This window comes from Chionomys nivalis, chromosome 4 (assembly GCF_950005125.1).
Source record: "Chionomys nivalis chromosome 4, mChiNiv1.1, whole genome shotgun sequence".
NCBI lineage: Eukaryota > Metazoa > Chordata > Mammalia > Rodentia > Cricetidae > Chionomys > Chionomys nivalis.
The window spans coordinates 107,199,342-107,435,152 of NC_080089.1; the positions used below are offsets into that span (position 1 = coordinate 107,199,342).

The following is a 235,811-nucleotide window of genomic DNA, read 5'->3' on the forward strand; positions in this document are numbered from 1 at the left end:
ACACTACAAGCAAGATATCCCCAGACAAGACTGGATGTCCCCCAGGGCTGATATCATTGCCTCGTGGAGAACTTTTTATGGTAAAAAAATGAACTAGGGAAACCATGATTTCAGGGGATCCTCCACTCCTAAAGCAAAGGAACAAGGAGTGCATTGAAGCATTTACTTATATTGTTCTATTATTGAATAAAACTTGGAAGTTAGATGCTATGGAATAGTCTTTTTGTACACTGTGAAGATGTGCTACTCTCATTGGGTGAATAAAGAACTAAATAGCCAATAGCTAGGCAGGAAGAGGTTAGGAGGGATTTGCAGACAGGAAAAAAGGGTGGGGTTAAAGAAGGGTGGGGTATCCATGAGATTCTGGGAGAAGCAAGATGAATATGCCATACTGAAAAAAGATACCTAGCCACATGGTAGAACTTAGATGAGAAATATAGGTTAATTTAAGTTGTAAGAGCTAGCAAGTAATAAGCCTTAGCTATTGACTGAGTATTTATAATAAGTGTCTGTGTGGTTATTTGGGAGTTGGATGATGGGACAGAGAAGTCCATCAATAGTCAGTTATTGGGGTAAAAGCCTGATTGATCAGAGAAGTGGTAGAGAAAAGACCAGTGACTTCCTATTTCTCTACTTCCCTGATACAAAAGGGACCACAAATCTTTCTTAGTCCCTACTTACTACTTCCTGTGTCTCTCTATATATATCTTGGGTCCTCCAAAAACCCCTATGGCTAATTCTGGTAGGTGGTAACTAGCTCTGCCCCCTGATTCACAGTTAAACTTTATTGGCAATTTTGGAGTGTCAGTGCAAACAAATATCTCATATTTTCCCCTTGTTGCCTAAATAAAAAGGAAAGGTTTTAACTTTAACAAAGTAAATCTATATCCAATAAGAACAATTATCAAGCAAAAATTACATTCATAATGTCCAGTCCACTTGTAGTAGGAAAATTTGGAAAAAATACTCTATTACCTATCCTATCTTGGTGACTCCAAAGTTTTGTACCATAATTTGCTTTCTATCGTAACTTGCATTAATCTAAAAATATCTTTTTAGATCTTAAAACATCTGAGATAAACAACTTAAAGCTTTTATGTCTCTTAACCTTATACACTTTACATCTCTTTTGTGAGTTTTTTTTTTTTTTGAATTTTGTAGTAAGGAAAACTGTTACTATAACTATCTCGTCTTCAACCTCATCAGAGACCCGAGAAGGATATATTACCTGAGTAAACAGGAAGTGTAGAGTAAACAAGTTCCAAAACTATAGAAATTACAGAGACAGCTGGGTGCCTGGACAGTCACCCAAGCTTCCTCTGCAACATTGGGGCATCCATCTTTGGCCTACAGGCCTAGAATATCTGATAGACTTTCCTGTGAAGCAGCAATTTTGAAGGACTGTTCAACCTTGTCTTGGAAAGTTTGGCAGTTACCTTCTTTTGTGTCCTGCTTGTCCAAATTGGACAACATACTTTCAGCAGTGAAGGCAAGGGAAGTTTCTAGCCCAGTGCCTAGTTTTGCTACAATGAATGCAAACTCCATATTGAGGTTCTTTGATGCCCACAATTGGTGTGAGAGAATTGTCTGTATTCTGTCAATCATGTTTTAAATAAATGCTGATTGGCCGGGCAGGAAGTATAGGCGGGAAAACCAGACAGGAAGTAAAAATGCTGCAATGAGAACAGGAGAATTTTGGGAAGGAGGAAGTTGATTCCTCCCACTCCTGCCCAGACCACTGAAGCAGCAGGATGTAAGCTGCCAGCTGAAAAGGTACTGATTCACATGGCTAACATAGATCAGAAAAATGGGTTAATCAAGATGTGAGAGTTAACCAGTGAGAGGCTAGAGCTAATGGGCCAATCAGCTTATAATATATGGAAAACTATGTGTGATTTTCTTTGGGGCTAAACATTTGTGGGGTGCCGGCGGGACAAAAACCCCAACAACAATCAGGCCCCTGATCATGTTATACACAATCTTCTTTTGAAGTAGATTAGTGCTGCCAGAAGCAGACACATCTCACTGTCATGAAAAGCCTCATGTTATTAAAGCATCTTAAATGCCATATTCTCTGTGGGTCTCTGAAGTGTTTGGAAACCATCTATCTATCTAAAACACACCTGTTTGACCTTGAAAATATACCTAAGATTGTCACAAATTTGATTGTTATAGATGATTAACTACTAAACTGCATTTCTTAATTATCCTAAATAGTTTGTAATAATAATTTTCAAGGACTAGAACTTTATATTACATTGTTAAATGAGCTACATAGGTACAATAACTTAAACAAGAGTAGAAACACATATACAGTATAAAAATAACCTTAAATATGTATAAATATGCAAAAACCCATACCAATGTAAAATATTTAAGATTAGTAGTTGCTTTTTTTATTTGCTTAAAACTGGATTCAATAATCTACCCTTTTCCTATCATTCCATATCCCCCCTTTCTCTTTTCAGAATTAGATCCCTGAATCTAATCTTCTTTGCTTAGTTTCCTCCCTGATCATGACAATAACAACTTGCAACCATCCCCTCTAAATGATGATAATCATCCATAATCCACTTAACAACTAAAAAACCACCTATCCCACCTCTTGGGAATGTGGGTATTGTGTTCTTAAAATTGCTTCCTGTTGTCAGAGGGTGACAGCATCTTTAGCAGGCACTGAGAAAATTGGGATAACGGTGATGTCCTGGAAGAGCGAGCTGTTGTCCAGTCTCAGTGTGAGGGGGAAGTACTTGGCTTATCTGAAATCCCAATTGGAATAGTCAACGATACTGGACCATCTTAGCTAACCACTTTAAAGTTCTCCTGAGCAGTTTGTAATTCAAAGATGATCTTAGGATGGTGTTTGTCAACTTAGTTGCTGGTGTTACCACAATCCAGGTGGATCCTTTGTTGTAGGGTCCAATAATCTTCTTAGTCACCTCAATGGTCACTGTCAGAAATGCTCATGGTTCACTGCCCAAAGCTTAAACATTATAAGTCTCATATGCAGCAGATCTCTGAGACGTTAAAGGACCACAATTTTTGAAGTACATCCAGGGCACACAAACTCGGATCCTAGTTACCTGCTTCAAACTCAAGCCTGGAATCACACACAGGAAGCTAGATGAAGCCTATCTCTACAATTAGTTAGTACTCTACATGATCATAAATATCAAACAGAAAGTTTAAATATATATAATAATCTTATAAATTTAATAATCTTATAAATTTTGAGATAATATTTGTATCTTAAAAAAGGTTTTAAAGAATCAAAATAAAACCAAAGGATTATGAGATTAGTGGCAATAGAATAGTCCCTTAATTTAGATTTTTCTTCTGTTCCATATCAGGTGGATCTTCTCATATGAGACAGAGATTTTTGATTTTCTTTTAACAAGCATGCTTGGATTTAAAGGAGGACTGAACCACACTCCAGCTCCAAAGCCAGTTTTAATTCTTAATTGAATTGTGACTATAAAAATGCCATTTGCCTTATATGTCTGTAGAGAAGAGCAGAAACAAACATTTGGGAAGATCTATGAAATTTTATCCTACTGGAAGTTTGCCAATCATTAGGCCAATTTGTTCTTTTTCTCTTAATCATTTGTCCTTCTTATTCCAATGTCTCATTTGTCCAGTGGTCAAATCCTTAACTAGATATTTTTATTCTCCTGGAAAGTCAAGAACAAAACCCTGCCCCAGTGTTAACTTCGGAGAGTTCCCTTTTCTGGAAGGTTATATCTTATCAAATGAAAGGCATTTGTTAGTCTTATAAGTTAATTTAGATTGAGTGGCCACAATGTTTGATGAACTAATGCCTCTCCTAACCAAGAGATCACTCTTGCTTGGGTTTAATTTTTTGTTGTGAGAGCAGTCTTGATGCTATCCATAGCTTTGCTTTTGTGGTAGAAACAAAACAAAACCTCTTCCTCAATGTAACATATATCCAAGTTTGCATTTTGAGGTCGACACATCTTTCAAGTATACAGACTAATTATTTTTTAAATCAGCAAAATTTTCTATTATCCAATGTCTCTCCATAGCTGACATTCCTTTTCATATCTTTTAAAAAATTTAAAGTTAATAGAGCATTGGGTAATCTATCTGTGGGATCTTTATTACCTCTTTCTGTTTATTAAGTTATTTTTAAAAGTATGATTAGATCTTTCTATAACTGTATCAGTGTGTAGTATACCTGCAATATGCTTTATGCTGTAATATGCAAAACATTGTTTCATTTTGGTAGACACATATGCTGGAGCACTGTCAGCCTTAGTTTTTACAGGTATTCCCATAACGGCCACAACTTCTAATAAATGTGCAACTATAGAATCAGCCTTTTCAGAACTCAAAGCAGGTACCCATTGAAATCCTGAATATCTAATTATGGTATGGGTACACATACTTTAATTTTCCAAACTCAGAAAATGAAACGCATCCATTTGCCAAGTTTCCTTTCTTTGAGTACCCTTTAGGTTACTTCCTTCAGGTAGTGTAGTTTGATTATACAGAGAAAAGTAGAACCTTTCCTTGGCTTGTTGCCAAAGGCTAGAAAAATCTTCTTTGCCAGACAGTGGTGGTACACACCTTTAATTCCAGCACTTGAGAGGCAGAAGTAGGCAGATCTCTGTGAGTTCAAGGCCAGCCTGGTCTGCAGAGTGAGTTCCAGGATAGCCAAGGATACACAGAGAAATCCTGTCTCAAAAAACCAAACAAACAAAAAAAAAAAAAAGAAAGAAAAATATTTCTTCTAACTTTGCTACTAACATTGTGTTTCTTATGAATTTCTGAGGCTTCTAGCTTATTTCCTACCAATAGCTGATCAATTTCATCATTATCTTGTGCCAGAGGGCCTGATAGTCCTGTATGGGATCTGATATGTGTCATATGCAAGGGATGCTTTCTTTTTCTGATTATTTCTTATAATTGAATAAATAATGAAGTTAATTCTGAATTATCTGCTATAAATTTAGCAGTTTCAATATGTAAAACAACTCTTTCTGCATACTGAGGGTCAATGACTATATTAAGAGGTCTGGAAAATCTAATAATGCCATGAGAATAGCATATAATTCTAACTTTTGAAAGAAATCATGTGGGCTTTGAGCCACTTTACATAAATTTCCTGATTTATAATCTAATTTATAACCTGCCTTTTGTGATTTGTTTCCATCAGTATAGAATGTAGGGCTCCAGAAATTGAAGTTCTTTGTACAATGTGAGGCAGGAGCCAATTAATTTTTTTTTTTATAAAATAAAGTCTCTTGCTTTTGGGACATTTGTTGCTAACCTCTAAAAAAAAAAAAAAAAACTACTGCAAACTCTTTGCCAATGTTCGTTTTTTTTCTTCTCAGAAAAAAGTAATTTCAACATTAGTAAAAAGGACCACAGTTTCTTTTGGGTGTATTCCTGCTAATTGACAAAGTCTCAATTTTCCTTTCAGAAGCAATTCAGAACCCTTTTCTATATAGGTCTTTAATTTTTTACTCTGTCTGATAAAAGATCCATTCTAAGATATTATCTTCTCTCTGTATAAGAATTCCTGTAGAAGAACGCATAGAAGGTGGTATGACCAGGATACAATCAAATTTGATATCTGGACCTGTAAGAGGCCCCCTAAGGCATTTCCCGATGGCAAAGGGTTACCTTGTCTATCCCTTGTTAATCTGCCTTCCTTAGTCCAATGCTGATCTTTGGCACACCTTCTGCATACTCCAGAAAGCTGGGGTCTTTTGTTTGTATTATCTCTAGAAAGAACGTTGTTTCTAGGAATGGCTTGCCTACAATCCCTTTTCAGATGACCTTGGTTACTGTAGTTAAAACATCAGACATTTTGCTTTTTGTTAAAATTTTTTTAAATCATTTCTCGTATCCAAGTAGCATCATAAATGTGAGATCCAATGACAGCTGTATTTCTAATCCATTCTTCTATGGGTGCTGATCTTGCCTTTAAGGGTATAATCACCCTTTTGTATTCTGAATGGGCATTTTCAAACACCAAAGATTCAATTAATATTTGTCTAACTTCTGGATCTGATACTCTTCTATTTATAGCTGACTCAATTTTGCAAAAAAAAAAAAATCAGTGAAGGCTTCTTTGGGGCATTGTATAATTTTAGTAAATGACTCAGTCCTCTTTCCTGTTTCTTCAACTCTGCCCCAAGCATTCAAAGTTGCTGTATGGTGTAGAGCCAAGGTGAGATCATCAAATCCAAACTCTCTTTACACACCAGCATGCTGACCTTCACTGATAGCTCTACTTCATTGTTCTGTGACCCTGGCTTCATCTTTCCACCTTGTTTTCCATTGTAACTGAGGACCAGCTTCCAATATTGCTGTAGTTAAATCTTTCCAGTCTTGGGGGATAATTTTGTTCTGAATTGCCTATAAATTTAACATCTGTTTCACAAAGGGTGAATGCACACCATATGAAATGACTGCTTTCTTAAATCTCTTCAAAACTAACACTTCTACAGGATTCCAGGTTAGTTCTGCATAGCCTTGGGGGTACCTATTATCTGGTGGCTGTTCTTGTATGGCATAAACTAAGGCTGGTTTTCTAATAACCTTGGGTCTCTCCTCTTCCATTTTATCATGTCTTGGTGTGATAGGTTCTGGGCTAAATTCCTCTGTGTGTGAATATTTCCTTAGTTTCATTGGTAGGTTTTTCTAAGGTTTGCATCTTATCAGCCAATTTTTCTTATTTGGCACAGATGTCAAACCAGTTCTTCAAGATAAAACATGAAGTACCAAACTGATAATAATTATAATCAACATTATGTCAATCCCAGCTATGTTGGTTATTCCTTACTTATTTTCTCCAATTTCAGACCATTCATTGTGGAACCATTCAGAGTCCTACCTCCTTGCATCATAATGTTCCCCTTTCTTGCTTTCTTTTTTCAGATTTTTGAGAAAGTGTTTCTCTGTGAAATAGCCTTAGCTGTTCTGGAACTCACTTTGAAGACCAGACTAACCTCCAACTCACAGAGATCCACCTGCCTACGTCTCCCAAGTGCTGGGATTAAAGGTGTGTGCCACAACTGCCTGGCAATATTCCCCATTCTTTATTTTTATTTCATGTGCATTCATTTTTGCCCACATGTATGTCTGTGTGAAGGTGTCTGATCCCCTTGAAATTGGAGTTACATGCAGTTATGAGCTGCCATATGGGTGCTGGGAATTGAACCCAGGTCCTCTGGAAGAGCAGCAAGTGCTCTTAACCATTGAACCATCTCTCCAGCCCAATATTCTCTAATCTAAAACGGGAAAGATAAATACTAATAAAATCTAATTCTCCCCTGAAGAATTCCCAGGTATCCCACCAGATCTGCTGACTTTTCAGTTTTTCTACAGCAGCAATTGCAGGGGTTGGGGGGGGGGGTAGGGAGAAGCCAGCTGGAGCTGTGACGCTAGGCTTTGTATGTGTGTGTGGGTGCAGTGGGGTGCCCAGGCAGCCAGGCTAGCACAGTAGGCACTGGGGTCACCTGCTCATGTGTAGCTGGGGGCGGGGGGACTGAAGGTGGTTCCAGGAGCAATAGAACCCGGAGCAGGTACAAGTGGGGTGCCAAAACCAGTGAACTGGCACATGGGTCCAGGGAGAGCCCGGGACCCATGGGGAGTGAGAAAGAGCTACCTGGAAAGTAGACACAGGGGGTGTGCAGAAGAAACCTGCAGGGCTGGAAGTGAGGGCACAGAGGCCACCTGAAGGACGGGGATGGCTGCAAGTTGCGACTTCAGCAGCTACAAAGCTGGCTGTAAGTGTCCGCCTCACGATCACGGCCCTGCGTTGGGTGCTAGATTAAGCGTTTACTTGAGTTGTTCTATTACCGAATAAAACTCGGAATCAGATATCGGGGTAAAAACGTGATTGATCAGAGAAGTAGCAGAGAAGTGACCAGTGACCTCTTTCTCTCCTTTCCTTATCCAAAACAGCCCACAAATCCTCAGCCCCATCTACTACTTCCTGTGTCACTCTATATGTATCCTGGGTCCTCCAACCTCTACGGCTAATTCTGGTCAGCCAGTCACTAGTTCCAGCCCCTGTTTCAATGTTCAATTTTATTGGCAGTGTCAGAGTGTCACTGCGAACAAATATCCCCCAACAGTGGATTGTACGACTCAACGTCTTGTTTGTGTTGATGTTTCTATGAAATTTCAGAAGAATCATGCCTAGAGCTCAGGTTCCCTCTGAGACTTACCTGTTCCCTAAAGGCTGAGTGTCCTCATGTTGTGGCAGGGATAATCTGAGCTATAGCAAAAGTGGGTTTGTTTAGCTCAACACAGGTTTGGAGGCCTCCCTCCATGGCTGGGGGAATGCCTCATTTTGGTTGTGATTGCTTTTCCTTCTGGTTCCTGGTTTTAGGCCCTTAAGTCATTTCTGACTATAGGAACTTGTCCGTTGTTACTGCCAAAGCCCAGCACAGTATCTTCTCAATGAGCCTTGAGTAATTGGGAAAGTAACCTCTGGCAATACTGCATAAAAGAAGAAAGACTAATCTATGTGTCATTTACACAGGACTGAGCCTGGTTTATTTAAAAGAGCTTTGCTTGCCCCTAAATCAAAATCTAAAGGAGTCTAATGTGAGAAGCAGAGGGAACCCCTGAACAAGGCGTCCTCTCTCTCCTGAATAACACAGCAAACATGGCAACACAAAGGAACGAGGAGCTTTGGCGGTAACCAGTCTTTGTCAGGAGTCTCGTGGAGGGATTGTTTTTCTGGTCCTAGTGACTCAGAACAGCACACAGAGCTAACAATAACATTTCTTCACTCTGTACTCCCATGGTGTTTCCAACATACTGGGGGAGGGGCCCCTTTAACACCTTGATGTAGCCCGTTTTCTTAAACCTGGTGATCACATACCTCACACACACACCACCACCACCACCCCGACACACGCACTGTTAAGAGTCAGGTCACAGATAGATCACAAAGAAAAAAGATGGAACATGGTACAGTCGAGGCTGTGCATTTAGCTGAGCTTGTTGGAGTTCATTACTTTACAAGTCCAAGTTAGGGTAAGACTGATTACAATGCTGTTCTTAGAAGTCAATTAATTCTGGACAGGTTGAATATATGGTGTAAGCAGAATGATTTATTTAAGTGATCTGGAAGTGCGTTATCAACTTGGTTACAAGTTGGATGATAGTTTGAGTCTAAAGGTGAACTGTAAATTTCTCAGAAAAATTGTCCCCTACATAAATCTTCTGAATTAGTGGACCATTGCCACTGTAACTGATTTACCTATTGGAAGAAGTTCAGTGTATGAGTGCCTGTAGGCATGTCTGTGCACCGAATGCCACGCAATGCCCCTAGAGGCCAGAAGAGGGCATCAGATCCCTTAAACTGGAGTCCCACAGTTGTGAGCCTCCGTGTGCATGCTAGGAACAGAACTGAACCCTGATCCTCTGGAAGGTTAGCAAGTGTTCTTAACCACCGCTTCGTCTCTCCACGTACGTTTTGTTTTGTTTTCAAACTCTAGCCCTTCTCTACATGGATTGTGGTTTGCTTAGTTTAGCCGCTAGGTGTACACAGAAACACACGGAGTCCTCCACTGTCCTCCGGACCAGAGAATGCACAACAGCGTGACCGAGAAGCACTCAGCGATGCACCAGAGACCATTTGCACCCGCTCATGAGAACAGACGACTAGGCCCATCGTTTCTCAAATTCAGTGATCAGGGTAGGGTGCACCTTGGTAGTTTGGAATCAGTCATTGTGGGAATAGTTATACAACAGACACTGGCAAATGCTACCAACTAGGACTCTTCATTCTCCACACAAACGGATGTGGTTATTAAACACCAACCGCACACCACTGGGCATCATAACCATTTAGTGACTAACTGGGAAACTGAGGTCTGGGTTTTTCTGTGGTTGGATTATGATTTATCTTCTCCAAACCTCATGCTGAAATGTAACACTCATTGTGCAATATTAAGAATAAGATGGGGGGGTACCTTTAAGAGATGATTTGATCTTCACTCTCAAGAATGAATTAATTGAAGCCAGACATGGAGACATACATCTGTAACACTAGGACCTGGGAGTCGAGGGTAGAAAATCACAAATTTAAGGCCAGCCCAAGCTACACTTCAAGTGCAAGACTGTCCTAGGCTTTAAAAAAAGATAGGTTCATTCATTATGCTATTGGTGGATTATGAGCTAATGAATTACTTCAAGAGTGTGTCTGTTATAAATGCGCTTAAGCTGGGTTACATGTCTCCTCTGGATTGATTGATTGATTGATTGCTGTACACTATCCCACATCATTTCATTTTCTATCCTTTCTGGTTCTGCTCTACTTCATACATCTGACTCTGGTAAACCATATAAATCATATTCCCCCTAATCTCTTACCAACTGTACTTCCTTTGCCTTGTAATAAATTCACCCAACAGACACTCACTTGGGCAGAGAGGGAATTCTACCACAGTGACTATGCTGTCCCAAGAGCAGAGGGATGGGAGAAGCAGAAGTGGGGAGAACAAGTCCACATTCATGGTAAAAGGGACACAATGGAATCAACCTGCCACCTGGTGGCTGACTGGTCCCTCAGAGAACAGTGTTTTCAGAGGGTTTGACACATCACCCGCTTCGTATTAGGGACTCCTGACTTCCTGCCTTGGTCTCATGGACTCATGGGAGTCCATGAAGGTGAGCTTGTACACAGCCTCTGTGATGCAACCACTATGGGCCCCTCTGCTCACAAGTCCACTGGGCAGACATTGCAGTGACTGGGAAATGGGGTTGGCAGGTAGCTCTGGGGTGTCATTTTGTCCACCTGACTGTAGAAACCTCCTCTGCAGGTGGTGTTCTTATGTCTGAATGAGCGAGCATTCACATGGGAGACAAGGGTCTTCTCTTGGTGTCCAGACAGCTTAGCCCTCTGCCTCTTCCCATTCTCCCTCGTCAATCATGTTCAGCTTCTGATCCAAGATCGTCTCAAAGCCCTGATCATCCAGCAACACTTCATGAATCCCTGCAGATCTGAATTTCTTGCCAGCTCATGACATAGACCAAGTTGTAGTGAAATACACCCACCAGCTTTCTGCCCCAAGGTGAGCTCTTTCATTGCTGTCCCTCAGTATCACCCTGAGGGAGGGGGGTGAGGGCTGTGGGAGCAGAGTTGGTCACTTCCAACATGTGGTGCACATTCATTGGCAAAACCATGTCAAGTGTTTTCTCCCTCAACCAACTGGTCCGGGGGGATTAGGAGGCAGATATGACCAAAGTATGTTGTACATGTGTATGAAATTCACAAAGAAAAAATGTAATTTTTTAAAAGATTTATTTATCTATTTTATGTATAAGAGTGATCTATCTGTGTGTATGCCTACATGCCGGAAGAGGGCATTAAATTCAACTAAAGATGGCTGTGAGCCACCATGTGGTTGCTGGGAATTGAACTCAGGACCTTTGAAAGAGCAGCTGGTGTTCTTAATTACTGAGTCATCTCTCCAGCCCCAAAATATTTTTCAAATTCTCATGTTGAAATCTTAACCATTAATGCAGTGGTGTCGGGAAGTGGTGCCTTTAGGGAATGATCATGGAGCCATGGAAATGGGATTAGCGTCTGCACAAAATCCTAAGAGCGGGCATGTACCTTCCTCCATGTGAGGATACAACCATGAACACGATTTATGGACCAAGAAGAGGGTCCTCTTGGCACACTGAGTCTGCTCACACTCTGGTCTTGGATTTTAATCTTCAGACTGTGATAAACAAGTTCATGTTGCTCACAAGTCCCCAGATCTAAGGGGCTTACTGTAGAAGACCAATGGACTAAGATATGGATCATGTGCCAGGCCATAAATAAGTTTTAAATGAACTTAGTATATGTTTCATAGAAAAAATACAAAAATTAATAAGAAAGGCCTAACTGGATCATCCTTAAATCTCTGGAAATAAATAAATATATTGTAGTGGTCACTGTTCCGCCACTGTGATAAAATGCCATGACCAAAGCAACTTCGGTTAAAAAAAAAGTCCATATTGCAGGAAGCAAAGAGAGCAAGAACAGGAAGTGAAACAGCTATAAAACCTCAAGGTTTTTCCCAGGATGTACTTCCCCCAGCAAGGCTACTCCTCCCGGAGGTTCCATAATCTCCCCCAAAGAATGCCACCAGCTGAGAACCAAGTGTTCAAATAATACCTGAGCTTATTAGAGATAGTTTTTATTCAAACCAACGTGTGTGTGTGTGTGTGTGTATGTGTGTGTGTGTATTCTTCCTCAACCACTTAAAATTTCATATTGGAAATCAGATGGCATAAAGAACTAAAGAAAGTGAATAAATTGCATAAAAATCCTCTGAGGACAGGAGAGATGGCTCAGCAGTTAAGAGCGAGTATTCTGTTGCTGAAGATCTAGGCTTGGCTCCCAACACCAACATCAGGCAGCTCACAGCTTTCTGTAACTTCAACTCGGGGATATGTGACTCCTCTGGTCTCCGTGGGTACCCGTACATACACACACACACACGCGCGCGCAAATAGAAATAAATCCTTAAAACAACTATCGTAATACACACAGAGATAGAGAGAGACAGAGGTGATAAACAGGCTAAAATTGAATGAACTAAGCATGTGTCTCGGAAGTTAGACAACAGTTGAGTAATTCAGAAAGCAGAGGTTAAAGAAAGGCAAATGTTAAAGAACTAGGTATTAAATATTTTAAAATAGCAAGTAAATGATAATACAAACAGAAAGGAGTTGGTTCTTTTTATGATATAATAAAACTGAAAATGATTTGTTGAACCCAACGAGAATGAGATCAAAAAAGACGCAAATGACTCATGTCAGGAATAAAAATATTTCTGACATTTTCACAGACATGCAGTATCTAAAAGTAGACCATGAGTGTCTGTTTCAGCAGAGTTATGCAAGTCATTTGATAGGAAAAGAGAAAGCCTTGAAAGTCGAATGAAATATTAGATTCAAGAAGAAAGAGAGGGTCTGGGAGCTCAGGGGTCCGTCACTTGCCTAGCATATATAAGGACCTGGGGTCCAACCCTGGGTCAAAGTGAGGAAGAGGAGGAGGAGGAGGAGGAAAGGGGGAGGAGACAGGGAGAGGGAAAGGAACAGGGAGGAAAATTATTGATTTATCAAAAGACATAAAATCAGTAGAAAAAAAAACTTCTCTCAGAGAAAACTGATTCCTAGCGCTTCAGTGGTAAGAAACCCCAGACTTACGCAGTCGCCCCGGAGAGCAGATTCTTCTAGAGGACTCATGGTGTTCATTGTATGGACCTTCACCCAATGGCCTCTATAAAACTCAACAAGGGACTTTGAGAATCACAGCTCTAACTCACTGGGAAGCACAGAGGCAAGCATTCTGGATATTAAGACAATGGACTCAGCTCTTGTGTTGGATTACAGAGATGGATAGGGAAGATTTGTACATTCCCAAAGAAAAGATTGGCTCCACATTAGAAAAATGTACACAAACTGCAATGTAAAAAAGAAATTTATTTTCATTTTTGTTTTATTTAATGTGTACGGATGTTGTGTTTCCCTGTGTGTCTGTGTACCATGTATGTGCCTTCTGCCCCCCCTTCTCCGAGACCAGAAGATGGCATCACATCCCTTGGACCTGGAGTTACAGATGGTTGTGTTGGACCGATGTGAGTGTTGGGAATTGAAACTAAGATCTCTGGAGGACCAGTCGGTGTTGTTTAACAGCTGGGTCATCCATTCAGCCTCCCCACCTCACCCCACCTCTGCCAAGAAATATATTAAAATATGAAGAAAAATAGTGGATAAAAGCCAGTGAGTGTTTTTAAAAATATATTCTCTTTTTGTCATGCAAGGGGTATAAAGGAAATCTCTCAATCTGGTGAGAGACTCTTGAAGGAACTGTATAGCAGGCTTCAGGTGTTATAATGAATGGTTTAGAACATCCCATTGCGACAAGGACCTCCGTTGTCCTCCCTGCTCTGGTATATCTTTGAGTTGTACAACTCGACCGTTTGGATACACACTGGGAAGTCACCACTGTAATTAAGCAAGTTGAGAAATCCATCATCTCACAAATCACCTTTTGTTTTCCTTTATGGTGAGACGCTCAAGATCTATCCCTTCAGCTGGGTGTGGTGGCACTCACCTTCAGTCTCAGCACTCAGGAGGCTGAGGCAGGTGGCTCTCCATGAAAGGCCAGCCTGGTCTACAGAGTGAGTACAGAGTGAGTTCCAGGACGGCCAGAACTACAATGAGACCCTGTCTAGAAAAACCAAACCAAACAAACAAAAAACAACAACAAACAAACAAAGATCTGTCCTCTTTCAAATTTCAAGTATAGTGCGGTCAGCTCTAGTTACCATGATCTGTGTTAATCTCCGGCAACACCATAAGTTTTTATGATCTTCATAAAACCATAAAATGGCTTGAATGAGAATGCCTCTCTATAGGTCAGACACTTTGACACTGGTTCTCAGTTGGTGGCACTGTTTGGAGATTATTGGGAGGTGCTACCTTGCTGGAGGAAGTACAGGGGTAGGAACTGAAGGGTTCATAGTAGGGCCCCACTTCCAGTTTGCTTTGTGTTTGTTGTTGAAGATATGATCCACCAGCCTCCTACTGCTAACATGAGGGCTTAAGTTACATTTTAAGTTTAAATTACTATGCTTACAAGATCTATAAAACAAAATGCATCTAAGCCCCTCTTTCCTGAGGATAGATCACTTCCTGAAATGCTGGGGCCGTAGCTCATGTAAGATAACAAACTATGTGTTTTCACTCTGTAAACAAAGGTTGGTTGCCCCATGTTGTGTAATATTTGCACACTGTGTGATAGTGTACTGCTGTGATTGATGTAATAAAAAGCTGAACAGCTAATAGCGAGGCAGAAGGTATAGGTGGGATTTCCAGGACGAGAGAGGAAGAGGAGGCGGAAACCAGGTGCACAGGAGACACCCGGAGACACAGGGAAGGAACTGGTGGTACAAGTTGGAAAAGAGGATATGAAAGAATATAGATGAATATAAATGGGTTAATTTAAGTTATAAGAGCTAGTGGGATAAGCTAAGCTAATGACCAACCTTTCATAATATAAAGTCTCCGTGTCATTATTTCAGAGCTTGCTGGTAGGACAGAAAAAGAATCATTACAGCCCCAGCTGCATAGATGTACTTGATCACACGTAGGTGGGATGTATGCATACTCCTGATTGGATGAGGGCAGAAAGTATGCCACCTGTGGATTTTGCCTTCATAAGCACCTGACTAAACATAATTTATGGCCATATCTGGGAATCCCCAGTATGGACCTGGCCAGTGGCCATCGTCCTGGCCAGTGTTTAATAAAGCTTGCTTCAAATTTGGCTCAAAAATTGTGGTAGTGGTTGTTAAGAATAAGAGCAGCTCTGCCGGCGCAAGAAATCCAATTAGGTCAAATCAAACCAAATCAAAATGCCCATTGTTTTATTAAGGATGACGCTCTCGGGTGGCCGAGCGCATGGCGGGGAGACAGGACGGCAAGGGGCCCGTGCAGACCCGAAAACCACCTCTCCTTCCTCTAGGACGCCCCTTAAAACCCTGTGGATCTGGGCCTGACCACCTCCCACCCCCCCACCCCCGCCAGGGAGGAATCAGCTGGCACGCTGGGATTTGGAGTCCAGAGCAAAGCAAGTCCCAAGCCAGGGGCTGGGGCTAAGCCCCCAATTTAACAGTGGTCTTTTTCTTGCCTGCTGGAATTAGCACAACAGTGTCTGCTGCGTGTAGCCATGCCTCCGTGCCACGATAGATTCTTGCCCCCTGGGCAAAACTACCTCTTTCCTCTGTAAGTCTCTTTATCAAAGCAATAGAAAAGTAGCTGGCATTGCCATTTAACCTGTTTTTGTAAATAGGGAATATCAATGTGTGGTCCCGGCACTCCACTTCTGAAATAAAACATACACTTATAAACGATGCCTTTGGAAATGCAAAACCTTTCCCATCAGTCACACTGCCCCCCCCCCATAGCCTAGGATCCTCTGAATGTTCTAGGATAACCAGTTGCCATGGCCACGTGTTGTCGCTTGGCCTGCCTTCCATCCCAGCTGTCACTTAGCTGAGACGCTCACATCTAAGAGCAACTGAGATGTTGTCAGGTTGATACCTGAGTCCCGCAAGGCAGCACAGCTTAACTGCTGCTGCGTAGGCGCATTCACATTGATCTTCCGAGTGCCGTTTCGAACTTCAGATGGACGCGCTCAATTCTGCTCAACCCGTTCCCTCATGTTTTATTCAGCCCTCCACAATCCAATTTCTTTACTCATCTCCTTCTACGGACCATGAAGGTCACAGGAACAAAGTTCAGGTTTACAGCAAATGCCCTTATGCTGGTTCTCATGTGTGTGTGTGTTGTGTATGTGTGTGTTTGTGTGTATATGTGTGTGCATGTGCATGTGTGTCTGTATGCGTGTGTGTGTGTGTGTGTGTGTGAGAGAGAGAGAGAGAGAGAGAGAGAGAGAGAGAGAGAGAGAGAGAGAGAGGAGAGTCTTCCAGGCTGGCTTTGAATTCACTATGTATTTGAATTCACTTTTGTTCCTCCTGCCTCTACCCAGGTGACATATCTCCTGGCTGTGAGCCTCCTGCCCACATGTGGTAAGCACATCCTATGCAGATGGGTCAAACAAACTTGTTTAGGAGAGTGAGAATATATGACTTGTTATCCCCTGTATCAAAGCAATAGCATTTGAGGAACTGTCTGTCCTAAGCCAAGGGGCTTGTAGGTCAGAGGCATTTTTGTTTCATGGATCCCTTAGGCTTAGTAATTAAAACTTAAAATGTAACTTGGTTCTCACAGGTCTTTTTCTCTTCTCCTCAACTTATTTTGCTACAAAGGGAGGAGAGATGAGTTAGGAGCAAAGAGAGGAGCCGTGGACATGGAGTGTGCTGGGCTGGGAAGTCTGAAGTAGTGTGGGACAAAGGGAAAGGTGTCTTCCTGTCTGGTACACAATGCTGTGCTACACAGACGATGCCCTGGAAATTGGGGGCTCGATACATCTGGGACCAGCTTATTCCCGGGGCATATATATTCTCCATTTGGATGTAGATGTGGCCCTGGTATGAAACTTTCTGGCCAGATGTTAAATCGTCACCCTGGAAATAGGTGAGCCATATTTGTTCTCCCGAGTCCAGGAAACACCAGGAGAAGATGCACCACCTCCTTAAAATTTTGTGTGTGTGTTGAAATAACCAGGCTAGCTAAGGATAAAACAATTATATTTTATTTATTATAAGGGGAAAAACTCACGAAACAGGAAATGAGAAATCCAAGCACAGCAATGTCTCACAGGAAAAGGCGGGGAGAGAGAGAGAGAGAGAAAGAGAGAGAGAGAGAGAGAGAGAGAGAGAGAGAGAGAGAGAGAGCGCACCTAGGTGGTGCTCAGGTTTTTTCCTCGGGTCCCAGAAAACCACGCCTTACCTGGGCTCCACCTCTTAAAGATAATTGGCTAACAAGGTTTTCTTCATCGTGCGTGAGTGTGTGACACAAAATAGGGGAGCTTCCTAGATTCTTTTTTTTTTTTTAATTACGTATTCAATATCCTGTCTGTGTGTATGCCTGCAGGCCAGAAGAGGGCACCATATCTCATTTCAGATGGTTGTGAGCCACCATCTGGTTGCTGGGAATTGAACTCAGTACCTTTGGAAGAGCAGGCAATGCTCTTAACCACTGAGTCATCTCTCCAGCCCAGCTTCCTAGATTCTGAGGACTGACGGGAAGTTAGAGATAAAGTCCCTCAGTGAAGGTGTATGCTACACAGGAGGGCCAAGAGGAGGCTCCTCCAGCAGGGCGTGGCACAGCACACGAGATAAGGAATCGCCCATTCTGTCATTTGTGCACAGTGAGATGACTTCAGTTCAGAGCCACGTGCCCTCTCAAAACAAAGTCTCCGCAGAGATGGTGACCTAGTGGGTTTAAGCCAGACACCCTAATCATGGCTGGCTGGTATTTGTCTGGCTGAAAGTGAAAATGTCGAATTAGCAAAAGCAGGACAAGTTGCATGGATGTGGGCTGGTGAGATGACTTAGTGGGGAGAGCCTCTTGCCTTGAAGACTTAAGACCTCAGTTAATCCTTGGAACCCACACGGTGGAGAGAGAACCGGCTCCCTCCAGTTCGACTTCCACACATGCACTGTGTCACATGCGACAATAAATAAATGTAACACAAAGACCTTAGTGGGTGTGATTGTCCTGAGTGGGTGTGATCGCCCTGTGTGGGTGTGATTGCCCTGTCCCCGCCCTTGAAGAGTCAGAAAAAGTCATGTGTTTAGGAGGCACCATGCAGGTAAGAAGCAAGTTGTCGCTGTCTACCCAAAAGCCATGTCTCCTTTTCTCTCTATTATAGGGGCGAAGAAAGGGGGCTGAATGTTTCCACCAGGAAAAAAATCCACACAGGATTGAGGCAGCGTCTTCAGAGCAGAGGGAACTTGAGAGTTTAGAGCAGGACTTTGTTCTCCCTTCCCCGTGTGCGTGGGCTACCTAGCAAGTGGTTCCACTTGTGCATGAGCATCAGCAGCCACCAGCCCCGTCCTTGCGCTGAGGGCCAGAGAACCCCAGGAGGTCATGTTGCTAGGCGTGGGGAAGCACACGATTAGGGACTTCTGAGGACCAGCTACCGGCATCATGAACCAAGGGCACTGATGCTATGTCTGTGAGCTGTTGTTACCAGGAGATGGTCAGTACTGCTGGCTGAGGCACAGGACACAGTGACCATCTGTTTGCAAGGCACAAAGACAAAGGCAGGCGGCATCAAGGCAGCTCAGGCAGGGAGACGCACACTCTAAGAGTCAGTGTTGACCCAGACGAACCTGAGCACTGGGAAACAAAGCATCAGCTGCTGTCCTCATTGTCCCTTCCCTGAGGCTTTCCTCATGTCCTGGGTGAGGAGGTTGGGAGGAATGAGTCCAGGCCATGGCAGCGATGCTCCTTAGAGGACTGGGCCTGTCTTCCCAAGATATCTCTTATCCCCTCCCTGCCTCAGAGAAGGGAGAGGCCTCTAGGCAAACTGGCTTAGTGTGCCTGTCTCTCCTCAGCCCTTTCTGACATGCCTGGGCTCTAGACTCTTCTGCATGCCTGAACAGCAAGCCTCAGCTGAGGGGTGAAAATTACTTCGTGTATTTTCAGGGTCAGAGTACACGGAGCCACTGGCAGCTCAGGAGACGGTGCCAGCTCAGAGCTGCACCCGTCTTTCCTTTTGAGTCACTCGCAGTTGTTGACACTGGCACCCCAGGTCTTCCCCTTCCCTAGTTATGACACAATGAGTAAAGTCAGGACCCTAGAACACCACAGAGACCTAGTCACCCCTTCCCTCAGACACCAAAGGCAAAGAAAGACTGTTCCTCAAGTCCCGTAAGTTCTTCAGTTATGATGACCTTGTTTTCTGTCACCAGCTGTGGTCACAGGAGAATGGAAATAAACATGTCTGCTAAAGGACATCGCCTTACCTCCTGTTCTAGTGCTGTGAAGAGACTAAGGCAACTTATAAAAGTAATTTAACCGGGGGCTTGCTCACAGGGTCTAAGGGTGAGTCCATGATCATCACGGTAGACATGGTAGCAGGCAGGCATGGCACTGGAGCTGTGGAGCTTGTATCTTGTTGGCAAGATGGAAACAGAGAGAGAGCATGAGGCTGGACCTGATGTAGGTGGGTCTTCTTTCTATGTGTTGCTTTCATTGGTTAATTAATAAAGAAACTGCTTGGCCTGATAGGACAGAACGTAGGTAGGTGGGGAAGACAGAACAGAATGCTGGGAGGAAGAAGGCAGTGAGGCAGACACCATAGTTCTCCTCTCTGAGATGGACGCAGGTTAGAAGCTTCCCGGTAGGCCACCATCTCATGGTGCTACACAGATTATTAGAAATGGGTTAATCAAGATGTGAGAATTAGTCAATAAGAGGCTAGAACTAATGGGCCAGGCAGTGTTTAAATGAATACAGTTTCCATGTAATTATTCTGGGGTTAAGCTAGCCGTGCAGGAGCCTGGCTGGACGAAAAGCAGGCCCGCTCGTTCGTATCACTACATGGACCTGGCTTTTGAAACCTCAAAGTTCACCCCAGTGACACACTTCCTCCAACAAGGCCACACCTCCTAATCCTTCCTAATAGTTCACCAGCTGGGAACCAAACATTCAAATACATGAGCCTATGGGGGTCTTTCTGAAGGTGGCAGCTTTTTCCTTAGGTATCTCCTTATCCTCCTCTTCTTCGAAATTCAGGGAAAGTCAGAGTCCTTTCCCCTCCCCCCCCCCGAGACAGGGTTTCCCTGTGTAACAGCTCTGGGTGTCCTGGAACTTGCTCTGCAGACCAGGCTGGCCTCAAACTCACAGAGATCCACCTGTCTCTGCCTCTCCCAAGAACTGGGATTGAAGACATGCACCACTGTACCCATCAAGTCAGATGTTCTTGGTGTGATGTATGCAGGTTTCCAGCTTGTCAACAGAGACCGGCAGATCACCTATACTTATAAGTCTATAAGTATACTATCTATACCTCACCTCCCTTGTTTTATTTTTCCTTGTCCAGTGGCAAAAATTAAAAGTGATTGCATCATTTGCCATGTGTTTGACTCTAGGTTTTATGATACAGTAATGGCATGAGTCTGCACATGCTCTGCTCTAAAACAACAGTCCCTGGGGCTGGGGAGATGGATTGGTTAGGAAAGTGTTCACTGTTCAAACATGAGGACCTGAGTTTTCGGCCCCTGAACCCACGTAAGAAGTTGGCTGTGGCAGTCATTGCAACACTGAGGAACTTGCTGGCCAGCATGTCTAACCAAATCAGTGAGATCCAGGTTCAGTGGAAAGCACTGTCTCAGAAACTAAAGGTAGAGGGGCAGGCACTAGGGAGATGGTTCAGTTGGAGTTCTTGCTGCTCTTCCCTAGGATCAGAGTTCAATTCATAGCATTCAACATCCATTAAGTTCACAGTTGCCTGTATCTCCAGCTCCAGGGATCCAATGCCTTTCTCTGGCCTCCATGGGTGCATACACAAGGCACACACACACTCACACATGCACACACACACACTCACACATACACACATATGCTGTGGGACCCTGTAAGCTGTGCACATGTGTTGTTCTCATTGGTTGATAAATAAAGCTGCTTTAGCCTATGACAAGACAGGATAGAACCAGGCAGCCAAGCAGGAAATCCAAGCAGAGATGCAGATGAAGTAGAGTGGAGTCTGGGAGATGCCAGCCAGCTACTGAGAAAGTAAGACATGTAGAAAATGAGGAAATGCCTTGGCCACATGACAATATATAGATTAACAGAAATGGGTTAATTTAAGATGTAAAAGCTAGTTAGTAATAAGCCTGAGCCATTGGTCAAACATTAGCCTCTATGTGGTTATTTGGGAACTGGCAGGCAGGAGAGAAACCTCCAGTTTTAAACACACACACACACACCCTCTCTCTCTCTTAAAAACTAACCTTTCAAAAAATTAAAATGGGGCCAGCTAGATGGCTCAGCAGGTAAGGGTACATGCCCCCAAGCCTGATGACCTAAGTTTGATTCATAGTACCCATGTGGTAAAAAGGAGAGAGCCAAATTCCAGAAGTTTTCTTCTGATCTCCATGTGTTCACTCACACAAGTATTTAAATATTAAAAAATAAGATGACATGAAATAGAGGAAGATACATGCATGCACATACAAATACATATATACGAGTTCACACACTGATATATAACACTTGGAAGAAAGAAAGCACAAAGAAACACCTACCAAACTCAGACATTGCATCGAACCTGGGCAATTGAATTGAGAAGTAGAAGGTATCTTAATACATATGCCTGAAGAATTCAGAATAACAAAAGCTTCCCCAGAAGTGTGTTTATGTGGTTTATCAATCAGAAGCAAAATGAGAAACTTTATAACATTTGCAACAAAATTGTTCTTAAGTGTAATGAGAAACAAGAAATAAAACTGTAAAGTCTATTCAAGAACACTTCTCTTTAAGATGAAAATTATATTGTTTTGGGATGGCAGGATGACTGAGCAGGTCAGATCAGAGCTCTTTCCACCTGACAATGCAATCCTGAAAACCCGAGTTCTAAGGCAGAGACCAGCCCATCTTCCTGGAAGAGGCCCAGATCAACTGAGCTGCCCAGAAAAGACACTGTCCAAACTGCTGAGCTTCCTGTAGGCTGTGCAGTGTGTCCTGGGTTTCAATTTTGGTGAGCTGTCACCCATGCTGCGGTGGGTTTTGGTGATGCAGCTGACTTTGAGTCCGTTTTGCTCTTGTAAGCGACCCCTCATCCATATTCCTATCAGCAACCCCAACAAAACTCATTGGTTCAGTAAGTTAGACTTTGGGTACCCATATGGTGTAGGAGGTCCTTCTGTTTGTGTGTTGCTTTCATTGGTTAATGAATAAAGAAACTGCTTTGGGCCTGATAGGGCAGAACTTAGGTAAGTGGAGAAAACAGAACTGAATTCTGGGAGGAAGAAAGCAGAGTCAGGAGAGAAGCCATGGATCCTATGCCTGAGATGTATGCGGGTTAGAATCTCTGGTAAGCCACTGCCACATGGCGATACACAGATTAATGGAGATGGGTTACACTAATATGTAAGAGTTAGTCAATAAGAAGTTAGAGCTAATCGGCAAGCAGTGTTTTAATTAATACAGTTTCTGTGTGGTTATTTCAGGGCTAAGTTAGCCGGGTGACTGGGACAAACAAGCGGCCCCTCCTATAACATCCATACTTTGTTCCGTCATGGGTTCCCTATCTGGGGTGAGTAGACGCTTGTTCATGGCTTTCCAGGAATAGTGTTACACAACAAGCAAATTCTCAGGAACTCGGTTAGAGGAATTACTAATATATAGATTTCAAAAGGCAAAGCCCTGCCTGATCCAAGGCGGGCCCTTGAGAGAGAATGGTTGGAAAGGAAGGAGAGATATCTTTAAAGTTACAATCATCCTCACTTTTTTCTCCTCACTAACGGTAGAGAAATGTTTTTCAGCTGAAAGACTGATTTGCCTTCAGTCCTTTCATCCCCAAGCAAAAGGTATGCAGTAGCCATGTTCCCACAAGTGTTCCTTTTTGCACCAACAGCCAGGGAAGTGAAGACAAGTGTGCCCGTCAGTTGTAGTTCACATACATTATTAACACAACTTTCAGCTCCATTTGCTGAATCCACGATTCCTGTTGCGGCATGTCATGAAAAATAAATGAGCATGATAATGGTTTCCTTCTTGCCGAATAAGATATTGAAAAACAATCTATGAAGCTGTAAGTACAAAGTTTATGGAAAATGGCATCTTGGGTCATTCTTTAATGCAGCAAAAAGTCTCAGGGATAGTTCTGACATCCGGAAAGGAATCTTCTAGACTTGAGATGGAAACCAGTAGACTCTTCCCATCAGCTAACATCAGTCATGAGGAATCAGAATGGCTGGCAGGGCAGACGCAGACATTACATCATCAGCTTGTTGCCAGAGGAACCAAACAGTGATAAGCTGCAGTTTATTGACAATGACTCATCGGACTCTGCTTGGCAACTGCCAGCTTAACTTCTGTTTTGAGCCTCAAAAACATTTCAAATCAGTGAGTAAATAGCATTGCAAACTTAACGTGTCCAGAACTCAAGGTATTTTGTATATGTGTGTGTTTGTGGGGTTACCCATGTGGGTGCACATGTGTGAACATGTCAGGTGTTAGTCCTCAGGATGCCATGTTGTCCACCTGTGAGACGAGGGCTCTTACTAACTTGGAGCTCTCCAAGTCGGCTAGGCTAGCAGTCCGCCAAGCCCCAGGGATCCTCCTGTCTCTGTCTAGGTGCTGGGATTATGATGGTACACTATCACATCACTCCTGACTTTTTAAAAAAGATTTGTTTATATTTTAGTTTTTTCCCACTTGTGTGTCTGCACATCACATGCCTGCAGTGCCTGTGGCAGTCAGAGAAGGTATTGGATCCCCTGGAACTGGAGTTACAGGTGACTATGGGCTGCTGTGTGGGTGCTGAGAACCAAATCCTGACCCACTGGGAGAGCAGCCAGTGCTAGTCAGCATGTCAACCCCACTCTTGGCTTTCTTTATGTAGGTCCTGGGGATCAAACTCAAGTCTTTCTGCTTACAGGGTAAGCACTTTATGTCTGAGCTAGCTCCCCAGCACCGCAAATAGATGTTTTGGTTTTAATCTTCATTCTGATGTCTCTGTCTCAGTTTCTCCCTTTGCTGCTTTTCTGCTCCCTGGGTCCCCTCAATATATTGCTTGCATCTAAGTTCTCACCTCAGACTCTGCATTTGAAGAAACCGATGACATGAAGAGAAAGAAAGTGTACTTTCTCTCTTTTCTTCTTGTTTTTAAATTTTATTTTGAGACAGATCATGTATCCCACGTTGGCCTCAAACTTGCAAACATAGCCAGGGATGGCAGGCAGGCATGATCCTCAAGGGCGATAGAGGGTTTGAGAACAATGAAAGCGATGTCGCTTTTGGTCCCACCTCCACTGATGGAAACACTCGTCTCGAGAGCAATTATTTTGTACATTTATCTATCTCTGTGGGGAGGGGGCTGCCACACGTGTCGTGGTGTGCTTGTAGGGCTTAGAAGACAATTTGTGGGTGTCAGCTCTCTCCTTCTATCATATGGGACCTGGGACCGAACTCAGGTCGTCCACCTGGTAGGAAGTGCCTTTACCCACTGAGCCATTGTGATGGATCATGGGAGCAATTTTTATGAGGAAAACATCTTGGGATTTAGATTAGCCTAAATCAAGTCTAAACTTAGACTCTTAGTACTAAACTAAGGAGAGTGGGATTGAACGGCCCCTTTAAATTTACATGTTAGGTTATTTCTGGGCTGTTTGTGTTCTGGTCTGACGCTGTGATGAGAGAACAGAAGAAGGGCTACAACTTTTTCCTGGCACCCATTGCCACATGCTGCGGACATTGGCATAACACTCTCAAGATGGAATGTCTCCACCCAAGAAGGGGAACTCCTGAAATAATGTTTTAAACAAAATTTAAAAGTCAGAAAAAAAAGGAGAGTAAATTAAGTAGAAATTAGACCAAAGCAGAACTTGGCTTAGCAGCAGAAAAAGCTACCTAATAATCGAAGTTTTAGATCATGGATATAATCCTATAAGTAACTGGTGATCTAGCACCAAAGATACTTAGTTCATGCAGTAAGGACACAAGCCTTTATTGTCTAGTAATTCACTGAACCAAAGGCAACACCATGCTTGTTGTTTCTGTAAGTGGCCACCAGATGGCAGCATCAGAGGATTCCCAAGCAGATGACCAGAAGAAAACCTACGTTCCCAAAACTTTATTCAGATCTTTAGTTATCAAACTACATGCTGTGTCTGCTAACACAAGCCTTTATAGGCTTATGATTGCCAAACCTACTGAAAAGTGAAAATGTTTCACCAAAAGGCATATTTTATTTTATTTTTTAAAGAGGGCATGCCCCCAAGCTTCCTGCCATGACAACGATGGACTAAACCTCGGAACCATAAGCCACCCTAACGAAATGTTTTCCACTAGAAGAGTTGCCATGGTCACAGTGTCTCTTCATAGCAGTAAAACCCTCTCTCTCTATGTCTCTGTCTCTCTCTGTCTCTCTCTCTCACACACACACAAGCACATGCACATGCATGCACACATGGGAATCTCAGAACTATAAAACTTGCCCTGGGTGTGAGGTTTGTCCTGACCCAGAATAAGTATACTTCTCACTTTCTGAAGAAGGTGCTTCTTCCGTTTGGTTACATGGGTTTCCAGGTCCAAGCCTCATATACTGACCAAGGGAAGGACTGAAAAAAAAACCCCATCAGCATGAGTAGGCTTATTTAAAAGTCCTCAAGAAGGACGACTGGAGAGATGGCTCAGTGGTTTAAGAACACTTGGTACACTTGCAGAGGACCCAAGATCAGTTCCCAGCACCCATGTTGGGCAACACACAGCTGCCTGAAACTCCAGCTCCAGGGGTCAGACATCCTCTGCTGCCCTCCACAGGTATCTGCAAACATGGCGTATACCCACTTAGACATGCATAAAATAAAAATAGTATTTAATAACATAAATATTATGCAAGTCTACAGGAAGATGTCTAGGCACTCAGAGTTGAGGATAATTACACTGGGGAAGTCAGATATGACTGTGGCTCCATGAAGAAGACTTGCCTCAAAGTGCTGTTCACAACCATTAAGTCAATTAATTAGACCAAGGATCATAATCCAGCCATTTCTGGCTCTCATCTGAGGCAGCTAGCCTCCAATTTGTCCTATTATTTTGGTGTCTATTTCCTTGTCATTGTCCCTCTTTTCACTAAACTCTGGCTGGTGTGTGCGATGGGCAGGTCATGTAGAAATAATGGCATGGTCTTCCAAGGCTCTCATTAAGAAATTCCCAGCTTCCACTTCACTCTCTTAGGTCACTATTTTGAAAGAAACTATTTGTCATATTTTATCTTTAAGTGTGTGTGTGTGTGTGAGAGAGAGAGAGACAGAGACAGAGACAGAGAGAGAGATAAACAGAGAGAGACAGAGAGAGACAGAGACAGAGCAAAGACAGAGAGAGAGAGAGAGAGACAGAGAGAGAGAGACAGAGAGAGAGAGACAGAGAGAGAGAGTAGGGCCCACAGAAGAGAGAAGAGAGCATCACATCCTCTGGAACTGGAGGTCCAGGCAGTTGTCAGACCCTTAGGTGCATTCTGGGAACCAAACTCAGGTCCCCTACAGGAACCACACATGCTCTTAGCCATAGCCACCCAGCCATCTCTCCAGTCCCAAGATGACATATTTTAAAGATGTCCAAGCAGTTCTACGGAAAGATCCATGTGGTACAGAGCTGAGGGCTCTTCATCCCACAATGTCTTGCCAGCCATACCTGTGAGACATCTTAGAAATAGATCCTCTGGAAGATTCACCCTCAGGTAACTACCACTGAAGGCATGCAGCTTGGCTTTACTAATGCCATCTTGAGTTACAACCACTCTGATTCCCCTTGAGTAATTCTGAACAATTTACTGAGCAATTTCCCAGCAAATCATGAATGGATAAGTGACTAGAGTTTTCTGGGGCTTTACAGGCAGACTCTGACTCTAGGAAAGCACCCAGCTCTTCATGTCATCTTCTGACAAACCAGGAATATCCCCATGCAGGAAGAAATCACTCTGTCCTAACCTACGCTACGATGATGTCTTCTCAGACTATGGGGATCCAGATCACGCTGCTGTCACTCTGGACTACATCTCCACAGGTGTCCCTGTCAGTCACACCCTGCACAGTCCTAGCCTTATTTGACTGCTTTTCTGCAGTCTCATGACAGGTTGGGGCTGGTCTCCTATGCTAAGACTGTTATCCCAACAACAGCACTAAGGACCATCTCATCGCAGCCCCAAGGAAGATCTAGCTCTGGGCTGAGGATGGAGCTCAGTTGGCAAGGTGCTTGCTTGGCGTGCACAAAGCCCTAGGTTCAGTCCCCAGTACTGCATAGACCATATAAGCCATGTGTGTTGGCATACTCCTGCAATCCCAGCACTCGGGGTGGAGGCAGGAGATCAAACGTTCAAGGTGATGTGTGGCTGAAGCCTGCCTGGGATACATGAGACCACAGGTCAATAAGAAGAGACCCATGCCACGGCTGTCAGCTCTGCTGTACTCCTGACCTCTGATGCTGCAAGGTAGCACTTTTTGTCTTGAGCTATTAAGTTTTGGGGTAGTCTAAAAAGCACCCCAAATGCCAGCCTCCCTGGTCATATTTACACTTCAGCTACTGTATTCTTCTCAAAGCCCTTTGCCCTGGCTCTTTCTACCTAGAATCCTCTGCCCAAATAGCCACTGTTGAGTATCTCTCTTCAGGTCGTTTCTCTCCTTTCACCAGATGGGGCCTGGGGAGCGGACTCAGGTTTTCGGCTTGGTGGCAGGCACCTTTGCCAGCTGAGTCATCTCACCAAGCTCATTCTGACACTTGTGACACTCATTTCCCATTAGGTTCCTTTCTTTCCCTTGTAACTTTCTGGTAACTTGTAATCGTGTTAGTTGGAATTAGTGACACATGCTTGCAATCCCAGCCTTGGGAGGCTGAAACAGGAAGGCATGACTTCAAGGTTATCTTCAGCTATTTAAGATCCTGTCTCAAAAAACCTTTATCATCTCATATAATCTATTTATTTATATTTACTGTCTCTCCTTTTGTTTTCACTTTGGTTTTCTCAAGTCAGGGATTTTCTCCACAGCCCTGACTATCCTGGAACTAGCTCTATAGACCAGGCTGTCCTCAAACTCAGAGGTCTGCCTACCTCTGCCTCCTGAGTGCTGGGATTAAAGGCATGTGCCACCACCGCCCAGCTTGTCTCTCCTTTAACCAAAATGTCAATTCTGTGAAGATAAGGATCCTCATGTTTCTTTTACTCAAGAAGGCAAACATCTCTGTGTTAGTTTTCTGTCTACTTGACCCAAACTAGAGTTATCTGGGGAGCCTCAGTTGAGAAGATGCTTTCATATCATTGGCCTGAAAGCAAGTCTGTGAGGCATTTTCTTGGTTAACGATGCAGGGAAGACCAGCCCAGTGTGGATAGTGCCGTCCTTGGTCAGGTGGTCTTAAGTTGTATAAAAAAGCAAGACAAGCCAGACAAGAGGAGCAAGCCAACCAGCAGTGTTCCTCCTGGTTTCTGTTTAAGTGTCTGCCTTGTCTTCCCCCAGGGATGGGTTGTGACCTGAGATGTGTGAGCCAAATAAACCATCTCTCTCCAGGGTCCTTTTGGTTGTGGTGTTAATCACAGCCAGAGAAAGCCAACTAGGACAGTCTCTTGGGGTGGTTCCAGACACACCCTGAGATCTCTCCCAAGTTCTCCTGGGCCTCAAGAGACCACTTCCCTAATCCCTGAGCCCAGATGTTGTTATGTTTGCTTCAGAGACCACACAACCTGGAGGTGAGAAGACAGCCTCAGGTACCCCTGAATGGGAAGGAGAACACCCCAGATTTGAGGCAGAGGAAGTGAATCTGGGTCAATTGGCAACTTCCTGGTTCTGCAATCCTGGGCAAGTCATCCCTCTTTCCTGTGGTTCCCTTTCCTATAGTGAAATTAGTGTTTGCCTCTCCTAGGCTACAGGAATGTGGTGGAAATCACCTTCCTGTAAAGCCACATGCCTCAGTGACCCCAGGAAAAGATCTGCCTTCTACCTCATGCTGCCCCAAGTCTATCTCCGTGACTGCCAGCTGAACTTTGTGGTAAAATTTCTGCCACAAAGAGAGTATGTTTCAAAGACCCTGGGAGCACCTGGTAGAAGAAAAAAGAAATGATTTCACCAGAAGGGTGAGAGGCATCCACAGAGGTGAAGGAGGGGACATAAAGGCTAAACCCAGAGGAACCCAGGCTTTGAGAGGCTCTGCCACTCCCCAAAGTCCTAGTAGACCCTCTAGACCACAGCAGGACTTTCAACTCCTAGACCAGCAGTTTTCAACACCCCATCTTCTTCCTACTTCTTTTTAAGATGTGTGCCTGTGTGTGTGCATTCATGTGTGTGCGTGTAACTACAAAGTCCAGATATGGTTCATCATGTGTACCTGTGTGTGTGTGTGTGTGTGTGTGTGTGTGTGTGTGTGTATGTGTGTATGGAGGCCAGACATGGTTCATTATAGGCAATGTTCATCATGTGTATCTGTGTGTGTGTGTTCATGTGTGTGTGTGTGTGAGAGAGAAAGAGAGTACGGAGGCCAGACATGGTTCATCATAGGCAATGTTCATCATGTGTATCTGTGTATGTGTGTTCATGTGTGTGTGTGTGAGAGAGAGAGAGAGTACGGAGGCCAGGCATGGTTCATCATAGGCAATTTTCCTCCACTCCTTTTTTGATACAGGGTCTCTCATTGGCCAGGATTTCACCAAGAAAGTCAGGCTGGCAGGTCATCAAGTCCTGAACAATCCACCTGTCTCTGCCTAGCCAGCACTGAGATCACAAGAGCACACCATCTCGCCTGGCTTTTTAAAAATGTAGGCATGGGGGATGTAAATCAAGTCCATGTGCTGGGTGGCTAGCATTTTATTAAATGAGCCATTCCTCAGCCCCACTCTGTCTTCCCAAAGAGAACACAGTCAACAATATCAGGCCCAGTTCCTCAGCTCCTTAGGAAGCTCATGGGCTGTCACAAGTCTGGTTTCCAAGGACAGGATGCCATCCTAGGTTATGGCCCCAGCTCTGCTGCTCACTGGGGTACCTGCCCCTTCCTAGCTCTCTGGTTTAGACCATTTCCCTCTCAACACAGTAGCAGGAATTTAGGTCCCTTAATCTTCCCTTGTAGAGTTTACCGGCTTTGTTTCTGTTTTTTTAGCGTATAACAGTAGGCTGGGCCTTGGGACGCCTCTGAACCGCAGTATTCTGGTTGAGCCTGTGGGCACATGCAGGGCTAGTCTGTGGCTTTGGATCTGCACTTTAGTGGCAATAGCCCTAACCCTAACCTAATAATTGATCATTAACTGTTTGGACTAAAATGTTACAGTTTTATTGATAAAAACAATGACAGTATCTATCCTCTATTGCTTGTTATGTGCTAGTCACTATATTAAATCAAGCCAGGGACCACTTAAGGGTAAGGGAATTGGTCACATCCAAGCAGTGATGCAGCCAAATTTCAAATGTAAGAGAGCTAACTCCAGAGTCCACTCTGTCCCCTGCAGTCACACTGTTCTCGGATCCTCCTCCTCCTCAGCTGTTCTTTCTCGGGTTCCAGGCTCTTCTGTAGGTGGTGTCCTGCTCCATCCGCACTGGCGGTGGTAGGACTTCTCTTGTGCTGAACAACATAGAACTCCAGTGGAAGCACAATTAGCAGTCCCCATAAAATTCTCCCTTTGGCCAGGTAGGCAGTGGTGGCGCACGCCTTTAATCCCAGCACTTGGGAGGCAGAGGCAGGCGGATCTCCGCTAGTTTGAGGCCAGCCTGGTCTGCAGAGAGAGTTCCAGGATGGGCACCAAAGTTACACAGAGAAACCCTGTCTTGGGGGAAGAATTCCACCCAAGAGTGCTGGGAGAGAACAGCTTGGGTGAGGAGGGTCGATTTTCTGCTGAATCAGCGGGCAGCTCTGAGTGGAACCAAGCAGGCTTCTACTGTGTCGTCGTTATTCCATGATCGCTGTTCAGTGATTGGATATATGAACACCTCTCCTGACTTGCCCACCACCTCCCCTCCCCTCCCACTCTCCTCACATGTATGTCCATGGAGCTCGCATGTATACACATGCATACACACAGAGAGAGCAGCCAAGTGATGCAGAAAAACACATTTTAGGGACAAGAAAGCTCACAGAGATGCCAGAGGCTTGGAAACAGAGAGATGGAAGGGGATGACATCCAGAGGAAGGAATGTTGCTCTCCCAGCTTCCAGGGTGGGTGTGGGGTGTCGGGTGTGGGGTGCAGGGAGCAGGAAGGCCTCAGGGAAATATGGCCCTGGGTATCAAATTAGTAATCCAGCTCTGTACCTCTGTACGTTCCTAGAGGATTAGAAGCCAGGGATGTTCCCAGCAGCTTGTCCAGGTACCAAGGCTGTCAATCTCAGGATCTCAACTGATGTGAGCATAGCTCAGCAGAGGGTCTTATTTCCAAAGCCTTGGTAGGTCAGGTCTGTATTACCCATCACTGTGGTTAAGGTCACATGGCTTTCATGGAGAGACACTTGAACTAACTCAAATTAAAAAAAAAAAAAAAGGATTACTGGAAAGCTCAGGGTCTTTTATGAGACCAGTAAGACAGGTGAACAACCACAGATCAGCAAAGAAACCGTGAGTGGGTGGTCATATTGTCACTAACATGATTTTGTGTCAGTGTGCCTGGGCTCTCTGGCTCTGGGCCAGGAGGGTTTCTATGGAGCCTATAACTTAGCTCAGCTCCCCAGGAACAGAGACAGTCTGGTGCGAGTGACTAAGAGTGCTTCAAGGGGCAACCTGAAAGGGAGCAAGGGAAACGGGATAGAACAGGAGATGGCTAAGCAAGCCTGGATCCAGCCTGTTCGCCCCTGAGACCTGCAGAGAAAGCAGCTAGACAAGAGCTACCTGCCTGGCACTATGGGGGCAACAATGTACCCCACCCACATCGACCACCACTGGCTAGGGGCTGCCTCTGTTGGGGACATATGTTTTCAAGCATTTGCGGACAGGGCAATTTAGTAAAAAGGGGTACTCCTGTCCTTTATCTGTCAACACTCACAGCGGCAGCTGAGACCCTGGGTCCCATCTCTAGGCCCACTCCAATCTTTAGGATTTCACTAATATGTAGATAATTTAGGAAAACTAAAAAAAATTTATTACATTTTGGTGCTATTAAAAATGCTACCAGTGGACTGGGGAGATAATTCAGTCTCTAACGTGTGCCACCAGTGTGGTGGCATGCAACTGTAACCGCAGTGCTGGGGAGGCAGAGGCAGGTGGATGCCTGAAACTCGTTGGTCAGCTAACTTAGCCTACCTGGTGAGTTCCAGGTCAGAGAGACAAAACCCGTGGATGACACCTGAGGAGCAACACCCAAGGTTGTCCTCTGGCTTTCACACGCACACATATATGTGTGTATGTACCTACATACACCTACACACAAAGAGAAGGCATGGAGGTACATATCGATAATGCTGTAATCCTAGTATTCAGGAAGTTGAAGCAGGAAGAACATGAGTTCAAGGTCAGCCTGGAACATACAGTGAAACCCTGTCTCAAGAAAATCAATCCAGCCGGGCGGTGGTGGTGCACGCCTTTAATCCCAGCACTCGGGAGGCAGAGGCAGGCGGATCTCTGTGAGTTCGAGACCAGCCTGGTCTACAAGAGCTAGTTCCAGGACAGGCTCCAAAACCACAGAGAAACCCTGTCTCGAAAACCCCCCAAAAAAAAAAAAAAATCAATCCAAGGGGCCAGAATGCCCAGCAGTTACCAGCACTTACTGCTTTTGCAGAGGACCAGGTTCTGCTCCCCAGTAGCTATAGGGTGGCTCATAATCCCTGAGACTCCAGTCCTGGGGGCTGACATCCTCTTCCGCTCTCCAGGATCTCTTTTGCTCCTGTGCCCATGTGATTCACACACATACAAAGAAATCAATAAATCTTTTATTAAAAAGATCCCCAGATAAATAAGTTAACTAAAAGGTACCATTTTAAACATTCCACATTCCCTTTTTGTCATTATGGGATGAAAATGGACACTGACATTTGAATTACTATTTGCTATGTGTTATGAAATATTCTTTTTCTTTATTTTATTCTTTGTAGTGCTGGGAATTGAACCCAGGGTCTTCATGAATGCTAGGCAAGGGCTTTACCACTGAGCTACATTCCCAGTCCTTTTCTTTCTTCTTCTCCTCATCCTTCTTGTTTTTCAAGACAGGCTTTCTTTCTCTGTGTGGTCCTGGCTGTCCTGGAACTCACTTTGTAGATTAGGCTGGCCTCAAACTCACAGAGATTCCCCTGCCTCTGCCTCCTGGGATTAAAGGTATGAACTACCACTGCCTGGACCCAGTCCATTTCTTTTGATTAAAAATTTATAATGTCAAAATGGTTCTTATGTTACAGGTCATACAAAAATAGATGGTGGCCAGATTTGTCCCATGGGCCACAGTATGCTGACGCCTGCTCTCATGATACAGAAGAAACACTGGCTTTTAACATTGAGCTTATAAGACACTGTTTACAGAGACTAGAGTAACTTATTGTCTTCTAAACTAATGAACGTATATTCAAGGATATACCTATAAAACATCAAACCAGTATGAGTTTCTTGCTTTTCTATTTCTAAAGGTGCACTTATTTTTTTTAAATGTTTATTTATTTATTATGTATACAATATTCTGTCTGTGTGTATGCCAGAAGAGGGCACCAGATCTCATTACAGATGGTTGTGAGCCACCATCTGGTTGCTGGGAATTGAACTCAGGACCTTTGGAAGAGCAGGCAATGCTCTTAACCGCTGAGCCATCTCTCCAGCCCAGGTGCACTTATTTTTATGTGTGTGTGCCTCTCTGTGATTAATGTGTGCCCCTTGCGTGCAGGTGCTAGTAGAGGTCAGGGGGTGTCAGATCCCTGGGACTGGAGCTCCGGGGGCTGCCTGATGTGGGTACTGGACATTGAACCCTAGTCCTCTGGAAGAACAGTAAGCACTGCTAACAGCTGAGCCATGTCCGCAGTTCCATGGACATGATTTTCTTATTCCTTAAATGCCTATGAAACCTAGGAAAATGCAGAAATGAAATTATATTAAAAAGTTCTTTGTAGTTGTGTCTTAGCTATCTAAATGTATAATATGTTAATTGAACATTTATTGTTAACATACAATTAAAGGAAGTGTCATTTGGATGTAATGAGGATGTCTCAACTTTGTATAGCATTTGGTAGTTCACAAAATTTATAGTTCCACACATTATCCCTAAGGATCCTCACAAAAGGCCTGGAAGTAGGCACACAAGGAAGGCCTGATTACTGTCACTGAAAGAAGAGAACTTCCCAAGATTACACAAGGGGGAGGGAGGGAGGAGTATTCTGGTCCACATCTCTCAACCAGAGTTACGTCCATAAAATACAGTCACGCAATTCAAGAATCGGGGAGTGAGTGAATCCGCTTGCCCAGCTGAAGATGGCAGTGTCTCTCAGAGACACTCCATGTGGTAGGCTTTCCTCTTTCTTCCCCTGCCGACGAATGACTAGGAGTCAGCGCGATCTCAACACTGGTTGATTGACCCGTGTGGCAGTAGCCGTTGTAGAAGCTGGGGGCCTGCTGAGTCCAGAAAGTTTCAAAGCTATGCCCTTGAGAAACAACACCCTTATCAACTTCATTGCCGCCTACAGGGTTTGTACATAGTGTCTTTGTATCTAATAAAACCCGGCCTGATAACTGTGGCCCAGTTCAAGCCAGGCTGCACCTACGATTGCCTTGATGGCTTGCTTGGTGACATGCAGGCCATCCACAAGACGTAACACTTGGTGGTGGATACTGTGCACCTCTGCTCAGTGGGTCTGCAGAAGAAAGGGAAGGAGCCTTTCCTCAGTAATGGACATTTGGACATATGAACCCAGTGCCAATAATCTCAGGGCCTTGACTTTGTGAGTCTGAGTTGCAGAAATAAAATATCAAAGACTGGGTAGTTTATCAGCAAAAGAAATGTATTTTTCACAATTCTGGAAGCTGGGAAGTGGTGTACCAGCAGGTTTGGTGTCTGGCTAAGAAGGCCCATTTTTCAACAGCCAGCTGCTGTCTCACTCAGTGACAGCTCTCTCTTACGTTCCTTTATAAGGGCTTTGCCACCATGACCTGATCACCTCTAAGGGTTCTATGACTAAGTGGCATCTCTTTGGTGCTTAGGATTTTAAATTTTGAGTTTTAAGCAGACAGAAATATTCAGACCACAGCATCGTTATAATTTTTCCTTAAAAATGAACTCATCTGCCGGGCGGTGGTGGCACACGCCTTTAATCCCAGCACTCGGGAGGCAGAGGCAGGCGGATCTCTGTGAGTTTGAGGCCAGCCTGGTCTACAAGAGCTAGTTCCAGGACAGGCTACAAAGCTACAGAGAAACCCTGTCTCAAAAAACTAAAAAAAAAAAAAAAATTCATCTGACTACAGGTAAAATATATTTCATTTTGGGATAATTAAAAAACCAAAAATTAAAATAACCAGCAACTTCACTCCTTAAATGTTTTATTTTTAATTATGCATATGAGTGTGTGAAAGTCTTAGTGCACATGAGCACAGCATCACTGGGGACAAAAGATGGTGTTGGAGACCCTGGAGCTGGAGTTTCAGATAGTTCTGAGCCCCACACAGCTGTTAGAAGCCAAACTGGAGTTCTCTACAAAAAGCAATCTAAGCTCTTAACCAACCGCTGATGGCTCAATCCCCAGAAATTTCATTTATTAAGGTTGATATCCAAGTGTCTTAGATTATGTAGAATACACTGTCCAGTAAACAGCTTTGTACATCCAAACACATATCCTGCCATTCCTGTAATAGAAAATCTGATAGCTACATTCCATCTTTTCATTGTTATGTCCCATTTTAAGTACCCAAACCCACTTTCTACAATGCTGGTGACTGGGACCACAGAGTGGAATTGACAACCATTCCACTACGCGCCCAGCAGCAGCGTATAACGTTATTCTAGAACCATCCACTTCCTTCAGCCTGACAATATGCCCGTCTTCCTCACTGACTGCCAAGCACTTCTTAGAACAGAGAGGAAGTGAGGGGGCATCTCCAATTCCAGAGACCATCTCCAATTCTCTTTGTACCAAAGCGGCAGGTGTTCTACAGCAAGTTCTTTTCTCTACTGTAGTTGGCAACTTTTCAGAGAGGTATACATTGCACATTGAGTAAGCCTCCCTACTCCTGTCTCTCCCTTTTCACGCCCCCACCCCTCTCATTTGTGCCCTTTGTTCCCTAGATAATCCATCTATTTTCATTGCTATATGCATGATTTCATGTAACTATAAAACACTCAGGAGCCATAAATGAGAGAAAAGATATAACACATGCCATTCTGGGCCTAGCTTAACTGGTTATCGCAACCTCCAACCAGCTGCAGATAACTTCCTCTAAGTAGCATAGCTTGTTTGCTTGTTTGGTTTTTATTATTTTGTTTGCTTTTTCAAGATAGGGTTTCTCTGTGTGTCTCTAGCTGTCCTGGAATTCACTCTGTAGACCAGGCTGACCTCAAACTCACAGAGATCTACCTGCTTCTGCCTCCCGCGTGCTGGGATTAAAGACGTGCCACCACCGCCTGACTAACTTCACTCTTCTTTATAGCTAAGAAAAATTTCCTTTATGTCTATAAACTATATTTTTTGTGTTTACTCCTCTGTTGTTGGACATAATGGTTGGTGGTATCCGCAGCAGATTTTCAACGAAATGGTGTTACGTGAAGTGGGTTGCACACCATAAGGAGGAAATAGCTTCTAGAATAAAGGGGACGCGTGACGCTGGAAAGGAACATCTCTGTAGATGCAGTCTCAAGATTCTACCGGGTAACGTCCTCGTTGATTCACTGTCTTCTGTGGTGGTTTCCCAGGCCTCTAAGCCAGCAGCCACCCTGTCCCCAGGGCACTGAAGAAAAGCAAATGAATACTTTCCTGCAAACTGACAATAGGAGAGAATTATGAAGACAAGAAACAACCTGCACGGCCAGGTGGAGTGTTTTGGAAAGCCAAGTGCTGAAATACTGACCGTTCCAGATGGTTAACTTCTACAGCTAGGCCTCAGTGTTTAGTTTTCTGGTGACACACGGCAGTGACATCATTAGCGCCTGATGAGTGAGCACGGGGCACGAAGGAAGTGTCAAGGCAGAGCTCTTCTTCTCCTTTCCCTTCTTTACATTTCTCACCTCTGTGATCAGACACACGGGAGGAGGGAATTCTCTGGCTTACGCTTTAAGGGGACTCCCTGATGGCAGAGTTCGTGGTGGAGGAGGTGTGTGGCCTGGGCTCTTCTCATCCTGGTGGATCAGGCAGAACAGGGCTTAGCTGGAACTTCAAGGCTGAGCAGCCCAAGTCAGTCACCCAGGTAACTTCTCTCTCTAACATTCCAAAACCTATTCAAACCACACCCCAGCTGGGAACCAAGTGCCTATTCAGACCACAGTAGTCTTCAAGACAGGCTGGTTTGGAATTGAACACCTTCTCCCTCAGCCTCCCCAGGGCTGGGATTATAAATGTGCCGCCACATCCCAGGCTTGAGGAAGCTCAGGCTTTTGTGTAACTGGCATAGCAGGCATTGTTTCTGACCATCCATCCATTTTCTTTTCTTTTTCTTTTTTTTTGGTTTTCCAGACAGGATTTCTTTGTGTAGCATTGGCTGTCCTAGAACTAGCTCGGTAGACCAGGCTGGCCTTGAGCTCACAGAGATCTGCCTCCCAAGTTCTGGAATTAAAGGCGTGCATGCCGGTCTGTCTTGAAGAATATTGTGGTTACAGTTATGAAGTAGCAATGAAATAATTTTATGATTGGGGTCACCACAACATGAGGAACCTAATTAAAGGGTCACAGTTTCAGGAAGGTTGAGAACCACTGCCTTGGAAGACAGGGAAAGTAACCCACTCAGCGGGAAAGGAACACTGTGTGGGGGGGCGCTCCTAGGAGAATCTCTTTCCTCAGAGATCAGAGTGTGTGCAAAACTGAATTACCGAGAACTTTCTTGGAGCCTCAGGAAGTCTGAGAATAAAGCCAATATGAAGGCGCCATGGGATTTTTTGTTGTTGCAGAAGGTTCTTTTACCTGACCTGAAATGACCACAAGTTGCAATAGACTGAAAATTCTACCTCTGTCTTTATTTTCCCAGGACACTTCAACGTGTCTAAATGAAATATTTGTAAGAAAACTGAAATCTGGGTGTATTGATCATCACAAGCTCGAGGCCAGCTTGGGCTACACAGTGAGACCAGGCTAGACAGGGATACAGAATGAGACTCTGTCTTTAAAAAAAAAAAAAAAAAGTTGACCTTCTATAAAAATAGTAGAAACAAAAAGCTCTATATTTAGGCATTTAATTTTATTCTATGTACATTGTAAATATATCTTAGGGACATGGTGTTATGGTGTGTAAAAAATAGAGCTTTCCTCAAAAACCATATAATCTTGGAAAAACAAAACCAGTATTTTAAGGGGGGGGGGGCAGAGAGATGCTCAGCAGCTAAGAGCATTGGCTGCTTTTTCAGAGGATCTGGGTTCAACTCCAAGCACCCACATGGTTGCTCACAATTACCCATAACTCTAGTTCCAGGGGATCCAAGACCCTATTCTGCTCTCCATGGGCACCAGGCATACATCTGGTGAACAGACATGCATGCAAGCAAAACTTATTCACAAAACATAAATTTAAAAAAATATTAAAAAGAGAACAGTTGAGCATGATGTTGCACACTTTAATCTCGGCACTCAAGAGGCAGAAATAGGTGGGTCTCTGTGAGTTCAAAGTCAGCTTGGTCTACAGAGTGAGTTCCAAGTCAGCCAATACTACACAGTGAGACCTTATCTCAAAAAAACAAATGAACAAAATTAAAGTATAAACCCTTTTGAAAACAAGTGAACTGAAGGTAGTAATTATATTAATATATAATTATATATCACATTACTATATAATTATATATTAACTATATTACTATATATAAAAATCTGAATGAATATAAAGTAATTGATAACTATCTACAAACAACCACCTACACCAAAAAGTGAGAGGCCTTAAACCTTCAGCAGCTCCACTTAATTCTCAAGGTACTGCTCATATTCCTAACATGCCTATGTTTATATTTCCTGTCTAGGTGTTTATGAGTTGGTGACTTGTGTATTGTGGACTTGACATTCCTGCTCAGATGTCTACCAGGTATCTGGAGCTCATAAAGTCTGGGGAGATTATTTCTCTAAATCTTGCAGATGTTCCCAGACTTCCAAACTTCAGCCGACGGCAACCCAATCCTTCCAGTCATGCAAGGTCTAAAACCTCAAGTGTTATCTATTGCCCTTTGCCTTATACCCTGAATCTATTCTCCAAGCAAATCTTGCTGTCTGCATTCAAAATCTCTGTAGAGTGAAGCTGCCACTTCTAACCCCGAGTTACTGGGACAGCCTAACTGTTTTTCCTGCTCTCATTCTTGCTGCCCTAAGTCCATTTATAGCAAATCTGCTAAAACAGTCCTGCCTGTGGATGTGACCAGAGAGACGAGACTCTTCTACAGGGTCCAGACATAGTGGCTGAGTAGAACAAGTCATAGTTCATTTTGATGCTGGACTGTTAGGATTCATGAACTGTTTCAAAGACGATTTCACTACCTGGGGAAAACAGCATGCTAAGTGAAAGCTAAACGCGGAGTTGTTGTGGCTGGGCTCCCCAGGGTTTCTCTGCCTATTGGTTGGAATATGGTTTCTCGAGATATGTAGCCCTGGCTGTCCTGGAACTCGCTCTGTAGACCAGCCTGGCCTCAAACTCACAGAGATCTGACTGCCTCTGCCTCCCAAGTGCTGGGATTAAAGGTGTCACCCTGATGTAGAAATAAAGTGTCCTACCTTTTTTTTTTTTAAAAAAAGATTTTATCTATTTATTATGTATACAGTATTCTGTTTGCATGTATGCCTGCACGCCAGAAGAGAGCATCAGATCTCATTACAGATGGTTGTGGCCACTATGTGGTTGCTGGGAATTGAATTCAGGCCCTTTGGAGGGGCAGCCAGTGCTCTTAACCACTGAGCCATCTCTCCAGCCCCCATGTCTTACCTTCTTAAAGAATAACTCTTCCACCCTGAGTACGCCCTTCTTTGCTTCTCCAGTCAACTCTCTTAGGACATCTAGTTGTCTTTCTAACCCCAATCTCCCCATACCTCTCTCTTCCCTGTCCAAGATGAATGCAACCATTTAAAAATTCATTTGCTATTGTATGTGTATGATGTGGATGTGAGCATGCTGCCTGTGAGAGCGGAGGTCAGAAGATGTGGGTGCTAGGCAACAAACTGATTAGGATTGTACAGTAAGTGCTTTTACACTCTGAGCCATCTTGAAACACTCCCTCCCTATTTTTTTTGGAGACAGGATCTTGAGACTGGCATTAAGCTCATGGGTCCTATTTCCTTAGCCTCCTAAGTGTTGCAGTGCTGGGATCATAAGTGTGTGCTCTACACCTGACACACTGTATTTAGGTAGGAACCACATATTTTTGTGCCTTCATGACAGTGCACACCTACTAATAGTTGCTGGACTGTAAAGTTGTTTTGTAAAATTGACTCTCTTACAAGACAGCAGGTCTCATGAAAACAAAGAACAACAACAAAACCCCACATCTTTCCTCCTTCCCACTGGATCTCCACTTCCATTTAGGAAGTGTCCAGAGCATAGTAAGAGTATCACAGTCATTTCAAGTGTATTTGGGGGTTGAAGAGATGGCTCAATGGTTAAGAGCACTGGCCACTCTTGCAGAAGAACCAGAGTCAGCCCAGCCACTCATTGGTGGGGCACAGCAATCCATAACTCCATTTCCAGGGGATATGATCTCTGAGGGTACCAAGCATGCATGTGGTACACATACATACATGTAGGCAAAACCTACATACCAATAAAAATAAACCTTGGCAAAAGAACAGACAGGGGGACCAATGGAACTGAATAGAAGACCCGGATATCAATCCACACATCTTTGAACACCTGATCGTTGATAAAGAAGCAAAAAAAATATCAAATGGAAAAAAGAAAGCATATTTAACAAGTGGTGATGGCATAACTGGATATCAACATGTAGAAGAATGAAAATAGACCCATATCTATCACCATGCGCAAAACTCAAGTCCAAATGGATCAAAGACCTCAACATAAAGCCAGCCACACTGACCTTATAGAAGAGAAAGTGGGAAGTATACTTGAACACATTGGCACAGGGAACCACTTCCTAAATAGAACCCCAGCAGCACAGACACTGAGAGAAACAATAAATGGAACCTCCTGAAACTGAAAAGCTTCTGTAAAGCAAAGGACACGGTAAACAAGACTAAACTACAGCCTACAGAATGGGAAAAGATCTTCACTAACCCCACATCAGACAGAGGTCCGATCTCCAAAATATACAAAGAACTCAAGAAATTGGACACCAAAAGATCACATAATCCAATAAAAAAAATGAAGTTCAGACCTAAACAGAGAACTCTCAACAGAGAAATCGAAAATGGCTGAAAGACACTTAAGGAAATGCTCAACATCCTTAGTCATCAGAGAAATGCAAATCAAAACAACTCTGAGATTCCATCTTACACCTGTAAGAATGGCCAAGATCAAAAACACTGATGACAACTTATGCTGGAGAGGTTGTGGGGAAAAGGGAGCACTTCTGCATTGCTGGTGTGAATGCAAGCTGGTACAGCCCCTTTGGATGTCAGTGTAGCAATTCCTCAGAAAATTAGGAAACAACCTAATAATAAAGTAATACTACTTTTGGGTATATATGCAAAAGATGCTCAATTGTATCACAAAGACATGTGCTCAACTATGTTCACAGTAGCTTTGTTTGTCATTGCCAGAGTCTGGAAACAACCTAAATGCCGCTCGACCAATGAATGGATAAGAAAAACGTGGTACATTTACACAATGGAGTACTACACAGCAGAAAAAAATAATGACAGCTTGAATTTTGTAGGAAAATGATGGAGCTAGAAAACATTATTTTGAGTGCAGTAGCCCAGATACAGAAAGACAATTATCATATGTACTCACTCATAGCTGGTTTTTAAACATAAAGCAAAGAACACCAGCCTACAAACCACAATCCCAGAGAACCTAGACAACAATGCGGACACTAAGAGAGACATACATAGCTATAATCTACATGGAAAGTAGAAAGTAGAAAAAGATAAGATCTCCTGAGTAAATTGGGAGCATGGGGACCTCAGGGGAGAATTCAAGGGGGTAGGAGAGATGCTGGGAGGGAAGCAGAGAAAAATGTAGAGCTCAATAAATGTTGTAGAGGCTGCGGGCTGTGTTCCTGCCACCCAGCTGCCGGCTGCCTGGCTAGCTTCTGTCCCGAAATAACAACACACAAACTGTATCCTTTTAAACACTGCTTGGCCCATTAGCTCTAGCCCTTACTGGCTAATTCTCATATCCTGATTAACCCATCTCTAATAATCTGTGTAGCACCAGTCTTACTGGGAAAGATTCAGCATGTCTGACCTGGTGGCTTGCTTCATCGCGTCTGGCTCTGAGATGAGCTGCCCTACATCTGAGCTTACTTCCTCTTCCTCCCAGCATTCTGTTCTGTATACTCCACCCACCTATGTTCTAACTTATGAGGGCCAAACAGTTTCTTTATTAATTAACCAATGACCTTCCTTCATCATTTCCCCTTTTTCTGTTTAAACAAAAAAAAAGGAAGGCTTTAACTTTAACATAACAAAATTACACATAACAAAACAGTTATCAAGCAAGAATTACAGTTACAATATTTACATCTATTTTATCTTTATCATAACTAAGGAAAACTATAACTATAACCAATTATCTATTCTTCAACTCCATCAAAGACTCGAGAAGGATACAATATTACCCAAGCAAACAAGAAATAAGCAACTTCCAAACTCTAGAAATAACAGAGACATCTCGCTGCCTGGACAGTCACCCAAAGTTCCTCTGTACGGTTGGGGCATCCATCTTCGGCCTACACGTCCATAGTATCCAGAGACATTTCCATGAAGCAGGAAATTTCAAAGACAGTTCAGTCACTATCTGCTGTGTCCTGCAGAATGTCTCGCAGACTCTTTCATGAATCCGGAACCCTGAAAGATCATCTCACCTTTAGGTAAGTTCAGCAGTCCTCTCTCTGTGGGTTCTCTGTGTCCAGTTTATACAATAGTCCAGGCAAGAGCAGTTTCTTGCCCAAATGGCTATCAAACTCCATAAGATGCCTCTTCAATGCCCATCTTCTTCTTGAAGTAGACTGGTGCTGCCAGGAGCAGACATGTCTCATTGTCAGAAAAACCCTAAGTTATTAAAACACTTAAAATGCCATATTTTATAATCTTTGAAAGATATGAAGAATGCCTATCTAAAATATATCTATGTACATCTAGAAAATCTTAACTAACATGACTACAAACTTGACTATTATGATTATCTATTAACAACCTATATACATTACATTTTTAAATGAACTACACAATCACAATACCTTAATCAATATCAGAAATACATATACATATAACAAAATTGACCTTAAAATTTATATCAACAAAGCAAAACTTATACCAATGTAAATTATCCATATCTATATCATATCCCCTTTTAAATGTAAAAGAACATTTATAAATAATATTTGGGAATATGGGCACAGTTATTTCTCTCCAAACTGCTTCCTGCTGAATGGGGGCGCTGTTATTCAGGTCTTTTATGGGATAACCTGTCTGCTAGGTTCATCTTAGTCGGCAGTTGAGCAAAGTAATTTTTTGAGGGTGTTCACAGTGACCTTTCGGGAAGGCGTGGTCTATCATACCATATTGGGATAGAAACAATCCACAGGGTTTCATCCTCTGTGAAAACAAAAGAAGAAACTCTTTTCCAAAGTATCGTATCCTTAGATCCAAATTCTGAAGTCAAGGTATTTTCCAAATATCTATGTTGGATTAGTTCAGCAGCATTTATAAACAAATATCTTTTAGCAGCTATTGCTCTTTCCTCAGCATTCAAACAATTCAAAGACAGCATAATAGCATACAGTATCAAGATTCTCTGTGTATTTTCCATCTTTGTGCAGCTTTATTTTAACCTCATTTTGTTTATTTTTACTTTTATTTTTTGCTTTTTGAGACAGGTTCTCTGTATATCTTTGACCTGGAATAACTCTGTCGACCAGGCTATCCTTGAACTCTCAGAGATCCAGCTGTCTCTGCCTCCCAGGCATTGGGATTAAAGGCATGTGCTACCACACCATGAAGTCACAGAGGTCAATCTACCTATGCCTCACAAGTGTTGGGATTAAAGGTGTGTACTACCACACCCAACTACTCTCTTTCTTCCTTTTTTTTACTTTTAAGAACTTTAACTTTTAGCCTGCATATATTTTTAAACACACTGTAAATCATTTAAAGGTTTTCTTTGTCTTTGAATCTCTCTTTACTGTATATCTCTCTTTTTCTGACCACACGAGTCTTTAAATTACTGAGCAATATGGGTAGGATTAAAGCCGTGGCTTTGCCAGCTAGATTAAGCCCATTCTTTAGCTTTCCAGCCTCATGGCGGAGGTACTGCTGGAGCCATTTTTATTGCCACAACTCTGTGGCATTTCAAAGTCCCTGCCAGCAAGCAAGTTGCAGCATTCTGCTCACAGATCACACTCATTAGGACTGACTGCCTGAAAGAGTCAGAGTTTGCCCTGGCAGGACAGACCAGAAAGCCAGCATTTTAAATAAAACAGCACAACTTTTTTTTTCTGCTACAGCCAAAAACAAGCATTCAGTCAGCTTTTATCAATACGATTTAAGTGTTTCGTGGCAAGACCTCTTAAGAGAGTTGCAGGGTTTTGCAGCTAAAGCTGAGTCAGGAAGCCTCTTAGATAAGAACGCTTGCTTACCTCTAGCAAGCAGAGCAGACCCGAGAAATTGCTGCTACCAAGAATACATGCTTTACTCTATTCTTTCCCAAGCTTTCTCAGGATTTCTGTGAATTTAGTTGTCCATTCTGTTGTAGGGGCTGTGGGCTGTGTTCCTGCCACCCATCTCCTGACCACCTGGCTAGGTTATGTCCCGAAATAACAACACACAAACTGTATTCTTTTAAACACTGCTTGGCCCATTAGCTCTAGCCCTTACTGGCTAATTCTCATATTCCGATCAACCCATCTCTAACAATCTGTGTAGCACCAGTCTTACCAGGAAAGATTCAGCATGTCTGACCTGGTGGCTTGCTTCATCGCGTCTGGCTCTGAGATGAGCTGCCCTACATCTGAGTTCACTTCCTCTTCCTCCCAGCATTCTGTTCTGTATACTCCACCCACCTATGTTCTAACCTATGAGGGCCAAGCAGTTTCTTTATTAATTAACCAATGACCTTCCTCCATCAAATAAATATCAATAAAAATAACTTTAAAAATAATAATAATAAAGGCTGGGCATAGTAGTGCACATCTGTTCTCTTGGTGTCAGGGAAGTAGACATAGGAGGATCCTAAGGGAAAAAAAAATCTAAAAGTGTATTACACAGAAATGGTGGTATTTGAGCTCCTTAAGGGGAGAGATTCTATTTTATGGCCACGTTTTTATTGCTTGTGTACTTGGTTATACGATGGAGTAAAGTTTGATAAGTAAGTCACAATATATAGTTTTATTGCTCATTTATAAGTGCAGAAAGAGACACCACTTGATTATCTGTGATAGGCATTCAAATGAAATTGATACCGAAACAGTTTCTTTCTTCTTATCAGTCTTTCCTCTCTTTTAAGACTAATGAAAGTACTTTATACTTCCTTATTTATTCTTAGTACTAAAGGGCAAGCTGCCCCTTCTGGAAGAATCTGTACAGAGCCAGAATTGCTCATGAGACCCTGCATTAAAAGGTTATGGTGTTCTTGTTTTGATGCTTGGGTATTTGTCCTAGTTTTGTTTCTATTGCTATAATAAAGAGCAAAAACAAAAAGAACTTGGGGAGGAAAGGGGTTTATTTCATTTTATACTACCAGCTAACAGTCCATTTATGAGCTACATCAGGGCAGGAATCTGGAGACGGGATCTGAGGCAGAAGCCATGGGGATGCTGCTTACTTGCTCAGCCTGCTTTCTTATACAACCTAGGACCACCTGCTCAGGAGTGGCACCATCTTTAGTGAGCTGAACCTTCCCATCCCAATCATTGGAAAATGCTCCACAGACTTGCCTACAGAAATTCTGAGGGAGGTGCTTTCTTAACTAATATTCTCTCTTCTCAGATATATCTACATTTGTGTGCTATTTTGAATAAGAATGGTCCCCAAAGGTTTTATATCTATTTGAATGCTTGGACTGCAGGTGGTGGAAGTGTTTGGGAAGGATTAGGAAGTATGGCCATGTTGGCAAAGATGTTTTACACTGGGCTGGCTTTGAGGTTTCAAAAGCCTCAGTTAGCTTTCTACCTCATGCTTGTGGATCACAAGCCACATGATCGTCATCATGTGAGGTCTCTGCTCCTGGTCCAGCGCCATGTCTGCTTGCCTACTGTCATTCTCCCTGTCATGATGGTGATGGACTCACCCTCTGAAACTGTAAGCCCCTTAAATGCTTTCTTCTATATGCTGCCTTGCTCATAGTGCTCAGTAGTAGAAAGATATGTAAGATTGTATCACATTGACAAAACCAGCAGGGTTTACATTTTTTTTCTCTCCAGTCAAGGGAGGGCTCTCTTTCCTTTTACTTTAACACTGACCTCTAAAAATATTTTTGATCAGATGTATTAAAATACATACACAGGTTTACAGAAGAACTCATTGGGGGTAGGATGGCATGGGACAGTATAAAGTAAAAATCTTACAAAGTAAAGTAAAATAATCTTACAATGAGGAATTTTCAATTTTGTTGTCTGTCTGGAAATTTAAATTAATTAATTAATTAATTTATAGATAAACTCTCACTCTTTAGCCCAGGCTGGCCTTTCAGTAATCCTGTCTCAACACTTCAAGTGCTAGATTACAGGAGTGAGTCACTGTGGTGGTCTGAATGAGAATGCCCCACATATGTTCACATCTTTGAATATTTGGTGGTGATGCTTGGTATGTTTAGGATGTGTGGCTTGTTGAAGGAAGTACGTCACTGGGCTGGGCATTTAGAGTTTAAAGATTCATGCCATTTATAGGTTGTTTGCCGTGAGACAATGGTTCTCTACACTGTAAAGATCTGTTGCTTATTGCTTTAATAAAATGCTGATTGGCCAGTAGCCAGGCAGGAAGTATAGGTGGGGCCACCAGAACAGGAGAATTCTGGGAAAAGGAAAGAGTCAGTCTGCAGTCATCACAGTTGTAACCCAGATGTAGAGGAAGCAAGATGAGAATGCCTCGCTGATAAAGGGTACCAAGCCATGTGGCTGACACAGACAAGAATTATGGGTTAAGGTAGGATGTAAGAATTAGTTAATAAGATGCCTGAGCCAACCAGTTTATGATTAATGTAGGCCTCTGTGTGTTTCTTTGGGACTGAATGGCTGTGAGACCTGGAGGGACTAAAACCTCAGTCAATAAATGGTGCCAACACGAACAACTAAATCCACTTAAAACCTGAGTTTGGGAAGCAATTCTAGACACAAAAGAACAGAGTTAAGCAAGCCTTCTTGGTAGCAGCACTTTCTCAGGTGGGCTCTGTTTGTTAGAGTCAAGGATATATCATTTAAGAGAGGCTTTCTGACTCAATTTTAGCTGCAAAAACCTTGTAGCTCTTTTAAGAGGCCCCACCACAAAACATTTAAGTGGTATTTATGAATAGTCAACAACAGCATGCTTCTTGGTGGTGGCAGGGACCTTGAAATGCCTTAGGAATTGTGGCAATAAACATGGCTCCAGCCAGTACCTCCTGCATGAGGCTAGACTCTCACAAAGCTAAGGGATAGAGTGGATCCAGCTGTCAAAGCCACGGCTTTAATCCTAGCCACACGGCTTAGCAAATTAAAGACTCATGTGGTCAGAAAAGAGAGAGATACAGTAAAGATAGATTCAGATGAAAAAAAAACCTCTAAGTGGTTTATAGTGTGTTTAAAATACATGTAGGCTTGGGAGAGAAGAGAAAAAGGATAAAGTCCTTTAAAAAAAGAAAGAGTTGTTCCCTCTGCTTCATGCCTGTGGATCAAGATCAGCTCTGAGCTTGCTGCCCCTGCTGCCATGCTTGATACTCCCTGTGCTGGTGATGGCATCTTGTCCCTCTGGAATCATAAGCCCAAACAACCCTTCCTTCTGTATATAGCCTCAGTCACAGTGTTTTATTACAGTAACAGATGAGGAACTAATATAACCACCACACCTGGCTCTGGCAGAATTTTGAAAAATAAACATAATCTGAGATGAAAAACATGGCACATTTATTAGCTATTGACATCTGCTTATTTAGTAAAGGAAAAGAGCCAAATCAAATACAACTGAATGAATAACACAGAAATGAATTACTGTAAAGTGGAACCTTTTTAATATGAAACAAAAACTAAAAATCTAGATTTAAAAATGCACTATAGGAGCCAGGTAGTGATGATGCATAGTTTTAATCCCAGGACTCAGGAGACAGAAGCAGGTGGATCTCTGTAAGTATGAGGCCAACCTGGTCTACAGAGTGAGTTCCAGGACAGTCAGGGTTACATAGTGAAACCCTGTCTTGAAAAACAACAAAACAGAACAAAATGACTATAGGTATGTAAGACGATACTAATAAGGAATTTTGGGTAAGACACATGCACACACACAGATGATATTAAAAGAGCACATACACACCTTAGAGTTTTCCTCAGCAGTAAAGAACAATGACATCTTGAATTTTGCATGCAAATGGATGGAAATAGAAAACACTTTACTGAGTGAGATAACCCAGACCCAGAAAGATGAATATGCTATGTAGTCACTTATAAGTGGATTCTAGCCATAAATAAAGGACATTGAGCTTATAATTCGTGATCCTAGAGAAGTTAAATAAGAAGGTGAACCCAAAGAAAAACATATACTTATCCTCCTGGATATTGGAAGTAGACAAGATTGCCAGGCAAAAGTTAGGAGCATGGGGGTAGGGATGGGGTGGGGTTAAGCGAAGATGGGGAGAGAGAAGGGAGAAGGGGAGGATTGGGGAGAGCTTGGGGGAATGGGAGGGTTGGGATGGAGGAAGGGTGGATATGGGAGCAGGGAAGTAGATATCTTAATTAAGGGAGCTATTTTAGGGTTGGCAAGAAACTTGACTCTAGAGGGGTTCCCAGGTGTCCAAGGAGATATCCCCAGCTAGTTCCTTGGGCAGCAGAGGAGAGGGTGCCTGAACTGGCCTTCTCCCATAGCCACACTGATGAATATCTTGCATATCACCATAGAGCCTTCATCTGGCGATGGATGGAGATAGAGACAGAGGCCCACATTGGAGCACTGGACTGAGCTCCCAAGGTTCAAATGAGAAGCAGAAGGAGGGAGAACATGAGCAAGGAAGTCAGGACCACAAGGGGTGCCATCCACCCATGGAGATAGTGGGACTGATCTAATGGGAGTTCACCAAGGCCAGCTGGAATGGGACTGATGGAGCATGTGATCAAACCGAACTCTCTGAATATGGCAGACAATGAGGGCTGACTGAGAAGTCAAGGACAATGGCACTGGGTTTTGATTCTACTGCATGAACTGGCTTTGTAGGAGCCTAGTCTGTTTGGATGCTCCCCTTCCTAGACTTGAATGGAGAGGGGAGGACCTTGGACTTCCCACAGGGCAGGGAACCCTGACTGCTCTTAGGACTGGAGAGGGAGAGGGAGGGGAAGGGGGGAGTGAGAGGGAAATGGGAGGAGGTGGAAATTTTTAATAAAAAAATAAATTAAAAAAAAGAATTAAAAATAAACATACATAGCCTATGACAATTATATTACCAGGTTTCCATAGGCTTATTAAGAAAACAAAAAATTAAAAATGCTCCCAATACACATGCACGTACACGCACGCACATTGACTTACAAAGTGGCAGCCTACTTTTCTTGTGTACATGAGCCATGTGCACTTGTGTTAACAAACATGTAGGTGTGTACACCATATTCATTGAGGCAGGGTTTCTCAGTCCAAAACCAAGTTCGTGGATATGACTTGCCTGGCTAACCAGCTTGCCCTGGAGATCCTGTCTCTGCTTTTTAATGCTAGGATTACAGATGAACTCTATACTTGCCTAGCATGTATGTGGATTCTGTGCATACAAGTGCTTTAGTTGTGGAACCATTTCCCTAGTCCAAGCAGCCCATTAAAAGATTTATTTATTTATTTATTTATTTATTTTTATTTTTTGGATTTTTTGAGACAGGGTTTCTCCGTAGCTTTTTTTGGTTCCTGTCCTGGAACTAGCTCTTGTAAACCAAGCTGGCCTCGAACTCACAGAGTTCCACCTGCCTCTGCCTCCCGAGTGCTGGGATTAAAGGCGTGTGCCACCACCGCCTGGCGATCTTTTTATTTTTTGAAAATTTCATACTGCACGTAATGTATTTTGATCTTATCTACCCCACCCCACTACCTCCCTCTATTTTCCCCCTGGGACCTCAGAACTTTTCCATTTTCCTTTCAACTTTAAAATTATTATTATTATTAATAGTCCTGACCAATTATTATTTTTATGGTTTGATGGAGGAAGGTCATTGGTTAATTAATTAAAGAAACTGCATGGCCTAATAGGTTAGAACATAGGTGGGTGGAGTAAACAGAACAGAATGCTGGGAGGAAGAGGAAGTGAGCGCAGACGCCATGCCTCTGCTCTCCAAGGCAGATGCCATGAAGCTCCGACCCAAGATGGACGTAGGCTAGAATCTCCCCGGTAAGTCACCACCTCGTGGTGCTACACACATTAATAGAAATGGGCCAAGCAGTGTTTATATGAATACAGTTTGTGTGTTGTTATTTTGCGGCATAAGCTAGCCAGGCGGCCGGGAGCTGGGTGGCAGGAACGCAGCCCACAGCTCCGTCTACAGAATGGCACCCAACGTGGATAACTACATCCACAAAAAGCCTGAGAAGGCTTGGGAAAGAATAGAGTAAAGCATGTTTTCTTGGTAGCAGCAATTTCTTGGGTCTGTTCCGCTTGCTAGAGGCAAGCAAGCACTCTCAGCTAAGAGAAGCTTCCTGACTTAGCTTCAGCTGCAAAGCTTGCAGCTCTTTTAAGAGGTCCTGCCACGAAACACTTAAACGGTGTTGATGAAAAGCTGAACGCATGCTTTTCGGTTTTCAGCTGTAGCAGGAAAAAAGCTGTGCCATTTAAAAATTCTGGCTTTCTGGGCCATCCTGCCAGGGCAAACTCTGACTGTTTGAGGCAGGAGGGCCGGCTACAAAGAGAGGACTTGATTGTTGTCTGTGGACATACTGTTGCAGCTTGTTTGCTGGCAGGGACCTTAAAACACCACAGACTTGTGGCAATAAACATGGCTACAGCCGGTACCTCCACCATGAGGCTGAAAGCTAAGGAATGGGCTGGATCTAACCGGCAAAGCCACAGCTTTAATCCTACCCATATTGCTCAGTAATTTAAAGGCTCATGTGGTCAAAAAAAGAGAGAAAGATACAGTAAAAAGAGATTCAAAAAAAAAAAGAAAACCTTTAGATGATTTACAGTGTGTTAAAAACATATGTAGGCTAAAACTTAAGGTTCTTAAAGTAAAAAACAAAAGAAGGAAAGAAAGAGAGTAGTTGGGTGTGGTAGTACACACCTTTAATCCAAACACTTGGGAGGCAGAGGTAGATTGACCTCTGTGACCTCAAGGTGTGGCAGGACACACCTTTAATCCCAGTGTCTGGGAGGCAGAGACAGACAGATCTCTGTGAGTTCAAGGTCTGGTAGCACACACCTTTAATCCCAGCACTGGGAAGGCAGAGACAAATGGATCTCTGAGAGTTCAAGGACAGCTTGGTCTACAGAGTTATTCCAGGACAAAGATATACAGAGAACCTGTCTCAAAAAAGTAAAAAAATAAAAAAAAAGAGAGGTTAAAACAAAGTCGCACAAAGATGGCAAATACACAGAGAATCTTGATACTGTACACTATTATGCTCTTTGAATTGTTCGAATGCTGCGGAAGGAGCAACAGCTGGTAAAAGGTATTTGTTTATAAATGCTGCTGAACTAATCCAAGACAGATATTTTGAAAATACCTTGACTTTAAAATTTGGATCTAAGGACATGATGCTTTGAAAAAAAGTTTCTTTTGTTTTCACAGGGGATGAGACCCTGTGGATTGCTTCTATCCCAATATGGTATGATGGACCACGCCCTCTTGAAGGGTTGCTGTGAACACCCTCAAAAATTACTTCACTTGACTGCTGACTGAGATGAATCTAGCACACAGGTTATACCATGAAAGACCTGAATAACAGTGCCCCCATAGAGCAGGAAGCAGTTTGGAGAGAAATAACTGCGCCCATATTCCCAAATAATGTTTATAAATGTTCTTTTACATTTAAAGGGGGAAATGATATAGGTATGAATAATTTGCATTGGTATGGATTTTAAGGTCAATTTTGTTATATGTATATGTATTTCTGATATTAAGGTATTGTGATTGTGTAGTTCATGTAAAAATGTAATGTATATAGGTTGTTAATAGATAATCATCTATAATAGTAAGCTTGTAGTTATGTTAGATTTTCTAGTTATACATAGATATATTTTAAATAGACATTCTTCATATCTTTCAAAGAGTACAGAATAAGACATTTAATGTTTTAATAGCTTAGGGTTTTTCATGACAATGAGACATGTCTGCTCCTGGCAGCACCAATCTACTTCAAGAGGAAGATGGGTATCAAAGAGGCTCCTTAGGGAGTTGGTTAGCCATTTGGGCAAGAAATTGCTCTTGCCTGGACTGTTGCATAAACTGGACACAGAGAACCCGCAGAGAGAGGACTACTGAACTTGCCTAAAGGTGAGATGATCTTTCGGGGTTCCTGATTCATGAAAGAGTCTGCGAGACATTCTGCAGGACACAGCAGATAGTGACTGAACTGTCTTTGAAATTTCCTGCTTCATGGAAATGTCTCTGGATACTATGGACCTGTAGGCCGAAGATGGATGCCCAACCATACAGAGGAACTTTGGGTGACTGTCCAGGCAGCGAGATGTCTCTGTTATTTCTAGAGTTTGGAAGTTGCTTATTTCTTGTTTGCTTGGGTAATATTGTATCCTTCTCGAGTCTTTGATGGAGTTGAAGAATAGATAGTTGGTTATAGTTATAGTTTTCCTCAGTTATGATAAAGATAAAATAGATGTAAATATTGTAACTGTAATTCTTGCTTGATAACTGTTTTGTTATATGTAATTTTACTATGTTAAAGTTAAAACCTTCCTTTTTTTTTTGTTTAAACAGAAAAAGGGGAAATGATGGAGGAAGGTCATTGGTTAATTAATAAAGAAACTGCTTGGCCTGATAGGTTAGAACATAGGTGGGTGGAGTAAACAACAGAATGCTGGGAGGAAGAGGAAGTGAGCTCAGACGCCATGCCACTCCTCTCCAGGGCAGACATGATGAAGCCAGCAGCCAGGTCAGACATGCTGAATCTTTCCCGGTAAGACTGGTGCTACACACATTAAGAGAAATGGGTTAACCTAGATGTGAGAATTAGCTAGTAAGAGGCTAGAGCTAATGGGCCAAGCAGTGTTTAAATGAATACAATTTGTGTGTTGTTATTTCGGGGCATAAGCTAGCCAGGCGGCCGGGAGCGAGGCGGCAGGAACGCAGCCCGCAGCTCCTTCTACAATGGTTTAATTTTATTATTTTTAATTACATGCACATGTGTGTGTCTGTGTGAATATGTACAAGTTAGTGCAGGTGCCCAGGGAGGCCAGAGGTGGCAGATTTCCCTTGAACTGGGGTTAGAGATGGTTATAAGCCACACAGTGTGGGTGTTAGGAGTCAAACATAGGCCTTTGAAAGAGCAGTTTGTATTCCTAGCCACTGAGCCATCTTTCCAGCCCCTGAGTCCAATCATTGTTGGCCATATGTACACAGGTGTGGGGCCATCCACTGGGGCATGGCCACACATACAGAAAAGTTACTCTCTTTTCTTCAGCAGCCAACAGTTGCCAATAGCTCCTTGGTTCTGAGGTTGGAGTCTCAGGAGCTCCTCTGCCACCCATGCTGAAGTTGTGACTGGCTTGATCTCATGCAAGCAAACACAATTCCTAGCAGCTCATTTTTAATGTTTGAACTAATGATGTTTCCAGATATGTGTTTCAAACAAAAAAAACATAGTATTGCTTTTGCCAAGACAATTTTGTCTAAAATACGAAAAAACAAGAGAAACATGAAAAACACATTAATGCCATAAGAGAAATTTATGTAAAAATATATCGATTTTCACCTACTACAATAGTAGAAATAGCTGGGTGGCAGTGGTGGCGCATAACTCTATCACTTGGGAGGCAGAGGCAGGAGGACTTCTGTGAGTTCCAGGATAGCCAGGGCTATTAACAAAGAGAAACCCTGTCTCAAAAAACTAACTAACTAACTAACTAACTAACTAACTAACTAACTAACTAACACAATAACAGAAATAAAAAGTATAATACCTGATTCAGGCAAGTAAACACAGCAGTGAGTATTTGTTATTAAAAATGGAAAAGCTTTATTTCTTGACATCAAGGAAAACTATGAAAGATTTGTTGAGGAAAGAATAAACAGGTACAGGTCCAGCCATCTTATTCTCCAAAGCTGCATAAACATTTGCAAAATTTTCCTTCATCTATTAATATATCCCCAGAGCAGCCAGCCCACGCAGACCTGGGGCATTCACAAGTCAAAATATTCCACAGAGATCTGGGAACAGATATTTTTGGCAGAAAGTAGTTAATGTGCAGAGGAAGACTGCTCACAATATAACCCAGGGTTCCAGACAGAATGTTAGTGTCGGTCCCAGCATTCTGCACAATCATTTGATACCACGGCTCTTACGACAAGAGGACCGGCTGCTGTTTCTGTTGCCAAAGATGGCAACATATGAAGGAGAGGTAAGGTGAACTTTTAAAGCTGCTTCAGAACAGTTCCTCAATGCCTATTTTTACAGAAAAAGAAAGCCAGGTGTGGTGGCGCATGCTTATAATCTCAGCCCTGGAGAGGCTGCCGGCTTTGCCCACTTGGTGAATTCCAGGTCAATGAAAGATTTAATGTCTTTAAAAAAAAAGGGATCATGGGTCTTGAGGAATCATCCGAGGTTGTTCCTCATGTATGCCGAGAGTGTGTGGACAGACAGACAGATATATACAGTTTGTCTTAGCATACTTTTCCGTGTGTGCTGAACCTCCAGGATTGATGCCATAGTGACAGCCCCATGAACTCTAAGGCTGACTAAGCCTTTGATGTCTCAGTGGCAATGGCCAACCCAGTAAGCCCTTCTCGAAGCCATTAGACAAAATCCTAACACGGAACCTGTGGGCTTATCCGGGGGCTTCTGAAAGCTGCCGTCTTCGTATGTGGGAGGTTGAGTCCAAGAGCATTTTGTGCCCTTTCCCCCAGATACCTGATCAACTATCACTTCCTGCTAGAGGTCTTCTCTGACCATCTTCCCCAGCCAGAGACCCTACCCTCAAAATTTTCTCACCACTGCTTGCTGCTGAGTTTCACGACAATCTGTCATTACCTTGTTTATCTGCTCACGTTCATCTACTCAATTAGAAGGCAAGTTTCCCCGAGAGCAGGCGCTGGTCTTCCGGTGCCTTGAACTTTGAGCCTGCTGAGCTTCCAGATATGTGGGATTGAAGGACAGGCCCACAGTTTGGTATGCACATGTGTGTGAACGGGTCTCATTATGGTGATTCAAACTCCGACGCTCTGCCACGGGCTCCGGAGTACCTGGGACAACATACCTGGCTTTATGCTGGGAATGGAACCCAAGGCTACAGGTATACTAAGCAAGCACCCTACTAACTGGGCTACAGCTTTAGCTGGAAATCTCTCTAAAATCAGGTATTTTCATCTCGCCAGCCACACCCACCCTCCTCATCCTTGCCCACAGTCGGCGCGCCAGGTGTCTCACTTACCCCCAAGCCCTGCCGCCAGACCGCTTAGAGGCCACCAGGCTAAGTACGGCCACGAAAGCTCCAGTACCAACTCTCGGGACCAGGCCGGGCTTGAGCGATAGCGAGTCACCCTCCCCGCCACCCGCTCCTTCATCCGAGGCGCACCCGCCGCCCCGCGATCCAGGCGGTACCCTCTATGCGGCGCGCGCCCGTCAACCCGCCGCCCTCCACAACTACTTCCGGGTGAACGGGTCGCCGGCCGGTGGCCCCGCCCCTCTGCCCCGCCACCGCCGCAGCTGCAGCCGCCGCTCGGGCTGCGGCTCATCCCGGGTCGCGTTCGCCGTCCCGGCCGCGGCGTGAAGGGCACCGAGTGTGGCTGCGTGACCGGCCGCGGCGCGAGGAGCCCTTCTTCTGCCTCCCTGCGGCCCGCGCGGTGGACGGTGTCGGGACCGAGTGTGGCCGCCGCGCCCCTCGCCCCGCTCCCGGGCGGCCGCTCCGGCCCTTCCGGGCGGCGCCGCTGCCTCAGCCCGCTCACACGCAGGTAAGGGTAGGCGACCGGCCAGGCTGTCCCGAGGCGCTGCTCCGGGCTGGGGTCGCCTGGCGAGTCGCCGGCTCCCGCCCCCACCCCCCCGCGAGGAAAGAAGGGGTTACGCCCCTTGGACCGGGCATCATTTGGGACAGCTGGGTGCCCCAGTTCCCGTTGCTCCCAGCGCCACATTCCCTCTGTTCTCGGTCTGTCCCAGGAGGAGCCGCCCCGGGAACCGTGTCAAGCCGGTGGAGGGCGTAGCTTTTTAAAATGAGATACCCCCCCCCACACACACACACCCCGGTGCTTCCTTCTTGATCTGAATTGAAGCGCCGGCTTAACAGACTCAGGGCAGGACGGCCAGGGTTAATGCTTGATTAATACGGGGCTTTATTTACACCCACACTGTGGAGTGGAGTTCCATAGCTCTAGTCAGGCCTGGTTTTCCTTTGCTGTGGCTGACCAGCAGAAAACAGGGGACGTAAGAAAATAGAGGAGAAAAGTTAAAGTGTTTGCTTTATGTATTTTTTTCCTCACCTCGAGACGTACAGACAAAATGCTGGAACATGACTAAAGGGCACCCTAAACTTTTATTATTTGTAGCGCTTTTTGATTTTCTCATTTAGTGACTCAGCATTTTTGTCACAGTTTTTGTACAGTAGGCTGATTGACTCCAAGCGGTATAAGGATAAAGAGTGACCGCTGTTTGTGTTGTGTTATCACAATGGGAAGAGATGCAGACAAGGAACGAGGAGCTAGAGTGCAGGGTACGGATGGATACATTCTTAATCAGTGCTTGCCGGTTCCTCAAACCCCAGTGTATGCCAGAGGAGAAGGTGTGAAAAGCTGCAATTACTGGAGAGTGCATAGCGTTGCAGGGAGAGTTAGCTGGCCAAGTTTACCAGGGCTTGAGTGTCTTGAAGAGCTAGCCCGGTTTAACCCGCATCACGCTCTGTTTAGCAGCTACAGAGAGATGATGACCTCCTCTATTTAACAGACCATACCGAATAAGACTTTCGGAAAGTGTGATTCATGTAGGAAGTGAGGTCACACTCACTGTGTGAATCATTGATACGGATCTTCATATTGAAATAGTGGAAAGCTAAGTTTGTTTCTCCCCGTTTAATTAGATAATTTTACTCTTTTTGTAGCAAGTGATGTTTAATGTTTGGTTCTGTCTGTTGTTGGGTGGTTATTGTCATGCACTGCGGTTGGAAATAAAACTTAAAAGCTTGCAGAATGTTTTGATTTATAATCCTTTGTTAGTTACTACATGGACTGCTGTGATTTTTACCCCCCCCCCCTTTTTTTTTAAACCAGATGTGGGAAGACAAATGAAGGGGTTTAGATGCCAAATAAATGTCAGTGGAAAGGAGAGCTACCGACACTAAGGTATGAAAGAGTACTGTGGGAGAGTCTGTACTATATAAAATAGCTTTTTGAGTGGGAAGCTGTAGAACTTGGCATTCTAGCTTGAAAAATGTTGAATGATGAGTCTACACTAACTTCTGTTCTGTTCTGGAAGGAATTGTGTATTGAAGTTTTGGGTTATTTTTAGAATCAATTAATTTCAAACTAGAAATTTTTTTATTGCTGCAGTGTAATTTGATCATTTTAGTCTTTCAAAATGAGATGCAAAATAATTTTGTATCCCACAGTTCTTGATAATGATGACCTGTTTGCCCGATTTTTTTGTTTGTTTTTTTGTTTTTAGAGACCTGACTATTTTACCTTGATTGACAGAAGTCCTATTGATTAATTGGAAAGTAATATCAAGTTTAGTTTATCGTTGTTGCTTAAGACAGACATTCCTTTAATTCTTTGGCCACATTTTGGCATCTTCTTCACTTTGGGTATCCATTCTTACATTCAGAGTGTTCCCTAATGTTGCTTTTTGTTTTTATCCTGCTGATAAGATGATGACTTAGGAATTCTGTTCCTTGTAAACAAAGATTCCCTTTGGAAAATCCCTTGTGAAAACCTTACTGGGGACAGTCTTGATACATAAATACTTAAGGGAAATCATTTTAGGTTAGGATTAAAGAATCTCCATAGTGAAGGAAAAGAGATAGGAAATTTATTTGGTAGGGTATCACTCTTTTGCAATACAGAAACAAGTGTTTCATGAAGAAGGAGGGAGTGAGTTCTGGTAGAGGTCTTTGTGAATTGCTTACCTGTTCCTAGAGTGAGAAGGAGCAGAGCTGACGATGTGATAATGAGGTGGGGTGAGCCTTCTTGTGCAAGGTGGGAGTGAGCTCGTTGATGAGGATTGTTGAAAAGGAAAGAAAATTGTTCTGTCCTTATCCAAGGAGTGCTATCGGCTATCCCTACAGAGCAATGTGGTTTGTAGCCTTTTCCTTTTAGATAGTTGTTTTCTCTCTGGAAAGTGGATGGGGGAATCGATCCCTTTCCTGGGAAGACATACTACCTTATCCAGTTTGCAGATAAAGAATACTCTAACATTCAAAGCTCAGCTTTTAAAACCTTAGAAGGGAAGGAATTGAGCAGAATTTACTCTGTGAGTGAAATGTCTTTATCCCTTTTCCAGTTTCCTCCCTGAAGGCTGATAGGTGGGAAGACTATCTTGGGAAATGAGTGGCTGACATTGTACTTTGCACTTTAACCTTTCAAACTTTTGCTCAACAGTAAATTAGTCTAGACTTAAAAACAATTATATTTTAGACTAAAATTATAAATTGCAAAGCTGGGCTTATGTGCTATATGTTTTCATTTGTTTAGTTAGTTATTCATTCTGGTGGTTGGCATGGGGAGCCGAGAGAGTGCTGTTTCTTGGGTAGTCACGGAGACTTGGCCCGTGTGCTCTTCTTTTAGTCCAGGGGTAGGGAAAGAAATAGGTAAAAACAGAGACAGTGAAAAGAGGGGAAATGACATACATAGAAAGAAATGCTGGTGATATGGGTCCAGTGGTGTTTGTGAGCCTTTTAAAGATTGATAAGACATGCATAAAGAAACTGTCATAAGGAAAAAAAGTTTCCCTTCTGCAGACTGGATTTATTAATTTTCTGTAGTTTTACTAAATCCCTACTAGTAAATATTAGGTCATTTTTAGTCTTCTTTCTGTAAACAGTGCTATAGAAAAACTTTTGAACAAGTGTTTGGCAGTTTGTAAGTATACCCGTGGTGTGTAGTTCTGATTGAGGTTGGTGAGGTTGTGAGCATGAGAAATTCGTTTTATACTAGACTCTATTTTATAATAGAAGATAATGTTTTCTCAGCCACAGGAGGAGGAAGAATTTTAGAAATTACTGTGAACCGGGCTTCATAGCATGTGCCTGTTGTCAGCATTTGGGAAGCTAAGCCAGGTTTTTGAGAGTTCGAGGCTACCACAGTCTATACAGCATGCAATAAGACCCTGTCTCAAATGTGTTTTATAAGTCAATTTAAGACATTTTGGAATGTCAGATAATTAATTTGAACTGGTAAATGTCAAAATACTGTAGTTTAACCCTGGTGTCGACAAACGTAAACCACTTATATATGGTAAAATGACCGTACCTTTTAGGTTTGTTTCAGAGTTTATATTTTCTGTTAATTAAACTTTTATATAGTGGGGTATGGTGGCACACACCTTTAATCCCAGCATTTGGGAGGCAGAGCAGATCTCTGTGAAGTGTGTATAGCCAGTTCTAGGCCTGTTAGGATTAAATACATAAAATAACAAAAAATTAAAAAAACAGCTTTATATAGTTTATGTTTTTGCTTTGCTAAAGCTAACTGAAATTAGTCATAAAAGAAATAAATGACACACCGTTTCCTCCTTATCTTTCACATCCGAGTTTGTCTATTCAAGGTAGACTAGGTGATGGGACCCAAGAGCCAGAAATCCCTCTGCAATCCAGAGCAGTGTTGGTGAATTCCTGTGTCAAAGAGGAAATAGGTATAGATTTAGACTATTCTGCAAAGAGTTGGTGAGCAGAATAAGGGAGGTTCAAAATTTAAATCTGAAATTGTATAGGTGACTCATGTCCAGGGTGAGGTTCAGGAGCCTTTGTCTTTTTGAAATGAGAGACCAGCGAGAAATAAGTACTGAGAGGCTCAAGTGTGGTGAAGCTGGAACTCCCGAGTGGCACTTTCCCTGGATGGTGTCCAGGGTCTATTTTGAGGCCCTGTCAAAACTTGCCTGACAGATCTACCACATAACTGTAATCTGGCCTGGCCCTGCTGCAAGTCAGGAAGACCTGCGGTTTAGGGAAAGTGGTAACTGCAGAAGAGGGAGTTATGAAGATCATTTGCCTTCAGAAGACTGAGGCTAAGTTTTGGGGTGAAAAACTGCTGAGCGTCTATATTACATATTCTAGCACCCAGGTGTTTTATGTTTTACTATCCAGGTTTTTGTTTTCTATTACTTATTTTCTTATTTTTGGAAAGAGTTTGATTATAGAGAACTAAAGAGAAATTTTTTGGAATAATGTGCATGAGGAGGAACATAGGATTGTCTCAGCTTAGTGTCTTATATTCCGGTTCTCAGAGCACTTGCCGTGTTATGGGTATAGGGAGGACATTTATTTGATGTGATCCATTTCAGAGTTCTTCACACTTGCCACCGGGATCTTGGAATAATGACTCTTTTACAAGAGTGTCTGGAATTCTCACAGCTAAATTAGTTCTTACTCTTTTTTTTCCATGAAAGTGTTGTAAAATTTTGTCTTTAATTTTTTCCATTTTTTTTTTTTTTTATTTGCAATACTGTTTGGCCAATAGCTTAAACATATTTCTAGCTAGCTCTTATATCCTAAACTAACCCATCTCCATTAATCTGTGCATCACCACGAGGTTGTGGCCTACCGGCAAAGTTCCAACATCTGTCTCCTCCGGTGACAGCTACATGGCATCTCTCTGACTCCATCTACTCTCTATTATACATCTTTTCCAGCCTGGCTATATTCTGTTAAGCCATTGGCCAAAAGCAGCTTCTTTATTAACCAATGGTATACAGAGGGGAATCCCACATCACACCCTGACCAAAAGCAACGTGGGGACCAAAGGGTTATTTCATCTTCAACCTTACAGAACACAGTTCATCACTGAGGGAGGTCATGACTGGAGCCCCAGCAGGAACTAAAAAGGGTTTCTCTTCAGCTCACACTCTTCCATCCTCCAGATCTACTGGCCAAGGGAGGCACAACCCACTGTGGGCTCAATTAGCAATCAAGAACCAATCACAGACCAAGCTGATCAAGGCAATGCTTCAACTGAGCTTCCTTCTTCCCAGGCAACTCTACTTTATGGCAAATTGTTATCCATTAACTGAAGGGGTGGAGACAAGGCGGAGACAGGAAGATTCCTGGGGGCGGGGTTCACTGTCTAGCCAGGCTACCCTACTCAGTAGCTCTCCAGGTCAGTGAGAGACACTGCCTCAGAAAACAACAGAAGAAACTACCCTTGAAGTGACCTCCGGCCTTCACATGAACTTGCACACAGGTCATATGCATCAGCTTACATGCATGTACTCACGTGAACACATGAATGCATTTGCACACACACACCAAGTACACATTCTAGAACAGAGTTTTTAATTCTTTAACCCTATGTTAAGCTAATTAAATAATGAAAGATTATGTTACTGCCTAGAAAAGACATGGTTTCCAATTTTTTTTTTTTTAAAGTTCTTTTTTTTTTCTTGCTGATTTTTTTATTAATTAATTAATTTAATTATTAAAGATTTCTGCCTCTTCCCCGCCACCACCTCCCATTCCCTCCCCCTCCCCCAATCAATTCTTCCTTCCTCCTCAGCCCAAAGAGCAAGCAGGTTTCTCTGCCCTGTGGGAGGTCCAAGGACCACCCACCTCCATCCAGGTCTATTAAGGTGAGCATCCAAACTACCTGGGCTCCCACAAAGCCATTACATGCAATAGGATCAAGAACCCATTGCCATTGTTCTTCAGTTCTCAGTAGTCCTCATTGTCCATTATGTTCAGCGAGACCGGTTTTGTCCCATGCTTTTTCAGTCCCCGGCCAGCTGGCCTTGGTGAGTTCCCGATAGAACATCCCCATTGCCTCAGTGTGTGGGTGCACCCCTCGCCGTCCTGAGTTCCTTGCTCGTGCTCACTCTCCTTCTGCTCCTCCTTTGGATCGTGAGACTTCAGTCCAGTGCTCCAATGTTGGTCTCTGTCTCTGTCTTCTTTCATCGCCTGATGAAGGTTAATATTCAGGGGGATGCTTATATGTTTTTCTTTGGGTTCACCTTCTTATTTAGCTTCTCTAGAGTCACGATTTATAGTCTCAATGTCCTTTATTTATGGCTAGAAACCAAATATGAGTGAGTACATCCCATGTTCCTCTTTTTGGGTCTGGCTTACCTCACTCAGGATAGTGTTTTCTATTTCCGTCCATTTGTATGCAAAATTCAAGAAGTCATTGTTTTTTACTGCTGAGTAGTACTCTAATATGTATATATTCCATACTTTCTTCATCCATTCTTCCATTGAAGGACATCTAGGTTGTTTCCAGGTTCTGGCTATTACACACATGCTGCTATGAACATAGTTGAGCATATACTTTTGTTGTATGTTTGGGCATCTCTTGGGTATATTCCCAATAGTGGTATTGCTGGGTCGAGAGGTAGGTTGAACCCGACTTTCCTGAGAAACCGCCACACTGCTTTCCAAAGTGGTTGCACAAGTTTGCATTCCCACCAGCAATGGATGAGAGTGCCCCTTTCTCCACAACCTCTCCAGCAGAGGCTATCATTGGTGTTTTTGATTTTAGCCATTCTGACCAGTGTAAGATGGTATCTTAATGTTGTCTTGATTTGCATTTCCCTGATTGCTAAGGAAGTTGAGCATGATCTTAAGTGACTTTTGGCCATTTGAACTTCTTCTGTTGAAAAGTCTCTGTTCAGCTCAGTGCCCCATTTTATAATTGGATTGATTAACCTTTTACGGTCTAATTTCTTGAGTTCTTTGTATATTTTGGATATCAGACCTTTGTCAGTTGCGGGGTTGGTGAAGATCTTCTCCCAGTCAGTGGGTTGCCTTTCTGTCTTAGTGACAGTGTCCTTTGCTTTACAGAAGCTTCTCAGTCTCAGGAGGTCCCATTTATTCAATGATGTCCTTAGTGTTTGTGCTGCTGGGGTTGTACGTAGGAAGTGTTCTCCTGTGCCCATGTGTTGTAGAGTACTTCCCACTTTCTCTTCTATCAGATTCAGTGTGTTTGGACTGATATTGAGGTCTTTAATCCATTTGGACTTGAGTTTTGTGCATGGTGATAGATATGGATCTATTTTCATTCTTCTACAGATTGACTTCCAGTTTTGCCAGCACAATTTGTTGAAGATGCTCTCTTTTTTCCATTGTATACTTTTAGCTCCTTTATCGAAAATCAGGTGTTCATAGGTTTGTGGGCTAAAGTCAGGGTCTTCTATTCTATTCCATTGGTCGACTTCTCTGTTTTTATGCCAGTACCAAGCCGTTTTCAGTACTGTAGCTCTGTAATAGAGTTTGAAGTCAGGGATGGTAATGCCTCCAGACAATCCTTTATTGTATAAGATTGTTTTGGCTATCCTGGGTTTTTTGTTTTTCCATATAAAGTTGATTATTGTCTTCTCCAGATCTGTGAAGAATTTTGATGGGATTTTGATGGGGATTGCGTTGAATCTATAGATTGCTTTTGGTAGAATTGCCATTTTTACTATGTTGATCCTCCCAATCCAAGAGCAAGGGAGGTCCTTCCATTTTCTGGTGTCCTCTTCAATTTCTTTCTTCAAAGACTTAAAGTTCTTGCCAAATAGATCTTTCACTTCCTTGGTCAGAGTTACCCCAAGGTATTTTATGCTATTTGTGGCTATCGTGAAAGGTGATGCTTCTCTGATTTCCCTCTCTGCTTCCTTATCCTTAGTGTATAGGAAGGCAACTGATTTTTTGGAGTTGATTTTGTATCCTGCCACATTACCAAAGGTGTTTATCAGCTGTAGGAGTTCTTTGGTAGAGTTTTTGGGGTCGGTTATGTATACTATCATATCATCTGCAAATAATGAAAGCTTAACTTCTTCCTTTCCAATACGGATCCCCTTGATCCCCTTATGTTGTCTTATTGCTATTGCTAGAACTTCAAGCACTATATTGAAGAGGTATGGAGAGAGTGGACATCCTTGTCGTGTTCCTGATTTTAGTGGGATGGCTTTGAGTTTTTCTCCATTTAATTTAATGTTAGCTGTCGGCTTGCTGTAAATAGCTTTTATTATATTTAGGTATGCCCCTTGTATCCCTAATCTCTCCAAGACCTTTATCATAAAGGAGTGTTGAATTTTGTCGAATGCTTTTTCAGCATCTAATGAAATGATCATATGGTTTTTTTCTTTCAGTTTATTTATATGGTTGATTACATTGATAGATTTGCGTATGTTGAACCAGCTCTGCATCTCTGGAATGAAGCCTACTTGATCATAATGGATAACTTTTCTAATGTGTTCTTGGATTCGGTTTGCCAGTATTTTATTGAGAATTTTTGCGTCGATGTTCATGAGTGAGATAGGCCTGTAATTCTCTTTCTTGGTTGGGTCTTTGTGTGGTTTTGGTATCAGGGTAACTGTAGCTTCATAAAAGGAATTTGGCAATGACTCTTCTGTTTCTATATTGTGAAATACATTAAGAAGTATAGGTATTAGCTCTTCTTGGAAGTTCTGGTAGAATTCTGCATTGAAACCATCTGGCCCTGGGCTTTTTTTGGAAGGGAGATTTTTGATAACTGTTTCTAATTCTTCGCGACTAACAGGTCTATTTAGATCGTTCACCTGGTCTTGGTTTAGGTTTGGTATATGGTACTTATCTAAAAAAGTGTCCATTTCTTTTGCATTTTCCAGTTTTGTGGCATACAGGCTTTTGTAGTAAGATCTAATGATTCTCTGAATTTCCTCTGTGTCTGTGGTTATGTCCCCCTTTTCATTTCTGATCTTATTTATTTGCATGTTCTCTCTCTGTCGTTTAATTAGTTTGGATAGGGGTTTGTCAATCTTGTTGATTTTCTCCGAACCAACTTTTTGTTTCATTGATTCTTTGGACTGTTTTCTGTGTTTCTATTTTGTTGATTTCTGCCCTCAGTTTGATTATTTCCAGTCTTCTACTCCTCCTGGGCGCGTCTGCTTCTTTTTTTTCTAGAGCTTTCAGGTGTGCTGTTAAGTCCCCAATGTATGCTTTCTCCGTTTTCTTTAAGTGGGCACTTAGTGCTATGAACTTTCCTCTTAGCACTGCTTTCATCGTGTCCCATAGGTTTGAGTATGTTGTCTCTTTGTTTTCATTAAATTCAAGGAAGACTTTAATTTCTTTCTTAATTTCTTCCTTGACCCAGGTGTGGTTCAGTAGTTGACTGTTCAGTTTCCATGAGTTTGTCAGCTTTCTGGGGGTAGCTTTGTTGGTGGCTTCTAACTTTAATCCGTGGTGATCTGATAAGACACAGGTGGACACTGATATTTTTTTGTATCTGTGGAGGTTTCCTTTGTTTCCAAGTATGTGGTCAATTTTCGAGAAGGTTCCATGAGCTGCAGAGAAGAAGGTGTATTCTTTCCTATTTGGGTGGAGTGTTCTATAGATGTCTGTTAAGTCCATTTGATTCATTACCTCCAACAATTCTCTTAATTCTCTATTAGTTTTCTGTCTGATTGACCTGTCCATTGGTGAGAGAGGTGTGTTGAAGTCTCCTACTACTAGTGTGTGTGATTTGATGTCTGCCTTGAGTTTTAGCAATATTTCTTTTACATACGTGGGTGCTTTTATATTAGGGGCATAGATATTCAGGATTGAGACTTCATCCTGCTGAATCGTTCCTGTTATGAGTATAAAGTGTCCCTGTCGATCTCTTCTGATTGATTTTAGTTTGAAGTCAGTTTTGTTAGAAATTAGTATGGCCACACCTGCTTTTTTCTTAGGACCATTTGCTTGAAAAACCTTTTCCCAACCCTTTACTCTGAGTAGATGCCTGTCTTTGTGGTTGAGATGCGTTTCTTGCAAACAGCAGACTGTTGGATCCTGTTTTCGTATCCAATCTCTTAGCCTGTGCCTTTTTATTGGTGAATTGAGACCATTAATATTAAGTGATATTAATGACCAGTGGTTGTTAACTCCGGTTATTCTTACTGCTTTTGGTAGAAGAGTTTGTGTGTCTCCCTTCTTTGAGTTGTGCTGTTGAAGGGTCACTAGTTGCCTGGGTTATTGTAGGCAGTGTTGGCAATGTTGGATTCCTTGGGTTGTGATTTTCCTTCTATTACTTTCTGTAGGGCTGGATTTGTGGCAACGTATTGTTTAAATTTGTTCTTATCCTGGAATGTCTTGTTTTCTCCATTGATAGTGAACGATAGCTTGGCTGGGTATAGTAGTTTGGGTTTGCATCCATGGTCTCTTAGTTTCTGTAGTACCTCTATCCAGGACCTTCTGGCTTTCATGGTTTCCATAGAGAAGTCAGGTGTAAGTCTGATCGGTTTACCTTTATAAGTTACTTGGCCTTTTTCCTTTGCAGCTCTTAATATTCTTTCTTTAATCTGTATATTTTGTGTTTTGATTATTATATGGCGAGGGGATGTTTTTTTTTGATCCAGTCTGTTTGGTGTTCTGTATGCTTCTTGAATATTCAAAGGAATATCTTTCTTTATGTTGGGGAAGTTTTCTTCCATAATTTTGTTAAAAATGTTTTCTGGACCTTTGAGCTGTGCCTCTTCTCCTTCTTCTATCCCTATTATTCTTAGGTTTGGTCTTTTTATTGTGTCCCATATTTCCTGAATGTTTTCTGATGAGAATTTGTTGGTTTTGGTGTTTTCTTTGATCAGTCCGTTTATTTTCTCTATGTTGTCTTCAGAATCTGAGATTCTTTCTTCTATCTCTTGTATTCTATTGATTATGCTTGTTTCTGTAGTCTCTGCTTGTTGACCTATATTTGCCATATCCAGCTGGTCCTCAGTTTGTGTTTTCTTCCTTGCTTCCATTTCAGTTTTCAATTCTTGGACTGTTTCCATTACCTGTTTGATCGTTTTTTCTTGGCTTCCCAGGGTATCATTTACGTATTTACTCATTTCTTCAAACTTTTTGTTATACTTCTCATCCATTTCTATGAGGGCGTTTTTTACATGTTGTTTAAGGGACTCTATTGCTTTCAAAAAGTCAGTTTTTTCCTCTTCTCCTGTGATAGGGTGTTCAAGTCTTTGTGTTGTAAGATCATTGGGTTCTGGTGTTTTCATGTTGTTTTCCAGATTGTTGGGTGAATTCTTGCCTTGGCGTCTGCCCATCTCCTCTTACCGATGCTATCTATTGGGTTTGATTTAATTGTAGCGGGGCAATCTGTTCTCAGTGCAGGCTTCACTGTTTCTTGCCCGCACTATCCTGCATCCAGTGCCTCTGCCGCCCGGGCCTGCCTGCCGGTGCCTCCGCCGCCCGGAACTGTCTGTGCGCCGGTGCTTCCGCCGCCTAGGCCTGCCTGCCGGTGCCTCCGCCACCTGTGCCTGCCTGCACGCCGGTGCTTCCGCCGCCTAGGCCTGCCTGCCGGGCCTGACTGCCGGTGCCTCCGCCACCCGGGCCTGCCTGCACGCTGGTGCCTCTGCCGCCCGGACTTGCCTGCGTGCTGGTGCCTCCGCCGCCTGGGCCTGCCTGCGCGCTGGTGCTTCCGCCGCCTAGGCCTGCCTGCTGGTGCCTCCGCCACCCGGAACTGTCTGTGCGCCGGTGCTTCCGCCGCCTAGGCCTGCCTGCCGGGCCTGACTGCCGGTGCCTCCGCCACCCGGGCCTGCCTGCACGCTGGTGCCTCTGCCGCCCGGACTTGCCTACGTGCTGGTGCCTCCGCCGCCCGGGCCTGCCTGCGCGCCGGTGCTTCCGCCGCCTAGGCCTGCCTGCCGGTGCCTCCGCCACCCGGAACTGTCTGTGCGCCGGTGCTTCCGCTGCCTAGGCCTGCCTGCCGGGCCTGACTGCCGGTGTCTCCGCCACCCGGGCCTGCCTGCACGCCGGTGCCTCTGCCGCCCGGACTTGCCTGCGTGCTGGTGCCTCCGCCGCCCGGGGCCTGTCTGTGCGCCGGTGCTTCCGCTGCCTAGGCCTGCCTGCCGGGCCTGACTGCCGGTGCCTCCGCCACCCGGGCCTGCCTGCACGCCGGTGCCTCTGCCGCCAGGACTTGCCTGCGTGCTGGTGCCTCCGCTGCCCGGGCCTGCCTGCGCGCCGTTGCTTCTGCCGCCTAGGTCTGCCTGCCGGTGCCTCCGCCGGCCGGAACTGTCTGTGCGCTGATGCTTCCGCCGCCTAGGCCTGCCTGCCGGTGCCTCCGCCACCTGGGCCTGCCTGCGTGCCGGTGTTTCCGCCGCCCAATTTTTTCCATTTTTTAATATTGTATACACTGGGTGTGGCTATATAGGACAGTTTGAAAGAGCTGGGTGTCCTACCATGTGGCTCCTGGGTATGGAGTTCTGGTTGTGATGTCTGGGGCAAGCAAGTATCCTTACCTAGTGAGCCAGCCTTCTTCTGGCCCTGAAGTTGTACCTTTAAACTCTTTGTTTTTTTAACAGGTTGCATAGTTATCTCCTTGTGCTGTATAGTGCTGCATGAAAACCTTGGTGCATTTGTTTGTTTGTTTGTTTAGTGAGCACTTAGGTTTAAAGTTCTTTAGGTGATCTCACTTTGACTAGAAAGCTGTTGAACAACTTACTGTTAAACCCTTGTGACCAAGGTTCACGTCTCTGTATTTCACTGCTGAGCTGTACTACAGTCAAGGGTTTCTGAAGGATTCAGCTTGAATGTATAATTTATAGATGTGATCCTGCAAAAGGTTTCCTGGTCATTCGAATTATGTTGTTACTTCAGGAATTTAGTTGTGGGGTCATTAGCATTTCATGACGATGCCCTTAGGGTTCAATGTAAGGAGTGCAAAATGACCAATAGTTTCTTTTTCTTCTGTTATCTACTTTGTTCCTATCATCTATCTCTTCTACTCTCAGTCTGTCTCCCCTAGAACAATAAGACAAAACGAATAGAACTCAGGGTGAGCTGAGGATGTGAAAGATTGGGGGAAACCCGAGTGCACATCAGGGTGTTTTTATTTTCTGAGAAGGGAACTGAAAGGATCACATACTTCACTTTCGCCATTGTTTTCACTTTGAACCTTGTACATATCTTAGGGTCTCTTCATATGAGCATCATATTTTCAACTAGTTTTGATGTGATGGATATATTTAGTGCTTTTGAAACATTTAATTTTTAAGCTACTTACAAGCAGTTTGTTATTCTTTCTGTAGTCCCACTTTCAAATAGAAACATTTTAGCAGCTAAGAATTAAAGTATATTGTCTACAGACAGATGTTAAGATACTTATTTTCCTGTTAAACGGTTTAAGTGACCTATGTTTAATAAAATTGAATAAACTTAGCAAAGACGTGTTATTACCATTTTTAAAATAAAATTAAGTACTTCAGCTAAGTGATTCAATCGTTATAGGATTAAAGATAGGCAAATATTTCAGTTTCAAATGAATTTTTCCCCCATTATGGATAATGCTTTATTTATGTGGACAATCAAGGAAATGAGGTCATTGTCTCCTTGTCTTGCCAAATTCATCCCTTGCAATCCACACCAGTTTATTTATTTATTTTTGATTGTGATAAGCTTAAATATCATTAACATATCGAGTTTTTCCATTCTTTTCATTGTGGAAAATGTATACAATGTAAAATTTAAGTCTCTTCCAGCCTTCCTCTCTTGAGTGCTGAGGTCCAGGTCCTTGTGCATGCTATACAAACCCTCTACCACTGATCTCCACCTTAACCCCTTAAACCATGTATAATTGTACAATTTCATGGCATTACAGTAATTCAGATTGTGGCGCAGCCATCTAAACATTATCTCCAGAACTTTTTTTTCACCTTAGACTGAAAACTGTGCATCAGACTGTAACTACTCACTTCCTCTAACCCTTGGCAGCCCCTTTGCTACTTTTGGCTCTGTGATTTAACTACTCTAGGTACCTCACATATTTCTGGAATCCCATATTTGTCCTCTGTGTCTGGCTTATTTTATATAGCATAATGCCATCAAAGTCATTCATGTTGAAGCGTCCATGTTTGACTTCTGTTGATTGCTGTTTAGGTCTCCCACCTTTTGGTTATTGTGAATAATACTACCTAGGATGTGGGTATATGACTGTGCATTTAAGTCCCAGTTTGTTATTTTGTGAATATACCCTTATGTTCTCTGAAAGAGCACCCAGTGCTCTTAACCACGTATCTCTAGCCCCACATCTTTTAAAACATAAGTTTTATTAGTATTTATATATTTAGTTTGCACATACACAGAGACACAGTGTTGGGGTCTGTATGTGGATGTGTGTTCACGTGCTCACAGCATTCATGCGGAGGTTGGAAGACAACTCTGTGCATGTTCTCTCCTCCCATGTTTACATAGGTTTGTAGGGATCAAACTCAGGTTCTCAGACTTGGTGGAAAATATCTTCACCTACTGAGCCATCTTACTGGCCCTTAATTTGTTATTATTGTGTTTCAGTTCTTTATATATCCTAGACATCAACCCTTTGTTTACAAATGTTTTCTCCTGTCGATTGATGTTTTACTTTGCTAATAGTGTGCTTTGATGCACAGAATTTGAAATTTGGTGAAATCTGGTTTGTCTATTCCTTTTACTGCCTTTAATTTTGTCAAACTTAGCAAGAAATGTTTGTCAAATCCTATGTCATGATGATTTTCCTGTGTGTTTTCTTTCCTTTTTTAAAATAATTTATTTAACTTTTTATTTTATGTGCGTTAGTGTGAAGGTGTCAGATCCCCTGGAACCGGAGTTACAGACAACTGTGAACTGCCATGCAGGTGCTGGGAATTGAACTCTGGTCTTCTGGAAGAGCAATCAGTGCTCTTAACCACTGAGCTATCTCTCCAGCCCCTCCTGTGTGTTTCCTTTGAAAAGATTTGTAGTTCATATATTTAGGCTTTGATACATCCTATGTTAACTTTTGATGTTTTGGTTATGAGCCTAGCATTTGACAACCGAGCTGTCTCGGTTGTGATGTGAGCTAACTTTCTATATAGTGTAGTCTGAAAGGTCTGACTTTATTCAAGTATGAAATTCCAGTTTTTTGGAAAGATGATCCATTCTCTTTTGGATGGTCTTGGCATCTCTGTTGACAGTCAGTCATTTGACCGTGTATATGGGGATTTATAAATAGGCTGTTTAATTGGTCTATGGGTCTGCTTTATGCCAGTGGCATGCCATTTTAAATACTGTAGTTTTATAATAAAATTTTGAATCAAGAAGGGTCGAGGGGCGAGAGAGGGCTTATTTGGCCCAAAATTCAAAATCACAGTCCGTTATTGTGGGGAAGTCAAGGCAGGAATTTACAGCCCACATTCCACCCACAGTTAAGAGCAGAGAGAAATGAGTGCATCCATGCTGCCGGCCTGCTGGCTTGATAGTTTGATTCACTATCAAACTATAGGAGTTCAGGGTCCAGCGTCGGCAGTGTACTAAATCAGAAGATAATCTCTCACTGACAGGCCATGGGCAACCCGAACTAGGCAGTTCCTCAGTTAAGACTGTCTTCCCAGGTATGTCAAGTTGTCAGTTAAAATTAACCAGCACACTGGACTTTTTATTGAATTTGTAAATTGTTTTGCCAGTTTTGCTGTTTTAGTAGTGCTTTTAATCTGTAAGCATGGATGGTGTCTTTCAATTAATTTATGCCTCCCTAATTTCTTTTGGCAGTATTTTCAATGTATAGACTTTGCTTCCCTGGTTAAGTTTATTCCTAAGTATTTTATTATTTTTGTGCTATCATCAATGGAATTGTTTTCTGAATTTCCGTTTTGGATTGTTGGTATGTAGAAATCTTTTTCTTTTTTTCTCCTTCCCTCTCTGTCTCCTCCCTCCCTCCTTTCTCCAGGGCACCACCCCCCCCCCTTGTTTTTGTGTTCTTTGACTTTACTTAGTTTTTCTGTTCAAAGATTTAAAGGTCAGAACTACTGCGTGTAATTATACAAACTTAGTAGCTTAAAACAGCATGTATTTGATCTCCTGAGTTTTGGTGTGGACGGAGTCAGAGCTTGAGCAGTTGAGTGGGTTGAGCTGGGTTCTCTGCGGAGTGTTGAGGCTGTCCTGAGGGTGCTGACTCAGCTGAGTCTCTCTCACCTGGAGACTTACCTTGGGGAAAATCCACTTCCCAATTCGTGCAAGTTGCTGCCAGAATCGCTATTCCTATGCTTTAGCACTGAGGCTTCTCCTGAGGAACTAGGGATCACTAACTGCTAAAGACCGCAGTCTGTTAGCTCCTGGGGCAACCTGCAGTTGTTTGCCATTCTTGTATTTTTATCAAGCCACAGGGAATCCGTGCAGCAAGTCAGCTAGCACAATGGTCTTACATAATGTAATACAGTCACAAGTATGCCATCCTGTCACCTCTGTCATATTCACTTGCTCAGAAGTAAATTGCAGGTCCCACCCATCAGTGATATTTGCACAATGGTGACTGCTAGAGTGGAGATTCAGGGCAGGGAGCCACTGAAGAATCTGTTTGCTATAGCTGGTTACAAAAATGACACATTGTATATATGCCCTTTTTAAAAAGAAATGTATGCTTTTAAATGTTACTGTCTTTAGAATTATTGTTGGTTTTGTTGTTATTTTGTAATAAAAACATTTATTTTTTTGGAGATAGGGTCTTTAATTTGCTGTCCTGAGTTTACTATGTAACCCACACTGGCCTCTCATCTATGGAAATCCTCTTGATTCAGCCTCTAATGTGCTGGGAATATAAGGCTTTCATTTCTTCTTTACTTCTTACTTTACCTCTTTGTAACATTCAAATTTTGAAATCAGTAATTGACATTTTCATTATAATTAGATATTGTTTATTACTCAGCCACATACTATATTTTGACTCTAAAATTTCTGTTTACTAAAAATTTGCATAATTTTCTGTTTATTGTTTCTACCCACATGCTCCAATAGTTTTTCATTTTTTTCAGATTTTCCTTTATTTATTAACATGTAACATAAGTAGCAACTAGTTTATAAAATATAGGAAATATAGTAAACAAAAATGGTTAAAGAATAAAATGAGCATCAGTATTCACAATGATAGGCTAAGAAATTACACATGACAGTTATCTTGGGTGGCCCCTCTGGATTTCCTTCCCTGGTACCTACTGTCCTCCATCTGGTCCCAGCCATTTTACACATCAGTGGCTCTCTTGGGGCCACTGCTCCCCAGTTGCTGTGGTTTTGTTTCCTTCACTCTCATATGTATACATGCATACTCCATGCAGTTTCATTTTGGAAAGCTGGAAGCCTGTGCTTGTGTGTTTCAGAGCAGGTTAATTGCTTTTGTGGTGCTGGGAACTGACCCTGGGGCTCTTTTGCTTGCTAGGTGAGTGTCCTACTACTGTGTGGCTCCAGTTAACCACTTTAGCGATCCCTAAGTCTCAGTGGCGTAATGCAGCCAAAGCTTTCTGCTCACATTTACGTCCTTTTCTGCTGTGAGTTGGAAGTCAACTAAAGAGTTAGTTTGTCCTACACTCACTGAGGAGTTTTGGCTTTTTATCTGGAGACTTTTCTACCACCTAGGGCCTGGGAGGGCCTCATAGTGCTTTGCTTCTGGCTGGGCAGATGCCAGGGTAAAGAAAGGGAGTGTGGTAGAGTTCAGAAAGTGATGGCAGACCTGAGCCCTGCGCGCTTGCCCACTCTGCATTGATCGAACACAGTGACATGACTGTACTCCGCCCTGGGAAGGGGGAGAGCATAGCATAACCCTGGGGTCCAGGTAGAAAAGGGGAGCAGCCTGGCGAATGGTAAGCCAGTCTTCACCGCAGTGTGTCTCTGAGTGGTATATTGTTTGGGTTTGGAAAACTGAGTAGCTATGGAAGGAAAATCCATTTTGCCCACTAGATGAAGACTCCTGAGAGTGGAAAATCAGAAGAGTCTTCCTTGAGCCCTTGGTGGGTAGAGTTTTGGGAAAACTTGTTATGAGTTCTGAGAAACTTGTGGCTCATGATAATCAAGTCATCTATTGTAGCTGAAATGTTTCCAAGGTATTAGTAGATATCTGGAAAAATGTGTCTAAGGAGGCAGACTGCTTTGTATGCATTTTGCCTCTGAGTGCATCATGTTCTGGTTCAGGAATAGATAAAAGTTAACACCCTGCTGTGAAGTAGGTCAGTCTACCTAGGCATCAAAGGAAGGGACCATAGTGCCACGCACCGAGCCCCCGTGTCTGCGCTCTATGTGCTGGCACCCAGTTCGCGAGCTTCGGGCAAGGGGGCTGGAGGTTAAAATACACAGACACACACAGACAGAGAGACAGTGACCCGGGTCATCCTTGAATTCCCCAAGAATGCCCCCTTTATTGTGTTCAGGGGCAGATTATATAGAGATGGCCATGCCCCAGCCAAACCCACCAGAAACCACTCTCCTGCCATCAGGAACTCCTGAAGGTCTCGTGCTCAGAACAGCTGTAGGCACTCAGATCAGGGGATTACAAGAAATTCAGAATCTGGGGTCTCACTGCTCCCAACACCACAGCTTAACATGGGGTCAAGGCAGACTGATTTCGGATAAAAACTTGCACGGATTTAGGTTAAAGGGACATCCCAAAGACTGTGGGAGTCTAGTTATGACAGTGGTCCTCTCTTATGTTTCTTGAGTTAGATGGATTCATTTTTTTTCCTGGAATAGCCATCATCTCACTGCAAACCCCTAATGTTCCTCTTTTGTGTTAGATTTATTTCTCAGCTACTTAGGTCTTTTGATTGTCATCTTTGGTGGAACATTTTAATAGCTTATTGAAAAAGCTTGTAAAATAGGTGAGGTTTTGAGCCCTTACATATCTGGAATGTCTTTCATAATCAAGATTGAGAAGAGTGTGACTTGATTGGGTTATAGGTTGATTGTGGGTTGTCTGTGACTTTGCTTCATGAGTTTATCTTCTTGCTTTCCGAATGCCTAGAAACCTGAAGGCATTCTAACCGTCAACTTCTATGTGACTGCTTTTCTTAGTCTCAGAGGCTTAGTATTGTCTTATTTCCAGTGTTTGAATTCACCGTGATAACTCACTGCTGCAGACCTTGCTGTGATTCAGACATTGGTGTTGAACTGGCCTTTTCTGTCTGACAACGTCAGCTTCTAGGAAGGTGTGCATGTTTCCTTGCTTCACAGCCTCTCTCGTCCTCCCTTGTCTTTCTCACCTGTTTCTCAAATGTCACCATCGCGACCCCACTCCTTGTGCTTATTTAGACTTTGACTCTTTTGTTTCTTTTTTTTCTTTCTGTTGTCTGAGATTTTCTGAACTTCACTTTCCAATATGTCTGAGGTTTAAGAGATTATTATTATTATTGTTATTATTATTTTGAGACAGGGTTTCTCTGTATGTAGCCCTGACTATCCTGGTGCTCTGTAGACCAGACTGGCCTTGAACTGACAGAGATCTGAGTGCTACTCTCTTGCCCAGTTGCTCTTTTTCATTGTTGACATTAGACCAATAGTCCTTACTATTTTTGTACAAATGGGAGACAAAACCAGGTTTAGTGAGGCTGCTAATTCTTATTTATTCATTTCTCATTTACTGTACTTTCTTATATCGGTTATAGCCTTTTCTAATTTTAGACAAAGGGAAACATAGTGATATTTTATTTGTGGTTTAATAAATAAAACTTGCCTGACACAAAAACATGGATAAATGTTCTGGGTATGTAACTTGGTCATCTGGATATGCAAGGCCTTGGCTCTCATGTCTTGCACCACAGCCATCAAAACCGTGGACAAGGTACAGAATTTTCAGTCAGCTGTTCTCATAGACTCAATGGATCACTCCTCTATTTAGTTTATTGCTATAGTCTTGAAGCTGGTTATTATAAAATTATTGTTGCTTTTTGTATATGTATTATGTGTGTGTGGTGTTCCTGTGTGTATGCATTGGTGTACATGCCTGTGGAGGTTAGAGGTTGAAGTCAGGTTTCTTTAGTTGCTCTCTACCGTATATATTAAGACAGTGTGTGTCTGTGAACCTGGAGCTTGCTGATCACTTATCTAATTAGCTAGCTTGCCCAGAGATTACATGGAGGCTTGGGTGGAGAGGTAGTAGGGGACACATTCACTTGTCCTTTACGTGGCTGCTGGAAATCCGAACGTTTGTTCTAACCCCTTACGGCAGGGGCTTTAGTTTCTAAGCTGTCTTCCCAGCCCGAGTTGATGCTTTTCTGCTAGGAAGCCGCTCTGTTACAGCTGTTAGTGTGAGGGTTAATTAGCAGCATTAAAGCTTAAAGGGGAAAGTGTGAATGTATTCATTGCCTTTGGTATTATTCATATGTGCATATTTTAGCACATTTGCCAACCTAGTTTTATATGCCATTTTCCATCTTTTCTACCGAATAGGATATTAATTGTCTCTTCTTTTTCTGTTTACCTTCAGTTTTCTGAGACTGCTATTTATTATGTGACTTAAAGCTATTAATGTCAGCTCGTGTCATTTTCTGTTTTGTTTTATTATAGATTAAAAAAATTCGGACAGTTGTATTTATTCATACAATTTTTCTTTATTATTAATCTTTTTTATTAAGTTTAAAAAGATTTACGTGTCTGTGTTGGAATGTCCATGTGAGAGTCAATACCCTCGGCGTCGTAGTTGTTGGACCACAGATGCTCCTCACTCAGTATGAGACATAAAGTGGTGCCGTCCTTGTTGCCGCAAGTCCTGCCTCAGCCTTCCAAGTGCTGGGTTATCGCTGTGTGCCACTACACCTGGCTTGTTTTGTGTTTGAAAACGTACACATTCTCACTTATCCATTCTTGACTCAACTAAAGGCTAAATATATCTAGAGAATTGTCTTCTGAGCTTTTCTTTGACACCTTCGTTTTGATACTCTGATTTCACAACCTTCGTTGTTTTTTTTGGTATCAGTGATAACATAATTTTCTGTTGCATGTAACAATTTACAGAAACTTATCTGTTTGAGCTTGTAAATGACACTTGTTATACAGGAATGAATTTAATAAAGAAATGCAAGACCTACAGATTGAAAACATGGTATTGTAGACAAAATAACTGAAAAGAATCCCATTATTATGGGTTTGAGGTTTAATATTATTAAAATCGTTCCCCAGTTGACTTATAAAGCCATTGTAATTGCTGTTATAACTCAGGGTACTTTTTTTTTTTCTTTATTTTCTTTCCAAAAAATGACAAACTGTTCTTAAAATTTACATGGAAGTGCATAGGACTCACATGCCAAAAGCCTTAAAGTTACACATTGTAAGTTGGATGACTCACTTTTTCCAATTTTATTTTTATTTATTTATTTGTTTGTTTGTTTATTTATTTTTGATTTTCGAGACAGGGTTTCTCTGTAGCTTTTTTGGTTCCTGTCTTGGAACTAGCTCTTCTAGACCAGGCTGGCCTCAAACTCACAGAGATCCGCCTGCCTCTGCCTCCCGAGTGCTGGAATTAAAGGCGTGTGCCACCACCGCCCGGCCCACTTTTTCCAATTTTAAAACGTGATACAATGCCACACTAATGAAGATGATGTGCTGCAAGCATAAAGAAAAGTATATAAGTTGATGGTGTGGAACCAAGTACCCCCCACATCCGCCTTTGCTTTTATAGCCAGGTGACACAGAGTTCTATTTAATTATATTATTAGTGTGTGTGGGTTTGGAGTGTGTGGGCAAGCCATGGTTCAGGTGTGTGGTAAGAGAATAACTTTTGCAGACTTGGTTATTTTCCTTGTACCTTTACATGGTTTTGGGAATTGAACACAGGTCTGTTGGCAGGCTTGCTTGGCAAGCACGTATATCCATGGAGCCATCTTGGCCCACGACCTGATTTTTTTTTTTTTTTTTTTTTTACAAAGGTAACATATTTTACTAGAGAAAGAGTAGTCTTTACAACATGTAATGCTAGGACAAGTAGATTTTCACAGACAAAAGAATGATGTTTGATCCCTGGCCTTATGCCATATTAAAAAGTTAACTTCATGAATAATAGATGCAGGAGCAAATATTGTGACCTTGGGTTAAGCAGAGGTTTCTTGAATACAGTACCAAAAGAAACAACAAAGGAAAAATAAATAGACCTTCCTGAAAATTTTTTCTTTTTACATGTGTGAGTGTGTTGCTTGCATGTATAGCTGCACCATGTGTGTGTAGTTCCACAAAATCCAGAAGAGGACATCAGATTCCCCTGGGACTGGAGTTACAGAGGGTTGTAAGCCATCGTGTGAGTGCTGGGTATTGAACCTGGGTCCTCCAGTGGAGCAGCCAGTTATGTTACCTGCTGAGCTGTCTCTGGAGCTCATATCTCCCCTCCTCCTCCTAGGCAGAACATCATTACAGATAGATGGGTGGTTGGCACTGCAGATATGGCTCAGCAGTAAAGAGTGCGCTGCCCTTGCAGAGGACCTAGGTTTGGCTTAAAGCACTCACATCAGGTGGCTCACTACCACCTGTAACTCCAGTTTTAGGGGTACAAGACTCTCTGGCTGCCACAGGCACATGTGCTTATGTGTATGGAACATATAAATATAAATCATCTTCAAAAAGGAGGATAGATAGGTCGTATGCTACCTTCTCTCTGACATTTTCCACTTTGATTTTTCCCATTCTCTTTTGTTCAGCTACAATGCAATGGCCATACCATACAAAAAATGCCTCATAAATTCTTGGTAGCCTTTTTTTTTATTTTTATTTTTAAGATGGGAGTCTCATTGTAATCTTAGCTGGGCTATAACTAACTCTGTAGACCAGGCTGGCCTCAAATTCACAGAGATCCACCTGCCTCTGCCTCCTGAGTACTGGAATTTTAAATAGCAGGTATTTTTAAAAATATAGACCAAGTAAAACTATATGACATATTTTGTAAAAAAACTCCTCTGTATTAATTATATCAAAAAATTTAAATCAATTACATGTTTCTTGCTTTTGCTTCCAGCTTTGTTCTTTGTTACCTGGTTTATATTGTTCACTTTCACTTATTTATGATTGTTTGGTGTATGTGTATGGTGTATGTGTTGTATATATATGCACATGTGTGTGGTGCCAGAGGAGATGCTGGTTCCCTTCTCTGCCATTCTCTACCTTATTCCTCTGAAACAGGGTCTTTTGCTGGAGCTAGATTGGCAGCCACCAAACCCCAGTCACCTTCCTATTTTCACCTCCTGTAGTGCTGAAGTTAAAGGGACAAGGCTACACCCAGTTATTTTTTTACAGGGGTGCTAGGGATTTGAATTCAGGTCCTCATGCTTAGACACTAAAGACTCTTACCCATTGAAGTAAGGTCTTCCCCATACCTTTTTCTTGCTTTGTATTTATTTCAGTTTTAAGTCTCTATCTTTAACAATATGTAATTTTTCCCCCTACTGTTTCATTCTCTGAGATACTTCAACAGGCATAGAGAAAGATGGCCATTTGAGCAATACTAGAAAGCAGTTTGTTATAGAGGTGCGAGAATGTATTTGTTGGTAAAAGTACATCATCCAAGTTTGGGTTCTCTGTGGTTCATAACTGATTATTATAAAAACTGTCTCAGACATACAACCCATTACTGTTCATTTACAGAATAGCAGGGTTAGCAAGAAAGGAAATACAACCACTGGCCTGACATCTTATGAAGAGAGGAAGTGGACAGATTATCTCTTGTGTTGGGTATGGAGGATAGTGTACTTTCAAACCACAAGACTTAAAAAGGCATATATATATATATTTTTTTACAGTGCTTAGGCTAACCCTGTGGAGTGTAGGCATAAATAGGAGCCTAGAAAAACCATTATAGGTTCTGATGTTGTTTGGGGAGTGAATTTGTGTTTAGTTTCCCCTTCCCTTATTCATTTTTTTGAGACAGGGTCTCACTCTGTAACCAAAAACATTTGAACTTGAAATCACGAGAGACATGCCACCAGGCTCAGCTATATTTAAATAATTTTTATATCTTTTTCTCAGTTTCTGGATATACTTTTCATATCTATGGACTTTACAAATGACTTTCTCATTTTATGTATTAATCTCATTTGATATTTGTAGAATTGATATCTTGAACTAATTCTTTTCGTTCCTCTCTCTCCCCGTGACATTTTTTTCCCTCCCAAGACAAGGTTTCTCTGTGGTCCTGGCTGTTCTGGAACTCGCTCTGTAGACCAGGCTGCCTTAGGGCTCACAGAGATCCGCTTGCCTCTGTCTCCCAAGTGCGGGGATTAAAGGTGTGTGCCATCACCACCCTACCATGATCTCTCTTTTAATTCAGGGAATTGGACCATTCTTTCCTTTGCCAATCACTGTTTTTCAAGTGCATATGTAACTATTTATATGATATTACCTTTACTTTTTTTCCAAATAAAATGTTTTAAGAAATATAATTCCTCAGTTCCCATGGCTTTTGTTGACATAGTCCTTCATTCTTCTCAACCATTACATTCCCCAGATATGTTTTTAAAAACATTTTAAACCATACAGGGGAATTGGAATAGTTGTAACTGAGTGCAGTGACCTTGCCGTCCGATTCCATCACTTTGTCTTTGTTGTTGTGGAAATAAGAGATTGGTACATTTCAACACTGCATTTTAGCTTGCACATCATTAGCTGACCTTAAAGCTCATATAGAGGTCTTTCTTTTTCTTCTGAGACAAAATTTATGAAGAAAAATCTACACAGATTTTAAGTTACTGTTGAGTAATTTCTATAGTTCTGTTTCTATGAAGACCTGCAAGACTACCATCTCCAAACTCATGTTTTTCTTTATGTTCTCAGAAGTAGACTTTAAATATCATAAAACACCTTACAATCTTTTTTCATCATATAAATGTCCTTCACAGTAAAATAGTTATAGTCAAAAGTATTTTCATTTTTTTTATAGCTCATTCTTTGAGTCAACGAAAGTCTTTAGCTTGGCTAGTGGTATCACACGTGCACGCTGAAGATGACCCAAGCCTATCTCTGTTTAGTTAGAAGCTTAAAACTGTCGCCAGCACAGTGATATAGTTCTATAACTCAGGTGCTCAAGAGGATGGGCAGCATGATGAGGATCCATCTCCAGAGAAAAAAGAAAAGGCCCGAGCATGCAGCTCATTCATATAGCTAGTCCTTGCCTTATCTACGTGCAACCCTGGGTTCAGTCCCTAGGACTATACTAAAAATCAGGATGAGGAATGGCCTATTGTCAGTTTCATGAGTTACATAATTAAAAGAGGTAATTAAAGTATTTTAAATAGTCAGGTCATAGTGGCACACACCTCTAATCCTAGTACTCAGGAGGCAGAGGCAGGTGGATTTCTGAGTTTGAGCCTGCTCTATAGAGCGAGTTCCAAGACATCCAGGTCTATACATAGGCACCTTGTCTCAAAAAAAAAATACTTTATGGAATGATTTATTTGTCTAGATATACTTATTACAGTGAAGGGGTAAGTCACTTCAGTGTTAATTTTTTTTTTTTTTATTTCGAGAAAGGATCTTACTGTGTCCCTCTGGCTTGGAACTCAGGCTGTCATCAAACTCAAAGAAAAATTTATCTGCCTTTGCCACATACCCCTTTTCCCCAGTAAAGGTGTGTGCCACCCGGCCTGGCATCCACCTTTATTGACAAATATAAACCAGTTTGGGACTAGAGAGATGTCTCAGCAGTTAAGAGCTCTTTCTGCCTTCAGACGACCCAGGTTCAGTGCCCAGCACCCACTTGGTGGCTCACAGCAGTCTGTTACCCTAGTTCTGGGAGGTTCACTGCCCTCTTCTGGCCTCCTCAGGCACTGCGCACAGATGTGTTACATAGACATATATTCAGGCCAGCTCCAGGGAATATGAAGCCCTATCAGAAAAAGTAGGACTGGCATGAATTTCCATTTGGAAAAACATTTTTTGGTGGGGTGTTTCTGCTTAATTTTCTTGAACCAAATAAATTTAAGTACATTAAAGCCACTTTTATTTTTAACATAGCCTGTTCTAAGGAGGCAAACTAACTTGGGTATTTTGGTGTGTCTTATTGTAATGATATGTCTCCAGCTTCTTCTATTGAAATTAGGAAAAACATTTAGACTTACTGGGTGTTGGGTTAAATGAGCTGTTTCTCAGCAGTGTATCTAGGAAAGGGGGGGCATGCAGTTTGTCATGCGTCTTACATTCTGTCATGGGGAAATTTTGGGGGTGGTCATGATAGAAATTGAACCCAGGGCTTCTTCCCTGACTGGACCCTCTCATGGGCATATTCAATCTCAGATTAGGTTGTCTTCATCATCCTTGTTATTAAATTCTTTAAGAAGAGTTTGTCTTTCCTCTGTAAATGGGTGTATCTAAAATAACAATTGTAACAGGTCCTAGATATATTCTTTTTAAAGGAATAATTTTATTGGCATATAGTCATTGTACATAATAATGACTTTCATTTCTAAATAAACATATATGCATTTCATATACATATATATTTTACTGTGACTGTGTTCTCTCTCATGCTTCTTCCCCTTTCTTTCCCCCCATGTTGGCTCTCTTTGTTCCTTTGAACAATTTTACTTCTACTCTCAGGTTATATATATATATATATATGTATGTATGTATTTATTATACACACATATGTCGGTGAATTTTTTCTTTTGGCCACCAGCTCACAAATAATGACACAGAAACTTACTGTTAATTATGAGAGCTTGGCTTACCTTGGACTTGTCCTACCAGCTCTTATAACTTAAATTAACCTGCTTATATTAATCTATGTTTTACCATGTGGCTTTTTACCTTTCATTCTGTTTGTCCAACTCCAAGCTGTGTCTCCATGGTATCTCCTGCGTGCCTCGATTATCCTCTTCCTCTCTTTGCCTGGGAATCCCACCTATCTCTCCTGCCTAGTTATTAGTGTTTACCTTTTTATTACATCAATCACAGCAATACATCTTCACAGTCTACAGATATCCCACGTACATCCATGTGATTTTGTGTACATAGATGCGTTCTTAGTTGTTTGGTGGTCTTGTCACTGTATCTTCAGCACCTGTAGTACCTGGCAATAGCCAGAACTCAAAAACTATTGCATGGACAGTGTTGCTTATGATTAACTTCAGAGTAACAGGCCTTCAGTTATTTGTTCTGTGTATTGTGCTTTAATTGGAATTGATTTTTAAATTACACTAAAAGGCAAACTTGCCTTTCTGTTACTTTAAATCTCAATATTAAATCTTGTTGGTATATTCTAATACTTGGGCTGAATACCTTTTCTGAAATATCTTTCATGATTGGAAATAAATTTTAGAAAAAGTCATATTAATTTTATATTGTTAGGTACAATTACAGCTTGATTACAGTTTTCTAAGCTAAGATATTCTCATAGATTGTTGTGAATAGCTTAGTGAAGTTACCAAGTTGGTAATTGATATAAATTTAAATATTCTAAAATTCACTGAAATAATTTGGTAACAGAAAAAGGAATTCAGTCCCTGATTTCCTTGAGGAGAGATAAAGTTGCAGTGTCGAAATTGAATGTTCAACTATGCCTTATGATTCTGCAAGGAAAAAATTCTAACTTACTGTTTTTGTTTATTTCAGGGCTGAACACAAGTAAACTCCTTTTTCAGAGTTAAAGAATTATTGAAAAAAAAAAAACCAACAAGATGGGGACGCCTGGTTCTGGAAGGAAAAGAACACCCGTGAAAGATCGATTTTCTGCAGAAGACGAGGCTTTGAGTAACATCGCTAGAGAGGTGTGTGCCGGGGAACACAGATGATGCTCACAGGTGCTGGGGAGCACAGATGATGCTCACAGGTGCCAGGGAGCACAGATGATGCTCACAGGTGCCAGGGAGGCACGGATGATGCTCATAGGCGCCTGGGAGGCACAGATGATGCTCACAGGCGCTGGGGAGCGCAGATGATGCTCACAGGTGCCAGGAGCGCAGATGATGCTCACAGGTGCTGGGGAGGCACAGATGATGCTCACAGGTGCTGGGGAGGCACAGATGATGCTCACAGGTGCTGGGGAGGCACAGATGATGCTCACAGGTGCCGGGGAGCACAGATGATGCTCACAGGTGCTGGGGAGGCAGACATTTGTCAGAAGCTGTTGGAGATTTGCTAGGAACAAGACATTATGTATGACTGGCCTCTCACATACAAATAAATCTGTCCTGGTAAAATGTTCTTAGATTTGTATCACTTCTGAATTGGATTTTCTGAGAATTCATCTGAGATTAATTTTTCATTATAATTATGCGGGGTATGTATGTTTCAGGCACCTCACTTAGGATACTTAAAATTTGGAGTTCTGAGAACTGTGTTGTGACTCACTGAGCCTCATAGCTCCCAGAGCTGCTGGGTGAATTTAGTGAATTTATTTTCTTTCTATCTATCTATCTATCTATCTATCTATCTATCTATCTATCTATCTATCTATCTATCTAGTGGTTGTTTTTTGAGAAGCCCAGGCTGGCCTCGAACTCCCTATATAGCCAATAATGACTTTGAACTTCTAGCCCTCCTGTGTCTACCTCCAAATGCTGGGATAACAAGCATGTGTCACCATATCTGGCTTACATGGTGCTGGAGCTGGAGCCCAGGGCTTTGTACATGCTATGCAAGCAGCACCAACTGAGCTTAATCTTGCAACTGTGCCGGAGTTTTTGTGTTTAATTCTTTTAGATACTAACAGAGCTTCGAGGAAGTTTTTGTTTCTGTTTGTTCATGACTTCAGGCGGGGTAAGAGGCAGTGGAAAGGATTGGGGGATGGGAAGGGACATTGCTTTTGGATTCTTCGCAGCATTTCCTGTTGTACATGTGTATTTAGGATAGCTCTCAGCTGGGGCTTCTTCCTGAGGCTCCAACTGTGTTTCAGATTCTGACTGTAGCTGTGGACTTGAAAGGTCAAATAAAGGACTCATTCAGCATTAGCCTTGTTTCCTTTGGACTTACTGCAGAGTGCATAGTCTTTGTTTCCTCTTGAAAGCTAGCTTGTATTTGAATTATAAATAAAACCATTTAATTGTGATTTTATTTGTATGAAATATCAGGGTAGGCATAACGATAGCTAGGAGCATTAGGGAGTGGCTTCTCAGGTGTATGATAATGGAACCTTCTGGAATTTGGTAATAGTGATGACTGTGTAACTCTATGATTCTACTAAAAATACTGAATTATCTACTCTAGAAGGGTGAACTATTAAAAAGTTTTCATTCAGGTAGGTTGGCAGTAATATCTCTTTGCTATTTTAATTTGAACTTTTTTGTTGTTGGTATTTAAAAGTTATTTCTCACATAGGCTAGCCCTGGCCTCAAATTCCTTATGAAGACCTTGAAATTTGACTCTCCCGCTTCTATCTGTTCCCTACTCCTAATGGGAACACAGGTTTGTGTCACCACACGCTCTTAGAATTCCTTTGTACTGTGTGTGTCTGTGCACAGACATGGAGGCCAGACTTTGACGTGGGGTGTCTTCCTTAATTGCTCTTCTCCACCCTTTTATATTTGAGTGTGTGTGTGCGTGTGCGCATGTGTGCCACCGTGTGCCTGTGAGGACAGAGGACAACTTTCAGAAGTCATTTTCTCCTGCTGTGGGGTCTGGGGCTCAGACTCAAATCATCAGGCTTTGCATCAAATGCTTTTACCCTCTGCACCCAGTTGCTCCCCTACTTCCTGTTTGTGGGAGAGGATCTCTCACTGAACCTGGAGCTGGTCCCAGGGGTCCTCTTGTCTCTTGTTCCATTCAGTGCTGGGATTATAGGTATGCACTGCTTTTTTACGTGAGCTCTGTGGGACTGAAGGATGGTTTTCATGCTTGCTTAGCAGGCATTTTAGTGTAGAAGCCGAGTTTTGTAGAAGAGTATTTGGAGTAACATTACCAAAAAATTGAGTAGGAGAGTATTAAAGTAAAGTCATCTAAAAGCTGACCATAAAGTTACTTTAGAAGCCAGATATATTTTTTTTAAAGATTTATTTATTTATTATGTATACAGTATTCTCAGTACTCTGCCTGCAAGCCAGAAAAGGGCACAGATCTCATTACAGATGGTTCTGAGCCACCATGTGGTTGTTGGGAATTGAACTCAGGACCTTTGGAAGAGCAGGCAGTGCTCTTAACCACTGAGCCTCTCTCCAGCCCCGAAACCAAATATTTTTAAACTACAAATGATATTTTTAAAATGAAAAAAGCAGTCCTTTACATTGATGCTAAGTATTTCTATAAGTTACATACTTTTAGGTAAAAATTAAAATTACTGAAGTGTTTGGTTTAAAACTGGAGATGAGTTGGGGAGAGGGTTCAGTGGTAAAAGCACTTGCCCCACAAACCTGACATGTTCAGATCCCAGAAACTCATATAAAGAGCCAGCTGTGGTAGCACACATCTGGAATCCTTTCATACTTATGGTGAGATGAGAGGAGGAGGCAGGAGGATTGCTGAAAGTTTGAGGGCCAGCTAACCTGAAGTATCTAGCACCGCAGAAACGAGAGATTCTGCCTCTGCAAAGTGGAAGGAAGAACCACTCTCAGAATTGTCCACTGAACCTACATATATGTGCTTGAGCATTATGTGTACACACCACACACATACACACACATTCGTGCCCTGGAGCATATGTGTACATGCCACCACACACATACACAGATCTACATATGTGCCCTAGAACTTATGTGTACACATCACACATACACGCAGATCTGCACACCACCACATGCACATAATACAAACACACACACACACACACACAGATATCTACACACGTGCCCTGGAGCATATGTATACATACCACATACCCCACACACACAAGGGAATAAAATTTATTTTTCTGAAAATGTGGAAGCATTTGCCCCCCCCCCCCCCCATTTTTAAACAGTCACACATGATGAGTGGTGCTTTGGGAAGGAACTGAAGCCTCTAGAAAGGGCCACAGATAGGCTTCTTTTTCTGTAATGTGTTTATTATAATTTATAGAATCTCTTAGATATTCAAAATAGCTTGCTCATATCCATCCCTCACATTTCCGCCTATATCCCTCATAACCTTTTTTTTTTTTTTTTTTTTTTTTTAAATAGCTCACAAAGTCCAGTTTGGGCTTCCTGTATACACATGGGTGTGGGTACACTTGCCGGAGCATGGGCAGTCTACCAGAGATCACACCCCTGAGAAAACTGACTCTCCCTTTCCCAGTAGCCATCAGTTGCCAGTAGCTCTTTAGCTAGGGGTGGGGCCTTGTGAGAGCCTCCCCATCATGCTGAAATGTTGACTGACTTGATTTTTTGTGAGTCTTGTGTGGACAGCAATAGCTGCTGTGAGTTCCTCAGTGTCATGTCCAGAAGATGGGTTCATAGCAGACTTCCCCAATCTCTGACTCTTAACTATCTGATTTTCTTTTAGGCAACCTTGATTCTTTTTAGTAGTTGTGTAATATTCCATTGTGTGTGTGTGTTCTTTTTGTTTATAGGTTCATCTGTTGATTCTGCTTTATTGAATTGCTGTCTATTGCCTAAGGACATAATAGGCATTCAGGCATCTAGGAGAGCCAGAAGTTTATAGGTTTTGATTATAGATTAACATCCTGAGGAAAAGGGTAGAAAGAGGTAGATTATGCTTAGGTAAAAAGACACTTTCTACCAGGCTTTATGAAGTGGCAGCCATAAGAGCTGGTCAGAGCTGATGGTAAATAAAAGATTAAAAAAATCTTTTGGCAAGTAAAATGCTTTCTTAAAATGTGAAGAATTATCATAGTCAGCAGGAATTATTAGTATTAATTCCAGCTTTCATTTAAGGCTATAGCTTCTTTTTTAAAACAAACATGAACTTTGGTTTTCTTATTTGTTGTTTTTTGTTTATTTCTCTGATTTTGAGACAGGGTCTCTCTTTATAACCCTGACTATCCTGGAACTCACTATATAGACCAGGCTAGCCTCAGACTTACAGAGCCACTTGCCTCTGCCTTGATAAAGGTGTCTGATACCACCTGGCTGTTTTTGTTTGTTTGTTTGTTTTAAGACAGGATCTCCCTATGTAGTGCTCGCTGACTGACTGGGAGTTCCGTGTAGACATGGTCCACCACACCTGGCAATGTTGGACTTCTAATAGTCATTCAGCACACATTTATTGAGCACCTATTTTGTGTGGACACTGCTGTGCTTAGAGGGTATGGAGTAGACTATTATAGCAGGTAACTTAATCTAGAGGGAAATAGACATTGAAGACCACGTAATGGATTCTTCCTCAAGTTTTAGATATTTAGCAATTCCTTTTTGTCTTGAGAATCAGTTATTCTTAGAATTGAGGAAATATGTAATATGTGTATTTATAACTTTGTTAAGTGCTTTGAGAGAACAGTAAACAGTTTCATTAGAGAGTGTGCCACAGGGGACATGTTTGAGGGCCTTGGGAAGGCTTTCTTGGAGGAAGTGGCCTTTCACCTGAGGTTTGAAGGATGAGGGATATTCCCCAAGGGAAAGGGAGTTGTCAGAGAATTTTTCGAAAGCTTGTGAGGCTGAAGGAGTGTGGAGAATTCGAGGACTAAGAGTGGTGGCTAGCATTTATCCAGTGTTGATTATTGTACACTGCCTCAGTGCTTTAGCGGACAGCCACAGACCTTTTTATGCATCACCATTTCATCAGAGATTAATATAAGCCATGGAGACATCAAGTAACTTTGCCAAAACCATGATGCCAGGAAAGGCTAGCGCTGGAATTTCCCATGGTTCCTGCCCTCTTAACTGGGGTGCCTCTAGTTTCCTCAGGGTGACAACCAAGATAGAGGAGAAGAAAAAGGAATTAGGTAATTCAAGTTAGTGGTTTGCAGTTGGGGGCTAGTTTTGTTCCTTGGGGATGTTTGGCAATGCATGTAGACATCTGTGTCTGTCACAGTGAAGGGTGGTGTGGGGAAGGTGGCCTGGCAGTTGTGGGTAGAGGCTGAGGATGTTGCAAACTCCCAGCCCAAGCATGAGCAGGGATGAGGTTGAGAGTCCTGATGATAGACTCATGGTTATGTTCAGAAGATTTAGTCTGTGCTAAAAGCTAAGTGAAGAAAAATCTGACTTATGATACCAATATTCTCTTCAGGGTAAAATATCACTACTTTAATATACATATCTCCTTCTTGATATAATGGTATATCTGACTCAAAAATCACAGCTGGCTTTGTAGTTGAACTGTGGTTCTTCTCTACATTCAAGCATGTTCTTAAAAGAAAAACTCAGAACTTCTGTCCCATATCAGAAGAGCCACCTGGTGTGGGACAGAAGAAAGATAAAAATGTTATCAAAACTCTGCTTTCAAAATTTCAACTTCTCCCCATAGCTATTTTTGCCTCTCTGTTAGCTTTCTTTGAATAAATATCTATCAAAATAAAAAAAAAAAACGCAATGGGGGAAATATTGAAGGTTTTCTGCAAGGGAGTGACACGATCAGAAGGATGGCTTGTTATAGGTTGGAGATTGTATCACAGAAGGGGACTCACGAAGCTTGTTATAGGTTGGAGATTGTATCACAGAAGGGGACTCACGAAGCTTGTTATAGGTTGGAGATTGTATCACAGAAGGGGACTCACGAAGCTTGTTATAGGTTGGAGATTGTATCACAGAAGGGGACTCACGAAGCTTGTTATAGGTTGGAGATTGTATCACAGAAGGGGACTCACGAAGCTTGTTATAGGTTGGAGATTGTATCACAGAAGGGGACTCACGAAGCTTGTTATAGGTTGGAGATTGTATCACAGAAGGGCGAGTCACGAAGCACAGGTAGTGGGGGTGGTTGGAATGGGAAGATAAGTAGTTGGTGCTTTGTGAATAGCTATGGATGGCGGCAGAGACAGGATGCTGGCGAGTGCGTCTGGATGGATGGTAGGGAGCACCAGAATGCGGAGGGGAGAGAAGATTGTATGTTGGCATGTGTTATATTTCAGGTGGCTATGAGATACCCACATTAAGTTTTCTGGGTGTTTGAGAATACGGACTGGGAGCTCAAAGGCAAGAGGTGGGCTTTAGCAGATTCTTGATACTTGGATGTGATGTTGTATATGGAAGTTACTGAATTCAGCATGTGGACGCCATCATCTAGGGAGAAAGGTGAAGATGGCTTCTCTTCACTGAGTACTAGAGTTCCAGGTCAAGTTTGAATTTTATCTTAGACCTATTTTTTACTTTATGTATTTGATTCAGATTATTCTGTGCAAATTGGATTTGTCATAAAAAAATAATTTCATATGATTCAGAATTACTCCTATTTGTAGTTTAAACATGTTCTCAATGTTGATTTGCAAAATTCTTAAATGATTATGAAACAAGAGTCATTTTTTTCAGTTATGAGAAATGAATGCTTTTCATTTCTACCCAGTTTTAAAAAAATCAAAATCTCTTTTCTGCTTATTGATTACAGCACGTCCTCTGAAAGAGCAGGCCAAAGTTATGACTTTACCCAGAATTCTTTCAGGTGTCTTGGTGCATGAGTTGAGCCAGTCTCTGTTGCTCCCTTATCCTCAGCTGAGGAGAGAAGGTGGAGGTGGAGCTGAAGCGCCTCTTTCACTCCTGCTGATTACCCCACTCCTTCTGACATGGGCTAGTCACCCACTTCAGGAAGACCAACCACTATTGCTCTTAGTATCACAAGTCCCTTGGTTAGTTGTCTTGTCTGGAATTAAGGGAACATTGTTATACTAAAGGATTCATTTTGTCTAGGTGTGATGGAGACATTCACTGTCACTTTTGCTGTCCATATCCTTCAGTCCCAGTACTGTAAATGGGAAGACATTGTTGGCAGCACCCCCCACCCCCGTGCTTTTACATGCTGGCTCACACTCCCTCCCTGGGTCAAACTATACCATTGCAGAGCCAACAGTTTGCTTTACTTGGGCTATTTATTGGTTTGTATCCAGACACTCAGTAATTAAACTTCTTAACCTTAGATTTCCTTTCTTATTTGGTAAGATTGTTTTTTAAAGATTTTCTGTCAAAAGGTCTTTTGACTAAAAAGATGAAACAGTTGTTTGACATTAGGAAAAGATGAGTTAAATTTTCTAGATTTTATTATTTTGGTTTTATCTAATACACATTAGTGCTTTTGTTCAGAAAAATTTAAGTATTTGTCCTCAAGTACCAAAACTTCTTTAAAAAATGGTTAATACATTTCAAGATCTAATTAAGAGAAATAGTATCTCACAATTTGGATCTAAGGGAAGTTGCTAGGAACATGGAGTAATAACTTTTATTTGTTAATTTGGAAACCATGACAACACAATAAATATTATGTCTCTTAATTTGTCTTTCGGTGCTCTTTTGGCCTGAGTGCCATGGAAGAATAAACAAAATTAACCCAGTAAATGCTGAGTATGAGCTACCTGAGTTAGTCATTTTTCTTGAGTGTTTCATGTTTTTTTTTTTTTTTTTGAGACAGTCTCATTATATAGCCCTGTATGACCTCAAATTTATGATCTTCCTACTTCAGACTTCCAAGTGCTGGTATTATAGGTCCATACCTTTACACACCTAGTGAATGAGAAAAGATTCACTCCAAGTCAGGCTGGCCTCAGACTCATAGTGGCCTCCATGCCTCAGTTCCCAAGTGTCTTCAGGTACAAAGAGTGGAAAGAGCAGAATGTGGAGAACTGCTGGGCTAGTAGCTCGCGCCCTGCAGTGAGTACAGCGGGAGGAGGCATGCTGGAGGAGTGGGGCTACGCAGTCAGGAAGGGATTTTTCTGCTGAGGCTTAGAATTGACTTTGAAAGCTGTGGGGTCACAGTCAGATGTGACTACAGGGTAATAACCCTGGCTACCATGGATGCATCTGGAGGAGGGAAGTCACAGCTGTGTGTGTCTTGCTAGGAGATGATGAAAGCTTGAAGGAAGGGTGATAGGGAAAGGAGGGTTTAGGGAGACTGGCAAAGGTGTAAAGACTTGTGGGAACCGGGTAGTTGGGACTCAAGGACTGATTGTGGAGGGAGGCTAGGAAAAAGGAAGTCTTCATTTTATCTCCTGGGTGATGGGACAGTAATAGAGGCTGTAAACAAGGCGGGGAACTTAAAGGGGGGATTATACATTTAATTAGGTATTTATTGAGTCTGAAGTTCTTGTGGGACACCATCCATTTTTAATAGCCTATTAGATCAGGATGATGGAGAGAAACCTGTCTTGTACATAAAGATTTGCTAACTTTTATCAGCTGAAGTCAGTATCTTCCAGGAGAGAAGACAGAATGCAAAGAGCAGGAGGCTAAACCTAGAAACTCTGATTCTGTTAAAACTTGAAGGATCTAGAAAAGAACTGTGTGTCCACACAGGATTTTGAAGGAGGGTTGTTAACCAAAGGCATTAGTGTTGCAGGATGCCAAGAGTGTTCAGGAGGAATGAGGGGTTAGTGATGTCAGCTGTCCAGAAAGAATTGAGATAAGAACTTGGAAATTCCACTGGGTTTGGTAGTTAGAGGTCATTAGTGACCTTTGCCTGAGTAGTTTCAGTCCAGTGGTTTGGGCAGAAGCCAGACTGCAGTCATTTGAACCAAGTGAGAAGTGAGGAGAGGTATGTGAAGACGTGGCTGTAGAGACTTGTTGCCCTCTTTCTTAAAAATGGGAGAGACCTTGTACCCGCTTTAGATGAACCAATAGAAGGAAAGCTGAAGACAGGAAAGGTGGATAGTTGGGGCAGGGTCCTGGGTGGCTGAGTCCTTCATGGCAGTTTTCGAGGGGATGTGTTGAGAGTGGTGGACTTGGGGTAGCACTGACCCGAAACAGGAGGGCTGACTCTTCAGTGGGACTTCAGAGAGAGGAAAAGGGATGGCATAGAGACTGGGAGACCTGTCCTGGGCAGGAAGATGTTCAGGGAGTGCCTCCTTCAGGCCCCAACCTGTATTTTCTACTTCAAGCATATTCTCAGACATATTTGAAAGATGCCTTCTGTTGTGGAAAAAGTTAGCATAAGAGAAGAAATACCTTATGTAGGAGAGAGAAGAAAGATTATATTGCACAACTTTCCCCATGGAGAATAAAAACCATTTACATTGTATTTCTTAGAAATTTCCCCCTTCCAGTTTATTTCGAACAGTCTGTAGTAATATGGCATGGTTTTGAGTGGTTCTGTTTTGTTTCTGAAAGCATCTGTGGTTCATTGTAATCTTAGAGTATATACTTAAAAACAAACAAAAACACATATCTGTTTGTGGTTCACTAGGTACTGTTTATAACTTGATGAACCTACCCCAATTTCTAGAATGTATGCATATCTTGTAGTTGGTTAAGTCTTTTGACTCTAAATTGTTAGATACTAGGTCCAGACTATTGTTAAGTAAACATACCTTTGTTCCCCTACCAGTAGAGTAGTCTCAAGTGAGATGTGCAATAAGGATTTTATTGAAGTAAACAGTGAGCACTGCCCAGGAGATCAAGCAGGCCCCTCCTTTTTGTCTATCCACTGAACAAAGTTTATAACAGGATTGACCGGCTTCGGGTGAGCCTTTGGCCGGAATGCTACAGGGAACCACAGCAAATTTAACCTGGTCCTTCTGCCTGCTAAGCTGAAGCAGTTACAGAACTTAAATTTAAAATGCAGAAAGCTTGTGAATGCTTTTAGTTTGAGAAGTTGTATTGTGCGTATCCCTTGGGGTTTCAGTAGGTTGACCCAATAGTATACAGCGGGGCGTCCCAAGGAAGAGAGAAACTGAAATCACAATTAAGAGGCTTTGAAGGCTGTCAATGAAAGTGGTAGGAGCTGCTGGAAAAGGGGAAGCCTGTTGGAAGGAAACCACGGATGGATTAGGTCAGGATTGAGGGGGGTGGGGTGGGCTCCATTGCTGGAGACTGGGGACCCTGGAAACAAAGCTACTCACTGGTTGAGTGTGGAGTTCGTTTCTCTCACTCTGTCTGTGGCTAGCTCATCCACTAGGGGGTAAAAGTGAAGGCTTTGATTATGGCTGAGAAGTCAGAATTTGTGATGATGAATTAGAGTTCTTCAAATTGGCTCAGAACTGAAACTACAAAGATGAGCACAAAGGCTGGGTATAGTAGAAGGAGATTAAAGGACTGACCTGGGAACCAGTAGGACCAAAATAGTACAGTTACGCAGAAACTGGAGCTCGAAGCAAACCTCTGGTTTGTCCGAGGAGATAGGCTCAGACTCGGTGTATAAATAGACAGGTGGAAGTGTGTGGTTAAGAAAGAGTGGAGACTGCAGTGTGAGTCTCAGGCTGCGGGTCTTGGCTCTGGTATTTGCTATTAGGTGATTATTATTATTATTATTATTTTGCTATCAGGTGATTATTGGTACGGTATTTGTCCTCTGTATCACAGAGGTTGATTTCGTGGATTAATAGCAACTAATCATCTAGCCTTGCTTGTAAGTCAGTGCTCAAATGATGCAGTTAGGACAGAGTGAGGTCTTGTTTCACCCACTCTCTGCAAAGTGTGACCTTTGTTTATTTGTTTGAGATGGAATCTCGTTATGTGGATTCAAACTCATGGGCTCAAGATCCCCTGGCCTCAGCCTCCAGACTAGCTTGGACTACAGTTGTGTTCCACTGTGCCAGGTGCAAGTTTGGGTTTTGATTGTAAGAAGATTATTCTGATAATATTGTTTAATTTTAGGCAAGGTTATCCCTTAACAGACTACTGCAGTTTGAGTTGGATTCTGATCTATTTTCATAAGCTTATTTCTCAGGCTCTGATGTTTAAAGGTTTAATTAGGGTTTATTTAGTAATTGGTCTAAGAAATGCTATATATTCTTTGCCCTTCTAAATTTCCTAATGTTTGTTGTTATTAAATATTCTGACTTAAAAAGAAGTTCAACTCAATATTTCCTAAACTTCCTAGGTCATAAATTCTCCTTCCTCCTGTTTATACATTAACTTTGTGAACTGGAATTTTGTATATTGTAGTATTTATTTAACTTGAGCTCTCACTTTCCCTTTCTTGCTGTTTGTCTCCTTCTTTTTGTGTATTTGCGTGTACTTGTGTGTGTCTTTGAGTCAGGCTCTCATGTAGCTTAGGCTGGCTTCCAACTCACTATATAGGCAAGGATGGCAGACTTTTGGTCTGCCGTTATCTCCTAAGTGCTAGGACTGCAGGTGTGTGCCTCCACACCTCATAACTTAGGTGACTTTTGTTGCATTTAGTTTTATCTATTCAAAAAGCCCAACTTAAGGAATCAAACAGAGAGATGTCTCAGCAGCTAAGAGCGCTGAATACTCTTGCAGAGGATCAGGGTTTGATTCTCAGCATCCACATGGCAGCTCCTAATGGTAACTCCAGTCTTAGGGTATCTCACACCTTCTTCTGGCCTCTGTGGTCCCTACATGTGCATAGTGCACAGACATACATACAGGCAAAACACCCATACAACTTAAAATAAAGGTAAAGCAGGGCATGATGGTGCACACCTTTAATCCCAGCACTCAGTAGGCAGAGGCAGGGGGATTTCTGTGAATTCGAGGCCAGCCTGGTCTACAGAACAAGTTCTAAGGCAGCAAGTAGGTGCTACAAAGAGAAACCCTGTCTCCAAAATTGCCCCCCCCCCACATACATACACAACAAAATAAAACAAAATGATATAATTCAGTGACCAACGCATGCACCATTTTAGGATAGTGCATGCTTTTAAAGTCTGTATACTGGGGCGTACAATCATCCCCTCCTATCTAATTGCAAAACATTTCATCAGCCTCCTGAGAACTCCCTTCGTAATTAGCAGTTACTTCCTATCTCTTTCCTTCCCAGCAACCAGTAGTCTAGTTTCTGTCTGTATAGATTTGCTTATTCTTGGTGTTTTATATAAATAAAGTCACACGTGTCACTTCTCGTGTCTGACGTCTTTCTCTTAGCAAAGTGTGCTCAAGGTCTATGCATGCTGCAGTCTGTGTCACTCTTGTGTTTGTGTTTAAGGCTGAGTAATATTCCATCAGTGGATACCCACATTCATTTATCCACTCACTAGCTGCTGGAGTGTTGCTTGCCTCTCCTTTTCGACTGTTATGAGCAAAGCTCTTGTGAACATTTGTGGAGACATATGTCTTCATCTCCTTAGGAACACATCTAGGGTAGTTGCTGGGTTTCTGGTATCTCTGATTTAAAATCTGGAGAAACCGTCACACTCTTCTAAAGCAGTGTATTCCCCTGTGCCCCTCTACCATTGCTGAGGGCATTCTGGTCTCTCCACATTCTTGATAGCTCTAGTTATTTGGTTTAAAAAATAATCTGTTTTATTATAGCTATTCTAGTAGCTGTGCAGTGTGACTCAGTGGATGTGAGGTATTTTACTTCTTTTTCCCCTTTCTCATTAAACTTTTCTTTTTAAGCAATTTTTAAAATTTGTGACACATTTTTGGTCAAGTTATTTCTAATAAGAAGCATGACTAAAAACAAACAGCAGTAATGACTTAAAACTTCCATCTATACTCAAACAAGTGTCCACACGGCAGTCTTTTTTCTGAAGGCTTTTCCAGGCCGGTCTTCAATGAGATGTTCTCTTTCCACCGACTGGGTAACAAGTGTTAGGGATGATGCTTGGCCTGGGCATAGTTGGTGGCCTTCCTAGCCCTGTCACCTTTTTGGAGCAGAGTTAGAGAAGCGTCTTAACACACACAGAATTGCTGGGGACCTTACCGATGGCAGCTGTACCAGCTTCCTGGAACCGAGGACTGCCTTCCAGCTTTGTTCAGAATGTTGAGTCGTCTTCCCTTCAGCAAACTTGCAGAGTCCAGTAGAGGGGCAGAGCCTGCAATGATTTGGCCTGGATGATTCAGGATAGTCATGAGCAGTGGAGGATGGCTGCTTCCAGTCACCCCCCCCCCCCCTTTTAACTGGCAACAATTGCCAGAATAAACATTTTGATGGACAGCTCCCTCAGGAATAGCTTCACTCAAAGCCTCATGGTGTATTTCAACACACTTTACTTCAGTTGTGACATTGGCTGGAGAAAGGCAGCCACTATACTGTGAGGGCAATAATTTCCCACAGCTCACAGGGACTATATAACACCACCAGTTTTGTAAACATCTTGGAAGGGGAGGCACAAAGGCTTTCAGTTGGACAAGTTGGTGGCAGGATACAGTCTGTACTTGGTGTGGTTCCATTTGCATTGCCACCATGAGTGACATTCCATTCTGTGAATCAAGGCATGTTGGCACTTGACTTAGACCAGGAATTTGGCCCAAATGCTACAGTGTGAGGGTGGTGGCTTATTTCTTAGTGTAAATACTACCTTCCTAAAAGAGCTTTGTTCCTCTCCTGGCTAAAGGGGGAACAGTTAGTTGTTGTGCACCGAGTGTATAGGCTAGAAGGTATGCTCATGTCATGTGCCTGCCAGCTTTTTTTTTTTTTTTTTTAAATTTCAAGACAGGGTTTCTCTGTGTAGCAATGATTGTCCTGGAACTCACTCTGTAGACCAACCTGGCCTTGAACTCAGAGATGCATCTGCTTCTCAAGTGCTGGGTTTAAAGGCGTGTGCCACCATCATCCAGTGGCCTGTCAGTTTTTTGAGAGACCAGCTTTAAACTTGCCACCTGCAGCACCAACAGTCAAGACAGCATAGGCAGTCTGTAATGGTGCACCTGTCATCTTTTTTTTAATAGAAGTCTATGCTCTGGGGCATCAGTGATAGTCACTTAATACTTGCAGGTCTCCAAAGTGATGGAGAAAGGTCATTTGTCAATAAACAAACTGCCTTGGCCCATTTGATAGGCTATCCCTTAGGTGGGTGGAGTAGACAGAATAGAATGCTGGGAGGAAGAGGAAGTGAGCTCAGATGCAAGGCAGCTCCTCTGAGAGACAGACGCCATGCTCTCCTCTCCAGAGCAGATGCGATGAAGCTCTGACCCAGGATGGACATAGGCTAGAATCTTCCCGGTAAGCACACCTTGGGGTGCTACACACATGAACAGAAATGGGCCAAGCAGTGTTTAAATGAATAGAGTTTGTGTGTCGTTATTTTGGGTATAAGCAGTGTTTAAATGAATAGAGTTTGTGTGTCGTTATTTTGGGTATAAAGCTAACCATGCGGGAGCCGGGCTGTGGGAAGAGGCCCGCAACTCCCTCAACACCAAAGTCCACAGGAGATGTCACTGGTTGTTGATGGGGTTTCTGTCCTGCCCGGTTCCAACAATTATGTCCCAAAGAAGTCACACCGAGGCTTACATTAGTTATAAACTGATTGGCTCATTAGCTCAGGCATCTTATTAACTCTTATAACTTATATTAGCCCATTATTCTAGTATATGTTAGCCACATGGCTCAGTATCTTTTTCAGCAATGCAGTCACATTTTGCTTCTTCTGTGTCTGTGCCGGGACTGCAGAGGAGTGGGTTTCCTCCTTCCCAGAATTCTCCTGTTCTCATTGACCCACCTCTACTTCCTGTCTGGTTGTCCCACCTATGCTTCCTGCCTGGCTACTGGCCAATCAGCGTTTATTTAAAATATAATTGACAGAATACAGACCATTCTCCCACACCATGCTACTCATGCTCAGCCCTCACTTTATCTGAAGATCCAGACACTTGAAGGAACCCTTTCCCATTTCAGTGCCTACTTCATAAGCTTTCAATGTTTTATGTGTCTGAGTGTTTTGCTTACATATATGTATAACACAAGTTATAAGTTATATATCCTGGGGCTAATCTGGATTAGTAACTCCTGTAGCTATCCTGGGACTAATCTGGATTAGCATCTGCTATAGCTATCCTGGGACTTATCTGGATTAACAACTCCTGTAGCTATCCTGGGACTAATCTGGATTAGCATCTCCTGTAACTATCCTGGGGCTAATCTGGATTAGCATCTCCTGTAACTATCCCGGGGCTAATCTGGATTAGCATCTCCTGTAACTATCCTGGGGCTAATCTGGATTAGCATCTGCTATAGCTATCCTGGGGCTAATCTGGATTAGCATCTCCTGTAACTATCCTGGGGCTAATCTGGATTAGCATCTGCTATAGCTGTCCTGGGGCTAATCTGGATTAGCAATTCCTGTAGCTATCCTGGGGCTAATCTGGATTGGTGTCTCCTGTAGCTATCCTGGGGCTAATCTGGATTAGAGTAAGGATGTGGCCAAGGATGGGGGAAATCACTACAAAGCAGAAACCAGAGAGATTTGAAAGTTCCATGTGGCACTTTGAGCTGTTTATGAATTTCCTTGATATTCTGACCTTAACATGAAATGAACTTGTTTACTTATTTAGCAGATGTTGGGACATGAAGTTGTGGGGTGCCAAGAGGCATGCAATTCTAAAAGGTTTTATGTGTATGGTTGTTTTGTGCATACATGTTTGGCTGGCTGCTGCTGGTGTGCTTAGTGTCCACAGGTGCCGGAAGAAGGCATCAGATTCCTTAGGATTTGAGTTATAGATAGTTGAAAGCACCATGGGCATGCTGGGAACCGAACTCAGATCCTCAGGAAGATCCTAATGCTCATAACACTGAACCATTTCTCTAGTCCTATTTTTTTTTAAAAAAAAATTGTTTTAAACACATTGTACGTGTGTGTGTGTGCATGTGCGTGTGTGCACGTGTGTGTTTGATAAGAACTTGCGTGAGTCAGTTTACTCCTTTCTACCATGTATGTCCCAGGATTGATTGTCAGATTAGGTGACAAGGGCCTTTACCTGCGGAATCATCTCCCTGCATTCCACTTTAAAGACGAGGTCTCTCTGTGTAGCTCTGGCTGGCCTGGGATTCACTGTGTAGACCAGGCTAGTCTTGAAATTTTATTGAGTCCCTACTGCTTTTGTCTCCTGGATGGTGGGATTACAGGTGTGTACAGGTATACATGTGTATACCAACACACCTGGCTTATCATTTTAATATAAAGTTATAAAGATGCATAGAGATAAGAGTGTTTAGTATTTATGAAAGATGTAATGGGAATAATCATCATATATTGTGGGAACTCTTTCCTGGGGAGATGTAAACAAATGTCTAGCTCTTTATTAGAAGGTATCAGCAATAAACCAAAGTATGATTCTACTAACTTTAATCAGGCATACTTACAGAGCATGGTCGGGTAGTTACTTAATAGGAGCAAAGCAGCCATATCACCCCAAAGTTTCACCCTATGGAGAATGATGACTTTGCATAGCTGCTTGCTTATATGGAGTCTCCCTGTCACTTAACCTGCCATAGTGTATATACTAGTACCTCCTTAGACCACAAGACCACGTGCAGTTTGGGGCAGAGTCATACTCAGTGGGCAGAGGACAGGAAGCAGAGGGGGTGTTTAAGATAAGAGGTTGAGTGTCTGATCCTCCCCACCCCTCCTCCTCTGAGGGAATGCCAACAGTTAACAGGCCCCATCCTGAGGGTCTACAATTGTTCACAACTGCTCTGATGAAGGTGATGGCTGTTCTGCCCCAAGGATAGTACTAGACAACTTCCTAGAAAGTAGTCTTTTAGCTGAGTGAAAGACAATGGGCAGTACTTTCTGCCAAGCAGGTTCTAAACTATAGTGCTCAGGCAAAGAAGGGGATGGGTGACTGGCCTACGAGGAGCAGCTCCCAAGTGTGAGGAGCCTTCTTTCTGCTTTTGTCTCTCCGCTCCTTCTGTTTGTGCAGCCCCTCCACCTCTTACCCCATCAGAAATGTCTTTGTCAATTCTGTGGCCTCATAGAAGATGGACTTATAGGGCAGGTTCTAGAGGAATGGATTTCTGAGGTGGTCTAGTTCAAGCAGGAGATGGAGCTTTCCTGCTGTGGCTCCATTTACATCAAATTCCCAGATAGCTGATGATTAGAGATTAGTAGTTGCCAGGAGCTAATGGGGAGATAAAACAGGAAGGAATTATTCATGTATGTGGACTTTCTCTTTGAGAATCTTTGAGTTAATAGTGATAGTTGTGCAGTCTTATGGATGTGCTGAAAGCACCAAATTACATTCTTTAGTAAGATTGAACTATCACTGTACCACCTGAACACAACTGCTCTCCTTTAAAAATGGTGAATTATCTCTGATGCTTAAATTATATTTCAATTTAAGAGGAAGGGTAAGGAATGAAAGAGACGGTGAAGGGATGGAGATCCCGAAACAAGCAGAGATTGAGACACTCAGTGATAGTTTAAATATTAGCAATATTGAAAATGAAATAGCAGCCATTTCTTAAGTTTTTAGTCTGAACAATTGATAAGGACAGAAATATGGGAATAGAGCAAGTTTTGGGGAAATAAGTAGTGAGCTGTGTATTTAATGTATAACCAAGGCAAACAGGTAAAGTTAATGGCCCTGATTTGAAGAGAGATTTTTGAGACTAGAGAAAGAGGGCAGTGTGTGAAAGTTGGCTGAAGTCAGTCAAACTTGTTGACAGGTGATATTTTCTTTTTCCTTGGAAGATGTGTGCTGCTGTTCCTTATTGCCTAGTTTGGTCTATAAGCTGAGCGTTGTGTTACTTTTCAGGCAGAAGCAAGACTAGCAGCAAAGCGGGCCGCCCGGGCCGAAGCGAGAGACATCCGCATGAGGGAACTGGAACGACAGCAAAGAGAGGTAACGCCAAGTGTGTGTGGTGTATTGTGGTGAGGGATAAAAAGCCAGGTTGGATCTCATCCTCTTGAGTCTCTGTTTCCAGGGCTCAGGAGTCCAAGGGTTGCTGTGAGGTAGTGAGAGGGATGTCCCCAGGCTGGACATGTTTTTTTCTCTTCGGGGTGCTTTCTCCTCCACTTGAATGTAGGTCTAGGTCTTGTTCTCCTAGGTCAGCAACTGCGTTTTATTTTTAGATAAACCATCTGAGAATGAACACAGAGAGGAGGGGGCATTGCAGACAATATAAAAGCTCTGGCCCCAGGGTGGCAAAACTAAAGACTCCTTCATTATTCACTTCATAATCCCAATTCTCTGCCTTTGAAATAATTAACTTAGGAAGTCTGTTCTGGACATTTTTCTATATTTTCTTACAGTATAAATATGGTTTATGCCCATAGTGTTACCATCCTCACTGTCAACCCTTTTATTTCCATAGGATGTGGGGAGACACCTTGATAATGGTCTTTGTGCTACATGAGGACCGGCCTGGGAGTTTTAGAATGGGAGGTTTTGACATGACATATGTGCAGGTTCAAGTAGAAACATGACAGTGAACCCTGATTCCCCCAGAGAGCTAGCTGAGTCCCCACACTTACCATTTGAAGCATACTTAGTAATGTAGGAAAATGTTCATGTAAGAATATAGGGAGAACCCCAAAGTATAAAATTGGTAGAACACCCCAAAACAAACCAACCAGTGCCAAAATATAGGACCAGAAAGAACTGGTTTAATCAGTACTTTGACTTGACAGCCTGTAGTTACAATTGGTCCTCTGTTTTTCTGTAGTCTACATATTTATATTATGCTTTTGTCTTCAGAAAAATGGAGAAAAGTAAAATAGGTAAATGGAAATTGAGCTAAGATAAGATGCTCATTAACTTTTCTTTCTGACATCTACTTGGGTCTGAAAAGTCTCACAAATATTTCAATACTATTTATAAAGGGGAAACATCTGTGGAGGAGTAATTTATTTGATGTTATTGGTAGATTTTCTATTGACAAGTTAATAAAAGAAGTTTATATATTTGTGCTCTAGGCTGATGTAATTTTTTCCCCTTAGTTACAGTTAATATTGGATGCAGTTTTTGGTTTGAAATGTAATGTTCCAATGCACTGTCTCTGTACACCTAAGGTTGTACTAAACTACAAATAGGAGAGGCAGTTATTGATAGAGGTTCTGTCCCTGCAGAGAACCATGCGTCTTTTTGTTGGTGAACATAGTTAGTTTAGAAATCTCTTGTATTTTCAAAGTGTAGCTTTGAATCACCTACTATTGTTGCCCTGGGCAAGTGTATGTGATAAAGATTTTTTGGAGAATGCAGTGTTTTGGAAACCGTTCAGTTTATAAAACTTTTTTATTCATAGCCTTCTCATCATTGCTCTGACCGGAAATGGGGGCAGATTCAAAAGTGGCTGGTAGGCCAGGATTGCCTGTCCTGCATGCTGTGATAAACTGTTGAACTAATGTAACACTGCAGCCAAACATTAACTAATGGTTTGCAAAGTAGGCGCTTGGTCTGTGTGAAGAGAAGATTATATGGGTCCTCGTAGTCTAGCCGTTTCCTTTGTTGTGGGTAGCCTCACTTTCACCTCATGGAAGTCCCAGATCAAGAAAGAACGAGTAAATGAATGTGTTTTAGTAGTTTGGGCCAGACTAGAAAATATTAAATACAAACAAAAGCATATGTTGAAAATCTAATATTTCAGTTCTCTGTTCATGGGATGTGAAGATAACATTTAAAAGAATCATTGATATGTGTGTAGCTTAAACATTGAGAGTCTTACACTTAGGAAGTTTTTGTTTGAGGTTTAAAATGTAGTTGATTAACCTGAGTCTTGACTGGTAGCTAGGACTGGACATACACAGAAGGTGGGAGCGTGTTTCAGATGGGAGTAATTGCTACTCCTCCCTCCTTCTGCTCCTGTTCTTTACTCCTTTCAGATTGATCTTCCTCTCCCTTCCTACCGTACTCTTGGCTCCCTTGTTTGTGAGCCTATAGGTTATCATGTGATATTCTTGATATAAACTATAAGTGGCTAATAAGTTTTTAGTGAAATCTATGATGTATGATGACGCATAGGACTCTCTGTTGCTAGATGATTCTTTTCACGTCAGATATTTCTCTTGATTGTAACTGTGTGTGTTTGTGTGTGCGTGTGCTTGTGTCACTCTTGTCTTGTTGGGATGTGAGTAGGGAGTACCAGAAACACGAAGTTCAGGAATGAAGGAAGCTATTGTGTGTTAGCACCATGCTGGAGCTTTTTACCTTGCTTTATCATAGGGGTGCTCTCCATTTTGTAGATGGGCTCTTTAGGTTTTTTGTTTTTGTTTTCGGTCAACTTAAATCTAGACATACCTGGGAAGAGGGAATCATAACTAAGGAATTTTATCCATCAGATTGGTCTATGGCCATGTCTGTGAGGTATTTTCTTAATTATTAATTGATCTAGGAAGGCCCTGCCCACTGTGGGTGGCACCATCCCTAGGCAGGTTGGCCTAGCTATGTGAGAGGTAGCTGAGCAAGCCAGAGGAGGCAATATAGTAAGCAGTGTTCCTGCATGGTCTCTGCTTCCGTTCTTGCCTCTAGGTTCCTGCCCAGACTTTTCTCACTGATGAACTGTAGCCAGGACAAACCTTTCCTTCCCTAACTTGGTTTTGGTCAGGGTTTTATCACAGCAACACAAAGCATACTAGGACAAGAGACGAAGGAGAGGTGTAGTGATGTAAGCAGCCTGTTTAGTCATTGGCAGAGTCAGGAGTGCCACAGCTGCTGACAAAGGTGAAGCAATCGAGGGGAGGGCTGGAATCTTCCTGCTTTTCCGTACAGTCCTGTGCAGCCAGCTTTCCCTGTTTCTCGTGGTTCTGATTTAAAGTTGTGCGCTTCAATCAGCAGCATGTTGGTGTGTGGCTGGAAGAGTAAATACTGTTTCTAGTGTTTTCTAATCTGAAACTGAAGGAGCAACTCCAGCCTCAGCTTCATAATAATATTTGTAGACAGAGAAGATGGCTAGGCATGTTCTTGGGGCTGGGATTTTCTTTGACTGAAACTACTGAGTCTTACTTTAAGTGAACTTTTAAAAAGAGTGTGTTTTATTTTCATTAACCAAATTGATATAACAAGATAATTTTCCAGGAAGTTTTGAAGTTTTTATATTTTATTAATTCTTACGAGAAACTCAGTTGTCCCAGTTAACATCATTGCAGAATCTTTGCTCCATTTGTATGTTGCCATTACCAACATTAGCCTTTCATCCATGACTTAAAATTTTGAGAATACTGGGGCCTCATTTAGAGCTCTGCCTCTGAGCTTTATCTCCAACCTGCTTTTTACTTTTTGAGACAAAGTCTGTGTTGACCTGGCAGAAATAGTTTGTTGGTCATCAGCCTCCTGTTCTGGATATTTATGTTGTCATTCATGATGGTGGCCAGTCCTTAGACCGCCAGGGAGGAAAAGACTCCCAAAAGTTTGGGCTAAATATGTCCCTGTCATTTAAAGCATTGTCATGCTTGGATTGTTCAGTCCTAATAAGACCACCCAGGATTATGACTGGTTGTTTCTCATGACTGTGGAGAAGGGAACACTCTGTCTTGTATTTAGTACCTAAGAACACAGTTTGTTGCCGCCTGTTTTCTTAGCTACTGGTGCTATTCCTTAAGGAAAAGCTACTGGCTCTTATATGTATTATCGATCCCACCTGGACAGTGAAGAGGGCTGTTCTTCCATGGAAGGAAGCTCTGAGTTTGTTGTTTCTATGTAACTGAATCTCAGCAGGATGGATGCTATTCAAGGTTCTGTGGGCTGGTTTATGCTCTGGGAGATCCCTCCTCAACCCTTCTGTGTGGTAACTTTCTGTCCTGAAGATGAGGGACCAGATAAAACCCTCTCTATGGACCCCAGAACCCAGGCATGGTGGTGCCTGCCTATAATCTTGGCACTTGGGAGGCAGAGGCAGGAGGATTGCCATGATTTTGAGGTTAGCCTTGTTTACTGAGTGAGACCTGTCTCAAAAAAAAACAGAATTCTAGAGTTGTAACCAAAGTTTTTCCAACAGTGTTTCCTTCTAATTTCCTTAGATTTGCCACTTAACTGCTTTTCACAGTCAGGAGATAATCAAAAACAGCCTCAGTGCTTTGCCTTTCTGCAGAGAGCTGTGCTACTGAGAAAAGATGCCTTTCAGCTCTTAAGGCACGATAAAAATTTGTTTTGTGTTTTCCTTACTGTTTTACGTGAACATATATTTTTCAAATTGGCTTAGAGAAATGCTTTTGGCAGCCTTAGCCATGTGCTGGTAATTAGATTTAAGTTGATTAGAATTAAATTTAGTTTTTCAGTTGTGCATTATATTAGGGTTTTCTAGAGGAACAGAAGTCATAAGATGAATATATGTAAAAGAACTTATTAAATTAACTTACATTAAAATAATAACACCCTCACACTTGAGAGGCTGAGATCAGGTAGTTAGTTGCTTGGTCCATTTCACTGGATGCTTCAGCAGTTGGAATCATCTCACAGGCGCTGTTTTCTAACTGTTGGGAGGTCAACAAGTTGGTATTTGATCTGTCCAACGGATGGGGCGCCTCACCAGTCTGAATCTGGTGCCAAAAACCTGGAGAGCATTGTTTCTTAATTCAAGCTGGAAGGCTGGAGAGCCTGTTCTATTGTCAGTGACACAGCAGGGGCAGGAAGGTAAAGTCAACCCTGCTGTAGAAGGGAAGGCCAAGTTACCAAAGGCAGTGGTTCCCCTCTGCCATACCCTTTTTAAATCTGAACTACTACCAGAAGGTGCTGCTCGCATTCTGGGTGGGTCTTCCATATCAATTAAGGAAGGACAGTTCTTCAGTTGAGGCTCCCTAATCAGGTGATACTGGCATTTCCAAGTACTCAGCTACATGTGGCTGGAGGGCTACCATAATATCACAAATATAACTGTTTCTGTCATCTCTATTGGACAGTGCTCATTTAAAGTATGACTTTTGACTGTGAAATAAATGAGCTGTATTCTTTGTGCAAATGAACTAGACAGTATGGAATATAAATTTCACTCTGTAGACTTCTGTAGTCATTTAGGTCCAATTTATTGTCTGTCTGTCTGTCTGTCTGTCTGTCTGTCTATCCATCCTCTGTCTGTCTATCTTGTTGACTGGCTGGCTGGCCAGCTGAATGGCTAGCTGACTGGTGTGGTGGTACACCTCGCCTTTATTTCAGCACTCAGGAGGCAGAGGCAGGTGGATCTCTGTGAGTTTGAGGCCAGCCTGGGAGTTCCAGAACAGCCAGGACTGTTACACAGAAATCTTAATTCAAAAAACAAACACAAAAACACAAGCTTTTTTTTTTTTTTTTTAAATCTATTCATTTTAATTTTTTTTTTTTTTTCTCGAGACAGGGTTTCTCTGTAGCTTTGGAGCCTGTCCTGGAACTAGCTCTTGTAGACCACGCTGGTCTCGAACTCACAGAGATCCACCTGCCTCTGCCTCCCGAGTGCTGGGATTAAAGGCGTGCGCCACCATCGCCCGGCTATTCATTTTAATTTTATGTATAAGTATTTTCCCTGCATTTATGTGTGTGGACCATTTGCATGACTAGTGCCTGCAGTGGTCAGAAGAAGGTATTGGATCTTCTAGAGTTACAGATGGTTGTGAGCCTCCATGTAGGTTATGGGAATCAAACCAAGGTTTTTTGGAAGATCAGCAGGTACTGTTAACCACTGAGCCATTTTTCTAGCCCCTGGGTCAGATTTTCAGTGGGAATTAAAGAGAAAAGCCACTTAAATATAGAAGTATGTCAATGTTTAATAAGATTTTGTTATAGAGTTATTTTGATAATTACATAATTGCAAATAAATAGGGATTCATCTGTCCTTGTATATTTGATGGGGCTTTGTTCTTCAGGTGGGCTTTTGTTGGTTTTCTTTAGATATAAGGTCTTAATTATGCTGGCCTGGAACTCACTCTGTAGACTAGGCTCATCTAAACTCACAGAGATCCACCTGCTTCTGCCTCATAAACACTGGAGTTAGAGGACTGTACCATCACACCAGGCAGGATGTGCTGTCCAGAAGTGTTCTGTGGTTAGTAGATTAGAGTGAAGGGAGAAGTAGGTCTTCACCCTTGGAAATCAGCTTAGTACCCCAAGTGACGTCGAGGGGCATGTAAAATTAATTTGCCTGTGTGATACAAGGCTTTCTAATTAGCTTAGAATCAGTTACCACTTAACATAGAGTGTTCTGCTCTGCTAACTTACATGTCTCCTAGACTTTTGTGGTATCACTTACAAAAAATGTAAATTGGTGATTAATGCCTAGAGATCACAACACCCTGTTGGAAATCAAGTCACCAAATCATGTTTGTATCAAGTGTAGCAGTGCATACAGTAGTTGTTAAAAGACAATTTAAAAAAACACATAAAGATTGAGACCAAAATGAAGCAGTAAGCTGTGGCATTTTGGTTGAATTACTATTTCTGTTTTAAGATAATGGCAATAGATAGCCCCATCTGTTTTTTAGATGCATTGCTGGATTGCTGTGGAGTGTTGTAACATTGGTTCATTTTGATAGGTAGCCCACCTAGACCAGTTAGATGTAGTTTTTAGTCACAGTGGAAATTACTTTAGCAATTGGGACGTTAAAATTCTGAAAAATCAGCAGTTCCTTACAGTGTCAGGTGATCATATTCTGGGCACTAGGTCTTTGCTGCCCATGACTCAGGCTTTGCTGTCTCCTTGCTGATGCACGATTGTGGAAACATTAGAATTGCACACAGTTAAGTGTACTGCTGGGTGTAGTCACTCTCCTTATAAGCTGCTTAAGGCATGGCTTAACTATCAACTGTGAAAATAGTTATGTCATTTCTTAGTAGTTTAATCACATTAACGCAGAGGGGTGTATTTCTGTATTTCTTTTATTTTCCAGTTAGAATAGTGAAAGGAGGGGAAAACCCCTGAAATGAAAAAACTTCCTTAGAGTGAGCACCAGAGTAAAACCTAAGTATTTTTAAAGTAATGTACATTCTTCTTTATACATATATGACAAAGTAAACATTTTTTCTCACCTGTATAATCTGGCACTTATAATGAAAAAATAAATGTCTGCTTTCAGTGCTCAACCCAGCATCTATTTGCTGAGTGCTGTTGTGTGTTTTAATCCTGGAATGTTGAGCTCTCTGGGCCACATGCAAATAAGAGTGCTTGGACACATCACAGCTGCTGAGCTGCTGCCTTTCCGTCTGATACATGTGGTACCACCAAACTCAGCTTTGGATCCTGCTTATTCTTAGAAGGTGCCGCTGTGCTTTTGACTGGCTGGTTTTTGCTCCTTTGCTCTGATAAACAATTACTTGTTCAGTGAATAATTATCCATGTGCTTTCTTCTTCCCCAGGAAGATTCAGAGAGGGCCACGTATTCTCACCGGTCTGGCCATCACCGTTCTTACCTGGTTTGTAGCGTTATGTAAACTTGCCTGTGGTGCTGTTCCTCATTGTCTTCATGAAGTCAGACCTTTAATATGCTTGCTTTTATTTTTATCAGGGATTAGAGGATACATTGTCTTTTCGAAGCCTTGGCAGTCACAGGGTTGGTATTCTAAGTTGTTTACACCAAATAGCAAAGCTTTTAACAATAATCTTCCCTCAGCATCGTTGATTATCTGAGCAATCCAGCAGTGTCCATTTCTGCTCTTTATAACATACGTGAACAATGCTGGCAAAACTCCGTGTTAGAAAGAGATGTTTTCTCTCAAATTATTGCTAGAAGCGAATCAATTCTAAAATCTTGAATATTTTTATTTTAATGCAGGTTTGTTCTCGCTTTCTGTAGAAATACCTTTGCTTCAACACAGTGTTTTGCACTTGTGTTATTTACGTTTTTCATCAGTAAAATCATCTTTCATATTAAGAGCGTTATTTGTTCCAACTCTGATTTCCTTCTTACTTTATATAAAAGTGTACTACTTAAGCTAATCCCTGAAATAACAGTATTAGAATTTTTGAATTTTTTTTTTTTTTTTCGAGACAGGGTTTCTCCGTAGCTTTTTGGTTCCTGTCCTGGAACTAGCTCTTGTAGACCAGGCTGGCCTCGAACTCACAGAGATCCGCCTGCCTCTGCCTCCCGAGTGCTGGGATTAAAGGCGTGCGCCACCACCGCCCGGCGCATTTTTGTATTTTTAAGTACTCCACCTATTACACTCCAATACATTGTTTTCCTTTGGTGTATGTATGTGTTTCTAGAGTAACTTTATAAACTGGTTTCAAGTGCTCTATTTAGTTACAAATTTTAGACTTGTTTTGTAGTATTGACAATTTTTTGAAGAAACCTAAGATAACCAGTGGCTTTAAAATGGGTTTACAGGGGGCTGGAAAGCTGGCTCAGCAGTTAGAAAGTACTTGCTGCTGTTGTAGAGGGCCAGGGTCAGTTCTTAGCACCCACATAGCAGCACTCACAAACTCCTGTCACTCCAGGTCTAGGGCGTCTGATGCCCTCTTGTGGCCTCTGCAGGCACCAGGGATACACATTGTGCATACACCTACAGAAATGCTCCTTTCCAAAGTGCTTCTTATGTGTATGAATGCTTTTTAGAAGGAAAATGTGTGCATTTTCATGCTTGCTGCTAGAGACATTTTTTTCCTTCCTCTTTAAATAACTTTTTAAAAAACTATATAATGAGTCTACCAAAGTTTCAAAGTTGAGAGTCAAGGACTGCAAAATATTCCCCTCTTCCTTTTTGTGACCAGTTTCTTTGCTTTCAATTATAATGCTCATAATGTGAGTTTTCACAATTTATTATTAAATTGAGTATTTATAAATTTGCATATGACCTTGGAGCGTTGATCTTTAAGTTTGACCTAAGTTAGGGAACTTTAAGTCAAACCCCCAAATAAAAGAAATTTGCCATTAAACTCAGAAGGAACTGTTCACCTGGAGTGGGATAAAACTACCAGTCGGATCTCCATTTAGTGGGAATTGTATCAGTAAACATTGGAGATGCAATTTTAATTTTTTTTAAAATTTACGATAGCTGTGAAAATGTGTTCCCATTAATAGAAAAAAACCCTTTGTATTTTTTGAGGTTTATCTTAGGTGTATTGGTGCTGGAATGTGCATCAGTATCACATGTATACAGCGCCCTCCAAGGCCAGAAGAAGTTGTCAAATCCTTAGAGCTGGAATTAGAGATGATGTGAGTCATTGTGTGGGTGCCGGGAATTGAACTCCGGTCCTCTGGAAGAGCAGGCAGTGCTCTTAAATGTTGAGCCATCTCTCCAGCCCCAACTCTTTGTATTTTTAAGAATTAACATATGAGTGCCAAGGATGTAGCTAAGTGATTGAGTTCTTGACTAGCAGGTGCAAGGACCTAGGTTTAATTTCCATCACTGGAAAGAAAAAGCCAGTGTGAACTTGAAGAGTAACAAAGGAGTCTGCATTATCCTTGTGTGTATGTGTATGGATTCAACAGGGTTTACATGTATAGATCTTTACAAAATTAAGTCTGAAAGCTCAGTGATAAATTGTATTTCTTTTTAACAATGTGCTTTGTTTTTGCTCTCTCTGGGGATGGAACCCTGTTCCAAGTGCTCCTCCCTGAGGCTTATCAACATCCCTAGCCTTTGAGATAGTTTTCCCCGTTTTGCTTTAATTAGATGATCTTAGGAATTCTAAGCATTTGGAGTTTTTGTTTGTTGTTTTATTTTGGGGATCGGGTCCAGGGTATGTGGCAGACCACTCAGCTACCACTAGCTCTAAATTATTGACTTTTAAAATAACTTTACCAGTTCCATTAATCTGAATATGCCAGACAATTTTTGTCCTCTATAAAAATAAATATAATGGTCTAAAGTGGTGACCTAAGTGTTCTAATGGTTTACCATAAAATTTAGAGGTTTCAGTGTTTCTTTGCCTGTATTTTTAAACTTATGAGTTATGGTTTTAAAAGACTCATGCTGTCTGCACATTTATTTGGTTTTGAAGCACTGGCAGTATGTGGATGTGGGTCAGGTACACTTAAGGTTTTATGCTGGATTTTTAGGATTTTGAACTTTTCTTTTGTCCAGTTAGTTATCTTTCAGAAACTGCTCTGTTGAGAGGTACCCTGCTAGAAGCTACATAGTTTGAAAAGTGCTATAGACATTAAGACTAAAAATAAAAAGGACAAAGGAAGCCTGAGCCTGAATATAGGCCTAGGGGAGGGACGAGTAAGTCAAAGTCTTGGACTGAAGAATGAAACCATGTATGTTTGCTTGTTACATGTGAATAGATTGCTAATAACATGAATATCAGTAGCTGCCTTAAAAATTACCACAGATGCTTGATTATTGCTTTGTGTACAGTATGCAAGAAGACAGTCAAAGAAATCTCAGATTAGGAAATAGTGTGACCTTGAATCATAGGATATTCACTATTTCTCATTAGTGGAGATTTTTACTGTTTAGTTACTATTTATTTAGTTCCTTGCCATATATTAGTGGTTTTGAGATAATTGTAGTGAATTCAGTTTTTAAATTATTCTTTAAACTTGTCTTTTGTTTAATTTCACTTAAGAGTTCATCGAAGGACATTACTGGGACACACTGGAGCAGAGCCAGCACACCCAAAAGGAGAGACATGGTGGTGTGTACTTCTGAAATGTGTGCTCTCAGATTTTATGTGTTTATTGTTGATTTTCAGTGTTGTGGACATAGAAGCAACAGGAATAGGCTAGTGACACATGAGTTTCTACTTTGTTGTCCTGTGAAAACTTTAAAACAAATGTTGTCTCTAAGGTTCGATGACATGCCCTGACTTTGATTCCAATTTTATTTTGCAAGACAAATCAGCTATGTGCTCTTCCTTGCTTTTACTATTTTTCAAACGATGGCAGACAGTGGTAGCGGTCACAGAGATGAGGAGGGAAGCATCTTCGACCTTAAACGGTTTATACTTTACATTTAAAGCTTCCCTTAGGCTGTATTGTTCTGTTATTTTTTTTTTTTTTTTTTTTTTTTTTGGTTTTTTTGAGACAGGGTTTCTCTGTGGTTTTGGAGCCTGTCCTGGAACTAGCTCTTGTAGACCAGGCTGGTCTCGAACTCACAGAGATCCGCCTGCCTCTGCCTCCCCAGTGCTGGGATTAAAGGTGTGCGCCACCACCGCCTGGCCTGTATTGTTCTGTTATATCCTAAGGTTGAATCATCTTACCATCGCTGATTCTGAATTTTGTTATTTGAAAGAAAAGTGGTAAAGCACCTGCACAACATGCACAAGGCTCTCAGTGCAGCCAAAAGTTGGGGTGGGGGAGAATACAGCCTTTTGTGTGTTCAGGATGGGGTTCTGTCTCAGACTGCAGAGTAGCTAGGGCTATGTGTGCCTATAACTATGCCTGGCATAAAACATAGTTTTAGTTACACGTGCAGTTTAGCAATAAGAAAGTAAAGGTTATATCTAAATATAATAGCTTTTGCATTTAATAATATTTTGCTTTTGAAGTAGTACTGTTTTGATTTTAATAATGACAAATGTTACCTTTTTCCCTTATGTTCCTGACTTTGACAATGCAACCGACTTTCACACTTTTCTGAAGTGCAGTACGATACCCTCAAGGACAGATCATCAAGGGTTCCGTCATTAGTATGTAGTGCATGACTGTGTTACGTGTGAGGCTTTTCTTTCTAAACACCAGTTATTGCTAATCATAGATTATGACTAACTTTCATGGTTTTGTTATAGTTTTTTTTGGGTCGGGGGGAATGTGTAAAAAAACCAAAAACCATTGTTTTTGCAGTTGTGGCATAATCAGATACTGGAATAAGAGCTTTTCCCATAGACTTCAGGATCAGGCTGAAGCATGGCTCAGTGATAAAGTGCTTCCTTGGCATTACAAGCCTGTACAAGCTCCCCAGTACCACCACAAAAACCAAAAATGCTTCAAATGGATCAAATGTGTGCTGGAAGAGCTGAGATTTCTGGCTCAGTCACTCAGTCATAGCTTCATCTTCCAAAGAAGAGCTGGTTCCCTGTGCCACCTGCTGCACGGGAGGCCTGCTTTGCTCATTTTTTTTTTAACTTCCTATTTATTTATTTTGCCTGTGTCAACTTGTTGGAGCTGGTTCTCTCCTGCTACCATGTGGGTCCCAAGGATTGAACTCAGGTCACCCAGCATCAGACTCGGCAGCAAGCATCTTCATTTTCTGAGCCATCTATCTCTCCAGCCCCTCTGACAGTGGGCTGATACACCTGAGCTACAGTAGTACACCTGTGCTCCATTTCATGTGTCATTGGCTGGCAGGTTACTAAATAAAATAGCCAGCAGTGATGGGTGGCAGCTATAGATGTCCAAGAATTTTAGATTGACATATTGAATTAGCTAAGGAAGTCAAACTGGTTTGAGTTTTTTTTTTTTGTTTGTTTGTTTTGTTTTTTGGTTACAGTTATGTCAGTAGATTGCCCAAGTTTCTAGGCTGTGTAGTTTTTACTTAAGATGTTCACAGTAAAGTATGAAAGATTATTCACAATGAGAAAATGAGCACGTCCTTCCTGTTGAGGGTCTGCCTGTGTGAAGTGCTTTTCCTAGGACAGCCTGTCGCCCTTGGCTGTTCTAGGGTACTGCACACACAGCCGCACTGCATAGATTGAATTTATTGTCTGCTGGTTGTTGTTGAGTAACAGTCTTGAGCTTTGTCCCCCTGGGAGAAGTGATGTCTTTATATAATCTTGTTTCCAAAGTACTTTGTGTAAACTTAAGTATATACATTATAGGTATTTATCTTCTGAATGGCTTATGCCCTGGCTCTGCTAACTTGATCTGAGGGTTAGAGAAATGGCTCAAGGGTTAAGAGCACTTAGTGCTTCCAGAGAACCTGAGTTCAGGTCTCAGCATCCGTGCTGGCTGGTTCACAACAACCTCTAACCCAGTTCTAGGGATCCATGCCCTCTTTAGCATTTGCCCATGTAGACCATGAATACATAATTACAACATGTAAAGTAAATCCCCCCAGAGAGTGTTCTTTTCAGCAATGAAATGTCCTTTTGCTTTATTTACAATACAACATTGTTTTTGCTTTTAGATAAGCTGACTAAATTAGGAGGAAGAATAAACTCTCACCACCTATAGCTTCCTAGAGAAAAAGAAATGGGGGACAAGACTCAAGTAAGGTGTATAATGAAGGTCCCCTGTAGTTGGATTTTTCTTTGGGCCACCAGCTCACAAATAATGGCATGGAGATTTATTATTAATTATGAAAGTTCGGCCTTAGATTAGGCTTATCCCACTAGCTCTTATAACTTAAATTAGCACTATTTATTTGTTTATTTTCATCTCCATTCTGTCACGTAGCTCATCCCTCATCTCCACACTGCTCATGCTGCTTCCTCCGTGCCTGACTGGCGACTTTGCCTTCTTCCCCCCGAGTTCTCTCTCTGCTTGGAAGTCCTTCCTAACTATTGGCTGTTCAGCTTTTTATTACACCAATTACCGCAGTATAATTTCACACAGTGTACAGATACCCCACAATAGTCCCCATAGACATCCTTCTGACTCTCTGTCCTAATAGGTTCCCTTTGGCTGGCCAGACACCAGGTTAGTTAATGGACACACGTCGAGTAAGAGAGGGTAATGTGTCTCCAGACTGCATATATCAGCCTTCCAAGTTCTCTCAGTCTGTTACTGACAGGAATTAGGTTGCATGCATACTACTCTTTATCATATGTACCTTTGCTATTATTTTATGATGAGTTTCATTCTTAAAATTTCACTACATGGCCATTAAAGTTGACTCAACAATTTTTACTTGCAGAATTATTCTTACAGTCACACCTATGGGATGAAGAAGCGATCTTCTAGTTCTCATAAAGACCCCCTGGTTAGTTCTACTTTGAAGTTTGGTCTAGTTGTGATATTATGGACAGCACCAAATTACAAGTGGGTTTCATGCTCAAAGTTTGTTTTTTAGAAACTTGGAATGTACAATAATGTGTGTGATAGAGAGTTCCCATGTGAGAGCTCCCAAACCCTGTTACCTGTGTGATCACACTGCAGAACTAACAGGCTTTTCATTACAGTCGCCAGGGTACACCTCTTTCTTCTTATTGTGCTGTTGGCAGAAATGTAGTCCCCACCTTGCTGCCAGTTCTGGGTTCCCACGGGAGTGTTGGGAGGATGTACCTAGTAGGGAAGAGGGAGGCAGAGAATGCTGAAGGCAGATTACAGAGAGGCCTTGGTATATGGGAAGGACGTGGCAGTTTTGTGCTCGGGTGAAGTGTGAGTGATGGCGAAAGGCAGGGCCAAGAGCGGTGTGTGTGTGGGGAGTGGTAGAAGCAGGGACCCTGCAAGGAGTGTCAGAAGTAGGGAAGGAAAGTTCTCAGCCAGGGATTCATACACTTGCTTAGCCTCTAGCAAGGGGGATTTGATAGACGATTTCTCTAACCTAGTAAATTATAAAAGTAGTATTATTCAGTGGGCCTAGGTTTGTCGGGGCATTCTTAACTGTAGAATGAGAATAACTCAGTTATTTGCATTTCATTTTTATCTGAGGGTTTTTTGTCTTATTTTTAAGGTAATAACAAGCAGTAATGACCTTGTTTGAAGTAGCTCACCTTTAGTGCCCACCCCTTACAGAGGTTTGAAACCATTGCTGTTTGTCCTGTCTTTGCTCAGATCCAGTGGTTTAAAGGCATTGCCTTGGGGAAGAAGGAGCCTTAACAGGATCAGATTTGCCTGTGTATTCAAATTTTGTCTTGGTGTGCTTCAAAAACATTTAACCTGAAAAAAATATATTAAATTTTGCTTTTTTCAGAGTGGCCTCTATTTTGACCAGAGAAACTATAGCAGTCTTAGACATAGCAAACCTACCTCGACCTACTGCTATCGGGTTTGTCCAAAGTCTTTGGTCTCATGTATTTTACCCACCTTTAACACATCTCTAACCCCCCATTTTGCATTTAGACTATTTGTAACTAATCTCTTAATGGTTTGATATACCTGTATAGTTTTGGTAGCTGATTTATATATTCCTTCTTGAGTGTATCTTCAGTGAGAACTGTTAAATCACCGTTTGTAATGAAAATTTCAAATAGAAAAAGAATTTATACAGTGAGCACCATGTTCTTAGATTATTTAATTTACTTTCTTAGTCACATAATTATTTGTCTATCATTCCATCTTTTTTTTTTTAAAAGCAGTCTCACATGTATGTAGCCCAGGCTCAAACTCAAGATTGTTTTACCTCAGTCTCCTAGTTGCTGGTGTTAAGGCGGGGACCACAATGCCAAGCTTCTGTCTAGTTTTTTGATCCATTTCAAAATAAGCTATAAGTATCAATACACTCCCTAATAGATACTCTTTTAAGAAGCTGACATGTGAAAATCTAAGCTACGTATAGGATGAGAGGTATGTTATTATTTGCTAGAGTATTAATATAATGTTAGAATCTTGTTTTTCCTTTTTGTCTGTTTTGGGGCTTTTGCTTGTTTTGTTTGTTTTTGAGACATGGTGTGTCTCTGTAGCCAAGGCCTGATCATCTCGCCTTAGCCACCTGTGTGCTCAGATTGCAGGCTAGTGTCTCCACAGTCAGCTAGAATCTTATTTTTTTTCAAGACTTCTAACCTTTAAAGCATACTGTAATGTGTGGTACCCAGTACATTTAAAAGTATTCAGGAATGGGGGCTAATCTATGTGGTAGAATAATTCATTAGCACAGGCAAGGCTCTGAATTCAATTTCAGGCACTGGAAAACACAGTCAACTGAAAAACCCGTCTGCACACACTATTTCACTATTCCTGTTTGTCTAGGTTTAGTGAAAAAGAACTGAAAATTGTGTCTTAAGTGACTCCAGGGAAAGAAGTGTAATTTCTTTACAGAAAGTACTTTTAGTGCATGAACTCTGGGGACTAGTTCAATTTACGTGGCTTCTAGCATGCTTTGTCCATGGCATGTTTTCAAAGATAAGCTTTCAAATCTATTTGGGAAAAAATGGTGATAATAGTAACTAAGAGCTTCCTTACCTATAACCTGACCAAACCCATTGGGAGTCGGCCACAAAATAACCCACAGTGCCCCAGGAACTACTGGTGACTGGTTTGAGACCACTGTATGACACATTCCCAAGTGCCGTGGCCCTTTTTTCTTCAGTGCTTTCCTGGGTCCCTGTCTCATACCTGCCAAAAATGTCCTAATACCTAAAGGTTGTACATAATGATAGAAGACTGCTAGAGGAGATTTTCTTTCTCACCCTTCACAGTTTGCACTCGGAAAGTCCCTAGCGACTTTTACTTCATGTGTTTTCACACTACGCTAAGCATTTGGGACTTGCTAATGAGTTATGGAATCTAAAACGATAAATGTCAAGTCTTTTGCTTGCATGATGGTGAGGTGCATTCTCCTGTGTTTCTGCTTTTGCTTATTTCTATTGTTTTGCCTCTCTTTGCAGTCTTCTTCCCTGTGCAGTGATCCGCTGGGGACATCGAGTAAGAACAGGGTTAGTACTTTCGAGGAGCATGTGGCTGTCACAGCTGCCCTTGCCTTTCTTTAGGTTTAATTAGTGCACTTATTCCATAGGCCTCCTCTGCTGCAAATTCTGGTCTGCTGAGAAGTGCCAGCCTGGTTTGTATTTCCTTCTTGCAGTGTGTGCTCTGTGGTAGGGCCGCTGCCATGGGGCTGACTAAGCTGTGTGGTTTCTGCCACATGCTCTGCAGAGTACGCTGCCTGTGCTTAGGTTACAAAACTCAGGGTGTGAAAAAATAATTCTGTTCTCTTTGCCAACATTGAAATGGATGACTTCTGGTAGCTTATGTTTAAGAATCTGTTTTCTGCAAGGTGATAAACTCCCTGGTTTCTACCACATTCACTTAGTTTTCTTTGGTATGGTTATGACCCTGGGCTGTAGCAATCAAAAGTCTACTAAATAAACCAAATTTAAAGCATAACCAGTAGCTTAGTGTGTGTGGCTGTTGGTGCTTCTAGCCATTTGATGTTCTGTAGCCAGTTTCTGAAGACTGGAACCCAGAGTGCTTATACCTGTTCCCTTCCCTGCTGTTTGCTCTTTTAAGAGAATAAATTAATTAATATTAGCTTCCTCATGTTATAAAGTGAGGGCAAAAGAAAATACTGTAGTGTTTTTGTTAATCCAAGTATATTGTTGAAGTTACAATGAAAATGATACAGCAAATGAATATAACATACCATCCTCAATCAAACATTTTTTGAATTATGAACTGCCAAATAATGAAGGTCTTTTCAAAATAACTCCAGTGCTAAATAAGTAAATAATTATTCTTTTGTTCTTCAGGCATCATTGTCTGGTGGTGGATTATATAACCCTTATGGTTCTCGAACTGTAAGTGTAAATGGGAGGGGGTGACCACAGGAAGGGACAGGAGTCATTTAGTCTGGCCCATTCATGCAGCCAGCTGTGAGAAGGTGACTATTTGAAGATCAGGAGTGACATATGAGGGGAGTCTTAGGGAAAGTCTTCAGGCATCTCCTCCGCTTTTGAGGGTGGGTGTGAGGTGGCATGCCAGACAAGGCAAAGCAGCTGTTTTTACCTTGGGCACCAGAGTCAAGTCAAGAGTAGGGACACTGTATTCCCAGCAGAAAAACGGAGCTGGCCATTGTTGTAAAGCCTTTCTTCTTGGAATTTTATAGCCATCTGAATACAGTTACTACTCATCGAGAGCAAGTTCCTCCCGAAGCAGCCCTGTGGTGAGCTCTCCAGCCTCTCTGCACACTTGAGGAATGTTTAGTTGCTCTGCATTCCACTTTAGAATAGAGCAGTGTGTTTCACCATCTTCTGCATGGATTATGTGTTCCCAAGTCCATAAAAACCAACTACTAATATGTGCTAATTGACTGCTTTTGTGTGGACCCAAGAATTTCTTAACCGAGTCTGGAACCGAGGCCTTTGGACAGGCTTAAAGTTTTTGTATTGTCATTTATGCGAAACACTTTGCTAACTCCTGTTGGGTGTGCTGTTCTGGCTATCCCTGCGTATGTTCCTGCATTGCCTTTTCTGTCTGTGGAGTGGTGGGAGAAGTAAAACAAATCAGTTCTTAAAGCTTGTTATGTACGCCTGCTACTCTTTCTAGAACATTACATTTATTTTGCAGTTTATAAGGTAAGTAATGTTAGTAAAGGACAAGTCCAGAGTAAAGCTCCGCAGACGAGCCCTTACATGTAACCTGTGCACACTCATGCTTTCAGAGATGTTCTGGACATGTATGAGTGCTTTTCATTTTGACCATAAATGGCTTCCTTTCTAGTATGTGTTACTTCTCCATGTTTTCTTAAAGTATCTTTCTGTGTCAGTGCATACAGATTTATAGTATCCCCTTTTGCCAATATTATCATTATCATCATCGTCATCATCATTTTAGACAATTAAGCTATGCCCACCTTTTCAATTATTTTCTCTTTGAGATAATTTTGTATTATCAAATCTTTTTAATATTAGCATACTATCACACGAATGTATACATGTTAATTTTAAAAATCATTTTACTGTTGATGGTCATTTAGATGGTTAGACATTTTCTATGTGTACTCATGAGCTTTGCATGCACAAATGGAGGTCAGAGGTCAAAGTCAGGTATCTATCTATTACTCCTCTCTACCTTATTTGTTTAGACAAAATCTCACTTAACCTAGAGATCACTGTTTTGGCTAAACTGTCAGGCCAGGGAGCCCCTGAGAGCCACTGTTCCCCCCAGTGCGTACACTACCAGGCCTGGCTTTTACATGGGTGCTGGAAGTACAGATTAAAGCTTCATGCTTGCATAGCCTCTCCCTAGCCCTGTGGTGAACATTCTTGCACATGTTCTCTGCCCCTGTCTTTCCCTTCCTTTCACACCCATACACATGCACAGAGAGTACATTTACATGAATATATCTGTAAGACAAATATGTATCAGGAAATGTTAGGAATATAAGAGGATATGCATTTTCAAAAGAAGATTAGTTTTGTTTTATGTGTATAAATGTTTTGCCTACATATACATGTTTGTACCATGTGTAAGCCTGTGTCCACAAAGGCTTGAAGAAGATTTTGTATCCTGGAACTGTACTTAGAGGAGATTGTGAGCTACTATGTGGCTGTGGGAACCAAACCCAGGTCCTTTGAAGAGCAGCAAAGGATATGTACTGCTGAACCATCTCTCCAGCCCCTCCCAGGTTTTGAGGCAGGATTTTACTGTGTAGCTCTGGAGAGTCTGGAACTCACTCTGTAGACTAAACTGACCTCGAACTCACAGAGATCTGGCTGCCTCTGCCTTCACCATGCTCAGAGTGTATGTGTTTTAATTTTGCTATATTTGACCATGTTGACAACTAAAAAGACTGTACTCATTTACATTTCCAAAGTAAATGATTACTTTCAGCGTACTAGCTTATTTTCCTTACAGATTATACCAAACTCGAGAAATTAATAATTATCAGGGAAAAGAAGAGTTCTGTGGGCTTTTACATTTAAAACATTTGCAGTTCTGCCCTCCAGAACAGCAGTTCTCAGAGATCCCACCCTTGTACTTAAGAAACACTAACACGGGTGTATTTAGGGCATAAGGGCTTTGTCACAAAAGAAGGATGTTTACTCTTATCCCACTGTGTACTCAAAATTCTACTTGGCAGTTTTCAGGCCTGGTGACATTTTTAATATGTCAAATGTAGTGTTCCCCTGCAAAAATTTTTGATAATGTATTTTCAAAAACATAACAGTGCAGGTCCTTGCTCTTGTGAGTTGACTAGATTCTGTTTCATTTGCAATGTGGGTTCAGAATTACTACCTTAGTGATGCCAAAATGGCATCTTAGTGACATCAGAATGGGGATAAAGTAGTAGGCCGAAGATGAGCTCTGCCAGTGGAGCGGAAGAACACAGTCCTGTGGCGGGATAATAGTGCCATCTCCGCCAACTGCGGAGGGATGAGGACCAGGAAATGAGTCACTGCCTCAGGACTTTGTTGGTAGGAACTTCTTTGACATATGTTATTTCATTTTAAAACATTTTTTCCTTTCTCAAATTGAAATCATAAGTATATTTATTGACGTCTCAAGGGACTTCACAGATCTGCAAGTCTAAAAATACCATGATCTCCCTAGCTGATTTTGTCTAGTTTACTCATACCCTCACCAGTGTTAATGTTAATAAAAGTGAGTTTTGCTTTATTCTTTGTGCTTTTGGGAAGTATCTTGACTTGTAGTGATACTTCATTATGCCTTATAGCAGCTTATCTCTTTTAACGGAGTGCAGCGGCTCATGTCAGTGTGTAATAGAGTGGCCTTCTAAAACTCTCCCATGCTGTTTATAGTCCACGAGAACAGTAGAGAAACTGAATCTTTTTCACTTTCTGTAGTCTATCGATGACGCCGCCGCAAGCATTGTGTCTTCTGATCGTGCCAGTCGTGGGCGAAGGGACAGTGTGGTGAGCATGGTCTGCATGAAAACAATTACAGCTCTTACAGGACAGTAGTGTATGATTATGTGACATTTACTGAAAAGTGAAGTTTGTGTTTTCCTCAAATAGAGTTTATGTGCACAGTTTACTTTGCCATGTTGTCGAGAATGACTCACGAGTCTCAGGCACAAATCGTTTACTGAAAACTTTCACCTTATCTTGTTAGAGGGAGGGCCTGCTTCTTCGTCCTGGCCACCCAGCTAGCTTAGCCCCAGAATAACCACACAGAAGCTGTATTAATTAAAACATTGCTTGGCCCATTAGCTCTAGCTTCCTATTGACTAACTCTTATATTAATTTAACCCATTTCTATTCATCTGTATATTGCCACGTGGCAGTGGTTTACTGGCAAAGATTTGGCATGTCTGATTCTGGTGGCTCCATTGCTCCTCCCCTGACTTCACCCTTCTTCCTCCCAGCATACAGCCAAGCTTTCCCTGCCTAGTTCTGTTCTTCCCTGCCACAGCTATGCTCAAAGCAGTTCTTTGTTCAATTCAACCAATAGAAGCAACACATAGACAGAAGGACCTCCCACACCATTAACTGTTGTTTTTTATGCACACATTTTATCTGCTTATTTTCCAAAACGAGCCTCTCCATCAAGAGTCACACTTACACCATCGTACATTACTCGTGTGTGAGACTGTGACGTTGTCAGCTGTCAGCGGCAAGACTGAAACACATCAATTCAGACATTTCACCCAGTTAATCATTGTGGACATGATAGGACTTCATGCTATTCTTTAATGACGCTGCAAGTGTCGCAGGGTGGCGCTTTTGTTCTCTATAGGGAACTGATGTGGAAATGAGAGAGGAGGACTGTGTGTCAGCATGGAGCCAGAGTAAAGAGAACTGTGAAGCTGTAATTTCTTCCGAAAGCAGTACAAACTCAGTGTGCGCAGTTGTAAACAAAAGTTCTCATAAAGGGAACCACATGTTTGTGTGAGAGAAATTCATCTGATTAAAGCATTTTTGGTTCCTTAACCATCCAGATAATGTTCATACTCATGGCCGAAGGAGAAATAAAGGTCATAACACCTTGGAAGCAGTGGAAATAGGGACTTAATAGTGATGGGCTTGCCTCAACCTCTCAATAACCTGTTAGTTGTTTCTGTCCAGTGGAGATGGCTGTCTTCTCTGTTGTTAGACTTAATACCTGTACTCAGTGAGTGACTCTGGAAGACACCTTTCAAACCTCCAAGGTAGTAGGTGCTAATCATATATTATATGTAATCAACAAGGTGTAACAAATAAAAATATCATTGCTTGATTTTGTTAGCCATTGGCAGATATCTTGTTCCTATGGATGGGTTTCTTAGTGAGGAATTTTAGAGCAAGGCAAACACTTCGAGTTAAGAATGACTGATGAGTGGGTGCAGTCATTCTACTGTGGAGTGGCAGTGTTCAAAGTACCAGGAGTGATTTGTTTAACCAAGGACAGATCTCTTACTTTACGGAACTTATGTTCTAGGAAAAGACAGAAATAAACTAGTAAGGAAAGGAACACAAAAGGAAGACAGTTTAGGGTGTGAAGAAAAGAGCAGGTGACTGTGACAGAGGACCTTGAGGTGGGTGTGTCAGTGTGACCCTTGGAGAGTGCTCAGAGACAGTGACTTCTGATAGGAGAGGCTCCGCTGTTTGAGTGGCAAGAGAGGGCCTTTACATTGTTTTCTCATTGTTTTGTCCGACAGTTCCTGATATGACATGTGAAAAGGAAAAAATTATTGCAGAAATTGAGTATTGCCAGAGTTGATAACCATAAAGAATTATAATATTATAAAATATAGTAGAGATTTGATAGTGGTCTGAACACTGCCCTCACAGTTCAAGGTTCCCAGTGCTTCAGTGTGGAAGGTGTGCTTGTCATGAGCTCAGGCAGAAAATGGTCTGTAGCGTAGACTTGCACTTGTACTGTTGAAAGAACTTACTCTAGGGAGCTGTGACTTCATTCATCACAATGACTTCAATCATTCATTCATACCTCTTTTTTACTTTTTGAAAAAAATAGGTCAATTGTAAAAGTTTCCTCATTTCATGATACTTTATCAAACATCAGATTAATACAGGCACACAACTTTCCAGTTAGCTAGTGTTCTTTTTCTCTTTTCTGACGTTTAAAGTGTCTCATTTTCTCTGACTGAAAGGTCTCTGCTGCTGATTATTTTAGTCGCTCCAATCGTAGGGGGAGTGTTGTCTCTGAGGTGGATGACGCCGGCATCTCAGACTTGACCAGCGTGAGTGTATTGCATGGGTCATTGTGTTGTCCCAGGCATGCGACTAACTGCTTATGTAGTAACTATTTTTAAAATTAGGAATTTAATTAACTCCTTAGACATATTTACTTGAGCATATTAACATGAAACATAATTATTTTAGAATATATTTGTTAAAATGTTCTTAAAAATCCCTCTTTCTTTTACCCTGTGGAATTCCCTCATTAGCATCTTCAATGATTCCTAATATCATCCTAATTTTGTTTCGTATGTTTTTTTTCTATTCTTTTTATCTGAATTATTTCAGAGTCAATCCATTTCCATCATATCATTTCCTAACAGGTAGCTGATATGCATACCTAACCCTCCACCTAAGGAGATAAACAAGTAGTTTCCTAACACTAGCCTTGGCCCGTATTCAGGTGCTTCTGGTCTACTTTTTGCTCCCTGCTTGGTTTTGATAAGCCTATATATAAAGTGTTAGATTTTAAAAGCTGGATAATAAAGTACGCAGCTTGGCAAAATGCCCCATTTTCAGTAACCAGACAGGAACTGAAGAGATTTTAAAGTGGACTCTGGCATTGGTCTGAGGTACCCTTCCTAGTGGTTCGGGGACTGAGTGGGAGTCGAGTGTCCATGGGGGCACCTCTGGGTACTCCACTCTGCGTGTACTTTGTGACCTGCCTGCTGAGCTCATCTCTCCAACCCCTCCTCACCTGGCTTGGCATCATGCAGACAAGTCCTGTTCTGGTTGCCCAGCACTGTGAAGGGATTTCTCCCTGGTTATGCAGAGATTGTTTTTTATTAGCACTTCACTTATGGTATGAAGTAGCTATTTTCGCACTATTTCAATCCTAGAAAATAATCTCAATTATTTTAATTGCAGTTCTAATTATTCCACATTACTAACTTAAATCTGGCCATATAGCAAGAATCTTGCTGTGGGTTGAACCAAGGACTTTGTCTATGATGAAATTAGGAGCTGGCTTCCCAGTTATCTGAGATGTTGCGTATTTTATTAACCTGCTTAGTAACCTCTTTTTAATTTTTAAAACACATTTTCATTTATTTTGTGTATATATGTTCATGTGAGCATATGGCAGGGAGCACATGTGTAGGTCAGAGGAGAGCTTGCAGGAGTTGATTTTCTCCTTCTTTTACGTAGTCCTGAGGATTGGACTCATGTCATGAGGCTCAGTGGCATGTGCCCTTTACCTGCTGAGCCATCTCACTGGTCCATTGGTACCTGCTTTTTTTCATAGATATAATTGAATTTACTATATAGATCTGTTTTCTTGGTGGCTTGTTTTCTGTCAGCCTCACAAATCATCATGCCTGAATTAGTAGTCATAGCCTTTGTACATTGAGTTCTTGGTAGTTTGCTGTAGTAATTATGTAGACATGAAGAACATTACAGTTTGTCTCTTACTGCCTCTATTAATTAAATACCTCTTTAATGTAAGCAAAAGATTGTTTAGAACAGGGCTTTTCCTGTTATTTTATAGCCTGAGAGCCATTGCCTTTCGTATTTTTAAATACCTATAAAAGATCATTAATTTTGCTTTTTGATAATTTGTTTGTTTGTTTGTTTTTTGAGGCAGGGTTTCTTTGTGTAACAGTCCTAGCTGTCCTGGAACTAGCTCTTATAGATCAGGCTGGCCTCGAACTAACAGAGATCAACCTGCCTCTGCCTCTCTAGTGCTGGAGTTAAAGGTGTGCGCCAGCCACCACTGTCTTCTAAACAGGGGACTTTCTCTAAATTGAAAAGCATATGCTTTAGTTCACCTCACTGAAGCAGGTGAAAGGGAGTTTGTATTGGTTGATTCTTCCCCGTTCCCAGCTCTGCCCTAGCAAGATGTTTTCTAGCTGCCATATTGTGGACCCACTGTCTGCTCACACGGTGATAATCCTGGATCCAGGAAGTGCTGGAGAAAGGTGCCAGCCAGTTGTACAAGACTACAGGATTCATATGCTGTAACTTCCTGTCTTGCTCTGTAGGCAGGCTACCATAAAGGAAAAGAGTCTAAATGTGTGCTGACTTACTGCTCATTGCACTTGTTTTTTGAAAGAAATCCTTAGCCAGATTCACTTCAGGAAATCATTAAATCCACTTTTCTCTTCCCTTCTCTGGTTATGATCAGATCCACTTCCTGTATTTTGTTTGTTTCTCATTAAACAAGTTTTAGATAACCTTGTCATTATTAGCACTATTATGTTGAGCTTTCTTGATACAAAAATTCAAAATTCATAATGTTTTAAAATCTAAAAGTTTTTATGTACCTTCATTGTGTTATATAAGCTAAGTTGTAGCCAAATTTCAGTTCACACTAAAAATTTTATATATATATATATATATATATATATATATATATATATATATTTAACTTATGTGTATAAAGTGTGAAATGTAGATGCATTCTATGTTTAGACTTGGGTACTAAGATATCTTGGTGTGTATATATAATTATTTCCATAGCTGGAAAAAAACCCTAAATTTGAAACACTTCTTTTTACCAGGTATGTCAAATGAAGGATATTTAATAGAAGTTAATGGATAATTGTAATCTAATGGATACATTTAACAAACTACACTGTAAATACTTTATTTAGAGTATGCTTTTATACCTTAAGTGTGATTAAACTTTATTGCATTTTAAAAGCCTTTTCAGGATCTGGCAGGTACTTTTAGTCATTTATTATAGACATTAGCTTGTCATTGCAATACGCCTACGTAGGTTCGGCCTCAGTGAGACTGAGGGACTGAGGGAGTCTTTGACCAAGTCACTGCAGTCAACATAATTGGACTGCGGCATGACTGCTTTGTGCTGGCTTACCAATTCCTGAGGTTTGGCGCATGATCAGTTTGTGTTGCGACAGATGGGATCCGTTAGAATACAGTGAACACAATAGAGTCAGCATTGTGGAGGCGTCAGTGACGCGGCCTCTGAAATGTAAGGTTATTCCGGCGGTGGTCTAGTAAAGTGGGTGAGTTCGGGGTCATTTTTTTTTTTTAAATGTGATATGAAGAAGGATTTCAGATGGACTTGAGTAGTTTAATTTTGAATACGTCTCTTCTTGTTAACCTATTAGCAGAAAAGAATTAGAAAATACTTATGAAAATAAGGCAGTTTATGAAGATACACCTTTTACTTTGGATGGCTCTAACTGCTGGGCAGGGCGTTTCGCCAGTGCCACTCAGAGGGGTTCTTCCTCATTTAGAGCAGAAAGTGACGGGATTGAAATCCCAGCTGTCGTTGCCTGCTTGCTGTAATACATTTTGTGCTTTTTAAAGTGAGTCCAAATAAATTAAAATGATTTCCTTTTCAAAGTATTACAGCAAGAAATGAGACATCAAAACCCAGCCTTTATATCTCTGATAAGTGTATTAATTAAGTAAAAGGTCTCTATTTAAACATGATAACTGGGTAATAAAACATACGCTAGAAACTTTTACATGTGAGAAAGTTGGGTTAAAGTCGTCTGAGCAAAGGCAGAGATGTTTCCTGTTTAGTGATTAAGCTAAAGAAGGTTTCCCAACCACCTTCCTGTGAATGGCTGTGAAGGTTGATTTCAGAGTTCAGGACTGGGAATATTTTATTTTCATTTAGTTTTAAGTTTCCATGTCACTTTTCCCACTATAGCTAAAAGCATATGCAAGTAAAGATGAATGCTGGAGTTGATGAAACATGTTCAGATGCAGCCGGCACAGCTAGAAAGTGGTTAGCCTCCAGCAAAGTTTCCCACCTCTGAATTTTCCCTAGTTCTAGTGAGAATTTTGGAATGGATCTTTAAGGAACCTTGCTTCTTGAAGCTGGTCTGAGAAGCCAGAAAGTCTGAATTAGCAGCAGAAGCCAGGTTAGTCTGACTGTGGCATGTTGAGATAATACGCCACTGTGGAGATGCCAACATAAGTGAAGCCTGTGAGTACAGATGGATGGAGTGGATCCTGAGCCCTTACAACACTAGTGCTGTTCTTGTTCGAGTACAGAGAAGGATATGCAGATACAAGGCTTGCATGCTAGAGGTCAGACAGCAACAAATGGATCAGCCTCACAGTGCAGGGAGAAGAAATGCTATGAAGAAAAATGAAGTATTTTTAAAACTTTGAGGCTTGGGGAAAAGAAGATGAACAATGTGTCTGTGACAGTGTTGTTAAGATTTTCAGAGACTTGGCGTTGGCTGTTCTTGGCAGAGCAGGGTCTGGTGGGGAGAAAGGCCGATTTCTTATACCCTTTTGTACTGCTTGAGTTTGCTATGTGTGTAAGGAAACATATGTTTATATAACCTGCTTTTGGCATTAAATAGTTTTATGCATGCATTCTGTGTCTTAATGTTTAAAACATTTTTTGTAGGGCTGGAGAGATGGCTCAGAGGTTAAGAGCACCAGCTGCGCTTCCAGAAGTCTGGTGTTCAATTCCCAGCAACCACATGGTGGCTCACAACCATCTTTAGAGGGATCTGATGCCCTCTTCTGGTGTAAAGGCATACATACAGTTAGCACACTCATACATAAAATAAATAATCTTAAAAAAAAGAAAAGTCTTTAAAAAAACCATTTTTGTATTGATAGTTGCTCTGTTTATATTGAGCTTTGTATGCAGTTTTCTTTAATGTATTTATTAAATACCATGAAAAGAAAAATCTGTCTAAAGAATCTAAAATTTTGAATCCATGTAGCTTGCTTCCAACCTATATTCTTTAGGATATGAACTAAAAATTCTTGACATTTTGTTATAACTTTTATTTCAGTTTTATTGTGTTTAGTTTTGATTCCACACATCACTGAACCTAGAAAACCCTGTTGAGATTGTTCATCTCCCCCAAAAATAAGAGTCAGCACGCTGAACGTCTTCTTGATCTTCCTATCTCTCTTTTTTTCTAGTTGGATGAAAAATCAGACAAACAGTATGCTGAGAATTACACAAGAGTGAGTATAAAATTCTTGATGGGATGGAGCTTTCAAGGTCAGCCCACGCTTCCTGGGACTCGTTGGTTTTGTTCAGCATCATTGGCCAGTGGAGATGCTCTTCCCATCCTCTGTTTCCTGTGCTTGACCTTCACATTCCTCCAGCCTTAGGTCATGTGAAAGCCCTGGGAAGAGAGAAGCCACGTCTTATTTCACAGGACGTCATCCCTAAAGCTCTTGGCTACTCCTTTGATTCCTACTCTCTAAAGACTGATATTGAAAAGCCATTAAACATGGAAATGAAGTGTCTAGGAATGAACCAACAAACCCATAGCTTTGATTTTTTTTCCTTATAGATAACTCACTTCTCTAAGAAAAGTAGAACTCCCTTGTAGAGGAGTGCCTCTGTAGTAAAGTTTCTGCTTTCTAAACATTTTTGAAGAAGCCAGGGAAATGATCTACTGTATTAAATTTTATAATGCCAAGCAAAACTATAAGTCTATGCAGTTTTAATTTTTTAAGCCACACTCTAGAAAAAGCATTATAATAGTCGACCCAAATAACCAACACATTTCAACATAGAATCAATGTAGATGGTGTGTTTTGTGATGTCAGGGTCCTAGTATATAACCTAGTATATAACCTTGACTTGTGCCTCAGCCTGTTGCTGGAACTGCAGAACTGCACCACTGTACTCCACCTAAAATTATCACGATGTACTTTGTTCCCTCTTCCTTCTGCAACAAGCCCTCAAAATCTGTGTATATTTTATACTTACATCTCATTTGGACTCACTAAATTTCAGGTGATTTCTTTTGACTTACAAGTATTCCAGATAGCACAGATCTCTGCTATTTATTAGTCAGGAGTGTGGTTTTAGAGAGAACAGTCTAAACTTATAGTGTGTACGATGTTCTTTTCTTGCTCTTGGATACAAATAGGTTCATCTTTCTCGGCAGAGATGAGCTGCTTAAGCAATGTTAGGAGTGAAAGTAGGGAAGTGCTAATTAGACATTAGTTATGAATTTCTAAAACAACTCTAAATTAGCCTGGCAGCTCACCTGAGTGGTGTTTGAATGTTACAAAAGCCTAGAATACAAAAGCTTCTATAAAAATTATTTTTACCTATGAATTTTGAATTTTAGATTCTGATAGTGTTTGAGGTAATGAAATGGTACTTGGTATGACTAGCCCCTCTTCTCTCTACAGAACCATCTAGGCTGACAGTGTGAACTGCTCCTAGTGGTCTTCTTGACTGTGTTGTTACAATGTTCATCTGAAGCTCACCTGCTCCCACCACTCTGCCCAGGTTCAGTCTTCACAGCAAACAGTTTTAAAGAACAGCTCACAGTGTCATTGTCTCTCTTTTTCAGCCTTCATCTCGAAATTCTGCCTCAGCCACAACACCTCTAAGCGGAAACTCCTCCAGACGGGGCAGCGGGGATACCAGCAGCTTAATAGACCCAGACACCTCGTTAAGTGAACTGCGGGTAAACCATAGTTTGTCTGCCTTGGCAAAGCAGCTTTGGTTTCTTTGTAGTTCATGGAGCTTTTAACACTTAATGTGACTTATGAGGAACAAATAGAGTTTCTGTAAAGGCCTGGTCCTCATCATCACAGCTCAACATCCCGCGTGGATGTTTCAGAGCAGAAAGGAAGGGATTAGATCATTCTTTCTTTAGTTATCTTTCCTGAAGATGTGATGGCATTGGAATGGGATCAGTCAATGACAAACAGTTATGTAACATATATGAAAGTAATTCTTTAAGAAGAAGACCTTGCCATGTTTTAATTGGAAAATTATTAGCCTTTGACTATGGAAATTATTAGCCTTTTGAGCCATTATCATATTAGGTACTTAAATATAATTTCTTAGTATTTCATACTAAAGTATATAGTATTTGGTCGGCAGAAATGCCTGAGCTAGTAGTAAGTTTACTTGATCCATTAGTTACATCTCCATCCTTATAAACCCTTTTATTTGGAAGACGAGAATGTACCAAAAATTATGTTGATTGTCTTATTTGCTGAATCAATTATGAGTAATAGATCAAGACTTGTGAGAAAAACTGCAATCACCTCCCCACTCACTCATTCTCTCATGTTTGTGAACACTTGGCAGTGGACATGTAGACAGCCAATCATGTTCTGCCCTTCAGGAGATCACTGTTCTCTGAAAAGATTCGAACTGGGTAAACCAGCTAATACTAGACAGTGATACCAAGAACAGGGTAAGTGAGTTCAGAAAGGCATTGTGTGAATTTGACTAGGAACAGAGAGAGCACAAGACTTTTCAGAGAAGCAAGTTCAGAGCTAAGTCTTGAAGGAAGAATAAAAATAAAGGCAAGGAAACTGGAGGGGAGTCTCTCTTGAATGAATTCAGAGAACTTGAGGGTTATTGGTATAGAAGACTTGGAGAGTTTAGGGTAACAAGGAAGGAGGAATTGCTGGTGAAAGAAAGCAGGGGGTGGGGGTGAGGTGGGGGTCTGGGGGTACAAATCACAACTTGCTGTATTGGATAGGAGAGCAGTATGATTTGATTTGCATTCTTAAAAGTAACTCTAGCCACAGTCCTGAGGGAGCATTAGATGACAGGAGAACATAACCCAGGGCTTGAACAGTGAGGAAGAAGTTGGCAAGTGAAACTTGAGGGGAGGAAATGCGAGCGCTGGCCCTGGGGGGCTTCGCAACACTAGGATTAGGGCGGGCAGTCAGCCAAGAGAGATGGACATCAAACAGGTGTCTGCTTTGTTTATTTTCTTTCCCTTTCTTTCTGGAAAGTAAGGTTTCTTATATTTCTATGGGTTGGCTGGAGCAGGTGGGAAGGGAGGCTGAGAGTTGAGGGAGAGCAAGCTTACCCGGAGGGCATACATGCCTGTGGCCATGCCTTCCCACTGCCACTGGGCAGGTGCCTGTCTGTGAAAGTGCAGGGCAGCGGATGAGGAGGAGTTGTAGAGCTGTGGCAGGCAGGAGAGTCGATGGGTGGCATCTATGCCTTGGGAGGTGTCAGTGTTCCTTGAACTATTGACCAGAGTTCGAATAAGGAAAGTCTTGCTTTAGGGGCTGCATTCTCATGAGACCGAAGGACACTGGGACAACTTCTTCCAGTCTTGGCCTTAGGTTGCTCTTTTCATAGACTTAGCCTTTACCTTTTTCCCTTGAAAGAATAATCTCTGAGAAAGAGATGAGCTTTTGGGTCCTAGTGCCTGACTCCTGATGGGCCCCCTAGGAAACCGCTTGTTGAATGGATCAGTGATCGCAAGGCCGGCACCTATCACAGAGGGAAGGCACAGAGCAAGATGGTCTCCAGCAGTCCATTCTGCTGCCGTTGCTGCACTCAGAGTCCTGTTGCAGTGATAGCCTGCTTGACTCTACATGACATGATTGGACTTAAGAAATAATATTTTCCATTTAAAAGTTGGCTTATTTTTTTAAAGAAGAATTTATGGAAACATTTGGAGCAAATGCTCTTCTCATTACTTAAAGATATCCTCTGAATAGAATTTACCACTGGAAATTGTTTTCTTGTGTTTAATTTCCTTCTCTTTCTCCCAAATTAATGTGCTCAGTAGCTAAGTGATTTAAAAGTAACTTAGTTTTTATACTGTATTATGTTTTTTAAAACTTACGCATGAAGAGTAAAATTTGTTTTCAATTAATTTACGATGTATTTACCAGTTGTAAGTGAAGTATTACAGTAAAAATATTTGTGATTTATAAATTAAAAAACATATTTTAAAAATGTTAGAATATATATATTGCCATATCTATATATCTATATCTCCATTTTCTAGTGCTATTTTCAAAAAATTCAGTGTCAAGGAAGTATTGATACTAGATTGATTTCTCTGGTTCCACTGTCATCTGAAGGATTTGCCTCTTGCAGTGGTTTGGGAATGGGGGGTGGTGTTCACATTTTTATGTTTGAATCTCTCTAGTTTTAGTCGAACTAAGTTGTATTTTCATCTGATTACTTTGAGTTTTAAGATATATTTTGCGACGGTTCATTCTTATGTCCTGCAGGACATCTATGACCTGAAGGACCAGATACATGATGTAGAAGGGAGATACATGCAGGGACTTAAGGAACTGAAGGTACAGGGCTCCTCATAGCCCACGCATGCTCTGTATGCAGAAGTGTTGGTAACTGTGGTCCCAGAGTCCATTAACCTGCTGCTCATAGCTTTACTAACAGTGTGTGTGCCTTCCAGCATGTGCTTAACCGGCAGTACACAGGACAGGGCAGCTCGCAGTTGGGGCTGATGTTTAGATGGTAGTGTAGGTTTGGGGGAAAGTTGGAGCAGAAGATACTATAACTTGTACTTTTATTATTTTGAGACAGGGACTCTCTGTGTAGCCCAGCCTGGTCTCTTTGCCTTTGGTCCTCTTGCCTTGGCCTCAGTGCTGGGACTAAATGTGTGCTGCCACAGCCAGCGCGTTACAGTTTCTATGACTTGAAAAATTTTAGTTGTCTCTTGGGTCTTAACCATACAACATTAGACAAACACATAAAATATTCTAAGGATAATTTTTACTGAGAACTGGACCTTGAAAGTCTCCCCAGCTCAATGAAAGCATTGCCTGATTCTGTCACCAAGTTCAGTCAGTCTTAGAGGTGGGGAAGCCTTAAAGAAGGGACCTAAAGGCATGCGTACTGATTCTTTTCTTGCCTGTATATAAGTTAAGATTATTTATGTTAGTGTGTTAAAGAATTCAGAGCTGGCAAGGTGGTTCAGTGAGTGAAGTACCTCGCTACCGAGCCTGATGTCCTGAGTTGGATCCCTGGAGCCCACAGGTAGAAGGAGAAAACTGCCACCAGCAAGTTGTCCTCTACCTCCACATGTGTGCCCAGGCATTTGTGTATATGCACGTACACACACACACGTACAAAATAATGTAATTTAAAAATTAAGAGATCTAATCTTAAAAAAAATAATTTGGAGGTCAGTTTGAATGGCCTGTATCTCTTCCCAACATGGACGTCTGTACTTGAAGTGTAAACGTGTCAGGCGGTCATTTGATTATGCCTCCCACCCCATGTTTCAGTATATAGTTCAAGCTGGATATTGTGAAGAAACTAGAGGTCTCATTAAACATGACAGATGTTAGATGCAAACACCAGCAAGCCTCTAGAGGAGCGAATGCAAGGAACTCTGATAGGTGACTCAGCACAGCCACACATGGTACCAAAAAGGACGAGAGTCCCTCCTATGAGGTGTGCCCGTGGGAGTCTGAGGTGAGCTGTCAGTAAACATCAGGAGAACTCAGTTAATGGGCCCATTTATTTTTACTAATCTAAATTTTAAGGTTTAAAAGGACGAGAGTCCCTCCTATGAGGTGTGCCCATGGAAGTCTGAGGTGAGCTGTCAGTAAACATCAGGAGAACTCAGTTAATGGGCCCATTTATTTTTACTAATCTAAATTTTAAGGTTTAACCCCCTTTTAGGGCTTAGTGGTATAACTTACATCTTGCATCAAGGGAACAAATCTGGTACATTAGATACATATATACTTTCTTAATGTCTTATACAACAGCACAGCCAGACAGCGATCACGTGATTCAGAGGAATTCCTAACTTTTTTGTTGTTGTTTATTTTATTTAAAACGTTTTCCTCTTATTTTATATTATAATTTATTAAATTCCTTGAATAAAAGTGCCAACAAATTTGAAATTTGAACAGGTAAGATGCCGTCTCTTAATTCTTTTCTGTGAATGATTGGACTTGACTTTAGATTTCTATTTATCCTTGAAATGATTCATTTAATTGGAAAAATTGCAACAAAAATGTATTTGGTGACTGATCGTGGTGTTGTGGCATATCCTACTAAAAAGGCTGCTGCTTTACAGCTTATAATGTTGTTCATGATTATTATGTTTACTTTTGGAGTATTTTCCCTAGACTCACTGCCACCCTTCCTTTAATAAGGAGTGTTATAATGTTTTCTCCATGCCATAGAATAACCTGGTAGTGTGCACTATTGCTCAGAAAACAGTAAAATAGTATTAAAAAGGATAAATGATATAAACATCTTTAATGATTTTATAAAAGACTAAACCTATTTTAAAAACTATTAAACATAATACTTTTTGAATTTTAAAACAGAATTATAGAGATTCATAAAATAACACAATTTACCTGTTTTTAGTGAGTACAAGCTTTTCATGACATTGAAAAGGTAGGAAGCTGTTCTGTGATGTTTTACTCTTTTGGCTTTTTGGTCTTTTGGTGGGGCTCACCACCCAGCTCCCAAATAAATCACACATGGGGGCTTATTCTTAGTTATGAATGCCTGTCCTTAACTTGGGTTATTTCTAGCCATCTTTCCTTAACTTAAATTATCCCGACCTCCTTTTGCCTCTGGGCTTTTTCCTTCACTTCTGTGTATTTTACTTTAACTCTTACTCCTTTGCTGGCTGGGTGGCTGGCCCCTGATGTCCTCCTCTCCCTGTTCTCTTGCTCCTCCTTTTCCTGGTTTCTCCTCCCATTTATCCTCCCTGCCTGCCAGCCCCACCTATCCCTGCTCCTGCCTCGCTATTGGCTGTTCAGCTCTTTATTAAATCATCAGGTGTTTTAGGCAGGCAAAGAATCACAGCTTCACAGAGTTAAACAAATGCAGCATAAACAAAAGTCACACACTTGAAAATAATATTCCCAACAGGAAGTTGTGGAACAAAATGTATGTGTGTACACATGAGAACAAAATGTACACATGAGAACAAAATGTATGTGTGTACACATGAGAACAAAATGTACACATGAGAACAAAATGTACACATGAGAATAAAATGTATGTGTGTACACATGAGAACAAAATGTACACATGAGAACAAAATGTATGTGTGTACACATGAGAACAAAATGTACACATGAGAACAAAATGTACACATGAGAACAAAATGTACACATGAGAACAAAATGTACACATGAGAACAAAATGTATGTGTGTACACATGAGAACAAAATGTACACATGAGAACAAAATGTATGTGTGTACACATGAGAACAAAATGTACACATGAGAACAAAATGTACACATGAGAACAAAATGTATGTGTGTACACATGAGAACAGGAAACAGCCTGACTCATGGCACTGCTGCCTCTGCTTGGAGTATGGGCAAGGAAGAATTTTGCTTTATAATTTTTTTCTCCCCATAAAATCTTACCACCTTTTTTGCTTAGGTATTTTTTTAGAACAGTTTTTAATTGGTAGTTAACATTTCAGAATTATTAGATTATTAAAACCTAGTGTTACGTTAACTTTCTCTGGGGACACTTAGTGCAACTGGTCTACTCACCTCAGATAGCACAGCAGCAGCAGCCCAGCTTGTGAAGCTGGGTGAGCTTCTGGGGCATACTTCCAGGGGCGTGGGTGACCCCCAGACAGTCCCTTCATTGAAAAGTCACCCCATCAGGGATTTAGCCTTCGCCATCGCTGCATAGACGCTCCCTCCAGTCCATATTCCATAGTCCATATACTCGTGCGCCTTCCTAGATTCTGTGCATCTGGAGCAGAAGTATATTCAGCTGGCAGGGTGGTGCAGAGGGGAGGGAATGGCTGGGAGTTTTAAGTGAGGATCTAATGACCTCTCTTCATTTTTTTTTTTTTTTTTTGTTATGAGAAAATGTCAACAGACCCAATCATTTCTTTTTTCTTTTAAATAGGTGTATTTGTGTGTGCGCAGGTAGAGGCCAGAGGTACCAGAGTCACTTTTAGCTGCCTTACCTGGGCGCTAGTAGCCAATATTTCCTCTTAACTACTAAGCCATCTCTCCAGCCCCAACAGGCCCAATCTGTTGTGGTTAATTCCAATTGCTCTGATTAAGATGCTAATTGCAGTTATGCTGAGTGGGTGTGTTCCACAATAACTGTCGGACCAACCTGCAATTCCTTCAGTCTCTTTGTGTGGTTTTCTTCTGTGAGATGAAGAGGCTTGGAAAATAGTCCCTGCTTTGACAGAGTTACCTATACAGGAATTGTCTGCAGTAAGGCAATGTGGAGAGCTTGAAAATGTTCAATAAATGCTGTTATTATCAGGTATTAGTTATGACATTATTCAAGAACCTTAAAACCTAATACATTTCTAACTGACACTGGTGTTTCATATCTGAGTACTGAATAAACAAACAAACAAACTGAAGTCAAGGTGGCGATGGGGAGACAGGAGAGAAGAAAGGGGAGAGAGAAAAACATCTTGGATGAACCAGGCTCAGTTGTACTCACTTGAAGCCGTAGGTACTTGGGAGGCTAAAACAGGAAGATTACTTGAGCCTGTGAGTTCAAGACCAGTCTGAATGGCATAGCAAGAACCCCTATCTTGAAAAAAAAAATCAACTAAAAAAAACTTTGGGTAAGCAAAACAGCAAAAACCCAAACTATAAGATTTCAGATACCAGGATCTCAACCATATAGATTTATAAAAATGTAGCATTCAGAAATTCCTCTCAAAAGCTGAGAGGCACAGCTGGACACTTCCCTTAGGCAGCTAGAATATTTGCATCCTTACCTGTTGCTAGCTTCAGCAAGCAACCACTTGTGTCCAGCATAATCTTGATCTAACCAGAACAATCCTAGCTCTGAGAGATGAAGACACAGTTCTGGCTCTTTGTCTCTGAGGTCCCCAACCCAAATTTAGCATCCTTTATTCTTCTAATCTCAAAAAGTATATATTGCCTTTACAAGGATTTGACATTTTGGTGGCAAGCAGTTAAGATTCATCAGTTCCTTAGAATGTGTTGGTCACTATCTCAGACTTTCATCAGTTTGTTGTATTTGTTCAGCTAGGATTTGAGAGGTTGAGAACAAGAGTAATGTATCTGTCTTTGTATAAATTGTCTGCTATAAGTACTGCTTCATTTTTATTGATTAATTTTGTTTATGACTTTTCAGATAATGTTCTTCTGTACATACCTTTTATTTGTAGGAGAGCAAGAATAGATTATCTCTTTAAGTCCAGAAAAAAACTGTTGAATGAAGAGTTAATGGACTAGGAGAAGAAATCTTATCAGCTATAAGTTGGTCAGTATGTGAAGTGTCTACTTTATGTAGGGAACTAAGAATAAAATAATGAAGGCACTTCCTGAACTAGTAGTAAGAGGGTTTCGCGGGTTATGAATGCTTATTGGGGGAGTAGCTGGACATAGATAATCAAAGCTTAAACATTTATACTGTGGCTTCAAAATGTGGGTGTACTCCAGAATCACCCCGTGATACTTAAAGTAGAAATCTCCGGTCTCTCCCTCTGGATCTGGTATTCAATGGACCTGGGAAGGATTAAAAATTTGTTTTCATAAAACTGACTAAAAATGTAAGTAAGATTAGGATATTTTTCTACCTTGGTACTTTAGAAGTCTCAAAAATATTTTTATTGGGCTGGAGAGGTGACTCAGAGCCCTGACTGCTCTTCCAGAGGTTCTGAGTTTGATTCCCAGCAACCACATGGTGGCTGACAAACTGTGAGCCATATAAACTCTGTAATAAGATCTGGTGCCCTCTTCTGGCAAAGCATAATAAATAAATAAATCTTTAATTTTTTTTTTTTTTTTTTAATGTTTGTGTATATGAGTGGTTACCCACAGAGGCCAGAAGAGGCATCAGAGTTTTAGAGTTGGAGACACAGGTACAGATAGTTGTGAGCTGTCTGTAATAGGTGCCAGAAATCAAACTTGGGACTTTTAGAAAAACAGCAAGTGTTCTTTGCCACTGAACCATCTCTCCAGCCCCATTTTAAGACTTTGTTATGTGCTTTTTATAGGGAAATCATCCTGTACCAATTTCACATGGACCTGTTTGCATCATGTATTTTGTTCATGTGCCTAGTTTTTGAGCTTCCTTTGATTCTGTTACCCATGGATTCACACCCTATTTTATATGCTACTGAACTGTGATAAGGATTTTTTTTTCTACTGCTAACTTCTTATGTGAAATTTGATATTATATGAATAGATACCATTGAATCTGGACCTTCTTATAGTTGACTTTTTAACATATGCTTTTAGTTAAATGTTTTCAATACGATTTTTAATCATACCTGTATTTAGTTCTGATTTGTGAAGCATAGAATTACTGGATCAAATGGTTGGACATCTGAGAAACTGCCCAACTGTTTCCAGAGTAGCCACTTCCACTTCCACCAGCAGTATAAGGAATCCAGCTTCACCATACCCTCCCTAATCCTTTTTTCTTTCAGGGGGAAGGAGCTTGCTTGAGGTTGAGGTGTGGTCTCTTCTACTGGACATTTGGCCTCAGCCCTGTGCCTAAAGATTTGATTATGGATTCTAGCCATTTTAATAGATGAGACATAGGATCACACTGGGTGTTTTTGATGCGCATCTCCTGATGAGTATCGGTGCTGATCATGCATCCTTGTACTCCTTGGACATCCATGTGTGTACCCTCTTTGTGGATCTGCCTGAGTCTGTAATGTTCTGGATGGAAGTCAATTATCAGAACACTTACAAGTACTTCCTCCCATTCTGTGGGCTGCCATTGCAGTGTAAAGTTTTAAATTTTAATAAGGTCTCCCTTTTCTCTTTGACTAATAGTGCTCTTTGTATAATTTTTGTTTAAGAAACCATTAACCACCCAGAGTCATGAAAACTGACTTCTGTATTTCCTTTAGAGTTTTAAGGTTTTAGCTTTGCATTTAGATCTTTGGTTCATTTTGAGCTAATTTTTGTGTGTGGTGTTAGGTAGTCATTCATCTTCATTCATCAGAACAGGGATGTCCCAGCATCATTCACTCTTTTCCTTTGGATTACGTGGACACCTTTGTCGAAAAACTGATTATATGTTAGGTTCTGGAGTCCTAGGTCTGTTTTACCGATTTTGGTTTGTTAAACATTTGTACTCATTTTAAAAAATATCTCCAAAAGTGATTACTTTTCTGAATGAGTTTTTCTTTTTATCTTTTAATAAGTCAATAGGCAACTGCAATTACAAAGTTACTTGTTTTAAAATATTGTATAGTATCTTAGGTAAAAATTTTTGAATTACATAAAATTTCAGGCACTGTGCAATAATTCTTAAATAATTTAAAATGTTCGTCCCATTTACATTAGTGTTAAGCCCACTGAGGAAATACTGAAAACTGAAACCCAAGAATGGCAAAATTCCGAGAAGTGTGTGGTTGTGCTGAGAGAGGCTGTGTTCTCTCGAACTGCTGCGTTCTGAACACCAGACATCTACTTGTTGAAAACTACAAGAGAAGCTCTTCTTAAAATAAAAATGATTCTATCTACATTTACTACCTTTTAAAAACATGTTTTCTGCACACTTTTTCATTGCTGCTTTATTTCGTGTTCTTGGCATGCAAAGAGAATACTTCCCAGAAAGGCATTAGTGTCTTTCCTACCGTCTTTCTGTTACATGTGCATGCTGCTAAACACGGGGTCCCTCGCCTGCTTGCACTGTGTGGAAATGCTTCTTTATATGTGCTAGGTCATGCTCTGCTCTTGTGTCACTCATGTGCAGCCACCAGGTTGTGGATATCAAGCTGATGATTTCTGTCATTTAGGAGTCTTTGTCTGAAGTAGAAGAGAAATACAAGAAAGCCATGGTGTCCAATGCACAGCTCGACAACGAGAAGAACAACCTGATCTACCAGGTGGACACCCTCAAAGACGTTATAGAAGAGCAGGAGGAGCAGATGGCAGAGTTTTACAGAGAAAATGAAGAGAAATCAAAGGTAGCTTGCACATCATGTATACTACCACTTTCTTGGTCCTGAAAAATCAAAGTCTGCCATTTTAAGAAGATAGGGTTGGCAGGAAACTGCAGAACTGAGTGGTCTGAGAAATTAGTCACTGCCCTAACAATTTTTTTTCTGTGTATCTGTGATAGAGAGCCATGATGGATGGATCCACAGAGTCGTCTTTCGTAACCACAGGTGGTGACACTCAGACTGCTGTGTGTTCTCTCCCTTGAGAATATTTCATATTGGAGCTGTTCCGTTCTTGTTTCCAGGGCTTTAGCTTGGATTTCCTTGTTGTTAGTTTTATTTTTGCTATTTTATTTGTCTTATTTTAGGAATTCTTCAAATGGAAAAATAGTAATAAATCTTTGTTTCTGAACATAAATTATAATTTCTTGTGTAGCTTGTCATTCCTGTTATTACTTTGTGGTAGCTTTTGCTATTCTAAAAATTTTAATTTTTATGTAATCTTTTCTACCACTTACCTTTTATTGTTTTGGATCTTGGAATCATTTAAAATAGTCTCCTGTACACTACAGTTACTCATTTTTAAAAAGTACCTACATTTTGCTGTCCTTCTGTTGCTTTTCTTGCCTTCATCATACAGGATGGAGATTTAAAGTTTAACCCTTTTCACCAAATGCAAACCATCCATCCAGGCATGACTCTGGAAGTCAGACTTGGCCCCTATGTTCAATGACGTTTGTTCAGCTTTGAATCCCCTGACCTCTGTAACAATATCATTTGCTTAATAACAGGAGTTAGAAAGGCAGAAACATATGTGCAGTGTGTTGCAGCATAAAATGGATGAACTCAAAGAAGGCCTTCGGCAGAGAGACGAGCTCATTGAGGTATGTACTTGAACTGTTGAAATATTTGATTTTGAAAAACAGATGAGTTGGATAGGAAAGTGGTGTGTTTGTAGGGAGACTATTACAGTGTTATAAAGCAATGGTTCTCAACTTCCCTAATGCTGTAATTCTTTAATACGGTTCCTCATGTTGTGGTGACCCCCAGCCATAAACTTATTTTATTACTACTTCATAACTGTAATTCGCTACTCTTATGAATCATAAAACAGCTGTGCTTTCTGATGGTCTTAAGTGACCCCTGTGAGAACTGAGCGACCCACAGCTTGAGAGCCGCTTCTATAAAGATGGTCATGAGCAACCCCTGTGGAAGGGTGCTAACTGCCTCTAGAGGTCATGACCCACAGATAGAGAGCCGCTGCTATAAAGAGTTTACTTGTATAAACATTTATCTCTCAAAAATTTTCTAACATAAAATATAAAGGCAAGCTTAACAAGTGAATGCTTACAGATTCTATAAAATCCCTCCTTTACTAGCAGGACTTTTGGCAGTGTCTTTTATTCTTAAGCACGCTCGCCTGCAGATATCATAGGAAGTTAGAAAAGGAAGCATTATGGAGTATAATCTTTGGGTCCTAGGGCATGGCTTACAATAGGACATGATTCTTGAGGAGTAAGAATTTTGATCTTTACTCAAGTTAATGCCTTTGAGGCAGCTGAAGCTGAAGAAAAGGTGAAGTTGTGAGATCTCAGCTCTCTGCGGCGGAGGAGCTCTGCAGCACACTAAGGCAGCATCACAGTGCATGAGGGTGACCCACCACAGCTCAGCGCGTTTGTGCACCACCCTGCTGTGGCTGACTGTCTCGGTTTTTAAGAATTACATGGGAGAGGATAACTGTAAGGCTGGATTTCTGTAATTTATCACCAGGGTGCTACTTACAAACTTGGAAAGCCTTGGTCTTTTTATGCTTACAATTTCTGTCCTTTGGATGTCAGTAGCTACTGATCATGCACGACTGAAAACTGAGTATCACACACAGTGCCTTTGGGTCTCCAGAATTAAGATGTACAATCAAGTGGAGAGTGCGCGAGTAGGAGGAGAGCATTGCTAGTTGTTTATCAGTGACGATGGGAACACTTAGGAACACGGTAAGATGTTAGGACAAGGACTTGCTCTGCATGTTTACCCGTGACAATAGGGAACACAGCAAGATGTTAGGACAAGCACTTGCTCTGGTTGCTTTCTGTTGATGTGATAACATCCATGGCTGGAAGCAACTTAGGTGGGGAACAAATTTATTTCACTTTATCAGGTCACATTCCATCACTGAGGGAAGTCAGGGCAGGAACCTGAAGGCAGGACTGTTTGCTATTGCACACAGCAGTCTCTCCAGCTGGGGAACTCACTCACAACCCAGAAAATACACCAGAAACCATGGAGGGTGCTGCATGCTAGCTGGCTAGCTCACTGGCTGGCTGAAGCTTACCCTCTGATAGAGTCCAGGACCATCTGCCCATCAATTAACAGTCTAGACAGTCCCTCCCAGACAAGCCTACTGACCTGACAAAGACTGACCTGAGACTTCCCCCAGTGGATTCTAGGCTATGTCTGTGCTAACTAGGAGAACATCACTACCCACCAGAAGACTTGTTTAAGAACTGCCAAATGGTAAAATCCTATTTTCTCTTATAGTTTATGATATTCTTGATATTTCAGTTTTTGCCAATAGGAAATCAGAATGATCAAACAGAAGACATGTCTGTCCTTTTTTTAGTTCTCCTTTACCAAGTCTGTGGTAAAGGGTCATTTTCTTTGGCAAATATAAGTGGTTCCATGCTTGGGTAGAAAGGCAGTTATCACAGGATGAATACACAGGAGTGCTGTGTATACGCAGGAACGCAGGCTAGCCGGCTGCCTCAGAGCTGCTGTTGGAACAGTTAGCTTTCTCCAGTACCCTTGACATTTGCCCCACCCCCTTTTCTTGTGCTGGAGATGGAACCCAGGGCCCGTGCACACTCAGCACACTCTTAGCTGTGTCCCACTGTCCTCTCTTGCTTACTGCTGGGCAAGCCAGTGAGACACTGGGTGCCATCTTTCCCTGCTCTGTTGATCATGGACTCCCCCCCCCCTTAAAATTCATCTGCCTCCTTTCCATTCTGCTTTCCTTCTAATACCCTCACTTTTTTCTGCTTTTATTATCTTCCTCCCTCCTTCTTTAGGAGAATCAGCGCCTTCAGCAGAAAGTAGACACCGTGACAAAAGAGGTGTTTGACCTCCAAGAGACCCTGCTTTGGAAAGATAAAATAATTGGGGTATGAGAGGAGGTGGGGCTTTGGAGAAATTCATTCCTGAGGAATAGACCAAGAAAATTTAGACAGTGTGAATAAACAGAAGACAGAGACTTCTCTAGGAAGCCCTAGTAGTGTGCCTAGGGAGAACTGCTCTTTCCAGACTCCATGCTTGTGGTGCTCATAATAGAAACCTTTAAAAGAAGTGTTCTTTATGCCCCAAGGATTCTTATCCCAGAGCAACCACAGGCATCTAATTCAAGTTCTGTGGGTAGCTGACTATGTTTATGTTGCAGAAGTATGGATTGAAAAAGAAGCTGGAGGTGGATTTGGGGAAAATGTTATCTTGTAAATTGTTGGTGAATGAAGTAGGAGGAGATTACAAATCAGTTCAGTTATAGAAACGGATAGGAATGTAAGATGCAGGGCTGCCAAACTGTGACACCATCTCTCATTCCAACCCTGCACTCCCCAGCATGGGGCCTGGTAAGGCAAACAAACGCCTCCTCCACTGCTGCTTTGTTTAGTGCTGAAGGCACACGCCAGCCGTGATGGGGGGCAGCAAAACTAGTCATATCCCTAGTTCCATAGGGCAGAAATGTAAAGAACAAAAGGAACTTTTAGATAATTTTCTGAAGCTTAAGTTACCAAATTTCCAAACTTTCATCAAAAACTAGAAAACTTCCTAGGGACATTACAGATGTGAATTACTTAATTTATATACATTTTTACTTGAGAAATTGAAGTGATATAGGGGAGTGGGTGCACAGAGTAGGCAGCTTGTTGAGGAAAAGTTTGAAATGTACATACTGTCTGGGATGGCGGTCTCATGAGTCAGGAGACCTGGGGCTTCTCATTTGTCTGTCTTTCTTAGCATTTTAAACTGGTTATCCCGGACTAGCTGACTAGCTAGAGTAAAACTACACACCCCATAAAATAGCTCATTAAAACAGATCTTGGTTTTCTTACTAAAAAGACATGCCAGTGTTGGTTGTAGTGGCACGTGTCTTTGATCCCTGAACTTGGAGGGAGAGGCAGGTAGGTGGCTCTCATGAGTTCTAGGCCAGCCAGGATTATACAGTGTGACCTATCTCAAAAAGAACATTATAAATGTACGTGTTGATGGCTAAGATATAAATTACTTGGCTTTTAACTGTCTGAGGATTTATTGAATTTTTTTGTAAGATCTATTTAACTTAAGAGTAAACTTTTACAAACTGCTGAGATAGCTCAGTGGGTAGAGGGCCTGCCTTGTGAGCATGATGCATTGACTTTGATCCAGAACCCTCCTAAAGGTGGGAGGAGAGAAGAGACTTCACAAGTGGTCCTCTATCTTGATTGTGTGTGTGTGTCGACTCATACATCATATACATAATAATAAATACTTTTTAAAAAATAAATATGTTAATTTTGAGGAAAGTTAAGATTCACATGCAAGTGTAAAAAATGGTAGCAAGATATCCCCATGTGCCCTTTGCTCAAAAATGTCATGTCTTGCAATGTTGTAGGACGGTATTACAACCAAGGACATGTGTGTGGTACAGTAAGGATAAAGGTACTTCCATTTCTCCGTTTATAGATACCCCTTCTTCAACTGGCCTCCAGCCCTCAGAGCCACTCTGTAATTTTGCCATTTTAAAAATTTTGTAGCTGGGTGGTGGCAATGCACATCTTTATCCCAGTATTTGGGAGGCAGAGGCAGGTGGATTTTTGAGTTTGAAGCCAGCCTGGTCTGCAGAGAGAGTTCCAGGACAGCCAGGGCTACACAGAGAACTCTGGAAAAACAAAAACAAAACAAAACAACAACAACAAAAGAACCCAAATAAACAAAAGAATGTTGTATAGATATAAACCTACAGTGTATAGTTTTGGATTTAGTTTTTTTCATTCAGCATTACTCAAAAAATTTATCTGTATGTAACAGTAGTTTATCCTTCCCTTGGCTTTTCTTTAATTGTGCTTATTACAAATAATAATTTATAATAATCTTTACAGTTAGACAGTTCAGTGGATTAAAGTCACCATATTGCTATGCACATTTTTATCCTCTGCAGCTAATGCACCCACTGTGCAGTGCCGTCCACATCACCCTGCCACCCTCTGCAGCTAATGCACCCACTGTGCAGTGCCGTCCACATCACCTGCCACCCTCTGCAGCTAATGCACCCACTGTGCAGTGCCGTCCACATCACCCTGCCACCCACTACAGCTAATGCACCCACTGTGCAGTGCCGTCCACATCACCTGCCACCCTCTGCAGCTAATGCACCCACTGTGCAGTGCCATCCACATCACCTGCCACCCTCTGCAGCTAATGCACCCACTGTGCAGTGCCGTCCACATCACCCTGCCACCCTCTGTTCCACTCTTGTCTCCAGCTTACTGCTCTAGGTCCTCAACGAGGTGACTCAGAGCACTGCATGGCTGCTCTGTCACAGCAGCACGATATCCTGAGCTTTATTATCAGCATTGAAGTATGTGTCAGGATGAATGAATCTGTGTACAAGTGTGTGTGGGTGTATGTGTGCGTGCGTGAGAGAGAGAGTGTGTGTGTGAGTGTGTGTTCAGGATGACCCTCCCATTTCCTCCTGAGCTGGGGTTCCAAGCATTCCTCACCCACACTCAGCAAATGTCCTTACTTTTTGAAGCTAAATGGACGTGTATCCCATTTCTCTCTTTATGGACACCTGGATGCAGGTGTCCACCCCTGCCTGTTGTGAGCAGGGCTGCTGTGGATGTGCTGAGCAGCTATCTCAATGCTGCTCTGACTGAAGGTATTGGGTGTCCAACCAAAAGTGGAATTGCTAAGTCATTTAGTAATTTGGGTGATTTTGAGGACTAGCCCGTTCTGCATCCATAGCAACGCTGCCCTTACACATTCCCCTTAGCAATGAGCAAAGGATGGAATTTCTCCACTTCCTCACCAACACCTGTTACTTCTAGCTGGCGTTCTCATGTCATTTGATTTTGCTTCTCCCAGTCTGAGGAATAGAACCCTGGAGCTCACAACTGATAGGCAGATGCTCTACTACTGAGCTACATCTCTAGACATGGATTGTTTTGTTTTGAGACAGAGTGTGTGTAGAGCAGGCTGAATCCAGCATCCCTGGCTTCCCATTTACTTCCGAAGGGGTTGCTTCCAGCACCTAATTCGTCACTCAGCTCCAGCTTCATTTTCAAGAATAAAATCTAATAACTTAAGAAACAAGCCCCAGGCTGAAACTGAGTTTTCTTCACTTTCCCTTGGTGACATCAGCTCCCTTATCGCTGGCTTCTTGCAGTTCTCTCTAGGTACTCAGCATAGAGCAGGCAGTGGATAGAAAAGGGCCTGGGCTCTGGCCAGCTCAGCCTCAGTGAATCCCATTCTCAGTAACTGTAGTTATTTCACCCGTGGCCTAGCATTTCAGCCTCTGCGCTTTAAATTCTGCCGCAGAGGCGATTGCTGCCAGCAGCACAGGGCGGTGGTCATGCGGTCAGGCTACAGAGGACTTCAGAACTAGAACAAATGCATTTGACCCAATTATAAAGTATTTCAGTAGCTTTCAAGCTTTGTGGTGAAATATACAAATATACAAGATGTATTTTATTTTTATATCTGTAATTATGAAATTTTAAGATCTAAAAGTAAAACAAGAATCCAGTACTATAATTGTGGAAGGAGGAACAAAAGCCATGTACTGGTGTTTGCTAGAATTCTTAACTTGAGATTGGTCTATTCCTGAGGGGTCTTTTGTATTCGGTGGAATTATTGACACAGTATATTATAAAAGTGACCACCTCCTCAGCTTAATGTCGTGATTACAGCACAACTGCATGCCATGCTTCTGTAACATGCATCTAACCCGTGCCCCTAACACACGTCTAACCCACGTGGTTCAGGTGACATAGGGAATGTTCCTGTGCTTGTTCTAATGTTGCATCACTTGTTAAGTTGGTTAACACTAGCCACAGATATTAAATGCTTCAGAATCTGGACTCTCAAGTCACTTTCCAGGTACTTGGAGATACATTCGATGTATGAATTTTCATCACTTACGGAAAGGAAGTTAGGTTTAAACATTGCATTGTAAAAAATGAGCAGAGGGCTTGCCTAAGGAATATGTCCCCAGCATTATGTGGGATGACCATGAAGGACCAGAATGCAGCCTATATGCAAGGGCTTTAGAGCCAGGGTGAAGCGAACTCATCTTCTCCCTTGGTACTTACTGTAACTTTAGACGGGGAGCTAGGAAGCTCATCACAGGGTGGAAGGGTGCCTCGCCACCACATCAGTGTGTGCTGTTGCAGTCAGTTCTTTCTTGTTCCCAATTTTATCACAGAGTAGGATTATAATGGTATTTATGAAAGTTACTCAGTCAGTGCCAGGCATGTTGACACATGCCTGTAATCCCACTGTAGGTGGGACACTGCAGGACCAGGAGTTCAAAGTCAACCTTAACTACATAGCAAGTTGAAGGCCAGCCTAGGCAATATGAGACCCTCTGTTCAGCAACATGGATAACCACTAAACACTTTTCTAGCCATTAGTTACTAAACAGTTGACCTATTTTTGACCTGGTGATGAAAAAGTTACAACTTAATTTATTGGGCTAATGCTGGAGGAAACATTAAATGCAGGAGAAAAAAATAACGGAAGGGTTCTGGTAAAACCAGCACTGCCACCAGGTTACTGTGCACCTGCTTTCCATCTTGGTGTTTGAGCGTGATTTCAGATTCACCATTGGTGACCAAAATAGGTCCCTCCTCTGCCTGTGCTCCTTTCCTGAAGGCTCTGATGCAGGAAATAAGGAGACTCTGAGCAATGCCCACATGCCTTTCCCAGACCCTCAGGGTAACTTGCCAGTGTGAGCGGTGCTCCAGGCCCAGTGTGCCTCCTGAGTGGGAGGTTTCCTATTGTCAGATGAGTGGATTCTTGTGTGTTAAGTCCCCAAAGCTAGATTTGAACCCCCTAACCCATTACCCAGCTCAGCTAGTGTTCATTTCTGTGTTTATTTGACTTTCTCATTTTATCAATATTAACTAATTTTTATCAGAAAACCAATTAACATGGCAAGTTGGGAGAATCCCTTTGGAGATGAGCTGACTTGGGTCAGTTGGTAGCAGAGAACCTTGTCAACACTGGAGAACAACCAAACAGCCAGTATTTAAATAACTTATCCAGGCTTTCTCTTCTTCCCAAACTGTCTTTATTTTTTAAAATCAAGCATATTCTTAACTACTTTGTTAAAGATGAAACAGATGTGTTGGGTTATTTTGTTGTTCACCAAATGAAAATGAACTGAGGAAGACAGGCAGGAACTTTTTGTCTGTAAAAATGTTCTTCATGTGATGAGCACATCTTGCCAGGTTCATGCATGAGCTCTTCTGTTGAAACCCACGTGCAGCTGTGCAGTCTCCTCCCCTGCCTGGCCGCTGTCTCCACACTCTGACCTCTGTGTGTAGGCCTTACCTGCCTGCCATTGGATTAGTCACCTTTCTCTTGCTCTTTTTCTGTGCTGTTCTTTCCCTGCTACCCTGTCTAAAACCAGGCCCTAGAGAAACAGAAAGAGTACATTACCTGCCTCAGGAGTGAGCGAGATGCGCTCAGAGAGGAGCTGCCTGACCTGAAGGAGACAGTGGCGACAGCAGAGGTATGTCAGCCTGGGCCTTCTTCCCCTGCTCTGCCTTCTTTCTCTCCTGACCATAAACAACAGCCTTGATATGCTGGCGGATTGTGCTGTTTCCTCCACAGAGGTATATCATAAAGCTAATTCTAACTAGTTTCTACACACGACAAACAAACATTGTCAACAAACATTGTCGCAGAGATGCCTCCACAGAACTTAGAGTTTCTGTGTGGGTTACTGCTTGTAACTAAGTTTTTTCTTTTCCACAGAAACATGGCTTAGTTATAATCCCAGACAGCACTCCCAATGGTGATGTCAATCATGAACCTGTGGTTGGAGCCATTACTGCTGTGTCTCAGGAAGCGGCTCAGGTCTTGGAGTCAGCAGGAGAAGGGCCACTAGGTGAGAGACTGCTTACTGTTTAGTTTTGGATTAATGTTGGGCTTCTAGCCGAGGGTGGGGGTGGGGAGCAGCATATGGGCTATTCAGACAAGAATCTTGATCTTGGGAACAGAAGTGGAGTCACCCCGTGGGTTAGCACTGGTGGAGGCACTGCAGGTGTACACACGCGTCGCCTTCCACTCACAACAGACGTGGTCCAGAGTCCAGCATGCCCCTCCCAGGGGAGCTCAGGCCTGGTGGGGACTTGCTAGCCTGTCGTTAGCTTCTTCCTGGCCCACCTGGATTTAGATCCTAAGTTTATCCCAGGGCTCTTTGCCACCTCCTTTCTTCCTTCCTTCCTTCCTTCCTTCCTTCCTTCCTTCCTTCCTTCCTTCCTTCCTTCCTTCCTTCCTTCCTTCCTTCCTTCCTTCCTTCCTTCCTTCCTTCCTTCCTTCCTTCCTAGATTTATTTATTATGCATATAGTATTCTGCCTGAATGTCTGCCTGCACACCAGAAGAGGGCACCAGATCTCATTACAGATGGTTGTGAGCTGCCATGTGGTTGCTGGGAATTGAAATCAGGACCTTTGGAAGAGCAGGCAGTGCTCTTAACCTCGGAGCCATCTCTCCAGCGGCGAGAATTGGATGATAAAGAAGGCACATACTGAAGTAGGACTCCCAGGCCTGTTAAAAGTGACCCGTAGAGAACCTAACGACAAACTCCAGAAAGCCACAAAGGGGCCCAGCCATTACCCCTGTTCTGATTCTGCGGTGTGAGAGCTCATGGCGTGTGAGACACAGCCATGCAGACAGAACGTACATGGGAGGTTTTATTGAGAATAGGAGAATGGAAAAGCAGGGAGGGAAGGGAAGACACCTGCCTCGGGGAAGACCAGCAGAAGAGAAGAGAGAGACAGATAGAGAGGAGGGGAGGGGAGGAAGGAAGAAAAAGAAAGAAGTAGGCAGAGTTTCACCTTTTAAAGGGAAAGAGTGCTGCCTGCCCTGAATAAGGCCTGACCCTCTGTCGGGTCCTCAAGGGATGGACCTGGGTGTGCCTGGATGCTAACAGCCCCACAACAAATTTTGTGCTAGGGGAAGAAAAAAATAGCACAGATAGCTATTGTGCCATCTGCTTACATTAATTTTTAATTTTATTTTTTTCTCTTTGGTGTGTGTGTGTGTGTGTGTGTGTATGTAGTTAAGGGAGTATGAGGTACTGTAAGAACAGCACAGGCTAAAATATTTTAAAGTTAGTAGGCAGGTTGTCTCATGTAGATTTCTAGAAACACAATTAATTGTTGGGCACTTTGATAGAGGACCAGGTGAGCTAGAGGGGAGATCTTGTAGGCATGCTTACCTTTGGCGTTCAACATGATGTTATTTACAAACCCCACACTCAAAAACCATACAATTGAGTTACAAAAAAAAAGAAAACAAAAATCTTTTAAGTAAGTTTACCATTTTGTTGGTTCCCATCCATAACTGTTCATAGCCTGACAGTGTATAGAACTGAAGATAGCAATGGGAAGCTCTGGGGTTCCTCTACCTTTGGGGGGGGGGCTGAGGGAACTGAAACTGACATGGCTGACCCTCATTTATTATGGAGTCATTGGCCAACTGTGAGCTGCTGCTTTAGCTGGACTTGTGGTATCTCCTCAGCCTAGGCAGCCTGTTCCCGCCTAAGCAGCAGCAGCCCTGTGTCTCTGCCCCAGGCTGGAGTCCAGGTTCCCTATTCCTGGCATATGTGTGTTCATCACTAAGTTAGCCACAGGCTTAAACAATAGTTTAAACCCACACCAGGTTTTCTGATCCACTCGGCTCTCAGTTTACTGCTAGTCTTAGGGCGCCCCACTCACCTGCCCCCACATGACATCAGCCTCCATGCCCACTGCTACCAGCATGTGCAGCGCTGTCCCACCCCCGTTATGGAATTCTGCCCTCCAAGGCTGAGAGCCTTTGAAGATAACTGGAAAAGCTTAGACATTTTTGCAACAACAGCAAAATGGTTCCTCTGGACCCCATTTTGTTTCTAGGCAGAAAGTCACTGCTCTGGGAGCAGATGCTGTATTTTGGTGTCACAACTGTCATGGACTGGAAGTATAGTTAGGAGGATAAAGGATTCCTTTGATTGCAATTAAAGCCTTTGCATCTTTTCATGTTCACAATGTAAACAATGTAATTTAGGAGATGTTGGCTATTTGTGAGTCCAGTTTACAGCTTCCCCCCTTGTTCCAGATGTGAGGCTACGGAAACTTGCTGGCGAAAAGGAGGAGCTCCTGTCACAGGTAAGCTGTCTGCTCATCCGAAACCACTGATTCATCTAAGATAGGCAGTAAAATGCTAATAAATGAATGGTCATTAGAAATTCAAAATATTGCTGGGTGTGGTGGCGCGCGCCTTTAATCCCAGCACTCAGGAGGCAAGAAACAGATGGATCTCTGAGTTTGAAGCTAGCCTAGTCTACATAGTGAGTTCCAGGATAGCCTGAGCCATATAAGATTTGAAGACAAAAAAAAAAAGAAATATATTTCTTAACTTTAGTACTGAAGGGACATTTAAAGGAAGAAAATCTAATTCATATTGTCTTTAAAAATGTAGAGGATGCACACAAAGCTTGCTGCTCAGCCCTTCCACTCTCACCCTGACCATCTTCCCTTAGTGTGAATCACGCTGACTTGATGCTGCTATTCTATTGGCATCCCTCTGTGGAAGACAGACCTCTGCCACACATGCGCTTACTTCCTGTTCCTGTAGCCTCTTAATGGCCAGTCTGTTTCAGTCTGCAGGACCCCACAGGGAGCCATCCTATGTTCTTGTGGCTTTTCTTTTTGTTCCATATGCCTGGTTTTCTTGTGTTTATCATAAAGTTAGCCCCTGTTTTAAGCCTACTCAGGGTTTTCTGATCCATAGCAGGTCCCTCTTGGTTCCATCTTCAGTCTCTCACAGCCCATTTTGAACTATAGCTTATTTGTTCTGCACTGGTGTGACTGTCCTGCCTGTGGGGACTTTCTCTGCCCATGCTTTGAAGGGCTTGGGCTCCCTTTTCTCAGCCTTTCTTCCATTCACTCGTACTCTGTGTATTCCAGTAGCTTCCTAAGGAAAGACCATGTGGGCTGTTAATTTCCCATGACCTTGAAGGCCTGAAAGAGTCATTTTTCCTTGGGGTTTTAAAAACCTATTCCTTGATTGTCCTGTTTTTGATGATAGTTGTTCAAAATGATAAAGACAGGCCTGTGCGATGGCTCAGCCAGGGGACCTGAGGTTAGTCCCTAAGACCACATAATGGTAGCACATGAGAACAGACCCTCAGAGTTGTCCTCTGACCTCCACATGAGTGTGTTTTCGTGTATGCACATGAGCACTCAATAATAATAATAATAATAGTAAACAATTTTGAGGACATTTTGAGATTTGATCTCTCATAGGTGATGTTTTTCTTTTCCTCTGGAAGCTTCTGTCCTATTTTTTCTAGTATCTTGAAATCTCACAGTGATGTATTCAAAAATGTTCAAGCATCAGTGTAGCCCATGCCAATTCTAGGAACTTCTAATCCTTAGTTTGGAAAACTTTGAGTGGTTGTTATTCACTCTTTCCCTTACTCCTATTCAGTCAGTAAGCAAATGATATTCCCCTGTTTAATACATTACTCATGTCATGTAGGAAATTTGGATGAATAATCAGATTGTTGTGGGTTTATTTGAAAAACCCAAGCCTTGTACGTCTTAGTAGAGAGAACTCAGGCAATAGAATTAAGCTGTGTTGTATATGAAGTTTCTGTGAACACACTTATCATGTTTCTCTAGCGACATTTAGCTGTTTGGTACAGGCATGTAGTCAAGACGGACATAGCCAGGATAAGGAATGTAGTGGGCAGGTAAGACCATGGTGCTTAGAAAAAGGGATGTGGTGGGCATGAAAGAACATGGTGAGCTGGGCGGTGGTGGCACACACCTTTAACCCCAGCACTATCTGTGAGTTCAAGGCCAGCCAGGTCTACAGAGCAAGTGCCAGTGTAATGATCTGTTCTGTCTCTTTAAGAGACAAGCCACACCCATGCCTCCCCCACTGAAGCAGGCAGATCTTCCTTCCTGCTTGCAGTCTGAGTCCCTTCCTTTTCTGTCCCCTCTCAAAGAGGCAGCTTCCCCCCCTCCTCTCCTCTCCTCTCCTCTCCTCTCCTCTCCTCTCCTCTCCTCTCCTCTCCTCCCCTCCCCTCCTCTGTTCTCCTCCCCTCCCCTCCTCTGTTCTCCTCCCCTCCCCTCCCCTCTTCTCCTCTCCCCTCCTCTCCTCTGTTCTCCTCCCCTCCCCTCCCCTCCCCTCTTCTCCTCTCCCCTCCTCAGCCTGGGTCCCTTCCTTTTCTGTCTCCCTCTGGAAGAGGCAGCTTCCCCCCCTCCTCTTCCCTCCCCTCCCCTCCCTTCCTCTCCTCTCCTCAGCCTGAGTCCCTTCCTTTTCTGTCTCCCTCTCGAAGAGGCACCTCCCCCCTCCTCTCCTCCCCTCGCCTCTCCCCTCCCCTTCATAACCCACTAAATAAATATCCAGCCTCACTCTGCATGACATGCCTATCCATGTCTCTGTCTCTCACCTGCCGTTGCTTGTCTCGTGGCGTGCCCATCTATCTGTCTCTCCTTGTGGTCTGCCTCAGCCACTCAGGGAACTGTACCGTCCCTGCCTGGGACTGGCTGCTCTCAGGACCTGCTGCCCACTGCTGCCGCTCGGAGACCTGCAGTGTTTCTGCCGCTGCAGCTGCCAGGGATCCTGCCGCGTTTTTAATTAATCCATTACAGCCAGGACAGGCTCTGTGCTACAAAGAGAAACCCTGTCTTGAAAACCAAAAAGGGGTGGTGGGCATGGGATCAGGTTGAACCTGGAAGTTCAGCTGAATGAACAGTGTTGGGAAGATGTCAAAGTAGAGATCAGATGTAGTCAAAAAAAAAAAAAAAAGAGATCAGTGACTGGAAGTGATTGTGGCTGAGTGATGTCAGGATTAGGGTATTGTAGCATGAATAATAAAAACCCAGAGACAGATATTGGGCTTCAATCTGAAGACCAGAAAAACAAAACAGCCAATCACTAGAGAGACCTTTTATCTCTACCAAATCCACAGGGCGAGATCCTGTCTCCATGAATCCTCAGACTCCACACTCCAATGAGTTCTTGTCTCCTCCCCTTTATATTCCTCTCTCCATATCCTCTCTCCATATCCAAACTGTTTCCACCTCCCTATTGCTGGGATTAAAGGTGTGTGACTCCCAAACATTGGGATTAAAGGTGTGAGCCACTATCACCTGCATCTTTTTCTGGGTCAATCTTGTGTAGCTCAGGGTAGCCTTGAACTCTTGGAGATCAAGCTGACTCTGTCTCCCAAGTCCTGGGATTAAAAAGTATGTGCTGTCAGAGGCCAGCTTCAACAAAAATACCATTTACCAGGGTCGAGGATTAGAAAAATGTTAAATAGGAGGAACAGAGATTAGAAAGAATCACTAAGGCCGGGCGGTGGTGGCGCACGCCTTTAATCCCAGCACTCGGGAGGCAGAGGCAGGCGGATCTCTGTGATTTCGAGGCCAGCCTGGTCTACAGAGGGAGTTCCAGGACAGGCTCCAAAGCTACAGAGAAACCCTGTCTCGAAAAACCAAAAAAAAAAAAAAAAAAAGAAGAATCACTAAGACACAGGATAGTAACAGGAGGGCAACTCAGCAAATACTGAATGCTGACTACACCTGCAGTTATTTTCCATACACTTCTATGCCCGCCCATACAAAAAGGGGAAGAAAACAAAAAAAAAAAACCTGCATTAACATGATACAAAGAACAACTCAGAAAGTAACTTGCTTCATCGAGTCATTGATTCTTGACAAAATCATTCTGTTGTTTCGGCAGTGAACCCACCCAAGACTCAAAAGAAGGAGAAGTATGCTTGAATTTCCTGACTGTTGGTTGGCAGGGGTGGCGGGGAGTGGATCTACCTGTGTGGGCCATCTCCATGTCAAAAGGACCAAGTAACCACACCCTAGGTCAGGATGTGTGATCCTAGTTGTTGTCAACAATTTTGACTTTTGACCTTTAGACAAGGTGGAAATAGGCTCATTTTTGGGTCTCCACAGTGTGCCACCACTCCTCAGCCTCTATTGGCTTAGCTTTGCACTCTGATTCCCCAGGCAAGCTTTATTTATTAAAATACAAATAAAATACTACAGGGTACAGAGAGAATGAACGGGGTGCTCAGAAGTCATGTATACTGTATGTGAAGCTAAATAATCTAGGGAGTATGGCTATCTAATGTTGAAATATGTTATTATATGTTAAATGAAGGCCAAGAGCAAAAAGAGGTAGACGGCAGGATCCTTGAAGGGGAGGTGCTCCAGAAACTGGGGTGCATTGTGGGAGCATGTCCTACTCTAGATGTGTACTAAAATGGCTGAGATAGGGGTTAGTTTGGGGAGTGCAAGTCAGGAGCTAACATGACAGAGGCACAGTACACTAGAGAGTATGTGAGGTAGTTAGAGATGAGCCTCAACAGGTGAGAATGGGGACTTCTAGGGAGTATGAGTGTAGGATAGATCAGCAACAGCAAGGAAAGTCGGAGAGCACTGTTCCATTTCTTGGCTGAGGTAGGAGCCTGGGAAAACAAAAGCAGCAGTGTGCAGTGGGGCTGCAGGAACTGCAGGGAGCAGCAGTGCGCAGTGGGGATGCAGGGAGCAGCAGTGCACAGTGGGGCTACAGGAACTGCAGGCTCTGTGAGAGACCTGAGGTTAAAAAGTGTACCTAGATAAGGTTGCTGCAGGAGCATCAGTTGATGGCAGGCTGATGCTTCCAGAGGCATTGGGGAAGTTTGTGTATATGGAGGGTAAAGTTAGGCATGGTGCAGGACCTTTGGGGAAGAGTGCTAAAGAAGAGGGATGCCCCTTTTGGGGTGTGATAGGAATGATGGGATGATAACCAAAGTCTCCCAGGACAAACCCATGTGTACAGAAGGCAGAGGTGCTTGGAAGTGTGCATTCATTGAGTCTGAAATCAGCCTTGCCCTGCCCACTAAACGGTAGCAAAGCTAGTGCTCAGCTTCCTTCTAGTCCCTGACAGCAGAGCTAAGGGCACTGGGAGAGCCAACCACTTGTGCTTCCAATTAATTTGAATAGTTAGAGTTCTCTAAGTATTCAACTTATCTCTAAAAAACTAGACAAAAGTCCTATCTACCCATGAAAAATATGTATTGTTGTATAGATATACACAAGTAATAAAGAGTAGAAGTCTTTATTGGGATACCTGGCTTCTGAGGCTCATTCCTTTCTGTTTATATCAGTTTCTATTGAATGCCTAGAGCCATTTTTCTCATAGAAAATAAAACTGTTTGATTTGTATGACTTGCTAATAATAATGCGGACCTGCTTTGTTGTGTGTTATGGCCACTGGACCATTTACCTCCATTACTTAAAGAGAATTGGTGTTGGGAACTGGTCAAAGTTGCTACAGCACTTGCTGCGCAAACGTGTCCTGAATGTGAATTCCCAGTAGTAGGCACTGCAGGAAGTCTCTGTAATCCCAGCATTGGAAAGGTAGACATAGGAGGTTCACTGGAGCTTACTGGTCAGCCATGCAGGCCAAACTTAATCAGTTTGGCTTCAGACTTGGTGAGATCCATATCTCAAAAAATAACATGAAGAACAACTGAGGAAAGGATCTGATGTAGACCCCTGACCGCCATATATTCATGGACACATAAAAGTTAAAGACACTTATTCTCCATCCAGGCCTGGTGACACAGGTCCTGCAATCACAACTACTTAGGAGGCTGAGGAAGGAGACTCACAAGCTCAAGGTCTGTCTGGGCTAGAGTGAGTGCAAGGTCAGCCTGGGCAGCTTAGTGAGGACCTATTTCCAAGTAAAGAGAGGGATATGGCTAAACTCTGTGCTAGTGTTTGCTTAGCATGCTGGAGTCCTTGGGCTTCACCCCAGTATCATCAAAGAAAGAGACAGAGATTGAGACAGACACTGACCTCACTGGTGACTTCTACTTCCATTTCAGGTTAGAAGACTGAAGCTGCAGATAGAGGAAGAACGGCAGAAGTCTTCAAGGAATGACGGCACATCTGGGGACCTGGCGGGACTGCAGAATGGCTCAGATTTGCAGTTCATCGAGATGCAGAGTAGGTACCAGGGTACAGGACAGTCTGAACTGGTATGTAGCATGTATCCCTGGAATAAGTTGGATGTGGGCTATTGGAGTCCAGGAAGAGTGGTCCTGGCCACTCAGGAGCTAAACAGGGATTTACTCACCTGTGAGTCCCAGGGATGGCATGAGCCAGTCGCTGCCTGCATATGATGCCTGAGCTCCTGTGTGAACCCCTCTTCCATTTAAGCTTTTCTCTGAAATTCATTTTGGAAAATTGAAGATTTGAGGCCAGCTCATTAATATTGAGTTTCTGAAGTTTCCTAGTTTTTAACAAAGATTCACCTCTATATGAAATTGAAACCTCGGCTACAGAATAGTCTGTTTACACAGACTATGTTCCCTTATCTTTCTGCTCTTCATCCCGTGCTGTTGGTTTGTTTGAGACAGGGTGTTTCTACGTAGTCCTGGCTGGCCTCAACTCACTCTGTAGACCAGACTGGCCTAGAACTCACAGAGATCCACCTGCCTCTGCCTCTCAAGTGCTGGGATTAAAGGTGTGCGCCACCATTCTTGACTATGTGCTGCACTCACCCTAAATCCACAGTAGAGTTGTCCTAAAATCTATTCGTATTACACTTTCCCTGTTAGTAGTGACGTGTAACTTACAATAAGGAGCTTTTATTTTAGTTTGTAATTTGTAGGGGCTTTACTGGTAATGCACTTTAAAATCTTGGCTATTTGTGATCTTTTCATATTGACAGTTGGGCTTAGGCTGAATGGAGGGACTTGGGGGTTGAAGCTTATTGGTAATAACTTGTGTGGACCTCAGGTCCTCCATATTCCTTGATGAATAGTCCGTTCTAGAACACCTCGTTGGTGTGGTGGGACAGAAAGGTGACAGAATGTGGGGAGGCTAGTTAGTATGGTGAGCTTGACCAGTATAGCATTGCCAGGAGTCCCAGAGGGCACAAGTAGGTTTTGAAAGATTGCAAAGGCAGCGAATTTGAAAGAAACCAAGTTGAGGAGGAACAAGCTAACTTTTTGTGACTTCTTCCTAGAACCTAGCCTCTAATGATTTGTAGCTATACCCATAACATCACCGTGCAATTGAAAAGCATTTGTCTAGCTAGGTGGTGGCGGCACACGCCTTTAATCCCAGCACTTGGGAGGCAGAGGCAGGTGGATCTCTGAATTCGAGACCAGCCTAGTCTACAAGAGCTAGTTCCAGAACAGGCTCCAAAGCTACAGAGAAGCCCTGTCTCAAAAAAACTAAAAAAAAAAAAAAAAAAAAAAAGAAAAAGAAAAGAAAAAAGGAAAGAAAGGGGAAAAAAAAGCATTTGTTTCAGCTTTATTAAAGCATACACTGCAAAGCATTTGGCTAGGTCCATAGATTTAAGGATACTAAAGCAGGATCTCTCTTTACATACACAAACAGTATTACAGAGCATAGTTGTTATAAGAGAATGCAAATAAAATGATCAAGGGAAGAAGTTACAGTTCTCTAGTCATGGAAATGAGTGCATCTTACTGGGACTAGTGAAGAGCTGAATCAGAGTGTGAGAGAGCAGAAACACTGCCTGGGAGCTGGAAGGTACAGGGCTGGGTTCAGAGATGCAGGGCCCAGAAGCTGCAGGGGCCATTGCCACCCTGTGAGCTTCCTTTCTCAACACTCTGTTCACATGCATCTAGAGCAGCGGTTCTCAACCTTGCTACCGCTGTGACCCTTTAATACACTTCCTCATGTTGTGGCTACTTCATCACTGTAATTTTGCTACTGCTGTGAATCATAATATAAGTATCTGATATGTGACCTCAAAAGAGGTCGCAGTTCACCGGTTAAGAACCCACTGATCTAGAGGGAAAGAAGAACTTTGCTTCTGACTCTTGGTCTCAGGGACACTGCTGAGCAGAGGTGCGGGAGCTTCTTGCAGTACAGAGATTAGAACCTGAACTGCATGTCCTCTGTATGCTACTTCACAACGTCATCTCTGGAGATCAGTGTAATTCATTATTATCTTCTGTTTTAGGAGATGCCAATAGACAAATTAGTGAATACAAATTCAAGCTTTCCAAAGCAGAACAGGACATAACCACCTTGGAACAAAGTGTAAGTATTTCTGTGAGGAGCCAAATGATTCAGATGCCATTAAATGCTATCAAATGTCTCAACCTCTTGCATCAAAGTGGCTAGACCTTTGAATTTCTGTGGGTGGCCCTGGTGGCTTCGTCTCTTCAAAAGCTCTGCATTACAGTTGGCGTAATTCAGCTTTGTTTCTGTTCTAAAGACAGAGGACTAGGCCATCAGGATGGCACAGCAGAGTTTGGTCCCCAGGACCCACATGGCAGTGGACAACTGTTTCCCACATGTTGTTTTCTTATCTTGTCCTTGTTAGGATTTCTATTGCTGTGCTGAAACACCAAGACCAAAAGAAAATTGGGAAGGGAAGGGTTTATTTTCTCACATTTCCATATAACAGGTCATCATCAAAGCAGTGAGGGCAGGAACTCAGACAGGGCAGAAAACCGGAGGCAGAGGCCATGAGGAATGCTGCTTACTGGCTTGTTCTTCATGGCTTGTTTAGCCTGCTTTCTTATAGAAACCAGGACCGATTGCCCAATGGAATCACCCACAATGGGCTGGACCCCTCCCAATCAATCACTAATTAAGAAAAATGCCCAGCTGGTCACTGGTGGTAAACACCTTTTAATTCCAGCACCCAGGAGTCGGAGGCAGGTAGATTTCTGAGGACAGCCTGGTCTACAGAGTAAGTTCCAGGACAGCCAGGACTATACAGAGAAACCCTGTCTTGATAAGAAAGAAAGAAAGAGAGAGAGAGAGAGAGAGAGAGAGAGAGAGAGAGAGAGAGAGAGAGAGAGAGAGAAAAGAAAGAAGAAAGAAAATGCCCTATAATAGGCTTGCCTACAGCCTACAACTGGATCTTACCAACATTTTCTCAACTGAGGCTCCCTCTTCTCAGATGACTTTAGTTTCTATCAATTTTGTTTACTGAGGTTTCTGTCCTGCCCAGTTCTTGCAATCGTTAAGTCCCAAAGAAATCACACAGAGGTCTATATTAGTTATAAACTGATTGGGCTAGTAGCTCAGACTTCTTAAGTCTTACAACTTATATTAGTCCATTCCTGTCTGTGTTAGCCACGTGGCTCAGTACCTTATTCAGCGAGCAGTCACATCTTGCTGCTTCTGTGGCTGGGTCACAACTGTGGAAATGAGCCTTCCTCTTCCCAGAGTTCTCCTGTTCTTGTTGCCCCACCTATACTTCCTGCCTGGCTACTGGCCAGTCAGCATTTTATTAAAATGCAATTGACGGGGTACAGACCATTGACCCACAGCACTTCCCCCTTTAAAAAACAAAAGAAGAACTCTGAATCTACTATCCTTTGTTTAGCTTTTCTCCTGACCATTATCCATAACAACTTATAACCAATATTCTAAACAAAGGAAAATATCCATATTCCATTTTTTGGGAATGTGGGTGTAGTTTTCCAGGCTACTTCCTGCTGGTTGGGGGCACTGATAATTTTATAGAGACCTAAAGAAAATTTAGAATTATAATCAAGTCATAACTGGAGTATCCAGTGAGGCTTGATCTTCTCAGGCAGCAGTCTTTGAACTGTTTTGGATATAGAACTCAGACATCTGGGCTATCCCAGAGGTAGTCACATTTTGCTTCTTCTGTGTCTGGGTCACAACTGCTGACTAAGCTTTCCTCTTTCCCGAATTCTCTTGTTCTCATTGCCCTGCCTCTACTTCCTGTCTGGTTGTCCCGCCTATACTTCCTGCCTGGCTACTGACCAATCAGCATTTATTTAAAATATAAGTGACAAGATACAGACCATTGTCCCACAGCACTTCCCCCCTTTTAAAAAACAAAACAAGATCTCAGACATCTGGGCTATCTGTTTCTACCAGAGATTTCTCAGGTGGTCCTCCTTGATCAAACCTGATTTTTCTTAATTCAGAATGAATCCTCAGCCTCAGGGTACAGACCATTGTCCCACAGCACAATTTGACATAAAACAAACACAGACTTCTATGTGCACACAGTAAATAAACAGGTATAATTTTTAAAAAAAACTATTTTGCAGCTGTCTTTTTTTTTTTAATGCTATTTCTAGAGAATTAGAAACAGGGCCTCTTTAGAAAAATATCCCTTCATGTACATTTCAAAAGCCTATAGACTTAAAATGTGAAATTAGCCTTATAGTGACTGACTGCAACTGTACTTCTCCTGGGACCCTTGGCTCCCCAGTGGCTCTGAGTTTCCTCTTGGATGGCAAGCAGTGGCAAACCCTAGTGGCCTGTGTGCTCTTATTCACAGGTCAGCCGGCTTGAGGGCCAGGTGCTGCGCTACAGAACTGCCGCTGAGAATGCAGAGAAAATCGAAGATGAGCTGAAAGCAGAAAAGAGGAAGCTGCAGCGAGAGGTACTGTGTTGGCATGCGTGCTCCTGAAAGAAGTTCTGTGGGAAATTCACAGTGGATGTCAGTCAAGTGTGGTGACACACGCCCTTAATCCCAGCACTTGGGATGCAGAGGCAGGCGGTTCTCTGTTAGTTTGAGGGCAGCCTGGTCTACATAGTGAGGTCTAGGCCAGCCATGGATGCATAATGCAACCCTGTGTCAAATAACCAAAACCCAAAAGACCTGGTGAAGAAAACCTAGAGCTGCTTGACCTTCACACAAGCTTTGGACCTGCACAGTGGCTGCCATTGACTTTTTTTGGTAAGGCAGGAAAAAAATAATGTATTTTTGGGTTTTGCTTCAGATAACATCAGTTTTCTACAGCTTTTACACATTTTATTTTGTGGTTTAAACAATCCTCAGCACCACGGTTTAGGCCTCTAGCTGCCTGGAGAAGGGTGGCAGCTGTTTGGGGACCCCAGACATGGCTGCCATTTTTAGCAGAGACAGAAAGGAAAGGATGCTGGGCTTTCCCTGGCCACATAAAGTGACTGTGCTCTTTGTCTCCAGCTACGGACAGCACTGGACAAAATTGAGGAGATGGAGATGACCAATAGCCACCTGGCAAAGCGGCTGGAGAAGATGAAGGCCAACAGGACGGCCCTTCTAGCCCAGCAGTAGGGGACGGACCTTCTGCCTGGGTGCTGCTCTGAGGGCCCTGCCCAGAGATACTGACTCTCTGTATATTGACACAAAGCCTTTCGAGTACTGTTTGAGTCTTGTCATTAAACAGCCCCTTTGTATTTTATAATTTATGAGAATGAAGCAGGTCTAATTGTCATGAATTTGGATTTTGTTTGTAGTTCACTTCTAGCGTGAGAACTAGTCTGTGCTGTTTTATTTTTAATTTTCAACATCTTAGAATCATGTTTTCTCACCATCTTCCTCCAACTGCCTCACTGACTGGGCCCGTGGGGGCCCGTGGTGTGGGTCTGGAGGATGCCGTGCTGAGTGCTGAGACACTTGTTGGAGACCTCAAAACACAAGTGCCTTCTCCACGTGTGATCCAAGCTTCAGAGACCGAGTGGCCAAGATTCCTACTCTTCTCCCAGAGCTTTTATATTTTGGTGAGGAAGTATTCAGGGGTAGGGAGTCTGTGTTTCGATCAAATTTATGTTTGGAGAAAAAGGCCTTTTTTTGTAAGATATTTAAATTTATATAAAAATGTTAGAAAAAGATATGGGGAGTGTATATTAAACTTGATTGCATGGGGCAGAGGAAGTCTAGACTTTTACTCTTAAAATTAAGAGTAGGGTCCTTAGTCTCCGTATCCGCTGTGCTGTTCCTTGTAGTTTCATCTGCTGCTGATTTGTGAAATGAAACCTCAGACAAGCTTGAGGGGTGAGGGAGGGACAGTACAGGCAGGTAGGGAATCTGCCTGAAAAACTATTAAACACACCCTCTGCCAACCAGGATTGGTGGACACAGTCATTGTTACCGAAGCTTTTTAGGACAAATCATGGAAACCATGTACAGTCCTGTCTTGCCTTCTTCTTTTCTCAAGACGAGATAATCCAGAACATAGAACTTTTTAAGTTTTTTGAGACAGCATCTATGTAGCCCAGGTTGGCCTCCACCTCATAGTTGTCATCCATGGGCCTTTTGGGTGCTGGGATTCCATTCATTGCCTGGCTCTAGAATAAACATGCCTAAGAACTTGCATTTCATCTTTAAAGAGACCAGTTCAAGATATCTCCCTCCCCTACCATAGCCACTTCACAGGGTTTGTGATTCTCTTTTGTCAGAATCAAGGTGGTTTCATGGGAATGATTACTGTAGCTCAGTGTTTACAAAGAAACTATATTGAGGAAAAGTCTAATGAATCAAAGCCTCTTAATAAATCTAGACTTGGAACTAGATAATAAAGTTAACTAAAAAGTGAGTGATAGTTGTTCCCTTCTTTAGTCACTAGCCCTTCATTTTTAGGGTATGGAAACTGTCCTGAGCTGAGAGTGCCCTGTGCACGTCCTAACAGGAGCTACAGGTGTGTGGGTGGGGCAGGGATGCTACACTCAGGTGATCCAACCCTTCACATGGAGAAGGTACCCATCCTGGGTACTGAGAAGCCCTGGCCCTAGCCCTTATTACTTTAGTTTTTTCCAATTGAAATGGCTCTATTTCTTCATGATATATTGTTTCCCCTGGAACCTTCTTCATTGCTTCCTGTGGTCTGTTCTTTACTTTAAACCCTGAGGCATCAGTCCTTGGGCCGAGTGCTATATTTTTCTGAGGCAGGGTTGACCTTAGTAGCTTATCTGGGCATTGAAGAAGAGCTCTATCCTTATTACTGGTTTTGGAGCCCTTGCCAACTCCCAGTGGACTAGATTTGACCACCTACCTCAGCAAGTCACCATAGTTAAGCAGTGAAGGCAAAGAAAGATTCACTTCCTGTGACCGTGTTGGTAAGAACAGATAAGAGTTCTGGAATCCCAAATTAATTTTCCAAGTGTTAATGGTGTGAAAGAGGGAGGAAAGGAGACAATTGGGGTATGCATTGCCGATCTTGGCAGGCCAGTGGTCTGACTGATAAATTAAGTTCAGGTCCCATGAAAGGCTCTGGAGAGTGCTGGTGACATCTCTTGATGGTTTCCATTGACATCATTTCCCACTCCAAGGTGCAGCCTTGTCCTAGTCAGTACTTTCTCATTTTGAGGGATAATCTGTGCTATGAATGTTACTTTGGGAGGTACCGGTCCTGTTATTCCTCAATTCCAAAGTAACTCCAAAACAGAATGACTCTGGAGGGAAAAGATAAAGCCAGAGAGGGGTAAAATAATTGCTGAAATCAGTGTCTCTCTTGCTTCCCCAGAATCCTCCAAATAAGAACACCTAGAAATATATTCAGAGCCACTAAAGGGGCTAGTTTAAAATACTGGGCAAGAATGCTTTAAATTTTGTCCCTAATAATAAATTAGCCTTGACTACGAACAGTAAGAGTCTCAGCTCAGGCTTTCTCCAGTCAATACCAACACTATTAACATATTGCATTAGTAACTATCTTTTCTTACTGTTGACCAAATACCCGACATTGGATGGATTTATCTTGGCTCACGGTTTAAGAGTATTGTCCATGACAGGAAAGGTGTGGAAGAATTCATGGACAGGATTTGGCAGATGGTTCTCAAGCAGGGAGCCTTTTACTTGGCATTCTGTTCACACTTTTCAAGTCTTGGATATCAACATGTAGGAGTTTCATTGAGTGGACCCTCAGGGCACATTTGCCAGTGCCCAATACAAAGCCTAAGGTCTAGCTGTGTTCATCTCTAACAATTACAGATACTCTCCTAAGGTCTAGCTGTGTTCATCTCTAACAATTAGATACTCTGTCTGCATGCTCCTTTTCTGCAACTCTAAACATGCTCACACTCTGTTCATGTTTTCTCGCAGTTGACCGCATAGTTCTCATCTTTCTGCTTGAAATGTCATTATCAACCTCAATAAACAGTGATAACCAAGCCACCACCCAAAGGTTAAGCCGACTTGAAACTGTCTCTGCCAAATAACTCAATCCATTACCTTTGAATTCAGTCTTACTCAAGGACACCAGAAAAGACAGAGCCAGGTCTTTGCCAGAATGCAAATCAGAATAGCCTAGATCCCACTAGTTTTTGTTTTCTTCTCAAACCACGTGAGCCATATCCCCACTGGCTGCATTTCTTCTAAATTCCCACCAGACTCACCCATGAAGTTATGATTACAGTATTCCAGAGCTCCCCAGCCTGTAACTCCAAACTTTTTTTTTTTTTTTAGTTTTTCGAGACAGGGTATCTCTGTAGCTTTGGAAACTGTCCTGGAACTAGCTCTAGTAGACTAGGCTGGCCTCAAAGTCACAGAGATCCTCCTGCCTCTGCCTCCCGAGTGCTGGGATTAAAGGTGTGCGCCACCATCGCCCGGCATCTCCAAACTTTTCTGCATTCCTCTTGTACACCTTTTTAAAGCTTATAAACCACATGACAAGCTTATCAAAGCAGCATCCCTTGGTTGTCCATACCAGTACTTTTAGACAGGTTCATACAGAAACAGAATTTATGGGATGTATAAAAGGGATTTACAAAGAAAGGACTGAGCAGTACAAGGATGGCTGTCTGCAAGTTGGAGGGTAGAAAACTTGGTAGCTGCCCAGTTCATAAGGCTGGATGCCTTAGTAGGCCCAATCTAGCATCAAAAGCCTAGGAGATCCCTAGAGAGGAGTCTTGGTATTGCATCCACCTTGGAAGGCTGAAGAATTTCAGAGTCTGATGGCAGCATCAGTGGAGGATACAGGCCGGTATACACTTTTTCTGGTATCTGGACTACTGGAAGTTGCTCTTGCTGCCCACTTAGAGGGTGTCTTCCCCAACCAATTATCTGCTCCGGAAGCACTGGCACAGACACACCAAAGTGTCTTTCCTAAGTACTCTAAACCCAGTCAAGTTGACAAGACCATCAGGACTTTGTGAAGCAGGGTCTTGCTCTGCAGTGCAGTCTCCATTGACCTGGAACTTAGTATGTAGACGAGGCTCACCTCAAGCGCACAGGTCCACTTGCTTCTGCCTCCACGTGCTGGCATCAAGGCATGTATCACCATATCTTTAGGACTTTTTTTTTTTTTTAAGCAAAGCTGGAGTTTATTAAGGGATGGGCACTGAGGGAGGAGATGTGCAGGGAACCCAAGACATGAACTTCTCAAAAGTTGCTGTTCTAGGGCTTCCTTTAAAAGGAATTTCAACTAATGCAACTTATGGTATCTGATAATAAATTTCCAGAATAAAAACATTATAGCATGGTTTCAGAAAACTTCAAGAGTTTTTTTAAGAGTGTGTGTAAAAATGCCTTCTGAGGTGCCTAGGGCTTTTTTGAGTCTTCAACACAACCCAGTATATACTAGGTGAAATCATCTTAGATAGTTTCCAATGTGAAGTTACACACCAAAAAAAAAAAAAAAAAAAAAAAAAAAAAAAATCACATCAAGCAAGACACATGTGAGTTTATTTGCAGTCAATCCACACATGAAGGCAAATGAGAATTTTTAACATTAAGTTATAGCAACAACGATGGGATACAAAGCATGAGCAGCGAGCACTGGAAACCCTGAAGCACACCAGCTCCCCTATGGCTTCCTCATCTGTAGAACGTACTTCGTCTTGAACAGTGGATGCACAGTCACTAAGGTGGCTACAGCCATATTTAACACCTCTCAAAGACTTTGTACAGATCTGGCAGGTTGGCGAGCTGCAGGACATTTCCATCCTCTGTGAAATGCTTCGGAGGCAGGAGGTGTGAGCGGAAGGCTTTATAGATAATGTGTTCCACAGTCCACTTCCAGGGCTTTGGGGTAGAGCCAGGCATGTCACTCTGGAAAATACGTGAAATGCATTTACTGGCTTTCCCACTGACATGACAGACACTGGGCCTGGAAGGGTCTTAGTGGTGTGTGTAATGGGGCTTCTGCAGGACAGTTTTGAGGATCCCACAGGTCTGAGCAGAAGAAGCAGAGTTTGTGAAGAAAAGAAATTTGAGGGACCACTGCCTACATTTTTGTTTCCACTGCAGTGGATCTAACATTTCCGAGCCTGGTTCCTGGATTCTAACTCGACAGCAAACGTGTGGTGTCTTAAAGTGGCGCTGCTCTGACACTCTAAGGCGGATAAACCTGCCTCACCGTGGCTCCTCTCCGTGTAAGCCTTGGCTGCCCCATGTATGTGTTCTTTTCCGTCTGCTGTCTGGTTCCTATCAAATAAACTTAGAACAGTTTGTGTGTTCGCTTCCCCACCAGGGTGAGAGAATTCTTGGGGTCTCAGCAGGAGCCAGGGCTAACTTCTGTTCCACCACTATAAAGCACGAGAACCGGAGCACACCAGGGGTCCTGATCAGGGGACAGCATGTTCACCACCACTAAGTAGTTATGCACTACAGCGGCTAACCCCTGAATCTCAGAAACTCTTGACTCTCTGCCTTCCTCTGAAATATGAAAGTGTCACGGGCAACACTTGAGTATCTGTCAGGCTCTTGGATCATTCTGGAGGCTATGTTCTAGTCTAACAGAATGAAGTAAAGTTTATGAATAAAAGCTGGCCATTGTAAAGAGATGGGTGTACTGCTACATGCATATAACCAGCACTTAGGAGGCTGAAGCAGGAACATCCAAAGTTCAAAGCCATTTGCAAATTCCTGGGTTAAATTGGGGGCTGTTGTTTGAACTCTGTCATATAAAGCAAAACTGTAGGACTTTATAGAGATTATTTAAATCCCATATCTTAAAGGTACATGAAACCCACCCCAGTCCTGGATGCCAACGTGCATTAATTACCACAGTACCTGCTGGCCTGAGAGGGCTGACTCCTCCAGTATATACTGCTTCCGAATGGAGTAAAACATAGCACATTCCTTACTGAGGCTTTCAAAACATTCCTTCTCTTCATCCCAATTTACCTGATCCACAGAATTCAATACAAGAAATGCATTTAATGCGTGCTTTAACATTTTGTGTCTAAATATCACAGACCTGAGCTGGAGAAATGGTGGTTAAGAGCACTGGCTGCTCTTCCTAAAGGACCCAGGTTCAATTCCCAGCACCCACATGGCAGCTCACACCTGTCTGTAACTCCAAGATCTAACACTTTTTTTTTTTGGGGGGGGGGGGGTTTCGAGACAGGGTTTCTCTGTAGCTTTGGAGCCTGTCCTGGAACTAGCTCTGTAGACCAGGCTGGTCTCGAACTCACAGAGATCCGCCTGCCTCTGCCTCTCGAGTGCTGGGATTAAAGGCGTGCACCACCATCGCCCGGCAAGATCGAACACTTTCATACAGACATACATGCAGGCAAACCACCAATGCACATAAATAAAAAAATAGAATCAAAATAAATAAATAAATAAATAAATAAATACCACAGACCTAACAGGCAAAAAGAAAGGTGGCCTGCAGCACTGGCACTTGACTGGGATGACTATGGTATGGGCTGATGGCGCTCTCAGCTATTTTGTTTTGTTATCCTTTCAGTTCCAGATGAAGGTACTCTACCTCCAGTTCACAGACACAGACAGACAGACAGACAGACATGACACAGACACACACATGCAGGCAAGCACTGCTTAGCATCTGCTGTTACATACCTCTGTGGCCAGTCGAAGGATGAAGAGAGGCAGTCCCTCCAAAGGGGGAACATAGTTGTCAATCAGAAGGGGTAATCCAATCAGGTTCCCTTCCTGCTTGGGGAGGGGGACAAAAAGGGAGAGTAAGACAATGGCATCATGGCTGTTAGGTTCATTCCTCTTGTGTTTCTCCAAGCCTGTACTGGGTACAGGTTGTAAGATGCACATGGGCCTTTGATCAGGAACAACTTTTCCTTCTGGATCTGCTCAGAAATGTCAGGACAGGAAGCCCCAAAGAACAAGGGGAAGGGGAAGAAATGAAGCAGGTGGCATAGTTTCATTCTCCATGTGGCCTGTCAGGACTGGGATTCAGCTTTCCGTCATGGCAGAGTCCTTCACCCGGGGACTAGGAAGAGCATGATGGATGAGTGGTTTTATCATCTCAGGTGCAAACGGGGACTGGAGAGAATGTCACATATAATACATGCTGCTTCTGAGGGGAGGCCAGCCTTTTAGCTCCAACCAAGGAACTTGACCCTTATCTGAAAGAAAGCTCAAAGGCATGCAGATAGCTGCCCCACCTCATCAATTTCCAAAGAGAAATAGTCTGCAAGCATCTCAGCTTTCTTCTTCAGAAACTCAACAATGTATTCTGCAAGTCCTTCCTTCGGGCCATCTTCCTCTGTCCAGCCACTTTCAGGACTGTCTAAGGCCAGCATGGCGAGGTCAAAGAGTGGTGCTGGTTCCTGGGAAGAAGCCACAACATAGGGATTTAGTGGGAAGCTTCAGTCTGAACAGACCAAACTCAGTTCAGATATAAAAGCACCAACAGAGACAGAATGCCCGCTCATCAATGCAGGCTTCAATACCCTATTAACAGCAGAACAAGCAGACAGGAAATCATTATGGAGAGTTGACACACACCACAATGAGCACAACAGATGTGGCATCTATAGGACACGCCTGGCAAGGTAAGAATGTAGATTCAGGCGCGCAAAGAACATAAATACGAACTCATGCTTCAGGCATGAAACAAGTCTCAGTAAGTGTGAACACACCCATGAATGTTCTTCAACCAAGCTAGAATTAAAGTAGAAACCAGTAACAGATTTCTGGAAAACCTCCAAGAGACCAGATGCTAAATGATGCAGATCTAAATAGACAGTTCAGCCTACTCAGAAAGCTCCAGGTCCTAGCAAGAGACTAAGACCTTTACAAACAAAGCAGTGACAAAAACCAAGACGAAAGGATAGATCCTGGGGAATAAACCTGATACTCCTCCAGCCCTACACACATGCACACACATGCACCCAAACTGAGCACCCACACAAAGCAAGGAAGAGACAACCTGAACAACTGTATCTGAGTAATAACCTAAATCTCTAAGAATTTCCTATCATGGACTTTTTAAGCCCAGATTGTTCTAAACAATGAGTAAATAGTAACAACCTTACAGAATGCCTTCAGAAAAAACGGCAAAGGAAAGCTTACAGACTCATCTTTGAGGTCAACATTATCCTCTGCTAAAACCACATAAATACAAAACAAAATAGTAACACTCATGAACACAGATTAAAAAAAAACTTGTAAACACAACTTGAGGAAATGACATCTGGCAACACATAACCGAGTAGGGTTCATCCCAGGAGTGCAAGGTTGGTTTAACACATGCAAACTAGTCAGTGCATTTCACTACATTAATTTAAAAAAGCTTATCTTAAAGGAAGAAAAAGCATTTGAAAAATTTTCATATCTATTACTAAATTTTAAAAAACTGAAGAGAATTTCCCCAACTTCCTAAGGGTACCCACAAAAACTCTCTCCCAGCTACTAACATAATTCAACAACAAAAGTCTGACTACTTCCCCAAGATTGCAGCAAAGAGAAGGGTTTCCATTTTTGCCACTTCTATTAGCTCAGATTACAAGCCATCAAGAATGAGCATCCAAACTGGCTTTAAGCCTTCACTCCCAACATTATAACCATTTATGTAGAAAAACAGACTATATATAAGCACCAAACTAGTTGAGGTTAGCAAAGCTGCAAGATACAACATCTATGTACAAAATTCATGGCATTTCTGTAGTCTGGCAATAAACATTAGACACTGAAGCTATTAAGCTGCCAGGTACAGCACCATAAAAAAGTGAAACATTAATCTAATAAAATTTATCTTTTCTCAAAAATTTCTACAGATACAATACAATCTTAATCAAACTTCCAAAGGCTAAATTAAAACTTGGCACCAATACCTTCTTGATATTGTTAAAGTTCAGTGGTAGAGTATGTGCTTACTACAGTAACACAAAGTAAAGAAAAAGCAAACACACACCTCATCCCTGTTCTGGCCATAGTTTTAGAGAAAATTTCTCCTTTTAATTGTAAGTAAATATGTAGTAACTTTATAGCAAGAAGCATTTGTTTAAGCTGGCTATAATCTGAAAAGATTCAACAAAAAAAAAAAAAAAAGAAAGAAAGAAAGAAAGAAAGAAAGAAAGAAAGAGAACTTCAGTGCATTGCAAATCATACGGTACAGAGAGCCTTAAACATACTTTGGAAAGTTTACATTTGCCAAGGAGGAAGTCACTGGACAGCTCATATTCTGGGAAACAATCAGCGGTCGTTTCAGAAGTGAGGAGGAAAGGAACTTACCGATAACCTCAGAACACCAAAGTTGGCAAAGTCATAAATGAGTATCTGGTAGAACAGCTCTTCACTGAAAATAAAAATGAAAGACTTTAAGAAAAATAAATCTATGCTTGAAGTCCGAGCCACAAGGACAAAATTGGACAAAGATGCTGTTGCGTGGCTGTGGAACTGGCTAAGAAAGTTTATGTAAAGCAGGGGATTCCTAACATGATTCCTGCCAGGACTCTGCAGCCATCCCTCCTGGACAAGTTCAAACACAGTCTGGTTCACCTCCTCCTCTCTAGTGCTGTAAGGGTTTCAGACGCCTGCAATAACACCTTACACACTGTCTACTTCCCTTCCCCAGTTAACAAAGAGCCTTAGAGCTCACCTTCTGGCAGTCCACCATCAACACCATAGGGTGCAGTGCTTGCCTAGCTCATGAAGACCTGGGTTTCATCCTCAGCACCACAGAAACAGTTATATGAGAAAAAAGTATATGGAACATATAGAAAGGGTAGTTTTCCCTTTTTCATCAGAAATGGATGGAATTACACTGCACTGATTTTTTTGGGGGGTGGGATAAAAGATCTTGCCATGTAGCCAGCCCAATCTGGAACTCACAATCCTTGTTTACCTACACCTGCCAAGTGCTGGGATTCTAGGTGTTTGCCGCATGTCTGGAAATGCACTCATATTTGAGTTAGTATGTTCCACTGGCTGACAATAATATTCTTGTATCCAAGAATAGCAATTAAGTATGTATACTGAATTACTAATAAAAATCATGTTCTTCCTCATATGCAAATCCCAGCCTATAGCATACAGATATGAACACACTACATGTGGGTACAGTATAGCATGTAGAAAGGAGAACAAGGAAGGCTAAATATTAGGGGATGAGACAGGACTGAACACAGGCATATGATCATGTCATGAAAGAAGACACAAGGCTAATTGTTTTTCTAGTTTCCATACTGTCATGTGGAATTTTCTACTTTAGGAAATCACTGTGGATGGAGTTTGGATCTCAGATTAAGGACGTCAGTAAGAAGCTGCAATTCTGGTACTAGCATGACTGCTACCGTGCGATGAAGTCAAACACAGGTGAGCTGTAGAGAAATGTAGGTCATACACTCTCATGTGCTAGAAAAGCTAAAGCAGGGAGCGAAGAGTTCCCCATAGCCCAGCTCATGGAACACTGCTGCAGCTTGGAACGCCAGCACTCCAACATGGGGTGCAGCTGGCAGACCAAGGCTGTAAGGACGCTGTTTCTGGACTGCTGAGGTCATGTGCCCAGCTGTCTCACACTCTTGTTGTGGCAGCCAGGAGCAGGTCTCACTACAACACCTTCCCCACCATGGGAGGCTGCATCAAAAGGCAGCCCAGATAAACTTATCTTCCTTTATGTTGTTTCTCACTATGTGTTTGGTCACAAAATCAGAAAAGAAGCTAACACATCAAGCAAGTCAAAGAGCAGTGAAACTTAGTACTATGCCAAAAAGGCTCCAACCCAAGAAGAATGACCCTGAATTCTGGAAAAGGTACCTGTGCCAGGAGGGAGCTTTGGGATCGGGGCTGTTTCAAGATCAGAGAAGGCAAATAGCCTTTTAGCTCATGCACCATGTCATGCAGGGCAGTGTCTGCTCCACTTGTAAGACAGGAAGCACTGAGGTCACAGAAAGGCTTAGAATGGGAGTCCTGGAGTAGATAAGTGATGCCCAGCGGACACAGGCAGCAGCGTCCTCCCATAGACGTCACTTATTTGAGAATACACTTACACAGTCTCTAGATACAATGGATTCTAAAGTCCCTGGAAACAATAAGAATATCACCAGGTGTGAATAAGGCTAATGGCACTACTGGGATTGCCTTTCCTATGTAGTGACTGGTGGCTTGAATACAAGCCTGTGTTGAATTCCCAGCGCCAAGAGGTGTGGGCTTCCTTCTCTTGCCTCCCTGTTGCACCTAAGAGACACCAGATCTCTAACAGCACAAAGCCCTAAACACCTGGTTTTTAGCCAATGTCTACTGAGTGCTGAGCCCAAGGATGGGCATCTCTAGCCATTTCTCCCTACAAAATATCAGTGACATTCAGTTTTACTAGTCTAATCTATAGGTCAAGACACAAGAGACACCGTATGGAAAAGACAATTCCCGACATGGAAATGGAAAACGTCGACCCTGGATCTGTATTCACGTCTGTGTCTCTCAAGGCCATATCTATCTATCTATCTATCTATCTATCTATCTATCTATCTATCTATCTATCTATCTATCTATCTATCCTTTTCAGTCATTTTACCTGCTCCCCCACCCCCACCCAGAACTGGTGCCTGTCCCCAGAGACGACTCTTCTGGTGGTTCTGGTGCTTTCACCAGATTTACCTGAGTTTGGTAGTATTGAGGAGGTATAGCTTGGTCTGGTGCTGTGCCAAGGCCCACTGAGGATTCACACAGCCCACAAAGGAATGGTTGCGGAGCATCTCCCGAAGAGCTAGAACACAAAACAGAAACCATGTAAGTAATGGAATCCTTCTGAACAGCTCTTCACACCCTAAGGCCCACACAAGCAAAGATGCCTCAACTAGGTCTCCTGCTGTAAGAAACCATACAATTTGCCTCTAAAGATATATGGAGGAGTTGCTGAAAGATTAAGGAATGAAGGAGGAGTGAAAGGCTCCTCCAGAATTGGAACCTTCAGCTTTCATGGGCTCTAACAGTGTGAAAAGGAGAACAGATAAGAATGGTTTGAAGGGGCTGGAGATAGCTCAGTGGTTAGGAGCACTGATTGCTCTTCCAGAGGACCCTGGTTCAATTCCCAGCACCACATGGAAACTCACAACTGTCTGCAACTCCAAGATCTGACCCTCACACAAACATACATGCAGACAAAACACATCAATGCGATAAAATAAAAATGAATTATTTTAAAAAAGAATGGTTTGAAATCGGGAGTCTGACAAACTAACATTGGTCCATAACTGGAACTGGAATTCTAAGATCTGCATCCTGCACACAAAGGGAAGCAATACCTGTGTCCATTCTCCAATCACCTGATGCCTTTTGTGTTAGCAGTAAAGAAAAAGAAAAAACCAAGCAAAACAAAACCCCTGACAACCAGAGCGTACAGCCATAATCTCATCCTCACATGTTTTATAGGCAGCAATGATGACAGACAGACTGTCTGAGAACCCAAATGGAGATATTAGTTTAAACTAATAACAGGCTTCAAGTAATCCCCAAGAAAAAGTCCGAGTAACTAGCAGCTCTGTACGTGTGGAGTGTGATATATATTATAAAAGAGAAACAGGGAACCAAGTTTCAGAATCTTTTTTTTTTTAATATTTATTTATTTATTTCTTATGTATACAATATTTTATCTGTGTGTATGCCTGCAGGTCAGAAGAGGGCACCAGACCTTATTACAGATGGTTGTGAGCCACCATGTGGTTGCTGGGAATTGAACTCAGGACCTTTGGAAGAGCAGGCAATACTCTTAACCGCTGAGCCATCTCTCCAGCCCCAAGTTTCAGAATCTTAAACAAGCACAGTAGACCTGAGACTGAAACACTAGCAGAGAACACGAATACACTCACACCCCCCGAGAATGAAGCTCTCACCCAGCTGCAGGACACAACTGCAAATATCCAGGGAACTGGGAAGAACCCAGCAGGACTTCAGAGCCCTGAAAATGATTATGCTGAGACAAAGGCAGGCAATAGATCACACAATGTCAGTGGACCTAAAGAGATTCTCACAACACAGTCCAGAGAGGCAAAGAGAAGGTGTGAGGGCAGCTTAAGCAGCAATGAGAAAAACAAAACTTAAGTCTAAAGAGGGGGTGGGGTGGGGGGTGGAGTTAATATCTGGAAACACTCAACGGTATCCCAGAGAGATGAGAAATGTCAAGCCCCAGTTCTAGGAAATGCAAATAAACCCCCAAAATAAAGAATGAAAACCCCCAAACCAAACAACATCACCTCCCTCAATACTCCCAACTGATGTGAGAGTGATTTCTTTCTAATCTGTTGCTTTCATTGGTTAATTAATAAAGAAACTGCCTAGGCCCATTTGATAGGCCAACCCTTAGGTGGGTGGAGTAAACAGAACAGAATGCTGGGAGAAAGAAAGCTAAGTCAGTGAGTCGCCATGATTCTCCCACTCCAGACAGACACAGGTTAAGATCTTTCCTGGTAAGCCAACTCGTGGTGCTACACAAAATATTAGAAATGGAAGCCGGGCGATGGTGGCGCACGCCTTTAATCCCAGCACTCAGGAGGCAGAGGCAGACGGATCTCTGTGAGTTCGAGACCAGCCTGGTCTACAGAGCTAGTTCCAGGACAGGAACCAAAAGCTACAGAGAAACCCTGTCTCGAAAAACCAAAAAAAAAAAAAAAAAAAAAAAAAAAATATTAGAAATGGGTTAGATCAATATGTAAGAGCTAGCCAATAACAGGCTGGAACTAATGGGCCAGGCAGTGTTTAAAAGAATACAGTTTCCGTGTAATTATTTCAGGTAAAGCCATGCGGGCAGCCGGGTGCCAGGCACGCAGCCCCGCCGCTCTTATTACAACACCCAACTATATGTAAGGGCTGCTGGGGAATGGGAACTAAAGAGCGCTTACATACACTCAGGAAGAAAAGGGAGATCACCATGGGTATTAAATATTTGATTCATAGCTGAATTTTCAACAGTAGAAATCAGAAAAAAGGAGACCTACAATACACCAAGGAAAAACAATTGTCAGTCTGGAGTTTTAAAAAGTAAAAGTGAATTTGGAGAATGAATCCAACTTGTCGCGGCTGCTGATGTGTCTGTGAGGGTTTGCTGTAAGGAGAAGCGGGCTGCGTCCAGTCCCAGACTGGCTTACACCCAGCCGGCGGGATGCTTGTCGTCCTGGCCACCCAGCTAGCTTATACCCAAAATAACCACACAGAAATTGTATTAATTAAATTACTGCCTGGCCCATTAGCTCTAGCCAATTATTGGTTAACTCTCACATCTTGATTAACCCATTTCTATTAAATCTGTGTATCACCATGTGACTGTGGCTTACTGGCAAGATTCTAACCTACATCCGTCTCAGGCCAGAGATTCATGGTGTCTGTCTGTCTCTGCTTTCTTCCTCCCAGAATTCTGTTCTGTCTTCCCTGCCTACCTGAGTTCTGCCCTATCAACTAGGCCAAGGCAGTTTCTTTAATAACCAACGAAAGCAACACAAATACAGAAGGACCTCCTGCACCAAGTGTTCACTGTTTGTCACGGCTGTTGCTGATGTATCTGAGTATTCACTGTTCTGTAGGTTCTGCAAATTATGCCCCATAAAGAAGCTTGCTTTCTTCATGTAATGGGATAAGCCCCCCACCTGCAGACACGCACATCTCCTACCCTGTTCTACTGGGAACTCCGAATGTTTACAGGATGTTCTAAGTAGGTGGAAATGATTACTTTTAAAGCTGGAGAACATCAAATAATCTAGGCTAATAAGCTACTTGAGGAGAAAGAGCAATATGATCCCTTGAAAGGAGGCCACAGAGTTCCTAAGAGGAATACTCATGGCCTCTCAAACCATCTCCAGCCACTGAAGTGTGACCCAGTCAGCAGGAAGGCGGAATCCATGTCAGCTGGTCCAGCACATGGCCTTTTCACAGAACTTAAGGACTTGTATTTTACCCCATCCAAAATGCTCCTCCAGCCACAGAAAGTTTCTCTATAGTTTTTCCTCCATTATGCAAAGACCAAAATAGATAAAATCCTTCTATCAAAGCGAAACCATACACCCTTCAAATCTGAGACCGTGGGTCTTAAAACATTCTCAGCACCAACAGATAAAGCTAAGTAAGCTAAGCAGAATCCTAACACCGAGGCCTCGCCTCTCAGGTATCGGTGGGTGAGGTGGGATACTGTATATTTGCCCTTCTCTGGCGCACAGGGTTTCTTTCATTCTGCCTAATAAAACAGCAAGGTTCATTAAACAATCTGTGCAACCCCATTCATCTCATCTACCATTCCACATATGGTGCAACCCACTGCACAAAGTAATTAACTTATATCATGTTACAAATAATTAACTGATATGTGGCACACCTGTGACCATAGGTCAATAGTGTCAGCATCTGATCCAAGACTGACTGTTTACCAAAGAACAATGCACTGATCCAACTTTGCATTTAAATATTAAGTGAAGAGGCAGGCAGATCTCTGTGAGTTCGAGGCCAGCCTGGTCTATAAGAACTAGTTCCAGGACAGGCTCCAAAGCTACAGAGAAACCCTGTCTTGAAAAAAAAAAAAAAAAAAAAAAAAAAAACCTAAATAAATAAATAAATTAATTAATTAAGTGAGCCTACCCACAAAGGCCATTGCCAACTCACTGTGCTTGGCTGTTCATCTTTGCTGTGCTTTATTTTTTATTTTGTTTTAGACATGAAGTCCTACTGTGTTGTCCAGGTTAGCCTTGAATTCCTAGGCTAAAGTGATTCTCCTGCCTGTTTTTACAATAGTAGGGACTAAATGCAGGGACGACCACGCCAGGACAGTCTTAGACTGTTCAGATATTCCATGTGACATTCTTCCTTTCCTCATCTCTTCATCTTCTCTATTAGAGGAGGTGGAGGCATTTGCCCTCTCCAGAGACTATCTGAGAATTAAGTTAGCATGCATGGATATATATTTTTAGGTCACTTAGAGTCATCATCTTGGCCTCAGCAAGACTAAAAATTCTGACCACTTGATATAGGCTGATTTTACCCTGTACTGAACAGTTTATTTGTCAAAAACATCACTGAAATGATCTTTACTGACCTCCAAGACTGAGGGAAAGTATCTACAAACAACTGTGAGAAATGCTGAAAAAGCCATGCAGTGGCCCGCCCTTCTTTTTTTTTTTTTTTCGAGACAGGGTTTCTCTGTGGTTTTGGAGCCTGTCCTGGAACTAGCTCTTCTAGACCAGGCTGGTCTCGAACTCACAGAGATCCTCCTGCCTCTGCCTCCTGAGTGCTGGGATTAAAGGTGTGCGCCACCACCGCCCGGCATGGCCTGCCCTTCTTATGTGATTTAAAATTGCTTTAAGCTCCCAGCCGGAAAGTAACACACAGGAAAGCGCAACCACAGCACATTTTATGGAAACGGAAATCAGGAGCCAACTGGCAACACGCACAACGGGCAGGAGCCTAGTCACAGGAAAATGTGCAACACAGGTAACACGGACAGCACAAGAGAAGCGTAGGGTGGAGGAGACAGACAGACAAACATGGAGCAATGTATGAAAGGAAAGTCCAGGCCTTCCTGTGTTGGCTCAGAGCACTGTCTGAGACAGAAAATGGAAGAGGCTGACTCAGCAGCTACTTCAGAGGGTTCAGGGTTAGTGGGAATGGTGCTAACTTCCTCCTGAGCTGTATGATCTTTTCAAAAAGTAATCCAGGAGGCCAGTGTGGTGGCAGATGCTTATAATCTAGGACCTCGTAGGCAGAAGCAGAACTGAGATTAGTGTGGGTTACAAACTGAGTTCTAGGCCTGAACAAAATGGTGAAACTGACTCAAAACAAAACAAAACACAAAGTAACAATGCAGATGATCATAATTTATAATACTGAAATCGATCTGTTTTCATGTCTTTCTTCATCTATGTGTGGGGGTGGTCACACACGCACCACAGCACACATGTGGAGGTCAGGGGCAGCTTTCAGGAGAGGAGCTGGTTTTCTCACTCAACCATGTAGGCCCCAAGTATCAAAGTCAGATTAAGTCTGGTGCTTTTACCCAAGGAGCCATCTTGCAGGCCTTTAGGATTTATTTACAACAGATGAAAACAGAAAGGTCATGGTTAGTTGACAAACTCAAGCACAGAGCTGCTGCTTGGAGCCTGCGCAATACTCACATTTGGAACAGCAGTTCCTCATAGGTGCAACAAGGCTTCGGGGGCAGCGTGGCTAAAAGGGCCATTCTCCTTACATATCTAATTATGACTCCATCTACTCACTTCTAAAACCTTTTGGCTTCTTTTCTAGTTACAGGGACCAGGATGAAGTCTGGTACTCAACTACTCTCAAAAGCTGTTTATGAGGGTAACAGGGACTTATCGGCCTTCAGGCCATAAAAATACCCATCTTCTTAACAAGTGTCTTACTGGTTATTTCTAATCGGTCAGTGATATTCTAGGATAAATCAATCTATCTCATATTCTGAGGCACAGAACAGCTCAGTCAATGTGAGGTCTCATGGTTGAAATGGAGTTCAGGGTGAACTCCAGTGGCGTGACCTGTCAACTCTCACCTAAGCACACCGCATCTGACAGGATAAGCACTTTGCTGCTCATTCACAATGCTGCTTTTAGTAACAGCAGAAACAAAGTAGAAACAATTGCAATGACCACTGTGCTGATCCCTTTCGTTACCAGGAATGCCAGTTAATTCTGCTTAAAGCCCTCCTCTTCCCCTTGAGAACTGTCTTCTGTGTAAGGAAAACAGCCTGTCCAAGCAGCTCATGGCAGTACCTGCCTGACAGCATGAGCGCTCTCTGCATTTCCCAAACCCCGAGTGCCACACAGATCTCAGCACTTACGTACTCTCATGGCCTCGCTCGTTAATTTCTTCCTGGAGACTCAAAACACTGGTGAGGTTAATGATCCTCCTCCGGGGGTAACACGCCGCTGTCATTTCCTTCCGGGAGTCATCTTCCATCATGTCCACATCAGAATCGTCCCGGTGCCTCTTTCTGCAGTGAAAGGGAAGAACTGGCACGGTCGCCCTTCCATTTCATTTATTTTTAGTTTCCCGAGATAGGGTTTCGCTGTGGAGCCCTGGCCGTCCTCGAACTCAGAGATCCTCCTGCCTCTCGAGTGCTGGGATTAAAGGCATGCGCCACCACTGTCCAGCTCCATTTTATTCTTTAACTCAATGTATGTGCTGAACTTCAGAGAAAGGAGCAGCTTCTCTGTGCCGTGGCAGGTCAGCGGCTGTCCTGTGTCATGCTACTTCTCTGACAACCCTCAGATCTCAAGGGCCTTCAGCAAGTAAACTGGCCTTGCCAAGCCCCACTCATTCATGATTCCAAGATCCATCCGTCTGTCTACCCACGTGACACTGATCCGCACCAGCTACACAGAGCAGTGAGCGCACTCTTAGGGGAAGCCCTCATGCTCGCTTTCTAGTGGGAAAGTTAGCAACAGAAAAAGACTTTTAAAGTCCAATTTTAAATGCTTAATTAAAAAGCTATTTTATGTTTATGGCTGTTTTGTCTGCATGTATGTCTGTACACCAGATGAATTCTTGATACCTGTAGAGGTCAGAGAGGGCACTGGATTCCCTAGGGGTGGAGCTACAGACACCTATGACATGGTGGATGCTCTAGGTGCTAAGAATCATGGGTCATCCATAAACTGGATCATCTATAAGAATAGCCAGTGCTCTTAACTCCTGAACCTTCTTTCTAGTCTAAGGAAAGTTTTAGTAGTAGTGGATGCTAGTAAGAAAGTACAAGGTCAGGGTCACATAACAGACTGATAGGATGTAAGAGGAAACGGCTCTTTTTGTCTGAATGGACAATGTGGTGGTTTGAGTGAGAATGACCCCATAGCTTACATATTTGAATACCTGGTCTCCAGTTGGTAGACTTGTTTGGGAAGATTGAGATATGACCTTGTTGGAAGAGGTGTGTCACTGGGGGTGGGCTCTGAGGTTTCAAAGCCCACTCAGGCCCAGTCTCTCTCACTTCATCTCCAACTTGTAGATGAGAATAAGCTCTCAGCTACTGCTCCAGCACCATGCCTGCTGCCTGCCTACTGCCACGCTTCCTGCTATAATGATGATGGACTAACCCTCTGAATTGTAAGTAAGCCCCTAATTAAAATTATAAGTTGCCATGGTCATGGTGTCTCTTCATACCAACAGAAAAGTAACTAAGACAGAATGCCTTTGGGAAAAGGTGACATGTGAACTGAGATATGAGTGACGAGACCCAGAGTTCCAGGTGAGGAACACCAAGGGCAGTGGAAGGATCTAAGCTCAGCAGGTCCAGGACAGCCCCAAGAATCATGGGTAACAGTACTGCGAGGAGCAGGAGGGGAGTCAGCAAATGAGGGTTAGGCTGTCATCTGCCTGCAATGGGAAGCCCTGGGAAGGCTTACAGGAGGAACAGAACCCTATTTTTGCTTTAACATTTTCTGACTGCTCTATGATAAATAACACTTAGTTCCCCAAACGATGAACAAGTGGAATTATTTCTTTGGCAGGGTAAGAACATTAAAAAAGATAATACATATAAAGTATCCATGCTTGGAAAATACCTGCATCATTTTATTCTCTGGAAAAGCTTCCTTAGGAGCCAGCTAGCTGTCTTGGCAGGACAATGCAGGAATGAGCAAAGTGGAGTTCAGCAGTACGTCTGAGTGCAATGCTCACTTCAGTGCCAGAGTTCCCAATAGCACCTCTAGGAGAGCATGCACCTCGGGCAAGTGATTCTGAATTAAGCAGTAGGTCACTACCTGCTCAAGAAACGAAGAATGGCTACCCCACAGGCTCAGTGGGATCAGTATCTGGGGACTTCCATGGGCTTCTGAGAGGAGCAACAACAGCTGTGGCGAGGATGGAAGAGCTGTTTTAGGCTTTTCTCTCCAGTCACATCGGGTGTCAAGGGTTTGTCAAAATGCTTTATTAAAAATAAAAGCTGCGGGCTGGAGAGATGGCTCAGCGGTTAAGAGCATTGCCTGCTCTTCCAAAGGTCCTGAGTTCAATTCCCAGCAACCACATGGTGGCTCACAACCATCTGTAATGGGGTCTGGTGCCCTCTTCTGGCCTGCAGGCATACACACAGACAGAATATTGTATACACAATAAATAAATAAATATTTTAAAAAAATAAAAAATAAATAAAAGCTGCATCTGTGCTCTTTCCGACGCGTTACTAACACATAAAACCATGGACGTTTAAGAACTCTCACAGGAAACCATGTGAGTCAGTGTCAAATGCAGACAGAATACAAGGCCACAGCCCTGTCCCAGTCGGCTTGTGGAGACCCTGCTGGAAGACAGCTTTAGTGAGGAACAAGGGGCCACACCTGGGGTTGCCTGGACTGCAAGTGGGTGCTGTTTTCTGTGCCTCTTCTGAAACCTCTTGTACTGCGTCCCTCTCCAAATTCTGACTCATGGCAGCTGCGTCAGCGGGGGCTGGAAGCTCAACCATCTCCTCGTCTCTCTGCATGGCATCTTCAGGAGAGCCCTCTCTCCTGTCCCCTTGGACAGGGTCCTGGGGCTGGCTGGGCAGAGCCCTGCTCACAGGCTGTAAAAAGGCATCGAGCTTCTGGTCCCGGGAGTCTGTGCGGACCATCTGGTGAGCATAGACCTTGTCAGTACTTCCACTGGTAGATGAGGACGCCACACCTGTTGTGGGCTTAACCACCTTCCCAGAGGGTCCAGCAAGTCCTGGAAGCAAGGTCTGTTGCAAAAGAGAAGACAGAAGAGAAGGGGACAGACTTTAGTACATAAGTGTGCAAACCCCCAGCAGTAGCGGGTGGAGACATCAGAGCCAGAAGGAGTCATACCACAGATATTGGTACAGAAGCAAATTTATTAAAGGAGTATAAAATGTTCATAGGCATGAAATTTAAAAAAAAAATCAAGCAAAGTTCTTATAATCTTAAAATGATGTTGAAATGAAAACTGAAAAGTTTTTATAGCTTGTCATGTTTTTCTATTTATGAAATCCTCTTTTATTTTTTATGGTAAAACACACACAGCATACAACATACCATTTTAACCTATTTTTAAGCTAGAACACCACGGCAGTGAGTATATTCACACAGCTGTGTATCCATTTCCAGACCTTTCGCCCTCCCAGCTCACACTCAGCTTCCATTTCCCCTCATCCCAAGCCCTGGCAACTAGCATTCTACTGTTTTGTTTTTTCTTTTTTAAAATTTCTTTGTCAGGGGGCTGACCCCAGGCCTCTCACCTGCTGAACTCTACCACTAAACTATGTCCTCAGAATTCCACTTGTAAACACACTGAAGCCTAACTGAAGTCTAAAACTCAATGACTCTCAGAAGCAGGGAGCCCCAGGTCCCAGATTCTAGTTACTAAACAGCCGTCCTACTGTGATAGACCAGGGAACCCCTCTGAACTCTAAGACTCACTGTGATGGAGGGTGACATGTTTATGGCTTGCCCAAGAGGAATGCAAAGTGTTCAACAGATTCTCCTGGCATCTTGATGTTCACAGTTTAAACATGGGAGAGATAGAGAGGGACAAAGCCCTGGAGACGATTCTGATGCAGCCAGCATGGGTTTCACTGTGTGCGCTCTCTCACAGCCCAGCTGGTTCCCACAGGAAAGCCTCAGCCCCATCCCATACACTCAAAGAAGAAGCGTGCCAGCAATTTATATTTATGGCGTGTCTATTTTAATTACACACCACCAAGAAGAGGAAGATGGACACATGAATGGACCCAACAAAGGACACCTTCAGATGAAGAATTACTGGTGTCAAAGGAATGGGAAGGCAGGGCTGACAGTCATTTGGCAAACTGATTGTTTCAGGATGTTCCAAGCCAGATCAGGAATGTGAATGTCCTTAACATCACTGAGCAGAACATGGGGACAAATACCTCAATGCTAAATTCTATGGAGCATGAGAATTTACAGTACTGTGAGAAACAGTCACTGGCAGTATGGAAAACTGCGTAGAAAACTAAGATTTAAAGATTTGAATTTTTTTTTTGAGGGATCAAACTAGAATGAACAAAATTTACAAGTAAATAGATTCTAGGATGGTTTTGAAGGACTGAGAGATAGCTCAGGGGTTAAAAGCACTGACTTCTCTTCCAGAGGACCCGGGTTCAATTCCCAGCACCCACATAACAGCTCACAACTGTCTGTAACTACAGTTCTAGGGGATCTGACACCCTCAAACAGACATACATGCAGGAAAAACACCAATCCACATAAAATAAAAAGAAATTAATTAAAAAAGAACGTCTTGTGTCTGAATATAGTTATGTCTCTAGATTTCCAACTCAAAGGCAATTCAAAGGGATCCAAGAGAGTTAACTAGCGCCACAAAGAAACAATCTGCCAAACCAAATGTACAAATTATGCTACAGGAAACCTAGAGAAGTCAATGAGAACAGAAAGTTTAAAAAGGAGAAGCCAGGGCTGGCAAGATGGCTCAGTGGGTGATAGGGCTTGCTGCCAAGCTTGACAACCTAAGTTAACTCCTGGAAGCCACATGCTAGAAGGAGAGGACTGACTCCTGAAAGTCGCCTTCTGATTTCCACATGCTCGCCAGACTACAGGTGTGCATCTCCCCACAGAGAAATGAAGGGAGTGGGTTTAGTTAATTCAAAGGAACTTAAGGGACTTAAAGACAGGCCTGGTGGCACACTTCTGAATTCCCAGGTCTTGGGAGGCAGAGGCAGGAGGATCATTAGTTCAAGGTTTCTCAGCTACAAGCAAATTTAAGGCCAACCTGGGCTATGAAACCTTGTTTCTCCCAAAATAAAAATAAATACACACACACACACACACACACAGAGAGAGAGAGAGAGAGAGAGAGAGAGAGAGAGAGAGAGAGAGAGAGAGAGAGAGAACCTAATAGATTTAAAAATGTAACAACAGAAATATTATATTATGACTGGGACATCACTAGATACAGATTTGAACAAGGCTGGTAATCAACAGACTCTCTTGATAATTAAAACATTTGAATATAAATGATGTTACTGTTACTAATTTTTTTAGGTATAATATTTATATTATGGTTATGCAAGAAAATTTTAGATGTATGATAAAGTATTAAGGAAGAAATAAATGTCTAAAATGTGCTTTCAGATTTACTTTTCTCTTCCCTAAGGAAGATAGGAATAGCTAAAACCAGCAGGGCAAAATGCTGATGATGGATAACAGATATATGTACTATTTAATTTTAACTCTGCTTAGAAACATGAATAAAAATTAAAACAAAGTAACAGCTCCATTCAAAAGGGAACACCTGTCCTGGAAGACACTCCCAGTACAGAAGAGGGGCTAGGAGAACGGCTCCATGGTAGGAACATCTGCTGTGCAAGCATGAGGCCCTGATTCAAATGCCCAGCACTCAAGTAAAGTCTGGTCTGGCTACAAGTATCTATTACCCAGTCATTGGGGCAGAGACAGGCAGATCCTGAGAGCCCACTTGCCAGTCATTCTCACTCAGAGAGCATCAGTTCAGGGAAAGCCATTCTCAAGGCAATAAAGAGGTATAAAAAAATTTCAACATCCTGTTCTGACCTCAGCATACAAGTATGGATGCATGACTGGCACACATATGCATAGAACACACATACATAAATTCCCGAAGAAAATGTTACTTTTAAGAAAACTATCAAAGCAACACAAAGACAATTCGAAATTATAACAAAAAAATCCAAGTTTTCATGATATGGAGCACCTTTTAAAGCAGCAGAGGCCCAGAGAGACTGTGGAGGTAGATGCTCTCACCTGGGTGAAATACGTCCTGGACGAATTGGACCCCAACAGCTTGCCCTCAATGTGCTGTTGCACACGCTCCAGGATACTCTCCTCATGCAGAAAGTGAACTTCATGCTTGGTGGGGTGCACATTGACATCTACATTCTGGGGACTGATTTCCAAACTGGCATGAAAAAAGAGGAGAGAAACCAAATGATGGGGGAAATCTACAGGGTGACTAGACAAAATGTGGAGAGGCCCAATCACATGGCCTCAAACCTGAAGCCAAGTCAGAGAGACCGAGTGCCATCTCTGATACCGAGGGGCCGTGCAGCTTCCAGGGTGGACACAACGGCTCTCCTCGTTGCACAGACTTACAGTGGGAATGAAGTCTATATAAGGCACCGCCCATGTATACGGAGGTCATTACAGGTCAGCCGTCAGCACTCTAGAACCGCCGCTGGACTGTGACACCAGGCAAGTGCCTAACTTCCCTGCATGTTTTCTCAGCTTTAAAGATAGGGTAACTATCAAACAGTTCCTCCTCACTTTTCAGGGGGAAAAAAAAAGATACAGAAGAATTTGCTAGTCAACTCAAGAGGTCTTTCCCCTGCTCCAAGTCCATCTTTCAGGGCTTACTGATAATGGAGTTTTGTGATATGAAGCCCTGTCAGCAGAGGCTACTACAGGGATGACAGGAGGGGTTTCCTAAGTCAGTTTTGGGAGCAAACATGCCACACCTCTTGTACACAAAATCAGCGGCAAGTCATTTCTTCTTCTTTTTTTTTTTTTTAAGTTTTTCGAGACAGGGTTTCTCTGTGGCTTTGGAGCCTGTCCTGGAACTAGCTCTATAGACCAGGCTGGCCTCGAACTCAGAGATTCGCCTGCCTCTGCCTCCCGAGAGCTGGGATTAAAGGCGTGCGCCACCACCGCCAAGCCAAGTCATTTCTCCTTGTGGGCAGTACACCATAGCAGGTACTCAGTGCGGAGATCTGCCTCGCCCACTTCTCCCCAGCATGGCAAGCCAGTCAGTCCTTCACTGAGTGATGGAAGGCAAGAGGCTCTGTTAATCCCAGAGTCTTGGGATGGCTGCTCTCTGCACCTGCTCTTCCTGACACATATATCTCACTACTCAACTCCGATTTTGAATTCTGTAGGCAAATTTTTCATTACTTTCTTTGTTCTGTTGCATGATTTCTATCTCCTGTTTAGATAAAAGACAGAACAGCCGATGACATTACAGATTTATTCCTAGCAAGGAAACATGCAATGGCGTCAACAACTGCACGTTACATCTAAAATCTACTTCAGCCTATGGCCACAACACCCTGAGCATGCCTGACCTCACCTAAAGCCATTCTGAACCATGGTTCAGACAGTAAAACTTCCTCTCATTTCAGTGAGATCAGAACAAAGAAAGTGTTTTTCAGATAGATTCTTGCTACACTGGTCTGGAACTTAAAATTCTCCAAAACACTGGATTTATAGGTCTGTTTCTGAAGGTTTAGCTGAGAATAAACTTGCAACATAGTTTCTGCCAAGAAGGCTAAGGTTTCAAACCTGAAAGATATCAGTACAAGCTGGGCCCTTGAGTAGCCTTGTTGCAAAGAGAATGGTCACTCTTCATGCTGGTTTTGAGAGGCTTTTTCAGACAAGCAGAACAAGAAACAAAGAAGAGACCCTAACTTCTTTTTTTCTTCCTTCCTTCCTTCCTTCCTTCCTTCCTTCCTTCCTTCCTTCCTTCCTTCCTTCCTTCCTTCCTTCCTTCCTTTTGCACTATGGAGTTTGGTCTGAATAAGGCAAGTCCTAAACTATGAGTGATAACTGAAACATGACTAACAACTTAAGTCACTGGGATCTGCCAAAATAAAGACAAGAACTCTACAGGAAGGCAGGTATGTAAAGACGGTTACCATGCAGGCTCACCAACCAGAATCCACATACAGATAAGAGAGGAAAACTGACCCCACAAATGTGCCTTCTGACTTCCACATGTGTTCCATGTCCCCTGCTTGCTTGTTCACTTTGTCTCTCCTCTCAATTAAATAAACAAATAAAATCTTTAAAAATGTTTAAAGACTTCCCACAGGGCAGGGAGGATGCTGTTTCATGACCCCAGCAGGAGGAACCGCAGAGTCCCTGAGTGAGAACAGGACCATTTTCCTGTGGGGAGGGACATCCTTACACCAGCAGTGCCCAGGATCTGCCCTGGCTAAACACTGCTAGGCAATCGAGGAGTCTGATGCTGCATTACCTGAGGTACAGGAATGGGTGTGTGTTTTTGGGCAAATATGCTGCATATACAGTTTCTATGGCTTTTCTCAAGGCAGCTGATTCTACCAGCCGGTCTGAAAAACAAAAAAGCAAGTATCCAGTTCAAAACTGTCCTTCAGGACGAGGTCACAGGTGCTTACTTACATGGTCATGAAGTCACCTTGGGAAGAACATCTGAGAAATGATAGCCTTATCAGATGTCCAGGAACAATCACCCCTTTATCTGTTACTACTTTAACCATCTCACTACATGTTTGGGGCTCTTCCTCCCACTCAAGCAGCAAAGATTAGAGGGTGTCCAATTCTGCCTCATCACCCCCTCCCATCAGCTCCTGTATATTAACTTTGCTGTCTCTGGACCTCAGCATCCCTTGGATATTTCAGTTCACAAAGACAAAGCTACCCATCACACATGCCAAGTGCTTAGATACCGTGGTGGTGAACGACTCATTCCAGCCTAGTGTGCAGCACTACGACAGAGGTGTGTGACACCCGTCAGAGGAGACAACAGCCAACTCTGCCCAAGGGGTTCCAATAGCAGGCTTCCTGTAGTTGGCTGTTTTACTCTTTGGGGGGACCCTCCACCCCACTCCCACATAAACACACAGAGACTTATTCTTACTAAGAAATGCCTGGCCTTAGCTTGGCTTGTTTCTAGCTGGCTTTTCTAACTTAAGTTACTCTGTTTCTCTTTAAATATGTTTTGCCTCTGGGCTTTTTAACCTTTCTTTATTCCTTCTTACTCTGCGGCTGATTGTGTGGCCCCTGGTGTCCTTTTCTTCTTTTCTCATTCCTTGCTCTCCCTTCCCTAGATTTCTCCTCCTATCTATCTCTGTCTACCAGCCCTGCCAACTTCTCTCTCCTGCCTACTTCTTGGCCATTCAGCTCTTTATTAGACTAACCAGGGATTTTAGACAGGTACAGTAACACAGTTTTACAAAGTTCAACAAATACAATATAAAAGAATGCAACGCAGCCGGGCGGTGGTAGCACACGCCTTTAATCCCAGCATTCAAGAGGCAGAGGCAGGTGGACCTCTGTGAGTTTGAGGCTAGCCTGGTTTACAAGAGCTAGTTCCAGGACAGGCTCCAAAGCTACAGAGAAACCCTGTCTCGAAAAACCAAAAAAAAAAAGCAACGCATCTTTGTATCATTAAACAAATATTCAACAGCACATAGTTGAGACTAAAGACAGAGAAAAAACTATTTCAGAAAAATCTAGCTCTCCTTTCTCCTGAGACAGATTTTAAAGGATAGCTTAATGAACTGTTGTCCTGTGAACTGACAGCCAAGGATATGCCACATCTTTTTATTTCCAAGAATAGTGATGTCTTTATCAACAAGGAGACTATTAAATTCTTTTAGTGATCACACAGGCCTGGTGGTGTACCTGACAAGACAGATGGAGCGATCTGCTAAGGTCTCTGAAAGTGAGGCTGGCTATCACAGTGACCTTTGTCTCTGTTCCCTAAGTGAGCATACACAGTAGGACAAAAACTTGCCTCTTTTTACCATAATGAACAAATTGACCAGTGTTAACGCAGACTACGGGTACATGGACCAATCAGAAACAAGAAAAGGGCAGTCAAATGACACTTAACTGACTTTTGTTTCTCTGCTCCGCAGTCAACATATGTAATCAGAATAGTTATTTCTTCTTCTTTTTTTTTTTTAAAAAAAACTACTGATTTACTTTGGGGGGGGGAGCGGCAGGGGTACATGTGGAGGTCAGAGGATGCAGTGGTTTGAATAGGTATGGCCCCCATAAACTCATGTTTACGAATGCTTGGCCTATAGGGAATGGAGGTGCAGCTTTGTTGGAGGAAGTGTGTCACTGTGGGGGTAGGTTTTGAGGCCTCCTGTGCTCAAGCTCTGCCTCCTTCTGTTGCCTGAGGATCCAGGTGTAGATCTCTCAGCTCCTTCTCTAGCTCCATGTCTGCCTGCATGCTGCCAGTCTCACCATGACGATAATGGACTAGGCCTCTGAAACTATAAGCCAGCCCCAATTAAACGTTTTCCTTTCCAAGACTTGCTGTGGTCATGTTGTCTGGTCACAGAAACAGAAACCCTAAGTAAAACAGGACAGCTTGAGGAGTCAGCTCTCTCATGCCACCACGTGGGTCCTGGGGCCACGCCAGGTCAGCAGGCTTGTGGACAAGTGCCTTTCCTAGCTGAGCCTTCACACGGTCATCCGTGCTGTCATTCTTATGTTTAGAACAAAACAGATAAAGGTGTTATTCCCAAACCTTAGATGTGGAAAGCCTTATTAGCAGGCTTAATACTTCTTGGTAAGGAAGGGACAATGTCTCCTAATAGAAATGCCTTAACAGAAGCTGTCTAACAGTGATTGGCCTCTCCTAACTCCTCCTGGACTGCTCTGAACAACTCTTGTAAAACACACATGATTTGGATGCTAGAGAGGGGGCTCAGCAGCTGAGCACTTGCTGCTGCTCTTACACAGGACCCCAGCACACACAGCAGACAGCTCACAGCCACCTGCAACTCTAGCTCTAGGGATCCAGCGCTCTCTTCTGGCCTCTGCAGGCACAGCACTCTCACATTTGTGCATGTATGAGCACGTGCGCACACACAAATAAAAGTAAATAAAAAAGAATCTGTTTTAAGATGTACAGTTTGAGACATTTATAGCCATTTACTGCTGAAAGAAGGAAGAAAATATATAATTTCAAACAGCACACAAAGAAGATGAGAACTAAGATTAGGATAAAATGCTTCCCAATAAAGGCAAAGGACCCATAAGACACCACAGAGATACATGTACATTCATGATGTTAATCACCAGATAAATAATGAAAATGTGGTCCATATACACAGTGGAATTTTATAAAGTCATAGAGAAAAATGAAATCATTAAGTTTACAGAAAAATGAATTGAACTGGAAATCACAGAAGTAAGAAAGACAAGGGTGGCATGGGATGGATTCCTGTGACATGAAGGTGGAGATGGACTAGACATGGAAGACACAGGCAGGGGAGGGGAGCTGAAGATGGCCAAAAGTAAGCCTGAAAATGCCATGAAACCTAGAAACCAAATAAATACATCTACCTACGTCTTAAAACAAACAAACAACCCTAAGAGGTGACTTTCTCTCTAAGGAAGCCCATACCCTTGGGCTGGAGAGAAAGCTTAGCAGTTAAGAGCGTGTGTTGCTCTTGCAGAGGGGCCAGGTTAGTTCTCAGCACCCACATGGTGGTTCACCTAACTCCAGGTTCAGGGGATCTGGCCAGTTCTTACCTCCAAGGCATCAGGTATACATATTATGGACAAACATACATGAAGGCAAAACATTCACATACTCAAAATAAATAAATCTAAAATAAACATATTTTAAAAGCCTATACCCTTGTCTTAGATGTGTACTATCCTCTTTTTAATTCTTCCTCTCTCATTCCTTCAATACCTATCTTAAATCTGTATTAAAAACTGATTCTTAGTAAACTCCAATTTTGCTTTTAAAAAAAGAACTTTCAATATAAGAATATGAAAATCAAATGCATGGAAAGATGCTTCTTGCATCTGAACAGAAGCTAAGTTCAAACTTCTGGGTCTTGTGAGGCAGTGTTATTCTAGCACCATCCAACACTTGCTATATACAACTAAGCTACACAAATCTAAAAATCAAATTGCACTTACTTAGTAAGAATCATGTAAATAATAGGTCATCAGAGAGACAAGAACTAATTCAACCTAATTTCCTTTCTTCCTTGATTTCTAGAATTATTCTGAGTGTCATAAATTTAATTCTTTAAAAGAAAAAGGGTCTTAGGATTCAGCTTTTTAGTGACAATGCCTATACTCGAGTCTTGATTTTCTGCTGTACAATGTGGAAAAGCAGCCCTGACCTAGGGTCAGAGTAGGGCCTGCTTGTAAAGGCTGTAATGCAGACTCATGAGGAAGGCATTCTGGCCTACACAGCTCAAGGTAATGAACCAGACTGTGACAGGCAACGACACAGACTTAAGATAGAATAGGGCTAACCTCTGACATGAATTTCCCTTTGTAATCTAACCTGTGAGTCAGGAACTCTACAGGTTCCATAAACCTCTCTGTGTAGACACTTCACTCTTTCTCACTTACGGTTGATGAAGAGCAGGAAAATGCACTTCTTCATGGAGTAGTTTGCATTGGATATATAGCCATTCATTTTGAAAGACAGGGTTTTATCCTCACACCCAACTTCTATCAGCTCTCTGTTTAGAAAAGAGAAATTTTGAGAATTTTTTTTAAGTACAAGGAATCTCACATGTTACATGTGTGTGTGTGTGTATCACAAGAGAAAAAAACAGGGCTCTTTCCCATAAACCAACTCTGGATTAAAAAAAAAGAGGAAGCAGAAGAAGAAGGAGGAGGAGGAGGAGGAAGGAAAGAGGAAGAGGAAGAGGAAGGGAAGGGAAGAGGAAGAGGAAGGGAAGAGAAGGGAGGAAGGAGGGAGGGAGAGAGAGAGAGAGAGAGAGAGAGAGAGAGAGAGAGAGAGAGAGAGAGAGAGACCTGACCTGAGACTAGGTTGAGCTGAGGTCCTGAGAGTCTACACACCATCTGGCATCTATCTATCCACTCACCTACTCAGTGTTTTCAAGTGTTTATGTTGAGTGCTGGGCACTACTGTCACTGCTGAGAAGTAAAATGAGTCTAAGCTCTGAATCCTTACTATGCCTGAAATTTTTTTTTTTTTTTTTTTTTTTTTTGATTTTTCGAGACAGGGTTTCTCTGTGGTTTTGGAGCCTGTCCTGGAACTAGCTCTTGTAGACCAGGCTGGTCTCGAACTCACAGAGATCCGCCTGCCTCTGCCTCCCAAGTGCTGGGATTAAAGGCGTGCACCACCACCGCCCGGCCTGAAATTTTTTTTATTGATTTTATTGAGCTCTACATTTTTCTCTGCTTCCCTCCTTGCTTCTCCCCTTCCCTTCAACCCTCCCCCAAGGTCCCCATGCTCCCAATTTACTCAGGAGATCCTGTCTTTCTCTACTTCCCATGTAGATTAGATCCATGTAAGTCTCTCTTAGGGTCCTCACTGTTGTCTAGATTCACTGGGATTGTGATTTGTAGGCTTGTTTTCTTTGCTTTATGTTTAAAAAACACTTATGAGTGAGTACATGTGATAATTATCTTTCTGGGTCTGGGTTACCTCACTCAAAATGATGTTTTCTAGCTCCATCCATTTGCCTGCAAAATTTAAGATGTCATTTTTTTCTGCTGTGTAGTACTCCATTGTATAAATGTACCACATTTTTCTTATCATTCTTCGGTAGAGGGCCAGTTAGATTGTTTCCAGGTTCTGGCTATGATAAACAAAGCTGCTATGTGTAACATGAGGGCCGGGTTTGTTGGGATTTCTATCCTGCCCAGTTCCCACAGCTGTTCAGCCCAAAAAAAATTCACACAGAGAGTCTATATTAATGATAAACCAATTGGCCCATTAGCTCAGGGTTTGTATTAGCTCTTATAACTTATATTAACCCATTATCCGTATCTATGTTAGTCACATGGCTCAGTACCTTTTTCAGAGGGGCAGATCACATTCTGCTTCTTCAGTGATCTGGGCATCTGGGAAGCAGGAAGAGCTTCCTTCTTACCAGAATACTCCTGTTCTCCTTGCCCTACCTCTACTTCCTGTCTGGTTGACCCACCTAACTTCCTGCCTGGCCAATCAGCGTTTATTTAAAACATGATTGACAGAATACAGACAATTCTCCCGCACCAACTATGAACATAGTTGAGCACATGTCCTTGTGGCACAAATGAGCATCCTTTGGATATATACCCAAAAGTGGTATTGCTTGGTCTTGAGGAAGGTTGTTTCCTAATTTTCTGAGAAATCGCCACACTGACATCCAAAGGGTTGTACCAGCTTGCATTCCCACCAGCAATTGCAGAAGTGTTCCCTTTACCCCACAGCCTCTCCAGCATAAGTTGTCATCAATGTTTTTGATCTTGGCCATTCTTACAGGTGTAAGATGGAATCTCAGAGTTGTTGTGATTTACATTTCTCTGATGACTAAGGATGTTGAGCATTTCCTTAAGTGTTTTTCAGTCACTTTAAGATTCCTCTCTTGAGGGGCCGGAGAGATGGCTCAGTGGTTGAGAGCGTTGCCTGCTCTTCCAAAGGTCCTGAGTTCGATTCCTGGCAACCACATGGTGGCTCACAGCCATCTGTGATGAGGTCTGGTGCCCTCTTGTGGCCTGCAGACACACGGACAGGCAGAGTGTTGTATAAATAATAAATAAATATTAAAAAAAAAAAGATTCCTCTCTTGAGAGTTCTGTTTAGGTCTGTACTTATTTTTTTATTGGATTATTTGTTCTTTTGTAAAGATTTATTTATTTATTTATTTATTTATTTATTTATTTATTTATTTATTATGTATACAGCATTCTACCTTCATGTATGCCTGCACACCAGAAGAGGGCACCAGATTTCATCATACATGGTTGTGAGCCACCATGAGGTTGCTGGGAATTGAACTCAGGACCTCTTGACCTCTGAGCCATCTCTCCAGCCCAGATTATTTGTTCTTTGGATGGCCAATTTCTTGAGTTCTTTGTATATTTTGGAAATCAGACCTCTGTCTGATGTGGGGTTGGTGAAGATCTTTTCCTATTCTATAGGCTGTCATTTTGTCTTGTTGACCATGTCCTTTGCTTTACAGAAGCTTTTCAGTTTCAGGAGGTCCCATTTATTATTTTTTTTCTCTCAGTGTCTGTGCTACGGGGTTATATTTAGGAAGTGGTCTCCTGTGTCAGTGCATTCAAGTGTACTTCCCATTTTCTCTTCTATGAGGTTCAGTGTGGTCTTTGATCCATTTGGACTTGAGTTTTGTGCATGGTGATAGATATGGATCTATTTTCATTTTTCTACAAGTTGATATCCAGTTATGTCAGCACCATTTGTTAAATGTGCTTTCTTTCTTCCATTTGATATTTTTTGCTTCTTTGTCAAAAATCAGGTGTTCGAAGGTGTGTGGATTGATATCCCGATCTATTCAGTTACATTGGTCCTCCTATCTGTTTTTATGCCAATACCAAGCTGTTTTCAGTACTGTAGCTCTGTAGTAGAGTTTGAAGTCAGGCATTGTGATGCTTCCAGAAGTTCTTTTACTGTACAGGATTGTTTTGGCTATCCTTGGTTTTTTCCTTTTCCATATATGAAGTTGAGTACTGTTCTTTGGAGGTCTGTGAAGAATTTTGCTGGGATTTTGATGGGCATTGCACTGGATCTGTAGATTGCTTTTGGTAAGATTACTATGCCTAAAATTTTATAGTAACTAAATCCCAAAACTTTAAGTCTAATACTCATCTCTGCTGACCTGACTCTTTACTATACTGAACAGCACCAATGAGGTTCCCAAGAGTGCTTACTGGCAAGGACAGGAAAACAAGATAATGTCTTCCAAAGTTTTCAGGATGAACCTATTAGCAGCTAGTTAACTCCTAGTAGCCTTCTTCTTCAGTCTTCATTGACTCCAGAGATTTTTCCTTCTTGTCCTGGTATTTTTCTTTTGGGGCATCAATAGAGCCTACCAATGAATGGCATAATTATCTCATTTCCTTTCAACTGGAGTACTGAGAGAGCAAGAATCACTCCAGGTCCACCGCTGTATCCCAACTACAGTTCAGCACTCACTAGATTTTGCTGCGCAGGCCAGGGATGCTTTTCCTGCAGTAACATGCCCTCTGAGTCCTGGGGTGGACATAGTGCAGCCTGTAGTTCTGTACATACACACTAACCCACAAACCCTTTCTTCCTCCAATGTCTCAGGAGGGCAATTTGGAAATCTACTTCTGGAAATATCTAATCTCTTACAGCCCCTGCTGATTCCATTGACTAGTGTTCAGTCTCAAAATCTTGTCAAAAGCTCTTAAAAGTTACTCTGAAGAATACAGAGATCTTCCTTTGATCTAGTTTTTTTTTAATTAACTCATTTACATTTAATTAGGAAGAAAAGGATGTTGACAAATAAACTACATGTTCCCTTGGTTATGCTCTAAGAATGAACAGTTTGTCCTTGGAAGTAGAATTTCAGTATTAGGACAACTTCCAATGCTTTTGAGACCTTGGGGAAAATCAAGGCAAATCCAGTTGAGTCCATCTGTGCTATGAGCACCTCATGTACGCCTGCACAAGAAGACTCTTAATAATCTGGGGTATGGCATGGGCCTTTGGCACTTCGTGAATTTCTAGCAAAAAACCTGTGATGGTGCTGGTGGATTTTTACAAACAGGGGAGCTCAGGAGTAACTCATAAGCAAACTCTTCTCTTGGTCCTTCTTTGATTATGACGGGCTGCTAACACCCACAAATCTAGACTTTAAGAACAGAAAATTTCATCCAGCTTTACACCCCTAACTTCTGATACAAATCTTAAAACAAGAAAGTAAATAAATCAATGCTGAATGACAAGTAAATTAAATTACAACAGGAACATTAAGGGCAACAGAATTCTGAATTATAAACATTTTGAAAATGAAGGTCAAAAGAATAAGCGCATTCACAGGCACAGCATTCAGGAGGCAAAACTCCCAGAGAGCACTGAGTCCCAGTGAGACAGTGACCACATCAACCACCATGAAATCCAACAACAAGCCTGCACACCCGACTACACCAGCCCTAGCAGCATCCATTGTCTCAGTAGCTTTCAGAACAACACAACAGGTGATGAGCCAAGGGAGGGAATTCCAAGGACTTTACTATACGTGGGTTACTCACATACCGACTAACAGCATTTCCAAAGATGGAGCGAATGTTGTCCACGGTCGTGGCATTGGGTAGTGTTCTGATATCAGGCACTGTCTCACCTTGCTGAAAAACAACAGACAGCATGGTGACTTGACATCCAATGGCCCTGAGTAGTAGAAATTGTTTCTTAAAAATGTCCTATGTTTCTTTCCTATTGTCCTTCAAAAATCATAATTTAGTGACCAGAGAGATGAACCAGTCATTAAAAACACTGGCTACTATTCTTTTTCCAGAGTACATAGCACTCACAACCATCCGCAACTCCAGTTCCAAGGGATCTGATGCCCTCTTCTGGCCTCTGTAGGCACCAGGCATGCACATGGTACAGAAAAACACATGCAGGTAAAACATTTGTACATATAAAACAAAAATAAATATATCTTTTGAAAAAAATCATGACTTACTTTTTTAACTGAGAAACTAATGCCTGAATTGTGTATTGAATACCTGGAAAAGAAAAGGCAAAAGCTAAGTAGAGGATAGTCAAATACATAATAAATTCAGAGATCTACTTTTAATTAAATAATTTGGTAGAGTTATAAGAAAAAGGTGGTTTAAACAAGGATATATACAACCAAAATACCTTGGTATAACCTATATTATTTCCAAGGAAACAAAACAACAGAGACTCATGGAGACAACATTGCCAACCATGACACAGAGCGTTAGAGGCCGCCCAGTCTGAACCTACAGGGTTATTTCCATGATTGGTTCCCTTACTCTTTCCTTAGCTGGTCCTGCTCCAGTACCCACAGGCTCTGTGAAGATGACTTCATCATGCCTCTGTCCACCAATCCCGCTGAGAACGGGGCTTAGGGAATGCATCTATTAAGTACAGTTTTCCACCTTGCCGCACTTAGGACCAAAAGAGTCACTGAGAACATTTTTGACAGACTTATACAACTATACTAGTGGAAGTGAGGAGGGTTAGGGGACCTAATACATGAATCTCTTCCTATATGGACAAATATATTTTATAAATACTAAAAGACAGTTGACACAAACCACTATTAAGATTCAAAGACACTTGGGATCAAACCCACGCTGCAGCCACTTGTGCAATATATTACGTTTATCAAAACATAATTCTGCATTTAGCTACCCTAAGACCCTTCTCCTGTTAACAGCCTCCAAGTCGCTTTGGGAAACTCCTTTAATCCCATCTCTCCCAAGGCATACTAAGTAAAGACTGCCAACCAACAAGTTTTCCCAGAGCTGTGGGTACAAAACTATGGATCCCAGTAATCATAGCACTGTCCAGGACAGAACTTCAAAAGAGAGGCAGAGGAGAACAGGAGGACCATCTGTCACCCTGTGCTACCTCTTCCTACCCAATAAGCAACCATTCAATGATTTCTTTTTGAGTCAAGGTAGCTAAGATCAGTTTGCTTCATCTGCCAGCAAAGAACCTACCAAAGGAGACCAACTGTACCCTCACAAGATGGGTCAAGACTTAGGACTGACGAGCAAACTGGGACCAGAGTAGCACACAGGTAAGTTTTGTGTCTACACCTAGGTTAATTTGCAAGCACTGAGGCATGTTCTTTTCATGAAAGAGCTCAAGGACTCACTCACTCCCAGATTTTGGACAGTACCTGCCAACAACTTCTAAAATTTTCCCATACTCTTCACTTGGATTTTTCAAGGCTTTCCTCCTTGTCATTATGTTGTAAAAAAGGTCCTCCACCTGAAGAGAGATCCAGTTGTCTTGTAAGTTCATGGGCGTACATGGAAAGCTTCACACTGTCTACCTAAAGCTGAACCTCAGGTTAGTGAATCCAGGGACATTACCAACAGCAGTGTTCTAAGTCCTGATTTGGGGGAAGGGGGAAGGATAAGAAAGCATCAACAAAGGAGTTAAAGAGTATTTTTCCTGTATCCCACATTCACTCAATTCTCAAACAGATAATGGGAGATGGCTCTATGGCATGCTGTTTGTTAAAAGTATAAAGGACTAAAAATATGAGGCCATTTAAAACTATTGTCTTGCTCAAGAGAGTAGACAATTTGGTAAGACATGAATATAACTCTACAATGAATTACTATATTACATGGCATTCAGTGACATTTTTCAAACTAAAGAAAATTATAAAACTCTGGAGATAATTTGGAGTTCTCAACAATCACCCTATGTATGCAGCTAAGGCTCCCCTAGCCAGCACCATTTGGCATTTCAATTGTATTTTTAATAAATAAAGACAACCTGAAGACCTGAAAAGCAAAACAGCCCGCCACTGGCTTTTACCCTGACCTCAGCCTGAAAAGGTGATCCTGCCTCTTGGAATCTCAGAATGAGACTGCGTGTTGACAACAGTTTCCTCCTGTTTTATAATACTCTCTATGGCTGGGATTAAGGCGTGGACCACCATGATTTAAGACATGCACCACCCGATTTCTATGGTAACTAGTGTGGCTACTGGGTTTAAAGGTGCGTGTCATTGTGACTACTAGGAATAAAGGTGTGTTACCATAGTGGTCTGCAAGGCTGACCAGCGGGACTGTTTTACTCTGAGATCTTCAGGCAGTCTTTATTACAATACAATGGACATGCCACCACACAGCACTTTGAAGCACTTGCTTCTGCCTCCTACCTGCCTATCATGCTCAGGACTTGAGATGTGCTACAGCTGGGGTCAGGAGTGAAGGGACAGAGAAGTGTAAGATGACAGGGAGGTGCCCATGGGATCTCAGACTGGAAAGACATTGACATACTAGGAGAAGGCTTTTGACTCACAACACTCATGACCTACCCACGGCCCTGAGGCAGCCGAGCAGAAATTCTCTGCTCTGCTGGAGACACTGGAAACTGAATTCTGAGACGTTAGTGACCTGCCTGTGAACACACGAGCACTGAAAAGTGAGACTGGGACTCCAACCCATGTCTTCTAGTCCACCATAATGATTTCTCAATGCCAACTGCTCTGCCACTGATTTTTACCATCCCAGCCTCTTACAAAAGACAAGACGTAGGCAGGCTGCCATACCATAAAACCCAATCATTATTTTTCTTACTTAGAAGCTTAGGTATCCTGGGGCTTCTATTACAAGTCAAAACTTATCTGATTTTTACACCAGGAACTCAGAGCCCATTTTACTTTTACTTCAGCATTCCTACTAAGCTGTGTGTCCCAAGTTTTATTCCGATGTGTCACTCTTACCGTAATCTGGGTACCCTGGTTGCCTGCACATGGCTTAGGAGGGGCTTTCAGCTTTCCATCTGAGTAACTTGCTCTAGTCAAACAACACAGAAGATTATTTGTATCTAACAGGATGCTTAGCCAAAGCATAAAAACAAAAACCCTAATATAGACATTGTAGTATATATCTGTAACCCCGATACGAGAAATACCTTGAAAGTCCCTAAACTACATGAAACAATAAATACATCAATACTTCACATTTAAAAGATGAACTTCATTATTTAAAAAAAAAGCTTGCAAATAAATAAAACCTCATACACCAAAATTAACTAGGCCCAAAGCCTGTATAGCTCAATGAATTTCTATACAGTTAGAATAGACATTGAAAAATAAATCTGTGGAGCTCCAAATTAAATTTACACCTTCAGTAAGAAATACACTTCATTTATAAAATAAACAGAAAGGGGTTTCGCTATTCCTTTACAGGGCAGATCTCATGACCTGGAAACTTCCCGAGGACCTGTATTCAATTCCCAGAATGCACATGGTAGTCTATAATTATCTGTAACTCCAGTCCCAGAGACCCCATCCCGTCTTCTGGCCTCCAAAGGCACCATACATACACCTAGTGCACAGATATGCATGCAGTCAAAATGTCCATACACATAAAATAAATGAATCTAAAATGTAAAAAGAACCCATGATCATCCTTGTGGATGAACAATTTATCCCTAGCAAGGGAAGAAAACAAATATCTTAACAACAACAACAAAGGAACACGTTGGGGGGGGGGGGGGTCCACACTGAGACCAAATGCCTCACAGAAGTCATCATCACATACCTGTATGCACATTTGCCATCAGCTGTTTTGGTTGTAATAGTAACATGAGCCACATGGCTTATGCTTGCCAAAGCCTGGGGGGGGAGAAGATGAAAGGAAAACTCACTGTTGCTTCATCAAAGGCAAAGCTTATCTAACTTGCCTCTTTTGATCTGCATTAATGAAGCAACAACGAATAATTAGACACGTTTTAAGAAAAAGAGATAAAGTCAGGCAATAGTGGCACACACCTTTAATCCCAGCACTCGGGAAGCAGACAGAAAGATCTCTGTGAGTTCAAGGTCAGCCTGGTCTCTAAGAGCTAGTTCCAGGACAGGCTCCAAAGCTACAAAGAAACTCTGCCTCAAAAAACCAAAACCAAAACAAAAAAGAAAAAGCGATAAAATCTAATTCATAGGATAATCACTAAAACAAGGGGAAGCATATATTAAAACTATGAAAGGAATCACACAACACTTCCTATGTTAACAGCAACTGTATCTCATGGTAGTACACAGGGACTGTGCTGGACAGTACCCATTACTGCAACAATACATGAGATGACCAATTTATAGACAAAAGGCTTCTCTCAGCTCATGGTTTTAAAGGGCTCATTTGATGGTCAGTAGGTCCTGATGCTTTGGTCCTGTGCTGAAGAAATTCATCATGGTATGGAGTTCATGGAAACCAAAGCTACTGACTCCAGACATCCACAGAGGTCAAAGAGAAAAAGAACAGGAAGGGGTTTCACCAGCCCCTACACTTAGCTTCAATAATATCCCAATAGTAATAAACTGGAGACCAAGCTTTCAGTGCATGGGTCTCTCAGGGACACTTCAGTTCCGAATGGTATCAAACGTATTAAATAAATTTTTAGTGATGTATCTTTCAAGAAATTAAAAAATGGGCCTTCCCAAAGAAAAAACAGGATCTCTCAAAACTGCTTTATAGAAACAATTATACTTTTAAAAATGTGAATTCAAGCCGGGCGGTGGTGGCGCACGCCTTTAATCCCAGCACTCGGGAGGCAGAGGCAGGCGGATCTCTGTGAGTTCGAGACCAGCCTGGTCTACAGAGCTAGTTCCAAGACAGGCTCCAAAGCCACAGAGAAACCCTGTCTCAAAAAACCAAAAAAAAAAAAAAAAAAAAAAAAAAAGTGAATTCAAAATTGCTACAATTGGTCTGTACAACATCATCCACACTCCCGAGGGAATTTCAATTCATTAAAAGGAACATGGCTCTCCTTGGGTAGTTGAGGCAGGAAGATCACCTGAACCCAGGAGTTTGAGATCAGCAAAGGAGCCTTGTCAGGAGCCATTTTCCCAAAGATTGTAGCAGGGACCATTGTCCTGGGGATGTTTGCAGGGAGCCCCACACCCCAACTGTATTGAGAACTGTTTGTTGGCAGAGCCCACCCCACACCCAACTATCTTGAGAGTTATCTGTTAGCGGAACCTGCCCTACATTCCAACTATCTAGAGAACTGTTTGTGGTTGGAATCACAAAAGGAATGATTCCTCTTGCATAGAGGACTACGCATGTTGACTCGTGACCGCCTGACCAACGACTTGTGTCCTCGTGACCGACTCGTGACCAAGTGTCGGCTCGTGACCATTGCTGCAAGATCCCTTCCTGCCCTGGCCATGCCCCTGCCCCCATCCCAACCCAAATTCCTCATCCAGGGGCTATATAAGCCACAACCATGACGCTAATAAATGGAGGCTTTGACAACAGGTCTTGCTTGGCCTTCTTCCTCTTTTCTGCCCATGTCTTTTCAGATAGTGCCTTTCCGGGACCCTGGAATAACTGACCTGCCAGGCGGGTTACAACCCTAGACTAACTGACCCACCAGGGCGGTTACAGAGCGTGACCCCATCTCAAAAACAAATGAACAAAAAAGCTTCAGGTTTGGAGATTACTTGGTCACCCCCAGATTTCCCCAGGTATTAATCTATAAGGTCCCATCCCCGCGTCCCTCCACTCCCCCACCCCCTACCTCGTCCGCTTTGTAGTCGGGCTGGTTTCAAACTCTCAATTGTCCCGTCTCCGTCTCCCAAGTACCAGTATTAAAAGCATGTACCATGTACCCAGCTTGGTTTATAAAATTTTCAACACTTACAAACTTGAGCTGAGTGTGGTAGTGCAGCTTATAATTCCAATATTTTGGATGTAAAGGCAGGAAGATCAGGAGCTTAAGACCAGCCTCAGCTACATAAAAAGTTCAAGACCAACCAGGGCTATAGAAGACATAGTTGAAAGCATAAAGCAGACTTAAAATATAAATTACTTTGAGACCCATGTAAGTAAGGCAAGACCTGTTCATAGGAGACAATCTTATGTACTTTCAGGAAGGAAGTTGGCCAATATGCTCAAATATTTCTGCCTTGAAAAAGAAAAAAAAATCACCATTTTCTCAAATTAGGATCTAGATAAGATTCAACGAAGAGTCAATGAAGTGTGAGTGGGAGAGTACTTGGGAGACAGAGCAGGCAGGCCCTGGTGAGCTCCAGGACAGTCAGGTCTGCCTCTTCTGAGATAGTGGGACCCTATTTGAAAGAGAGAGACAGGGAGAGGAAGGGGAAGAGAGAGATCAAATGAGGAGGCTCCTCAGGCCCTACAAATGTCGTTTAGTTTTCCTGTGCAGACTGCCAGTTGAGTCTATTATGTGCAATTTTCTAACCTTGTATAGTTTACACTACCATTCACACACGGCCCTATATTTTCCATACACTGATATGCAGATGAAAATGTTGATCAGATTCACATTTGATTTTCTGATAAAATTTCATAGATGATATTAGGGACTTCTATAGACACATGATGTTTAGTGCCTCTATAGATAAAATAGTATATCAAGTATTTTTGAAAAATTTTCTGTCCTGGAAAGCTAAATCTGTTAAAATTTATTTGTATTTAACAATAAGAAGTATTAAATTTCATTTGCTTCTGTTGAGAAATGATAACCTTATCACAGGAGGGCATTTCTATACATTTCTTCAAGCCTTAGCTTACCTCACCCCGAAAGCCATAGGTAGAAATGCTGGCTAAATCTTCAAAAGTCTGCAGTTTACTTGTGGTGAACCTCTCGCACACAATATCCAGATCTTCCTTCTACAGGATTAAGAGGGGGAAAGGAGTAAATAATTATCTCTCTCACTTTCCCAAGTCCTTCTGGAGTCTCATTTTATTGCTTTAATCTGAGAAGAAGTTCTCAGAAGAGGATTACATTAGTACTAACTTCCTTATGGCACCCGAACTACCACTGGACCTTCTTCACTAGGCTGTTCCTTCTCAGTGTCCTGTAGTTCCCACCTCCTAATACTGGGACTCCACCCTTACATGGCTTCTCTATCTGTGCTCACTCATGTCTGTCTCCTAGAGACAGGGTGTCACTGTATAGCCAAGGATACTTCTCTGACAGCGACCTCTCAAGTGCTGAAATTCTATGCATATGACATCATATCCAAATTCTGTTTTCTTTTTAAATTAAAAAAACAAAACAAATCTTTATTTTCAGTATACAGGAAACTCTTAAAATTGTAGTAAAAATAAAAATACATGCAACAAAATTTTCATTTTAGCTGGGTATGGTGGCACACACTTGAAATTCTAGCACTTTGGAGGTAGAGGTAGGAGGGATAAGAATTTATGGTCACCCATTGCCATACAGTGTAATCAAGGTTGGTCTAAGTAACAAGAGACCAGGCCTCAAAAGCCATAAACAAGGGCTGGAGAGATACTTCAGTGTGGTAAGAGCACCCACACCAGGTGGCTCACAGCTACTTCTAACTCTAGCTCCAAGGAGTCCAGTAACCTCTTCCAGCCTTTATAGACACTAGCACTCACTCAGCAGGATAGGGAGAGGTCGTGCATTTTCCTAGAGGTTTGACATGAAGCACACAAACCTAGTTCCCCCAGGCTTTCCTTACCCTGATTCCAGTGCCATTGTCCTGGATCTGAATTAGCTTCAGGCCTCCTTCCTTAACAATCACTTGAATATTTGTTGATTTTGCATCTAAACTGGCAATCAGAAAAAGAAAATTGTCAGTTGCAACTACTTTGATACACATACTATAATAACAAACTCCAGAGTATTTGACATGTTATCTCTCTGTCTGACAGCTTGATGTGGGTGCTGTATGAACGTATACTACAAAAGCCATTCAGTGCAGAGCCAACACTTCTGTTCCTGCAGGGCAGTCCTTTTATTTAGTACAGTTGTTTCTTACTCTTTCCAACTAATTTTACTGCAATAATATTTAAAAATGATGTTTTCCTCTACACTTACATTTTCAAGAAAACACACTCATGATGAATCAAAGAAAAACTGCCATGCAGAAATTGAAGAGGCTTAAAGGGTGCAGGCACAGCAGTGCACACCTTTAATTCCACTCTGTGAGTTCAAGGCCAGCCTAGTCTACAAGGCGAGTTTCAGGACAGCCAGGGCTGCTACACAGAGAAACCCTGTCTCGAAAAAACAAAAACAAGCAAACAAAAAAAGAGGGCTTAAGGGTTGAGGGTCTAGAGAGATAGTTCAGCAGTTATGGGCACTGGCTGCTTTTCCACCATGCTCCCAGCCCCGACATGGTGGCTCAGGATCATCTGAAACAGGAGTTGCAGAGGACCCAATGCCCTCTTTAGGCCTCTATGGGCACTGCATGCACATGGTGTACCCGACATGGTACATAGACATGTACCAGCAAAACACCATTCATAGAAAACATCTGGGGGGAGGGGGGGGCTGGAGAGATGGCTCAGTGGTTAAGAGCATGCCTGCTCTTCCAAAGGTCCTGAGTTCAATTCCCAGCAACCACATGGTGGCTCACAACCATCTGTAATGAGGTCTGGTACCCTCTTCTGGCCTTCAGGCATACACACAGACAGAATATTGTATACATAATAAGTAAATAAATATTAAAAAATAATAATAAAAAGAAAGAAAACATCTGAGGGGGTCAAGGCACCTGCCACTAATCAGATGACGACCTGAGTTCAATCCCTAGGACCCACAAGGTGGAAGCAGAGAATCAGCTCCTCAAAGTTCTCTTCTGACCTCCACAAGTGTGTTGTACATACACTCTCCATCACACACACAAAGCAGTAAACCAAATTAATTAAGCTAAAAGGGGAAAATAATCGTAAAAAGGAAGAAGTTACTATCCAGCACAGAAAACAAATTTGGCCTGGGACTGCATGGAAAGGGGAAGTTATCAATTTCTCTCATGAAAAATTCTGCATTGAAAAAAAAAAGTTACTTAAATGATAAACTTTTCTTGGCGCCCCTGTATCAAAAACCTTAATTATTTAAAAAGTCCTTAACTAGAATCCATGCAAAATCTCTGCTTGAATATAAGCTACGCTATTTTTAAGCTTAGCTTTGGTTTACAGTATTCAGGCAGAGTACACTAACTGGCCGCAGGGAGCCTGGGGACGTTGGATTTGGTACAGCAATAGACCGCTGTATGGAGAATGAGCCCTTTTACCGGTCTTCCTTTCTCCCTCTTGCAGTACCATTGCTCTGAATGGTTTGTTTTCAGTGAACTTCTACAAGACTGCTAGTCCTCACTGGAGAAACCTTTTCTCTTTATTGTAACAAAGTATGGGCTTCACGGACATCAACTGATATTAACACGAAGGCTCGGACAGTCTTTATGTATACTCCATGGGTGTCCTTTTTGAACCTATTTGATGGTGTGTCTATTTTCAAGTATACCGTTCTGTCCACATTTTTAACCTCTCCTCTCCACAAGGTGATGGACGGGTCTAAGTTTCAGAAGTAACAAATGCTTCTTCCTAGAACACTAACTGGGGTCATCGATTTGACAATAGGAGAATCAGAAAAAAAGCCCCATGTTCACTGGCCTGACCTAAAACGCCAATAATTTCGAACAAAACTCAAAAGGAACTGTGCCCTGGATGTGTAGGGAGTGAATGAATGAATGATAAACACGGCGTGCTCTGAGGACTGTTTCTCTCTCCACCCTAGACATTCACACATCTTCAGTTGCGCATCTTCTGCGAACGTGATGTGAAGCTAAGCAGCTTCCTTCGGGAAGGTACCATTAAATCCGTATCACGCCTGCTTCCTCTACTTGCGACCCAAACGGGTCTCGCGGAAGCCGTGAGGACCCCCGCTAGTCGGAAGCCGGCCAGGCGCGCTCAGGGTCCCCGTGCCCAGCGCAGGCCGGGGACCGCAGCAGGTGGGTCGGCCCCGTCCCGTCCCGTGTCGCCTTCGGGGGAACTCGGCTCCGCTCCCTCCGTACCAGTTTTCAAGCATCTCTTTGATAGCATTAGCCGGCCGCTGGATAACTTCCCCCGCCGCTATGCGGTTCACTACCGTCTGGTCCAGACGCCGAATAACTCCCGCTACAAACGCCATGTCGGCGCCACAGCTCGCCGTCAGCCAATCACTCCGGCTCCTCACCTTCACGTTCTTCCTGCGGCTTCGGCCGACGCCGTCCGGACGGCCTTCCCAGCGACAAGTGATGATTGGGCAGCACGAATGCCAGTCAAGTTGCTTTTCTACACGTCAGTTCCTGGGTCCCTGTCCCGCCCTCAACCGCGGCCGCCCACTGGGCTAGAGGGCCACGCGCTTGCGCAGCAAAGTTCACGGTCCGCTCTTCCTATTGGTTCGCTCCTGAGAGCTAAGGGAATACGAAATCTCCAGCCAATAGGAACGGAGGTGCCCTGGCGGAGGCTGGTGTGCCCCTGCTCGGGTGATCTGGCGCAGACCCCAGGGGGTGCTTGGCGCTCAGCGGGCTCCTCCCCGTTTGCTGCGGCCTCGGAGCTCGGCGGAATCGTGTGGCCTCCCGCAGAATGTGGATGACGCCCAAGAGGATCAGAATGGAAGTCGACGAGGCTCTCGTGTTCCGGCCCGAGTGGACCCAGCGTTACTTGGTGGTGGAGCCTGCGGAGGGCGACGGGGCCCTGTGCCTGGTGTGTCGCCGCCTGGTCGCCTCGACCCGGGAACGCGACGTGAGGCGCCACTACGAGGCCGAACACGAATTCTACGAACGGTTCGTAGGGGACGAGGAGCGCGCGGCCCTGGTGGAGCGGCTGCGTCAGGGCGACATGTCCCTGGCGGCCGTGCTCACTCCGGAGGAGAGAGCGACGCGGGCAGGCCTCGGCCTCTGTCGCTTCTTGGCCTTGAAGGGTCGCGGTTGGGGTGAGGGAGACTTCGTACACCAGTGCATGGAGGTGTTGCTGAGGGAGGTGCTGCCGGATCACGTCGGCGTCCTGGAAGGCATTGATTTATCGCCGGAGATAACGCGGCAGAGGATTCTGAGCATTGACAGCAATCTCCGCAGCCAGCTCTTTAACCGAGCCAGGGACTTCAAGGCCTATTCCCTCGCTTTGGATGACCAGGCTTTTGTGGCCTATGAGAACTACCTCCTGGTCTTCATCCGTGGCGTCGGCCGCGACCTGGAGGTTCAGGAAGATCTTCTGACGATTGTCAACCTGACTCATCACTTCAGTGTCGGGGCCCTCATGTCGGCAATTCTGGAGGCCCTGCAGACAGCAGGACTCAGCTTACAGCGAATGGTTGGACTGACCACGACCCACACTCTGAGGATGATCGGCGAGAACTCGGGACTGGTCTCCTACATGAGAGAAAAGGCCGTGAGCCCCAACTGTTGGAACGTTATCCACTATTCGGGATTTCTGCACTTGGAACTGCTGAGTTCTTACGATGTTGATATTAATCAGATCATAAATACCATATCTGAGTGGGTAGTTATGATTAAGACCCGAGGTGTTAGACGACCAGAGTTCCAGCCTTTACTAACAGAGTCTGAATCCGAGCACGGCGAAAGGGTTAATGGACGGTGTTTGAACAACTGGCTGAGAAGAGGCAAGACATTAAAACTAATATTTTCCCTAAGAAAAGAAATAGAGGCTTTCTTGGTTTCGGTGGGGGCCACAACAGTCCACTTCTCAGACAAGCAATGGCTCTGTGATTTTGGCTTCTTGGTAGATATTATGGATTATCTTCGAGAGATCAGTGAAGAACTGCAGATCAGTAAGGTCTTTGCCGCCGCCGCCTTTGAACGAATCTGTACCTTTGAGGGTAAGCTGAGTTCACTTCAGAGACATATGGAGGAAGTCAATCTAGCAGACTTTCCTGCCTTCAGCATAATCGTTGATGAACTTAAACAGCAGTTTAAGGAAGATCAGAAAATATTTGATCCTGACAGGTATCAGATGGTGATCTCCCGCCTACAGAAAGATTTTGAGAGACATTTTAAGGACCTCAGGTTCATTAAAAAGGACTTAGAACTCTTTGCAAACCCGTTTAGCTTTAAGCCTGAATATGCGCCTATTTCAGTGCGAGTGGAGCTGACGAAACTGCAGGCGAACACTGACCTGTGGAATGAATACAGAGTCAAAGACTTGGGACAGTTTTATGCTGGATTGTCTGGTGAAGCTTACCCCATTATCAAAGGGGTTGCCTATAAGGTGGCATCCTTGTTTGACAGTAACCAAATCTGTGATAAGGCCTTTTCATATTTAACTCGAAACCAACACACACTGAGCCAGCCACTGACCGACGAGCATCTCCAAGCACTATTTCGAGTTGCCACAACCGAAATGGATCCTCGTTGGGATGATCTTGTGAGAGAAAGAAATGATTCATAAGCCTTTGCAGTGCAACAGTTCAACTTGGAAAGGAAAAATTAGTTTGATTTTTCTTTCACATTTACTAATTTGGATTGTTGGAAAGCATTGAGCTTATTACAAGATGTCCAAATTGATAAACATTGAATTCTTTCTGACACGTTGCCTTTTAAAACCCCATTACATTTGGCAACATGGGACTGAAACATAAGAATACACCTTCCAAAAACTTAGTTCGATGGAAATGTCATTGCCTTTTACGTTTATGTTATAACTGCTTTTCAACACGTTTAGTATTGATATTCTAAGTTGAACTAGAAGTCTGGTTTTAAGATGTTCTGGAGATATTTGCCAAAAGTTTCAGCTCTTATTTTGACACGGTGTAAAAAGTGTGATCCTGGTTTGAAATGACCAACTCCTTCAAAGTGTATCTGTGTCAGTTTACAGAAACTCATAACAAATTAAGTTTCTGAAAAGGAGCCTATACACAGTGGAGGTATTTGTCTAGCTAACAGATTTTAAGGTTATTTTTGGAAGCATATTTCTGAGCCTGAAGTAAGTAGCTGGCAGTTTCCGCCCCCACCCCCACATACCCAGTTCATGGCATGGTGACATTACAGATGGAGGAAGTCATCAAAATTTGGCTGGAGCAGCAAGAATTATCTTTAAATTTTGATTTATGAGGCCTCTTACTATCAGGAATTAAGAATAAACGATTATTGGAGGTTTGCTCCTTATTTCACAACTAGGGACAATTTTTTCAGCTCGTCTCTGAAAGGAACATGGTAAGTATGGACTCTTACCCTTACCAGTCAGTAATTCTCTTTTCTACTCTAGACAGAATTTTGGCCCTATCAAAACAGTGGGAGGAGGCTTTTCCACTTCAGGATCAGGAGTTATGAAAGGTTCTAACTTCTTTGTCTCTTCTGCATGGGTATTAATGTTTTATAGAGAAACTATACTTAAGGGAGACATTTTATTTTGAAATGACAAATTTCAGATTTCGTTAGCTGCTGAAAATGGATTTACTCCACAGCTGTCTTACACGTTGTGTAGTTAAGACAGTACTCAAGTAATATGTAAATCTCAAGAAGCAGCCTTATCCACAGACCGTAACAATTCCTATTCCTAGAGACGTTGGTTTTGTGCTGTAACGTTATCAGGTGTGTTAACTGACAACGTCAACCTTACGGTAAAGCTCAGCATTGTGAGCCTGATGTAAAAGCAGCGGCGATTTGTAATTCATCCTCAAGTACAGTTTAAGAGCTGTCGTGCTACTGTCTGTCCTGAGTATTGCAGCACGTTATCCTGTTGCACAGTCCAGGAACCTGATTGCAACCACGAATTTAGAAGGAACTGATGCCTAAGCCACACGAGCCTAAGAGCCAAAGTCAGATCAGTGGTTCTCAGCCAGAGGTGGAACCCTTCCTTCCCGAGAGTGCTGGGAAGTGTGGGGGGCACCTTTGTGATTATCTGTTTACGGGAAGGTTCTGCTGGCCTTTAAGCTTAAAGATCTCTCCTGTGGTTTTCAGGACAGCCTGATGCCACGAAGAGGCATCCCTCCCAAAGTGCCAGCACCCTCCCCACCAAGTACACATTATCTTATTTTAAGAGACAGGGAGAGTCTCCAGTAGAAGCTGATGGCGTACTTATAGGGAAGCCTGATTCCAGCGGTGCAGAGAAGAGAAGCCAGTATCAGGCTGACCTCTTGCTTAGCCAAGAATAAGCTTAAGTACCTGAAACCGAAGGACTCTGCTGGTAGTTTCCCGTAGCTTTATGTGCTACCTTTTACAGCAAATACTTCAAGAACTTTTATTCTTTGGGAGAATGATTGGAAGTCCTGAAAGCTGCTTCTACTTTCCATTCCTAGTCCTCTCAATATTAATATCGTGTGCATTCTGTCAAGTTCTTGTGGTTTGCTTTAAAGTGATAATAAAATTAGTTTGCATTATGTAGCCACTGTGTGAGTTTGGGAGATATATATATATATATAAAAGCTAAGAATTTTTTTTTTTAAATTGACCCTCAGCAATAGAGAGTTTGCTGTAACTAGTCTTGGGTTTTTTGTTTGTTTATTTAAGGCAGTGGTTCTCAACCTTCCTAATGCTGCGACCCTTTAATACAGTTTATATTTGTGGTGACCCCAACCATAAGATTATTTCATTGCTACTTCATAGATGTAATTTTGCTACTCTTATGAATCATAATGTAAATATCTGCTGTGTGACCCAAAGGGGTCATGACCCGCAGGTTGAGAACCACTTGTTTAAAGTGTTTTGCGTTTTCTGTAGTAACTATAGCTGCATGGCAGTCTTTCCTTCTTTTCCTTTTCCCTTTTAGATATCTAGTTGTTACTGGTCCTGTGAATATAGTTAAAATAAGTGCCATTTAGAGGACAAGCAACTGTGTCCTTAGCTGTTCCCATTTCTTTCCTTCCCACTGGCTCAAATATTTGCTTGCCCAGTCTCCCATATTACCAGTCAAATCACCCAAGTTCAGTATTTTTGTCAGTGTTTTTCCCTCCTTGAAACCATCCTAGGTTTGCAGAGACACCAGCCCCCAGGTGCCCTCAGTTCGTACAGGCACCTCTTCCTTAAGTGTATGTGTGAGTACGTCTATCTCTTGCTTTGTTCGCTTCTTTTTAGGCTGCCTAATCTCCCTTGCCTCGTTTTCCTACTTTGCCTCCTTAGTTGCTCTCATTTCTGCCTATGACTTTTACCAGCTGTATTGCAGATATTTCCACATTCTTATCCCCTGAAGATTTCCGCCTAAGTCCTAGTTACTAGATCACTGACGCTCTGCTCTCTCCTGGCCTCCCCACACATCTTAGCTCTTTCTCCCAAACCTGCTTTTCCTCTCATTTTCCCTTCAGCAGGCGTTACAGTTGTCAGTTGCCCTCACCCAAGCCTACTCACACTGCTCCATGGCTTTCCCCATTGCAGTCAGAAGAGAGAGGTAGACACTTGTTCATCTTCAGCTCTTGGTTTGTATGTCTAAGAGGCTGCAGTGGCGCCCTCTAGGCCAGGTGCCCAGCTACACTTGCTAAACACCCTTGTCCTTCCTACTTAGCATTTCTTATTGCAAATTGGTCAGTGCTACACTGGAACTGGGAAGCCTGACACATTGTTTCATCGCTAGTGAATAGTTCAGAGAGATTTGAACTATTTGAACATGTTCAAATGTGGCATTTGAACAGATGTTTGGGCAAATAAATAATCGTGTGGGTTTTCATGACCTTTGAACCCTTCACAGTCTTCATTTGGTCTTCATAGACATCCTGCCTGTTCACTGGCTATTTCTTCGCCATCTATTGCAGATTAAGAAATGAAGCTCGCCTTATTTGTGACTAGGTACCTCACTGTTGTGTTTCTTGAATTTAGTGCAGTGCTTAGCATGTGGTTCAAATATTACGTGACTGTGGTTAAGAGTTTACCCTAGGGAATTAATAGTACTGTCAGGATTCAAACCTAGGTGTACTCACAGTTTTGCTTTGTATGTAGTGTGAAGTACATCCATAATATAGTCTGTATACATTTTTAATTTCCAAAGGAACCTACATATAGAGGAAAGGGTTGGATAACTGTTTAGATTGAACTGAGTGCAGTAATCTAAAACTTATCTTCAGTATTGGAGAAATGCCACCTAAGAGTTAACATCCGTTTTTCCTTTTGTAGGCGTCAACCCTAGGAGAAAATGGCATGCTATTTAGTAGTTACTTTGCTTTACAGATGATTTCTGGCTCTTCTGGAATTTCAAAGTAAGTAAACGTGTCTATGAGAAGGTTGCCTGAGCCATCCTGGCTACTAGATCCTCAGCTCATTGATTTTCTTATGTGTGGAATACCCACATCATCTCCCCAAGGAGAAAACCCCCAGATGAGGTCCAGGAAACATGTACTTTTTGATTTGCTGTATTTCCTTGCTTTCTTGTTTCATGCCCCTGTTAAGTTTAAAATCAGTCTTGTGTTGGAAAGCCAGACCCTGAGTCTCTTTCATTAAGCCATTTTGCCCAGTTTAAGAGATGAGCTAGCATCATTCTCTTAACTAGTCACATTAATTAATTAATTCACTCTGAGGTCTTGGTAGTAGGTACAATAATTATCCAGAGATTTGATCCTTGTTGCAAAACTAGGTTTTCATCAATCTTTGGGTTCAAGAGTTTCTCATTTTTAGTTTGTATTTGAAAAATTGTCTCATTCTACACTGTAAGTACTTTATAATCTATAATTTCTGTCTTGAAACTGACCAAATGCTGAGTTCATGTCCTACACATTTTGTCATATGCAGGCAACAGCCACCGCAAGGTAATTTTTTCTTCTTTAAATAAAGGGTAGATGTCCTGTCTCCCAATTCATCTGAAGGGGGCACTTTTGCCTCTCCTTAGTATAAATTACCCTTGTGTAATTATTTTTCTATCTTCTGGTAGCAATCTTCCCGAATGCCTCCCAGCTAATCGCTAAGCAGCATGTTTAGTATTTTAGTTCTGCATCAGGATTGGTAAGGTTGCCATGAGGTGAATAACTACAAAAGTTAATGCTGCTTGTCTGCAGCAGGTTGTCGAGGGCTTCATGTAGGTGAGGGACTAAAGCCTGCAGGCCAAGTCTGTCTGGGCTCATCCTCTAAGGCAGTGTTATGAGGGCGCAGCCGTGTCTGCCCTGAACCATCAGGGCTGCTCTCTCTGCAGTTGCAGATCTGAGTGCTGACACAGTGTGTGTGCAGCACAGACTAAAGTACATTATGGAAAAGTTTGCTAAGTTTTGCTTAAAATGCCTCTGTCTTGCGGCTCAGGACAAAGCAGATTCATTAGGAGCTGCCTGCTCACTTTGGGGAATGAGAAGAGAAAGTTTGACAGATAGCAGAGGCTCCAAAGCCCACAGCCACACCAGAGCTCAAGGAGAAGTACAATCCCTCCACAGAGCTGGGAGGAAAATGAACTATTTGGAAGATAACACTAGTGATTTTTGTGGTTCTAGTCCCCTAGTTACATCATTATAAATATGTCTGTTTTTTCATTGAGATCAAAGTTTACAAATACTCAGTGTCCATCTCAGTGGATTTTCTATTCACCTGTGAATGCACCATTCAGATCCAAGTAGGAAATCGTCACTCCCGTCGGTGCCCTTTGCCTTTCACAGAGAGTTGCTGGGCTGACCTTTATTGCCTGTCAATCAGTTTTGCCTGTTTGAAATCTATATCAATGTAATTATATACACTGTATATCTTCTGTTCTCTCTATGTCTGCTAGAGTAATCCATGGTGTGGGTTGTAACAGCTCATTTTTCATTTCTGTGTTCATGTCCATTTGTTGTACCAGTTTCTCCATTCAGTGTTGATGAATATTTGGATTGTTTCCAGTTTGTGGTCATTATTAATAAAATTGCTATTAAAAGCCTTGTGTCTGTCTTTTAGTGAGCATGTGTTACTCTTTCTGGTTGGTGTATTCTCGGCAGATAACCTTGCTTCTGTTATTTACTTTATACAGGTTATTTTCCGCGAAGCAGAGTGACCCTTACTTTAAAGTCTGTCAGATAATGCCACCTTTCTACTCAGACTTGGAACACAGAATAAAAGCTGACGTCTGACCATTTCTACATGATCTTTACCCACACATAACCTCTTGATGTCTCTTCTAACATTTTAACATTTTGTCTTTTATTCCTCTGTCTCTCTCTCTCTGTCTGTCTCTCCTCACTCTGTACTAAGTGCTGTGGTTATCAATTGGGGAGTAAGGCAAATGTTTTATATTTTGAGTAGCTTGGTTTTGGTGTTAGGCTGGAGGACTGACTCCAGGGCCTCAAGGACATAAAGCATCTGCTCTGCCTCTCACTGCATTCTGCTGGTTTTGACATAAGCTGTAACACTGGTTTATGATGCATTAAGTATCCCACTGAGCACTAATGCTCAACTTTTAAAAGGTCTTTACATATTAAAACACAGAGCCGTCTTGATTTCAGAAATGTGTAAGTTCTTGAATTGCAGTTCTCCAGTTTATGATTAGAGTTTGTCAATGTGATGACGTTCCCGTTACTAGTTCATATCCCCAGGGCTCAGGTGGGTCCTGGGCACTATGGTAGAGGAGTTAGGAAGGCAGTGGAATGAGCAAGTATTTGTATTAAACCTAAAATTGCACAGCCGTAAGGGACCTGTAGCAGAGAATGAGACTGCCTGAGAGCCGTGCCCTCCAGTTTTATATTTCTCTGAGGCTGGGATTAAGGGAGTGTACCACTACTGCCTGGTTTCTGTGGCAACTAGTGTGGCTACTGGAATCAAAGGTGTGTGTCACCTCTGCCGGATCCGTAAGGCTGACCAGTGGTGCTGTTTTATTTTTATTTATTAAAATACAAATGAAATATCACTACAGGGACCTCTAAGTGTGCCATTGTTGGTGTGTTACTAGTGGTTATAAAGTTAGAGTTTAGATACTGAGACTGAAGAAGGCCCAACAGGTAAGAGCTCCTACTGCTCCTTCAGAGGACTATGGTTTGGTTCCTGGTTCCCAGCACCCAGGTCAGGTGGCTCACATTTACCTGTATCTCCAGCTCCAAGAGATCTGATGCTCTCTTCTCTCCTCCCTGGTCATCCTTGGACACATAACGTGTAAATTTTAAAAAAGGATTTTTAAGCTACACATCTTTTTATAACTTTACAACTGAAGTGTTAGAAACTTGGCATGGTTAAAGAATTCAATTTTGACAAACACCAGGCCATGAAATCATAAAAAAGAAAGAAACGTTCTTAAAAGTTTACACTTGGTGTCAACTAATAAGAAGAAAATCAGGACTCTGTTGAAAGGCAAAGTCATAGTTGGTTCAAACCTGGGTCGAATTCCATCGAGTGGGAGCTTAAAAAACATTGGTGGTAGCTCTGGAAACTTGAAAGTTCAAAATGTTCTCCAGATGCACCGGCAACAGGTCTCTGCTGGCTGATGGGCTGCCTTGTGCTATCATGTGGAGGAGAGCCTTGTCTTGTCTGTACCAACCACGTTCTCACAGCGTGCCCCGCTCCTGCGGCACTGTCACGTAGAGCCCAGGCTTTCAGCGTAAGGAGTTAGTGGGGTGGGGCTTGCAAGGTGTTTGCCATGAAAATGTAGACACTTAAATTTAAAGAGCCAGGCGGTGGTAGCACACACTTTTAATCCCAGCATTCGAGGCAGAGGCAGGCAGATCTCTCGAGTTTGAGGCCAGTATGGTCTTCAGAGTGAGTTCCAGGACAGCCTGGGCTACACAGAAACCCTGTCTTGAAAAACCAAAATAATATAAATAATGATAAATATGAAAAATACTCTTTGTGTGATAAACAATGGTGAGGGTTCTCTTGGGACCCAAACACTCTGGTGCTCTGTTGTCCCCTTCCTCTGAACATGGCCTGGAAGACTGGTTATCAGTCACCTGGCCTTACCTCACAGAGTACGTCCCAAACACTGTTCTCAGCAGTGTGAGTAGATCTTCAGCCCTCTCTCAGAAGCATACCCTTCCCTGCTTGCTACCAGGAGTTAATTGTTACAGTTTGAGGGTGAGCACTGGGGGAGCCATTGGGCACCTTTGGAAATGCAGTTTTTTTCTTTTCTTTCTTTCTTTTTTTTTAAAATGAATCAAGGGACTGGAGGGATGATTTAGGGATTAAGAGGTTTGGAGTTTGCTTCCCACACCCATGTTGGGCAGCTCACAACCTCCTGTAACTACAGCTCCAGGGGATGCAATGTCCTATCTGGCCTGCTACAGAACACAAGCACACAAGATTAAAACATAGGGGCTGGAGAGATGGCTCAGTGGTTAAGAGTTCAATTCCCAGCACCCACATGACAGCTCACAATTTGTTGTAGTAGGAGCGGTGGGCTGCGTTCCCGCCCAGCTCCGCACGGCTAGCTTTACCAGAAATAATTACATGGAAACTGTATTCTTTTAAACACTGCCTGGCCCATTAGTTCCAGCCTCTTATTGGCTAGCTCTTACATATTGATCTAACCCATTTTTAATATTCTGTGTAGCACCACGAGCTGGCTTACCAGGAAAGATCTTAACATGTGTCTGTCTGGAGTGAGAGAATCATGGCGACTGCCTGACTTGGCTTCTTTCTCCCAGCATTCTGTTCTGTTTACTCCACCCACCTAAGGGTTGGCCTATCAAATGGGCCTAGGCAGTTTCTTTATTAATTAACCAATGAAAGCAACAGATTAGAAAGAAATCACTCCCACATCAACAATTTGTAACTCCAGTTCCAGGGGCTCTGACAACCTCACACCAATGCACATAAAATGAATCTAAATAAATTATTTTTAAAAAAGATTAAAACATTATCTTTTCAGAAGTGAATCAAGTTTATACCAGTTAGAATAGATGCTATTTTTAAAAGATGAGGGCTGGGGAGATGGCTCAGTAAGATTGAGGACCAAGTTCGGATCCCCAGTGTACATGTCGAGCTGGACACGAAGGGGTGGTATTTATGACATTATGAACACAGATGTATTCACTTTTCATGAGCGTGTTTATCATAGATAGGGACAAGGCTGATCAATGTGACCTCTTAGCCAGTGTCACGGGGAATGCCATGACATGTTTCCTTGACAGCATCACACAGGAGGGAAAGCTAGATTGGAAAGCTTGCCTGGTGAACAGTAGGCCTTGCTGTTACCTTTGGTATCAGATCTGGTTTCCCTGGCAACCGGGTCCACTTAATGAGTGGCTCCAGGCAGCAGACACGAACTTATCCATAGCAACAGCACAAAGGAAGTCCTCAGCAAAGAGTATTTCATTTTGTTCTGTGAACACAAATCTCTGGGTTATTTTTAAAAAAAAAAAAAAAAAAAAAAAAAGACAGAGTGCTGAAAGAGCTATTAAGAGGCCTGGGGGCGTCCTCTTCCGGGGACGGTGCTCAGAGGCACTCAGAATGGTCCAGCGTTTGACATACCGTCGTAGGCTCTCCTACAACACAGCCTCCAACAAAACTAGGCTGTCTCGAACTCCTGGCAACAGGATTGTTTACCTTTACACCAAGAAGGTTGGAAAAGCACCTAAATCAGCATGCGGTGTGTGCCCGGGCCGACTCCGAGGGGTTCGTGCTGTGAGACCGAAAGTCCTCATGAGATTGTCTAAGACAAAGAAGCATGTCAGCCGGGCCTATGGTGGCTCCATGTGTGCCAAGTGTGTCCGTGACAGGATCAAGCGGGCTTTCCTTATTGAGGAGCAGAAAATTGTTGTGAAAGTGTTGAAGGCACAAGCGCAGAGTCAGAAAGCGAAATAAATGTGCGGCTTTTTTAATAATAAAAAAAAAAAAAAAAAAAAAAAAAAAAAAAAAGAGGCCTGGGGGCCCTTATTCCTGCCTCTGTGTGTCCTAATAATAACCACTTATAGTATCTTCTTACATTAGCTTTTTTTTTTTTTGGCTTCACATGTATATCTGTATATTGTGAATTACATTTTAAATTAAAAAATAGACTTGCCTTTTGTAACATTTACTAGGGTTATTTCCCGTGCATGGGTCTGCGCATGTAGGGTCAGAGGACAACTTGTGGAAGTCATTTCTCCTGTCATGTGGGTGCCAGGGATTAAACTCAGGTTGTTATCTCGACAGCTAGCACCTTTAGCCGCTAGGCCATCCTGCCAGCCTGCTGCGTCTAGTTTATCAGCTCTGTCCAGTTGCCTGTTCTGATCGTTCAGTATCTCAGTATCCATTTCTTCCTCCTTTTTACAAACTCGTTTTTCTAGCCATGCCATTGAGTTTTCTTCCTATTAGTTACTTTCACAGATTTAGATTTCATTCTGAAATACTTATTTTTTTTTTTATTATATCCATTTTCATCAGTGTGTCTTGGGTTTCCTCATATCCTTGCCTCCTCAATCTCTCCCCCCACACCTGCCTTTGTTTCTGTGAACTCCGGATTTAAAATTTTTGTTTATTTATTTTCATGGATATGGGTATTTTGCCTGCATGTAAGTCTGGGCACCATGTGTTTCTGGTATTCACAGAAGCCAAAAGAGGGCATCAGATCCCCTGGAACTGTAGCTACAGATGGTTGTGAGCCATCGTGTTGGTGCTGGGAATCGAACCCAGGTCCTTGGGAAGAGCAGCCAATGCTTTTTAATGCTAAGCCATCTCTCCAGCCCTTTCTTTTTGTTTTCTAACTATTTTTTTGAGACAAGCTCTCCCAATATAACTTTGGCTGGCCTAAAACTTGATATGTAGACCAGGCTAACCTTGAACGCACAACATTCCACCTTCCCTGCCTCCTGAGGACTGGCATTAAAGGTATTCACCACCACACCTACCTGGCCTTCTATATTTGTAATGTCATGGGTCTGGACTGCTCATTGAACAATGTAGAAAACTGACAAGGTTAGCTTGTGAGATGGGTCGATGGGTAAGGATGCTTGCTGCCAAGGCTGAAGACCTGAGTTCAATCCCAGGTACCCAAACATAGTGGAAGAAGAGAACGGGCTTTGATGAATTGTTCTCCGACTTCCCCATGACACATACCTGCCCTCCCCACACACAAAATAAGCAAGTGTAAAAAGTTATCTAAAAAGCCCACAACTACTGGAAAATGGATTCTATTTCTTCGTGTGACCACCACAGCTCAAACTCAGCCACAAATACTGCAAGGTGCCAGTCTGGTTTCTTTCCCATGATTAGCAGGACTGGTTCTGCCACCTCTTTTCTATGCACACGGTGCGCTTGTTCCTTGGCTGATGTTTCCGATTATCTCCTTCAGAAAGGACCAATAATAAAGAAGCCCTTTGAATCCATCCTAATAGCCATCTTGCTAAGTATAGATCTCTAAGTTCAAAATTATTTTCCCATTGAACTATGAAGATGTGTTGTTGAATTATCTCAGGTTGAGAAATAACCAGGCTAGCTAAAAGGTAAAACAATTATATTTTTATTTATTATAAGGGGCAAACTCATGAAACAGGAACAAAAAGTCCAAGCTCAGCTGTGCTGCAAGGGAACCACAGAGAGAGCGCACCTAGGCTGTGTGGCATTTTTCTCTGGGTCCCAGAAAACCACACCCTAACTTGGTCCCACCTCTTAAAGATAATTAGTTGACAAAGATTCCCCATCAGTGTGCTCTAATATTTTACTTTTAAAACTTTAAAAAGTCATAAAACAGAGCCAGGTGTTGGTGGCACACACTTTTAATGCCAGCACTCAGGAGACAGAGGCAGATGGAACTCAGTGAGTTCAAGGCCAGCCTGGTCTACAAAGTTAGTTCCAGGACAACCAGGACTCACTTTGTAGACCAGGCTTGATACTGATACGGGTTTTTGAAATTTTGACATAAAAAAATGCATTTTGTGGCCTGGATGTTGGCCATGTAGGTATGTAATTATAACAGTTCACTAAGATATACTTTTGTTGGGGTGATGTTATGCCTCAGCAGTAAAAGTACTTGCCTGGCATTCATGAGGCTCTGGGTTCAATACCCAGAACTGAGAGGATATACATTTGTGCCTGTGTGCTTTTCTATATATGTTTGTTCTGTTTATGAATTCTTATTTATTTATTTAGAGTGTGTGTGTTAAGACTGAGTTTCTCTGTGGTAGACCAGGCTGGCCTCTAACTCACAGAGATCCACCTGCCTCTGCCTCCCGAGCGCTGGGATTAAAAGCATGCACCAACACCTCCCAGCCATAATTCTTTTTTTTTTCTTTTGTTAACAACTTTATTTCATGCACATTGGTATAACGATGTCAGATTCTCTTGAACTGGAGCTACAGACAGCTGTGAACTGCCATGTGGGGCTGGGAATTGAACCCGGGTCCTCTGGAGGAGCTGTCAGTGCTCTTACCACTGAGCCATCTCACCAGCCCCCCAGCCGTAATTCTTAATTCTATGATGTTTAGTTAATGAATTCACTAATTTTGGTTTCTTCTCAACACACTGTCTCTGTTCTTTAGGTTTCAGTTCCCCTTCTTGCTCCAGGGCCACTCTTTTGTAAAACAGAGGTGCCCCTGCCACTGCCTCCAGGGAGCTGGAGAAGGTGTGCCCACCACACGCAGCCTAAATTTTAAAGTTATGTTATTTGTTCGTGTGTGGGGGCACATTTGTGTCATGGCGTGTGTGTGGAGGTCAGAGAACAGTTTCCTGCAGCCAGTTCTCTCCTTCCATCATAGGCTTCTGAGGATCCCGCCCCCCTCAGGCTTGGCAACAGGCACGTTAGCTGCAGAGCCATTTGGCTGGCCCTTAACTTTTTGTTTAAATTTTTTTCCTTAGCCATCTCTAATTCCCTGGAAGTTATTTTGTTAGTGGTCCTTTCCATATTTTTCTCAAATTTGTGGGGTCTCTTTAATTAGTCTGACAGTGAGGAACTTGGAAGGCTTAGATGGCTCTGTAAGGGACTGGGCTAGGTAGGCAGAGAGATGGGAAGGATGTAAATGTCAGAAAGAGAAGCTTTACTGTAGGTTCCTGAAATCTTTCTAGTTGGTGTATTGTCACTAGGACAGGACACCTTCCTACACCCTCTCTGAACCTCCCAGCCAGGAGCCAGCAGGCCTCCACTTAAGCTAATTTGATCTGGCTTCTCTGTTACCAAACACCAAAAGCATCCTAACTGGAACTGGTTAGGTAACCTCCCACACTTCTTCTATCACGTCCAGCGATTCCATGGCTAAAGGTCCGTGGGGAACAGGAAGGAGGCTTCTTCTTTTGACTTGCTTGCTCATTCACAGAGTGACTGAGAGTGATAGATTTAGAGGTAACGATTTTGCTCTCATCTTTTTTTTCCCAAAGGGACAATGGCTGGGCGGTGGTGGTGTAAACCTTCAATCCCAGCACTCAGGAGGCAGATAACACCAGCACTCAGAAGACCAGAGACAGGAGGATCTCTGTGAGTTTGAAGCCAACCTGGTCTCTGGACAGTCAACTACACAAAGACACCCTGTCTCAACCAAACAAACAAAACCCCTAATGTTTTGGGAGGTCTAAATTTTTTTTTTTTTATAAATGTCATCTACATTGAGCAACTGCAGTGTACAGGTCCTGGGATGAGTGTGTGTGTGTGTGTGTGTGTGTGTGTGTGTTGTGTTCTTGAATGAGGCTTCCCAGACCTAACAGTTTATAAAGTAGCAAGCGTGCTGTCTAGTTTTATATCAAAATAGTGTTATCTGAAAGGAGAGAAGCTTAATAGAGAAAAATGCTCTTCTGTAAGGCATTTTCTTAATTAATTATCGATGGAGGAGGACCCAGCCCATTGTGGGTAGTACCATCCCTGCTCCTGGGCTCTATAACAAAGCAGGCTGAGCAAGCCATGAGGAGCAAGCCAGTAAGCAGCACCCCTTCATGGCCTCTGCGTCAGCTCCTGTCTGCAGGTTCCTGCCATTTTTGAGTTCCTGTTCTGACCTCCTCCAAGGATGAACTGTGATGTGGAAGTAGAAGCTGAAATAAACCCTTTCCTCTTGGAGTTGCTCTGCTCACGGTGTTTTTAACAGCAATAGTCACTCTGACCTGGACAGTAAGGAAGGAACAGGCAACGAATAAGCAGAAGAGAGAGATCCTGGTCGGCTGAAATGAGTGACAGATGGTCCTTTGCTTGATCACGGCTCATGTGAAAAGAACTCTGGCTAAGACTTAATTAAATGACATCACTGGTCTGTACCCGTTGGGAGCTTAAGCCTTTAGTGCCCTCTGGTGGTAAAGTTGCCCGCCGGTGCTATGCAGTACGTGCTCCCGCCGCACGGGGGCGACAGACTACACATCGGCCCCTCCGGACTGCAGGGGCTCCCAAAGCATCTGGCAAACACAGAACTTTCTCAGGTGAGGCACCAGCAGCATGTTTTGATTCTCATCACCCCGCACTCCAGTCACCCTACACCAGAGCGCGCGCGTGCACACCCCTTCCCCGCTCCTCTCTTTGATCACTGCTTTTCCCTTGCAATCCTACCCAACTGCTCAGAGCCACCTCAGGCTTTCGTTCTGGCCTTGGACATTTCACATCGTTAGCCCTCACTTCCCCCATGAGGATCAGTTTCTCAGTTTAATGTAAATTCCTTTCAGGTGATATTCCCGCCGAATATTACTTTGCCCCACTCTTGTTTCCCAGGGTCATGATACTTACTGCCTTGCATGCTAATTTAGAATTACAGCTTGCAGTTTTGTGATATTCATCTCATTACTAATGCACAGTATTTTTTATTCATTCTGCAAGCATTGTGCCTGCTAAGTGCCAGGGAGCAGGGAACATAAATAACCTGAGGCTTTGGGGAGTTACTGTGCACATCACAGTCTTAAAGCAACCCGCCAAAGGCTGCAAATACAACAGTGTGAACTGGAAGTAGCAGATACGGAGGGAGAGGCTGGTGGGACATCGAGATTTACCGTGGAGACAGGGACACTGGGAATTTGCAAGACAGAAGAGGCTAGGAAGGCCTTATAAGTTTGCAAACCAACAGCATAGCTGCGGAAGAGATGACCCAGCAGTTTAGAGCATTTGCTGCTGGTTCAATTCCCAGCACCTACACAGATACCATCTTTAACTCTAGTACCTGAGGATCTAAGGCCCTCTTCTGACCTCCGTGGTCACCAGGCAGGCATGTGGTGCATAGACATACATGCAGGCAAAGCATTCATGCCACATAAAAATATATATCTGCAGAGAAGCCCTGTCTCGAAAAACAAAAACTATATATATATGTATATATATATGGAAAAAAAAATAACAGCACACCAAACCGCATTCTTTCCTCTAACTGCAGAGGAGAATCAGCGAGATCAGGACAGACCAAATCTGTCCTTGGAGGCAATCCCCAAGGCTGCCCCAGTTTACCCAGTAGGTCTGGTGTAGATGTTTAGTTTTAGTACTGGCTAACAGGTTGTTCACCTCTCTGGCTAGTCTATGGTAGAGACTACATCAAAATTTTGAATTAGTAAAATGGGAATTTCTGGGCAATAGCATGAAGTTTTCTAGAATTCTATCAATTTGTTTCATCAAGCCTACAACAGCTCCATTTGCTGTAGACTTCACCCTTCCTAAGATGTTATACTCACTCAGGATACTTGCCCGACTACTGTGGGCAGTTGAATTTCTGACTTATGTGTTGGCACATTTAAGGGCTCCAGTTACCGGTGTTGAGGGGGGCGCAGTTGGCTCAGTGCCTGCTGAAGGAGCACGAGGGCTTGTTAGGGTAACCACTGCTGTGGTAAACACTGTGATCAAAGCAGCTCGGGGAACAAAGGCTTTGTTTGCCTTAAGCACTAATAAGAAAATGCTCTGCAGGCTGCCCTACAGCGTGATCTTACGGAGGCACTTTTTTTTTAAACTGAGGTTCCCTCCTCTTAGATGACTTTAGCTTGTGTCAAGTTGACATAAAGTTATCCATCACAGGACCTAGCTCCTGATTCCCAGCACCCATATTACAAGCTGGGTGAGTGGTCCATGTCTCCCCAGTGTGGAGGATGGGGAGATGAGGCAGTGATTTGGTACTCAATACTGGGTTTGGTACTCAAGGTTTGGTGGGAGACCCTGTCTCGACAAATAAGATGGAGAAACAATTAAAGAAGACACCTGATGTAGAACATCTGGCCTCTACATGCACATGTACAACACACACACACACGTCTTCCTGGTGGTGTGGAAGGGGAAGGAAGGCCAGGGATCTGGAGCTGGTGCAGCACTGAGGGGCCCGCGAGATAGAAGACACCTGGAGGGCACACTAGAGAAACGAGGCTGCTGAGAGATGCACAAACATGACCAGGACATCCTGGGCCGAGAGGGTGAAAGTGCCTCCTGTAAGGCAAGAATGCAATGGTGATCCGGACCCAGAAACCATAGCTGTCCCCTTTGTCTTCCTGTCCCCATTCTGCCTCCTCATAGACTAAAAACTGAGGGTGTGTTGACATCCCAGCTACAGCTGAAGTTCTAGCCACAGCTCCCCAGGCCCTCGCAAACATGTTCCCTTGCTCACCCTTTGGGCCAATGCTATCACATTAATGCTCCGTCTCTTTTTAAGAGGACAGTCTTGAGATCCCAAGCTGGTCAAACTCTCACAGGGATCTTAGAGTCATCTTGTTAAAAAAAAAAAAATGAGGTTCTTAGTATACAGATAATGGTCTAGAGAGGTTCCCGACCTTCCTAATGCTGTGACCCTTTAATACAGTTTCCTCATGTTGTGGCGCACCCCCACACAACCATAAAACTATCTCATTGTTACTTTATAACTGTAATCTTTCTACAGTTATGAATCATAATGTAAATATCTGATATGCAGAATAGCTGATATGTAATTCCTAAAGGGGCCACGACCCACAGATTGAGAGCCACTGGTCTAGAAGGTGAGTGGAGACTTCGATTCTAGGTGCTATAGCCCCGTGTGCTGGCCAGTGGACGCCTCACCTTCTAGGAAGAGGTGTGGTCAGAAAAGTCAGAGTGCTGGAGTCTCCACAAGCCCAGGGCCGGGGCTGAGGTGTTGGCAGACACAGGGACACACATGGATTACTGCAATCAAGGGTGGCTGGCTTAATTTGCTAGGTCTGTTGCACTGAAGAATAAAAACCCATGGCTTAACAGAGCAGAAACGTGCCTGGCCATGGTGGCATATGCCTTTAATCCTAGCACTCAGGAGGCAGAGATAGGTGGATCTCTTTGAGTTCGAGGCCAGCCTGGTCTACAGAGTGAGTTCTAGTACAAGCTCCGAAGCTACAGAGAAACCCTGTCTAGAAAAAACAAAAACAAAATGTTGGAGGAGCAGGGCCGCTTGTTTGTCATGGCCACCCAGCTAGCTTACACCCAAAATAATCACACAGAAACTGTATTAATTAAAACACTGCTTGGCCATTAGCTCTAGCTTCTTATTGGCTAACTCTTACATATTAATTTAACCCATCTCCATTAATCTGTGTATCGCCACATAGCAGTGGCTTACCAGAGATTCTAACGGGCAGCCATCTCTGGCAAAGGATCCATGGCTTCTCTCACTCTGCCTTTCTTCCAAGCATTCAGTTCTGTCTTCTCTGCCTACCTAAGTTCTTCCCTATCAGGCCCAAAGCAATTTATTTATTCATTAACCACAAAACAACAAAACAAAAACCAATAACCAATCAACCAACCAACCAACCAAATAAACAAAAACCAGAGCAGAAACTTACTCCTCATGTGTCTGTGTCTTCACATGACCCTCTTTTTATGAGGACAGAGCCATATTAAACAGAGCCCTGCCCTGCTACAGCAGGGACTCATTCTATTTTTTCTGTAGTAATAACACAGTGGACTATATACATATACAATGCTGGTCCCTTAAGATTATAGAGGGGTATCCAGGCGGTTGTGGTGCACACCTTTAATCCCAGCACTCAGGGGGCAGAGGCAGGAGGATCTCTGTGACTTCGAGGCCAGCCTGGTCTACAAAAGCTAGTTCCAGGACAGGCTCCAAAGCTACAGAGAAACAAACAAAAGGAGAGAAAAAAAGAAAGAGAAATTATAGAGGGGGTGGTGAGATGGCTCGGCAGGGAGAGGGTCACGGCCAAGGCTGACCACCTGAGTTCCCTCCCTGCAGCCGACATGGTGAAAGTGATCACCGGCTCCCACGAGCTGCCCTCTGATCTCCGTATGGGAACTGTGAAGCACGTGCACCCACACACCTCCACAGCACAAAATGAACACATGCAAAAATATGACCTAAAGAACGAAAAATTCTAACGGAGCTGAGAATTCTAATCAGTGACATTACCTACAGGGTAATGGTGTGGCTGAGTAGGGAAAAGTGCTGGCCACCAAGCCCAAAGGCCCTGTAACCCACCTGGTAGAGTTCCTCTGCCCAACACAGGTGTGGCACAGCACATGTGCACACCAAATAAATCAATAAATAAATGGCCAGGGTGGTGGTGCATGTCTCCCAGATCTGGGGAGGCAGAAGGTAGAGGCAGGCAGATTCCCATGTGTTCTAAGGCCAGCCTGGTCTACATAGCATGTTTCAGACCAATCAGGGCTACATAGTGAGACCCTGTCTACAAAAACAAAAACAAAAAAACCAACCAACCCCCTCTCCAAATAAAACTGTGAAAGAATATAATGTCATCCGTTTGCTCAATGCCGGTGTGAACAGTCCTGCTGTCTGTAGTGTAGGTGTTCAGTGCTCACAGTTTCTACAGCACATATGCTAAGTGATTATGTGACAGCTCATCTACTTAGGACACTACACTTTTGGATATTAATTTAGAATATAATTCGACTTCTAAGTAAAGGTTGTAGCTTTGTATCAGTGGTACACAGACTGAAGAGGTGGAGGCAGAAAGTCTCTGTGAGTTCAAGGCCAGCCTGGTCTACAGAGTGAGTTCTAGGCCAGCGAGGGCTACATAGTATGACCCTGCCTCCCCCCCCCCCAAAAAAAGGCATTATTGTGAAACAGTATGCCGTGTTATACTGGCAGTAGCCTCATACATCTTGTGTTTTGGCATATCATATAGACACACCATATATATATACATATATACACATACACATACATTATAATCATGCATGCCATGTGTATATATATATATATATATATATATATATATATATATATACACACACACATACATACATATCATATTTTAGGTATGTAGTGGGCTCTGCCATCCAGACCTTTTTAAGTGCTCACTATGATGTTTAAACACAATGGAAATTGCCAAATAGCACATTTTTCAGACTCTGTCCCCAGCGTTAGGCAACTCATGGTTATGTTTCCAAACATGGTCCTATTCTGAGTGCTGAGACAAGCACTTCCACAATTCTTCGCCGAGGGACATAACCGAACTTGATAGGGAATAAGAAGGACAGATAGGGACACTGGCATATTCTTGTTACAAAGACACATTTGTAGCCGTATAGTAGGAGGGATCAGCAGGAACACAGTTAACGGTTTGTTTGTTCGGAGTTAACAGTTGTCCCTGGAGGAGGACAAGCTTGATACCAGCAGAAGGGAACCTGATTCAGAGTTTCTGGCTGTGCCCGAACCCAAGCATCCACAGAACAAGGAGTGATTATGAGAGAGCCACAGCCACACAAGTCCCAAAACGTGACCAAACACCTGATGGGGGGCAAGACTGGAGTCTAGAATGGCTGGCTGCCTCTGCGTGCCCTGACGCAGGTCATCTGCTCACTAGATAATAGTCTGCTTTTCTCATTGCTGTTGTCTGAGTAAAGTACAGGTTCAGGCATCAGTTCCTGGGCTGCAGAGAGGGGCTCAGGGGTTAAGGGTGCATACTGTTGTCAGAGGGGTCCAGTTTAATTCCTAGCATGAGTGTTGGATGTGGCTCACAACCTTGTGAAACTCCATCTTCAGGGGGTTCAACACCTCTGGCCTCCAGAACACTCTCATGCACACACACACACACACACACACACACACACACAGAGAGAGAGAGAGAGAGAGAGAGAGAGAGAGAGAGAGAGAGAGAGAGAGAGAATGCTGGGATTAAAGGTGTGTGCCACCACTGCCCAGCTATAAATCTGTGAATTAAAAAATGAGAAAAGGCTGGAGAGTTGGCTCCATAGTTGAGATCACTTACTGTTCTTGCAGAGGTTCCGGGTGTGGTTCCCAGCATCCACAGGGTAGTTTACAGCCATCTGTAAGTCCAGTTCCAGGGGCTCCAACACCCTCTTCTAGCCTTCATAGGCAGCAGGTGTGTATATGATACACTTACATACAGGTAGGCAAAACACTCCTACATATAACATAAAAATAAATCTTTAAAAACTATGTTAAAAAAAATAGTTGCGTCTTGCCTCTGTTTATTGGTTTCTGTGACAGGTAGCATGGACTAAATTCCAGTTTTATAGTTTTCTACTCTCTCTCTCTTCTTTCTTTCTTTCTTTCTTTCTTTCTTTCTTTCTTTTCTTCCTTCCTTCCTTCTTTTCTTCCTTCTGTCCTTCCTTCCTTGTTGTTAGAGGTCCCTTGTTTGTTTCCCAGCTGCCTGGCAGAAATAATCACACAGAAACTATATTATTCAAAACACTGCTTGGCCCATTAGCTCTAGCTTCTTATTGACTTTGCCCTTTTTTCCTCCCAGCATTCAGTTTAGTTTTCCCCACCTACCTCTATTCTCTGCACAGGCCCAAGACAGTTTCTTTATTAACCAATGGTATTCACAGGATACAGAGGGGAATCCCACATCACCTCCCCTTTTCTGTTTAAATAAAAAAGAAGGCTTTATCTTTAACATAGTGAAATTACATATAACAAAACAGGTGTTAATCAAGAATTATAGTTACAGTATTTATATCTACTTTATTTTTTATCATAATTAAGGAAAACTATAATATTTTTATCTATTCTTCAACTCCATCAAAGACTCCAGAAGGATATAATATTACCTAAGTAAACAGGAAGTACATTGTAAACAACTTCCAAAACTCTAGAGTTAACAAAGACATCTTGTTGCCTGGACAGTCACCCAAAGTTCTTTTGTACTGTTGGGGCATCCATCTCCAGCCTACAGGCCCATAGTATCTGGCAGACTTTTCCATGAAGCAGGAAATTTCAAAGACAGTTCCACCTGTATTGGCAGTTTGTCAGTCACTTTCTTCTGTGTCCTGAATGTGTCTGGCAGACTCTTTTATGAAGCAGGAACCCCAAAGCCCTTTCTCACCTTTAGGCAAGTTCAGCAGTCATTTCTCTGTGGGTCCTGCATGTCCAGTTCATCAAGCAGTCCAGGCAAGAGCAGTTTTTTGCCTGAATGGCTAACCAACTCCATAAGGAGCCTCTTCAATTCCCATCATCCTCTTGAAGTTATTGGAGCTGCCAGGAGCAGATGTGTCTCATTGTCATGAAAGTCCTAAGTTCTTAAAACATTTAAATGTCATATTGTGAAGGTCTCTGAAAGATTTGAAGAATACCTAACTGAAATATATCTCTATATGTCTAGAAAACCTAACTAGCATGACTACAAGCTTATTATAGATGACTATCAGTAACCTATATTTCTTAATTATACATTACTTTTTAAATGAACTACACAATACCTTAATCAAGAGCAGAAATATACATATAACAAGATTGACCTAAAATTTACATCAATAGACCAAGATCCATACCAAAGCAAATCTCTATAGCAATCCCCCTTTATATGTAAACAAACATTTATAAACAATATTTGGGAATTTGGGCATAGTTCTCTAGACTACTTCACTTCCTTTCTTTTCTTTCCTTTATTTATTTTCTTTTTTGAGACAGGGTCTTGCTCTGTAGTACTGGCTAGCCTAGAACTTACTCTATAGACCAGGCTGACCTTGAACTCACAGAGATTCACCTTCCTCTAGGTCCAAAATGCTAGGAATAAAGGCATGCATTGCCAGCTAATTTCATATTTTTGACAACTGCTCTAGACAGTTCCAGGTCCCTCCAGTAAGCTATGACTTCATTAGGAGAATCCAAAGGCTGTCTAAACTCTACTGGGGTTCCATGGTGGAAAAACTTCCAAGAGGTCACCAGGTGATTCCTCTTGGGGGGCTTTCCTTCTCTCCACATAAGCACTTTCCACTAGCTTCTTAAACAGTATTGGATTGGATCTCTGCACTTCATGGTTGGGCTCCTCCGTTAAGGCTTGCCTGGCTTCTGGTTTCAAAGCTCTTCCTATTGCTTTCTGCTTCCCAAGTTATGACCTGTTTGCCCTCTGAGTTAAACTTTTCTGTCTGATTTATTTCAGAGTTCTGTCTTTAGAATGGGCGACACAGCCCCTCTTCCCGGTGACAACCTTGTGAAGCATGATCTGTCGAAACGCCCTGATTATGCTTGTGACCCTATGATAAAGAAACAATTGTTGGTATGTCCTCTCTCTCTGCCTCTCTGTCTCTGTCTGTCTGTCTCTCTGTCTCTGTCTGTCTCTCTCTGTGCCTCTGTCTCTGTCTGTCTCTCTCTGTGCCTCTGTCTCTGTCTGTCTCTCTCTGTGCCTCTCTGTCTGTCTCTCTCTCTGCCTCTCTGTCTCTGTCTCTCTCTGTCTCTGTCTCATCTGTCTCTGTCTGCCTCTCTGTCTCTGTCTCTCTCTGTGCCTCTCTGTCTGTCTATCTCTCTGTCTGTCTCTCTCTGTGCCTGTCTGTCTCTGTCTGTCTCTCTGTCTCATCTGTCTCTGTCTGTCTCTCTGCCTCTGTCTCTCTCTGCCTCTCTGTTTCTGTCTGTCTCTCTCTCTGCCTCTCTGCCTCTGTCTTTCTCTGTCCCTCTCGCCTAGTTCTTAGCACAACAAATGGCTTTCTTGTCCTAACTGCAATTACAGGGTTAACATATAAAGATTTCTGGCTCTCTGTGTATTTTCTCTCTCCTCTGCTTTCTTGCTCATACAAGTTACTTTGCTGTCCAAGGTCACTGAGAGCTTCATTGTCCTGGCCAGCTCTTACTAGACCATATAATGTAACTCTCAGAGCTCACTGACAAAACTTATAAAAACATTTAAGATCTGGTTTTACTATTGTGTGTGCCTTATTTTCATACATTACCTTCAGGATGTGTTCTGAATGTTGTGTGAGCTACTCGGGTTCAATTTCAGATCACTGAAATTTATTCTACCAAGACAAGTACTGTCATGGATGAGCAGAAAGCTTGTAAAATTGTTTTCAAATAAAATTTTCAAATGGAAAATTAAAAAAATAATGTAACTCTCAGACTTTCATTAGGCAAATAAAAAAACTTTAAAAACCAACTCATTTATATGTACACATACCAACACATATGATTGTATATATATTATATATATATATACATATATATATATGACTTACGTGTAGCTCTTCTGTGTAATAATGCTAATTGTACTGGGTCTTTTATTTGTATTTATGCCTTTAATGTTATAGAAGCTTTTAAAAGTACAATACTGAAGCCGGGCGGTGGTGGCGCACGCCTTTAATCCCAGCACTCGGGAGGCAGAGGCAGGCGGATCTCTGGGAGTTCGAGGCCAGCCTGGTCTACAAGAGCTAGTTCCGGGAGAGGCACCAAAGCTACAGAGAAACCCTGTCTCGAAAAACCAAAAAAAAAAGTACAATACTGAGAAAATACTTTACTGTGCCTGTACCTTCCAAACCAGAGGGGTCAACTTTCCCCAGGCCTCTGTTAACTTACTATTAGTTGTATTACAACCATTCTCTTTAAGCAAAAACAAATACACATGCCCTGGAACTGGGTATTCTAAGCAACCCCTCCTACTGAACAAGAGGCACCAGAGACTCACCACCTAAGTTAAACTTCCGTGTGCATCCATAGAGGACTTCTTAGCTTTTACACGAATTTGCTCCTGTCTGCTATGTTTTATGCTCTCCTTGTAGAGCTGCGTGGGTTCTGTTTGCTGACGTGCTGCGGAGGTACAACTTCTGACAGAGGAACCTGAGCAACACTATTTGTTTATCTGCTTATTTATTTATTTGAAGACGTTAGGACATGACTTATAGGACACAAAAATTAAAAAGAAAATGAACTCTCGTTATGTCTTACCTAAGATCTATTTCTTATACCATGTTTAAAATTGGCCACGATTCCTTGGTATTAGTAAGTTATTACTCCCCGCCCACCACCACCACCACACACATACAATGTGGAATCAAATGAGACCAGCTAGGACAGATCTCATCCTGGCTCTGGCAATGAGGGACAATTAGGATCAAACACCAGATGGTTAATTAGTGATATCTCCAAAGAATGTTGTTCAGAGACATATTGTCAGGCTTGGAGTAAAGCCCCCTGGATTTGATCGAGCCTGCCAGTAATCCCGGCACGTGGGAAGCTACACAGGCAGGATCTTGTACTTGAGGCTGGCCTGGCCTTTGTAACAAGACCCTGTCTCACAGCCAGCAACAAGAATGGAGTCATTGCCGGGCGGTGGTGGCGCACGCCTTTAATCCCAGCACTTGGGAGGCAGAGGCAGGTGGATCTCTGTGAGTTCGAGACCAGCCTGGTCTACAAGAGCTAGTTCCAGGACAGGCTCCAAAACCACAGAGAAACCCTGTCTCGAAAAACCAAAAAAAAAAAAAAAAAAAAAAAAAAAAAGAATGGAGTCATTTGTGCCAGCCCTTCCAGAAGTCACTGAAGCCCAGCAGCTTAACTGACACCTAGCTGACGTCACTAACCTTGGTTCATACTCTTTTGCCATTTATGATGTTTGTTTCAGACACGTGAACATAATTTGGGCATCTTCTGACCAAATGAGACTGCTGGCCATTAAACGTATGGCGCACTCTGACGTGCACATCTCCGTGCAGGATGTTTTCCCTGGCGGTAAAACATCACGGTGACAAACCACCAGGTTCATGGTGACAGGCTCTCACCCTTCGCAGGACATACATCATTTAAGGGTTACTGTTGACGGTACAGAATGAGAGAGACCAGGGACACGCGTATACTTCTGCATCACAAAGACACATCTGTACTCCACATTGTAAAACATTATCAGCAAGCAGTACACACTGTCACTGGCTAGCTCAGCTCAGCATGGACAGGCTATCAACGTCCCTGGAAGAGTGCAAGGGAGATAGCAGTGGGAACTAACTTGATTCAGTGTTTCGATGTGTGCCAGAGCCCAAACACCCACAGGATAAGGGAAGAATGCAATGGGGGATGAGAAGAACACAGAGATCCATGGCCTCAAAGCATGAATGATCCCTTGACCACAGGGGCAAACCAAAGTCCAGAATGTTTGGCTGCCTTTGTAGCCTCCATTCTCCCCGTATCATTTGCTGGCTGGAGAAGCGATGTGAGCCAGTCTGCCAAGGTACGAAGCCACTCTCTTCTCAGATTGCCAGCTCTCTGGATAAAGTGCAGTTTTAAGATTCAGTTACTGGACTAGGGAGATGGCTCATTCAGTAAAACCCTTTCACAAACAACAGAAGCTGGCTGGGTGGTGCGCCTATAATCCCAGTACTGAGGAGGTAGAAGCAGGAGGATTCCTGAGGCTTTCTGCTTAGCTAGTCTTTCCAAATAGGTAAGTTCTAGATTTACAAAGAGACCCTCTCTCAAAAATAAGTATAAGAGAGGGTAACACTTAATACCAAGTTCTGGCTTCCATATGTGTATATGCTTGCGTGAATGCGTGCACATGTACGCGCACACACACACATACACCTCTCTCTTACATAAATGCACGCGCGCGCACACAGACACAGACACACACACACACACACACACACAGAGAGAGAGAGAGAGAGAGAGAGAGAGAGAGAGAGAGCGCATTCTATTTTTTCTCTGCTTATTGGCTTCTGTAGGTCATGAGCAGTATGGACCGAATTCTGTTTTCCAGCCTACA

General features: G+C 42.6%; 4 protein-coding genes across 16 annotated transcripts; 3 read left to right on the plus strand and 1 right to left on the minus strand.

Annotated features, from left to right (window-relative positions):
• The first annotated feature begins 56,357 nt into the window (after positions 1-56,357).
• Positions 56,358-167,625, plus strand: Lrrfip2 (LRR binding FLII interacting protein 2). Of its 9 annotated transcripts, XM_057766310.1 has the most exons (30): positions 56,358-56,626; positions 57,932-58,003; positions 84,094-84,248; positions 101,865-101,951; positions 103,354-103,404; positions 109,365-109,421; positions 109,514-109,558; positions 112,519-112,587; positions 113,539-113,580; positions 115,746-115,811; positions 116,745-116,819; positions 118,378-118,425; positions 118,506-118,550; positions 119,236-119,283; positions 119,592-119,648; positions 122,293-122,361; positions 124,539-124,628; positions 129,490-129,534; positions 130,887-131,003; positions 133,537-133,608; positions 141,031-141,201; positions 141,966-142,058; positions 144,237-144,329; positions 149,834-149,935; positions 150,181-150,313; positions 152,528-152,577; positions 158,310-158,430; positions 160,424-160,503; positions 162,737-162,841; positions 163,388-167,625. In XM_057766310.1, the coding sequence occupies exons 3-30, from the start codon at positions 84,159-84,161 to the stop codon at positions 163,496-163,498; spliced, it is 2,232 nt and encodes a 743-aa protein (XP_057622293.1). In that variant the 5' UTR covers positions 56,358-56,626; positions 57,932-58,003; positions 84,094-84,158; the 3' UTR covers positions 163,499-167,625. The 9 variants fall into 9 exon arrangements, with proteins under 9 accessions (XP_057622293.1, XP_057622295.1, XP_057622294.1 ...); XM_057766312.1 differs by lacking the exon at positions 109,514-109,558; XM_057766311.1 differs by lacking the exon at positions 57,932-58,003.
• Positions 167,626-167,847: 222 nt separating this feature from the next.
• Positions 167,848-208,428, minus strand: Mlh1 (mutL homolog 1). 4 transcript variants are annotated; one of them, XM_057767123.1, is made up of 19 exons: positions 208,269-208,428; positions 205,935-206,020; positions 205,018-205,116; positions 202,027-202,100; positions 201,204-201,276; positions 199,641-199,732; positions 198,450-198,492; positions 198,020-198,108; positions 193,390-193,502; positions 189,272-189,365; positions 187,048-187,201; positions 183,634-184,010; positions 181,144-181,292; positions 174,965-175,073; positions 172,601-172,664; positions 170,530-170,694; positions 169,970-170,062; positions 169,175-169,288; positions 167,848-168,211 (listed from the first exon to the last, which is right to left on the minus strand). In XM_057767123.1, exons 1-19 carry the CDS (start codon positions 208,294-208,296, stop codon positions 168,044-168,046), a joined length of 2,184 nt encoding a protein of 727 aa, XP_057623106.1. In that variant the 5' UTR covers positions 208,297-208,428; the 3' UTR covers positions 167,848-168,043. The 4 variants fall into 4 exon arrangements, with proteins under 4 accessions (XP_057623106.1, XP_057623105.1, XP_057623108.1 ...); XM_057767122.1 differs by having other exon boundaries at positions 205,935-206,025; XM_057767125.1 differs by lacking the exon at positions 169,175-169,288 and having other exon boundaries at positions 205,935-206,025.
• A 254-nt stretch (positions 208,429-208,682) lies between these two features.
• Positions 208,683-223,427, plus strand: Epm2aip1 (EPM2A interacting protein 1). 2 transcript variants are annotated; one of them, XM_057767118.1, is made up of 2 exons: positions 208,683-211,406; positions 223,347-223,427. In XM_057767118.1, the coding sequence occupies exon 1, from the start codon at positions 208,822-208,824 to the stop codon at positions 210,640-210,642; it is 1,821 nt and encodes a 606-aa protein (XP_057623101.1). In that variant the 5' UTR covers positions 208,683-208,821; the 3' UTR covers positions 210,643-211,406; positions 223,347-223,427. The 2 variants fall into 2 exon arrangements, with proteins under 2 accessions (XP_057623101.1, XP_057623100.1); XM_057767117.1 differs by lacking the exon at positions 223,347-223,427 and adding an exon at positions 214,296-216,011.
• On the plus strand, positions 219,486-219,865 carry LOC130872829 (60S ribosomal protein L34). The gene has a single exon (XM_057767119.1). The coding sequence runs from the start codon at positions 219,507-219,509 to the stop codon at positions 219,858-219,860; it is 354 nt and encodes a 117-aa protein (XP_057623102.1). The 5' UTR covers positions 219,486-219,506; the 3' UTR covers positions 219,861-219,865.
• Positions 223,428-235,811: the final 12,384 nt, after the last annotated feature.

Bases quoted from the DNA above. Each gene is read 5' to 3' on its own strand.
- Mlh1 (XM_057767122.1), bottom strand. From the start codon at position 208,384: ATGGCGTTTGTAGCGGGAGTTATTCGGCGTCTGGACCAGACGGTAGTG. The intron at 201,277-202,026 runs GTATGTGATGAT...TTGTTTGACTAG, and splicing joins GATGGCAAATGTGCATACAG to AGCAAGTTACTCAGATGGAA. The intron at 175,074-181,143 runs GTACGTAAGTGC...TTTGTGTTCTAG, and splicing joins TAACGAGCGAGGCCATGAGA to CTCTTCGGGAGATGCTCCGC.
- Epm2aip1 (XM_057767118.1), top strand. From the start codon at position 208,822: ATGTGGATGACGCCCAAGAGGATCAGAATGGAAGTCGACGAGGCTCTC.
- LOC130872829 (XM_057767119.1), top strand. From the start codon at position 219,507: ATGGTCCAGCGTTTGACATACCGTCGTAGGCTCTCCTACAACACAGCC.
- Lrrfip2 (XM_057766310.1), top strand. From the start codon at position 84,159: ATGGGGACGCCTGGTTCTGGAAGGAAAAGAACACCCGTGAAAGATCGA. The intron at 119,649-122,292 runs GTGAGCTCTCCA...CACTTTCTGTAG, and splicing joins CCTCCCGAAGCAGCCCTGTG to TCTATCGATGACGCCGCCGC. The intron at 152,578-158,309 runs GTAAGCTGTCTG...CTTCCATTTCAG, and splicing joins AGGAGGAGCTCCTGTCACAG to GTTAGAAGACTGAAGCTGCA.